This window comes from Myodes glareolus, chromosome 21 (genome assembly GCF_982192425.1).
Source record: "Myodes glareolus chromosome 21, mMyoGla1.1, whole genome shotgun sequence".
NCBI classification, from domain to species: domain Eukaryota; kingdom Metazoa; phylum Chordata; class Mammalia; order Rodentia; family Cricetidae; genus Myodes; species Myodes glareolus.
Window position 1 is genome coordinate 62,110,687 of NC_142046.1, and position 288,358 is coordinate 62,399,044.

General features: G+C 36.1%; 1 protein-coding gene across 1 annotated transcript; it reads left to right on the forward strand.

Moving 5' to 3' along the window:
- The first annotated feature begins 26,255 nt into the window (after positions 1 to 26,255).
- Positions 26,256 to 204,063, forward strand: Znf804a (zinc finger protein 804A). Its single transcript, XM_048426192.3, has 4 exons — positions 26,256 to 26,965; positions 181,272 to 181,415; positions 197,838 to 197,968; positions 200,400 to 204,063. Exons 1-4 carry the CDS (start codon positions 26,855 to 26,857, stop codon positions 203,578 to 203,580), a joined length of 3,567 nt encoding a protein of 1,188 aa, XP_048282149.3. The 5' UTR covers positions 26,256 to 26,854; the 3' UTR covers positions 203,581 to 204,063.
- The last annotated feature ends 84,295 nt before the right edge of the window (positions 204,064 to 288,358 follow it).

Consider the following 288,358-nt stretch of genomic DNA (forward strand, 5'->3'; position numbering starts at 1 on the left):
CAACTCTTGAGGTCACATTCAGTTCAAGACTGCTAAACATTAAAATGGTATAGTGTCATATCAGGATGAAAAGCAAGGAGGGACTAGTAAGTTATATTCATCCTTCAGCATGGTGAGGGCATGAAAAGGCCACACTTTCCCAAGAGGTAAGGAGGTATGAAATCACACTGTGGAATCTTTAAGGATTTTTTGTGAATAGGGAGAGAGATAAGTAAAAAGCAATTTAAGGAGTCCATCAATAAAATCATAGAACACCCTGAAGCTGTTTTGTGGTCCTATGAAATTGAGAGCAAGCAGTAATTTTCCGAACATCGTTTCCCTAGTCAAGTCCCCCAGATCTCAATCTAATTGAGTTTGTAGCATTTAAGCCAAAGGCTTCAAAGTAAATCTAGTTTTAAAAGAGAAAGTCATGCCCACTGTATAAGTGCAAGCTCGGGTTTCAACCTTAGCCCAGGCAATAACTATCAGAAAGTGAGCCTTTGAGTAAGAATTTATTTTTTTTTTTTTTGGTTTTTCGAGACAGGGTTTCTCTGTAGCTTTGGTGCCTGTCCTGGAACTAGCTCTTGTAGACCAGGCTAGCCTCGAACTCACAAAGATCCGCCCGCCTCTGCCTCCCGAGTGCTGGGATTAAAGGCGTGCGCCACCACCGCCCGGCTTGAGTAAGAATTTAAATCTGAAAAATTAACCATAGTAATGCAGAAATACTACTATCTATCCTGACCATCTTGCTGGCCCTACAAATAAATCAATAGACTATGTTGGTAACCACTTTATTAATGGGAATTGGTTTCTAATGCTGTAAAAATATGTAAATTATATTTAGCCATACTAACAAGTGTTTGGATGGCTCGTAGGGTGATATAGAAATACATTGCATGATTTTGCCTTAAAAAGTTTTCAATCCACATGAAATAACTCTGACATGGCAGAAATGTTGTTACTGGACTTTTGTCTGAAGGTTTCAGAACTAGTTGGTCATACAGGTTGGGAGGGATAACATAACATTCTGATTAGCCAAGTAACTTGGGGGTGCAACAGGAATGTAAGTTAGGCAATTGAATTAGCATAGGCAAGAGCACTGAAGAAGAAGGAGAGGATGGTTTATTTAGAGCCAGCATGTACTTGGTAGATATGGGAGAAATACAAACAAAATCATTTAAGGAAAATTTCACATTATTATTCATACAAAACAAGAAGTAGCATTCAGAAATGAATAAATATTCAGCCATAAAAGGTTTAAGTTATGGATACATAATACAGTGTGGGTACATTTCTAAAACATTCTTGGAGAAAATTATATCATTCCATTTGCATAAATGATGCAGAAAAGATAAATCCATAGGGAAAAAAAGAGATTGGTGATGCTCAGGAGTTAGAGGAAGGGAAATGGGGAATGACTGCCTTGTGGCTATGGGGTTTTGTTCTGGTTGATTAGAATGCTTTGGAATCAGACGACGATGGTGACACCTCACCGTGAGCCCACTAAACACTACTGACTTCTCACTTTAAACAGATAACTATCTGCTTGGTGAAATTCACCTTAGTAGAGAGAGAACTACGCAAAACACACAGACATTTTTCAGTGAGGGCTCATGGACACCCTGTATTTATAGGACCCAAGCCTTCCCTTATTTCTTGCCAAAATGATTTGGAAGATGTTCTCATCAACTGGCACCGCATGCTCAGCTATTTCTAGCATTCTACTTGTGAAATACTCAATATCTCTATTAGCCATTCGAGCATTGTTCCTATTTCAACATCCATAAAAATATTCTTCATACTTATCCAAAAACTATGCATTCTTAACAATACACACTAATACACACCAAACAACACATGCACCTCCTGCTGTTTAGGTGAATCCAGTAAATCACGTCGTCACATTGTGCTGTTGGTCACGTTTTCACAATGGCTCTTGTAGCCAACATGCCGTTTGACATCCATCTTCATCATTATATTGCTATTTCCTTGTTCACATATCGACTGTCTGGCTTCTCCTCCTTCATTTCTTTCACTTACAGTGTATTGAAGCTAGATTAATTTTTAATAGCACTGTGCATTTTTTCCTCATATGAATAACTGCAAAATAGATTGACAGGCCGGGCAAAAGAACCCTAAGGCCTTTAGAGACATGGAATTTTATATTTTTTGATGCCCAACTCTGACCCATTGTATCTATCTTGATGCTCATTTATAAACTTGAACTATTTGGGGACAGCATGCCTCTATCATGTACCTGCAAAGAAAATGCATGAAAGAGAAAATCTATGCAAGGTCACTGTCAAGGTTTCTTTTTAATCTCTATATAGGAGACATTTCAAGAAATCTTAAATAATAATTTTATGTATATCTCCTGGGTCACAATAAATGGCAAGGATCAACAGAATATAATCATCCTATTAGACATTTAGTATCCTGAATAAAGTTCGTGTTTTGTGTGTAATTATGATTATAAAATGCCTGTCGGACAGATAGCAAGCAATCTCTTCCATTTGCATAATAAATATTATGTAGGTGATAGTTTGAATAAATGCATTGTACTTTCATTAGATATTTTATTTTGTATAGTATGCATTATTTATCCATAAAATATTCTATTTCCATATCAGACACTGTAATTCCATTCATTAAACTATTCATTATGCTTTTCCACCAGAGGAGCAAAGACAGGTTGTTACTACTCAAGGATTCCAGAGAGAGGTAAGGAAACACTCTTCCACCCAATAAATATGGTAGGAACACAACAATGGAACACAAAGACCACCGCTGGTGAGAGCATACTGCGTATCTGCCCCATACAGAGAACGAAGCCAGTGAACATTAGTTGTCCAGTTGATATGATCGCAAATTAAATAAGAGCTAGTGATGCTTCTAGGTTAGAGAGCACACAAAACAAGCCCAGCAGAGTGAGGGAAGAATGGTGAAAGCATTTAACCTAGAGTTCTCATCAAATTCACTGAGGGAAAGGGGATTGTACTACATTCAGTAAAGGCCTTTCAGCCAGGGAAAGGGATTATGCCTTGGCCAATTGGCAAGGAGTACTGTCAATCCATGTCTCATGCTTCATCATTAACACAGGGGTGTTTTGTGTTGACACATAAAATGATTCTCTTGCCTGTAAGTGCAGGACTCATTTTCCAGACAAATGCATCCTAGGTAGTTACGTGAGAAAGAATACCTTTTGTCATAGAGATATTTTATCACAAACTACACATACATATACCATTGCTGGTTCTTTCCTAGTCACGTTTTATTTTCTCTTTGATATCTGCCTCTGATATTAAGCTCTGACTCTCCAAGGCCAGAAATGTGAATTTCTCGAGTTCATTCCCTGCCACCCAGAACAGGCTTGGCAGAGATGAATGCGGAAAAACAGTTGCTCCATGAACAAATGAATGACTGTTGGCCATATGTATTTATTTTACCCTAAATTCAGTTCTAAGAGCTATATTACATTATCTCACAATTTCTCTCAGACTACAAATACCCAAGGAGAAAAATAACATAAAATTATATTTCTAAAACTTTAAATGTACTATTCTGATTTAAGAACAGTGCTGGGATAGTCTGATGAAATGGTTCTGACACTAATACTGAATCCCTTTAGCACTAATGAAAACAAATTGCTTCTATCTTAGAAGCAAAATTGTGAGGACTTCCTCCTGAAGATGTTTTCAGTTGCTAACAGCTGCTCTATCTATTATTTCTCTTATTTACTAAAACCTCTCTGTTCCCAGACATTCTGAGGAGGAGTGATTGTTCCTCTCTCTGCTTGCACTTGTGTGTCTGTGTGTGTCGTTAAGGCATAATCACTGACAGTTGAGATAATAACAAACGAAATACTGTTATTTGGGGTTATGATCAACGCATTCACTTGAGATGAATTAAGAAGAATAAGTTGTAGCATAATTTCAGTTGCTTCTTGTGCACTGCAGTTGGACTCTAAAGATGCTTCACCAGACAGTGAAGGATGACTGTCTCTGAGAAAAGTGTATTTTATTCCTATAATTTCTGCATCTTAGAGAACCTCTATATCCTATTTCTTCTTTTAGGATGTTCAAGTAACCCTCCTCAATTTTTAAAGTTTCTTAAGTTCTTGGAATGTATTTTAAATTTATACTGTTAAGGTACCTTATTGTTGTCTTTCTCTCTGAGGCCTGTTGCTGATTCAGAGGTTGAAAACATATACATGGAAGTGTGAAAATTTTAATATTACGTAGGCAAGCATGTATATGTGTATATATGCATGTATTAACGAACATGTCACATTTTTACAGACATGAGAGAAAGGGGGACAAGAATAGGGATATGTTTATATTTTGGTATATCATATTCATGAAAGAATATACCCATTTCCATTAATAAAGATTATAATTCTATAATCCTAAATACATAAACTCTAAAGCCTAGATTAAATGGCATTGTTTTCTGCAGTTCACTCATCGAGACTATACCAATCCAAGGAAGCCAGTGTCATATAGTCATTGGGAGATATGGGGAATGATACACAGAACCGTGAAGGATCTCAGCGGACTAAATGCCAGCCTGTTGGTTATTGTAATAAATCTTCATTTAAAAGGAAAGCTCTTTTCTATAAATAAAAGCCTTTACCATTTTTTTTAACCAAAGGCAAGGTAAAACTGGGATTTAAACCAATAAAATCTGTCTCCAAACATAATGTTTTCCCACTGTGCATCTCAAGGCGATTATATTTTCTTAAGATTCTTCCTTAACAAAGCATGATTTTAATGACCGAACAACCTCCGAGTTGAGGGTGAGTCTGGCAGCATCTGACTCTGATGAGGGCAATGCAGGGAAGACTGAATAAGAGGGATAGATTTTAGCAATTATGGTAATTGGAACAGAAATAATTTAGTTTGGAGTACGTATAAATGTTTATACATCAGAATCTTACCTTAATTAGGCATCAGCTCAACTATAGACTGTAGCATTATTTTCCAAACAGAGACTGCCTGATGGACAAAATATAGACAATATAATTCATTAACATTCGGGGTTAGAGTTAGGATAAAATATGTGTGTTAGCGTAGTAGAAATAAGCCTGATATCAGAAGAATGGAGCAAAGAGCTCCTAAGCCCTGTTCGTCTCAGAACTCATCAGCTGTGAATGCACTGTTACATAAAACTGTTGTGTTTATATATATATATACATACATGCATGTATGCAAACATATGTGCCTACATAAAACACACACACACACACACACACACATACACACACGTTTTCCTTTTAGAAATGATTCATTTATGCCAAGCTCTGCAGGGTCCCTTGCAGGAAAAGATGGATTCAGAAGGAAATTGGTCCTCAATACCTCTGGCTCACCAAGATGTGAGCCGTAGCCATTTGTTTCGTTCTGCGGCTGCCGTCACTGCTGTGTTCTAACTCCAGCTTTTGGAAATGAGCTGTGTGTAATAGTAGATGCTCAGCAACTGTTTCCTGGAGAAATGAGTGATCCAGTTCTCAACATGAAAATGAGACGTGAATTTTGGTGATAGCCCAAATTAGTTCCCATTACGGTGTCTTAAATACTAACATTAGGATCTATGTAATTCATAGTTGACAGTGGAACTGCCAGATAAGTCTTTTTAGTTCAGGTCAAGAACATATTAACCATCACAACTAAGGGGGTATAAAGCATCTCTTACTGAAAAATTCATAAAGTTTTATTATTAAGAGAATATTCCTATAATGAGAATATATGAAAACTTGAGGCAAATCGTATACAACCTATCAGAAAGTTTAAAAATTGTTTGCGTATTTAATGACAAAACATATAGGAAATTATGCATCGCATAAAGTCACTTGTGTTGGCATGATGCATCTTAATGTACAATGTAATAAATTTGTATAAATATAATAAATATGTTGAAACTTAATAATTCAGATAAATAAGCTTTATACAAAAACAAGCTTATCTTATGCCATTTACAATATGATTAATTAGCATATAGTTTTAACCAGTCTAGAAGTGTAAGCAATATATACGTGAACAGTACACGCGCTTAAAAGGCAGGAGAATTTAACCAAAAAGTAACCTAAGTCGCAGAGAAGAATGCAGACATGGAATGCTACCACATTTGCATAGTTGACTATTCTGAAAAATCAACATCACAGCTTCAGATAATGTGAATATTTCTCCACTTACTGTATTCTAGGTTTATAAAAAAACACGTTTAAGAGCTCACTTTGTCGCTAGAACTAATGACACTTAATTAAGGGTAATGTCTCTGAGAAATCACCTTTATAAGATACCTATTTTCAGTCTTTAATGCTATCTGGACCTGACACTTTGTATCTCTAATGCAGGTTTTCAATTATAAAGACATTTTTCTTTCTTTCCTTTCTTTTTCTTTTTTCTGGTTTTTTTTATGTTGCTGCTGTTTGTTTGTTTGTTTAAGACAGAGCCTTCCTTTGACTTTCTTGCTGTCCTGAAAGTCACTATGTAGTACAGGCTCACACTGAGTTTATAGTTTCCCCCTCCTCTGCCTCCTGAGTGCAGGAGGGATTAAAGACATGTGCCACCACTACCCGGCCTTACAAAGACATTCTTAATTAGAAGATGTTTTCTAACTGTTTTATGATAATATTTTGCTTTTTGTGTTTAAGTTACCCCTGACACTGGTTTGATCACAAAGAAACTATTTCTTTTCGGTTGATCATGAATTGTTTTGGGCAAGATAGCTATGTTTATGCAACCCTTAGTATCGCTGTATGAATATTCTCATTGTGGTTGGCAGCATTATTAAATATTCTGTACCTCAGATTTGTAGCTTATTAAATTATAAGAGTGATTATCTGGAGACCATCATCTGCCAGATGGAAAGGGTTTTATTTCTTGTTCTGTGGTCTTCATTTAAGGTTTGGATTAATCCATCATCTTTTATGGTCCAGACAGTCTGCTGCTCCTTTCTCAAGCACACCATGATCCAGTTGTGGCTCTAAGACTTCAGAAAACTTCAGACAAGAGCAAGCGCCCTAGAAGAATGTCCTCTTGTGCCAAACAAGGCCACAAGGAAGAGGAGTGCGGAATGAAGGACTCAGATAAAGTGCCTCAGATACTGTGTCCTCAACGTCTTCCTCAGTGCTATCCTTGAACTAGCTAAACAATTTACAAACAGTGGTGGGGGTAGAAACAATAAAACCTCCATTCATGAGGGAAACTAAAGTTGCATCTCTGTTTGCTGTCACCTTTTCCGGGAGACCACGGTTGCATGGGCCGTGGCAACCACTAATTTCCTATTTAGCTCCTCAGCATGTTTTGACTGGTTCTTGATATTAATTGTTCTTTTCTTATTTCTGTTATATGTTTATTTAGACTAGACTATTTGTATTATTGTTAGATAGTTTTAGTTCTTTTTTTTTTCAATTAAGGTATAATTGCTTTATTTCTCACCCTTCCTTTTTCTCCCTCCAAGACTTAGTGTGTATTCCCTGCCTTCATTCTCTAGCTTTCCCGGCTTCTTTTCTCAATTGTTTGTTACCTCACAGCAAAACTCGTTTCTATCGGTAGCTTCCTGTTCTATTCATTTTTCCTGCACCCAATCTAAATTTTATCTCAGAGAATCATGATCAGAACTTCAAAATGCATTTTTAACCAATATTTGATGTTGTTGATATATGCCACCAATAATACTTTAGATCTAAAATTCCAACAAATAGACTCAAAGTAGAGACGTCTGTTCATGGATTCACTATGGCAAGATCTCAATATAAGAAAAAGTAATGGATACCTTGGGAGAAGAAGAATGGAGTACAATGTATTTATAACACAGTCCTCAACCAATATCATAGAGAGAAATGAGAATGCAAGAAGACCATTTCTACCCAGAATATTATAAAATAGCATTTCCTAGTTATGTTTTTAAAAGAAGAGTTTATTAAAACTATATCATTTAATGAATTAATTGATAATGAATTCTTTGAATTATCTGATAGCATGACAAATTATCTGACCTAACAGAGGTTTTACTAATTGTCTGAAAATATAAAACATGAAGAGTTCTGAGTATTTCTAAATTATTATATGTTAGGTTATTGATCAGAAGGAAATGATGTCCTTGTTAAGCAAAAGCGTATTAATTTATCATCATTTGAGATATATAATCTTAATGAAAAAATCAGTGAAACATTCTACTTTTTAATTCATAAAAGTCAACTTTGTATTCCATAAAAATTCAATATCAGTCAAGTATTTTATATATATTATATATAAACATATATGCACATATGTATATATATATATATCAATTAGCTACTTTTCCTACTTCTATATATAGCAACTTAACTTAGTAGAACATTTTCTCTGGTTATTTTAACAAAAGCTTTCTATATTGAGTTTTATTAAAATTGACATTATGTTATTAATATTATTCTTTTTCCAAAAGTGAATAAATTTTAGCAATAGTTTAAAATTGGTAACGTAAGTCAAGAACATTGTGGGTTTTTAAAATCACATTCAGAATTATTTAATTTCCTTTCCATCTGATAATAATTTTGCATGTAAAAAATAACACAAAACTATGTCAATTTGAAATATCCACCCACATACCTTATGGAATTAAAATATTGTGGGGGCTTGAAATCATGAGTATGTTCTGTAAGCATGATCTCCAAAACCATATTTTTCCTAAAAAATTGTAATAATGACAGTTGTTAAACCAAATGACTTGATATTTTAACGTCAGGAACTTGGTCTTGCTCAACTGTCCCTGGATCTTGCTTTATGCTGTTATCTAGAACATTTGTATTTCTAGGACATAAAGTCTCACAATAGTAAAATATAGTAACTCAAAATCTTAGCAGGGGAGGAGAACAGAAAATCTTAGCAGGGGAGGAGAACAGAAAGTCCATGAGCACATTTCATCTTCCAGCCTTGCGTTGGGTATTTTTAAAGACTATTTAATTGGAGACTGAAGAGTTACGTCAACCTCAGTTGTGCAGTGTTATAGAGATGCAATTGAGAATATTGGGTAAATTCTTTCAGGGTGCATCGGAGAGGTTAGCACAGTTCTTGAACTGAGTTGGTGTAGTTCAAGTTAGACATTAGAAAAAGTTTAGAATATGTACAACTGCCTGATACTTAAAACAAGAGAATATAAAAATGGGATTTTTCTCTCACTCTTACCATTCATGAACCAAACTGTTTACTGCATGTACTGGGGCCAGTTGGAGCAATTTTCACTGTAGTTCTGCTATTCAGAACCCCAGCGCACACACTCTCCCTTTATACTTCCTTTACAATGATGGACCAGAGAGTACTCATCTCATAAGCGTGTCGCGTGGTTTTCTCATTAGGATAATTTCGATGCATAAAACAATATGATAAGAAATAGACCACAGAGAAGATTTCATTAGCTGAAAATGAAATGCGTATGACTGAAACAGAAGTGCAAGGTAATCACATAAGCTCACGTGATGGTTCTGATGTTCTCATTACAATGTGAATCACCACTCATTGCATTTACATGGTGCCAGTGGAGAAGGACTGATCATTTAAAACATATTTGTTGCAGGGTTCATATATTTTGGAAATTTGTGATTTTTACATCGTTTTGGGAAATGTGCTTTCTCTTATGTGACATAAAATTAAATTGGTTAAATGGATTTTTAAAAGTATAAGTGTGCTAGTTTCTTTCTCAGTCAAAAACCATTTATTCTATTAATATTGAACATTCCGTCTCCTGTAGTTCTTTGTGTAGAGTTGAAGCCTCAAAGGCATTTCCCTGTCTGCTTTGACAGGTTCATTAGTGCCTACCTTATTCAGCTAACGCTGCACAAAGAACCAGAGGCAACTGAGGAAAGCTGGGATTGAGAGAGTTCTTCCCCAGGAAAGAGAGCACCAACGCTTGTCTAATACCAAATGATCAGTACTAAAAATATGGCTAAAAGTAGCATTTCACAAAATGAATAAGTTATATTTGGAAATATTTGAGTTTATAAACATATATACAATAACAATTATTAAAAAAAAAGAGGCCATGACTTTTAAGGACTGAAGGAATGGTGTATGGGAGTGTTTGAAGGAATAAAAGGAAAGGTTCTCATGTTATAACTGTACTATAATCTGAAAAATTGAATATTTAGGAATCATTTAAGAGGAAACAATGGAAATAAAATTTTGATATTTCATTGGTGTTTTATACTTCTCTAATAAGAGATATATCAAATCCTTCATCCATATTTAAAAAAATCTGAATAGCTATTGGTAAATAAATTATGTAAGAATGGAAAAGGAGAGAAAATAGCACAAAATTCCATACAAATAACTACTTTTAGAAAACAAGAAAATTACTTATCTATGCTTGGTTTATTTATTAGCAGACACTTAGATGTGAATTATGAGCTTCACAGACTGTATTTAGAATAAACCTTGAGAGTATAATAAGTTTATATTAAGGTCAATGTTGTCAGTTATTTGTAACTCTAATTATGTGATTTTTTTATCTTTTAGTAAATAAAAGTTGGTGTTTTACTTTATACTTGGTCTACTTAAACCATTAACTAGATTTACATTTTGTTGCTGCTGCTGCTGTTTTTGTTTTCTGTTGGGGAGAGCTCTTAGGGGAATGAACCACTTGAGAAGGCAAAGACTGAATAGGCCTATTATCATCTAAAATACATCTTTATTTCTATCCAGTACCCCTTCACTATTTTTTTTTTTTTTGACTAAGAACATTTTACTGGCAACACTGACTGTACCAAACAGATGTTCTTGAGAATGGTGGACTCTCCCTTCCTATCCCAACAGAAACATAATAGGAAACAGACTCAAAACAGAGGACGGTACTGTTAGCATGTGATCAGAGCAGCCTGTGGGGTTAATGCCTGCACCAGGTGAGGGGTGCAAGGTGTCCTTGACTGGATTCCCCAGGGGTCGGTCTGTTATGCAATAGGTATTTACAGGAGGGTTAGACAAAATAGTTAACTACTAAAGGTATCCAAAAAAGGGCTGAGAAAATCTGGTTAAAATGCATAACCTTGTATTGCTACTGATGGGAGTAGTCATTTTTATATCTCTTAAAAATAATAAAAACATTCTGTTAAAAAATATATTTATCCAGAAAGATGTTGATTTGAACTCTAAAAAGCAATATGGAGTCATCACTTTTCCCTTCTGGATGAAGAGTCTCTACTCCATGTCTACTCTTCTGGCTCTCTAATGAAGCTGGCTCATGCAGCTGGCTCTCCCCAGTCTGGGAAGCCTCCACTGGAGCAGGCACGGAACGCACGGTAGTCAGATTCCTTTGACATATCTAAAGAAAACTCACAGGTATTCCCAGGATGCTTCAATTTCAATAAAAATATATCCTTAAAAATAAAATTAAATTCAGTGTTCCAATATGTGTCTCTGTCTCTATTTCCATCCATCGCCTGATGAAGGTTTTATGGTGACATGCAAAATATTCATCAGTATGGTTATGGGCCAAGACCAGTTCAGGCACCCTCTCCTCTGCTGCCCAGGGAACAATCTGGGGACCTCTCCTTGGGCCTGGGAACCCCTCCAGAATCAAGTCTCTTGCAAACCCTAAAATGGCTCCCTTCCTGGACCTGGAGGGAGTGGGGAGGAACTTGGACTTCCCACAGGGCAGGAAACCCTGACTGCTTTTGGGACTGGGGAGGGAGGAGAAGAGGTAGTGGGGGGAGCGGGAGGGTATTGGGAGGAGGGGAGGAAGTGAAAATTCTTATAAATAAATAAATAAGTAAATTTTAAAAAATTAAAGAATGCTGCAGCCTTGGTAGAGTGTCAGCAAAGTTTAACATTTGTCTACAATTAAATTTGCTTTCACAACTAGTCATTAAACATGCTTGCAAATTTTAATGACATATTATATTAGACATAAAAGGGATGTAGATATTCTTGTATTGTAACATGAGGGGGCCTGTTTGTTGGGGGTTTTTCTGTACTGCCTGACCCCCCAGCTGTTTAGTTCCAGAGAAAAATCACACACAGGACTCCATAAGTTATAAAGCTGATTGGCCCATTAGGTCAGGCTTCTTACTGGCTAACTCTCACATCTTGATTAACTCATTTTTTCTTATCTATGTTAGCCTTGTAGCTCAGTACCTTTTTCAGTGAGGCAGCTCACATCCTGCTGCTTCTGTGATCTGGGCAGGAGTGGGAGGAATCAGCTTCCTCCTCCCCAGAATTCTCCTGCTCTCCTTGCATCATTTCCACTTCCTGTCTGGTTTTCCCACCTACACCTCCTGCCTGGCCAATCAGTGTTTATTTAAAACATGATTGACAGAATACAGACAATTCTCCCTCAACACTTCCCCCTCTTTAAAAAAAAAAAAAAAGGGAAAATATCCATAGTCCATTTTTTGGGAATGTGGGCGTAGTATTCCAGGCTACTTCCAGCTGGTTGGGGGTGCTGATAATCTTATAGGGATCTAAAGAAAAATTTAGAGTTATGATCAAGTCCTGAATGAAATATCCTGTGAGTCTGGATCATCTCAGGCAGCAGTCTTGAACCTGTTCTGGATGAAGAACTCTGATATCAGGCCATCTGTTCCTACCGGAGATTTCTCAGGTGGTCTCCCTTGATCAAAGATGATTTTTCTTAACTCAGAATGAATCCACAGCCTCTCATTTTCTGTGGAAACAAAAGCAAAATCTCTTCTCCAAAGTAACATACCTTTTGACTTTAATTTTGAAGCCAAGGTATTTTCAAAATACCTATCTTGGATTAATTCTGCAGCATTTATAAGCAAATATCTTTTAGCAGCTGTTGCTCCTTCCTCAGCATTCAAACGATTTAAAGAGAGCATAATAGCATACAGTATCAAGATTCTCTGTGTATTTTCCATCTTTACGTGGCTTTATTTTAACCTCTATTTCTTTTATTTTTACTTTTAACTTTTGGCTTTTTGAGACAGGTTCTCTGCATATTTTTGTCCTGGAATTCCCTCTGTAAACCAGGCTATCTTTGAATTCCCAGAGATCCCTCTGTCTCTGCCTCCCAGGCTACTCGTTCTTTCTTTCTTTCTTTCTTTCTTTCTTTCTTTCTTTCTCTCTCTCTCTCTCTCTTTTTTTTTACTCTGAGAAAACTTTAACCTTTAGCCTGCATATATTTTTAACACAATGTAAACCATTTCGAGGTTTTCTTACTCTTTGAATCTCTCGTTACTGTATATCTCTCTTTTTCTGACCACATGGGTCTTTAATTTGCTAAGAAATATGGAGAAAACAGCAGTCAAAAGCTCTTAAGGCGTTTCAAGGTCCTTGCCAGGAAGCCAGCTGCAACAGTGTTTCCATAGTCCGGACTCCCTGCTTGAAAGAGTCAGAGTTTTTCCTGGCAGGACGACCCAGAAAGCTGACATTTTAAAACAGCACAGCTTTTTTCCTGCTACTGCCTAAAACCAAAATGCTTTACTCTAGTCTTTCCCAAGCTTTCTCAGGCTTTCTGTGGATGCAGTTATCCACATAGGCGCCATTCTGTAACATGATGGGGGCTGGCTTGTTTGGATTTCTGTCCTGCCGGCCCCCCAAGCTGTTTAGTCCCAGAGAAAAATCACACACAGATCTCTGTAAGTTCTAATGCTGATTGGCCCATTAGATCAGGCTTCTTACTGGCTAACTCTCACATCTTGATTAACCCATTTTTCTAATCTATATTAGCCATGTGGCTGAGTACCTTTTTCAGCGGGACAGCTCACATCCTGCTGCTTCGGTGATCTGGGCAGGAGTGGGAGGAATCAGCTTCCTCCTCCCCAGAATTCTCCTGCTCTCCTTGCATCATTTCCACTTCCTGTCTGGTTTTCCCGCCTACACCTCCTGCTTGGCCAATCAGCGTTTATTTAAAACATGATTGACAGAATACAGACAATTCTCCCGCACTGTATAGTACACAAATCTGAGAGGCATGGCTAATAGGTAGTAAAGTCCATAAGGTATGTGCTATAATTAAGTAGATACCTTGTGTAGAACTGTGATCCCAATGTCCTGCAGACAGACACAGAGATACGGGAGAACACCCTGATGAGACACTAAGAGAACTTCTTGACAGAAGAAGGCAAAGGAACAGGTTTGCTGCTCATCACATGTAAACAAACTTTAAAAGAAATATACTTATTATAATAGAAGTCATCAATGGGATTTTAAAATGCTTAGTGGAAAGCAGACAAGCAGAAAATGGAAAGCTAAACACAGAGCCAATTCAGCAAAGGTGGAACACAAAGATCCTCATGGAAGCATGGGAATGTTTTCAATTCATCAGAACCAAGTGGGATTTATTTTAGGAACGCAAAACCAATTAAACTTTCTTTTATAAAAGTCATTTGCCAAGCTGTAATTATCCAGAATGAAAACTTAAATAAGAAAAGCCATATGGTGACACCAAATGATTCAGAAAAGGCACCGAAAAAAATCCACCATCCATTCATGAAAAAGCAGTTGTGAGTAAGAAAGAACAGAATTATCATCAGCCCTATACAAGATACCCCAAAGTATCATATGACATGCTTGATTTTCCCTGAGGTCAGTAACAAAGCAAAAGATATTTACCCTTGCCATACTATTCAGTAATATGGTAGAAATATTAAAGATACCCATAAGGTAGGAGAAAAAACTTAAAAGCAGCACAATTGAAAATGAAAAATAGCATTGCAAAACAGGCAACATAGAACACAGCTGAATGAAAACAAACACGTCTTACAAAGCAAAACAACACAGTCTAAAATACAGGAAATAAAGTTATAAATATGCATTCTCAGTAAAGTTTAACAATTTAGGTATTTATATGATATTATCTCGGACACCTTAGTCTAGTTTCTATACATTTCAAAAAGCATTGCCTCTTATAAAACTAGATTTCCTTCGACTTAGTTTCCTAAATTGTAGAATTTTTTCTTTTCTTAGACTTTTCATTGAAATGGAGTTTATAGAATACTTATCCGGGGGTCTGGATCATTACCATAACATTTTTCTGTATAATCATTTTTGCTACATATATCAGTATTTTGTCTCTTTTACTGCTGAATAATCTGTGTACACACGGGCACAAATTCATATCACTTATATCAGCTCATTAGCATTTGGATAGTTTCAATTTTCAGTAAACAGAATTAAAGATTTTATTAATTAGTTGATATATTTAGGTTTGAAACTACAATAGATACTTAATACAAAGCAGTGATTCTCAGCCCGTGGGTTTTGACCTTTTAGGTCAACTGACCCTTTCGCAGGGATTGCCTGAGACCATAGGAAGAGAAGGATATTTACATTACAGTTCATAATAGCAAAATTACAGTTATGAAGTAGCAATTAAAATAATTTTTTGTTTGGGGTTTTGACAACATGAGGAACTGTATTAAGGGTCACAGCATGAGTAAGTTTGAGAACCACTAATGTAGAATACTATTGAAAATATTCAACTATATATCTCTTAATTTTTACCTATGTGCGTTTTCTTTCTTTTAAAAAATAACTAGTAACATAAATTAAGACATATACTTTCTCTATAACAAAAACACTATAAGTACTAGCAGTCTGATAGATTAAAATAAAGATTTCAAAAATGAGAAAGAAAGGCAACATAGTTCTAAAATGCTCATATTTTCCAATTGTTTTATTAATACTTTTGTTTATATTCATTGATCCGTTCTCTTCAAGGTTAGTCAGAGAACCCTCTTTCTATAGATCACAACATACAGTGTAAATATGTCTAATTGGCCAAAATAATGAAAAAATAGACTATATATGCAGCCCTAAATGAGACACATTCCCTCCTCTCCTACCCCTAAGGTTCTGGCATGCTGGCAGAAAGGATTTAAGAGTCGAAAGATGGGAAAGACTAGTGAAATGATGTCTTCTCGATGCAAACTCATAATAGCTGTGGTTATGTGTACAGATCAACACATGATCAAGATGGTCAATTTTCCAGCATGAATGGGAAGACACTTCAGCTCTCCCACCACTTAAAGAGAAGGTATTGGTAGTTGATAGTTGCTGAAGAATTTGGACACATTCTTTAATTAAGAGTGCTCTGGTAAGTATTTTCCAATGGATGGTTCCCCACCCCTGTACTATTGACAGTCTTAACTTGACTGGTGGGTTGTTTACAAACATTCAAAAGACATTGTTGGGAGAGGGACATGAATGTGGATATAACCATATTTCATAATGTACAGAAAAAAAATATTGTAAAAAGTGTCAATGTAGTTATTAACTTCAGAAACAGCCAAACATAATGAAAGTAAATTATTGCCAATAGAAAGACACTCTGTAGTAATAAAGGAATATACTGTCCAAAAGATCAAAATCTAACATTGCTGCATCAGAATTTCAAAATATAAAGGGCATAATTATTAGTGAACTGACATTAGAAATAGATAGATCATTTCTGATACTGGGAAACATCAAAACCTCTCATTCGGTAATTGATATATCAAAGAGAAAGAAAACCAGTAGGAATGCAGAAGAGATAGGATGGCATTATCAATCAACTTGAATGAATTGACAACTCTGCTTACTCTGTAGTTGAAAACCCATGACATTACAAGAGTCTGTACTAGAGTTTTATAATAGTTTTCTTCTTAACTATCAAATTTTTAAAACAATTAAATCTACAAAGCAATTCATCTGGATCTGTTTGTCCATTTTTTAATAATGATCTTTTGTTATTACTGAACTATACTGTATGCATGTACCAGTTCCTTAACTTATTACTGAAGGGCAATATTAAATGTCTGAATATACCAATTTTTATTAGATTACTCTATTGACTAAGTTAGTGAAGTATGTAATGTATTTAAAATTAATGAGTTTTAAAAATTTTTAGAGTATGGAAAATTCACTTTACTAGACCATTTAAATCCCCAGTGATGGCAAGTAAATTATTTCTTAACTATATGGTAAATGATGTTCTGAATTCCACTGCAGCAATTAGACTGTATATAAAGGACTCATCCATTAGGATGAAATAATGTTATATAAAAGGTATTTTCTCATTTGACCTTTTAATGTAATATATTGCTTGATTCCTAATATTAAACTGTCATGTGTATCTAAATCATTAATAAATGACCTATTTTCTTGCATAAATTAAAATTAAAATAGTATTCTCTAGCCATTGTGCATGAATGATGCTTAGACTTCATAAGAAAATAATATGTAAAATAAATATTTTTTTCAAGAAAACAGTTTCTGTAGTTTCTGTAGCACTGAAAAATAAAATGAAGAAATTCTTCCCTTCATATTTTGTGAACTTACAAGAGTTGCAAGAGAGATTTAGGAATTTTTCTTTTTAATTTTAGAAATTGCAAAATGCCATCTTTTAGGTCTGCTTGAACATATTACACGTAAGGCACACAGGCACACGTGCACGCGTGTGCACACACACACATATTTGAAAGTCAGTCAGGACAAACAAAACAATCCATAGAAGAAGTTAGGTGCGATTAAATAAACATATTTACTGAATGTTATACTTCAAAATTTTGTAATTAATCTCCAAAGCTCTTAAGACATTAAGTTGCATGAGATGTTGCAATTCTTTGACAATTCTAAAAAAAAATTCCTTTGATTTCTTAATCTATTGATCTTTAAAATGGAACTTTCAAAATGACAAGTCTTCTAAAGTTCTGGATCTTAGTGCTGATTTTCTACTTACCAACTTATAGTATATAGCTTCCTATGAAAATGTTTCATTGTTAAAAATTATACCTATTCTTCACCATCTAGTTGCTAAGTGCATAACTCACGTTTGGTGTCAATTTATATAAGCAATTTTCTTATGAAGTGTCATATAAAAGTAACAGGAAGCATCACGTTTATATTGATAAAATGTCTTTAAGAATATTTTTCATTCTTAACAAGGTAGAAAAGATACTACAGGAATTTTCCACTTTTTCCTGAGCATCTTAGAATGTAAGCACACACCATGCTATTGACTCACTCTAGAAGCAAATATAATTCTCTTTGGCTTGTTTGTTCAGGGTCTATTGCAAAGAAAAGAATAGTAGAAAAACAGGTCTGGGATGATGAAATGGTTGATTATGTAAAGCTGTCTATTGTCATGACCAATAACCTGTGTTCCATTCCCAGGACCCACATGGTAGATAGAGATAGCTGACTTCTGCATGGGTAATGAAATATAAACACATTCTGAATTTTATGAGATGTACATTTAATAATAGCCAGTGAAATAATGATTTTTCTTTTTAAATTTATAAATTCTTGACTGAATATTGTGTGCTGGAAGATCATGTTTCAGCTATTATTTCCAGTATGGTGGCATGTGGAAGTGAGGTTTTGGGTTATAATTAGGTCATGAAGATCATCCCTATGTGAAGGGATTAGTGGGTTCCTGAGAAATGACAGAAAATTTTTGATCACTTTGCTATTTAAAGGCACAAATATTAACATAGTTCAGTGACCCAGAAAGGGGATCTCCCCAGACTGAAAGAATAAGTGCATTCATCCTTGGTTCATCAATCTTCATGATTAAGAGGAACAAATTTCTGTCTAAGTCATTGGACTATTATATTTTTATTATAGTAATTTGAAATTACTATCTTAAAAATAACTTTGATAAGTTAATAAACTATATATGGCTTTATTTTATATTCATTTGGTTTTAATTCAAAATGACTACATGTTTCAAGTCCCAGACAAAATTCTTTTCTAATTTTTTATTATGATGATTCTGATTCAGGTTTTTATATTTGGTTTTTCTCTGTGTACCCCTGGCTTTCATGGAATCACTCTGTAGACCAGGCTAGCTTTGAACTCACAGAAATCCACCTGCCTCTGCCTTCTGAGTGCCAGTACTGGGATTAAAGCCATGGACCACCACCTCCAGGCTTCTATTTCTTATTTGGAAAAGTGGAAAATGAGGGGAGTTGGGTGTATATCCTGCTAGGGACTTGTGTTCTCCTGATCTCTAGGTTTTCTCTCACATGTGGTTGCAACTGTACTATCTATACGTTAATAGGTTTGAAATGTTAGTAGAAGTAAGTCTTGGTAAGTCAGCCATTTTATGATTTCATATCTGTAAATTCACTGCAATGTTTTGTTTGTATTGTAGAAAGAATTTTTAGAGTCACTAAAAGCATTCAAGATTTCAAACTTCAGGTCATCTCTTTAGTTTTGTTGAAAATACTGTCCACATTTCCCAAAATTTTTGAAAACTACCTTCTTAGAAGCATCCCCGTGTTTGAACATTATGTCTACGTAAAGCCAGTCCTCATCTTTGTAGGACAATTCTGAGACATCACATGCTCTTGATTTTAAAGCTCTTTTTGAAACCTCTTTTCTTCTTCTGTTGGGTCATTGTTCCTCGTATCAACTCTCTCCTGGGTATTCCTTTGTGACATCTCATTATAGTTTCACATAGATGTAAATACAACTGATAATGTACATGGCTCCAAAGTAACTACCAATCCTGAGTCCATATTCTATGTCGTTTCATTTCTTTTGGTTCTACTGATGGGTCAACAAATACTCCAAATAACATAAATTAATCTAAAGTTTAGAATTTTCATAAAATTAATTTATTTTAAACTCCCCAGTCTCAAAAATCATGTCATTATTCTCTCATTTGCTAGGGGCAAAATGCTAATTGTTTAGTTATTGATGTGCCCATTATATCATATCTAATCTGATGTTTAGTGCCATAAATTTCAACTCTACAAGCATTTACCCATACTCTTCCTACTCACTATCTCTACTTAAAGTCTTGATCAATTGTTGATTTTCTCTATCCGTTTTGGCCTTTTAGCTAAGGTCAAGTGTATTATCTCTTCCTAACTTTTTAAAACACTTTAACTGATTCCACTTATTCCCTATCTAAATTTCTTAACATGTTATTTAGAATGTAGGAATACATCAGAAAATATTTCAGTCCTTCTTCATCCCATGAGCCTTTGCCAACTTCCTCTCATCTTTACTTTTACCAAGGTGTGCATATGTACATGTATGCTTGTCCGCCTAGTCTCTTCCTCTCCCTCCTCAACATTTTCTTTCTCTCCTGATTCTATCTTTAAGCCCATAGTCAAACCAGGAAACACAGTCAATAATCTAAATAGTTCTTCACATATTTGTACTTGTTAATTATTTCACAAAAGTATATGTCTGTCTTCATTCATACACAAATGTAATTTATATGATATGCTTTGGGCCCTTTGTGCTTACTCTTCCTCTGTAATAAAACAGCTACCAAATCAATGGATAGAAAAACATTTTACAATTTTAAAATATTCTCAGAAGTTTTGGCTTACATAATGTGTTATATAACTATTTCCTTTTGATAGATTTCTATAACTATGAAAAACTGAACAATGCTGCATAAACTCTCCTTGTAAATATTCTTGCACAAATACTTGCCTTCTGTGCAGCAAGCTCCAGTAATGAGATAGCTGAGTCAAAATTTGTACACAATTTTAATTTTGACATATATTGCTATATTGCTTTCAAAATGCTCTAAAACATAGAAGTGTAAAAATTGCTCCTTTCTTAACATAAAATAATATATCTTAATGTTATTCCTTTTGGTGAAATAGTTATGTAGCAGCCAATTCCATTAATTTCTTTGGCAACATGTTGGAAATATAGCTTTGGCTTGCAAATTAGCATATTTTGGCACTTATCCCAGGGTACTTAGAAGAATTGATAGAAAGAGGAAAAATGCTTTGGAATTATCAATATCTTTTAATGTGTTATTGAAAACAACCAGATATCATTCCTCTAAGAAACGTGTAAGAAGTTTTTTATAGAGTTAATAATTAATTTAAATCTTACATTTGCAACAAAAAAAGTAATTTTACACTTGCACTACTGCTTCCACTCCCACAATACATAAATATCCATAAACCCACACCCTTAAGACTTAACCAAGATGGAATTTAATTGCATCAGGCCTGGTCAGCATAAGCTTTGAGAAAGTTTGTTATCTGAGAATCACAGAAATTAAAGCTTGAAAATATGTAAGACAGTATCTTATACATTCACATTATTTTGAAGGTTATGCGTTAAAAGTTAGAAGACTGAATCACCAATCACCTCCAGGGACTGATTTAGTTGGCAGTGCATCTAAACAGTTTTATAGGATGTTGACAAGAACAGAGCCTACTGAAGCATGGTTTCTTGACCTCCCTAATTTTGACACACATTTGACTTGTAGCATCTCTAATTAATATGTATCCCATGATCAGTGACTCGGTGGAGTTGATTAGCGGTGTGCTTTCCTTCACAGTGGAGACTTTAAAATCACATGCTAAAACTGCATGGTATTGAATTTTCAAAGCGTAGGTTTTGTGTTTCAGCACATAAAACTGAAGTAGGAAATCGGAAATATGGGTAAGGAAGCAATTAAAGGAATAATAATTTAACATTAACTTTCCAGATTATCATCAATCAGTAAGCCATGCAGTACCATTAGAGCTTGCAGATGAGGTTTGTACTGGATCTGATAGAATATACTTCATAACTTGTGTATACCAGTGTTTTTCATATTTGAATAATTAGTATATTCTTTTAAAAGATTTCTTCACATAGAAATTTACTTGTGGCATAATTTTCCTTAAATGTGCTAACATCAAACTAATTATACAACCCCATATGCTTAAAGAACTTATGTAAACACACAACAAAAAGAAGGCAAATGAAAATACAACAGGCAAAATATCCCAATTTACAATCTTAATTTAATACAACAGATGATGTTGCCTTACTGAAACCCAACCAGTCTTAAACATGAATTTGTTTATGACTGTTTGTCAATACTGGTCTCAAAGTACTGGATGTTTATGGTTCCCAAGTGTGCTCAAAGGTGATGGCATCATTCGTTATCTCCAGCTGAAGTACACAGCCCTTTCTCAGCCACACGCCACAATATAATTTAACTTTATCTTTGAACAGATAAATTATGTGTTTGTGGACTTATGAGATTCTTCCTTGTTTGCTCAAAATAAAGAAAGCAATAATATTCCACTTCAAAATAATTCCAAACATCAACACAAACCAAGAATACAAACACAGAAGCACTAAGTCACACGTTATTTAATTATAATGGGTATACATTTCACCCAAAATATTCTAAGACTCCATCATTGACCTCCTGACATACGCATTTTGTTTGTGTGTTTTTCCAAGGATAACTAACACAAATATAAACTCAGTTAACAGAATTCAATCTAGTTTGTGGATCATTTTGTTGAGATCTGTAAAGTTATCTATGCATAGCCAACATATACATTGATTTTTGTGACAGTGTGTGGAGGCTGAATCATGAGACATCAGCTAACAGTAGGTAGACTGGATTCACTCACTTGAAATCAGCTGTAATATGGGGATCCAGGGAAAAAAATCAGGACCAAGGGGTCGGCCACTGCATTTTTTTTCCTTTTACCTGCAGTGTTGGTTTTATATATTCAGATAATAGCATTTTCCTGACATTGTGTGTGAGCCAGGTACCCTTGAAGCAATGTTCAGGTCAGAGCAGCAGCCTGATGTTTGGACCTGAGTTAAGCAAACCGTGATGCCAGCAAGGAAGGGGCTGTATGCGTGAGTGTAAGCCCAAAGAAGACACAGTCTTTTTGTTTTTTGTACTTGTTTGTTTTTTTTTTTTTTTTTGAAACGCAATTTCTGAATGGAAAGAAAAGAGCTAATGTGGTGCAATAGTAAATTATATATTTTAAACAATGGAAATTTTATATTTAAAATTTTGATTACTCTTTTCCAGCTAGAGTTGGCAATTGAGCACAAGGGGTGTATAATTACTCTACAAAATATTTTAAACAATTTGTGAATAAGATATATTGATTCTGCATATTTACAATAGGCTGTTATATACTTAAGTCTTACCCCAGGGGTTGTAGGGAAAGCTGAGCTCCCAAAGTCCAAATGAGGAGCAGAAGGAGGGAGAACATGAGCAAGGAAGTCAGGACTACGAGGGGTGCGTCCACCCACTGAGATGGTGGGACTTATCTAATGGGAGCTCACCAAGGCCAGCTGGACTGGGACTGATGAAGCATGTGATCAAACCGGACCCTCTGAATGTGGCTGACAATGAGGGCTGACTGAGAAGTCAAGGACGTTGGCACTGGGTTTTGATTCTACTGCATGGACTGGCTTTGTGGGTGCCTGGTTTGTTTGCATGCTCACCTTTATAGACCTGAATGGAGCGGGAGGACCTTGAACTGCTCTTAGGACTGGAGAGGGAGGAGGAGGGGGAGGGGGATGGAAATAGGAGGTGGGGAGGAGATGGAAAATTTAAATAGATAGATAGATAGATAGATAAAATAAAAATCTCAGGTTGTTCTCTCCCTCAGATCTACAGTAAAATCCATCACCTCAACCATTAAATAAATAAATAAATAAAAGCAAGTGTGGCATAGCTCTATAAACAGCACATGCCAAAAGAGTTACCCAAAGTCAGGGTATCAGGCTAGTTTTTAAGTAATAGAAATAGACACCATTACTTTAAATTACTGTTGTAAAACTGGTGCCTGTTCTCTAGGTGACCAAAGCCTTATTTCCTACATTAAGTATTTAATAAAAAATAAATAAAATCCCCATCATGCCTATTTGTTAGTTATGTCAAAAGCCATGTTTTCCACAATAAGGTGTCTTTTTTTCTGAATATTGAGGTTGCTGTAATGGTGAAGAGTCTGCTAGCAACAGTGATTATAAAGAAGAGTCACTAGTTTCCTTTCAATAACTCCTATGACTGTTAATGGTAAATTTCTTCAAATTATGGGTATACAAACTTGGTGATCAAATTGTTGATCTTGATAAGGGTTTAGTCATGTATAAAATGATACATATTTATTCATACACACATGTGACACTTCTTTATGACTGCCAGCATCCATGCTTTATGAATTGTAGTAAATCTATGCTGTTCTCTATAACTTAAAAGCGATTCCATGTGACCCATGCCTCACTCCCTGACATCAAGGATGCAATTGGGAAGGGTGAACTCATCAGACAGAAACATGATTCCTGCCAGGAAACGCTGAGTTTTTCACCCAAGTGTGTATATCTGTGTGGAGGCATACATTGAGAATTCATGTAAAACCACTATTTTTCATCATAGAAATCTTTGGATGCTTTAGCTGTCTGGGTAACTTCCTAAAACTTAATCAAATGAAGCAGGAAGTAGATTAACTTTGAGTTTTGGTCACTCGGCACTGTCTGAACCTTTGTGTATAAACAAACTAAAAACATTGACAGCACAACTATGTATTACTTACGACTATATATTTATATGTGTGTGCATGGTATGCACAAGCATCTGTGTTAACATGCTAAACCCATTGCATGCATGTGTGACTACAGAATGTACATATACATACTTCCCCTAGAAGCGCAGGATGACATTTGACACAGATGTTGTCTGCTATTTATTTCATGAAACAATTCTGGCAAATATTTCTCATTTTTTAAATTAGACTATGAGGCAAAGATCTGACAGTAACAACAGAAATATTCTAAGTAAATAATACTTGCATACAAGCCTAGCTTGCATTATTTTGATTTATGCACTCAGAAAAAATAAATACATATGACCCAGTCTTATATGGTGTGTCTTCATTTTCCTGAGAAGTGTCCTTGCTCTGTCCTGAATAAGTTACCCTCTCTTAAAATTTTTTAAAACTTCAAATGCATGCTTATAACTCTGCTATCCTCCCAAGTGAAGCTTGCAGAGAATGTCTAGTTAGTAGTTTGTCTATTAGTACAAACAAAATCAATTCTGTCATGAGGCAAGCAGGAGATGGATTTAATTTTTGAAAAAATAATTGAATATTTTTCTAATATGATTGTCTTCATTCTGTGTTCTGCGTATTTCTGGATGGCCTCCTTCCTAGAACACAGAAGTTTTCTGAGTTTCCACTTCTCTTTCTCCCAAGACTTTCAGACTCCCCCAAGTGGATAGCAGAGAAATTTAGTCTCTAAATAACAGACACTTCATAATGAGTTTTAATCAATCCACATCAAGTATTTTCTAATTGAAGCATGATACGTGGCAATAATTCTTTTTTTGATAAATTTATCACTCCCCTGCTATACCCTATAATTTATAATTTACTCAAGTGACTACCACCTGTCTTATCACGACATCCCATTTTATCTTCTTTGGAAAAGTGAAATCAAACTGTCAGATTCATTTAAGTACCATATTATGGCTTACTGGGGTCATTGCTACAGAAAATTCTGTGTATAGGAAACAAAAACTGGACCGTATTGCATAGCTGACCCATTGATACACGAGATAAACACAGCTATATCAGACTGCAGTTTACTCTGACACAGGGGCATCAGAATGTCTGGAATCTGCTTTAACCAATTAAACCTTTCAAGGCAAAAGGAAAATAAAGCCTTCAGTAAATCCATTGAAGGCACCATCTCGCAGCCTCCCATGCCTGGTATCGATCTTCTTAAGTGCCGAATAATGAGTCCTATGGTAGTAGCAGATCTATGGTGTGTGTATCTGATGCGGTGCCCTCACTCCACTGCCTCTGAGGAGCTAAACTTACACAGATAGAAGATCACCTGGGAGGGGTTGGGGGAGAAGCAGCCCTGGCTGATGGCTGCCTTGACCCTTTAAAGTCCAGCCCCAACCTGTCTCCGCTAAAGGCAGCAGACCCCATTCCCTACTTTCCGTGACAAACGCAGTAGTTTGTGTGCAGGTTTCCCTGTCAGGTCGCTTCTAGGGCGAAGGCTTCTGCTTTTGTTCAGCACCTCTCTTGCTCCGGAGCTCCTGGCAGCAGCTTCTCTTGCCGCAAAGCATCCTTTTTCCTCTCAGCTTTGGCAATTTAGGAAGAACTGATGCTCCCAGGGGAGGTGGATGAGGGGAGAGCGCCAGGAATGGGAACACATCCATCAGGAGTCCCTGCGTCTCCCTGCTCTCCAGATCCACTCGCGTCGCCACAATTCCCCTCCCCCAAGCACATAGCACTTGTGATATGTGTAACTGGGGGCGTGGGGGTGCGGGGCATTCACCCTCCATACCAAAGATGCTTCAAAGCGCAGACTCCCGTAAAGCCAAACCCAGCGGCACCTGGCACCTGCCCCGATTCGCTGCAATTGGAAGCGGACGGCTTGGGTACTGAATTATTAATTTATTTATTTCCCTCGCGCCCCCGCCCTCATCCCAACCCGCAGAGCAGAAGCCACGGTCGCGTCGATTTCCCCACCACCACCACCACCACCCTACCCCCCCACCTCCGCCCGCACCTCGCAGGAGTCTCGCACTTGTAACTGGCCGTCGCCTCCCGGCCCCTGGCGGTCGCGACGCGCTCCCACTCGTGGCCAGGCTGGCGCGGCCGTGGGTCCCGGCGGCGGGGGAGGCAGGGGGGAGGTGGCGGGTGACAGATGTACTCCTCTGACAGCTCTCAGTATCAGCCCAGTGGCTCCCTGCCATTGGCTCAGTGCGATGGACCGGCAACGCCGCACACTATAATAACACTCATGCCTGCCAGCGGCAGCGACTGCAAGTGCGGGCGCCCAGCGCGGGGGATGCTGTGGCCGCTGCTACTGCCGCGCGGGCGGCTCCCGTTGCCCGGCTGCGCCCTACAGCGCGGGCTCTAACCGCTCCCGCTCGGTCCCGCCCGGCCCGGCCCCCTTCTCGGCCGCATCCTCCCGCGGGGCTCTACGTCCCCGCTCGGATCGCCAGGCGAACACTGCGCCGGATCCCGGACGAGCGCGGCCGGCATGCGGAGGCGGCGGGGCGCGCACCGCAGCCGGGCTTAGGGAACCCGCGTGCCCGCCAACAGCGCACCGCCAGCCGCTCGCCCTGCCGCGATCCCCAGCCCACCCTCCCGGCCCCGGCTGCGGCTGCGGGCGCGGGTGCGTGGAAGCGGCGGCTGCGGAGGAGAGGCGGCGGCTGCCCCATGGAGTGTTACTACATTGTCATCAGCTCCACGCATCTCAGCAACGGACACTTTCGCAACATCAAGGGAGTTTTCCGGGGCCCTCTCAGCAAGAACGGGAACAAAACTCTGGTAATCTCTCTCTCTCTCTGTGTGTCTGTTTCTCTTACTGTGTCTCTGTGCCTTAACCGTCTCTCATCTAATAAGGCATATCGGAAGAAATGAGTTGACTGGTGAGCTTGTGAGCTTTCGCGATTTTGTTTGATTAGCAAAGCATTCATTTATTTCGTGTATTTATCTGATGGGCGTGGGATGAGACTCGGGTGTAGGAAAAGGAAGAGAATCTCAGCAAAGCTCTGATTGAGATCCCCCCCCCCCGACACTTCATGAAGCTTTCTGTCCACCACACTCCATATGCTGAAGATTTATCAGTCCCTCCTTATTTCAATAGGACTTCTTAAAAATAGAAAAGAACCCTAACTTCAAGTGATCCCGTGGCACCTTACATTTTAGGCAGCTGAAGGTGAACGGTGGTGTAGGTGTCTATGGTGAAAGAGGGAGCCAATGTGTCTGGTGGTTTAGGGCAAGAGGCTGGATTGAGTGAGGGTCTCAGAAAGAGTTCCTTTCTTGGCTCTTAGCTTTTGGCTGAAGGACGGACAGATAGGAAACTTCTCTTCTGAGAAGTTGTCTGTACTAAACAGAAAGATCCCATCAGTCCATGTTGTCAGCTTGTCACTCTATAGAGTTTAGGGATATAGGTGGAAGGTGATCACTGTGATTACAGCCAGTAGGCAACATCTTTGAAAACAAAATCCACACAGCTACTCTCACTGGATAGCACAGCGTGGCTTGCCCTTCGGCATCCAGTAGGAAAAGCACTCTTGATTGGTGGAAGATGTGCTGAGCATGGAGACAGTGCAGGGAATAGCTCCTACGTTCTTTCCATCCAAACTGTATCGCCAGGAAGCCTCCCTACAGGACCAACTCTCAAGAGCAAGTGTGTCTGGAGAAGTCCACACTTCTTCAAAGGAAGAGAACAGTAGCCTGAGGTCTCTTTAGTATGCGTACTGCAGCGTTCAGCCAGTCAGATGGTAAAAGTGTATGACTTTGTGAAGTCTGTGCTCGCTGGCAAAATTTTCCCTAATTCTCCCACTACTCACTTATCTGAGAGCAGCATAGTTCAAGGACACACTTATCTCAAAAGCAACGGTGGTTTTCTTAATATCATTTTCTGTATGTGTCTACATAAACCAAAAGAAAAAAAAATTGGCTAAGAACTGTTTTTTGTTTGTTTGTTTGTTTTGAGGATAAAGAGTTCTCCATAGAAGTGTTCAGTGGATTCAGACTCCCACAGGATGCGTTTGATTTACCCTTTTCTTGGATATTGACTACCAGCTTTTCGGTGATTTACACACAAGAACCCAGGCTTAGTTTGATATCCTTGTTGTTCGGGATGTGTTTACTTGCTGTTTCTTTGCACAGCAGAGCACACACTGCAGACCTCTTTAGTTGAGTATTGTGGGGAAATCAAAGTCTTGAAGACTTACTGAAATGGTCTGGGCTCTACTTAGAGAGTTTGGCTGACACTTTTTAAAGAGGAAAACCATTTCTTCCACACATTTGGCTTTACTCATTAAACCAAGTATAATTCAAGGGCAAGCAAAAGAGGGAGAATTTCCAACGTGTAGATGCTAAGACACTCAAGAGTTCAGAGAAATGCGAGTTATTTGAGAACCCTGAACTTGTTTCCGTGCTTTCCGCGCTGTTCCTTGTGCCTCTTCCACCTCCTTGGGCTTTCCAGTGACTCCGGTAGCTGGCGATCACTTATTTGCTGTGCAATTGCACCTCTTCACCACTCATGTTGACAAAGGACAGATGAAGAGTGGGTTTTGTCTGTGTAACCTCATGGTTAAAATGGGCACATTAAAAGCCGCCACCTAAATTAATCAAAATACATGTAAATGTTTGACGCAACAAACAGGGAGATGCACTCTGAAATAAAGTTCATAATGTTTCTCATAACTATAATGTAGGGGTGGACCTTGGGTTGGTCGTGACAACACTGCCCTGTCTGAATTTGCTGTGTGTGAGTTTCAGACTGACATAAATGCAGGGTCTGCTCACATTAGTTTTCAATTTAAAGCTATTTTTCATAGAATATATGTGTATGTGTTCTAAATGCTTTGGGTGAGTTTTGCCATTGGGAGAAATGAGAACTATGCTTGTCCATAAGCGTAATGAGAGGCTAGATGTATCAATGAGAGAATTATGTTAATTAATAAAGATTAGTTCATACTTATATAATGATATCATCTTGACAGCAACAAAAATTCTTCGAGCCCTACTATAATGCTATTCTTAATCAGATCCAAATAGATAATTTGACCTTAAGTTTAAAAAGTCCCCACTTTCATATGAAGCAGAGAGATTAACTTAAAATGAAAATATACTATGTGACATAAAATTTCAAATTAATATTAATGCGTATCATATTATCATATTTTTTATTTTACTTCTTTAGTTTTAAGGTGATAAGTTGTTTGTGTTACATATACTCAGTATTTTAAAAATATATATCCATACAGTAATAATCAAATCATAAATATTTAACTCTTTTATGTTTGAATTTCATGTATTAAATGTTTCTTCTAAGATAAAAGAATTTTAATGATGTCCATGTAAACATCTGTTTTTTTTTCTTTCCCAAGGAGATAAAACCTAAAGCTACAGAAAAACAATTTTGATTTTTCCCAAGAAATTGAGTTATTTTCAATTACTTGTTGGTTAATACGTGTTTTGTTAATTTCTTCAAAGTTCAGAGTAAATAAAAGCTATTGTATGGCCTTACAATAATTCTGAAGATGAATTTACTCTGTAGAGCTTTGAATATAAAATGCTATCACAAATTAAAGTTACTTGCAACATGTCTAGTTTGTTCAGATTTCAGTGCCATTGGCTCATCGCTTCTGTTCTCAAGTGAAAGACCACATTTATGTTAATGAATTAAATAGTCACTATGGGGAGAAGACCAGTCAATAAATTAGCTTATTTTCTTAGTAAACCTGGAACTTCCTCTATCAAAAATGGCAGATGTTCTAAAGAACTAAGAGCTTGGTGAGAAGTTGTGGTTGCCTTTGCATCTATCTATCTATCTATCTATCTATCTATCTATCTATCTATCTATCTATCTACCTATCATCTATCTATTTATCATCTATCTATCTACCTACCTATCATCTATCTATATATCTACCTATCTATCTACCTACCTACCTATCATCTATCTATCATCTATCTATCTATCTATCTATCTATCTATCTATCTACCTACCTACCTATCATCTATCTATCTATCTATCTATCTATCTATCTATCTATCTATCATGAATCTATCGATCTATCTATCATCTATCTATCATATCTATCATCTATCTATCTATCTATCTATCTATCTATCTATCTATCCCACTGTAGTTCCTGCATTTCACATTCTTGAACTTATTCATGAACTTTTCCAACTTAAGAATCTTAGTGAACATGAAAAGCCTCCATTTTTGTCTTACAAACAGTAAGAAAATGTTTTACTTGTTATTCTGCCTGTTACAAAGTGCATCATCATCTCTCGACAGCTCACTTTTATGGAAAAGAAAATAATCTTTTATTAGTGATGCTGTGATCTTTTATTAGATTATTGTTGATAAAGCAGAGAACTTAATGATCTTGAAGAAACGTTATGATCTATATATTCTATTTTAAATTTACATGAGCAACTACTGTTGGAATAAAAATTTGTTATTAATAGACTTTTGCAATTGATCCACAGAAATTTTTTGATCTACTTTTATATTTTAAATGTTTTAATGTATATATAAATATATAATATACATTTATATGGAGTTTCAATGCAAAGTATGGGTTTTGACTTAAGAATCTTAGATAGCTATTACATTCTGTCTGTTAGTTGCTTAGAATTTTTATGTGTCCACTAATGTTTTAATATTTCTGAATTAAAACACTAAAAATGAGCCAATGGCAGCGGAAGGTCATTGTTATGGAGAAGATTTTATGACCTGTTTTAATTATGGAATTTATAAGGACCAGTGTGATAATATGTAAGTAAGAGAAAGTGTTGTGTCATGTTTAGTTGAAGCCATTTTACTTTTCTTCTTGTCTTCAAGTACAGATAAATAGTGATTAATTAAAATATGAATTTATGTGTATTTTACTTCTTATCCTCAAGTAAACAAACATCCCCAACTTTTCATCAATGTCTTAGTTGTGTAGGATGACCAACATTTTCGATATAGGAAGTAGCAGGTTCAGTAAGAACTTGATTTATTGATTGACCTTCACCATAGTTGCTGTTTAATTTATTCAGCTTCACAGAGACCCTTCAGCAGCTCTGGACTTGTAGAAGCACCAATGGCTCTGTGGTTCATGAGGCAAATATCATATCCCTCCAACACTCCTACTCATTTTGCTTCTGCTTTAAAACGTCTTCCAATCTTCTGGACAAGTTTGCAAGTTTCTTGTTACCCAGGATATTTTTCCCTGTGTTAATTTGACATACAAAATATTTTAGGATTTTTTTCTTTGTGTGTGTGAGTAGTAGAAGTGACAAAATTTAGATTGACCTTGAGATACACCATGTGGTCTTTTGCCTTGTCATTTTAATATTATTTATTTTTCATACAATTCCTTTACCTTTCTGTGTCTCATCAAAAAATATTATTTAAAAGTCCCTTTGACTCACTAAAATCAGCTTTTGGTATACCATAAAGCTATAAGACTAAAAAGATTGAATGTAGAGTTGGTGATATTGAACAAATAGCACTGAGAGATTACTATCCCCAAGAGACTTAGGGTGAGGTTAAAATCAGGTGCTAGAGTAATATGTCCACTGGCTTACCACCTTTATGAACATATTCCTATATTTAGTAATTGCATATGCTTCCAAAAATATTTTCAATTCGTGAGTTCAGTATTGCTGATTATGTTGGGTCATACTTTTCTGAATTCATTGTGTCATTTACTCTTTGGTGTTATTTTAATAAAACTTTATAGCACATACATATTTAAATATATCATTCAAATGAGAAACACCACTTATAATTGAAGTTTGTAATTATGACTTAAAATGTATCCATCATTACAAAAAGAGAAATGTTGTCATATATTGGATCATTAGTTACTTTATAACCTTATCTCTTCCTCTCAGATGTGAACCAATACTTTTTGTATTATTGATGTTGGCAATGACAATTTTATTTAAAAAAAATACAGGAGGAACTAGTACAGAAATTTCATTGAGTCTTATTTGGGGACATTTTCCAATTTTAGATTGTTAATTAAAAAATTACTTGTTTTAGTGTACAGTGTTTTAAAATATTTAGGTTTCAGTATTGATTGAAAATAAGATGTTTTCCAGCTTAACACTTCTACACTGCTTTTTGTTTATTTTGGTGAGACAAGAATTGCTCCATGTAGTCTTCACTGTCCAGGAACTCACTCTGTAGACCAGTATGGCCTCAAACTCAGAAATCCTCCTGCCCCAACCTCTCAGCTGCTGGGATTAAACGCAAACACCATGGCACTTGGTAGAGAATCTGCTTTTTAATATTACCTTCTCAAATAATGACAACATCTAATTGGGTCCATACTTAATTCAAAACTCAAAGTTTCCCACAAAGAGAAAAAAAAAGCCCACTTTTACGAATGCACCCTTCACTGGACCAACTCTTACAAAATTAATGGTCTTATTATAACTTGTAGAACATTCATAATGTCTCCTGACTTCATTTGTTACATATTGCTTGAATTTGTTGACAGAATTATCCAGATCAAATATGTTGGAACACTGTCATAATAAGAAGCCTGTGAGAAATAGAGGGTGAGACATCCTGCATTTTATCTGAGAATATAGCTCAGTGGTACATATCACCTTTACCATTCTTGAAAACTTGGACTCAATTTCCTACTTCAAAAATAAAGTAAAATAAAATAAAAACAGAACATTTCATTTAGACTCAGAACTTTGGGCATTTTATTACTGTTTCTAGTCTTTTCAAAATTAATTCTTGATGCAGTTTTAGTCTTTAAGTTAATCCGACATACTTAGTTTAATAGGTGGAAGCAAGTTCATTAATAGTCTATGGATAGTAGAAATTGCATTTTAAAATAATTCTGATTTGCTACAATATTGTGATAGTTTCTCTCAGTGACCTTTGGAAGAAAGTTGGTGCTTTTGAATGGAAACACTGTGGTCTGGGAGTTTGATGAATCGCTTCAGAGAAATATAACAATGATAATCTGTGGTGTACTGTAACTTAAATTTAGGAGGGGATTATGTATTTCTGTCTATCACATTTTGTGTTGCCAACCATAAGGAATATAATTAGAGTATAATTTTGCAAGAGGATTCTATCTTGAAATCATTTGATCTATTTCTTTCCATTTTTAGGGAGCCTTGCATCCAAGAAAAGTTTACACTGTATAGTGCATTTCTTGTAGTGTTTGTAACTGGTAAAGTTTCATTAATTTTAATAAATATTTTGTTTTATACTTTCTAGCACAGTGTAAGGTAAAGTGGGGGTAATACATAATTTAAACTCAGTCTTAGTTGTTAAAGTAATGTTGTCTATTATTGGATGTACTATTCTGAACTCTTTAATAATGGCTTGGCACCACTGGAAGAAATCTACGCGCTTTCCTCAATGTAAGTACCTTTCATACAGCAAATGTTTATGGTGGTAGACCTGAGCTTCAATTACTAGCATTCTTAGAATATGAGCTATACATAATTCAATTCTACTATATATAATTCAGTGCTACGTATCAACCAAATGCTAACTAATCGCAGCAATGGATTTTGTAGATGTAGCTAACATCTAACATACTAACCCATAGTTTAAAAAACATTGACTTACTCTACAGAGCTGACCTCACGTAATCTGTTCAAAGGCTTTCAGACCAAACACTGAGGTTTCTTATTTAAAAAAAAAAGAAACTCTCCTTCATAATGGCTGCATTAGTCATTCCTATGTTCAGTCCATCAATTGCTTCCACATTTCCAACTGACCACTCACTGCAACTACAGACCCATTTAAATCTTATGATCTATTAACACAGGCACTCCTTATACACCAAGCACTTTACCATTCGAAAGAATGAAATTATTTGAACCACTCTGATGCATAAAACTGCAGCTCATAACATATTTTCTTTCCAATAAGAAAACTAAATGGTGAAAACAGAGATGCTAGTTGGATCCAACAGGAAGTGAGTGAGTGCTAACTGCAGAGGTTTAATATAGAGCTTACTGTGACCTTTCCTGTTATTCATAAACAGGTTTATGATAGCTATTTTAAATAGTGATATCTATATTTATTTCCTAAAGCAATGTCTTAATATTATAACATACCATGTAACAATAATATAAAATATCATCATTGTTCTCTGTTGTAATCCAGCAAACAGTTAATGACACAGACACTTCTTGTCATAAAACATATAGGTTGACACTAGATGAAAGAAAAAAAATACTTTGTTTTAGCAGACACCTTGATAGGATAAGTTTTTTTAAAACATGTTTTAGGTAGACTTGTTTAAAATAAAGGATTTCCATTTTCTAAAATATTCTTCATGAAAGCTTAAATACTCAGTGTCATGTGCAGCCGCCAAATGATGCCAGGACACAGTTGTATTGGAAGTGTGTTGGTTGGTCATGTTTTTGTTAACAGTGTAAGCTATACAATGTGAGACCTGTGTATATTCATGAAGGAATCCTTGGATTTTTGCTGTGATTGGAGCTCATTTATGGTTAGCTTAGCAATTTTCATGTATAAAGCAAATAAAACAGACTAGGAGAAAGCTGAAGTTCATGATATTTAGTGGATGAGGTTCCTGGGTAATAAAACAGTGGCTTTGTTTTCATATGTGACGAGAAATTATTAGTGCTTTTGATCATCCTCATATACAGTGTATTCTTGGAATGAAGCCTTCGGTGTTAGCCCGACTTCTAGATCCAGCCAAGCTCCCAGGTAGCAGCAGTTTTAGGAACATCGCTTTTGAGTCTCTGATAAGACAAGGAGTGGATGGTCACAGAGGAAGAGCCGAAAGACAAAGTGATCAGAGTCCAGGCATCCAGACAAGGACCAGAGGACATTTGAGATATGTGATTTCAAGGTGGACTCTTTTAGGAATTAGAGAGGCTGGGGACAGGTGGAAAGTATCACAGTGGAAGGATGATATTTCCCCCACACTGTTGCATTTGTAGAGGACTTTAGGAGATGAAAAGTTCACCTGCTGAGACTAAGCCAGGACACTGATGTCTTCCATTTAGACTTGGGTTGAAATAAACAGCGAAGTTCCAGTTAGGTGAAAAATTTGAACTTTTTGAGACTTATTGATGATAGACTTTAGTGACTTAATGAAAAACACAGGTCAACAGTTTTAAGTCCTGTGAAAACATAGAGGATTATACTGGAAATCTTGGTCTAGATACAGAATGTAGACTAGGAAATGAGGGAGAACTGGGGAATTATGGGTTTGTTATTTTTCTTTTTTTTCTTTTGTTTATATATCATATCATATATATCATATATATATATATATCATATCATATCAACTTCTTCATTCCCTTTCCTCCCTCCAACTACTCCAATGTCTCCCATCTCCCTTCTTAAATTAATAAATTTTATTATTTTTTTTTATTGATGGCCTTTTATCAATTACTATTGTTAAGTGTATGTTCATGCACTCATGCACACACACACACACATGGATACATAAATACAATCTGTTTAGTCTGTTACTGCTGTTTGTGTACAGTTATCGTTAGGTCCAATGTCTTAGTATTGGATGGCCAGCCAGGGAGTTTGTCTTTTGGGCTGGATGATTCTCAAACTCACAATGGGTATTAGGTACTATATTTATTTGTCCAGAGGTGGAACCCAGGAATTCTCCTGCATTATTTTTTTGTTGTTGTTAGGTCCAATTAGTTGTTTATGTTTTCAGTACCAGGGATAACTTTACTCCTGCTGAGGGGTTCTTATGACCAATTAGAAAACTGTTGGCTGCCACCAACACAGGGCTGCCACCATTTTACCTTTATGCACACTCTGACACAGGAATCATTGCTGCGGTTCAGTGGCATCACAGTGGGGGAGATAAAATGCCTTCTTCTCTACCTCGGGAGTTTGCACAGGTTTTTCAGGTACTATGGAAACCAGGTCACAGGCAGGAGGCTTTTATGTTATACCCAAATCAAGTAATTTTAGTCCTGTGTTTTAAATACGAGGTGTCATTTGCAAAAGGTCTTACTTTCAACTTCAGAGAGGCAACCACAAGAAAGAGCAATAGCCTATATTGCTTTAAAGTCAGTGAGACCATCCTGACCAACAACTTGATCAGAGGTTTCTCATGCCTGGTACTGTAGCTTTTGTTAGATGTCCATCGTGGAGCATTGTCAACCCAAGTGACATCACTTCCTTTAGCTATACATATGTATGTCTATACTCTTATTTATTGTAGAAAACTTAGATAAAGTAAAGTGACATAATTCCTTGAGGCCTTATTAATAGCTTGGTTTTACTTGTCCATCTTTCCTCCTTCTTCTTTGGCTTCTGCCTTTGCCTCCAGCTCTGTTGCCTATGACAGGTTCCCCCCGCCCCTTCTTCCTTCCCACCTTACTAATTTCTTGAGATTATGGTTATCACTGAATGTCTAGCTTGGGCTAAGCTTTTTCTTGGTAATTACATAGAAGACAGTGTAGTTGGTGGGATGGTCGTGGGTTGACATATAGGAGTCTTGCCAGAAACATCCAGAGTCTTCATGCTCCCCTTTTCTCCTCTTCTGTAGCTAGCTCTTGAACGGCTTCTTGGAGTCAGAGAACTTCTCTGAACCCTGCTGGAGTATTCTGAAAACAAACCATCTCTGTTCCTACTACAAAGATTGCCCTCCCAAACTTGTCTTCTTGGAGGCCAAATTATTATCAATGATGTGTTCACTCGTTTTCCATGTCAATTTAAGTGGCATTAGGGATTGATTATAGCCCAGGTAGCCTAAATATCAATTATTAGTTATCTGCAGGTCTGGAAGCTGTGGAGAATTCCAGGATGGAAGTTATAAGTGTCCCCATAAGTGGTGAGGGATTCTTCCTTCATTATGTGTATGCTCACATAGGAGAAAGTGGAGAGGAACGTGAGCTTACTAAACCCTTAGGACAGCGCGCACCTAGTCATGAGGGCTTCATGAGTGTAACTATTACCCCTCAAAAGGTAAAACTTCTAATGCCACAGAAAATTTATTGGGGAGGCATTCAGTTAATAACACCCATCCATATTGGGCTATTTGTGATTCTCAAGGAAGAAATCTAAAAACGTGGAATTTTGCTACTGAGAATCTTTAGAAAATACTTGATATTGGGAACTTGACCATATACTTTTAACAATCAGAAGCATGTTGGCATGGGGAGATGAAGCATGAAACTTCCCATTGCTTAATGAAAATGTGTCAGTTGACATAATAGAAAGTGCCACTGACCACCCTATAAGTCACTTTAATAATTAGCAAATCACCTTGTTGTTGAAGACCGTTATTGTCAGGATAAGGTGTGTCAATGGTAGAGAAGAACATAGTAGTATTTATTAGACCATTAGTTTTTGTCTAAAATTATTTAAAAGATATTTAAAATTTAAAATTTTGCAGTAGGTTGACAAATAAGCTCTTCATAAATGGTAGTAGCTAGAGATGGCATATTATTCTATGATATCATTTTCTTCATTAGAATCTCATTCACTGTGTTCAATAATTCGGACACTTTGTATTTAACAATATCAGTATTTCTTTTCTGCCATGTTAATGTGCTGTGTTGTTAGCTGACAATCAGATTTATTGAGTGGAACTGATACAAAAGAAAAATTATCTTTCATAATTATAATGGCTGAGACAGTCATGTGGTGGTCAAGTGCTAACCGGTCCGGACTCCGCTGAGGACTTCCCACTGCAGCAGGAATTTCTCAGGTACCTGCTATGCGAACCATCCTTGTTCTCATCATATCCGGAAGCTGGCGCTTTCACTACCTAGTCATGTCCTAAAGCACCCCTTCCCCACAGCATCGCATGGCTGTCCGGATGTCAACACAGAGTTCTGGTTGGCACGAATATTTCTAAGTGTCAGCCAGTAATTTCTTGACACTCCTTACATCTACATGTCATGAATGCATAAACATCTCCTTTTACATAGATTTTTGCCTAAATATTTTGCAGATAAAAACTGCAAGGAAACCTTCAGGTGTTAGTCATTTTTTTTAAACTTATAAATTTCATGGAATCACTCGAGGCTCTTTCTTAGGATGACTTGGGGTTTCTTTTGCTGTCTCTGATGGTTTCTATATTCAGAATGGAAAGTCTTCAATGTCTTCTGTTACGGTATTCCTGATGTTGAAAAATTAATATTTACACTAGGGGGCGACATAACATTTCCTCTTCACATTACAAACTCGGTAAATATTTCTAAATTAATAAATTTGTCCGATATAATTATTGCAGTTTTATTACCTAAAAAATATTCTAAAATTTCATTACAAAAGACAAGAAAGGTGTTTATTTCATATTTCATTCCAGTGTTTCACTCCTTATTAATCTGTAACAATTCTTAGTCACATGTATTAGATAATGAAATCATGATGAAAAGGAGTGTGTGACAAAACACTGTTGACAGGCTGTCAGTCTTGGCTTTGAAAGTGTCCATTTGCCCTCTGAACTGAACATTTGTAGGTTCTTCTTAGTACTTTCAATGTAGCAGCTTTATGATCTTAAGTGACAATTTTGTTTTAATTTCTTCACAATTTGTGGTTAAATCCAATTGAAATTTGCACAGACTTCACAGCTGGTCAAAAAGTATTATGATGACTGTCATTTTATAAAAAACAGTTAAAATATGGACAAATACGTGAAATTATGAAATTCCTTTTGTCCTACCATCTTCCTATAAATTTTATGGGAACCCATTGAATCAGAAGAGGTTTCCTCTATTTTTATTTTTGTGTATTATCTATAGATAATGATGAATTTCATAAATTTTTACAAGATTTACATCTTTATTCTTTGATTATCAGAAGTGGTACAAGTAAAATAATTGTGAGCAAATGATCTAGTTTTGTTAGCATTTATCAGGTCTTCCCGAAGAGCAGGAGTTGACCATTCTTGGAGGAAAGGGGGTGCTTATATGTAATCACATTGGTGTATTTCTACTGCCAGTCACTGTGATCATTGTTTATATATAAAAAACACATTTTATAGACCATCACTTAGAGAAATGGCTATTATGGTGCCCATTGTCATTAAAACACCCAGGAGACCAGTTTGCAGGTGGGCTGATGGTCATAACCTCTCAGAAATGCATGTTGCGCTAGCCTGGTAAGCAGTGTTGAATATAATATTTTCAGACTATTTTATATGAGAGGACAAGTGTTGTAATTAATAATGACACATCAAGGAGATTGATCATCTTTGCTACAATGCCTACCTTAATATAATGACATAAGAAAATATGAGATGTTGCTTACTTGTGATATGTTATTACTAATTAAAATAGTCTATTAATAATTCAATCCACATATGCTTTAAAACTACTGATAATTTTTATAATTTTTTAATCTCAGTATCCTAAATAAAATATGAACAGTGTACATTCACCTGCTCAAAGAAAGACAGACAGACACTCCAAGAAAAGTCATTTTCAAACTCTTCTTTTTTTGTCCCTCCTCCTTTCGAGACGCTAATCCCTCCCTCCCTCGCATTCTTGCTTTCTCCTTACACCTATCTCATAATAATGGAAGGTACTAATGGTCTGTTAAGTTTTAAATTAGTATATTTTCCTCAAAAAGACTGTAGAATTCTAGAAACATTGGGCAAGGCTACTGTTCAAAGCATTCATCTCTAAAAAGTAAAATGTAAGAACTTACTCCCCATCTAGTTACTTAATATACTTGCATGGAAATCTAAATTAACACAGTAGGCAAAGCAGCTGAGTGGTCATTGTCTGGAAATTAGAATGAGTATGGCTGTGAAGGGAAGAAGGAAGAGGAAATCAGATGATCAGAGGGATTGAGAAGAAAGGAAATACATATTTAAAGGAATAGGATGTATTATGACCACTATATCACGTAAATAATAGGATGACGGCATGCCAGGTTTATCCAGAACCGCCAGTCCTCAGAGTCCCCCAGTTTATGCTGTGGCCCTGCATGTTTGTTAATGCTGCTGTCCTTAAGCCTCACAATTAATCACTTTAGAGTGTTAGTCTGCAGTTACCTGCTAATTACAGAAGCATCCAAAGTGACAGGAACCCAATCTCTATGCTGTTCAGCATTCTGCTTTGTCCTGGGTTTCAGCACAGAAACCATCTCCAGGGCTTGTCTTCTACATTCTTGATTATTTTGTCAGCGACCTGAAGACCTGCAGAAAATGTTGAATATGTTACCTCTGTCCCTTCTTTCTGACAAACTGAGTTTAGCCACATGACACGGAAGATATATTCAAAGACAGAAGAAATGGCACTATCACTTAAAAAATACTCTGAGGAAATTTCTGAAGGGCAGGGAGCAAAACGGGGCCACAGAGGGTGTCTTCTCACCAACAAAAGTTATTCCAATTTGAGCTAGCCAGTGGTGAACTTTTAGTCAAGTAAAATACATTTTTTTTAAAAAGCCTGATTCAATAAGGTGATATTAGAATCTTCCTGTTGTCCCATTGCTTTCAATATGTTGGTTTTATGTTTAATCTGATGAACTTTTGTTTTCTTTACTGAAAAATCTGACTGAAGTTAGGATAAATACTCAGGTTAATACTTCCCACCACTTTCCTGATTTGATATAGAGTTTTCACATTGGTTCATGTGTTTAATTCCTGTCTTTGCTTTTCTATAGTAAAAGAGAAAAAAGCTTTAGAAATACAGAGATTTTAGTTTGAATTGTAGCTGTAAGGTCTGAATCCATTATTGTTGTGGTCTGATTCCTTCTCTAGAACTAACAACAACTTTAAATGGTTTATATTCTGCAGTAGTACTGTCTTTTAATGACTTATATGTAAGCATTACTGGCCTCGAACTCATGAAGATCCACCTGCCACTGCCTCCCGAGTGCTCATTTGGGAACACCTGGACTTTCCCTTATTGATGCTAGCATGTCTGTCGTCAATTTTCAGCTCATGATTAGGCAGCCATGTTGCTCTGACATAACCAGAAGAGAGACTCCCTGTATTTCTGGGTCTTACAATGTTGCTACCCTTCTTCCACAAAGGTGCAGGAATCATGTTGTAAATGTACTCTTTGGTACTAGGCTGCACAGTTTTGCTTTTCCATAAGTTGTAGTTTTCTGTAGTGGTGTCCGTCCATTGCAAAGTTTCCTGGATCAAGGATGAGGACAATACTTATGTTTGTGTTTAAAGTAAAAAAAAATGTAGTTTGGGATTATTCTGTTTTACTAAAGTGGCAATCGACTTGCGTTTACAGAAAATAAAAATGTGATCTGAGAGAGTACTTGTTCTCCTGATTTCCCAAAACACATGAATATGAAGCTTTCACATATAATGAGAAATCAATTAGTATAGAGTGGTATAGAGTTAAGGAAGCCCCCAAAAAATTAGGACAGAAAATTAACCAGGAAAATAAAAAGGCATGACCAGCCTGGAAATAGACATAAAATTTATTTTTGTGCATTTCTGATGCTCTGATCAAACCTAATTGGTCATCATTATCACCTGGATGCTTAGAAAATGTGTGCTCTACCTCACTACTGAAGGAGCTTTCCTACTTGGGGGTAAAGTAGAGGAGTCTAATTTCGTAAGAGCCGCCAGGTGACTCCTGCTTCCTGGGATAACATTCATCTGGCTCGGATTCAATGGATTCTTTCCAGAAGTAGTTTGGATGTCAGGCGTTTTTATTTAGCATGAGAAATGAAGTTCCGCTCTGCCCATCACTTCACCAGACAGCATCACAATGCACGCTCTACAGAGGCAGCTGAAATAAGTGGGGTTTTGTTGCTTCAAGAAGAAGAAAAGCAGAAAAGTGTTTAGTTAGAATAAAGAACACATTTTAAACGTGATGCTTTAATGTTCACAAAAAGAACAGAAATGCGAGACTTCATTTTGAAAGAAGGAAAAAGTTATTTGCAAATGCAGCCTCCCCTGGAAAATTCAATTAACTTTGTCAGTTTCCTTCCAAACACTTTTGAGTATCATAGTTCATGTAGAAATTAGATATAGCATATTTGATATCATTTCATACATTAATGTGTAGTAATTGAGTTTAATATCAGTGGAATTATTAAGAGAAATAAACTGAGAAAAAAGCATTATGTTCTTTAAAAGAAACAAGTATATGGGGGTGAATAGTTTCATGACATTTTTTATGAAAATCATGCCAAAAGGTTAATCACTGAAAACATGAAAATATAAACAAAATTAGGCAAAACAAATACAAAGCAATTTTATTCTTGTAAGTAGAAAACTTTCTGTTATCCTTTAAGATTCAGATTTTCCCATTGGTACTCACACTGGTGCGTAAGTGGCGCTGTCTTTGTTCACTGTTGTGGGTTTGTTTATAATGTAGTTACAGCTCCATTGGGCTCAATTCCACCCTAAAAGTCCTATGATCGGTTCCTCTACTTGACAAAATATTATAATTTTTTGAACACCTTGACTTACTTTTACCTAAAAAACTATTTTATAACTTCTTTTCAAGCCCCAGGAATAATCCCACCATTTTTATCATACTTATCTTGTGCCGTATTGAATGCTAACGACCAACTGATTATGTCACAAGAACAAGTCAATGTTCTTATAAAAATTTTTATATAAATACAAAATTTAGATACTTTGGTTTTGTCATCTTTACTGTCTTTAATTACAGTTATCTTTGACTACTACAAAAAGTGCATAAGAACACTTGAGAAAACTTTATCCATGACAAATGGATAGTCAGGTCCATTCTATTAGCTATAAGAGTGTCTTTCTTTGTTTGCCTGTTTGTTTGAAGCCGAGATCTGAACCTTAGGCTTTGAGTTTGCTTGACAAGCATTCTACCACTGAAATAAATCCCCACCACTGTCCTATCATTTATTATAGTGCAGAAGAATTGCATCACAAAAATTCTCACACCTTATGAATCATGGTTATCTAAAGCCATAGGGATTCAGAATCAGGGAACTTATACATACAACAAGTATCACTATGAAATTTGATTTGGTTTGCAAATAATTTTTAAACTTTTTATTTTGAATTTTAATTATACAACATATCTCTATGTATGTTTTGATATGAGTTCATTTTGCATAAACATGCACATATGAGAACATGCATATTGGGATCCTAGAAGTTGACATCATGATGTCTCATGCTCTCTCAACCTTATTATTCAAATTTTTATTGTACAATGGTTATGTGGGTTTCCCTTAATGTCTGTCTGTGCACCTCCTCTATGCCTGCTGCCTGCAGAGGCCAGAACAGGGCTTCAAAACTCCTATAAAAGAGCCCTGCTGTGTGGGCGCTAAGTTGAACCCAAGTTTTTTTTTTTTAAAGTAGATGATGCTCTTGATCATTGAGCTACCTCACATCTCTTGCTGAACCTGGAGCTTGCAGATTTACAAAGATTTGCTGGCCAGCAGTCCCCGGTGTTCCCTGTCTCTTCCTCTTTTAGGTCACAGAGAACATCTTTGTGCTTCCCTTCAGAGATGTGGGGGATCTGAACTTAGGTCCTCATGGTTAAGGAATAAGTACTTTATGGAATGAGTCATCCTCCCGATTCCTTTATTGACTTTCTGTTTTGAGGACTCCATTCTACAGACTTAATTAAAATTTAAAGTCGCTCTGTAGCTTTGGTGCCCGTTCTGGAACTAGCTCTTGTAGACCAGGCTGGCCTCGAGCTCACAGAGATCTGCCTGCCTCTGCCTCCCAAGTGTTGGGATTTAAGGTGTACGCCATCATCATCTGTCCCATTTGTTAGTTCATCAACAAGTCAAAAGTTGTTCCTCAAGCACATTTTCATGTTTTTTTTTGCTTCTTAGTACAATTAATTGTCCAGAAACTAAGTAAGATTAAGTGAAATAACAAATAGTATGCTTCATGTGCACTATATATTGTACCAAGATATATAAATACATTGTTCAGTAAAAGATGATAAGACTTTAGTAAAAGTTATACCTTAAAATATTTTCCCAATACTTGCAACTCACTTTTCAATTTATCTTTCAGCATTTTTTTTATTCCCAGTGTTTCCATTCCTCTATTTACTAACTATTAAGAGTAATAAATGTTCATATACTAAAACAGATAAAGAATTACTTTCAGAGTGTTCATTGCTGCAAGTACAGCATCAGTTTCTGGAATATATCATTGAATTTTTCTCTCAGAGGAACAAGATAACAACATCTGCCCATTTTCTAATCATTGGGCTATGCCCTGCACGTTGGTAGAGGCTGCCTTTCATACCCAGGCAGTTCATAATGTACCAGTTATCAGTCTATCTTTCTCAGAAGATTATTTTCAGAGAGAACATGAGGACGTAGCAGACCTGAAGCCAGTTTATGCATTTTGGATGAATACTGGTGCTGCTAAATTTATTTCTCTTAATTGCTAGCTGTGTTTTGGAAAAAAGAAGGAATGTGAGTAGCAGGGAGGAGAGCAGCACCCAGGAATATGAAGGGATTCTTCAGGAGGTCTCTTAAGCATCCCTTCCCATGAACTGTAAAGAGCTTTCCTGTTGTTTCTATCCACAGGAATTTATTCCAAGACTAATTTGATCAAAACAAAAACTATAAATGTAGTTAGATGCTTCTATTTTTCTTTAAAAATATTTCAACAAATTTTAAACCTTTGCAGATTATAACATAATTACAACATTTCCCTGTTTCTTTTCTTCCATCAACATCTCCCATATTCCCACTCACAGTTCAAATTCATGAACTCTTTTTATGAGAAGATTTAAGAGTCAGAGACTCTGTCGGCAAGGGCGAGACCCGCAGGAGTTCAAAGGGGACATCATCCCAGTTGGGAGAATAGGAAGGGGAAATCCAGATTCCACACCTAACCAAAACGCTGGGTGGAACTTATCCCTTTTTGAAACGCAGTGATCAATTTTTTGTCCAAAGTTGTGTCACTGGGTGTCTCAGCCACACTCCGGGGCAAGTCACATAGGCAGGAGTGCAGTGCAAGACAGACTGCACATTTTTGTGTACTTATTGTTCCCTTCGGTTATTTTTTTTGTCTTGCTGTGTCTTTTAATTTTAGTTTTGTATTTCAAATAAAATAGCTTTGATGTTTTTGAGGAGACGGAAATAACATAAGTGGGGTGGATAGGGCAGTGGGGTGGGTAGGGCAGTGGGGTGGGTAGGGCAGTGGGGTGGATAGGGCAGTGGGGTGGGTAGGGCAGTGGGGTGGGTAGGGCAGTGGGGTGGGTAGAGCAGTGGGGTGGTAGGGTAGTGGGGTGGGTAGAGCAGTTGAAGGCGTCTGGGGACAGGAAAGAATGGATAAAATAAATTGTAGAAAAACATGTTGTTATAATAAAATTCCTGTGTTTAATTTAAGATGAATTAACCATCTCTTCTCTGATGGTTGCTTGGTTGACAGGATAGACGCCCTTCCAACTTTCTTCTCTGCGGCCTGTTGAAAGTCATACTCAAGGTCAAACAGCTCTCAGTGGAAGTGGATACAGAGGAAGGGAAAATTTAAACGGGAAACAAAAATAGCAAATGGGATAAGAGATGCCATGAATAGCCCGGAGACAGCCTCTAGTTTGTGGTGGGATTATGGAGAAAGGCAGGAATTGCTTCATTGATCTCATTTAACATAAACACAGGTGACCCGGTGTGTCATGCAAAAAGAAAAAGGTGCACTGGTCGCCAGTCTTCACTGTGCGAAGTCTGAAGGAGGAAAGGAGTTGCTTTGTGTTTCCCAGCTCAGGTTTGCATTTCCGTGCATTTTATAATTTTCAGTAAGCTGAATTTAGAAATATCAAATATGATTAGCAGAGGACAGGGAGATAAATGGATAACTAGGGAGTTGGAAGTTCTGAATGATAACTTGTACCCATTTAGAAGGTAAGAAAAAAGATGAGAATAAATGCAAAATATTTAAAATTTTCCATCATATGCCTTAACATGTTAGCTGAATATTTGTTATATGGGATCATTAAGAAGAGCAATTTTCCTTATAAAATATTTTCCTAATTCTAACAAAACTGGCAGGCAAATTTAAAAATATATTTATATTTAGGATAATAATTATAAACACAACAACTTTCATATAAAATATCTTATCAACTTTATATTATTGTCAGCAACAAAATAAGTCCCATTATCAGCATTTATATTACTATGTATGTGTGGGTTTTGTATGTCAGTAGAATTTTACTATAAATTGTGTCAGGTTTGTGTATTATATTCATTTAAAAGTCTTTTCTTATCAGGTTTGTGCTGTCAAAGAGATTTAATCTGGCATTAGTATTAGTTAAGACTAGAATAAGATGAAATATCTTGTCACAGTCAAAGACAGTCATTTTTGAAGGCAGACCGATGAACTTGCTTTAGTGAAACCTTTGGTGTATGGAGTGATCTAGGTATCTTCTCGGGTCCTTGTATTTGTGCAGTCGATGCTGTCAGGGTTCTGTTTGAGAGCTGCTACCCTTACCGTTGCCCTGTAAGCAGCATTCAACATCAGATAATCTGTCCGAGATCTGGGGACTATGTGGACCAGACTCGTCTAAACGTCAGATTTAGAGATCATTGGTAGAGTGTGGTGATACTACAGGCCAGACAGTAAATATGATATTAATAGATCTGATCTTTTATCCTATTTCTCAGTAAAATTCAGGAAATATCTGGCTGCCCGAGGAGAACACAGAAACACTGAAAAGAATATAAGCGATTTGAAACAAATATGTTTTACATTTGCCTGTGGATCTGCTAGGATCATCACAGAACAGATAACCTGAAACTATTCTCTTAAGATGTTAATTTCAATAAAGTCAGAAAGCAAACCAAATGAGGAAAGAACCTATGATGGGGCAGAGAATTTAAAGAAAATCTTCTGTGGATGAAATGACTGTGAGTTATTGCTTATGAAGTAAAATGAATAATGGCATTTGAAAAAGAGGTGCCCCTGGGACAAATCTTCAATGCTGCACCCAGAAAACAGGACCCTGACCAATGTCCTCCTCCATTCACAGTGGTACTATACATCTAGGCTGCAGTATTGCAACTGAGATAATGTGAACCCCACACTTGTTATTTGCTAGGAACAGCAGTTTTGGGTATGTGAGACACAATTTCTTTACTCTGAGAAATTCAATATTTTAGACTGAGACAAGGGGGTGAGAAAAATAGCTGCATAGTTGTGGATGTCCTTCCGTCCACCTTTGTAGTTATAGGACTCAAGGCTTCATGTCCTTCCATCCACCTTTGTAGTTATAGGGTTCAAGGCTTCATGTCCTTCCATCCACCTTTGTAGTTATAGGACTCAAGGCTTCATGTCCTTCCGTCCACCTTTGTAGTTATAGGGTTCAAGGCTTCATGTCCTTCCATCCACCTTTGTAGTTATAGGGTTCAAGGCTTCATGTCCTTCCATTCACCTTTGCAGTTATAGGATTCAAGGCTTCATCCTCAAAATTAAAAGTCAAATAAAATTAGTGTATGTGATATTCTGTGAGAAACTCTTCAGATATGAAATTAAGACTAAATTTTCCATTGTCTATTAAAAATATCACCATGAGGGTTGGCAAGATGGTTGAGCAGGCAAATAAGATAACCAGATAAGCCAGATGACTTGAGTTCAGTATCCAGAACCCAGAGTAAAAGAAGGGAACCCAGGCTGGAGTGATGGGCTAGCATCTCAGAGCTCTGGTTGCTGTCACAGAGGATATAATTTGGTTTTCAGAAAACAGATAGGGTTTCACTCAGCCATCTGTATCTCCATTCCAAGGGATCCTAAGTCTTCTTATGACCTACATAAGAACCAAATGAACAGGACAGGCACATACATACATACGAGCACTCACACACAAAAAGCAAATTAAATGAATCTTCAAATAAGGCTTTTTTTAATGAAAGTTTACCTCTGACCTTTATATAGGTGCTGTCTGTGTAAATGCACACACACACACACACACACACACACACACACACACACACACACTAGCAATAAATTTAGAAAATTAAATAAGCCTTACATGCACTAACAAATGCTCATTTGAAGCTATATTGGAAATGTGTATTCTTTTGAAGAAAAATTACATTTAGAATAGGCTAGACGATCTGGAAAATATCCAGAATGACTGAAGTCTTCTCAAGCACCTTGTTGTCAGTCTGCTAACTTTGTTTAAAACTTAAATGATCTTCTGTAATAATTTCATATTTACTTTTGAATTTGTTGTTTTAAGACATGTATATTTTTTAAATTTTTATTGATTTTGTTGAGCTCTACATTTTTCTCGGCTCCCCTTCCTTCTTCTCCGCTCCCCCTCAACCCTTTCCCATGGTATCTATGTGCCCAGTTTACTCAGGAGATCTTGTCTTTTTCTACTTCCCATGTTGATTAGATCCATGTGTGTCTCTTTTAGGGTCCTCGTTGTCTAGGTTCTTTGACATTGTGAATTGTAGGCTGGTTTTATTTCCTTTATGTTTTAAAGCTACTTATTTGTGAGTACAGATGATATTTGTCCTTCTGGGTCTGGATTACCTCACACAATATGATGTTTTCTAGATCCATCTATTTGCCTGCAAATTTCAAGATGCCATTATTTTTTTTTCTGCTGCGTACTCCATTGTGTAAATGTACCACATTTTCCTTATCTATTCTTCAGCCGAGGGGCATTTAGGTTGTTTCCAGGTTCTGGCTATGACAAACAATGCTGCTATGAACATAGTTAAGCACATATCCTTATGACACAATTGAACATCCTTTGGGTATATATCCGAAAGGGTCTTGAGGTAGGTTGTTTCCTAATTTTCTCAGAAATCATCATACTGATATCCAAATGGACTGTACCAATTTGCACTTCCACCAGTAATGCAGGAGTGATCCCTTTACCCCACATCCTCTCCAATATAAGTTGTCATCAGTGTTTTTGATCTTGGCCCTTCGTTTTTTCTCTGCTCCCCTCTTTGCCTCTCCCCTTCCCATCAACACTCTTCAATGGTTCCCACGCTTCCAATTTATTCAAGAGATCTTGTCTTTCATTACAACTCATGTAGATTAATCCAGAAAGACAATTATCCTATGGACTCACTCATGAGTGGTTTTTAAACATAAAGTGAAGAAAACCAGCCTACAAATCAGATCCCCAGTGAGCCTAGACAACTATGGGGACACTAAAGGCATACATGGATCTTGGCCATTCTATTTATCTTTGTGTATGTGCTAAGAAAAATTAAAGGTCATCAGAACTATATTCCAAGAATTTATTCTTTCTTTCAAATATTTTATTATTTATTAAATTTCTTCTTAAATAATTTCACACAAATAAATAACGGTTAGTGTTATGTTACAAACCTGCCTATCCTAACTGTCAAATGCCTTTTACTCCTCTCAAATCCCTCATGTACATAAATCTACTCAGTAGTGACTGCACCCTAAAAACAGTGACTCCCTCTCCCAGAATCTCTCAATATGTCCTTTCCCCTTACTCATTGATAAGAGGGCTGACCTTGTGCATAATTAGTGCAAAAATCACAGTTGTTGTGGATTAGTGATTATAATTATATCAAGCCTAAAGAACTGCTTACTTTTATTATTGCTATGTCTATTATTCCTTCCCATAAGGCCACCATTTTATTTGCCTATATTCTATATAGTCATTATCTCATTGACTAAAAAAAAGCAGTTTGAAATTGTGTATCTAATTTCCACAATGTTTTTTTTTTTTTCTTTCTGGATCAGCAGTAGATTGTTGAGGACACAGATTCGATGCCCAGCACCCACATGGCAGCTCACAAATGAGTGCAACTCCAGTTCTGAGGGATTTGCAGGGCATTTGTGACCAACACATCGTGGCCAGCAAAGCACATACATACAGACCGTAACAAATACTAGCTTTTCAGATATCAGAAATTCTATTACACTTACAAGATATTCTTAATAACGGTGCAACATTAATATCAAGCATATTTAAAAACATACATATGCTTGCACACACACGTATGCACACATAAATCCCAGAGGCAGCATGCTGTAATGGCTCTATTAAGAATATGAATGAACTTCTCACAGAATGGTGATATATGCGAGTCAGTCGCAGATTGCATTTCCATTTCAGCCAAAATAACTACATTGTCTGCCTTTAAGAAAAAAACTTACATCAAGAGATAAGTATGGGAAGTGGAATGACCAAATGGTTGATAATTATCAGGAATGGCATAGGAGTCCTACAGCACATTTATTCAGATAATCAAGTGATGCAACGGTCATCAAATGATACATCTCTTTTGTAAGTGGCACATTAAAACAATATCAGAAAAACACATTTGGTTCATTTCTCACCCTGATTGACAAAGGCAATGAAAATAATCCTGTTGTTCACTCTTCAGCTACCAATTGATCAAAGCTACATTACATACCATTTTATGCAGATATTCTTTGTGGAAAAGTTGGCCTAAAAAACAGTAAGAATGGTTTCAGCTGGGTGGAGGCGGCACACGCCTTTAATCCCATTACTCAGGAGGTAGAATCAGGTGGATCTCTGGGAGTTTGAAGACAGGCTGGTCTACAAGAGCTAGTTCCAGGACAGACTTTGGAGAAACCCTGTCTCGAAAAACCAAACCAAACAAACAAATATAAACAAAAAACAAACAAAAGAATGGTTTCAAAACAATATGAGCACATTGAACATCAGTGAATGGGGAGTGAAAGTGGCAAATTTATATGTGTTTTACCACAATAAAAACGGCAACAATCAAGATAAGAAACATACAACCTAACTACAAAGCAACAACTGTGTAGAAATGTCATTTTAATTATGTGAAGTCCAGGATTGCCCAGACATACACCCATGTCTTCCTGTGTGTATGGGATGGAATGAGCTCTGATTCTCATTTTGCTGAAAGCACCAGCTACAATTATACAGTGTAAAATCTTATTTGGGTTTATGTGCCAGTTCAGATCACTTACAATCTGGAGAAGACATGCATTTTCATGAAGTTTGAATTATTCATATTATAGGTTCCAGGTTGTAGCTGAAAAGCCGTGTTCCATCTGGAGCATCCCAGGATATACAGTATTGAGCATACACCCTGCATCTCTGAGGGGTCTTATATACTTTTCTGTTTAGCTTGTACACTTCATTTAACACTCATTTTGCTTATATGACATTTTTCAGTTTAAAAATAGACTTTGTATAGATTTGACAATTGAAATCATGAAACAGCTGATTCAATTAATAAATAACACTGTATTATAGAATAAAATTTGAAAATACACTTCTTCAGGGACAGGGGGTGGGTAGCAGCAAGCAGACACCATCTGTGTAGTGAGTGTTTGGATTTTACTACTGTAGCAGCAAGGGCTTGTTCTGTCTGAGATGGAAATGCCCTCTCACTACGTTTAATCTTCAAAACAAGCAGGATGCTTTCATTAAACCTAAATGGAACTCAAGAGGTTATTAAAACGACTCTATCTTTAATTCAAGAGTTCACATGGTAGCATCATGAATCAGCTTGAAAGTAGGAAGACAAAAATACCAGTAAATGTGTTTTCGCCTGTGATAAACAATTAAAGGAATAGACTATTTGAAAGGTACAGTGTCACAACAGCCATTCAGTTCTATAAAGTCTTCATCCATCAGTTCATAGAAAACAAACCCTGCGTTACCTTTATCTTTCCATTTCTCCTCATAAAATCGTAGTTTAAAGGTCAAATTGGGAATTTTTATCCAAATAGAAATATTAAAGGATATTTTGATTCACAATATTTTATACCCATTTTTACATAAACTAATACTGAATGTTATGCATCAAAACAATCACCAAAAGTTATTTTCATTCTTTCATTTCATTAGCTATAAAATAAGACTGATGAGCTGGCTCCACCGGTAAAAGTATGAAAAAGTCAGAGTTAGTATCCTCAGAATCCACATAAATCTGGATGTGGTAACAGATTGTAATTTCGGTGTCCTGTTTAAAAAAAAAAGGGGGGAAGGTAAAGACAAGAGAATCTGTGCACACGTGCAGGTCAGCATTTTTGACATTTACAGGAGTAAGCATCAAAAGTGCCATCTCCAAAAAAAAACAAAATGCAAGCACGGTCACCAGTTAGCTGAGGCTGTCCTCTGACCTCCGTACATGCACATGTGCCCACAGTCACAAACAAACCTCCCCACATACAATATGAATTATAATACACAAAATTATTTGCAATTAGCCATGAAATATATGTGAATAAATGGAAAAGAGAGTTAGGTACTAAATAAAAGACACAATTATTTTTATTAAAAATTTCTGCCTCCTCCCATCCCCCCATTTCCCTCTCACTGCCCCCCCTCCCCCTCCCCTTCCCTCTGCAGTCCTAAGAGAAGTAAAAGACACAATTTTGAGCCAAATTAGTTTCTGTAGTCTTTGAAGTGTATAGTTCAATGGAATGTATTGTTTTCCTTTGTTTCTGTTTTTATTTTATCGAGTAGTGTCATTCCTCCTTCAATTTACTTTGAGCAGCATGATTAAATGTGCTCTAACACTTAAGTTTTCCCTTGAAATGAATTTGTATAAAATACTTAATTGAAAGTTTAGTATTTAAAGGTTAGGCAGCTAAACATCAATAGAGCACCGAGGTTTAGGTGTGAACGTCTACAATACTTTGCTTTTGGTAAACTGCTAACCCCAGTTCTTTAGTTTTGGTTTGAGTATGGCACCGCTAGCTTTTTTTTCTTTATAATTCTCTTGATAAAGCTTTTAAAGTCTGAACAGAAAGGGCTGAGAGACATTCTTTAATGAAATGTTTTAACTTGGAAAATAAAATATACAATTCATCTTAATACAATGAACTTGGAAAATAATTCTTTCCTTGTCCATATAGCCATATAAACTTTATCAGAATACCTGATGACCTGTGAGTAATAAATCAATCAGATACTTTTAACATGCAGGATATGTGATCAAGAAGAGGTGATACTTGGTTCACCATCTTCTCTTAATACTTTCCTACTCTGGTTGGTCATAAGTCTGGAAAGGACTGGTCTTTTCAAGTGAGAATGCCAGCACAGCCCATAGCTTCCTCATCCAATTATTACGATGCTGTGTCCATAATAAGGATACAACCTCATAGTTAGTAATGAATGCACATTAGAAATTATTTTACAAAACCCAGCTCTAACACAAAAAAGTTACATTTCTTTCAAAATGGTAAGTTTAGTTGTGAGTAACTTTTTATTGTTTCAAACATAAGATGACTTAGCAGAATAAAGAAATCTATTATCTTCATATATATATGAAGATAAAAATAATGCGCCATCCATATGCAACAACAGTGTACATCTTCAGCATAGATAAAGATTGCCAAAGTCTAATGTTGGCCTAACCGCACTGATAATGGTGCTGTTTGATTTTGAAACATTGTATACTTTAAGATGTTCCTTGGAGTTAGCAAGACAATCCAGAATGGTGCCAATATCTGAGAAGGCCAAGTAGGAAATCCATTAATTATACCTTGTTTACCATTTCATTGTCACCTCGATCATTAAGCTGATCTATCTTGACTGTTCTCATTAGTAGAGAGAGTGAATCATAATACAGCTGATAGATTAAATCTGATAATATCTGATAGATTAAAAGTTCATGTCTGTGCCTTTTTCAGAAAGAAATGCATTGATTCTTTGCCACCTGGAATGAAGCAAAGTTTATATTTAAAATAATTTATAGCATTAATTAATTTTCTTCTAGAAATTCACTGTTATCGGAATTATTTTTCTCTGAGCACATTTTCATTGAAAACTTTCATACCCAGGATCCAATTTTCTTTAGTAGTTGTGTTGACAGACAACTTGAATTACATTGCATTTCTGTGTGACTATACTCAGCCAGTACCTTCACCTTTGTTATTAAGTATATTCGCCTAACCAGCATTGGTTCACATAGACACCTTACATGTTTAAAGAAAAGAAAAATAAGCTTTTTATATAATTGTTTTATGAAATTTTTGCTTCAGATAATGACATAATTACTAACAATTCATTAAATTTCTTATATGGCTAAAAGACAGTATGAATATATTTGCTCTAGGAAGCTTTCGTCGAAGTTAATACTTCAGTTTAAGCACCCATATTTTCAGATCTACTTGCCTTGGGATTTTGAATTCATTGAACTTATATACAGCTAAAAAATCATCAGCGTTCTAGAACAGTTTAAAGATAACCAGTAAGGAGAAATATAAGTAATTCGCTTAATAATTATCAATATGGAACTTCTAAGGTTTATCATTTACAGTTTCTGGCAAAACAAACAAAAACAAGGCAAATCAATGACTCCTCCCTTGCCTTCTCTGAATATCTTAGACCTGGGTGGCACAGTCATGTACAGCAGTGATTGCAAACCAAATCAATTACTTCTGCTATGAACCCCCAAGGCGAAGAACCTTATGGCATTATACCTTACGCAAATCTACTATAATAGAAAGATTTTAAGTTTCTACTAAATGTAGAAACCTTTTGGACAGTAACAGAAAGATACCTAGGAGTTAAATCGAAGAGGAGAGAATGACGGTTGGATGGTGGGAGGGGCCAGACATCAGTTTCAGACACAAGTCTGAATAAAGTATGATCGACTTAATAACTTGATGAAATGATATGTGACTTAAACAAATATAAAATGCTCCCTTCAATAGATTAAAAATCACACAGAAAAATTACAGATCACTATTTCAATTTTTCCTAAAACAGCTTTCAAATGAAACAATTCCTGAGCAGAACATTTTTCATGTGCTTTTATAAGAGGATCTGATGACAAAGTGAAGGATAAAAGATAATCAGTATTGATCAGATCCCTCATGTATAGACAAATGAGGCCAGTTTGCTTAGTACATGTTACTGGATGTCATTTGTAGCTGTAATTCCTTCTTTCTGTTTTATTGTCTCAATTTTAGCATTCATATGTAATGAGTATTTAAGTTTTCTCAGTTTATGGAAGGTGTTATATACATATATACACATGATTCTCTGCGATTTCTGACCAATAAGCCCCAATCTATTGACATCATCCACTTGTTCATTGCCCCATTTTTATGGAATGTTCTTATTGGTTCCTTAATGTGTCCCTAGTCAAAGATTGTTTTATATATAATATTTCTGAATTTGTCAGTATCTTTCCTGTATTCCTATGAGATAAGTTTTTTCCAGGGAGCAGTGCATGGGCCCCAAAACAGCTCCTTGAATCATAATTTAAATCAAGCAATCTCATTTTCAAGCAAATTTATTAAAATCAAATTTTGTAAGCTGAGTGTCTAAGGAGAGTTTGCTGGGATTTTGCGTTATATAATACAGTTTAATAATGAACTAGAGACAACAATAAATGAAATGATTTCAAGATACAAAAGGTTATAGAATGAGAAAATAATATAAAATATTTGCATGAAAATATGCAACAAATACTTTAAAGTACAATTTTAAATATTTTCAGTGTTACATTGAATGCTTATTGCTAGTAGATCTTGACTATTTTAGGCAAAATATAGTATTAAAACAAGTTTAGCAGGATTATTGTCTAACGTATCTTTTGATAAAAGTGTGTTGAATAATTTTGAATTTGGGAGTTGTGTATAAAGTAACTGTAGTGAACATTCATATACTTGTGGGCACAAGGCAAAGTATTCACGAAGGCTTGCCCTGTGCTTGAATCTTCAACATCGCTGAATACATATGATTCTCTGGGATTTCCTATAAATATAAATTATTAGCCTTAAAAGACATACAAGCTGAAACAATATCTAACATAATGACAAATCTATATATTTCATCTGGAAATGCAGCTTAAAAATTCTGCCAATACCTGGCTGGCAAAAGTGCTTTGCTTGCAAAACCCCATTTTTTTCTTTTTTTCTCACCATTCAGTTATTACTAAAGTCAGTGCTACTTTGCTCCCAGATCCTGAGCACCAGCAGTCCCTCTGAAACGAAGGTGATGTCTAGGTGCCTAGTGTGTTACATTCCTATGGAACTTTTCTGATTCCTGTATTTATGGCATTTTAGACCTAGATACGATTCTAAAGGTAAGTTACTCCTCACACTGTTAGGATATTTTAATACTGAGGTTTGAGGAGTTCTTTAGATGAACACTTAGAATCAAGGCATTTCTAGTCCTGTGTAGCTCCACTTAATAGAAGGTAGTAACTCCAGGCTAAATTCTTCATTTGCTGTGTTCTTTTACAACAATAATAGCAAATAATGTTTTCTGATATTTTATTTGCACATATGAAGACACATATAAAGACTGTGTCAGTATATTACATAAAAATATAATTATAAACTTTGTTTATTTTATAGTTTCAAACTTGCAATGAAGAATTCATGAAATAGTCAGTGAGTTACACATTTCTATTTATTTTAATTTATTTTAAAGAAACTATCTTTTCTCATTTTACATGCTAAATTCATTTCTCCCTCCCTCCCCTCCTCCTGTTCCCTCCACCTTTGCCTCCTCCCACCCACTATCTCACCCCCATCCGCTTCTTAGTAGGGAAAGGTTTTCCATGGGGAGTCAACAAAGTCTAGCATAATGCTTTGAGGTAGGACCAAGGCCCTCCCCACTATACCTAGGCTGAGCAAGGTATTCCTCCAGAGATAATGGGTTCCCAAAAACCAGAACAAGCAGTAGGGATAAGTCCTGGTCTCACTGCCAGTGGCCCACAGTCTGCCCCATCCATACAACTGTCACCCACATTCAGAGGGCTTAGTTTGGTCCTATGCTGGTTCCCTCTCAGGTGCGAGTTAGAAGGCTTCCATTAGCTCAGGTCAGTTGTTTCAGTGGGTGTCCCCATCATGACTTTGACCTTTCTGCTCATATTCTCACTCCTCCCTCTCTTCTACTGGACTTTGAGAGCTCAAGCCAATGCTCCACTGTGGCTCTATGTATCTGCTTCCATCAGTTGCTGGATGTAGGTTCTATGATGACATTTACGATAGTCAGCAATCTCACTACAGGACAAGGCCATTTCAGGCACCCTCTCCACAATTGCTTAGGGTCTGCGCTGGGGTCATCCTTGTGGATTCCTGGGAATTCTTCTAATTCAAGATTTCTTGCTTGTCCCATAATGGTTTTCCTCAATCAGAATATCTATTTACTTGTTCTGTCTCTGTCCTCCCTCACATCTCTACCATCCTCACTCCTCCTTTTGTACCTCCTCCTCCCCTTCCTCCTTCCCTTCTTCCCTCACCCCCATGCTCCCAATTTTCTCAAGGGATCTTGTCTATTTCCCCTTCCCAGGGGGATCCTTGTATATTTCTCTTAGGATTTTCCTCGTTGCTTGGCTTCTCTGGGCTCATGCACTTTAGGCTCCTTGTCCGTTGCTCTCCAGCTAGTATTCACCTGTGAGTGGGTACATACCATGCTCATCTTTGGAGATCAAAATATCAAATAACCCAATTAAAAATGGGGTACAGATCTATACAGAGGATTCTCAACAGAAGAATTTCAAATGGCTGAAAGACACTTCCGTTACATTTTAAGTGGCATGCCACACAAAAGCAAAGTTGAGAGAAATTCTAGCCATCCAACAAGTATACCAAACTGTGTCCATCCTGAGCCAGTCCTCATTGTGAGATTCTGCTTCCAGTGAGAGTGCTGGGCTCGGCAGTCTGGAGATGAGGACCCGAGTGATGCTATTTTATTAAAATAAAATAGTTTATCTTTGGAAACTGAGCACAAATAAACCATTTAAATATAACACATGGAGTGTTCGGAAATTCATTTTGAACATATAGTGCATAACTGGTATCTACTAGTTTAAGAAAAGTATGAGATTAAAGCATTTCACTGTTTAATTAGTACTTGAGGAAAACAAATACAAAATATTCTTGTCTCTCTGGATAGGGAAAGCAATCTTTAAAACAGACGTGTTAGTAATCTTCATTTGCTCTTTGCCAACCAGGAAAAATATGTAACTAAATGAAAACAGATTCTAATTCTCCAAATAATCTTTCCCAAATTGTAACACAGGAGATTGACTTTACCCATTACATCTGTGTTAATTCCTTCAATATTAGTTATGCCATGTAAAATGTCATGCTTACTTAATATACATTATTAATAGTATTCTAATTAACAATACTAAAATATTGACAACTTCTTTCCCTAAGTAAATTTTGAATGTATAATTAGGATTTATACTATCCCTGATGTTATCCTTTGGACTGGTTTTTAATTCTCCTTGATCAAGAGAAAACAAGATAATACCAACTTAGATTAAATAAAATGAATACATGCAATTTATAATCTACACAAAAAGAGTTAATATCAGAGATTTATTCAATGTTTCCAGTTAAAAAATTATGTAAACAGTGTTCATTGCTTAATTGATATTCAGTTTAGCCTACAGATTTCTCCTTTCCAATTATACACCACTATCATCTTTTTGAGTTGTGAGTCTAACTGGATATATTAATCACATGAAGAGTGAGCCCCGTTCCCAACACGAGATAATCAACACAAAATGAACTCAATGCTATTTTTAATATACGTTTTCTGACATATTGTTTTGTTTGGGCATTTTTCTCTCCTACCTTTTTTTTTTAATTTTATGGTTTCCAATTTTGTGTTCATGTGTTTTATTTGTTTTTCTTTGTGTGTGTGTTTTTGTATGTGTTTCGTGACTGTGGGGGCATGGGGAAGAGGAGAAATCTGGGAGGAGTTGTGATAAGGGAAACCAGGGTAAGAATATATTGTATAAAAGTACTTTTAATAAAAACAGGAAATAAGAGAAATAAAATTTCTCAACTCTCCTGTAAAAATAACAATATTAAATAATAATGAAAGATTATACTTAAATAATTTCTAACGTGGTTTTGTTAATGGGAACTTTCAGAACAAGTTTTTAGAAATATGTAATAATATGTTATTTTTTATGAACAAGAAAGTACTCATTACCAGTGTTTTTAAATCTCCATTCTTTTAACGTAGCCTGCAGCAGGGTTTGGTCAAGCATTTCCACTGAACTACAAACCCTGTAGTTTTTTATATTTCAACAGGAGTTCAGGCTCAGCTGCAAACTACTGGTTATCTTTCCCTCAGCTTTCATGAGCACACTGGAAGATTTCATAAAATTTGGGATTTTTTTTTCTTTAGAGTTTAATATGAGACTCCCAGGAAAATAAATGATATACAGAATAACTAAGTTACTTTAAATGTATATTTTAAGCACTAGGATTTCCAAATTTTCTGAGGTAGAGATGGGAAAGAGGAAGTAAAATGTAATGCCTTGTCTGGTCAGTGTTGCGGTCTCCTTGTCACAGTGCTCAGTGCGGATCCCACTGGCGGCACGGAGATCTAGATGGGGATTGGCTGAATTTGTAGGAAGATAACATTTGGTAGATTTAACACAGGATTTGGTGGATATCCAAAAGAAGTTCCGTCTTTTTCTGTTCAACAAGTGCTGTGCTTACCAGAACCTTCGGGGACTGTGTTCCTTATGGACAGTCACCTAGGGCATGATGTCGATAACATGAGCCATAATTTGTTTGATGTACAAACAGGAAGTGAAGCACCTATGTCAATTTCACACCATCTCTACCCTGTTATAACTCTTAACCTAGCTTTTATGTTGTAGGCAGGAAAACACGCTTACTCCTTGTTCAGAATTCCACCAGAGAATTGAATGTCAACCATTGCATGCTGCCAACTTCTCTACATTGCAAATATCTCACATTTCTTAAAAGTTCATTTGGGCTTTTGTCTTAAAAATAGTATGTAGCCAAAGTATTAAAGTTACTGAATTCCCAACTAGGGTGCAGAGACCAGACTTCTTCCTTTTTTTACTTGCAGACTTCTGTAAACTGGGCAACCAGAGTATACATTAAAATTCTGGAAATTTCATGCTCTTAAATTTTGGAAATCCATGATCTTAAATATAGAGAGTGAAAGCCAAAGCAATCCTGAACAACATAATGCCAATGATAGTACCTTGCCCAATCTGAAGATGTAGCGCCACCAAAACCAAACCATAGATCAATGAAATGGGACAAGAAAATCAGACTTGACTTTGTTAAATCATAACCCTTTAAAGATTTTCAAATGTTGATTATTCTCTAGATTATAGTTGCTATGCTCCTTTTTTTGAGAAAAGTAAATTTCACTTATACCTTCTACAAAGTTACAGCATAAGTTACATATACATTCCCAAATGTATTTAAAGAAACAGGTTAAAACCTCTTCTGTTACCATTTTCATGATAACAAAATAAGTATCCATAGTTAAGCTGATCAGAGATCTTAATGTGAAGGGTCTCATTTGATTTATACTAACACAACGTAGGAATTTTCCTCCCTCACTGCTTCGATGGTACCCCTTCAAAGTTCCAAGATGGCCCAGCGATGTATTCAAATGTCTCTCCATTTCCCTGATTTGAAATCCTTCTACTGCAATTGTGGATTTTGCCAAAAAAGTTCCCAGTGAATGTGTGTGTACACACATAAACACAAACATGTTCACATGCACACACCACCTCTAGATTGAAATCATTACCTATTTAAAATCTGAACTGGTAATTTCACATTATACTTCTTTACAAAAGCTGTGCATGCACAAAGCCCAGAGATTTTACTGATGCTGGTATACGAGAGTGCTTAAATTTCCTATCATTTTCTTCTGTAGAGATAATTGTGGTGTTATACTCAGCAGATATATACTACTTTAGAAAATTACTTTTAAAGACCCACACTGCTGTATAATTCACTCACTTCTCTAATTCCATGTGTCTGTTATGCAAATAATTTATATACATCCAACAAAATAGTTGTTTTGCAATGCAAAGCAGCTATTTTTTAAAATCCGCAATAACTACACATTGTTTTTCTCACACCCAGCAAGGATGTCCTCAAGAAGTTCAGCAATTAAGTCAATTCAGATGCTCCACTTCGAGTGTAAGGCACTGCCATAATATTATAAACCATCTCTTTAGCGCTTCTATTTAGGACCCCCAAGCACTACAGCGGACTAATTGCTGCTGTTCAAGGTAATGTAATCACCCTGTATACAGACTCAGTACAGAATAACATAGTAAAATCGGTGTCTTATGTAGATAAGGGATGTGTTATTAAAGAAAGCAAATAAAGCTTTCAACAGCTTTATCTTTTATGTTTCCATAAATCTGAATTATTTAATATTAAGTTTGGTTCAATAGGGATTAATTTAATATCTCATTCTTGACTTCTAAAATATTAAAACTCAGTTCAATTTTATATAATCCATTGTCTCTATTGAAATGCCTCAAGTAAAAGCACGGAATTAAAAACTGGTTCATTTAATATCCTCAACGTACTACACACACTTGAAATAGGTGGTGGTGATATTTTAAGGAAATATCAAGAAAGGTCATTATTTATTTTTGTTTGTGGTGTTTTAGGAAGTTTGATTGTCTATTTGTTTGACTTAGTTTTATTTTAAACCAGGAGCTTGCTAAAGAGTCCAAGCTGGCCTTGAATTTCTGATCCTCCCATCTCAGCTTCATACTTGTTAAGATTTCAGATGCTAGTCTCTCTTCTTTGCCTAAGCAAAATGACTATTGCTCCATTATTATGCCTGATAAGACCAGAAAAGCACAACAACAACAAAAAAAGCCACTTCATTTCTTAAACCCCACTGCATTAAACCTAATGGTTCCCAGGTTGTATCTGGAAACATTTTTTATTATCCTAATTCTGTTTACAATCCTAAAGGGAATCAATAAATTTCTTCATAGAAGAGTCTATTCAAACTGTCTAAAATCATGAACTAGACAATTTAATTTTGTCATATTTCCCTGCTTAAATTATTTTTGTTCATATGTCCAATTGGCATGGGATAAATCCAAATTGAAACTGTTCAGGGATTTCTAGGCAATAATCTATGACTTAGAAGAAGATGCTAGGAACTAAGAGTTTTCTGTGGTCAGAACGTTACTGTCATAGCAGGTGAAGCTCTGAGCTGTGGGCAGCCTCAGTTGGCCTCTCTAGGTCTGTGGTGTCAATGAAAGGAATCTAGAAACAGCAGCCCTCCTACTGGACATGTCTGGATTTCTAACACTATATCCTAAGTAAAATGGGATATTTTAAAGAATGATTGATTCAAGAATGGGTCAAGAACTCTGCAGATAGTTCTGCAATATTTCTTTTTTGTGGCACTGTCTAGCAAATAGCAATCTGCAAACAAAAACAAAGAGGACACCTAGTGTATTAATTCTACTTATCTTTCCTCATAGTGTGAATATCCTAGTATGTTTTGACCCTTTCTTCTGGAAATTATTTGTTCTTTTTTCATAGTTTTATTATTTATTAAAAAAACAAAATCTCTTGCATATAAAATAGGAAAGATTGCCACGCCACATCTTTGTGTATAAGTATGATAAATATTTGTTTTGTCTATTGAGAAATTAAACTTTGTGGTAGATAAAAGTATGTGGGCTTGCTATAGTGTGTGTGTGTGTGTGTGTGTGTTTATGTAAGTGTGAATGTGATCTAATGCTTGTGTGTTCCCTAATCCTAATGAAAGTTGAATCCAAGAAGACTTTCACTGAACAGAATCTCATTATTACTTCAAGATTCTCGTGTATTTTCTTCTCATTTCATGTTTTAAATCAAGATGATATTTCGTAAGTCTACATACACTCTAGTTTATGTCTGTTAGACATTATCTGGGTCTAAACAAAAACATTGAGGCATTGTATTCTGTCAAGTGACTTTTCAATTATAAAAAAACCATGCTGTGAGCCTGTACAAATGATGCAAATCGACTTTTAATGGGTTAACTGTTATCAACCTGGCTCTTGACAGAAGCAAGAGACATGGCAATCACAAGAAGTGTGAGGTTGTTTGAGGTGTAACAGCACACTGCTTAAATAAATGTATACATTTAAATAAAAGGAATATGTTCTATTGCAATGATAGAAATGGAAAAGGTAGCAAATATGTAAAATAGAACAGAGAGTAATTTGTTATCATTACTTTATGATATGTCGTTTAAAATTATATATGCTCTATTTGTGTATGACTCAGAATACAGAGGATTTTTTTCATTCCAACTTCACTACAAAAACAAGAGTTATTCCTGCCATGACGCTGCAATAACTGTATGCTGCTGGGCAATAGGAATTTTTCATATAATCTATAATCTTATGGAACTACTGTCATGTATGTCATTTTAATAGGCCGTAATAATCCTTATGATTTCAATATGTGTTTACTACTGTCTTAGAGTTAATTTTTACTCTCTTCAAAAACAATCTGGTTTATCTCTATTTTCTGGGTATTACTTTTCACAGTAAATTGTGATGCTCAACATTAAAATGCTTCCTTTCTAACATAAACTATTATTATTTGAATTCAGTGGCATCTTTAAATATTATGTAGACTATTTTAAATTACTTCATAATGATGTAACTATATGGTTTTATCTGTTTTTGAAACAAAATCAGTTTTACAAACAGCAACTTGTTCAAATATATCTCTCCTTTTCACAATTACAGTGTATAAGTTTCAAAATTAAAATTTAGTTTTAGAAATAGGAGCAATTTTTCTGTAGGTGGTGCTTTTAGAGCTTGTGAATATTATGTAGTAAATGAACAGATGAGATGTGACTTATTTTCTGAAGTATTTTTCCAACTCTCAAATGTATTTTAGGCAGAAGAAACTCAGTATTATACTAAAAATGCATAATGTTTATATCGACACCTTGATACTCTCTAGAGACAGACTTGGGAACACATTTTTAGTAAAGTTTGAATGGTTATATTTAGTTTTCCATACTTTCTGAAAATGTATATTCTGTTTAATATCTCTTTAACATTTTTTGATTGTATTTTAAATATAAAAATGGAAGCGTGTACTATCATCATCTGAAATGAGGTAAGGACATGTTTCTAATATGCAAATAATACTCTTCAAGAGAGAAATGGGAACAGGGCAGTAATTCAGAATGGATTTATGTTTTGTGCCCTTATTTAGAACTCATTCAACATAATCTTATACAAGTTATTAACAGTTATTTCTGTTGTTTTCAATATCATGGCAGAAAATTGTAAGGCACAAATGAAAGAAAGTTAGCAGTTGGATTCTCAATAAAAAATTTAGCATCCTCTACTTCTGTATATTAATACATGATATATTATTCTGGGCTCCGGCAAACAAGGGATGTGTTTGCCTTTGCCAATAACAGCAAAGGCTATGATGGCTTCCAGTCAATTTGCAATAAGAAGAACTTGCCCAACATCTCACAGAATTTGCCATAGCCTTGGTTGATGTGTAATGCCTGTCACCCTCCTTCAAGTTGTCAAGTCGTCTCCGATTACTTTTACACAATCATACAGTGATTAAGAGATAATAGAGAGTTTAACCCTATGATTTTTCCATTTACTCATTTATTTCAGCCAGTGGAGCCATGGGCGCAATTCCATTGATCTGATTATTAAACAGGTGAAAGAGTCAACCTGTAACTCCAGATCATCCTCATTTAATGTTGAACAAAATCCACATATGAATCAAATTTATATCAAAGTTCTTCTCATGATGCAGCAGTCAGAGACACATTTTCCAATGCTGTGAAACTGGGGCTGCTATTCTGGGACAGTGATTTTCTGAAGAAACAAAATATTTAATTGTGTGAGTTACTTTCCACACTGCTGTGGCAATCTACTTGACAGAAGCGACGGAAGCGAGAAAAGATTTTCTTCAGATTATGATTACAGAGAGTATTTTGACCAAGGCAAGGAAGTCACAGAATGGTGGCATGATATGTGGCATCAGGAGAATGAGGTAGTAATCTCTCATATTATAACAGACTCAGAAGCAGAGAAACGACTGCAAACCGTAATAGGTATTATTTCAAAGACCACCCCTATTTACCTAACTCAGTCGGTGACACTCAAAATTTTCCAAAGATTGTGAAGCATTCAAAATAGCTCCACAAACCGGGGACTGATCATTTGAGACAATGGCCGGTAAGAGATAGTTCAGATTCAAATCAAAACAATAACATTAAATATGTTAATGTAAATAAGTAATATGCTGATTGAAATATATAACCATCATTGGATTTCTGTCATGTATTACCAAAGAGTGTTAGACATCAATGCAACATTTTTGCTCTATTTTCACATTTCGGGGAAGAGATTAATGGATGCCATATTGCTATGAAACTGAGATATTTTTCTACCTTCATCTCAGCAGCACTTCTCATCCATTGGTCATAGTGCCATAGGCCCAAACCTCACACCCCCCTATTACTACTCTTCTTTGAAATTTCTTAATTCTAATATTAACATAGAACAAGTCTTAACACACTTTCCCAAGTCTACCGTGAAGTGATCACTGGAAAATGTTTGGTTATGGATCTTCTCAAAGTATGAATCTTACTTATGTATTGCTTAAATGATCCTGAAAATCATTATTTAGTCTTTCTGAATCAAGGTAGGGTCCTTTACGATAGATTATGTTCCAGGTGCTCATAGAAAACCTCCTGTAATGCAAAACAGGCTTTTAGGAAACTTTGAGAAAGATAACTAACCAGATCCCCTATGCAGATTTCTTGTGCTGTGGTCGAATGTGTGCACTTGAGCAGTCAAGATCACTAAACAGTGACGTGCTTGAAGAAGCAAATCTTCATTAGCAAATATATGTCTATGGCCTCCAAACAGTAGAACTTGTGAATATGCCCCGAGCATGCAGCAGTTATATATAAACAATGCACACTTTTCTAAAAGGAGATAGTACTTAATGGTCCTCTTTACTTATAGCCACTCTGAAAGCCTCTCAGAAAAGCACTCAATCTACAATCCAACTGGAAAAGTTATGAATGAGTTATTCAATTATTTGAAAATCTCTTGTTTCTCCAGTTCATTTTTAACATTTTTAGTCCATTTTTGCATTACATATGATCTTTTAAAATTATTTCTTTTGTAATTACACTATTTCTTCTTCACTTTGTTCCCTCTAAAATGTCCCATATACCCCTCCTTTCTCTTCTACAAATTCATGCCCTTTTTCATTTATTGTTTTTACATACGTCTATATTTACCTATGTCTATATCATATCTTTATCTATGATGAATATGTATATCTCACTTGCTCGATCTGTGTTATTGTTTCTTGTATGTATATGTTTACATGGCTGACAATTTGTTAAGGCATAACTAGTTAGTGTGCTCATACCTTATGACGACCCTTTCTTCCCTTTCTTATTATTACTTAGTTGCCTGTAGCTCTTTCTATGTTTGAGACCTCATGAACTCTTCCACCATCCATTTGACATAGCTATTGTTGACCTTGTTCAGATCATGTTTCGGCATTCACTTAGGTGAGCCTTTAGGAATGTAGCTTCTGGCATGCCTAGACTATGCAGTTTAATAGATGACTCCTTAGACCTCTGAGCCTACACTGCTTCTTCCCCACTTCCTACAATATCCCCCCAGTCTTAAGGGTAGGAGTTGTGTTGTGGTTGTGTCTATTGGGACTGGAATCCCCAACTCTACATTTTGACATTTTGTGGATTTTATAATGGTCTTTGCCTGTTTCAAAGGGAAGTTAGAAATAAAGAAGGGTGTAAAAGACAGGAAGGGTGTCTTAAAAATTAATAAGGACTTGTACTCTTAAATACCTAAGTCTCATAATATGTGTAAGTCTGTGTATGTATATGTAGTTAAGACGAACTAGTAAAAACTACAATATCAGCAATGTGAGATTCTTTAAATTGTTTGCCAGTGTTGTCTGAGAGATGCCAAACACATTGCAGGATATTGTTATTATCTGTATTTTTCTTTTCCATCAGAGGTAGAAGGTAAGTCCCTATTACTGAAGACACCCCATGCTACACACAGACGACCAAGAGGCCTCTGAGCTAGAACTGATTTTAAAGCTTCCTCCCTATAGATTGATTTCCACGCTACCAAAGGATACCAGTCATGTTTCCTAAGAAAAGAGGCAATACCAAGCTATGAAGCATATGAATCACAACATTGGCCAGCATGGCATAGTAACCCTTAGTATATCTTTTAATTTTTTTGGTTTTTCGAGACAGAGTTTCTCTGTAGCTTTGGAGCCTGTCCTGGAATTAGTTCTTATAGACCAGGCTGCCTCAAACTCACAGAGATCCACCCGCCTCTGCCTCCTGAGTGCTGGGATTAAAGGCATGCACCACCATTGCCTGGTTAGTATATCATTGTACACACATGCCTTTGTGGTAACCAAGAGCTCTGGAAATTGCATTTAGGACCTGTTCACAGAGGAAAATTATTCCTCCTACTGGAAATGATGACAACTACCTAAGGTTAGTGACGTCACAGATCTTGGAAGAGAAGCTAAAACCACCATTTCATTAAAACAGAAAAATCCCTAACTACATTTAAATGTTTCCCCTTATACCCATAGAAGAGCATAGTCCCTCATCATCAAGAAAACTCATACATTAGCATAATTGCAGAGGTATTTTTCAAAGCATTAATGCTATAAAATTTAAAATTCTGGGTTTTATAAAATTTTCAAATGCTGATATTTAAGTGCATAGCTGAGCAAAAAAAAAAAGACACTTATGGTAAGGGCACTACCATGATTGCTTCAGATGTGTGAGAGCACAAAAGTTAAATGTAACCGAGCTTCCTAAGAGTGAGATGGAGCTCTCTCCCAAGCCTGACCAACCTTATGGTTGGTCTGTAGGCAACCGTGTCTGTAGGCAACGCTGGGCAGCAAATGCAACAACAGTGTAGTTCGCTGTGTGCTTGTTTGAGTTCTCCTCTGTGCACATATGTATTAAGTGCCATCACTGAAAGGCAACCGTGTGAATTTTATTTTTATCGCTTTGTTCAGTACCTTCTGTGACTCACCACGAGTCTTATACTTCCTTCTAAAGCCTTCTTTAAACTTTGAAGATTCAAGAAATGACCTTCTTTAGGATTATTAAAGTGTGCTTTGTAAAACTTGACGGTTGTTCCTTTTTTATTTTTGCACAAAACTGTATACCCTTGTCTCATACTACACTGAATTTTAATTGTCCTTTCTTAGTTTCCAGAGTTGAAAGTATAATTTTCGAGACAGGTTCTACACTGTACAGAGGCTAGCCAAGAGTTTACTAGATAGAAATCATGTGTATCCTTGACCACACCTAGAGCTGGTAATATAGACGTGAGTCACCATTCTGGGGTGATATTGGTTTTTATAGCATGAGCTTTGGTTCTTTGATTTTCTTGGTCCACTAATGTTGACATTTTAAATACTGGAATTTGTTTTTTTTTTTTTTTTAAGATATCTCGTAACTATCCTATTTGTGAAAAAATGCCCTTTAAATTAATAAGGATATAAGATATTTTTTCTTTTATTGAAAACAGAATTTTGCTGGGCGATGGTGGCACACACCTTTAATCCCAGCACTTGAGGGGAAGAAGCAGGTGGATCTCTGTGAGTTCAAGACCATCCTGGTCTACATGTTTTTTGTTTTGTTTTGTTTTGATTTATTGAGACAGGGTTTCTCTATAGCTTTGGAGTCTGTTCTGTAGCCGAGACTGGCTTTGAACTCACAGAGATCTGTCTGCCTCTGCCTCCTGAGTACTGGGATTAAAGACGTGTGCCACCACTGCCCTGCTCCTAACACACATTCGTAAAACTGAGACTGGTCAATATATCCAGTACTTACAAAATGTTTTTATATACAGTTGGCTGTGGTAGCACATCTTTAATCCCAGCATTGAGGTGGCAAAGATAGTTTGTTATGTATGTGTTAAAGGCCAGTCTGGTCTACATAACAAATTCCAGGCCAGGCAATCTTACAAGGTGAGAACTTGTCTCCTCTGTCCTCCCAAGAATTTATATGTGTAACAATAAAACAAGTTTCCCATGGTCCCTGTGAGAAAAGGAGAAAAAAAAAAATGAAAAAAAAAAAAAAAAAAAAAAAGAAAACAGAATTTTTTCTCATATATTCTTATTAGACTTTGCCCTCCCTCTATTCCTCCCAGTCCTTCCAAATCTGTCCTCCATTCCAAATTTACTGGTGTCTGTCTCTCATTAGAAAACAAACAGCCTTCTAAGGTATATAAAAGTATTTAAAGATGTAGACATTTAAAATATAACAAGTGGTCTAAACAAGGAATATTTTTATTCATGTACATTTTGTGTATTGAATTTGCCAGATTGATTATCTCAAGGATACAAAGTTTAGATTATGGCATCTGAATATAAATTTAGCATGGTTAATTTTGTAGATTTGAATTCAAATGTGTGTCAAATAAAAATGTAATAACCAGATTCTGGAAAATAGGCATGTTTTAACTAAAAAGAAGAAACTGCAAACATTACTTCATCTGTAATTTCTAAAATTTGTACTTGTGAATAACTTCTTTAGTTCAGAGTTCCCTTTTGTTTTAAAATTTAAGAAGTCATTGATCCAATGTCTTTATTAGTAAAATCTACATTATTTGCTGGGCGAGGTTGTACAGGCCTTTAATCCTAGCCCTTGGAAGCTAGGGATCTCTTTGAGTTTAAGGCCAGCCAGGTCTACAGAATGAGGGCCAGGGCAGCCAGAGATACACAGAAAGACTCTGTATCACAAAAACAAAAACCAAAAACCAAACCAAACCAAAAACAACAACAAAACAAAAACAAGCCCTGCATCATTTAAAAGAAAATAGCAAACAATCACTCCATTCTTACTTTCTTTTCTTACTTTCTTTTACTTACTTTTCTTACTTTCAGAGAATCAAGACTGGAAGTTGTTTACTTGTTTTGCTTAACCTTGCTACCTTGACACTAAGACTTTGACAAAGCACCTCATGAATATTACAGTCCAGAATGCCATTGTCACTAACAGTGTTAATAAATATACAAGTTGGATACATTAACAACTGAAAAAAAAACAATGCTAATGAGTCAATGGGGATTGTATTTGTCCATGAAAACAGGGTCGAGTTAACATACCACAGCTATTTAACACATCTTACTAAAATAAGACATGTGATCATCTCTACGGAGAAATAGAAAGCTCCATTGTTTATCTATGAAGTTGCACTGAAATTACTAGAAATGGATGAGCTGTTCATCATCATGAGAAAGGATAGGAATGAAAAACCCATGGCTTACCCCAAATTTAAATAAAATCTCCCTTATTTCTGCCTAACTCTGCAATATGGCAAAATCTTTAATTTTGAGATTTTTTTTCATCTTATATATTATTTGGCAATATAAATCATTAAATAATGGATATCTGGAATAGACATGAGTCTCAAGTTGTCATGCGAAGAATCAAATGTTTCATAAAAGTATAATCCCTAGAGACAGGAAAACAATCACTGATTGATTGGGACCATACATAAACCCATCTAAAGTGAGAAGTTAGAAATTACTGAGAGTGACAGAATTGTATCTTTATTGACATGGTGATGAAAAGGTGTCCATGTTTGTCAAAACCCACAGATATGTGTGCTTAAAATGAATACAATTTGTCATAGTCAAATTATGCAAAAATACTTATTTGAAAAGGAAAGCACATTGCTTTTATAGTACGGGATTTACAAACTTATAATCACTTAACTTAATATCAACTTACACTTCAAAGTCACAACTATTTCTTAAGCACTAAGGACCGAATGGCTATAAAATTTCCCAATATGTGTTTTAGCTTACACAGAATATTTGTACTCTTTTCTTCATTTGAATTGTAGCATCCACATTAAATAAGAATTACTTTCTTCATCATGAATGAGCAATTTACAACAGGCTTTCTGCTGTTGTAGATTATCTAGGATTAGAAACAAAATATTCCCCTTTCAATGTAAAATAAATCTTCTGCCTAATAACTCTGCTAGGCCATTTCAGGTATAATCACAATTCTTTGAATCATTTTATAATCTGAGTTGTTATTGCTAAACTCCTAATATCTGTCTTTTCAATTTTTTCAATACACATTCACGTGGCTGAGGATTTCTTTCATTGAAATGCTATTATAAAAACGTACAAATTGTGTGTCTTCAGGACAACTTTCTGTCCATGTGACCTTATGTTTACTTATCTAAGGCAATGTTTTTTTTTGCTTTCCTTTATTGAAGTTTAAGTTGTTAAGTTTTTTAATATCTTAACTTCATTTCTTACAGCGGAATAAGCATTGTTTTCTTTCATTAATTCTTAACTTTCCCCAGTTGGTCTCCTACAACATCTTGACCCTACATTCAAATTTTCCTTTCTTTCTGCTTTCACTTCAGCAGACACTGTCTCATTTTCTTAAGTCCTAGACAGACTAGTTTGAGTGTATTACCACTCTTTGTAACAACAACAACAACAAAAAAGGTGCTGTGTATTTGCTTTTAAACATCTCTCTTTAATTTATATTTTTAGCTTTAATTTAGTTTTAATTTATATTTTAGTGTTAATTACATAACTTTAAAACACAGCCTTAGATTATAATAAACAAAATAAATAAATAAAGAAGTAAAATGGTGCATTCCTTTAATTTCTATGCCTTTCTGTCCCGGTCACCCCCCCCTTTTTTTTTCAGGCATATGGCAGTCAGTTGCTTACCAAGCCAAGATTCACAAGTTACTTTGGCACTATTCTTAATTAAATCCACCCACTAACTTTCCCCAATTTATACCAACAATTTAGTCCTAACAATGATGGAAGCTTCTGTCTGCCCAGGAAGGGAGGAGTATGAAGAACACGCAGACACATAGATATAGACAGACAAACAGACAGACAGACAGACACACACACACACACACACACACACACACACACACCTGACTCTATAGTCTCAGTTACTATTATATTACCATATTCTAACCAATGAAGATGCATTACATGACAAAATCCAGATGTTTCACCATTATGGCAGACAGAATTTCCTGTATGGTGGTGGGTTACACTTTTGCTTCAGACAACATGCACTAATGTAAAATTCTGTCAGGCATTGTGGTGCCCTCTTTTAATCTGAACACCCAGGATTCACAGGCAGGAAGCTAGTGAAGGGTTTGAGACCTGTTTGTGCTACATAGGAACCCAAGCCAGCCAGATTATCGGGCAAGTTGGACACTGTCTCAAAAATAAAATTAATATGAACATGTATACTTAATATAATGTTCATATTAAATAAAAACCAACTTAAGTGATAAATACTACACATTTCTAAAATGCTAACCTTAAAAGAAAGAGCATAGATGCAAAAATCTGCACTATAAAATATAATGTGTCTTGTTGGCATTGAAGATTTAAAAAAATATAAGGTGAATCCCTGATATTTGTTTTCTTAAAGTATTGAATATTTGCTCCTAATATTCAAATTTGTTTCCTTTATATGATAATGGTTATGGAGTCATAATTGAAAATATGGTTTTCTGTAATGTATAGACACACGTCTGTTTCTGTTTTCTCATTTGTTATTTAAACTGTCTTGATCAAGCAATCTAAAAATTTTGAACCTGAGAATTCTTCATAGTGAATGAGAACAAATTATTTTCTTGTAGATTTTTTTCTTATGGGAATATGATGAAGAATATGAAATTTCTTCCTGGTGAATTTATTCCTAAGCATAAATAGGAAATAAACCCAACATAGAGAACACTAAGTCACTAAATTATTTCAGCATTGAATTGCATTTATGATAAACAGTTCAGGCAATATGGATTTGTTTTATTTCACATTACAAATAATAAAACTGTATTGATAAATGTAATGTCTATTCCCATAGCAAATGGGGTTTAATACAGACACTTTTTATAAGCAGAACATGATATTACACACATGATATCCTTATAACACAGAGTCTAAGGCAAGAATATCTATAGCCTAACTGAAGTGGAGACTCCTCACTTATTCCCTGGCTGCCAAGATCTGAATAATCACACATATACTATATTAATTGCAACACTGTTTGGCCAATAGCTTAGGTGTATTCCTAGATAGCTCTTACGTCTTAAATTAACTCATTTCTATTAGTCTATGTATCACCACGAAGCTGTAGCCTTTCTCCTTCAGCTGCTACATGATGTCTCCCTTACTCCACGTGCTTTCTCTCTACATGTCTGTTCAGATTTCTTGCCTGACTTTACTCTGCTAAGCCATTGGCTGAAACAGATTTATTCATCAATCAATGAAAGCAACACATATACAGAAGGACATCCTACATCATCTCCCCCTTTATATCTAATTAAAAAGGAAGGTTTTAACTTTAACATAGTAAAATTTCAAATAACAAAACAGTTATCAAGCAAGAATTACCATTGTAATATTTCTTTATAATGCTAAAGTTTCATATTTAATTTATAAAATTTTTCACCACTTTGGAAAACTATAACTATCTGTCTTCAACTCCATCAAAACCCCCAGAAGGATATACTATTACCTAAGTAAACAGGAAGTGTATTGTAAACAACTTCCAACTCTAGAATTGACAGATACATCTCACTGCCTAGATAATACCCCAAAGGTTTTTTTGTAATGTTGGGGGCTGCCATTTTCAGTTTACAGGCCCATGGTATCTGACAGACTATTCCAGAAAGCAGAAAATCTGAAAGACTGTTTTGCCTATATTGGCAGTCTGTCAGTCACTTCTGTGTCCTATAGAATGGCTGGCAATTTCCTCTATGATGCAGGGACCTTGAAGGACCATCCCATCTTTTGGAAAGTTTCAAACAGTCACGTTTCTGTGCCTCCTGCTTATCCAGTTTATATAGCATACCATCAAGTAGTCCAGGCATGAGCAGTTTCTTACCCAAATGGCTAGTCTTCACACATTGAAGGTTAATTTCATGACAAGTTTCTTCAATGGATATCAACCTTTCTGAAGTAATTGGTGCTGCCAGAAGCAGACATGTCTCACTGTTGAGAAAAGTCTAAATTCTTAAAATATTTTAAATGCCATATTCTGTAGGTCTTTTAAAGTTCTGAAGAATACCTATCCATCTGAAATCTATCTCTGTACTTCTCAAAAACCTAACTAATATGACAAATATGCCTATTGTTGGTGACTTTCTGTTAATCCATAATTTTTAATTATGCATTACATTTTTAAATGTGCTGCATAAAATAATACCTTCAACCAGAGTTGGGGTATACATATAATGTAATTGACCCCAAATCTGTATTAACAGATCAAGATTCATACCAATGTAAAGTATTCATTTCTATATCATATCCCTCTTTAAATAAAAACAAACATTTATAAACAACCATTTGGGGAATTTGGGCATAATTTTCTTCAAACTACTTCCTGCTGTTTATTGGACAAAGTACTTTTAGGGTTTACAGAGATCTTTCAAACTACATTAGCCTGAAAAAAATCCATAGGTTTTTATCCTCTGTGGAAACAAAAGCAGAACCTCTTTTCAAAAGTGACATATCCTTAGACACAAATTTTGAAGTTCAGATACTTTTAAAATATATATGTTGGGTTAACTAGCAGCTCCCAGAAACAAATGCCTCTCTTCATTAAAAAAAAAAACATAGAAAATACAGTAATATGCATAATCAAGACTCTGTGTATGTTCCATCTTCATGTGTCTTAAATTTTTTACTCTATTATTTTTTAATATTTATTTATTATCTTTACCTTTAAACTATGACTATCTGTACTTTTGCCTATAATCTTTTTACACTCTCTCTCAAGCCTATGTCCATTTTTTAAAAACACACTATGACCCATTCAGAGATTTATTTCTCTCTGAATCTGTCTTTATTGCGTATCTATAATCATCTGCGGAGGAGTGTTTTTTTTTAACTGCTATGTAGGCATGGCTAGGACCAACACTTGAGCCCTGCCTTTTGGCTCTGTCCCTTTCTATATGGCAGAGGTATATTCATTGCCTTTCCTAGCCTACCTCACTGCCCCAACTCCTGGAATGCAGTGGGTCTATGTTGCGTTCAGTAACTAGTAGCACACTGCTCACAAGCCGCATTTAAGAGCAGGGCCTCCTGAAATAGCCAGAGCTCATGCTGCTCGCATGAATAAGGAAGTCATGCAGTTTTTGTTGCTAATGCCAAGTCAGGAAGCCTTTTTATAAAGTAATGGTGCCTCTGCTAGCCTCTAACAAATAGAGCCTACCTGAGAAAATGCTGCTGCCATGAAGCTGGGCTTAACTCTGTTCTTCTGTGTCTAGAATTCATCTCCAAGCTCTCTCAGATTTTATGTGGTTAGAGTTGGCCCATGTTGTTGCCATCTGTAATCAGATACTGCTTTTTCATTTCCCAGCTGCCAGATCCGAATAATCACACAGATTGAATATTAATTACAACACTATTTGGCCAATAGTTTAGACATATTCCTATCTAGCTCTTACATTTTAATTTATCCCATTTTTATTAATCTATGTATCACCACAAGACTGTGGCCTATTGGTAAGGTTCTGGCATCTGTCTTCTTTGGCAGCTATGTATTGTCTCTTTGACTCTACCTACTTTCTATATCTCTACTCAGATTTCTGGCCTGGCTTTTTTTTGCTAAGCCATTGGCCGAAACAGCTTTATTCATCAACTAATAAAAGCAACACATATATAGAGTAACATCCCACATTAGACAAGGCTACTCTAGACTAAAAAGAAATTTTAAGAAAAAGAAAATAAAATTATCCATGAAATTTTATTGTTGTTTTTCTAATGTTGATACTATACTTTGGGAAATTACTGTTGTTTAGAAAGCAAGGTTTTCCATAATTTTAATTGGACAGTTAGTATGTATAGATACAAATCCATAAGTCTATGTGTAACCTTACTTGTGTAAAAACACAGATAATTTTTAAGAAACAAAAATAAATAGATGAGTAAATTAAATTAAAAAAAGTGGATTTGGACAGTTGACCATATGTGGTCCCAGAATTTAATAGCATCCTTTCAAGGCTGGGGTTCAAAGAGTAAAGCACTTGCTATACAATGTGAGCCTCCAGAAGCTGTGGAAAGCTAAGGGAAGGTCCACACATCTGTAATCCAGATTTGTACAGGAAGGTGGAAAGTAGAGACAAATAAAACCCAGGACACTCATGTTCTATCTAGGCTGGTAGATGCAGCAACAAACAAGAGATCCTGTCACAAACAAGGAAGAACATGAGGATGCCTATCTGGGACTGTTCTCTGGCCTTCACAAATGAGTTGTGCATACCCATGCACACTAATGCACACACAAGATAACTAAAATAGTCTGTTATATGGTAAAGGGATCTAGTAGCAAGATGAGTGAAGAGAAGATGGGCAGAACTGCTTCTATAACTGAGAAATACTCCCAAAAAACTGTATGTCTGAGTATATCTGCATGTAGGTTTATGCACAAGAGAATGGTGTTTGAGGAGGCCAGCAGGCTTGCAGCCCCATGGAGCTGGAGTTACAGGCAATTGGCAGCCTCCTGGCATGCATGCTGAGAATCAAACTTGAGTTCTCTGCAAGAGCTCTTAGTCACTGAACCAACCCTAGCCTACAATTTCAAAATCTAGTTATCATATACCTTTAAAGAACCTTTAAGAATATAATACTAATTCAATTTTTTAATTGGTGGAAATAGAATTTGAAAAATTTTGTCAGTTTTTCTAAAAAATAATACTGAAATAGATATGACTGATATTATTAAATTATATTATATTAAATTTTATTATTATATATCATATTAAATTATATTAAATAAATGATAAGATTTTGTCATTATCAGAAAGATAAAATTCTGTGAAGGATACAAACCACAGGAAAACAACAGCATCAAAATATGCCACACACATGACAATTGCATAGTAAAGTTCAATTTAACTGGAATTATTTAATAACTTACATGCTTTATAATAATATATAAGTAAAAAAGCAAAAAAGAATGTTCCATTTGAAAAATTCAAATAAACAGTTAAAATTTGACTGATATGTGCATATGAACTAACTGCAAAGTAAAATATAAAAGGTACAAAACTAATCCTGGTTTTTTGTTAAATAATAAAACATGCAAGTGGATGACAGTTTCAGGTTCTCCCTCTCTCTTTTTCAACCTATGACTTCAATAAAACTCATGCTAATCTTCAATATTTGAGCCATGGTAGTAAACCTGTTATGTAAGGGAAGGTAGGACAAATTCTTCCATTACATGAAAGTCTTTCAGGTGAGTGGAAAATGGAAACTGGGCTGTTCAAAGAGCCTTTCAACGACTTCTTAGCTTGCTTTTTATAAGCTACTGGAAAGGATGATACCAGGGAAAGGTGTTCGACTGATGTGTATTTCCTCTTTTATTATTCATGTCTCTGATGTTTAATATCGCACCACACTGGGGCAGCAGTCAGCAAGGCAAGTTGTCTGGAAAAGTCTATCGGACGTGCATGGCATTGAGCTTGGCTTAAAAGACTAAAAGTCAGATCACTTTTTCTTTCTTCACATATTTGACTTCAAAATCATCTGAGTGGAATTTAAGTGTGAGAAGCCAAAAATGCACCCTTTTAGATCATCCACAAAAATTTGGTGTCAAGTCCACCTCTAACATCCTGTGACTGGCATATACATATTTAGGTAAGATAATTATACACACTTATATTTAAAGCTGACAAAAATATCACATGAGTTTCTATATTAAAATATCCCTTATTTCTATGAGTATTTGTACTAGGTTTTCATATATTTTTATATAGCACTTTTCATAGAAGATTACCCAAGGCACAAGTATCAAATTAGCCATATTTTTATTGTGTCTTTTCTGTCAGTTTTAGTGTTTTATGTATAGTAGCTATACTACTCAGAAAATGTTCAAATAGACATTCCTTCAATATTGTTGATACTTTTGTAATAGTTTTCTGCTTTACTTCAAAGAAGTAAAGACGTTATTAAGGTTGTACATAGTATAAACACTAAAATGGTGAAATATTTGCCTCAAAGAACATACTTTTTCTAAGAATATGAAAGGCAATGTAATCAGTCTATAATCTAGACACTATACTTGAGTTTTAATTGCTTTTACCCATTCATCTTTGGTTATTCTCATTTATGCTTTATTAAAAAAGAAACTTTTTGTGAGAAAGTAGTTGAAAATGGACTGTTGTGTCATTTGTTGGAGGAGTATAGTATCTGGAGCATACGGCATGCCGTGAAACAGGTCTCTGACATAGTTAAAGAGGTGTGAATCTTTTTACTTCTTAAAGTTATTGGAGTTTGAGATGAAATATTTTATAAAAACTTACTTTTATTGTTTTAATTATATGTATGTGCTCCTTGATGCAGTGTCTATGGAGGCCTAAGCCACTGGAGCCACTTGGCTTGGACGTACAGATGGCTACGTGACGCCCAGTGTCCGCTGGGAACTGAGATAAAATTTTTTATAAAAACTTACTTTTATTGTTTTAATTATATGTATGTGCTCCTTGATGCAGTGTCTGTGGAGCCTAAGCCACTGGAGCCCCTTGGCTTGGGCGTACAGATAGCTACGTGACACCCAGTGTCCGCTGGGAACTGAGCTTAAATCCCTCTGCAAGCAGAGTGCAGGCTTTTAACATCTGAGCCATCACTGGAGCCAGAGAATGAGTGTATACAACGGAATCGTATAGTTACTTCATTCCACATATGTTGTAAGAAAAGATCATGAAAATAAAATCTCACATTTTATTTCATTTCAGCTGATCCAGTGTTTTCCATCTCTTCTCCTCGGGCCATTGTCCAGTGCCGTTCTGTCCCCTCTTTCTCCTCATCATTATGACATCATGAAAATCATAATTGAAGCCATTTATTTGAAGAACAAAACCAAGATGTTTTCCGTAAATTATTTAAAATAAATGTAAAACATTCATATTCAGAATTTCATAAGCATTTAAGTGTACATATTTTACTTCAACAACACAAAACTATTTTCAGTGTTCACAAACATCATCTAAATACCAGGTGAAAACGATTTCTTTTGGCTTTGAATCACATATTAGATATTAATCAATATAATTAATAAGAATATTACTTTAGAAACTGAATTTTATTGGATTATTTTTATTTAATTTTTTGATTTTAGATGATTTGGCCCCTACAGCAGCTGTTACACCATTTTGAACTGCAAAAATATAGTAGAGATGTTACGTATGCAGACACAACACAGACAAAATTTAAATACTCTTAGATGGTTCCTCCGGCACTTCAAGAAGGAACCCCGGTACAATGCAAGAAATATTACAATTCTATTTGTGGAGTAAGACGTAACATTAGGTTTACAGAAATGATGCCATCAAACTGGTAAGGGTTCCTTGAGTTATCGTTATGTGTTTAAGGAGGCTGAAATCTGAAGAACTGTAAGCTGAGATACCCACTGGTGTATCTCAGGACCCCTTTTAGTTCAGTGATGAGCTAAACAAAGGTGCCGGGGTAATATAGAAAGAGAAGTGTAAATGTCTGCCGGAATTGTTAAGTCTGACTCCATAATAAGCAGTCAATTCTGCTTAAATGTTTAGATGAAGATATAATACTCATAATACTGCATTTGATTTTCCTCTCACAACATTAATTTTTGTAAACTGAGATGCGCTGTTCTTTAGGTTACTTTCTCCTGTTGTGCAGAACAGTCTTTCCGTTTCTTGTGTTTTGTCTGTCTGTGTCCTACAGAGGATGTGGCCTTGCTGCAGCAGCACCTTCAGGATGTCTTAGGTCTCAAATTGTTTGCAAAGTAACAGAACTGAGTTAAAGGGGTGAATATGTATTCTACTTGTTTTAAAATTAGCTCTATGATTTTAGATTTGAGTCCATCAATAGAACAAGAAAAAACACTAATATTAATAATTGAATACTTAACTTTAGGTGTCATTATAAACCATTTTGTTATTGTCTATCCTGTCTCTAAGAATCTCATATTTTCTCACCTGTGTGAATTTTGATACAGGTAATCTTTATTAAATGGTCAGAATTTGCTTTACATTTTATTTAAGTGCAAACAAAGGTTTTATTTCTTTTTTATTTTAAAGTAAAAGTATATTGATAACATTTCTCCCTTTCCTTTCCTCCCACAAATTCTCTAGTTACCTCCTCACCCCTTGCTTATCTTGAAATGGATGGCGTTTTTCTCATTAATCGTTACTACATGCATATGTTACTGATTAACCTGCTCTGTTCATATAATATTTTTTCTATGTACATTTTTGGTGCCGACCTTTTGGTACTGAACAACGGGTTGGTGTGCTCTTTTCTGGGGAAGATCACTTCCTCCACTCCCAGTTTTCCTCAGTTACCTATTTGTGTATAATTAAAGCCTAGTGGGTGTATTTTTTCCCATCCACTTGGAGTGTCTCTTCATGTCCTTCTTGGTCAAATAAGATTTGGGGAGTCATGATGGTGAGCCTTGATGGGTATAGCTTCTGATATTACTGAGTTACATTCAGAGCGAACTCTCTGAGCCTATGCTTGCAGGACTGGTTTGCAGAGCTCCCCAGGCGTGGGCTCTACAGCTGCGTTTTGATTGGCTGTGGATATTTTGGTCTCTATTTGTTGCAAGGAATAGCTTCCTGAGGAGGTGTGAAGACTAAACTTTCTGTGGGTACGTGTACGATGCTGATACACATAGTAGGAGATTTTCTTGGTTAGTAAACTAGTGGTTGAAGATTCTCTTCCAATAACCACGTCTTCACCAGCACTGAATGGTTACCCAGGTTTCCAGTCTCAGGCATGGTTTCTCTTTCATAAATGGGAGCAGGTGGTTACTCCCAAAGAATGTACAATTTATCTCATATTGGTTTTGACCAAGTTTATAGGACCGGGTAGGATTCATTTCCTCAGAAAGCCATGGGTTACTCTCGTCATACTCCTTCACCGATCCTGGCCACCCATTCAACTCTTCTCGCTCCATTCTCCCACTTTCTTATCCACATCACTCGAGGTACTTATTTCTTCACTTGACCTCCTACTGCGCATGTTTTTTCAATAGTTTTATAACTTAAATAGAAACTCCAATTTAAACATATTTATTAAAATATTCACAGCTAGCAACCATATATGAGAGAGCAGACACATTTGCTTATTCTCAGTGGTTACCTCACTCTGAATTATTTCCAGTTTCACCAGTTTATCCAGAAATGACATAATTTAATTTTTCTTTACAACACAATAAAACTACATTGAGTTTAGGTACCACATTTTCATAAGGATTGTGTAGTTTATTAGCTATAAATTATTCTATCCAGCCAAACAAAATAAAATTTCAGGTGCAGTGCAATCAACCCATCAAAATGTCATCCCAATTATTCACAGGAATTATTCATTAAGGAAAAAAAGACTCAGTGTAGTGAAAACAATCCTGAATTATAAAACCACTGCCTAGTTTCCAGCATTGACCTACTTTTTCTCTTTGGTTGATGGAAATAAAGATAAAACTATGTCAATCCATTCTCATCCTATAGTAAATGTGGTTAAGAAAAAAAATTGTTCCTGTATGTATGTTCTAATTAACATTCACACACATCTGTACAGCATTTGTTCAATCACAGCAGAGCAACTAAAAGAAAGTTACTATATTCAAGTAAATATACAGAGATTATTTTTAGAATGCAGTCACATGGGTATTTTCTTTATTAAGAAACAGTAATTCATATAAATGCAGTTCTTATATATGTATAATTATTCATTCTGTATGAGCTTGTTTGGGGCCATTTAAAATCATGCAAAATCTCAAATTACATTCAACTTCTGATTAACCATAATCCTTGTAAATATTAACCTTTAGTTTTCTTATAAACTTTAGGATTATTTTTGGTGATGTAATCTCTCTGATTATGTATATTATTTAAATATTATTCACAAAGAACAAGAATTAGGAATAATTCTGAAACTTTTAAATTTTTCTCTCCACACTTTTGCATATCTCCATGGTTATTTTAAAATATAAAAATGCACAGTCAACTGATAACTGCATAGACCCAAAAATGTGTGACCCTCTTATGATGAAACATTTTACATTATATTTATTATTTCCAAACATATCTGTGTTCCCCCTCAATAATTTCTTTACCAAATGTGTATTCCCATGCCAGGAAATTTGAAAATGTAAATAGATATTATTCTTAATAAACAAAAACAAAGCACATTTAGGTGAAGAAGATAATTTGTCTAAGCAGTTTACAATTATGATAAATTGTTCTTCAAAAAGTTGAATATTTCAGAAAGTTTTAAAAGTTACTGTGACACAGTTATTTGTTTTCTTAAAATTTCTGAAAGTATATGCTACGTTGTCTCACGTCATGCAATTTTAATGGACATGAGAGAAGTAATTTCTACCACACTACCAAGTGACACAGAAGGTATCAGAGCTACAAAGTCAAACGTACTTAGACATATAATACAGAATTTTTATTTTTTTTTATTATTCATATTTCAGATTATTGGCATGTCAATTTGTGTACTTTTTATGTCAGAGTCCATTTCATTTCTCTGACAAACAAGCATGCACTCGAGATACACCAACTTTCCGATGCTTTTTAATAGGAGTAATTATTTCAGGATGTTCTGTAGTCTTCAGAGTATGCTATCATTTGTGCTTATGAAATTTGGTTTATTTTATACTCATTTTAATAACATTTTAACAGGATCAGAATTGTAACTTAACATTTAGTTCAGCACCACATCTTGTCAGTTTTTGCCCTATTTTCTGTGCATGTTGGCACTCAAGATTTCTATTGTCAGTGTGATTTTATTTCATTGTAGGCGAATATTCCCTTTCTCTCTGATAGTCTTACACTTTTTTGTCTTTAGAATTATACATTTTGTCAATTCAAGGCACTTGGTTGTTGGTTTTCTTTCTTGTGGCCACAACACCTTGTGTGTATTCTTGTTGACCTGTTCTGCTTAGAATGTGCTTTCGCCTAACGTCGGGGTTTGAATCCACACTGTCTCACACACCAGTGAGGACACTTGTGACAAGGAAGCGGGACATCTTCCAATTAACCATGAAGTCATGAGTGGGAAGGGAACGTTCACAGCAGTCCACCAGGCACACTTAGCACCTAGACTCGACGCCTCAAGCGAGCCAGGAATAATCATGTTCAGGTAAATGTGGTATACTTTATAATCTCTTACTTCTCACTTGGGCTTCACGCCCTGTGCTCCCACCAAATAGAGAGCAGAAAGACAGAAAAGCGGTATAGAAAATGAAGCCACATCAGCAATAAATTAAAATCAGGCCAGAGAAAATTAGGAGTTCCTACAAGTGGACGGCTTGCCGATTAGCACCATGTGCCATTGCTGATTATCCTAAGAGTTGATCACTGCAAACCTACCCGTCACACCTATCACCTATACCCAGACACAAAGGAACCCTAACATTGGTCAGCATTCAGCTGGATAATTTTGTTATATTGTGAAATGTATTTATTCTCACAATATGTACATCTAAATAAGAAAAGAAGATTATATGTGTTCATGCAAATATAACTAACGCTAAAAAGTGGCCATGAATTTGAAAGAGAGCAAAGAAGGGTACATTAAAAAGTAGAAAGGATGAAAAAGAAGGAGAAAGGAAATAGTTTAAATATAATAAAAAATAAAAATAATATTTAAAAAATATTGCATTTACATCTTGAACTTTGGTATAATGTTAGTATTATGCAAGCGATAATGGAAGTTTTTTTCTTTAATAATCCTAAAGCCAGCTATAATAACTTACTGTATGGGAAATTCCTACATGTAAACAAATCTTAAAACTGGGAAAAAAACAATAGGCATGAATAATAAAAAAACTAAAATAATGATTTTTTAAAGAAAAATTAAGAAAGAAGAAAGAGGGTGAATGTTGTGTGAAGTGCTGCACACCAGTGAATCCATCAGTAGGAAGTTGAGCAACAATACCTGCGTTTCGAAGAGAGTTTGAGCTTTGAAATAGGCCTGCTATCCCAGATGTACGAGCACAGCAGAGACAAACCTGAGGCAGGAGCAGTGCAGGGAACTGCTGCCAACCCTGGCTCCACTGTGAATTACATCAGCATGGGTGACAGAGTAAATGTCTAAATTTAAAAACATCAGACAAAAAAATAGGTGAGAGAAGGAAAAAGGTGCAAGAAGAACGGAAAAGGAAGGAAATGAGGGAAAAAGAGAGGAAACGAAGGAGAAAATTGGAGGAGGTGTAAATCCCTGTGTTTGTCCACTGTCAACAGAAAAAGGAAATATAAGGGGGGAAAGGAGGTATTTGTGTTTGATGCTAATAGATTAATGAGTACATTGTAGTCAATGCACACAGACCTGGGTTTTAACTGTTGAGACTCTTTATAAGATCCACACAGTTTTGTCTCCAGCTCCAGAAGCTCCATCACAAGTCAGTACACTGCTGTACTCTGATTCATGAGAGAAACAGTTTCTCAGAGCCCATAAGACATGACAGTCTCCTATCCACCAATGCACTGCAGTACGGCAGATTAGACATGAACACAGCTCATTTTCCACAGCATGGGAATAGCCCCCAAGAGCCGATACTCCGTTTCAGTATCACCTTGTGTGTCTCTTTCCTCATTACTGCTTCTTTTATGACTTTAAATGTGCCAGCCAGAATGGGCCTGAAGAAGATGTTAGCAGTGACTCCCCAGTGCAGAGGGAAGTAAGTCACTGTTAGGTAAAAGTGGCTTTCTCCCACTACCTCCAAAGAGACTGGAAAGAAAAGAGTTTAAAATCTTGTGTTGAATTTTATTTTATTCTAATTCCATTAGTCTACCTGAAAATTCTGTGAGGTCTTTCGTTTTTTTACAGCTGAGTAATACTTCATTGTGTAAATGTACTGCATTTTCTCATTCCATTCTTCAGTTGAGGGGCATGTAGGATCATTCTGAGTGCGGTAACCCAAACCCAGAAAGAAAAGCATGGTATGTGCTCACTCATACTCATGCATGGATAATAAGAGTAAAGTAACCTACAGCCCACAGCTCAGGGATGCTAGATAGCAAGGAGGCCCAAAGAAGGATGCTTGGATTTCCCTGGGAATGGGACATATAAGAGATTCTCAGGGTAAATGAGAGGTATGGGTGGGAGGTTGAGATGATGGGAACTTGAGGGAGCTGGTTGAGCAGTCAGGATACAGGAGGTGGGTTGTGTAGGGGAGGGATTGAGGGGGAGAGTAAAAATATCATCTTTATGAGGATGCATTTCAGGGTTAAGGAGAAACTTGGTGCCAGAGAAACTCCCTGTAATTTGCAAGGAAGACCTCAGCTAAGACCCCTAGTAATAGTGGAGAGAGTGCCTGAATTGGCCATCTACTGTAATCATCTTGGTGACTATGATAATTGTTATCATAGAACCTTTATCAAGTAACTAACAGAAGCAGAAGCAGAGATCCACAGTGAAGCAATGGTGGAGCTCCAAAAGTCCTTCTGCAGAAATGGAGGAGAATTTGCATAAGCCAGGGAGGTCAAGGTCATGATGGGGAAATCCACAGAGACGGGTGACCTGAGCTAATGGGGGCTCACAGACTCTATACCAACACCTAGGAAGGCTGCATGGGACCAACCTAGGCCTTCTGCATAGTGTAGCGATTATATAGCTTGGTCTGTTTGTAAGGCTCCTAGCAGTGAGATCAGGACCTGTCTCTGGCGCTTAGCTGCCTTTTCTGAACCTTTCGTCATGTTGAATTACTTCCCCTAGCCTTGATGCAGGGGGAAGAGCTTGGTCCTGGCTCAACTTGATGTGCCATTCTTTGTTCCTTTAAGCCCAGGGGATGCCTGACCCTTTTCTGAATGGAGATGGAGGAGGAGTGGATGGGGAAGAGGGTAGATGTGAGGCAGAGGTGGAACAGGATGGGTGTGGAGGAGAGGAGGAGAGTAGGGATGGGAAACTATAGTCCGTATGTAAAATAAAAGTAAAAATTGTTAATTAAGTAAAATTAAAAGTAATAATAATAAAATAATAAATTATATAATAATAAAATAATAAAAATAAAATAAAAATAATAAAAATTAAAAAATAAAAAAGAAATTTGTTTTAAGAAGCAAATGTATTAAGTCAAATCATTTGACATTTTATGCCACTTAACAACCAACACAAAACATGTGAGAACACACGGTAACACTGACATGATGTTATCCATTTCCTCATGTGGGACCCAATTCTTCATGGATGACTCCCAAGAAGCTTCTGTGTTTAACTCTCCTATTTCCAAATGCCAAGTGATACACTGTCATGGATTATAAGCTTGAAAATTTTAAATAATGTATTCTGATTTGGGGTATGCTATACCAAAATGATATGATGCCAAGGCTTGGGAAATATCTTGTAAGATGGAACAAAGAGATTCTAAGAACTAAGGATGGGGAGGAATGCTTTCAAATGCACATGTAGCAGCTGTTATTGTTTGAATCCTGAACAAATCATAACCAGACCAATCCATTTTAACGTCCTAGCATAGAGTGGATAGGGCTCTACTAGCTTTAGAGCTATTAAAAGCTGAATGCACTAACTGGATTCAATAGGTTGTATTTCTAGAAGGGAATTGAAGTTAAAAGAGAGATATTTGGGGACCTAGTGATTAGCTAGGGAGTGGACTTAGGAGGTGGATATGACCAAAATATATTGTATGTATATTATGAACCCTCGCAACGAATAAATAGAGAAAAAATTAAGCAAAATATAATGTTTGAACTTTTGTACATAATACATTATTAGGTTAATTTTCACTTAGAATTAGTCTCTGGATTTCATACAGCAATCCTATTAAATGGATATGGGTATTTTTTCAGTCTTTATCTTATAGTAAAAGGAACTGAAGCAAATAGATGTTCAATTAAATTTAATAAATACATAATTAGTAAATAAAAGGAACCCAGTACCTTGCATTCAGCAACATTTTTACCTCCATGACTATTGTTCTTTTTTTCTGTTCACTGGATACAATTATTCACTAAACAATGTACACAAAAATAAATAGTTTTATTAAACTGGGCAATCAAACATTCTAAAATATAACCTTTTCATTGTATAAGACCGCGTGTATGTATGTTTTCAGGGCTTATCATTTGGTATATGAATACCAGTTGATGTATCCTCCCTTGGGAAAGGCTATTCTTCCATTCTTAATATTCATTAACTGCCCTCAGTTCTCTATGTTGGGACGGGTTGGGTCCCTCTGCTGTTGTCTCCTGTTCCTTGGTTTGTCTATTGTTATTGTCCTCGTTCAGCGCCTGTTTAGGCGGTCTTGTTGCTGAGACTTTATGGATGTAGCATGTGAAGTTCTAGAAGACACACATCTCACAGCAAACGGCCGGTTTCTGTGTCTCTTCCTAGAATTCCATCCTCTCTTCCACAATGATCCTCGAGCCTTCAGAACAGGAGTTGTTTTGTAGATAAACCTTTGGGACCCAACTCCACTACTGTGCATTTAGAGTGGCTAATGATATTTGTAGTGATCTCTGCCTGTTGTCAAGAGAAGTTTTCTTGATGAGAGGTGAAAACTATGTTTATCATATAAGAACAAATATCTAGAGTGTAGTTATGTATTATGCCGGCTTCATTAGGGGGTGATTATAGGTTCTATTCCAAAATCCATGACTTCACCTGCCTAGTGTAGTTGGCTGGGGTTTTATCTCCAAATGGAATCTCACACTTGTTGAACAGGTCTTAACTGTAATTAGGATTACAATCAAAGCACGCTACCGTTTAGCAGTCTTTGAGTAAACATTGTGTTATGGAGAGATGCTACTTTGAAGAAACACACCAGCATCCATGGACTTATGTAGGACTAGAGGGTTGGAGATCTTGTTAATTTTGTTGTTGTTTGAGAATTAAATCAAATGATAGAATTAATTCCACAATCAGTTCTCTCCATCTTTCTGCCACTATATTCCCGTTCACTAGAAAGGGGACAATAAGGAAACAATGCTGTTATGACAATGGAGGTTGGGCATGGATTGTTCATCATGCAACTATGTCCTTCTATATGCAAATTAATTTCCAAACTTTAGAGAGTTAGTTGATACAGAAGCATTTTTCATGAGCTTTTCTCTGCATTTATTATATTAATGTGGTTAAAATAACACATTCATTTTAGTATTTGTTTTACAATATGTATCTTATTTTCAGTTTTTAAAATAATTTTGTGGCATTTTAGCACCTTGTGTCTTCTAATCATTGTGTAACTACATATAATGTTCCACAGTATTAGATGTTATATATTTTTGTTTGATATGTGTAGGGATTTCAAAATAGGTTTTTGTATTTCACAAATTTTCATGTGTTTCACACATTCCAGACCAAGTAGTATTGTCCTGTTTAACTTTCAGCCACTGTTATTCATTAATAAAACACTTGGATGTTGAACACTTTTTTTCCACCTGTGTACGCCTCATGCTGAAAATCAAATACAGCCACTAAGGTCAATTTCATAATGAAATAATTTACTTTAATCCCAAATGACAATCCTCAAATGGATCTTTCATAACATTGCTCCACATCTTTGTTTTTCCTCTGCCTCATCCTCATTGAAAAAGATATTGCTTAAACTGATGAATGAGAACGTATACCCAAGTAGAGGCAGTTAGGAACTGATAAACGAAGAGACGTGATTGTGGAATTCTAGATTTGTGCATACAACCATCACATGGGATTTTAGGAGACCAAACATGAGTATTGGACTGGTAATATTTAATAAAGATGAGAGAGATATCATAATTTTTCATAGAAAATTTCACGTGGAAATTTTAAACTGATTTTTCTCTGCATTATTGTCAAGATTCTCATCAGGTTTTCAACTGAACATCTTCCATATTTCAGTAGGCCTCTTTCCTCATTGTACCTTGCTCTGGATAACATCCTGTCCTCATGAATTCCTGTGTGGCATGTGTGAGTGTTTTTTCCTTGTAACCTTTTATTGACTGCCAGGGATGTCTATTAGCCTTACCCTCTCTTCCTTATTTAGTTCCTTTAAAGCATAAGTCTGGCCAGATGTAGCTATAAGCAGGCAGATGGCTCTGCACTGATCATTGCTGATAGAAAAGTGGCATTTTGAAGCTGTGGATCTGTCGCCATCATGGCCCCAAACTAATGGATAGCCTATGGACCTGACAAGGGTCCATTTTGTTCTATCCAGATAGTCAAAATGTGCACAGACGTTAGCATTTAAGGTAAAAGTGCTTGAGCTAATGTATTTACCAGCAGTGGGGATAAATTAATAATAGAATATTGTAGAAAAGTAAGTATATGTGCAAGAAGAGATGAATTTAGGAATAGCAACCCAATTAGTACACTTTGAACATTTTCAAATTGCAAAATCTATGTAGTTATCGACTTATTGAAGTTAACATCTGACTCTTTGCTGTCTTTATTTACTGCCTAGATCCAGAAAGCTATGGATAAATATATTCTGGAATCCTCCAGGGAATGTTTTATGTTTTCATACAAAAGAATGTTACTGCACATTTTACCAGAAACTTTCAATACATGGTTATTCTGTCTCTATGTGGTAAATTCTGTGATGTGTCACCCAGATCATCTTTTAGGCATAAATTGCTTATCAGAGAACTGAGCATGCTCTTAGAAGAAAGTTGTTAGCTTACTTAGAAGACAAGTCACCCACGACCACAACAGAATAGTCTCTAGACAAAGAAATAGGTGATTTAACCTGTTCTATATTTGAATATGGGGTATGAGAAGATATATTCAGCATAGTGTCTGTAAGCACAAAGCCCTTCATTCTTCATTGATCCTGGTTAGAATTTGCGCCCCACACTTCAGTGTGGGTGGCAAAACAGAAAGTATACAGATGCAGGTGGTTTCTGAGAACCAGGTTAGTTTCTGTTTCTTCTGTCAGATACCAAGTATCCTGTTTGCTCTTTGAAGGAATCTTATAATGCAAAGGCTGAGAAATATCACGTAACTTAAGGGAAATAAACAAACAAAAAAATCCCAAGTAGTCCCTTGATGGCAAGGTTCTCCCTTCCCTATAATTATGAGCTGAGTGAAACTTCTTTCACCCCTATAGAAAAATTAACAAATAAAGTAATTCATGTAGAAGGGACCTACCTCACCCCAAGTCCATGTTCCTGCAGATCACAGATCTGGGTGGATGTTGGGGTGGGCCTACACATAACCCTGGTTTTGAGTCTGGCCTGGGCTGTTGTAGGGTTGTTTAGCCCACTAGTGATCTGCTGTCTTTACACCAGGTGAGGTCTCCAGCATCACCAGGGCTCGTTCACCCGTTGCAGTGATGAGCATTGGGAGGGGTCAGTTTTCTGACTTTCACATCCTGTGTTGTCTAGGAGATGTGTAGAGGCCACTTTCCGAGTGCTGCAGCTGATGAGGGACTGGACAGCTCTCCTGCTCTTAACACCTCAGAGCCAGCTCTTCCACCTGCCTCAGGCATTGATGCATGAGGGCCATCTTTCCCTGACTCATGCCACCACAGGACAGATGAATAATGGGAACAGCTCTCCCATGCTTACAGCTTCATGGCTGGCTCATCCATACCTCTACCAATAGACAGGACTCTATTATGCCGCCCAGGTGAGGTGCAGGGTGAGGTGCACCCCAGGTGAGGTGCAGGGTGTACTTTCCCAAGTGCTGCAACTAGTATGGGGAGGGTCAGTTCCCTTGCCCACCACAGGAGGAAGGGTCAAGGGCAGAAGGGCATCTTCCATTCACCTCACCCACCGGGCTTTACTCTGCTAAGCCATTGGCTAAAACATCTTTATTCATCAACCAATAAAAGCAACACATATGCAGAAGGACATCCCACAGCATCTCCTGGAAGCCGAGGGAGCTGTGGCCAACTGTTACCGTACCTTTGCCAGCAGGGTCATCTCTACTGAGCTGCCCAGGTGAGGAACAGGACAACTTTCATCAGTGCTGCAGGTGGGTAAGAGGAGGACCCGTTCCCAAAACTGTCACAGGCAGTGAGAAGCAAGGAGTAAGGGGAACAGCTCTCCCCTGCCGACATCACAGCATGATAGACTAGCAGTGGGGAAAGTTCTCCCAAGCTCACAACTTTAAAACTGGTTCATCAACATGTCCGCTAACAGGAGTGCCTTTATCACGCTGCCCAGGCAATGTGTAGGGCTTATTCTCCGGAGTGTTGCAGCCGGGAGCGGAGGGGCTGTTCTCCCACTCTTAGGACCTCAGGGCCGGTTCTCCTAGCTGCCTTAGGCATTGATGGGGGAGATGTCTCTCCCAAACCCATAACATCATGTGGCAGGTGAGGGGTGGGGCCTGGTCTCCCATGCTCACATTCTCTGGATTGGCTCACCGGTGCCCTTGTCAACAGGGTCAGCTCCTCTGTGCTGCTCAGTCAAGCTGCAGGGCCTGTTATCCCAAGTGCTGCAGCAGAGTTCAGAGTTCAGTTCCCATGCCTGCCAGAGATGGAAGCAAACTTGCCCCTATGACCACACCACAGCAGGGGAGGTGGTATCAGCTATGCCCTTCTCACGGTCTCTGGGCTGGCTCATCTGCACCCCTCTCAATAGGGTCAACTCTACTATGCTGCCCAGGTGAGCCACAGGGCCTGCTCTCTCGAGTGTTGCAACTGGGAAGGAGTTTGGTAAGGTCCTCTACCTGCTGCAGACACGGAGGGGTGAAGGGAGAAGGTCATCTTTCCCTCACCCACACTACTGCATGGCAGACCAGAGGGGTACAACCTCCCCTCACATTTTTATACCCTCAGAGACAGGTCCCCTATGCTGCTGTGAAGAGGGTCAGATCTATTGTACTTCTGAGGTGAGGGACAGGACCCTCTGACCTGAGTGATTCAGCCAGTGAGAGGTATTGCTAACTCTGTATAGTCAGATCCTCTCTTCCTTCATCAGGGTCAAGGATCAAGTCATGGACCTCGGCAGCAACCCAGACCAGAAATCTGCGGCAGTAGAATTAGAAAAATGTGAGTTTCAGGATGAGTTAGATACTTTATTTTGTATTATGTTTATGTATAATTTTAAAAATATCTTTAAGTCCTATCTATCATTTGACAATTGTGTTTTACCCAGTGATATGTATGCTCTCAGAAGTTATTGTTGGAGGAACTAGTACCGGATGGGATGTGGGCAAATATTCCACAATTTCCACAGAGAAGCCATGATGTATGTGTAGTCATTAGGTAACCTGCTTTTACACCAATGTAGTTTCTGAAGTTGTAGAAGTTCTAGAGGTACCTTCTATTGAGGGACCTTGAGCTATATCTAATTTATAGCTTCATGCTCATCTAAGTCTGTTTATGTACCAAAAATGCATAAAATATTTTAGGAGCCAAAATCAGATTAAGGACTGTTGCAAACATGCAATTTTATAAGCAGTTGTGTGTGTGTGTTTCTGGGTGCATATGTGCACACTTGTGTATCTCTTTAAACTTAGATCATAGCAGCACCAATTTACCCACCGATTAAGCACTTAAATTTCATTAGGAAGTCCTGTCTTCTGTCATGGTGTGAATATGTCTGCCCTGAGGACTAGTACCATGTGTAGAATTCATTACAGTCTTTCTTGAAATCCCAAGGGAATTTATTCACAGATGTAGATTTACTGCCAGCCTCCTCCAACTGTCTACTTGGTCTTCCCCATAAGCACAGAGATGAGAAATTATCCAGTACAAATAATTCTAAGAAATGCATTAAACATAATAAGCATCACTGCTTGTCAGCAGGGCTAGAGGTTTATAGCTCCTGACACTTGATGCTGATTTTGTAGCAGCTCCTGTGATTTATGTGCAAGATCCTCTGTCCTTCAAATGTCTCAAAGTAAAGTTTGAGTTTACTCAGCTTCAAAGGAAACTAGAGGAGACTTGCACCAAAATTCTGCCTATTTTATTGATTTCCCCATAAGTGTATTTAATTATTCATTAAGGGTTCCATTAAACAATCTCCTCTATCTTTAACCAATTAATTTCCCATTAAAGATTTACTAATATCATTCCAATAATTAATGTTATTGAATGGCATCTGGACACCAAGTGAGAAGATTCTATTACTATAATAGAAAGACACACAATGTATTACATCAGAATATAATGGCAAGTATATATAGCTAGTACACTATAAAGAAAAAATGACTAATTTGCTTATTAATTATTCCCTTTAAAATATGTCTTCTAAAGCTATTAAATATCAATAAATAAAATTATTATAGATATTTTTAACATGAAAATATATACTTTAAAACAGGATATGATAAAGTCTGTGCATTAATTATTATCATATAAGGTTAAGATGAAGCACAATCACATTTTACCATGATATATAGTAAGTTATTTCCTATAATCTGCCAAACATGATTTAAAAAGTACAGGGATTTTAAGTCCTTTTATTATTAATGAAAGATCTAAAACTGTATTGTCAAGAATGAACATTCTCAAGAATATGAAATGATTTGTCAAAAATCACCTGGTTAGAAAGTACAAGAGATTTACAGCTCATATTATTTGCTCATGAATCCAGGCTTACTTTTAAGGGTGTTCTATTTTATATTCTCACATCATAGTTTAATCTATTTATTGTTGTTTCACTCATGTGGTGTCTTCTCTGAAGTCTAATTTCAGAAAAAAATCTACATGCAGGATGCGTTACTTTTGGTGTCTGTTGCTTCTATTTCTAGAAGAAAAAGTCAAATTTAATTGCTTAATGTTGACTCTCACCGAGTTTATTCTTCAAACTGTCATATATATTTAAGTTAAGTGTGCTTAAATAACAGCTTGCATGCATGCCAACACATGTATTCTCCTTTTCAATTTGGATTTTCTTTTAACATGAAAGTGTGACTAAGTTTCTCCATTGATAAATTATTTTGATGCTTCTTTAAGTTCATGGATTTCTAACTTAGGCATATACACATCTTGGACTCAGTAAGTCTCATGACTCAGTTCATTTTACAAAGAAAACAGAACATGAAACTGGGAGGAGAAACCAGGGTAGAGACAGAGCAAGAAACGGAGAGGGGAGAATTGAAGGAAACATTTTACGCAGGCATGAAACCCTCTTTTAAAAAATATTCTTCTGAAAGGGTTTCTCTGTGTAGCCCTTGTTGTTCTAGCAATCATTCTGTAGCTGTTTTTGAACTCAGAAAGCCACCTGCCTCTGTCTCCCTTTAAAGTGCTGGGATTAAATTTCTTTAGGAAAAGGAAAGCATAAATCATAAAGTAAATTGTACTAATGCTCAACAAGATTAAACTTATGAATGAAATAACTATTGAAATTCTTTTTTATTCTTCTTCTTGTTGAAAATGAATGTTTTTAATACTATTTATTCTAACTACTGTCACCCTCCCACACTTCTCTGAGATGCTTCCCATCTTCCCTCCCACAAAATTCAGCCCTTTTTAGTTCCTCCTTAGAAAACAAACAGGCATCTACATAATGGTATAAAATCAGATAAAAACAAAGAATCAAACAAAAGAAAAATTGCAAAGAAAAAGCATGAGATACACAAGTAGACACGGAGCCACACATGTTCATATACCCAAGGATTTCCTAAAAGCACAAAACTAGAAACAAGGTATTAGTAGGCATATATCCTGTCAAAACCTCTTGAGACAAGAACCACCCAAGATGCCATTGGCACAGAGATGGACAGGGTTAGTGGCGAAGTAGGAGACCATGGTGGTTGGAGTGGTCAGAATGTACTATACATCAGTGAAACTGTCAGAAAACAAACCAATTTCAAGAGACAACATAGAGGTTTATTGAGGGAGACATATTCCCAAATGGTACTCATGTTTCAAACGTGATCATTGTCCATCAGAAACTTGATATAACAGATCAAGAGTTTGTCACTCCAGAAGTTGCTATTAGCATAGTGATCAAGGGTAAGTTTATATTAATATAGTTTTGGTATGTAAGACATTTATATATATATATATATATATATATATATATATATATATATATATGTAGTTTTGTGACACATTTTAAATACCTTCATAGTACATAGTAACTATTATCTAAGATTGAATGGGAAGAAACAGATTTTGATAGTAAAATTCAAGGGTAAATAATCTTGAAGAACTTATCTAATGAATTGGATTCCATGGTTTAGCAAACAAAAATATAGCATACATAAGGAAATTAGAATTTTAAATGAACAGCGAATGGTTGAGATTTTTTTTCTTTTTTGGTTAGGCTTATTCTAAATTAATGCAAATTCTTTTTCTGATGCTGATCTCAGATACCTTCCCCTCCCACACACACAGCCCAAACCCAGTAACTTTACTCAGGCAAGAAGAAATTAAAAATGTTGTGTGGGAGGAGTTAAGCAAAAGTGTGTTATTGGTTAGAGTCCACTTACCTCCTAATTCCAGAAAAATCTCTGGTTGCATTGGAAGTAGAAATTGTGTAAAATATACATCTTACCTCAGGATGGGTTGTATGCAAAAGTTATTCCAACATAGTTTGTTATAAGCTGGGAATGGGGTAAATCAACTGGAGTGCCACTCACAATCAGCAAAGAATGCTTCCCAGAGAAGGAGACAGTTTTCATGGGTTCATGAGCAACAGGTATTAAATACAGTCATGCTTAGGTGTTCATGCAGATAATCCCCCCAAATTATTCAATCTTGCATAGGAATACAACTCTTTGCTTTATCTTTCTAAATGTAAAGGAAATTATAATAAGGAAATATAAAGTACAGTTTTCAGTAGGCGTCTAAAACATCATATAATCAGAAACAAATTCAAGTTTCCCTCTCTATTCTTATAAAAATAGAATGAATTGCTTGCTGAAGAAAGATAGTTATTTCATTTCTGCTCTCAGTCTTTATGCTTTCTACAGATTCTTTGTATGTTCTGTAAGCAGGCTGTTAATTATCTTTGGGCTAATCAATTCTATCCTGGGCTGTTATAATGTAGAAGTCTTTTTTATACGACAGATATTTCAAAGAAATGGTTGCCCTTCCAGTAGGTTTCTCATGCCAAGTGACCTCTTCCTGGGGAGAGGAAAGTAGAATTACTGACTGATGATACTATTTTAAGTTCTGAATTTTCCCCAACTAAAGAAATTTTTAAATGACTGAATCAAATGAGGATGATGAATTGATAAATGTTAAGGAAACACAGATTTCATAGGTGAACAAAACCAGTTCACAGTAGCAAATCTGTACCCATGTTTCTTCTTTGACTTCTCCTAGAAGTCTGTTTCAAATCTAGTGTAGGAGGTCCTTCTGTATTTCTTTTTTTTTTTTGCAGCAATACACTTTAGTCTTTGAAACTTACAGAAACAACAAAAGAAAGAAACTTCTTGGCATTAGATATGTTTGGAAATTATCCCTTTGTTATGACAAAAATTAATATTATAGCTAACTAAAAGAAAACTAGATTGGCAAAATTGTATCAAGTTAATAGCTCTTGCCTGGAACAGGAAACACCCAAGAGAGTAAAGGGCAGCCTGTGGGAGGGCAGAAAACAGCTACAAAAATACATGTATAACGGATTAATATCTGACATATATAAAGAACTTCTAAAGCTGAACAGAAACAAAGTACTCAAAGCAAAAAGTGAACAAGTGGTTTGGATAGACATTTTACAAGAGGAAGATCCAAGCTGCTATCACACATCTGGAATATTACTAATGACACTGAATATGGGAGAAAAGAAAACCAAGACTGCAATACCATAGCATGCTGATCCAGAGGCATGATACAAAACAGAGAAAAACAAATAGTGATGATGATGTGGTAAATTTGGAATCCTACACAGTTTCTGGGAAGATAAATCATAGGGCTATGTGGAGAAAGTCTGTTTTTTTCCCTGAAAGTCAGAAATAGAATCATCATATAATCCAACAATCTCACTATTGGGTATGTCCTCGAAAGAACTCTAGACTCAGCAAATATCACCTTGCCTTATTCCCTCCTTCATAGACCTTGGCAACCACCATTGTACTTTCTGATGAGTGAAATATAGCATTCAGCTTTTACAAATGTCTTATTTCTCTTATTATGATGCACCAAAAGAATCACCTATGCTACAGCATGGAACAGGTTTGCTTTTTAAGGCAGAATAATATTTCATTACACAGATATATTTCTTTATTTATCGACTTAGGTATCAGCAGGCTATTTTTAACTATTGGCTAGGCTACCTTTACATTACAACGAATATAAGCATACAAATCTCTCTGATATTTTTTCCTGTCTTTCTGTATTTCTGTTGCTTTTGTTGGTTATTAAAGAAGCTGGCTTGGCCTAATTGATAGGACAGAACTCAGATATGAGGGGAAGAAGGGCAGTGTGGCAGACGCCATGAATCTCCTGCCTGAAATGGACATAGGTTAGACTCTTGCTGGTAAGCCACAATCACGTGGTGATACACAGATTTAATAGAAATGGGTTAATCAAGATGTGGGAGTTAGCCAATAAGAGGCTATAGCTAATGGGCCAGGCAGTAATTTAATTAATACAGTTTCCGTGTAATTATTCTGGGTGCAAACTAATGGGGCAGCCAGAACAAGGGGCCCCACCTCTCCATACTACACAAGTCACTTCACATAGAGATAGAAAAGACAGACCTCAGAAATGATTCCCTTCCGTACCAGGGTCATCACCAGAATAATCCTGTGTCCACTGTGACTGCTGCGAGAAGTCTTTGCCTTTCACAGATCCAAGCAGGAGGCTGGCTGTCTCTTGTGCATAGCTTCCAATGCTCATCCTCAAGACAGCACAGCTAGATGAAAAGTTGAGGGTTATAACTTATCAGGTGGTTTAAAATAAAGATGTAAAAATATTTTGCACATTAATGAGATCCATCCCAGCATATACTTGGGAAGTTGAAATTCTACTGTGTTCCAGGGGTTCACAAGACTGCCGTGAAGTGTCAGAGATTCTGAGCCCACCATTTTACCTATATGCGATTTGCTGAAAAATGATTATTTCAGGGAATTCAATGTCATTCTCACTGAAATAATCTTTTTTATCATTAAAATTAATCAGTAAGGATGAAATAGGCAATGTTTCCTTATTCCTAATTACATAAATAACAAGTCCAGAAAACTGAGATTTTGAGCCTACCCTGGGGTAAATAGCAGGGTTAATGTTAAACTGCACAACTTAGTGACTGCATGTCTTAAGGTGAAAGATTAAATAAATAGATAAGTAAATAAATAGAGAAGGGGTATGTTTAGTAGTAGAGATTACCAGGACAGGCACTGGGTTCAATCCACAGTGTCCCCAGTATGAACCAACAAAACTGTTTTGTCAAATAGTTTAATAAAGTATTCATATATATATATGTATATATATTCAAAATATTAAGAAAAACAAGGAAATAATCACATTTTATTAATCATGCCAAAATTGTTGTTCTTTTCATTTTGCCTTTTTGCACATTTTTACATAATTTTGCACAATTATACATAATAGTGATCAAATAGCATATAGAATTAAGCATGCTGATTAAATCAGTTGTTCATCTTGATTATAAATAAATATTTGTCTACCACAAGTAATTTTGAAAATTTAAATACAATATAATAATAAATGATTGTCTAGAATCTTAAAACCTAAATATAATTAGTGGTACTTTTGTATTTTAAATTATTATTCAATGCTTCAAAATAATAATTCCTTTAATCAATACCTTATAGTTTTCATAAACTATCACATTTCACAATGGAAAAAATAAATATTATGATAATTACTGCATATGTGAAAGAAAGATTGCATTTTCAATGAATTCTATCAAGAGTCCAAACAGTTTAGAAATTTAGACTATTATCACTACTGCAAGATATATAATTAATTGCACTTCATAGTGAATTAAGAGGTCATTAACTAATCAAGAATCTCCCTGAGGTTTGTGAAAGGAATAATTAAGTTCAAAAACCCCCTTTTCTTTAACAGGAAGTTTGAAAAATAAAAAAGGCTGAGTCACTTACTATGTTCCCTGTCTTTGTTTCCGGACTTCAGCTTCTGTGTGATGTCATTACAAAATACAAATGAATCAGAGTTTGAGACCTTATCTGATGAAGTGGTAGCCACCCCTTATAGTAGATACTAGAAACGGCAGAATATTGTATTACTTTCACAGTGTTATTTAATCATTAAATATATACCTACATACTGAGAAAATAGTGTATAAAAATTGTACATTAAATTATTCACACAAGATTGCTTGTGAATTGGTTAATGAGTAATATTAGGTCAAAGAAGAAATCATTCATATCTATCAATTCAAAGACTTCACAATTATCAAACTGAGTGTTAAGCCGGTCTTCTAAAACTAGATAATGTGAGAAATTATCACATGAAAAAAGTTACATATTCCAAAATTATGGAAGCATTTATGCTGTATTATAATATTTTAAACGTTGGTTGCCATCTGATTGTGCTCAGTGATGCACATATTTTGTCAGGAGATACTGGAGTCTGATGGTGAGATTCACTGACCAGCTCTGTCCATGACTCACAGCCTAGCCTTGCATTTTAAACTTTTAAACAGCATTTTTAAGATTAAAATGTTTTCACTGTTTTAAATAGATGAGATAAATTTTGTTTTATTATGAATCTCTTCTGTGCCATGTGAAATGGAGTAGACTTTTCCAAGTCAATTCATGAGCTAATTTATTCAAACTTGAGTTTAGGACACAAGTCTTACATAAGAACTTTTCTTACTAATGGCACACTGTGTCAGTATTGTGTACACTTTGGTTTTCAATGTAGGGAGATCACTCCCTATTCAACCATTATTAACTGTTAATAATCTTCTTCAATACAGTTAAAAAAAAACCTTGACAATGTCTCCCACAAAATTACAATGATGCACCACTATCGGAGGTAAGAGACAAATGTGATGCTGACATCTGGGGAAACCTGCGTAGCTTTTAGCAGTCGTCTCCACGCGGGCAGAAAGAGGAACCGTGAATTAAAATATTAAAAATAGATTGGAAGGGGCTCGAGAAATAATAAGGGTAAGATATTCAAATATAGATTTTAAGTAGAGAGGTTAAGAGATGGGGAAGTGGTTGAGAAATAGGAGACACCTGGGTGCGTAGGCTAAAAGTCACAGTTCATTTTCTTTACAAAGTATACATGGGACTTTGATGGATTTTGAAGCTATTATCTTCAAAGGGTTATAGAGAAACATAGATGGACTCATAAAGTGGGATTTGGGGAGACAGCTTGCAGGATTATAGCTAGCAAGGTGATTTGTAGATCACGGGGATCCGGGAAGTTATTGTGTCACTGCTGCTTACAAAGTCAGTTGAGGTGTTTCTGATATTCCCAGAAAGCAACTGTGAAGAACTCCCCAGTGCCTACCAAAGGTACTAGACACTCTGGCCTCAAGCTGTGTTCGTTGCTATAGTAACATAAAACACCTACGTATAAAATGAGTATGTTCTTTATGTTGTCAACTAACAATCTCAGCACATGCTAATCTTCCTAGAATATTTGTTTCTAAGGAGAAGTTTTGATCAACTTCCCAGGGTGAAGGAGTGATTCCATTTTTTCTAATGTGCTCATAATTCCATGTTTTTGTATCTCATCTCTCCATCTCTGCAGTTCCTCTGAACTTACCTAATCACTCATCAACCTAAAAGTCAACGTGCTTTTTCAACAAAATGTTATTTTCTTCATCAAACTTGGTACCTTAATATGTTTTGTTACTGAAGACCTAGAAAGAGCCTTAGTCAATTACTTTATATATTATGTAGGGTGTTTCACACAGCAAATGACAAGGAAACCTCTTTCATACTGTATCAGTAGACATGGAAGTTTGTTACCTATACTAGAGCACTTGTACAGATACGATCTATATTTTGTTTTTTGTTGTTGTTGTTTACCTTAAAAGTTCAAGGAATTCTGTGTATACTTCATGAGTCAGAGTATGTTCTCTTTTCAATTCTGGTGCTGAGAGTCTACTATCTTTAGGAGTAGAAATGAAAGTTTTGGTATCACATCCTGATAAAATAATTGTGTACATTAGAAAGGCGTTTTCTCATGACTTTCTCAAGCAAGGCAATAGCATTCTGTAAAAGTAACCCACATGCCTTGTTACTTTGTAGTTTGTCTTGTGTACAGTATTGTATCAATCAGTAGTAAGGGAGACACAACTTGAGCTGATGTAGCCACATTACCTTGTGAGACTGCGTATCCACTGACATTCGCTTAGAGCACATAGTTAGATGTGTGGTATACTAGAATGGATGCCTGGATAAAATTGGAAATACGTGATTAAAGAGACAGTCGAAATAGTGGTGAGCTGGCATACACTATGCAATGTGAACAACATATGGCCACATTTATAATTGGCAATTGTGAATGATAAAAAGACAGAGAAAGAGGAACTAATTTCCATCTGAATGGAGTTTCTAAATACCATTCTAGGCATTTTTACCTTCTCTTATCATTCAAACCTTTGTTAAAATCAGATTTAACATAGCAGAATGGATTTGAATTGTTAGTATTCTGAATGTAGTCAATGAGTTAAATATTTAGACATCATTATGTTTAATCATGTATTGATTAAAGTGAAAATTAAATGTTGCATCCAGGTAACCAAATGGCATCGGGGTATTTGGCATAGAAGATACCCTAAGCTCCTGCCAAACCACATAGCTTCGCTGTCAATGTGGAAAGCAGCCTCGAGCCTATTCTGGCATTTACAGTAGTTATTCGACATGGAGCACTATGTCACACCAAGTGGGATGATAGAATATCAGAAACGTAGTCACAAAAATAAAGCTGATGTCATATTCATCATTCAAGAAGACTCTATACTCAATGAAATGACAACTTCTAAGATATATTTTAAAAGTCATGAATAATGATAGACATCATTTATTTAATTCTTACTGTGTTGCTGGGGAATTACTATAATAATCATAGTTTTATAGGGGAGAAATCCAACGTCATAGAAAACATAATAAGTGTCCAAAGCCATGCTGATGACATTGGGTGGTATTGGTAATTCTCACAAGCAACTGTACTAGAAGAGATTTACCACTAAATACAAAGTTACTTTGAGCCTAACATCCTTGCAAAAAGAACCTATTGTTTTCATATGAAGAACTATATTCATTAGGGACAAAAGAAGTCCATGTGCTCATTATTTACTGTCATCATTCAGGAAGCTATGGACATAGCCACATAAAACTTTTTAGTGTATAATAAGTGACACCATTTTCACTTTTGCAGCACTTCTTGTGCTCGTTTATATAGATATATGAAAACCAACAAAGAAGCCTTAACATTTCTAAACACAAAATGACTCAGCAAACAACTGGGAAAGGTCCATGGGTCACTGACAAGACAGAAGCGATAAAGAGAATGTTATTTTCCAGTCTTACCTTTTCATAACTATGTTTTCTTTCAGGACAATTACTACTTGAACTTTTAAAAATAACCCATGTGCAGTGGCGAGACTGTCATGGTCTATGACAGTAACACTTAAATAGAATAGAACCAAGGAGATGAAACACTTCTCACAGATATAACTTCAGTGACTAGCTGCAAGTTTATTAGCTGGACAACATAGAAAGACAGTGAAAACGTGGGCTTTTTTTTGTCTTCTAATTATATATTACTCATTTCATGTTGTTGCGTACAATTGTTAAGAGGAAAAATTATCTTCTGATTTTACTAACAAGAAATTAGCCTCTTTGTCTCACCAGGGCATATGCTACAAAGATTTTCTCTGAAGGAAAACTGGAAATGTAGAAAAAGGTTCATGTCACTGAATTTCTAGAATGATCAAATGGGCATTCACTGTTTGGTTTTCTTAATAATGTAGTCCATTTTTCCATCTTAACTTCACATCATAAAAATATAAAGGCGAATAAAATGTTCTAAACACAAAGAACAGTCTCCCTGGGACAATCCTGTTAGAGTAGAATTACAAGCCGTGAGCAAATAGTTGCAATTAGAGTTCTACACACAGTACGAGAAGGTCACTCCCCCTTACTAATGTTCTGCACCCAGAGTTTCTGCTCCTAGCATTGGTGTTAAGACCTTCTATGTGTGTAGAGGATGATGCTTGCTAACTAGTCATTTGGAAAGCACTGTAGTATCAAAAGGAGTTCTTCATAATTTACATTCCGTAAATCTGGAGTAATCGTAGACCCTTTGGCAAATGTCTTGGTATTTCTGTGCTAAGAACTATAAGGAAACAAACTGGTGAACAATAAAAGTAAAGTCAGTGCTCACCTTGATGAAGCATCTCACTTTCTATGCTGCTGACATGAATCTGAAATTGGCACAACTTGAAATATGCTTTAATTGTTGCCAGTAGCTGCATAGTTGATTCATGGCAACCTTCCTCAGTAGGCCTTGTCAAATTTTGACTTACAGAGACAATAAAAATGGAAGTGTTTAAAAATTGAAATCTATCTTAAAATGTAGGTTTATACATAATGTTATAATACAGAGAATTACTTTAAAAGAGCAAAAAAACAGTATCACCAAGGTCAGTAGTAGTATTCAGGGGCAGAAGAACAACTCAAGGGTGAGACCTGTCCCTGTCACCCATCGGGTCTCTTACTCATTCTCTTCTCTCTCCTTGTTTCTCGTATGTGTATACATTTATTTTTCCACATAATTTCAGTTAAAGTTCCATAATTGAAACTTGTATTGAATTTAAATAATGTGGCATTAGAAATATCTGAATATGAAAAGCTACTGTATTTTAATGCTGTAATGCTATTTCTCACACATATTTTTCTCTAACATTATTTAAAAGGTTATCAAATGTATGGTGTTTAACAAGGGTTCCTAAATTTGAATTAGTAACTTTGGGAAAAGGACTGGAAATGGGACGCATTAAGCTTTTCAGGCAGAAGTTCACAGGAGGCGACAGAATTTGTTTCAAGAAGTATGTATCAGAAAAATTCATGATTTAAAGCAGTATTTTTAACAACTGCTAAATATAACATGTAGTTTTGCATCAGTTATTCATATTTATGAGTATGGCAGCATAAATTATGGAAAATTAAAAGCATATTACCTAAAAAAATTTCCATCCAGGAACTATTATAATTTCCAATAGACAGATTAAGTACTTATTAATAATAAATTCAATACCTTATATGTAAGGTAGTTATTACATAAGTAAGTACCAGTCCTTCCCTTTAATTAATTATGGTTCTATTCGAAGTTGCAGACTGGTAATGGTACATTGTAGCTTGCTCGTGTTTGTGACCTGATGAGTGTGGAAGAGTAGAAGGGATTCTAAAGCCCACTTGACAGGGCAGGAAACGCCTAAGTGACGTCTCCCAAGTCATATTCTGATGGGGTTTTAATAAGGCATATGGTGCAGACAAATGGAGGCAACTCTGGGAGAGGCGGGCAGTTACTCTTCGTCCAAGGATTATTATGAAATGCTAAAGTTGTTGGCCTTCATCTTGTGTGGCGTTGATGCTGGAGGAGGCCATTGCGATGTTTTCGAGATCTCCCTTTTGGCTCAGGAGATCAGGCAGAGCAGAGCACCGAGAAGCACGGACATTAGGGAGCACCCGGAAACTGAATGGAATCCAGACTCTACGTGCAGCACCAGCAGAAGTCTCAAGCAGTCAAACTTCACTGTCCTTTGATTCAGGGAAGAAAGTTCACCACAACTTTTTACCACTGAGGTCTATTCTTAAGTAAAAAATGATACTTTTCAAAATCCTTTAATGTTCCATTTAATGTTACAGTGTCCACTTTAGTGGACAAGAAGTGTCTGAGGTCCTGAAGTTTGGGATTCTACAAGTCATTCTCTTTAATGCATTAAGCACGTTGGGCATTCCGTGAAGTACCGCTGTGTATCATCTGAAGCGCTGACAAGAGTTTGGACAGCGCTACTAAACAACTCCCAGTCTTCAGAACCTTTCCACACAACAAACGTATCACTCATTCAAGTGGCATGATGTAATATCAGCTATTGGGAGACTTAGGTAATGGGATCACTAGTATGAGACTAGACTGGGCTACAAAGCAAATTACAAGTCACCCTAAACTACGCATTGAACCCTTGTCTTAAATAAATATTAAAAGCCTTTAAGATCTGTGGTCATTCCATTGAAGATGAAGGAATGAAATCATGGATGCTAACACTAGTGGGGAAAGTCACAAGCATTTTCTTGTTTTGTTTCATCATGCTGCCAGCTCAGGGTAACTGGGGTGGATCAGATATTGAAAAATAAAAGAGCATAAGATTCATTTATGAAAGGAAATGTCTAATTTAAGATGATAATATTTAATATAAAATGAATATAATATTAAATCTGCAATAGTGTTACCTGAAAATGAATTTTTAATCTCTTTATTTGAGGTAACCACCATGACTTTAAAAAAATTCATGTCTGAATTTTAAAAAATCATAGTTACATATTAACTTCTCATGTAAAAAGTAAGAAAGTTGTAAAGTACAAATCCTTAAATTAAAACTTAAAGGGACTGGATGATTTTGACAACTGCTAAAATAGGGTCATGACCGAGAGTGAGAAGAATTTTCCTGCAGAAAAGCAGGAATACTTCTAAACTGAATTTGAAGAAAACTTATTTTGAATAGAGAGAAAATGAGTCCCTACGGTCTTGGTGCATCTTTAAATGAAAATACAAAGAGATGCATAGAGAAAGAAAGAACGTTTAGAAGTGAATCAGTACAGAGTGTCTTGCAAATGTGTTCAAAGTGATAGTTTAGATTAATGTGAAGGAGTAGTGAGGAATTCATTTCAAAATACAGAGACCATAGGTTTTGAAGTCCTTTGAACTTAGGAGCTAAGGAAATTGAATTTTTTAATAAGAATTTTTTGAAGGAAGAATGAAAAGTATAAAAATATCAGAGCCTGCTTTCCTAAGAAATCAGAAGTTGGGATATACTTTAATTCTATTGTTTCCTTAGCCAACGATGCTAAAGCCACAGAAGTAAAGCAAATTGCGGTGTTGAAGTGGGTCACAGGGGAGATCCTGTATTGAGCAAGTTCCTTCTAAGGCTGACAATGTAATTTTTGACAGGATACTCTGAAGTCCTCTTGAGCTTGGTCATGACAAAGCAAGAATAACAGAGCTAATGTTCAAGTTGCACCAGCAAAACAATTGGTTGAGCATTCGTTCACCTGTGTATTCTAAGGTCTCATGTACAGCCAAACTGTAAAATGGGCAATGGCCATAAATATGTATAGAAAAAAGGAGCTGACTGATTTTTTAGGTCTGATATCTTGATATTATCTCAAATTTGTGGAGGTTTGAAAAACACCCATCAGGAGCGAGATACAGTAGTAAAATATTTTGTGCTTCACCAAGGAGGCATGAGTTCTGATATTCCTCATCCAATATGCTAATAATAGAACCCAAAAGCATGAAATAATATCTAGGAACATATAGAAGCAAGATAGGATTATCATTTGCAGTACTCCTCAGAGCCCACCAGCATTCATTGCGGTTACAGAACATGAAGCCCTTTTCACAGGATGTCTCACCGTTTAGTAGTCAAATGAAAGAGTGGATAAGCTTTTATTAACTCCTAGATGCGCGCGCACACACACACACATACTTACACACAATGGAGGTGAAGAAAGAGAGAAGGGGATACAATTAACCTTTTCTAACTTGAAATTTTGAACAATTCAAAAGAATACACTTCTGTTATAATCCTGAGAGGCTTCTAAAATAACTGTTGGATTGACCAGGGTAGTTCTTATTTTCCTTTGAAGCCAGTCTGTAAAAACCCAGAGAGGCTGCAGTTTCTTAAATGCACAGATAACAACACTTATCAGAAGAAAGAAAAAAACTATAAATATCAAAGAAGAGTTCAAATTATCTGAAAAGTAGACCAAAGTATTAGTTCTAAAAATATGATGAACTATGAATGAGAGGACACAGTATGAAAACATAAGGTGATAAGGAAGATGGTATAAGGAGGAAAACCTAGATAGTGAAATGGGCAGATATAGACAAACTCCGGTTTCTACAGTATACTCACACTAAGTCCAATGAAAATTAAAGCACAAGCTATTAAACTGTACGGAATGTAAAAAAAAAAACCAAAAAAACTAGTGTTAGGGTTTACATGGGTAAATGTCTACAATGAAGAGAGCAATATACTAAACAACCAAGTTCTATTCTATAAAAAAAATAGAGCTAGTAAAAGAAACCAAAAGACAGAAATTATGGTAGGTAAAAAGATAATAAATATCAGGGTACATGCATACAAAGTAGACAATATAAAAAATAGAACAATCAGTAATGTTGAAGGGGAGATTTTTAAACCTTAAAAAAATTGAAATTCATCTTAAGATGATAGACTGTAAGCTGACTTTACATGAACCAGTGAGGAAAATCACACCAAGTAAAATTTAACTCTATTTGAAGAAGAAAGAGGAAGAGATAAATACCTTAACCAAGTCTGTAATAGAATACCTGCAAAGTGCAGAGGAAAAGATGGCGATTTAGGGTGGAAAAGCCAAGCTTAACATAGATCTGGCTGCTTTGCTGTCTGACAGAGAAAGGGAAAACAAGGAAACCTGTCAAATGATCTGTGCAATACACATACCTGAAAAGTGACACATGGTAGGCTCTTGGAGACACGGATACGGCAGATGATGAGTGCCCATGTTTACTTAAATCTGCAAATAAAATGTTCTTGTACAAATATGTCCAAATTTGACTCAGAATTTTGCTTCTTTTTGTCTTGGCTATGAGAAGAATAACTAAGGGGAGTGAGCACAAAGGACACACACACACACATACACACACACATAGCACAGGAGGAAATGCTTGCTTCGAATGCACAAGGTCCAGAGTTTGCTCTCTAGCTTCACTAAACCCAGAAAGATGAACTATGTACCTTTTCACAACGTAACCATAGTTCTTTGAAACATATCTGCAATATATTATGTTATAGATGTTTCAGTAAATATCTTATTAGGCTTTTTTTTAAAGAAACAACGTACATAGATTGGATTTGGATGGATGAGAAAAAAAGATTATCTTGTTGACTGTTCACTGAATCTGCTTCACATAGCTCCTGGCACTTAACAGATATTGAAAAAAAATTGCATGCTTAATGAACAAACACATACCAGCAGATGCTCACATATAATTTCATGTCAGCAGGACTAATGCATAAAAGAGTAGCAATTTTGTGAAGAAGCCCATGAAAATCTATGATTCTGATCAGATTGCAGCATTTATATTGTGAACTGTGCTGAATTTAAAACACTTCCCTGGGAAAAAATTATAAGGATATATATATATATATATATATATATATATATATATATATATATGGAAAACAACATATATACTGAGCACAGTAGTGAAGTATGACTCTATAATAGCAAAATCTTTAACTGAGAAATAAAACTATACCTTACCAACATTTATCATTATCAATATTATTATTATTAATAGTCTTCCATGATGTTGCTTGAAAGAATGCTTCTATATGTCCATCAAATGTTACTGATATTGTTGTGTAGCTCAAACATTAAAAAGATTTTTGTCAGTGTACATATTAATTATTCTATGATATGTAAGTGACTAATATTAGCTGCAAGAGAATTTATGATTTATTGGCCAGTAAAGTCATTTAAAAATATAGCTAATAAAAACTATAAGTAAGATCAAAATTCTGAAATAGTTAAGGACACAGAATGGCACGGATACAATAAATCCTTTTTGACGATAATCATTCATTTCTTAATAGTATGGTTTAACAGAAAGCAAGCAGAATTTAATAAAGATCTCTCTTGTGAGGTAAAGATATAATATGAATGAATTTTTAAACTAAGTTATTGGATATTTATGTGGTTTGAAAATGGAATCATGAATAACTATTAGTTACTCATATTTTATTTGTAGAAAAAATGTATACACAGAATTGTAAGGGTGATTGAAATAATAAATAATTTTTTCATTACTTGAATTTAGTTACTAAGCAAAACAAATGCTCACCAAGTAGACTTGACAAGTTAGGTTTTTAACTTTCGTACATATTTATAAATGTAGATGATCATATGTGCTATTGTGCATAATTAGTGAGACTGAAGACAGAATAATGGTCATTTAAAATATTTATTTAATAGTTGATTAATAAATATGATCGTAGCTTTTGTATAAATGGTTACTGTATCACAAATGTTTGACTTACATTTTTTAAAACTTTAAGGTGTTATAAAATCACTTATCATTCTCTAAAAGGCACTCGTTTGCATCTAATCATTTGTCATTTTCTGGGTTGTAGAACACATGATATAGTTTTTCCATGCTTAGCCACAGCTCCTCTCACCTACACCTCATAAAGGAAACACAAGCTATGCCATGGTGCACAGCGCAACGAAGCTACAGACTTTCCTAGGTAAGCTGATTAACTCACAAAATAAATTCATTTGGATGTCACCCTGTGGAAGAGGTGGAAGATTATCTCTACTGGTATATATTTCCTATTCTGTCCCCAAGATGGGGCACTCTGGAAGAACCTGTGTGGAAGTCCTATTAGCGATCCTCTAACAGTCTAAGGTAATATTCACTGGGTCCAAGTTGAGGGCTAGGAATAAAATCAACTTTATTTGACCAATAACAACTACACTTTCAATGAAATTAATAATGTCAGAAGGATCTCAATCATACAGTAGTCTACAAAATAATGTACATACATTTTTACACACACATATACACATATGCATGCATACAAATATACAATTAATTTATAAGTACAACCTGCTACATCGCATTAGTGTTCTTCATATCATTTAAGATAATTTAGTTTATCATGGTGCTTAACCCTGAAGAGGACTGATTCTCATTCATCAGTTGTTAATTGCCTATAGCTTTTCATCTAGGTGATGGGGTCTTTTCCCCATTTACTTGGTCATGTTCACTGGTGTCATTTTCAGGTCTTGTTCTGATAAGCAAATTGTTGAAATTTCATGAGTTAATTCGTATCATTTTTGTCATCTATATAAGGTGTTATCTGGCCCTTAACCATCTTTCTACTCCTCTTCTATGATGTTCTCTGAAGCTGAGGTGTTGTTACTGTAGATGCATCAGTTGGTTCTCGTACCCTCCACCATTTATTCTCTATTTTGGCAAGTTCTAAATTTCTGTAAAGCTTTCCATCTGTTGATTCTTCTCCTGATATAAAGACATCTTTTAGTTTCATGAGGTTTTATTTCTCAGCTGTGGGCCTTAGTTGCTGGGAAAACTAAGTCCTACTCCAAAGTCCTTTCCCACACCTAGTTTCGAGTATACTACTACATTTTTCTTTTAGCAGATTCAATATTGCAGGTTTCTGTGTTCTATTTTCATTTAATTCTGCAAACCCTTTCCTGCCCCATCTTCAAAAAAAGTTTTAATTGCATCCTAGTGATCATTACATATTATGATGTAAAATTAATACTGACACATTGCCTGAAAACTAGAGTTCTGAAGGTCATTTAATGCCATTAACTAGAGTTCTGAAGGCCATTTAATGCCAGTAACGAATCTTCAGAACTGAGAATGAGAACTTTTGCTTTGTCCATCTACAACTTTGGTGTCACAAATGACTTTACAGATACACCTTATATGTAATTATATTTTACCTTGTTGTTTATTTGAGATAGGGTCTAATACAGTCCAAAATTGCTTCAAACTCTATAAAATAAAGATTGACCTTGAATTACTTGTCCTCTAGCAAATCCAAGTTCAAGAATCACAGATGTGTACCAGTATACCTAGATTAACCTTTTGTAAGTTAATTTACCATTTAACACTTAAAATATATAAAACAAAACCAAGTCCATCCCCCGCCAAATTCTTACATTGGAGTTTGAAATTCTGCCATTGGTAGATATCATACAACAGCCTCGAAACTTTTGTACTCAACACAAGAGTTTTAGTTTCCTTTCCAGGGTGTAATATTTAAAACAATATCACTCTGTATAGGGTAATCAAGTAATTACTCAATTTAGGTACACAATGTTGAGAATACATCATCTACCATCATACAGATCCCAGAGGGCAGGATTAGTTTTAACATGGTTTCCAGAGAAAGAGTATATCATAGAAAATCCCTTGAAGAGTCTTATTCAGTATTAAAATTCTTCAAAAGCCTGAGAGGTAATGTAGGATGTTTTTCTTGAGTAAGCACTTTTATTTTTGTTCATGTTTTAAACTTTTATTGTCTCGTACATTACACCCTGACCTGTTTCCCCCTCCCTCCACACCTCCTGCTCCCCTTGCCCACCTCAACACTCCTCAGGATCCACTCCTCTTCCTTCACCCTTCCTAAAAGAAAAGGGAGGCAGGCAGGGAGGGAGGGAGGGAAGGAGGGAGGGAGGGGCAGGGAGCGGAGGGGAGGGGAGGGGAGGGGAGGGGAGAGGAGAAGAGAAGCAGGCCTCCCAGGGACATCCACCAAACAAGGCCTAACAAGATACAGTGAGACTGGGCACAAACATATAAAGGATAATATATCATGTTTCTTCTTTGTTTACTAAAACAGCCTGTTCTGTTTACAGAACCGACACCTTTGGGAAGAAAAGGCCTGCGTGATAGAGATCTTTTAAGTACTGAATAGATCCCATTGTAGAGCAGTGTTTGCATCAGTTACACTGTTCTTGATAGAAGAAAATTTTCTCCAAATGGAAAATATAATTTGTTCAATATTAGCCTAAACTGTTTTGCACCGTGTATACATTTTAAAGTTGCAGGAAATAAGTTAAAGCAGGTATATTTGGATTTGAATTTGATCACAATTTGCATAAGTCATAGATGTTACTTGGGAACATAATATGACTATAGCTATTGACACCACTCATATTTCATGAATGCCAGTCTCATTACTTTACAGATGTGCCTTTCAACAATTAAATATTAGCATTTCAGTTAGAAATCATAAGAGCATAAATCTTCAATGAATATATTTAAGCAATGTGTTTACTTGAAATGTGTCTTGCTTACTGCTTTCAGTCCACAAATTGCTCGGCAAAATGCACATTTTAATCACTGTAAAAGCAGCACTTGCTTTCCATGCAGTTCAGTGGCATTACTGTATAATTCATAGGGAAAATTTAATGATTATTGTTAGTGCCGGCAGTGGTTCCAAAAATACCGTGGCCTCAGGAGTGACCTGCAATTATCTAGATATTTGAGGCTTCTTCAGTGAATGAAGTATATATTTAATTTCATTTTGACACTGTTTGTGGTAGGCAGATAGACAGTAGATGAAAGATGTAAACAGATAGGTAGGATTTTAGATAGATAGATGATTCTGTTTTAAAATCTTGTTTAGAAGTTTTGAAATTTTAGTATAAATAATGACTTGAAAACCAGGAAGCAGCATAATTTGCTGAATGGCATTATAAATGAAGGAATGGCCTCAAAAATGATAACCAGGGAAAATCCACAGATGTGAAGAGTTTTAAGTTGTCCATTATATTTTTTGCTTGTTCCATTTCCTTTTAATTTTCTTCTTCCTCAAAAACTTCAACACTTATACATACACTAAAATTTGCTAGGTGGTGCACTAGAAAATATTCATTATATTTTTGCAACTGCTAAGGAAAATAAATAGGAGTCACACAAAAAGACTGACTCATAGAATTTTTTAATAAGAAAGTTCTGCATTCTGATTATGACTTTGTCAAATAAAATAATCTGTAAGCTTATCCCTAAATAGACTAGTAGTTAATGATATAAATATAAAGATAACATGACTATAATTTTTGTATGATTAAAGATGTTCGATCTCAAGGAGTAATAACACTGAACACTGTTTTACATATCTTTTCCCTCCCCACATTTCCCTTACCATTGTGCCTTCATACTTCAGGTCTTTGTTTTTTAAAACCGCTGAGTCCATTTACTACTTTTAATATATACACATATTTAGGAAAACTACTTCTACATGGATCCTGGGCTCCAGACCTATATCCATGAAAAGTAAAGCAAAACTAAACAAAACAAAATAACATTTTCAATCACTTATTTTAAGTTTTTTCTCTGGAAGTGTATAGATTTCCCTAGAAATGTGTAAGAAGTTCACAGGGCATGTGGGTGTAATGTTTCCCCATTGGTCCTATTGTCCTTAACCATTCTGGTACATTCTACAAAAAAGTGGTGAAGGAAATAGTGTGTAGCTTAAAGCCATTTTAAATATGGGTCATTGTTCAAAACTCATAAGGAGCTGGAATGTGGGTCTTTGACTAAAATAAATGTTCCCAATATTATCCGTTGTCAATCCCCCTCTAGTCTCCTGTAACAACAAACAATTTTCAATTTCTAAAAATAGTTTCTCCAAGAGTGCTTATATAAATAAGATCATGCAGCAGGTGACCTTTCAAGTTTGGATTTTTCTTTCAGAACAGAGTTTTTAACAACACAGTGTTATTTTTTATACATTCTCTTGAGATTCATGCATGTCTAATGTATTAAAATCTGGTAGTTATAAACACATGGAATTAATAAAATCGTTACTGCCCATTATGATTTGTGAATTCCCCACACACCACACCATGATTTTTAAAGTAACTTTGTATCATAAATGGTTTGCCCTCTTTAACTTTTCTAAAATTAATTGATATGAAAGAATGGAAGGCAGAGTCGAAAAGTCATGCATCCTAAATGGAAATTCTTAATTGTAGATAAACCTATGTAAAATTTTTATTGAATCTATTCAAAATAAGTTTAAAATGTATAAGTTAAATATAGTTCTAAAATTGCTATTATAGGGTACGCAAGATTATTCCCTGGGTAGGTTCTTCAGTGTTAGGAAATTGCATACCTGGTGACAATTCTGGATTATAAGACCATGAGCTCTTGATTCCATTTAAGTTTTAAAGGTATTTGCATAGCACATATTAAAATAACATCTTTTAGTGTAAAATGTGTCTGTATAGAATAATAGTAGAACTTACTAGCTGAGTGGTCTAGCATTGTGAATTCTGAGAGATCACATGAAACTGGAAATCAGTTTCCTTGGAAATATAACCAAAGTAAATCATGTCTATTTCCAAAATAACACAAAAAACATAACATTTATTTTGCATTTTCTTAAAGGGAATTTTCCTCAGCACATATGTTAGCATTTCACTGAGGGTCCTATTGAAGTTGCCCTGGCATTTCTGTTTATCTGAATAGTGTTTCACTACCTCACACATTTGGAGCATCATAAAATACCATACTAACTTTCCTAACAGAGTTTGTATGATTCAGGAGATATATTCGGTCCAAGGTAATTTATTTTTCAGTAAGCCAATAGTACAATCAATATGACAGAATTGGTTTAGTAGTAATATTTATCAAAGCAATTTAAGACCAAGATGTTAATATATTTCTAGACATAGTAGCCACTAAATATTGTTTGCCTCTTACTTCAAGATTAATATTGAGTCCTAGACCATCCTCTGGTGTGGGAGGTCCTTCTGTCTATATGTTGCTTTTATTGGTTAATGAATGAAGGACTGCCCTGGGCCTGTGCAGGGAATAGAGGTAGGCAGCGAAATCTAGGCTGTATGCAGGGAGAAAGGAGGCAGGGTCAGAGAGACGCCATGGAGCTGCCAGAGACAGACATGCCGAAACTTTAGCCAGTAAGCTACTGTTATGTGCCAATACACAGATTAATAGAAATGGGTTAAATTAACATGCAAGATTACCAATAAGAAGCAAGAGCAAATAGGTCAAGCAATGTTTTAATTAATAGAGTATCTGTGTGATTATTTCGGTACTGAGCATCGGGACAAACAAGCGACCCTCTCTCCAACAATCCTTCTTTGAATTTCTATCACGTCTCATCATTTTTGTACTAACTCATTCTAATTTACCCCATGTGCTCTGATATAAAATGTTACTGTTTATTTTTATATATATTTTAATTTAATAAGCTACTTCTTATCTTCTATCAGTCAAATTCTATATGTAATATGATAATGACTCATGTAGTAATCTTAGTATAGATTGAAATATTTTTCTACGCCATGAATTCAATCTCTTCAGAACAAAATACACAATTTTGATAGTGAATTTTTAATGGAAATTTCACTTATGAAACTTTACTAAAGACTGATATCTATAATCCAAAACCATGTCAGGAGCTTTCATTGTGTGACCATCTTCATGTCAGACTTATCATCAAAATTTCATATCCAGAATTTCAAATGAGATTGGAATCTTACAGAGAAATTTCAAATTAAACTTAGGAAATAAATTAGAGAGGAAAATTCAGTTTGTAATTTGAAAACATCATCTGTGAACTGAGACTATTTTAAAAAGAACGTAAGTAACTAACTACGGACAGTCTCGTGTCCTCAGGGAAAGTGGCGCTTGTTAACCTTCCAGTAAACAAACATGAAAATGAACAAATTTGATAAAGCCTGTGAAGAATCCTTCAATAAAATGTGCGTTTGTTAAAAACCAACAAAATTTAGAAGCCATTTAATTACACTGATCTCTACCGAAAACGAAGACGTTATGCATAAAAGCACAAAATCGTAAACAAGTAATTCAAAAATGTTTTGGACAATTAATAACATTAGCATCTGAGTATTAATAGAAATAGACTAGGGAGATGAAAATTCAATCTGAGTGCCTTACTTTGACATGTGCACAACTTTTATCATAAATACTATCTATTAAACGATACATAGCAATTAATGTACACTTATTGCTTTTAGGCCTTATCAAGTTTCTAGCAAGAGTTAGGCAAGGTATATGCTATTTCCATATTTAAACCCTTGATTTGGAAACGCACAATAGAGAAGATGCTAGACATTTTCATGTACAGATTCCTGTTGTCAGATAAATATTTATTGGAAGATGGAAATGTGATCGTTCTTTGTAGAATCTGAGCAATGTGTGTAATTGTGTTTCTCAGTGTCCATTTGTGACAATAAGAAATGATTCTGTTCTATAATAAAAGCAGGAATTATGCGTCAATACAATTTCAAAAAGTAGTTATTAATATAGATTAATTAAGAATAATTAAAATACTACCAGTGTGTTTCTCATATCCTTCCTGTTAAAAGTAAAACTTTTATGTCCCGTCTTTCTTTTTTCTCTGGGCCATATTATCAAACTGTAAGGCAGATAGAAAACTTTGTCACTTGCTACAGAAGAAATGAAAGTGGAGGCATTATACAAAACTAAATAAAACAAACAAAAGAACAAATATTGCATGCTTTTATTAAATGTGAAGACTGAAGAAGTTGGACTGCTGTAACCTAAGGCAGGATGTTGGCCACCAGGCACGGTTTGGGGAAACGGGATGAGAGAAGGGGTTGATATATGATCAGGTACAAAATTGTAATTAGTCATAAATAAATTCTGGCAATGTTAAAGCATGGTGACAGATCAGGTAGCATATGAGGCATGAGGGTATCTAAGATAGTAGATTTTGAATGTTCCTCCTACAAAATATGGTAACTCTATGAGATAAGGTAACTTTAATTATCTTGATTTAGCCATTCCACATCTATTCATATATATTTCATGTTGTACCACATAAATTATATACATGTTCATTTGTCACTGAAATAAATTTTTTAAACCAAGTATTTCTTTATGGAATTGAAGGACCGATTTTTGATTGACTCCCCCAGGGTTTCCTTGTGAGCATATTCTTGATTATTGATGATGAAATCAACTTATTCTACATTGTTTTATTAGTTCTTTGAGAACTTTGTCCAATGTGTTTTTATCATGTTCACATCCCTACTGTAGGTCCTCTCCGACTGACTCATCCTTCCCTACCTGCCAGATTTGTGTCTCCACCTTTTATCCATTTTAAAACTCAAAGAATCCAATCTGTTTTTACCTATATAGTCTTTGATTGGCACCTTCCAGTGGATTGTTGGTAGATACATCTTTCACTAAACTCTTTTTTGTTTGGTTTAAGAAAAGTATAATACAGTATGATTTGATCACAGTTTTCTTTCCCCAACTCCTCCCAGAAACTCTCTACCTCCTAAAGAAAAATGACTGTCCCTCTCTCACCAGTTAAAATTACTAATAACTCTGATGGGGCTGGATGGGACTTCATGCCCAAATCTCCACTGCTTTCTGGGAATTTAGTCTGACTTGAGCATGCACAGGTCATGTGATATGTGCAAATGTTCTGCTGTGTCTAAAACACCTTTTTCATCCAATGCTAATGGTTCTCACACTCTTTTCTCCACCCAATCTACAATAATCACGGAGAAGCAGGGGAAGGTGGGATGTGATACATTCGTTCTATTTGGAGGCTTAGCCTTCCACAGCCTCTTCTTTTCTGCACTTCGGCCTAGGGTGGGTGTCTGCGTCAATTACCATCTATTTCAAATAGAAACTTCTCAGGTGAGGATTGAAAGATTCGTGAACCTATGGTAGCTATTGGTGTTCAAAGCTGGGAAAGGTTGTCCAATTGCCTTTCTTTGGTAGCTCTGAGCACAATGAAAGCTAGCTAATACAGATGATGAGCTGGTGTGGGAAGTCCTTCTGTATATGTGTTGCTTTTATTGGTTAATAAAGAAACTGCTTTAGGCTCAATGGCTTAACAGAATATAACCAGGCTGAAAGAGATATATAAATAGAGAGAGAACAGGCAGAGTCAATGAGATGCCATGTAACTGCCTGTGGAGGAGAAAGATGCGAGCTGCCATATTGGTAGGCCATGAGCCTTGTGGTAAAATATAAAATAATAGAAAAGGTTCTTTTTCAGATATAGGATTTAGCCAGAAATGCCCTTAAGCTATTGTCCAAACAATATTGCAATGAATATAGTTTCTGTGTGATTATTTTGGGAGTCTGGGCAGCTGGGAACAAACAAGCGACATCTGCCAACAAGGAGCACTATGAAAGCTAGCTACTTGAGATGAAGTTTCCAAATCATTATCAGCTTGATATCACAATGTCCTGTGATTAAAATACGTGGTATCTGAACAAGATTCTTACCGTCAAGTCATGGAAGCTAATCGAGAATACTGTTAATACCCTTTAATGTTTAAGGGCCTATGGAAACTTATTGGTCAATGACTTACGAAGAGATTACACGCTCCTGACAAGAAACTTTTTATTTTCTTCCTTGTGGTGTCAGGAGTGGTTTTGATGCCTAATATGGGCTAACTTCATTTTGAGTAGTTTTACATATGTGAATGTAAATATCGTTAAGAGTCTACAGTAATAGGCTTCTGTAATACTTTTTCCAACAGTCTTTGATGTTATTTATCCTTTTCTGTATTCCTTTCTCTCCATGACCCTCCAATACTGCCCTAATTTAACCTTTTTTTCTCCATCATTTCCTTTAGCTTTCTCTTTATACCACTGAATTATATATCCCTTTCAGATGGAATATACAATCGAATTTGAAAATACTCATTGATATTTTGTATAAGTTATCTAGTAATTCTAAGAAATCTAAAAAAGCATGTTGGTCCATACATCACTAAGTGCTTCCTTGGAAAGGAAAAGAGAGCTTACTCAACTGACATAAAGAAGACAATCAATCTAATTGGGAGCATATACTATAAAATAAAACTTGTTACTTATTTTCCACTCAATTCTGAAAATGTGTTTAGCACTTACATTGTCAAGATACCTTGACAAATGTATCATGCCAACGTCAAATATTATATATTCTCCCCAAACCTATGGAAAAACATATAGCATCTTTAACTATCCAAAACAAACACAAAATAAATTACCCTGTGTGCTCTGACATTGAATGCTGGTATTATATTATCATAATGTAACTTTCTCTTTGCCTTTTTCTATTGAGTGTTTATGTAGTTAACGTATTCAATGGAAAAGATTCACTTTGCCCTTACTTTAAGTAATAATAAATTATAGAAAATAAGTTGGTTATAGTTATATGATACTACTTTGTAGTCTTACTTTTCCTTACTAGTGATCCGTGCATTTTTTCCTGATACCATGGCTTTTTTAGTGCTACAGTTTTGGAGGGTATTTTGAAGTTTGTCACCTTAATGCCCGAAGTTTTGATTTTTATTCATTAAGCCTTTTTTCTTTAATTTTACTACTTAATAATTTGGAGACATTATATAATCTTGAGAATTCACTTTGGTTTTTCTTTCTCTAGTTCTAGAAGAATGTCATTGACATTTTGACAGAGATTTAATAGGCCATTATAACAATATTAATCCCTTTGAACACCATAAACTCAGAATATCTATTGTAGTAGGCTGCTTGCTTGTATCCCAGCCACCCAGCAGTTCATCCCCAAAATAACTACACAGAAACTGTATTAATTAAATCACTGCTTGGCCCATCAGCTCTAGCTTCTTATTGGAGCTCTTACATATTAATTTATCCCATCTCCATTAATCTGTGTATCACCATGTGGCAGTGGCTTACCGGGTAAAGTTCTATCTGGCGTTTGTCTCTGATGGTGCTACATGGCTTCTCTCTGACTATGCCTCCTTTCTCCCAGCATTCAGTTTAATTTTCCCTGCCTACCTAAGTTCTGCCCTATCAAAAGGCCAAGGCAGTTTCTTTATTAATCAATAGTATTCACAGTATGCATAGAGGAATCCCACATCAAATTTCCTTCCTTTTTGTGTGTCTTCTTCAACTTCTTATATTAATAATTTATAAGTTGTTATTGAGGGGTTGTTTTATCTATTTTGACTAAATTTGAGTTGGTGTAATTGCTGATAATTTTATTGCTTTTCTGATCTCCATTTTAGAATATACATACTGGCCTATAATCACATTGCTGTGTTTGTATATGGACTTTGAATCATTTGCTGAATTCACTGTTTAGCTATAAAACTATGATGTGATGGTTTGAAAAAAAACAAGCCCCAAAGGGAGTAGCAGTATTAGTAGATGTGGCTTTGATGAAGTAAGTGTAGCCATGTTGGAAGAAGTATGTTACTGTGGGTGTGACTCAAATTACACTCAGTGTGGTATACAGTTCACTTCTATTGGCTGTTGATGAAAATATAGACCTCAGCTCCTTCTCTGTAACCATATATGCCTGTGTGCCACTTGCCATGATGAGAATTGACTAAATATATTAACTGTAAACCAGACAATGAAATGTTTTCCCTTGTAGGAGCTGCCACTGTCTTGATGTCATGATGTCTCTTCATAGCGATAGAAATCCTAAGACAAATAGGTTAGAATTTTATGGGCTTTCTACCTAAAAATTCCTATCACTGGCAAATGGATACTTTGATTTCATTTTGGTTTTCTCATTAAATTTTGATGTACTTTCCTTTTCTTTTCTAAATTGTTCCGGGAGGGAAGTCTGAGAGTATAATAGAGGTGGTGAAAGTGTGAGTCTAATCTTGCTTCAGACCTAGAGATCAATAATTGCTAACTGTTGGCTCATGGGAGATGTCCTTTATTATGTTGAGGCAATTTCCTTATTTGCTTAATTTGCTTTGTCTGTATCGGGTAAGGTTGTGGATTTCATTACGTTCACCTTCTACGTGAATTGAAGGATTGATTCTGTACGTGTCTCTCACTTCACTAGCATGGTTTGTTTCTCATGTGTGTTTATGAAGCCATCCTTGTATCACTTGATCATGGTGAATAATCATTTTAATATTTGATTGAATTAGCTTTCTAGTATCGTGTTGAAAAATTGGAGTTTTTCTTGTTGTGCATATTCTTATCTTATATCTGCTGTATATAATGCTTTCTTTTCTGAGCAATTATCAGCAATTTCCTTTGCAAATGGTTATTTATCAGGTACAATATACTAGATCATGGTGGTTTTGCTCTTGTGTCTTTGTCTTTTGGTGTAGTGAAAAATTCCAAGTAGTTCTCTGCTGGTCTATGAAGGTCCTGTTGAGAGGCAGGCTACCAATCAACTTTGTGTGACCCTATGTATTATTGGTTTATTTTCTCCTGACTCAGTTAAATTAACTCTGGTGCCTTTAGACCTTATGTACCTGACTGCTTGGAAAGTTTCTGTTATTCCTCAAATAACTTTCTATCCTTTGACATGCTCAGGTCCTTCTTGACCCTCATAATCCGAGTATGTGCTGTCTCAGTACTATCCTGAAGTTCACCTAGCTGCTCCTCTCTTCTGTGATCTTTCTTTTTTTCTCTTCTACCTGTGTGCTTTTAAAAGACTGTCTATTTCTTCTCATTTGATCAATCCTGCTGTTGATGCCATAGATAATGTTTGATTTCCCTGGCTATATTTTTCAGTGCAAATGTTTGATTTTTATATCCTTCTTAAGCTTAAAACTAGAGTATATATGTGTTTTTGTTTGTTTCCTTAAGCTATTTATGCTTCATTAAAACAGGTATATTGTGAGTCTGAGAATGTTCCCCCTCCTGACAACCACCTGGTCTCTCTTGCACCTGGATTGCGTTCTCGTTGAGGTCACTGTTCCCTGAACTCATTTGAGGCTTTTTAACTGGCATGCGATGTCACACGCACTGCAAAGAATTAGGTGTTTATGTAAGTCTTTCTAATCCATTTTCATTTACATTTATCTCTCCAGAAATATTTTCCAGGCTGTTTATTCCTGGAGTCTATAATTCCACTACTGTAATGCCACATGACATATACTCTGGTTCTGAACAGTCTGCTGTGGATGCATTCAGTGTTTCAGTAATGAGAGCTCAGTAAAGCATTTGGTTTGTTACAAATGCTATTTAAGTGTTATATTAAAAAGAAGAAGAATAACTAAGGACTGACATCTTATCGTCTGCTTTTACAGTACTGGTCTGTGATTAGATCCTTTAATTATTTCCCCTATTCTAGACAGAGTCACTGCAAATGGACCCACACTGTCAGTGTTATGCTTGTTGCTCTCAGAACAAATTCCCCACTTTCTCTTCAGTCAGGTTCAGCATACCTGAATTTATATTGGGGTCTTTGACATGGTGATATATATGATCCTAGTTAAATCTTCTACATGTTGACACCAAGTTATGCCAGCACCATTTGTTGAAGATGCTTTCCTTCTTCCATTGATAACCTTTAGCTCCCTTGTCAAAAATCAGGTGTTCATAGGTTTGTGGGTTAATATCTGGGTCTTCTATTCGATTCCATAGGTCGACTTCTCTGTTCTTATGCCAATACCAAACTGTTTTCAATACTGTAGCTCTGTAATAGAGTTTGAAGTCAGGGATGGTAATGCCTCCAGAAGTTCCTTTATTGTATAAGATTGTTTTGGCTATCCTGGGTCTTTTGTTTTGCCATATAAACCTGATTATTGTTCTCTCAAGGTCTGTGAAGAAGTTTGATGGGATTTTGATGGGGATTGCATTGAATCTATAGATTGCTTTTGGTAGAATTGCCATTTTTACTATGTTGATTCTCCCAATCCAAGAGCAAGGGAGGTCTTTACATTTTCTGGTATCCTCCTCAATTTCTTTCTTCAAATACTTAAAGTTCTTGTCAAATAGGTCTTTCACTTCCTTGGTTAGAGTTAACCCAAGATATTTTTTTGCTATTTGTGGCTATCGTGAAAGGTGGTGTTTCTCTGATTTCCCTCTCTGCTTCTTTATCCTTTGTGTATAGGAGGGCAACCGATTTTTTTGGAGTTGATCTTGTATCCTGCCACATAACTAAAGGTGTTCATCAGCTGTAGGAGTTCTTTGGTAGAGTTTTTGGGGTCACTTATGTACACTATTATATCGTCTGCAAATAGCGAAAGTTTAACTTCATCCTTTCCAATTTTAATCCCCTTAATCCCCTTATGTTGTCTTATTGCTATTGCTAGAACTTCAAGCACTATAATGAAGAGGTATGGAGAGAGTGGACAGCCTTGTCATGTTCCTGATTTTAGTGGAATAGCTTTGAGTTTCTCTCCATTCAGTTTGATGTTAGCTGTCTGCTTGCTGTATATTGCTTTTATTATATTTAGGTATGATCCTTGTATCCCCAATCTCTCCAACACCTTTATGATAAAGGGGTGTTGAATTTTGTCAAATGCTTTTTCAGCATCCAATGAAATGATCATATGGTTTTTTCTTTCAGTTTATTTATATGATGGATTACATTGATAGATTTGCGTATGTTGATTCAGCCCTGCATCTCTGGAATGAAGCCCACTTGATCATAATGGATGATTTTTCTAATGTGTTCTTGGATTCAGTTTGCCAGTATTTTATTGAGAATTTTTGCGTTGATGTTCATGAGTGAGACTGGCCTGTAATTCTCTTTCTTAGTTGTCTCTTTGTGTGGTTTTGGTATCAGGGTAACTGTAGCTTCATAAAAAGTGTTTGGCAATGACTCTTCTGTTTCTATATTGTGAAATACATTAAGTAGTGTAGGTATTAGCTCATCCTAGAAGTTCTGGTAGAATTCTGCATTGAAACCATCTGGTCCTGGGCTTTTTTTGGTAGGGAGGTTTTTAATAGCAGCTTCTAATTCTTCACGACTGACAGGTCTATTTAGATTGTTCACCTGGACTTGGTTCAACTTTGGTATATGGTACTTATCTAAAAAAATGTTCATTTCTTTTACATTTTCCAATTTTGTGGCTTACAGGCTTTTGTAGTAAGGTCTAATGATTCTCTGAATTTCCTCTGTGTCTGTGGTTATGTCCCCCTTTTCATTTCTGATCCTATTAATTTGCGTGTTCCTCTCTGCCATTTGATTAGTTTGGATAGGGGTTTCTCAATCTTGTTGATTTTCTCTAAGAACCAGCTTTTTGCTTCATTGATTCTTTGGATTGTTTTCTGTGTTTCTATTTTGTTGACTTTAGCCATCAGTTTGATTATTTCCAGTCTTCTACTCCTCCTGGCTGAATCTCCTTCTTTTTTTTCTAGATCTTTCAAGTGTGCTGTTAAGTTTCCAATGTGTGCTTTCTCCGTTTTCATTAATTGTGCACTTACTGTTATGAATTTTCCTCTTATCACTGCTTTCATAGTGTCCCATAGGTTTGAGTATGTGGTGTCTTTATTTTCATTAAATTCAAGGAAGACCTTAATTTCTTTCTTTATTTCTTCCTTGACCCAGGGGTGATTCAGTAGTTGACTATTCAGCTTCCATGAGTTTGTTGGCTTTCTTGGGGTAGCACTGTTGTTGAATTCTAACTTTAATCCATGGTGATCTGACAAGACACAGGTGGTTACTAATTTTTTTTGTATCTGTGGAAGTTTGCTTTGTTACCGAGTATGTGGTCAATTTTCGAGAAGGTTCCATGAGCTGCAGAGAAGAAGGTATATTATTTCCTATTTGGGTGGAAAGTTCTATCGATGTCTGTTAAGTCCATTTGATTCAATACCTCCAATAATTCTCTTATTTCTCTGTTAGGTTTCTGTCTGATTGACCTGTCCATTGGTGAAAGAGATGTGTTGAAGTCTCCTACTATTAGTGTGTGTGGTTTAATGACTACCTTGAGTTCTAGAAGTGTTTCTTTTATATAAGTGGGTGCCTTTATATTAGGGGCATAGATATTCAGGATTGAGACTTCTTCCTGATGGATTGTTCCTGTTATGAGTATGAAATGTCCATCTCTGTCTCTTCTGATTGATTTTAGTTTGAAGTTGATTTTGTTAGATATTAGAATGGCCACACCTGCTTGTTTCTTAGGTCCATTTGCTTGGAAAACCTTTTCCCAATCCTTTACCCTGAGTAGTTGTCTGTCTTTGTGGTTGAGGTGTGTTTCTTGTAAACAGCAGAATGTTGAATCCTGTTTTCGTATCCAATCTCTAAGTCTGTGCCTTTTTATAGGTGAATGGAGTCCAGTGATATTAATGACCAGTGGTTGTTGACTCCGGTTATTTTTTGGGGGGAGGGTAGTAGAGTGTATGTGTTTCCCTTCTTTGAGTTGTGCTTGTGAAGGGTCGCTAGATGTCTGAGTTATGGTAGGCAGTATTGGGAATGTTGGACTCCTTGGGTTGTGATTTTCCTTCTAATACTTTCTGTGTTGCTGGATTTGTAGCTATATATTGTTTATATTTGTTTTTATCATGGAATATTTTGTTTTCTCCGTTGATAGTGAACGATAGCTTGGCTGGGTATAGTAGTCTGGGCTTGCATCCATGGTCTCTTAGTTTCTACAGTACCTCTATCCAGGACCTTCTGGCTTTCATGGTTTTCATAGAGAAGTCTGGTGTAAGTCTGATAGGTTTACCTTTATAAGTTACTTGACTTTTTTCCTTTGTAGCTCTTAATATTCTTTCTTTAATCTGAATGTTTTGTGTTTTGATTATTATATGGTGAGGGGATTTTTTTTTGATCCAGTCTATTCGGTGTTCTGTATGCTTCTTGAACCTTCATAGGGATATTGTTCTTTAGGTTGGGGAAGTTTTCTTCTATAATTTTGTTGAATATATTTTCTGGACCTTTGATCTGCAGTTCTTCTCCTTCTTCTACCCCTATTATTCTTAGATTTGGTTTTTTTTTATTGTGTCCCACATTTCCTGAATGTTTTGTGATGAGAATTTATTGGATTTGCTGGTTTTTTTTTTGATCAGAGCATTTATTTTCTCTTTGGTGTCTTCAGAGTCTGATATTCTTTCTTCTATCTCTTGTATTCTGTTGGTTATGCTTGTTTCTGAAGTCTCTGTTCGATTATCGTGAGTTTCCATAGTCAGCCGGCCCTTGGTTTGTGTTTTCTTCATTACCTCCATTTCAGTTTTCAAATCTTGAACTGTTTACATTACCTGTTTGATTGTTTTTTCTTGGTTTCCCAGAATTTCATTTACGGATTTACTCATTTCTTTAAACTTTTTGTTATAATTCTCTTCCATTTCTTTACTTATTTCCTCAATCTTTTTGTTATACTTATCTTCCAATTCTTTATGGCAGATTTTCACCTCCTGTTTAAGTTCCTCTTTTATTTTCATAAAGATCAGTTTAGAGTTGATTTCTTCTATTTCTTCTGGAGTAGGGTGTTCAATTCTTCTTATTTCGTGATCCCTGGATTCTGGTGATGTCATGCTGCCTTTCATGTTTTTGGAGGAATTCTTTCATTGGCACCTGCCCATCTCCTCCTCTCTGGATGAAACTCCTCAGCACTCTATGGATAGAACTCCTCAGCAATCTCTGGATAGAACTCCTCAGCACTGAAACAGGGACAGCTGGTATTCCAAGGGCCCAGGAGACAAAAGGGCGGTGGCAGTGGAGGCAGGGAAGAGTCCCGTGGAACACCTAAGACCCTGCTGCAGAAGCTGGGGGGGGGAGCTGCGCTCTCTTCCGGGACAGACCACCCCAGAGAGCACCCACTCACCTCTCTGAACAGAACTCCTCAGCACTGAAACAGGGACAAATATTTATTTATTTATTATGTAAACAATATTCTGTAGGCCAGAAGAAGGCACCTCATTACAGATGGTTGTGAGCCACCATGTTGTGCCAGGAATTGAACTCAGGTCCTTTGGAAGAGCAGGCAATGCTCTTAACCACTGAGCCATCTCTCCAGCCCCTTGAAATTTCACTTTTATCTGAGTTTGTCTGAATTGATGTATAATAATATTTCTCTTGAAAGATACCCCAAAGTATCATCAAAATGACAACTAGTATTTATTCTAAAGCACCAAAGTAATTGTAAAATGGTTTGTACACTTTACATCTAACATTGAAAAGCCACAATTCCTAGCATTGACATCAGTATATACAGAAATTTTGAAGTAGTCCCCCTTTTTTTTCCATTTGCTTGTTTTTGTTTTTGTTTTTTGGATACAGGATTTCTGTATAACTCTGGCTGTCCTGGAACTCACTTTGTAGACAGACTGGCCTTAAACTCATAGAGATTCACTTGCCTCTGCCTTCTTGAGTGTTGCAATTAAAGTTGTGCACCACTACTGCCAGGTGAAATAACTCTTTTTTTTTTAAGTAATTTTATTAAATTATAAAAAGTTTCCATTTACGCCCCTCCTCCCAATGCCCTCCCACTCCCCCCCTCCCTCTCCTCCTCCCTCTTTGTCCCCAAGGGCAGTCAGGGTCTCCTGCCCTGTGGGAAGTCCAAGTTCCTCCCCCCTCACTCCAGGTCCAGGAAGGTGAGCATCCAAACAGACTGGATCCCAAAAATCCAGTATATGCAGAGGAAACCAGTCCCAGTGTCTTTTTTAAATGGAGTATTGTGCATAAAGGAAGAAGCTAAGCACATTATAATTATATGTTTGTTTTACAGTAATCACTTAGAGAGGTTAATTTCTGAGAGAAATAATAAAGAAAATAACTATTAATTAAAATTCAATAAATACTCACATTATCAAAACATTATTTGTTATTTTCAGTTTGTAGGAACAACATTAATACTTAGCAAATTAATAGAATGTTGACATTATTAATGATTTTCTAAAATTTGATTACAATAATAAAAATGAGAACCACATCCAATGAATCTCTTGTGGTGATGAATAATACCAGTGCTTTTGATTTTACTTTACCTAATGTAGTTATTTGCAACATGAAGAAAATTGTGAGGATCTGTGCTAATTTAATAATATTGCATTTGATATTTCAATGCATTAAGTATGTATATAATTATTTACAAGCCTAAGAAAAAAGTTTTACTCACCAAATATAAACAACAGATTGCTCTGTTCTTTAGTTATATGATTATTTGAAATGGATGAATAAGAAGAATATGTGTTATTAATTCTTCCCATCTGTTGTGTGATTATTACACAAAATAACTCAATGCCTATCTCCATGTAAGTATGGAAAAACATGCGTGCAATCACTCTCCCTGGCCCTACACACTTATCTACTTTGTTTTCTGTACCATATCTGTATCATCTGTGTTTTAGATTTTGACTTTTGATAGGGACTCATTTCTTCTCTCTAAGCCAGCTATAATAGAAAAAAATAAAACCTGAAAACATTATTCTCTGTTCAATTATCCAACATGCTTTGCTAATTTTTAAAAAGATTTATTATGGATAATCAAGTAAAGGCTCTAATTAGTCTATATGGAATAAGACATTATTTTCTTAGATATTTCACTTTTATTTATAGTGCATTTTAGCCAGTTACTGTTTATCATTTTGAGCAATAGATCCTGATGCTAATTTAACACCTGGCCGTAGTAGATACTGGAAAGTTCTCTCCAAGCGTCATCCCTAAGCCCCATTCCGTTCAAGTCAGAAGGAAATCACACATCTGCAGTGAGTAAGATTTCATTCTAAGGTAAGGCTCATGTGAATTCTGCTAGATATTTCAAATATGATAAATACAAGCATTTTCTAGAAAAACAAGGCTGATTTGGCAGATTGCCTTCAGCAGGGGATGGGGTGCTACACTTTGATAGTGTTTATATAATCCACAGAATGAGCACTTGTCCAGAAACTGTGCTCTCATTTTCTGATGATAGAAATATGTGTTTTCAATGGAGATTTTTCAAAATTATATTTGTGTTTTATCCCCAAGGTAAATCTATAAACTATCTTCTTATCAAAGTTTTTTTTCTGTGATTAAGAAGGACATCAGAATAATTTTCTTTTGAAATATATTTTCTCAGCCGGGTGGAGGTGGTACACTCCTTTAATTTGAGTACTTGGGAGGCAGAGGCAAGTGGATCTCTGTCAGTTCAAGGTCAACCTGGTCTACAAAATGAGTTCCAGGACAACCAGGACAGTTACACAGAGAAATCCTGTCTTGAAAAATTAAGAAAAATGAAAAAAGAAATATAATTTCTCAAAGAAACAGAATTGGGTTAGATTTTCATTTGTTTATTAAAACAAGAATGAACAATACTATCATGAAATACTTGGAAATTTAGTTTATGAGTTAAAAATTCAATAATTATATTGTATCTTACTTGATCACTTATCAATAATTTTAATTGCATACAGAATCAGGCAAGATAATTATGCTGGTTAAAGAGTTGCAGCTAGAATGATAAAATGTAATACAGAGATATCTGAACATTAATTTTTCTTTGATCCTATGCTTTGACACCTAGTGATAATTATTTAGTTATATCTATGACTTCATATGTAAAACGAATTTAATAATGACCTTTAGTTTGGAACTATATTTCAAAAATACAATTATTAACTGTTTTAATTCATAAAATTTAAGATCACTAAGCTCATACAAAGGGAATTTTAATATTTTTAATGTTAGAGAAACTTCTTCAATGCCACTTTCATTTCCGAAAAAAATTTTCAACCTCAATATCTCGATACCATAACTTCAGACTCAAAATTCAATATCTGACTCAAATCTACCTTCAGTTTCAATAATAGAGAAGAAGAACCAGACATAAGAACCTAAGCCTACCATGTTCACAGACACAGTTCCTATTATGAAACGATGCTTGATAAAGTCAGCACGAGAAATAACACATGGGACTCAGTCCATGCTACACATGCAGGAAGTTCCCCATTATTCACTTTAGTGCAACCAAAGTTCTACCTTTTAGTCCTTGTGCAACACTGAGGGAACACTGGTAAACAGGATGACTCTCTTGGGCTTTGGTGTCCAGTTGGTTGGAGCTGCATCCATAAATCATGCTTGAGTGAATGTGTGTGTGGGGGGGGGGGGTGGAGAGAAAGAGAAAGAAAAAAAAGATTTCTAAAGGTATAACCTTGCTTGTGGAAGTGGAGGCTAGATTCAATCTTAGTTGTGTTTCTTTGGTCTTGTTACCTTGGTATTTTTTGGAGACAGCATCTCTTAGTGGGAAATGGAGCTAGTCAGTAAGACTAGGCTGGCTGTCAAGCAGGCTCTAGAATCCACTTGTCTCAGGGATCCAGCAGTATGATTACACGTGTGAACTGTACAGCTCAGCTTTTGTGGGCTTGCTGGAGTTACACCTCAGATCCTTTTTTATGCATCAGTCACTTTACCCACTGAGTCATCTCCCCAGGATTGGTTGATCATTCTGATGACTCCCCTTGTTTCCCAGCCCCTCTAGAATAGAGATGTTTTCATGTGTTTAACATGTTTCCTGAATAAACACATTATTAGAGTATCCAGCACATTGTCTTGCTAAAAAAAAAAAGCTTATTTTTTTCAGGCAAGACATTAAAATGCTGATGGGTTATTCTGTGGAAATAATGGCAGAGGCAGTATTTCTATTTGTCTATAAACAAAAAATTAAAATATTGAAAATTAAAATATAAATATCAGTATATCATTGTGAAGGCTTAGAAGCACAGGCAAAACTTTTCCTTTGCATTTTTAAAGTAATCAATATTGTATAGTTTTTCATAACTCTCTATTGACATAAAGTGCTCATTTTTAGAAGCAAAATATTAACCATACATTTATAGCTTTTATTTGGATGTACTACTAATTAGAAGTTCATTGATCATTTGAATACCAAGTGACATTCTTCAATGACATTCTTCAATTATGGATAAGGAATGAAGCTTTCATTTTGAACTTATATATACTAAACTTACTAGGATTGTGATTCACATATTCGATCTAATCTTTAGCCTTTAATCTAAAAAGAATTTTAGATATTGATTTATACCAATGAGTTACACGTATGCTATTTTAGAAACAGCCCTGTTAGCAAAAATGCTAAGTTCTAATTTACATATCATTTTGAAAGAACTAACCTTTCTTTTTAATTGTGTAGTCTCAGATATGGTTCCTAACTATACAGATGAGCAGTTTTGCACATTCATTTCAATCATCTTGATAATAAGCATAAAGAGATAAAAGCTACCCTATTTCTTAGTCTGTATTGTTCAACCTCTACAAGTGTTTCAATTACCATAATTCTGGAAAAAGTTTTATGTCTTAAAATTCTAAGGTAATATATTCTCGTTTTTTGTATTCAATTTCATTTTCTGTATTCAGACGAAGGTATCTGACAGCTGCCTTTGAATGTGTTTTGTAGGTATTTGAAAGGAGAAAAGTATAGGGTAGAAACTAAAAAAAAGAGAACAAATTTGCTTCTGACAGCCTATCATGTGATAAGAAAGAAGATATTTTGTGTATAATATGGTACTTTGATAAAAATAACGTGGAGCTGCAGAGACTCTTTATTATGTAACTTTTTAAAAATCACATGGGATTCAACATCCTGTGCACATGTGTACCAGTTTCTTGCCAATAAAAAGTGCATTGCTTGCACACTTACATTAGGATTCTGGTAGTTAAAATTGCACAGAGATTCCATCTACACAGAGACGACTGTGTAGTCAGATTGTATCTCAAATACAAGTGAGTCGTATTGTAACCAAATAACAAATAACATCCCATGTTTAGAATGATTAATGCTACTCTTTGAGGTTGCATATTGACCCCGTTTTCTTTCATGGATGCTATCATGAACATGCTTTTTTGGAGCTCCTATATATAGTTGAGAAAATTTTTAATTGCTTTAGTTGATGTTTTGATTATTTTTTAACCTTTCATTGTCTGTCACATGGTCTTAACAAAGTCTAGGAAGTAGAATACATATGCCTTTCGTTCTGATCTCTGAAATCAGCATTGTTCACGACCCATTACCCCACAACTTTCTCAGTTGTGCTACTATTTATCTTATTGTTCAAATTCGAAATCTCTAAATTATTAATCATTCTTCCAAATCAGCTAACAATTGAAACAGCAGGTTATGCCAACTGTATAAATACAGCTTTGGAGTTCAATTTGCTCTGTTGGTTTCTTGCATGAAAGATGTCCTTGCAACATTACTATACTTTTGTGAGAGAACTATCTCATTAAACCATAGCAGCTTAAAAATTATTGTTGACGCTGGAATAAAAATTGCAGCTTAGATTGTTTCTATTCCAAGCATTTTCTAGTGCCAGCTATAGCCATGCACATGCACTCATTCTAAAGTTCCTTGAAGTGCAACAGTACTGAAAATAGATCAGATTTGAAAAGTGTTAGGATATTATAATAGAAGCAAACTTTAAATCTAAAATAAAATTGTAAGATGAGAATCCAATCCATTATGTTATAGTTGATAGTGTCTAAAAGCACAAATTTTAAAAAATACTATTCCCCACTGTGTTTAAATTGTATGTATACAATACTGAATATGAAGTTGAGAGAAATCAGAGGCTGCCAAATTTCAAAATAATTATTGATGGCATATTGTATGTTTGCCTTTATTTAGTTTATTTTTTATTATGTATTAAGTAATCTTTTACTTGGAGGCTGTGTACAAGCATCTGTTCAGCCCACATAGAGCATGATAACAGACCAATGAAGGACTACAACAAGTGTCGTGGGTAACTCAGTGCATTTATTTCCCTTATTTTTGGGTTGCTCCAAAGTATTTGCATTTGCACGAAGTGCTCTCATGCTAAATGTGTGAGCCTCATAGACTCTTGCTCATGGAATCTCCCCTTACTTCATCTTTCACTATGACTTGCAGCTGAACAAAGGCTGATGTGAGTAATGGCTGGCATTCCAGGTGAAGCTCCAAGGACTCTTTGCTTACTTTTTATAATATGAAATGTTTGCAACTCCACTACTACATCACTATATACATACTTATGACTGTATTGCTTATTTAGTTCATTGTTTGACTACTTGACCAAAGTAGCCTACTCTCTAAGAGGGAGATGAGATAATCATAACAGCCTTGTGGAAAAGTCAAATGTAACATGGAGGTATCTTATAACTTGGGTAGAACAAATCAGTAAATTTATTTAAAAATAGATAACAATGTCTTAAGGAAATTATAAGTAACTATTCTAAGTAAACATACTTTATAAAAGTTTAAAATAAAGAGAATTACAAGTATAAGAAGTTAGTCAACTGCATAGAGAACCTTCTGTGTAATGCATGGTCATCATAGTAATGAAATCTACATACAAGTTGAAAAAACATACATTAATGTATTGCCACAAATAAAATTTAAAGTGTATTTGTTTAATGTCACTGAAATAAGTGCTTGGTGTCAACCCTATGCCTTCTAATCTATGGCCATAAATTATCTAGGGTAACACATAGACCATGACAAAGAGGTCAAGCCATTACAATTATTTTGTATACGTGTAACTACAAATGAAATGTGTGAGCATAGAATTGACTGTAGTCTGCGTGAATGCCACTTAATATGTTCTTATATTGCAATTTTAATTTATAATCTAATGGGTGTAGGAGATGGGGTCTCTGAAAGATAATAAGGCTAAAAGGCAGAATGAAATTGGTGACTGCATAAGAGATGTCTCAGTGATGCCCATGAACTCTCCATTACTCAAAAATACAGTGAAAAGTCATCACTGGGTACAAATCTGCTTGTATCCTGATACTTTGACTGTTAGAAATAATTTTATTTTGTCTATAAAATGTATTGTTCATGATATTTGTTATAGTAACCTTTATTTATTAATATAATAAATTGTATAAACATGGTTTCTTCAAAAAGAATTAATAACACAAGTAATGATTAATAATTTGTATAAAATTGAACTAAGTAACACAAAAATCAACTTGACATATTATTGACAACTTTCTACTTTCAAAAAGTCCACATAAATCTGCATATTTTATAATAAATTTAATTATAATTTTAAGTATATCTACCCTTCATAGCCTTTAGCCACATAGCCATGTGGGATGATGAAAATGAAAGCGTTAATAAACCAGGCAATATAATGAGAAAATCTGAATTGTAATATTGTCCCCGGTATTTAAATCATAGGCAAATCTCTTTGAAGAAAAAAATAAAATCTTTTGTTTTATATTAAGCTCTCAAACTTATTACTTATTACAATGTTTGTGACAAAGAAGTATTTATTATTCTATATTTTTTACATCAGCAAAATACAAATTACCAGCAGTATATATGATACCCAAAATTCACTGAAAAAAGTATCTATTCCTATTATATTGCTGTTAAATGAAGATCAATGAATCAAAGAATCTGGACTACATTAAAGAAATTAATAGTCATTATTGTGTGAATTCACTTTGGTCCTAATAATAAAAACCCCTTGTCAGATATTAGGTGTGAAAGAAGAAAGATCAGAGAAGCAGAGTAGCCAGCCACTAGTTCTTACCTCTATGAAATTCTCAAGCTGGAGCATCCTATCTCTATCAAGTCCTCAGGCTGAATGCCTTAAGCTCCTATGTCCTCCTACCTTATCCTCCCTTCTTTGCCCATCCTTATCATTTCCTGTCTCCACCTCCCTTGTGTTAAGATTAAAGGTGTTGTGACAACAAAGTATTGGGATTAAGGATGTGAGCCACCAGTTCCTGGCTCTGTTTTTCAGTGAACTGAATCAATCTAGTATAGCCCAGAATGGCTTTGAACTCAGAGATCCAGCTGCCTCTCCTCACAAGTGCTGAAATTAAATATCTGTGCCACCACAGCCTACCCTCTATGACTAACTAGTGGCTGACTCCACACTCTGATCCTCAGGCAAGCCTTATTTGTTATCGCACAAAGACATATCACCACAAACCATAACCTGAACCACATAGCTGAGACTATCTCCTGATGTAACTTCATGGTTCATGAGATTTGTTGTACTAATTAATGGGTTCAGAATTAAAGAATTATTAGAAGATTCACAACATTTTCAGAAACAACTATTTACTTGCTTTAACATTTTGATTATGTTAATGTTCTGTGGGCATGCTTCTTTAAGAAAATAATTATCACTCTGCCTCAGGACTCCTTATTTGGCTATTTGTGTGAAATATCAAGAAAAAAAGGCTGAAGTCCTATTTATGTGAAAAAGTCCTTCAACCAAATGTACAAAGAAAATAAAAACTCTTGCATATTTAATTTCCTTCTCTCCTCTTGCCAGAAGCAAATATCCCACTTTTAGAATACTTAATTTACATAGTGCAGATATTATTCAGAATCAGAAAACAATGATTGCTTGGGTTACAACTTATCATGATCAAGAAAGACATCTTTACAATATTGTGTCTTTATGTCTTAACAGTATGGCTGAGTAGGGGAGACAATAGGGAGCATATGTCAGAAGAATAATTTACCTTGAAGATGATAATCAGTTTATCACCATACAAACTATCAAATGATTTATGAGCTAATCAAAATATAGATGTTAGGATTTTATGTTTTCAATGAAAGTGACTTAAGAATTATTAAAATGAAAATTTTATTTCTATATTTTTATCAGCTTTTTCCTCATTAAAAAATCATGAATCAAAAGAAGATATATGATGACCTAATTAAAAAAGTTTCAGTTCATTTTAATTAAATATTGTATTATGTTGTATTATATCATACCATACCTTACCACACCACACCACATCATACCACTATATTATATTATATTATATTATATTATATTATATTATATCATATCATATTATATTATACTATACTATATTTTGTCTTTGCTTCACTCATTCAAGGACCATATGAGAAATTCTAATTCCTCCTAACCTCTGCATTTTAGGTTTGGTTTAGGTTATACAGGGCTAGTGTGTGCTTTCATAACAGCTGTGAGCTTAAATGGGAGCTGCCCTGATCTGTCCTGTACAAGGTTGTCTTGTAGTCATCTGGTGCAGGAGAATTGTCTGTATTCTGTCAATCATGTATTTTAATACAATGCTAATTGGCCAGGCAGGAAGTAGAGGCGGGTCAACCAAACAGGAAGTAGAGGCAAGGCGATGCGAATAGGAATATTCTGGGAAGCAGGAAGCTCCCTCCGTCATTCCAGCCCAGGCCACCGAAGAAGCAACATGTAAGCTGACAGCTAAAAAAGGTACCAAGCCATGTGGCTAACATAGATCAGAATAATGGGTTAAGATAAGTCATAAGAACTAATAAGTAGCCTGACCTAATGGGCCAATCAGCTTTATAACTTATAGAGATCTCTGTGTGATTGATTTTCTCTGGGGCTTGCTGGTTGTGGGATACTGGGCGGGAACAGATACCCCAACAAGCCTGCCCTCATGTTACAGTCATCCACTTTAGTCTCACCCTTTTAGTAAACATCTCCTGCAATTGCCCCAGAGCCATGGGGGGAGAGTGTGTGATACAGATGTCCCATTTAAGACTGGGCACTCTATAACCTCTTAGTCTAAGGACCTTGCCCAGGTATGTGTGCTTCTGTGTTAATCATAACCTACAGCAGATAAAAGGTTCTCTGTTGAGAGTTGAGCGATGCCTTCATTTATAGGTGTAAAGGGAGTTCGTTGAAACTGTGTCCTTTTAGCAGAATAATAGTTGTGGGTTTTCCCTTGTGGCTGTAGCATACCTACTCATATGTTCTTAGTCAAATAATGATGTCAGTTTAGAATTCATCTTGCAGAGCAAGAGAGTGATAGTTGTCCTACTTTTGCACCATCGGCCATGTCTTGCCTAGCTGATAGTTATTGTAGCTAGCAGGATTCAAGGGGGTGCACGGCTGGTAATTAATTTCTCCTCTGGTAGTATGCATAACATCTTCCAACTCCATGAAAGCTAGTGAGTAAAAATGAATTTCTAGTTGAGTGTGTATTTCTAAATGAGTACCAGATAGATTTCTGCATAGTCTATGAGTCACGCACGGATTTGGTGTCTTCAAAAAGATGATCTAACCATCACGTTCTAGAAGGTAATCAATAGAATTGGAAATCACCTATAATATTTTGTTTTGGGAAACTTATTAGCCAAAACTTCAAAGTGAGTAACCCATTCTTGGAGTTTGGGGCTTTTATTTTTTAGCCCATAGTGTCGATCAAGGGCCTGTCACCTGTTATATACATGTTAACTCGTGTGTGTGTGTGTGTGTGTGTGTGTGTGTGTGTGTGTGTGTTTGTGTGAGTCTTTGTATATTCTTTTAGGAATATTCTACAGTATTAATTTGGAATAGAATTTTGAAAGGTCTTTAGTGTTTATTTCTCCTCATATTCCCTTCTTTACCTTTTCCTATCCTCCCCCACCACCTCTTCATCCTTGTTGTTCAATTATTCACCCCTTAAGCCTTTAGAAAACTCTTTATTCTCTCTCCTGAACACCCCACTGTTCTGATTCCTTACTAATTTCCTGACCTGTTTTGATATTTCAAATGAAACATACATCTAATGCTTCAAAGCTAACATACTCAAGAGAAAGAGAACATATAATATTATTTGTCTTTCTAGGTCTGAGTTTTCTCACTCAAAACAATTGTTTCCAGCTCCAGGCATTTCCATGTACATTTCATGATCTTATTCTTAACAGCTTAATCATATTCCACTGGTAAATATATCTCAGTTCTGAGGAACATCTGAGCTATTTATTCTTTCTGGCTTTTTGTGTATAGAACATGGATTAATCTGGGTGTGAGTAGGTATCTCTGTAGTAGGGTATAGAATCTTTAATAATATAACAAAGAGTTGTGGGGATTAACTTGAATGTGAGCAGGTACTCTTATAGTAGGATATAGATGGAATCTTCGAGGGTCATGCTCAAGAGTTGTAGAGCTGGATAATGAGATGCACCATCTCTTTCTAGCTTGTATAAAAGCTTTCACACTAATTTCCATAATGGCTAAAAGGTTCACTACACAAATGAATAAGTGTTTCCGTTTCTCCAAAGCTAAACTAGCATTTATATTTATTTATTTTGATTATGTATCTGACAGACAGAAGATAAAATCTCAAAGTAGTTTTAGTTTTCATTTATCTCATAGCTAGGGATGTTGAATTTTTCAAAAAAGTTTTTAGTTGGTCAGTGGTGGCATACACCTTTAATCCCAGCACTCGGGAGGCAAAGACAGGTGGATCTTTTTGAGTTTGAGGCCATCCTAATCTACAAGAGCTAGTTCCAGGATAGGCTCTAAAGCTACAGGGAAACCCAGTCTCGAAAAACCAAAAAAAAAAAAAAAAAAAGGTTATTTGGGCATAACGTGGGAATTTTCAGGTGCTGCATTTAAGGCTGGCTATGTATAGTCCTCTAATATCAACTGATAGAAATCATCAGAGAGTCTGCGTCCTCTTCTGCTTCAACAGAGACCCAGGCAGGGATGACTGTAGTGGGCTGCATATGTAGACAAAAGGTGAGTGAACTAAAGTATCCCTAAAACAAGAAGCTGAGACTAGCAGGCTTCTCTTTTGTTTCCAGGTATGTTTTTTTTTTTTAATTTCCAAGTTATACCATTTTGATTTCCTGATTTCAAAACCCGAGGGTCTGCCATGGATAAGACCTTTTCTCTTCTACCCAAAATCCAGTGTCCTTATCTGTTAGTATGCTAACTTACTGCCAAGTGCCAAGCATGTGATTAGGTTTTAACTACTATTGAAAAGAAAAATTGCATAGAATTGACTTTTTTCTTTGTTATGTTACTCAAACTATATTTCAGTTTGTGTTAATAATCAGTTGAATTCATTGGTTTTTGAAAGTCCAATAATGCTTTCTATTAGGTTTACGGCATCAGAACATTTTCTTGAGGTATGCTGAAAGTCAAAAGATAAAGGCAGCTTTTGATTTCTATAGAAATCTTTGGCGCACATAAAACTGGTCTGAAGCCATTATGCATACAAGCGAGCACAGTTGAGAGACTTCCGTGCATCAAGTTTGCATCTTTAAAAATTTAGTAATGCTTTAGGGGAAAAAATGCCTTTCCCCAGCTTTGTTATCTATGTCTTTGAATTTCAGGATACATTTGTAAATCAAATTGTGTTCTGTCAGATATTACTAAAATCAGAAGCTGGAAGGTTTAAGGACTATTGTTCAGCACAGGCACAGGTTGGTTTGATGTAGCGAAGGTGATTCAAATCCCATTTGAAGCTTTCAGGGCAATAATGGAAATACGATTTTATAGAATAGCAGTCTGGTCTGGTGAATACATTTAAAAAATTGTGGAAAAATCAATCTTGCAATTATTTTTTGACTCATTACTATTCACAATATAAAAACTTTAAGGGCAAACAGGAGATCTAAAACACTACTAAACAAAATAAATACAAGTTTTTAAATGCCCAAATATCACAAAGATAGGCAATTAAATTTGGATAATATGTCATTAAGCACCACAATGAAAGACTACATATACATAGGATGCATACTAATGAATGTCTAAAATTACTCAAGTGTGTTAATGGCAAATTTATTAGCAACCACTGAGGTAAGAATTGGAAGTGATGAATAAGTCTGATTAGTGTTGCTAACTCTTCATGACTTTAGGTTCCAGATGAGGTTTAGATTCTGAAAAGATGAGAGAAAGTTCTTCATCGCACCTTCTGCCACAAGCTGTAGCCTCAACCTTCCAAACAAGACTAATGCAGGGGCAGGTCTCTCTCAAATCTCTTATGTGTAATGTCGAGGCTGGATAAAGAAAGGATGATTTTCTTTTATATTCATTTAGGTTCATTTCTATTTTACCACACTGAACCTTCGTCATTCTTCTCATGCCAGTAAACCCAATCCACAGCCCGTCTTGGAACAGAGCTTCCTGATTTCTGTAGCACTGTTGAAATGGAATTGTTGTCTATTGATAGCTTCACTGATTCAATGATTTTTGTTTATCATCTATACTCAGTTCAAGTTCCCCCCACCCCTGTTTTTTTACTGCCATTATTGTTCTCAATTACGACTTCTTAAGACTTCTAACTAACATGGTTGTTTTATTGTAACAATAACATTGTCAAGAAGACTAAAGAGTCTGATTTTCAGAACAAGGCAATTATTCGATCACTCACTTCTGTCTACCTACATATGACCTTCTGTATTTAAAAGGCAAGACTGGTATCTCAAGTTTGTTAGCAAAACTTCTTTTTATGAATTTGAAAATCTAACAGAAATCTCAAAATAAAAAAAACCCACACATTTAAAATATAAGCACATTAGATAAGATATCATTATTTTCAAATAGAGATAATTAAAAAGGAGAAAGATTAAGATACAACTGAAAAACAAGATTTAAAAAAAAGTATTCCTGGTAGAATATCCCTGGGTGTTTCTCTCAAAGCAAGGCATGCAAGGTGGGTGGGGTTGTGGGCACTCTCTCTGAGGCAAAGTGTCTCATCTTGTGAGAGACCCTGGTGGCAAGGAAGGAATGCTTACATCTGCCCAATAACTCACCCGTTGGCACCAAAACAAATCTAATAGCCAAGCACTGTGAGCAATGGCACTCAAGCTGCTTGGAAAACATTCAATTCAAAGATTTATCAGCATTCATCTGGAAAACATGAAAGCTGGGTGACATAGGAAAGTGACAAGCTATTATCACCCAATGATATTAGACATAAATTTGTGGGGGGAAAGTTCGTTTTATGACTAATTGAATAGTGAAACGAAGAGGCATTTGAGAATAAAGGAGGCTAATGGGATCTGAAGCATTAAGAAATAAAAACTTTCAAAGAAAGGTGTGGGTATTTTAAGTTTTACACAAAAAAGAAATAGGATTATTGGTCACAGAATTGAATAAATTAAAAACAAACAAAATAAGTCTAGGAGATGAACTGAGGCTTCCCAAGTGTCTTTTTATGAGATTATCAACATATTGTCAGAAGAGAATGAACACCTCAGAGAACATTCTCTGTTAGGGATGTGTGAGGGGCTGAGAACGTTAAGATGAAAGAACAACATGGAGACTGAGTAACTCTGCCGAACATTTGGGAGATTGCTAAGTAGACAAGAAAGGGACTTTTAAAAAAAAAAAAAAGATACAAAGAATTGAATAGGAATTTAAATAATACAAATTCTCCTCAAATTTCATGCAGAAATCAGGATTCTTATTTATAAGTAATACAGCTGATACTATTTAAAAGCAATGGAGATAATGGAACATAGGCAGTCAGTAAGAAAATTGCAATGAGGAATGGGCTCAGGGCACAAGAAGGAACAGATTGAGACTGAGCAGCATGAAACAGCCCAGCGGTGCCTGACAGCCCTTTTTCAGGCCGGACAGCAAGGCAGCTGCAACTGTGATCCCTTGGTCATGCTTGCAGCTTCAAAAACGGTTCTGGAAATTTGAAGGGCTATGTTCAAAAGTCAGAGACCTGTGCGTGGTATTATCCAACTTCCCAACTTAACACGAAGCATATGCTTGTCTTTCAGCAATATATAGTACTACTGGTTTCTTCTACATTTATCTTGAAATATAGTTTTACAAAAGTTTCCTTAAGGTTGACTTGGTGAATCATGTCTGTAATCCTAGCATCCTGGATGCCTGAGGTAGTGAAATAGGAAAATTGCCAGAGGCTCAGAACTAGTCTGTATTCCATAATAATTTGTAGGCTCTCTGAACTCCAATGAGACACCTGATTCTCTCTATAAAATCAAATTAATTCATCTAATAAAGTCGTCTTTATGAGAGAGTAATCTCTTTTGCCTTGATCTAGATTAGCTGCTATAGCAAAGCATTAGCCAATGACTTCATGATTATGTTACTAATGAAGTCAACCAATTACCTATACTATGTTTATCTTAAATAATAAATGAAAATATTGAGAATGGCTATTTTCAAATCATATCAAACACCCAGATAGAAGACGCGACCTCATACAGTAACAGTTATTTGTCTGTTTCAGCTACCCATCCATCAAGACTTTTCAAATAATCTCATCCAATTTGGAAATTGAAATGATTTTCAACCAGGAATAATATAAACTCAAAACACATACCCATACTTAAAGCAAAATGTAATTTAGGTGATGTGGGATTCCCCTCTATATGCTGTGAATATGATTGGTAAATTAATAAAAAAAACTGCCTTGGACTGTTGATAACACAGAACTTAGGTAAGCAGGGGAAGCTAAAATGAATGATGGCAGAAAGGAGGGAGAGTCAGGGAGAAGCCATGTATCCCTGCTGGAGACAGACTCCTCCGGAATTTTGCCAGTAAGTGATACAGAGATTGACAGAAATGGGTTAAATCCATATGTCAGAGTTAGCCAATAAGAAGCTAGAGCTAATGGGCCAAGGATTGATTGAATTAATGTAGTTTCTGTGTGATTATTTTGGGTCTGAGCAGCTGAGAACCAACAAGCAGCCTCAACCAACATTTAGGAGCCTGAAGTTTCTGAGGATTGAGCTCCATGTGACTCTTTTAAATGTCTATGGAGGGAGTCCAGACATCTGGGGTCCTTTAAAACAGAAAAAGTTATGCTTCATCATTTAGCCCTGAGATAGTGTTATATCTGTGACACACCGCTTTACACATGTCACACCATAACATATGTGAAGATCATTTTAAATGCTTTGGGTACTCTGTGTCTCAAGTCACATATTCTATTTTACTTTTTTTGAAGTCTTAACATTTATCTCGGTACTCATGGCTGCAATACACATTCTTATGAATTTTCAGTTTTCTTATGAGCATTCAGTTTTCACCTGAAAATCTATGAAAATGCTAGTTCTGAGTACACGAGAATGTAACTTTTATAAATACAATCAGAAGAATGTCATATTATAGGATTTAACTAAATGTCAGTGTGTAGAGGATCACATAGCTAAACTGGTCACACTTGTTGATTCAGTAAAATAATAAGAGATGACAATTTTTTCTAAGATAATGACATTTTAGTTCAAAAGAGGTAAAAGTATTAAGAACCCACTATTTTTTTCTTTTTAATCATTTTAATCTTCTCTCATATATTATATCTTGACCATAGTTCCCCCTCCCTCCACTTCCTTAAGTCCCTCCCCCGACATCCCAGATCCACTTCTCTTCTGTTTTTTTTTTTTTTTTTTCAGAAAAGAGAAAGCCTTTCAGGAATATCAAGGTAAAGGATCCCAAGAGCAGGCAAAAGAGTCAGAGACATCCCCCACTTCCACTCTTAGAAGTCCCACAAGAACACCAACCTACTCAATCATAACATATATGCAGACCTAGGCTAGACCCAGACGGCTCCCTGATTGTCAGTTCAGTCTCTCGAGTCCCTCTGAGTTCTGATTTACTGATACTGTGAGTTCTCTTGTGATGTTTTGGACCACTCTTGCTCTTATAGTCCTTTCTCCTTATATTATATGGGGATTTCCTAGTTCTGCCCAATGTTTGGGGTCTCTGTATTGGCTCCCAGAAGTTGTTGGTTGGGCAAGGCTCTGGAGAATGAAAATATATGAGATTAACAGAATATCATTATGAATCATTCATTTTTTTCCTTTCCTTTTCTTTCTTTTTTTCCAGTTGATTTTGTTCTATACAAGGTCTCTGGTCTATATAGGCAGTGTCAGTTGTGGGCTCTCTGTTGTGGCATGGGCTTCTATTCCGGCCAGTTATTGGTTGGCTAGTTCCACAAATCCTGATCCACCATTACCCCAGCACGTCTTTCTTTCAGGACAAATTGTTGGTCTTAGGTTTTGTAAGATGTACCAGTTCTACCATTAACTCAGACTCCTCATCCTCCATACAAGGGGTCTTCCTAAGGTTACCCATGCAGATTCCTGGAAGTTTTCATTCCATTAGCTTTCCACATCTCCCCAGGATACCCTGAAATATAGTCTAGAACAAAGTAATGAATATTATTATAAAGTCCATTTTAATTATGAATATTGTGTTAAATTTTTCCAGGGAGTCTACTCCCCCTCAATATGGCATCCATGATAAACTAGAGAAAATTTTTGCTGGAGTCCAATCTAGAGAACAAAAAATTCATCAGGTTTACTTGCAAAATCTGAGAAAAATGCTCTACTGCAAGAACAACAGCTATTATAAAGCTCTTAATTTATTTATAAAACTCTCCATTACTTTGAAAATACATTCTTGAAGATATGTAGTCCCTGAAATTGGGGCAGATATAAAGGAAATATGAAATTTAGTTTCAAATAATAATTGTTCTCAATGCAAGTTTGTATGCGAATGATTTAGAGAGTAGGTTAGTACATAAAAAACTGGGTCATCTGTCCTAATTTATGTTTAGGTGGTACATGGTGAGAACTGAGAAACTCTATATCTTGGAGTACATTCAGCTGATCTAAACACCATGATTCAACTTTCCTGTCAGAGAAATTAGAAAGATGCATTTAGTGGTAAATGTTAGTCACAGACTTTTAAGCATACCTTCTTAAGTTAAACTAATATAATTTTTAGACTGACATAAACACAATTTCAATGGCATCAAAAATGAAATATTATCTTAGCTGGTAAAGTGCTTTCTTTGCAAATCTGAGAATCTAAGTCTTACCTCCAAAATTCATAGAGAAATGAGAGTCACATGGTTTGATCATAATCCCAGGCCACAGGGGGAAAATAGAACTCACTGGTCTGACAAATAAGCCTGATTCTTGAACTTCAGGACAGCGAGAAATCCTGCTCAAAGGGGATGTACTGCATGTCTGAAATGACACCCAAGGTAATTCATTGCCTCTACACACCAATGCTCCCATACACAAGCATGCATATACTTACGCACACACTGGATACAAGCAGAAATAAAAATGACTCTGAAAAGACAATAATAAATTGCATAATTCAAGCTTTAATTTGTTATATTTTTATAAATTTTCCTATAATATATTTTGATGATATTTGTTCTCATCTCCCAACTCTTTGCACATCTTAAAATGTTTTTAGATATTTCAGTATCTTTATTACTTCCCTTCAATCATGTATACAAAAGCACAATCAGAAAATTATCAGCAGAAATAACAAAGTGAAGAATACCTTGTCATTTGTTGGATGTAGCACGTTTCAATTTCTGATTCAGGTTGTGATTTTGTTCAAAAAATTTACAGCACCCATGTTTGCTTTCAGCGTAGACGTACTGCCCTCCATTCATTTCCTGTACCTCAGCCAGTGCTCCGTCCAGTTTCTAATGTCTAAACCCACATTTTCTAAATGATTTCTCTTTGCAAGGCCCTCGTCTGTTCCTTTGAAGAAAGAACACTTTGGTTCAAAATATGAGTCAACATTGTAGGACATCAGTTCTGGCGTCAGACTGTGAGAACTTGTGCACTCTGTCCTACAGGATCTAGTCACCAGCAGTGTCTAGGAACACATTTATACATGATTTCTCAAAAAGGAAATATGGTAGCTCAGGTTAAAAAAAAAATATGCTCTATTTCGGGAACTCAAATGAATTAACTGAAAATATAGCATAAATATAACAGATGTCCCAGTGTGATAAAGTACTGGTAGCTAGTAGACGTTAGTAGTCAGAGAGAGAGAGAGAGAGAGAGAGAGAGAGAGAGAGAGAGAGAGAGGTCCCAGTGTGATAAAGTACTGGTAGCTAGTAGACGTTAGTAGTCAGAGAGAGAGAGAGAGAGAGAGAGAGAGAGAGAGAGAGAGAGAGAGAGAGAGAGTCATTGCGTCTTTTTGCTTTTATTTTATTTTATTTATTTTTTAAGATTATTATTCCCGGTTGGAGATGAGATCAAAAGAAGCCAGCAAACGAAAAAAGAACAGACACTATCCATAGGATGAAATAGTAGATTAGAAGTACATATTTCTCTATTAGGACATATACTTGCATTGATATTAACACACCTTTCTAATCAAAGTTATCAAACAGGATATCATTCAGAATCTTGAAGAACTCATTTCATGAAACCAGTTTTAAGGGCCAAAGAGGATCCATGAATCTGGTCAGTTTCAGGAACTTCGTGAAGCTATTTTGATTTGTTTGCTTCTTGTAGTAAGGAGCTTCCCTGAAGGACTGAATGTATACCTCCACTTAGAACATTCTGTTCGTTACCTTCCTGTAAGCACCGTTGTTTCACCTATATTTTAAATCCTATTTCTTAAGAAGTTTCCCTCCAAAATAGAAGATACTAATCTGAATGAAACTGTTCTACAACAAAGGATAATAAAAATGGCTGTGAAAATAGTGATACTGGGGCCCAAGGCCTCAACAATCAGTAAAAACTTCTTGGATTCTGTGATCTAAATTGTGTAAATAGAGAAATTTTCAATGTGCTAGAAATGAAGGTGTCATGTATTATTCACGGTGGGACTAAGGCCCCAGGGACGAAGACTACTCAGTGATCTACTGATGCATACGGTGTCACTGAATACAAACATGTGTTGTGTCACACCGTTTTGGTGGACAGGTTCAGGAGTTCAGTCCTGATCTGTGGCTTCATCGATCATGAGCACAGCTGGTGGCCATCATTGTATCAGCAGTGCTGAGTTTTCATCTGAAAAAAGAACTAGGTCAGACAGAGTTCATGGCAAAGATCTGTCAAGGCAGCGCTATTCAGAACTTACAGTTAGTACTGTGACTGAGGCCCTGGGTACACACAGCCTGCAGGTCTTTAATGTGCAGATTTCTCCACAGATGAGCAGTGGGCAGATTCTGCTTTGCCAAGAGATAAGTGAAAAGTACTACAAAGACAGTCATATAACCCGGCAAAAGACAGGAATACCTTATGTTTATCGTACAGGGAAAGCTAGGAAGACTCGTATTTTATCACCTTTATTGTTAGGTTTAAGAAAACTAAATGGCCTTTTTAAATGTATTATGATGCTCAATGTTGCCAATGTGTATGAAAGCAATGGAAGAATATCTTAGAGGCTGAATTTTTAAATTTTGCTATTTTCCATTTCTTTATATCAATATGAATATGAGGTATTTTCTTTCTCTTAAGATACATTTTTTTCTTTAGCTTTTAGTATCTTCTTGACAATTAGATCTTATAATATTCAGACATATAAATTCTTCAACGGAATTAATTTTAGAACATATTCATTGTCCACTCCCCCAAACAACCCATAGCCACTTGTAGTAATTCCCCTCTCTCTGCCATTCAGCCCTTGACAAACACAGACCTATCTCTAAAGATTTGTCTATTGTGAAAATGTTAGCATAATTTAAATTATGTAATAGATTGTATTTTGTGATTTTTCTTCCTTCACTAGACATATTTCCAAAGCTTATACCTGGTGTAGAATGACACATCTAACCTTCTTCAGCTGAGTGACAGATAGCATTTAGACTCACAGTCTGTTCATCCACTTCCCAATGTGTGTTGTTTCCAGTGTGTACTGTTCCAGTGTGGAACAGTATTTGTAAATGTGCGCACAACCTTAGTGCAGTTGAGTTTTCAGTCTTTGGTTTATGAAAAGCAGAACCGGTGGGCTGTGTGGTTGCTATGGTTATACTTTTGAGGAAATGACAAGTTTCTATTGGGGATAATTGTCCTATTTCACACTCCGTTCAGTAGTGTGTGGGTGCTCTGATTTCTTCATAGATGTCCCAGTATATATCATCCTCTGTCTCATTTGTTTTTATATCCTGTAAGGTGTGTGTAAAGTACTGCCTCACGAGAATCTTCAGCTGGGTCACTCAGGTAGCTAAATATTGTTCTGGGAATTCATTCAGCCAGTAGCCTCTTGGATATCAGCCAATTAGCGCGTGGTCCGAGGTACTGTAAGCACAGACAGGAAGCATGCTTTCCTTTTTTCCCTTTCCCTTATTTGGTGGTCAGAGTTCAGTTCTCAGCTACCAGTGCCCACAGAGTAGAGGACAGCAGAGGCTTTCTTACTGTGAGTTCCACCTAATAAACACTTTATTACTGGCGCTCGGAGACCTCCTTAATTATGCCACAAATATGTTGACACACTTACATGATTTGACTACATTTACGTAGAGCTGTAATTTGAAAGTTTATCATAAAATGCCGTTAGTGTTGTATTGTGCATGAAGACAGTGTTGGGAAAATACTTCTCTATAGAATAATACTAAATAAACTTCCGTGGTTCCTTGGATATTCCTACCTCATCAGGTCTCTCTGTGACTGATCACTATCCTCTCTCTGCTGTGTGGGTGCATTAATTTACATGGATATTGCGGTGATTAACTGTCACCTTTCTTTCAGTTGAAACTTTACTAAATCCATGCTTAAAAGATGTGCCACTGAGAGAGTAGGAGAGAAAGAATAAGATACAAATAGTAATGAAACGGGAAAACCAAGTAACTGGTGATAGATCTAACCATTTAGCGTGGACTAGGGAAAGAGATGAATAGGGAAAGCATGAAACAAACACTTTAGAATGCAATGTGTTTCCTGCACTGATGCACTTACAAATTGTTACTTTGTGTCTAGCGCCTAGGGAAGGGTATTCTTTCTTAATGATCATAGAAGAAAATCAAAAAGGAGCCTCTTAAACTTTTCTTTGTTATGATGGTTTGGCATGAGGCAGTGAAAAGGACCCTTTTCATCCTTCTCAAGATCATTGAATTAGGTGATTTTTCTCCATTTGTAGCAGAACTCGCTCTCTCAGGTCTGAAACCTTTCCAAAGGCAAGGTCCACCTCCGCGGTTTGTGAAGGTCACGCCTGTTGCATGATACTGATTTTTCATCTCTGAAAAGCACTTGGAGGATTTCGTACTTTCCAGCTGTGATTGAAAGTAGTGATTCTGGGTAAATGTCTCTATTCTAAAGGACATAGTTTGCCTTATTTGACGCAGAGGTATTGAAGCAGATTATCTGCAACCATGGAAATAGATGAATAAAATCTGGAGCAGAAGGAAGAGCCTGAAGCTGCCTGTGTTTGGGAGGTCTCTGATATCAGGATGTCCTGAAACACAGATGTGACTGACAATCAGTGACCTCACAGCAGGACGGAAGAGAGTGATTGCACCTTGTTTGTTTCTTTATAAAACCAACTTTTACTTTTTTATATTTTCTTTTAAAAATAAATTAGATAAATGAAAAATTAAAATCTCTGGATATATTTTACCTGGCTGACTTATAGTTTGTGAAGTTATCATTTAGAGGAAGTAGTTAGAATTTGTACTTTATTTTATTTTCCTGATTGATTATAAATAATCTCATCCATATGCAGTTATGGTAAAATTTAAAATGCATAATTTCCTTAATATTCTTTTAAAAGCATCTTTGTAGTTTTGTTAATTTTATATATGTAATAGTTCTTGAAATACATGTGTGTGCACAGTTCATTAAAAATTCAAATCTTTAGGAATTTTACATGATTTTGATTATCTGAAGGAAGGCACGTTATTTATGCAGTTTGAAAACCATGATAAGAAATCTCTATAAGAGCGAAGAATGTGTGTTTCCAAACTTTTAGAAATAGAGCCCAGTACAGGAAAATAATTCTGGAGGAAAGCCATAGCTTGGAGAAGGAGCACATGATCTTCACTACACGGATGTTCTGCCGACTACAAAGTTGCAGAAAGGAAGCTGATATTTCTGGGTCCGACGTATCTAATTTAGAGTAAAAATGGTCTTCAATTTGAATGTCCAATTATTACGAACTCCTGAGCAGTTTTTTTGATGCTTGAACAAGTGCTTTTCTTCTTCAAAATTATATAAAAAAACAGTTTTAATAAGAAATATTTCTTTTATCTATCTTTTGACACCTTCTTTTGCAATATTCTTTATAGCTTAATTTTCAACAAAAGCTTGAGTTCCTGGTATCTAAAAAGGCTTAGTAGAAATCTGTGTTGTGAAATAAATTCACAATAAGTATCTATACTAATATTAATATAAAAAAATATGAGTGGAGCAATTGAATTGTCATATGTGAGGGTAAACTCGATGCTTGACTGGCCATTAGTGTTTTATGATTTAGACACAAACGGCAAAAGTTCTAAGGCTCAAGTTTCCAGGAGAATTTACTGAAAATATTATTACACTTCATCACAGTTATTGATGGTGTTTATGAAAGTGACAAGACGAAGATCATTCATTTTCTGGCAAATACTGATTAATCACCTCTGCATTGTGCACTTTCCTAGATGTCACTGGAAATGAAGTGGAGGGAGAAGATAGATCGTGCTGATAATCCCAGGGAGCTCAGTTTTCCTCCAAAAAGAAAACAGTTTACAAATAAGCAAATAAATGCATGCAGGAGGAGGAAACATACAGGAATATACTTGGTATTTTTCACTAAACAGAGCCTTATAAAAATGTGCTGTATGGACTTAAAAGATTCTTGGAAGTATTTTTTTTTTGAGAAACAAATATGAAATCTGGCAGTACAAGAAACAGAAGAATGACAAGAACAAATGTAGAAACACATCTTAGACTGGGACTTGGTCAGAGAAAATAGATATAGGATCCATTTTAAAGCTTTCTTCTTGGTTTTGGTTTGAATGTAACTGTGTCCTAACTCTTTATTCTCGGAATAAGAAAATTAACTTAGTCTTGACTTTACAGGAACCCTTGAATATTTCAGGAATATTTTGAGCACTTAAATTAACTGTGGATAATTTAAACAGACTTTCGTAATATTTGATATTTTTTAAGAATATAAACCGCTTAAAGTTATTTAGGTTATATATCGTGATATAGATATTGATTTGTGATCTTGGTGATAAAGAGTAAGGGGAGAATGTGTTTGTGTGTCACGTTCACACACGTCAATTTTCCTGATTGTTTTGGGTGCATGTTTTTGTCAACTAAAGGAGAGGGAATCACTGGATTTCTGTTTATTATTTCCATTCGCACCTATAACTTTTCTGGACAAACAATGTTGAATCACAGATTGGGAAATTGAGTCAAATAAAAGTGAATAAAAATGGAAAAGTCAGAGGTTTACATTTATGGTAATCAAGGCAACTCTGGGGCAAAGTGTGTGATGCAGGAACTGCCTACAGTGACTGAACTGGGACCAAAGACAACGTTTGTTTGTTTGATTCGTTTGTCTGCTTTCTTTTAGAGAAATGATGCCTTCCTTGCTTTATTCCACAGCCCAGAGTCCTGGCTCTAATGTCCTCTGCGAAGGTCACAAGGGTTCACAGTGCATTTGGTGGTCAGGAAACACAGAGAGTCTGCAACTGGGCAGCTGAGACTGTCATGAGTCGGCAACTCTGTTCTTCGCCCATCAGCTGTTGGCGGTGCAGCCCCTGTGCTCCCTTTGTTCATATTTCTGTCCAAGAGAGAGCAGCCGACCCAATTCTGAAACAAAACGCGGGTATCCGCTCAGGTTCACAGTGCTAGTGCTATAGCTGTTGGTTATTCATTTTTAGAGGGAGGTCTAGGTAGGTTCTAGCCTTTGCTTTCCCTGACTGGAGCTGAGCCTTGTGAGGAACCCATGCTCCCAGGTGAAGCAGTCCTTTGCTTCCCTGAACTTGCAACTGGGAGAACACTATAGCCTAGAAGAAAGTCTCAAAGTTACCCCAATTTTCTCTTTCTTTGGGAACATATTTTGTTTCAGTGTAAATTTTTCTCTCTTGAAGCAAATATTGTCACCAAATTTTCTGTGAAAAAAAGAAGTTAAATTTGTTTTCAGTTTTTAGCTAACCATATGTAACAAATATCTGTTTCAATACGATCCATCCGACTTTTACATTGTAGGAGCAATAATGCATAGCTTCAGAAAACGGGTAATTACAGACTTTCATCCACAGTGAAAAAACTTGAATTAGACATTAATGTAGGCCTTATTAAAATTTTTATTTTTACAGAAATCAAGTAAGTAACTGGAGACAAAGGTTTTTATGACGTATTGATTACCTGATCTTCCTGCCTAATTTTAATATCATTGTTTTTGTATTTGTATTTTGCACACACATACACACATGTAAAATAAATTTACATGTGAATATTTTTATTCTATCTTACTCAATAGAACTTTGGGACAATATATTTACTGGGTAGCTAATTTAAGTTTCCGCCTCAATGACTAAAGACTCTCAAGCTAGGTTAAGTGATCATTTATTTTCCTTATCTTCTACTTAACTAGTTATTTATTTAGATTAACAAATGTAATTATTGACTGGTCACAAAATATAAATATTTGAAATGTGAATTTGCATAAATTAATAGTAATTTATTTTTAAAAATTGAAAGAGAATACTGAATCTGAGTACTCTCTGATTACTTTAAGTGTTCTTAGAAGCAATTAATGTAATGAAGTACTAATGAAATCCAATAACATATTTAAATGACCTCAAGTCCCTGGATGACAATCATTTTCTAACTGTTATAACTACATTTTCACTCACAGCATTTGTTCCTATGATATTCCCATGGAAATATAATTAAAATTAATCAACACTACCGAAGTGTGAGTGCTGGTACACAAGAACTGCCCATGAACGCCATCTTTCACGGACTCGGAGCATCTGAAAATCTACACTTTCCTTCCGTTGTAAACAAGTACAGAAAATACACTGGTTTGAGGTGGTACCATTTTTACCCAGCACCGTTTCTGATTAGAGAAGTCCAAAACCAATGTGTTTTTAGATCTATGCTCCTGAAGACTCCAGAAGAGTGCATTTCCCTGCCTCCTTCCCCTTATAAAAGTACCAAGTGTTCACCTGGCTTAGAAATGTCTGTTCTTCGTGACTGATGGTTGCACAGGCTTTAATCCCAGCACTTGGGAGGCAGAGGCAGGTGGTTCTCTGTGAGTTTGAGGCCAGCCTCATCTATAAGAGCTAATTCCAGCATGGGCTTCAAAGCTATGGAGAAACCTTGTCACACACACACACACACACACACACACACACACACACACACAGAAAGTCTGCTTTCACATGGCTTCTATTCTGTAGTTCTCACTTTATTTTTCTAATAAGAACACATGTATAGTGCACAGGGTGTAAGCCACTTGTGTATCGACATATCTGAAATAATCACTTTTATGCTCCAACTTTCTCTGTACCAAAACCAGAATGATTTTGGAGTGAGGGCTGTCAATCTAAAATATGCCCCCTGAAGCTATTAGGAGATAATTTATTCTGTATTTCAGTATGAATGGTCATAGTCTAGCTTGAGAATGTGAATTCAGATTTTCTTAAGTACCATGATCCAATATGGAAATGGTTTCCTGAATTTTTCATAGTTTGACAACAAAAGAAATTATTAAGTAAGACATTTTTCAAATACATCTGAGGAGAGTGTAAGGTAGGTGGATCTCATCCAAACAGGGGAATCTCTCTTATAGGTTTCCTGTGCTCTTTGATGACATTATGATTGGGTGGATTAGTAGAAGCTCATGTTCTTCTAAGTTGCTGCATCTCAAAAGTTTATCTGCTAGTCACATGACTGCTAACTCAGACACTTGGATGAACAATGAATTGCTATGAAGGAACCTAAAGACTGCCCAGGAAAATTTGGCTCTGGACCAGAAACTGAAATCGCCATACAGAGGAAGTCATACAGGAGAATACTTTGCATTGGTTTGATAGCAACAACTAAGGAATCATCTAGATCAGAAATGATGAGCATTTTTTTTTCCCCAAGCGGTATAAAGCTTTTAGGTGTAATAATAAAACCAACAGCGTTAGGAATGCTACCAAAAGCCACGTTCCATCTGCACAATTATATACTTAAGCCAACTGTTTTTTTCAAAGCTATTAAGACTGCACAGTCTCCTGACCCATCAAACAGCAGCTAAGTTCTGCCATACTGTTAAAAGTAATTTTTTGAAAGAAGACATTTAAATAATTTTTAGGATTATTTGTACTTAAAATTGAAATCAATATTAAAATTACTATATTTTTATCTTAATATAACACCCATTTCATTTTTTATTTTTCATGAAATGTTATCAAACTCGGAAATGTTATGAAACAAATGATACGCTGATGAGTTTTATTCTCAACAGCAAGGGCATTGAGGTGTGGATAAGCTCATCACAAATACTATCTATGATCTTTCCAAGTGATTCACATTCACTTAGTATGCACTTTACCTGGAACAATTTTACCTGGGTATATGAAATGCCCATATCTGATATAACTCATAATGAGAGAAAACATGTAATGCTCACTCTGATCGCATTGCTGTTCTTGTAGAGTAACAATGGAATGCTAGGAAACAAAATTGCAGGACGCAGCACTCAGGTGTCAGCTTGTCACCATGCTACGTTTAAGGTAGTTATTAAAACCATTATGCCATCAACTTGTGAAGTTTAGATGCCCCAAATATAGCAACCTGGCTTAATTGCTCACCATTTTATTTTGAGTGAAAGGAAGGAGGGGAGAAAGGGTAGATGAAGCTGTATGTTTGAAAGATTTGCACAAAGGACCTTTTTCAAAGAGCAAAATGAAATGAACAACACAATTCTCAGCATGAAGAATGGATAAGTGGAGATTCTTTCATTGAACGTTTCATTTCTTATTTTCCAAAATGTTATGGGGGAAAAACACCTGTCTAATCAAAAGAAAAGCTTGACAAAGAGCCAAGGTGGGGGGGGGCGAGGAAAGAACACGATAAGAAAGTTACGAGAAGCCCAACTTGACAGTTGGAAATAATGAGAATAAACTGTACAGTCTTTATTTGTTTCAATCTGTTTGAATGCGGAGATGATGAGCAGAATTGTCACTGTGGAGTATAACCTGTGTTGTTTATAATTAAGTTTTCAATATAACAATGTAGCCTTGAAAAAGCATTTATTAAACAACTCAATTTTCTAGCTACTCCTTTGGCCTTAAATATCTATATAAAGATCAATAATATTTAATGAGAAAGAACAGAAAATGGCATGGGTTCAGAATTGGATTTGAAATCCAAGTATCGATGTGGGTTCTCAAATTTGCACATGTAGTAAAAGAAAAGTAGTATATTAACTTAAGCAACATTTTGTGAAAGTAAATGAAACTGGTGTGCTATTAAAATAAAAATATAAATAAAGATACTAATATAATACTCACTGCCAATATGAAATGATCACTTATTTAAGTAAATATATATACACACATACACGCACCATAATTTATTGTTTGAGAATCTTACGCATTCATATAAAGTACTTTGATCAATTCCTCCACCATTTTCTCTCCTCCATTTCCCCACATACATCTTTTCATACCAAACATCATGTGACTTTTTTTTAAATCCCCCTGAGACAAGTGATGCTTGCATGTACATTAGTGTCAGACCGAGCATCTCAGGGGTTGCATCGCTGAAGAAAACCTACTTTTCCTTCCACGACAGCCATCAATTTCCAGCAACTTTGTGTTACTTTCCCATCCATGCGTGGAGTTTGGTTGTACTGGAACTAGCTCTTGTAGACCAAGCTGGCCTTGAACTCACAGGGATCCACCTGCCTCTGCCTCTTGAGTGCTGGGGTTAAAGGCATCCACCACCACCTCCAGGTGATTGTGCAGATCTTGAACATGTAAACCACAGCCGCTATCAGTTCATACGTGCAGCAGCCCTGCTATTTCTGGAAAATCTGTTTCCCTGGCATGGATTCTGACCCAGTCTCTGCAGGTTTTGCATTTGTGAGTTTCTGTATTAATTGCCATATCCTGAGAAAAATTTATCTGATAACATCGAGAGATTCACTAATCAATGGGTATGAAGATAGTAACATAAGGGGCAGTTCATCATTGTAGTTATTGAACAGAATGATAGCAGTAGTTTATCCCTGAAAAGCTGTTACACTGTCGGATGTTCCAGATAAGGGTTTGATCTTGTAAACCCAGATCTAATAAGAAAGTGGTTGGAAAGTTCCATGAACTAATGCTAGTATAAATTGCTTGGCCAATAGGTATTATATAGTTCAGAGGACTGACACCTAGACGAGATGGTGGATTGCTTCCATCCTTCTGGGTTACGTGGATAGCACTTTCCAGACCTCTGAATGATACCGAGTAGGAATGAGGCTTCCAAACTGCTACCAGCTTGCTTTCTCCACATCACGCTATTCAAGTATGTGGTGTTTTCAGCAATATAACGTCACAATAAAGTCTTGGGGTATATCCAAGACAATGGTAATAACCTGATATGTTTGGAAGAGTCTCAAATTATGGAAAAAAAAAATCAGTATGTGCAAATATATAGTAAAGGAATAAAATATACCACGAGTTCTTCTCATTTTATATCTACTATATATCATTACCTAATACAAATTCAATTTATATTTTAACAATATTTCCATCTTTACTTAGAGAACTAAACTTATTCTTTAACTGACATTATTTGATTTTTGTAATTTGGTTACTTTGGAGATTAGAATACTTAGTGCATAGTTTGTTTTAGAGATGACGCTATTTTACAATTTCCATTTTAACCAGAACGTTCTTGAGTCTCAAATTATTTAGTATTATATTTCAAATACAGAGTATTCCTCCATTCTTCATTTCACTCAAATTTCTGCCAATTTTTCGGTTTTGTTCATTTTAAGTAAAATTTGGTTGGGACAGCGGTACTACTTCTGAAGGCTCTCCAGACTTCTCAGTGTTGGCATAGGATGAATGTTGATGCTCAGTAGAGGCTGCCTTCTCCTCCTCACTGAGTTTCCTTTGCCTTTGTTCCTGTTTTGACTCTGTCACTAAACTCTTCTCTGTCTTTTCTGCTAACAAACCTTCAGAATAGCCATTAAATCCTTGACCTCTCCATTGGTCGAAGGCTTAATATATACACTAACTTAAGCATGTTTTTCAACCTGGTAATTATTAGTTAAGCTCAAACAGGAAGACATTGGAGGTGGTTGTGTTCACTGTTCATTTCCTAGAAATAAAACCATACAGGGTGCACAGACATTTCCTGAAAACGTATGTATTGAGTCAACTTTGTCCTCCGTGAGGGTAGACAATTGCCATCTTAATCAGTGTTCTCTCGCTGTGAAGAGACACCATGACCATGGCAACTCTTATAAAGGAAAGCATTTAACTGGGGTTTGCTTAACGTTTCAAAAATTTTAGGTCATTATAATCATGGCAGGGAGCATGGCTGCATGCAAGCAGGCATAGTATTAAAGAAGTAGTTGAAAGTTCTACCTCTGGATCCAGAAGTCAGAAGAGAAAGATACTGGGCCTGGCATGGGCTTTTGACACCTCAAATCCCATCCAATTGGAGACACTTTTTCCAACCCCCAAGGGCCACACTTCCTGATGCTTTTAAAATAGAACCACTCCTTAACAACTAAGCATTCAAATATATGAGCCTCAGGGGGACATTCTCATTCAAGCCAACATTTTCACTAATCGTTGAAGTCTATAAATAGACCTAAAGTTTCTCTAATTTCAGTGTTGGTGATAATCTCATTCATATCAAGAAATGGCTGTTAATTTGATGAATGATGGCAGAAAGAGTGGCTGAAATACGTTATTTAGAAATACAAGCCGCTGTGTTGCTGAAAAGATTACTAGCTTAAGAAAGTAATTGTGGGTCGAGGGAATATTGTGGCTCTATACTGCTTTATTGCACGCATCACGCTAGTGCCAGGATTTAAATATCCATCTTCTCCGCTGGGCGAAGGCGCTGGGCGAAGGTGCTGGGCACTACAATTCTGTCTTGTCGGGAGTTGTGTTTTCACATTCTCCAACACTTTCCAATGAAACCTCGCCGCGGAGTTTGCTGCTCTGCTCCACAAACACGCCGTTTAGCACTAATTGTCTTCACATTACGGGAAATGAGAAAGTTGTCATGGAGAGGTCACCCAGGAGAATTTATTCAGCACAGAGCGGCCGTTCCTGGCCTTTCCTCGAGCGCTGTCTGCGACAGAATGACTTGTCTGCTGTGAGAAAGCTGTAGAAAGCTGAGGGGATTGTTCTGACCTATTTAAAACCCACTTAAATTTCTGGCTCCTTTTAGGAACATGAAGACTTAATTTGACATATGTAAATAAGGTCCCTTTCACCTGCATAGCTGCTCTTGCATATCCTTTGGGTTCATAAATATGCTTTTGAGCATGGCCTTTGTTTGGCTGGAATTTTACCTACAAGAAAAAATCTGGTCTATCAAGACCCTGACATTTACAAAGCCCTGTAGCCCCTGTCCACGACACGTTGTTGTGCTCAAGAAGAGACAATAAAGTGGGCCCAACTCTGAGCTCTAACTTGGAACTCACGCAATCATTTTTGAACATTAAAATGAGACTAGAAGAAGGGATTATCCAATCTAAACACTGAAACTTGTAAGTATTTTAGCATGGATATTTGTGTTTTCATCAGTGTATATAATTTTTAAAATGTACTAACAGTTAAATTCTTCATGGCATGTAACAGTCAATGCCTTCTAGTGAATGGCTCCCTGAGACATGATCTCGTGGTTGAGGAAATGGGACCTGAATGCCAGAAAAAATGTCACAGTCTTTTGGTTTCGATTTCTTATTTTATATTTGGGTCACCGTGGCATGTTGGTTTATACCCTCCTGTCAGTTTCCCATGTTCTGATTCATAGAATACATTGTCTTCAATGTCTAAATGTCATTTTAAGATATATATGTACAACGATTAAGCTGTTTTTGGATAATAAATGGTTTGTGAGCAGAGCCAGGAGCACAGCCCTGTTCACCACCCCTTTCTCACTCATTGTTGGTTCTCGGAGCCTGATGGAGCACAGGACTCTGGAGAGACCTAAGGGAAGCATAACTTTAGGCCACAACTTAGTAGCTTAAGCTAAGGACAGGACAACTGTTCCAAGATGGATACAGCAAGCCACAAAGAACTCAGAATGGCTAATTCTCCCAGGGACTGTTTGGTATCTCTTTTAACCCTGAACTGCCCTTTAATGTGAGACACTGGCTCCACTCTACCTTGGTACGTGTATCTGGAATATAATTCTACCTTAGCGGGACAGCAGTATCATTTGGCCCTTTATTAGCGAACTTCACTTGTAAGATAGTGGAAGAGTTTCCATCTCAAATTATGCTTGGAAATATCTCCTTACAAGGCATTTGCATCTCAGTCACTCAATGGCCAGTAGTTTTTAAAAACAGTTTTCATGATATCTTGACCTTTTATTCTTACAATTAATGAGTGACCCCTATACATTCATCAAATCTATCAATGAAACCATACTCGAATTTCAAAAATTCCTCAAAATATTTGCTATTTCCTACTCGATTTTGTTTTGACTCTCCATGCTTTTTTCATGACTATTTTTTGTTGTTGCTGCATTATTTTTGTTATTTTCTCCTCCATTTTTTTGTTGTTAGTCTCTTTCTTCCCCTTTCCCTTTCGCTTTCTCCATTAACACCTTAGATGCTGAGAATGATTTGATGTGCTGACTTGTTTGGATTTCTAGAATAGCTATAGGGATGAACTCAGTGAAGGAATTTTAAATGGTGTTTGTACTAATTAAGGATCTTGGCATTTACCTTAAATATTTGTGTAATTATAAAAGTTAACAGAACACTGAGTAATTAAAGTTTCAGGTAAGAAAGGTCAATGTCAACACTGAGCAATATATACATATATTTATTGTTTTTATATTCATACTGTTCACACACGCGTGCACACACACATACACAATTAAAACAGCAGAGCTGAAGACATAGCTATTGCCAAGAATTTGTAAAGGAAGAATCTGCATGGAGAGATGCAAGAATCTGCATGGAGAGATGCAAGAATCTACATGGAAAGGTGCAAGAATCTGCATGAAGTGGTACAAGAATCTGCATGGAGAGATGCAAGAATCTGCATGAAGTGGTGCAAGAATCTGCATGGAGAGGTGCAAGAATCTGCATGAAGTGGTGCAAGAATCTGCATGGAGAGATGCAAGAATCTGCATGAAGTGGGGCAAGAATCTGCATGGAGAGATGCAAGAATCTGCATGGAGAGATGCAAGAATCCGCATGGAGAGATGCAAGAATCCGCATGGAGACATGCAAGAATCCGCATGGAGAGATGCAAGAATCTGCATGGAGAGATGCAAGAATCTGCATGGAGACATGCATGAAACAGTGAATTAATAAAACTAAAGTCAGCCTGGGAATATTACCGTTTCCAGTTTAACCTCCTACCACAGTTTGTTTATTTTCACTTTACAACTATTGTTTATAATCTAGTGGAACACTAGCTTGATTTTGTTATTTGTATAATATAAAATCATAATATTAAATATCTGTATAATGTAAAATCATAATATTAAATATCTATATTCAAATTCATTTGCTTATAAATATTGTGACAACAAATTTGCTTATTTAATAGATGCTTTGAAATCTTTAAAAGCTACTCATTGTGAAGAGTCTATAATAAAACAAGTTTTAAAATAAAAATTAATTCTGTAACTGGAATTAAATATGTGGTCTATTAGTTAGCTCACAATCTTTGGCTTCAAAGTAGTGAAAATTCCTTAAATATAAAATCAGGGTGTTTCTTTAAACCAGTAGTGGCACAGTTTTGTGGCCAGGATTAATACCGGAGGTCATTGCTTGTGTATTTACCTAAACATTTAATCGTTGGAGACAAATTTCTTTCACTGTGAGGTGATAAGATCTGACTCTGCATTAGGGAGCTATCAAAGGATGAGTCATTCTGGAAGTTCAAGAGTACTGGACTGAATTTCAAAAGAAAAGTGTTAGTACACAATTGAGCACACTTCAACCCACACATTAATATCAATATTTCATGGTGAGTCACCTTTCATCCACTCCTAAAGAGCTGAATTGGTTCTCTAAAACTCTGAGAAGATTTCTCTGAGAATAAAACATTTTACCAGATGAGCTGTAATTTTTTTTTACTAAATATACCTGCAAAACTAGCACAACACAATAAAATGTGAGATCTGTTTAACTATAACCTCCATTTGTAGAAGTCAGCTAGAGGAAAAAGAAACTAAGCTATAACCAGGGTGCTACAGTAAGACACAGTAATCATGCTCCTCCTAAAATACAGTGCCATTAACTATACTATATTTCATAAGATCCTGAAAGCTTCCTTCAGAATATGTACATGGTTTTAAAAACAGAGAAAGAAAAGCAAGAGTGTTTCTTTAAAATAACAATATAAATGGTTTTTATGCCACCTGGATTTACATGCAGATCATGAATAACTAATCTGTGTTCCATTTAATAGTGAACCTACCTGATTTTCTTTTGAAAATTAATGTACTTGTTCATTTCCCTTTAACTAAGATGCATTTGTGTGTGTGTGTGTGTGTGTTTATTTTTAGAATGGATACAATCTGATCATATAATTACTGTTTCTGAATGGAACTAATTGTTAGTTCTGCTATCTGCTGGTTTCCACCAAATGTCTCTATTATATAAATGTACTTACATTAATCACACACACACACACACACACACACACACACACACACACACACACACGGTACCCATGCGCACAGTCTTAGTTAGGTTCAATTTTCTAGTCATACTACATTTCAGGACATTGCTAAAAGCTGTCTGAAGCAAGCAGGGGCCTAGGACATCAAAACCTGTACAATGACAGGCGATTCCTGGTTTGAAACGCTGTTCAAGTCTCCAGTTGTTTTCATAACTACATCTGAAGGAAAGGGCAGTTTTGATGTATGAAGTTAGCCTCACTAGAAACTTAAAAAATATAAGAAAGGCACACACTCTGGAGATATTGGTAAAGCACAACTTCGGGAACTGTTTTGTTGTAAAATTTCCAGATCATGCCGCATCCCAAATGGAAAACTTTTTGTGCTCGTCATGAGTTCTAATCTTCTCCTAGAATATAGTATACTTGGCTGGACAGAGACTCTATTTTATTCTCTCCATCTCTCCAATAAGAAAAACATAAGCAGGTTCAAGGACACCAAACTCATCAAGGATTGGTACTTCCAGGTGACATTAGTACAGCCCCTCTCACTTCAGTGCTCTATTAACTCATCAAACTTGTGTTGGCTCTTTCCAATTAACGGTTTAATTTGTTCTTTTCTTTAGTTCACATTATAGTTAAGAGTCCATTTCTTCTGTCCAAGAGAAACTATTGATGGTCCATCATTCCTTGGTTCTCTGGACAGTGGGTGGCCCTGGTTATCCAAAGAGCTTCCTCTGGGCAATTATAAACACAGCAGGGCTTTGCTTTGCTTAAAGGGATGTGGACTTAGCTGGGTTCTTTAAGATTCAATTCTCATTTTAAATTTTCACAGAACAAAAGGCCATAGGAAAACTAAAATTAGAAAAGAGTTCACTGAAATGTTGGCATTTCCCTCAGAAGGACTTTTTTTTAAATGCTTGTTTTAAATGAGTACTTGAATCAGAAAAAGACAAAAAATTCAAAAAGCAAAACACAAAAGCTTCTGTGATATATATATATATATATATCATTAAAAACACTTAATAAAGACAAAAATGTAGATTCATTAATTTAAAACTCCTCTTTGTAGTTGTTATTCCCTGATATCATCTTTTTGAGAGGTATATATCAACAAATCATAACACTCAAAATTTGTGGTATATTTTTATCTATTTATGCAAAACGTCACACTCACATTTTTATTCATGATTGATTGTAGTTACTTATAATTTTAAATAGTTAAAATATTTAATAAATTTTAAAATGTGTCATAAGATTGTACAATGTGATATTTTCAGATATTAAATCTGTACAACTGGTAGAGCAGCCCAGTTCCCTTTGTTTTATACCATCCTGCGATTCTATGCATCTACCTGATGCCTTCTTCTGCCACAGATTGTTGATGGGATCCATTAATATTTATTCACCATTTCCCCAGGACACACACACTTAAAAGCCTCTTATTTCATGCTGTCACTAACAACCCCAAATTGTGTAAAACTTATGAAAGAATTCATCTGAAATATTATCTCAGCAGTAGAGTTCCTGAATTCTAAGGCTTTGAATAGCTATTTTAGCCAAACCTTTTGAGGCTGTTTCCTGTGTTGCTACCTTAGGATATAAGCTCCCAACAGTCTCTAAGAGATTCATCCTCCATATTTTATAGCATGAGATTTACCCAATTTTTGTTCTTTTGGGAGGTATTACTCTTCTGTTGTTTTATATTGCATCATGTGGACTCTTTGCTGTGAATTAAGTATTATCCTTTATTGCCACTTCTTTGTTACTCCCAACCTTAGTGGCTTACTATTGATACAGTTCTTCACGTAATCAAGAGCTATTGATTATTACATTAGAAAAGAAGTTTTAAAACAACAAACTTATTGCTGAACTAGGTACATGTGATGATGGAATCACTGAAAGGTAGTTACTATAACCTCTGACCTGATTATATATAAATATTATCATTTGAATAGTGGACTAATATCCATGTTGCTGCAATTAACAGTTATCATGGGAGTTTGTCTACAGCTCTAAATAGTGATATTATGTTGTATTTACATTTTTCTAGTTTACAATTTGTTAATTTGAGATCATTTTCTTTCTAAAGAAATGCTTAATTCTGAACTTATTTTGAAATTTTATAAAAATGTCATGGAAGCTTAGAGTGGCTTTCTCTCTGGATTTTTGTTTAATGAAACAAGTACCCAGTTTTCCCATTAGATGTATTTTAGCTTTAAACTCCTCAGTAAAAGCTGCCTGCCAGGCACCTATGAATACCCTAAAATGCATATTATTACCAATGTTAATAGGGACTATATTATAGTAAGATACTTTTAAATCACATGAAATCATGTTTTCTATAGAAGTTTACTCACAGTTATAAATTCTTATGACTTTTGCCTGAATCAATTATGAATGTGATGTTTACAAAATGGTATTTTTCCCAATTCTATAATTCTCTCTTTGTTTAAACTTTTGTCATGTTAAGCTACTAAATATTGTTTTCACATAATATATTTATTTACTTATATGTTTAGATTTAAGCATATATATCAATTATTTTATCTAATGCTATATTTCAAGTATCATTGTTTATTTAAAGCTAAATGTATCTGCAGTTTGACCAGTGAAAGACCCATAAAGCAGGCTTCTATTTGTTTATGACATGAGCTACCACTTTGCAAATGTTTTCTTACTTTATATCAAACTATGGAATTGTAAACACATTTTTGACTTTATATCTTTTTTTATTTATTTTTTTTTTTTTTGGTTTTTGAGACAGGGTTTCTCTGTAGGTTTTGGAACCTGTCCTGGAACTAGCTCTTGTAGACCAGGCTGGCCTCGAACTCACAGAGATCTGCCTGCCTCTGCCTCTGGAGTGCTGGGATTAAAGGCATTCGCCACCACCACCTGGCCTTGACTTTATATCTTTAGTCCTAAAATCAGTCATTCATCCAAGGTGCCCTGAAGGTTGACGTAGGAACACAAACCTCCAAACTGGAAAGGGTTTTTTTGTTTTGTTTTGTTTTGGTTTGTTTTTTTTTTATGTTTATTTGCTTGTTTTGCTTTGTTTTTGGTAGAATGCTATTTTGGTATTTTGGTAGAATACTTCATTTTAGGGGAAAATATTCTAAATATTTGTATCTATCTTTTGCAGTGCTGCTACTGTTTCTCCTTATAGTCTCATGGTTTCTCAAAGACTTCACTCAGATACATTCAATTTTGATCCCGTTGCTAACAGCTTAAAGTTCAATGAAGTATCTGCACTATTGTGTTATTGATTTGTCTTAGTTCTTTGGAAAATCATCTGCCGAACTGAAATGGGGACTGATTGGGTATTCCCAGCTCTAAAGTCATCACTGACTTTGTTTTGTTTTTTCAAACAAAAAAACAAACTATTCATTCCATACACCAAAACCAGTTTCCACTCCCTCCCCTCCTCTCATTCCCCCCACTCTTTTCCCTACCCCCCATCCACTCCTCAGAGAGGGCAAGGCACATTGCTTTAGAGAAGGTACAAGACTATATCCAGGCTGAGCAAGGATCCCTCCGAAAAGATTGGGCTCCCAAAAAATCATTACAAGCAATACGGATAAATCCTGGTGCCACTGCCAGTGGCCCCTCAGTCTGTCGCCCACATTCAGAGGGTCTAGTTTGGTCCCATGCTAGTTTCCTCCCAGTCCAGCTGGAGTTGGTAAGCTCCCATTAGCTCAGGTAAACTGTTTCAGTGGGTGTCCTACTCATGGACTTGACCTCCCTGCTCATATTCTCCCTCCTCCCATACCTCTATTGGACCTTGGAAGCTCAGCCCTAGTGACTTAACAGCACACCTGAAAGCTCTAGAACAAAAATAAGCAGACTCACCTAAGAGGAGCAGACAAACCAAACTGAGGGCTGCAATCAATAAAATACAAACAAAGAAAACAATACAAAGAATCAATGAAACAAAGAGCTGGTTCTTTGAGAAAATTAACAAAACAGACAAACCTTTAGCCAAACTAATCAAAACGTAGAGAGAGAATATCCGAATTAACAAAATCAGAAAAGAAAAGGGGGACATAACAACAGATACCAATGAAATCCAGGGAATCATTAGGTCATACTACAAAATTCTGTACTCTACATGACTGGAAAATGTAAAGGAAATTGACAATTTTCTGGATAGGTACCACTACCAAAACTAAATCAAGATCACATGAACAATTTAAATACAACTATAACCAGTATGGAAATAGAAGCAGTCATCAAAAGCCTCCCCCCCCAAAAAAAAACAGGGCAAGATGGTTTCCGTGCAGAATTCTACCAGAATTTCAAAGAAGAGCTAATACCTGTACTCCTCAAAGTGGTCCACATAATAAAAACAGAAGGAACATTGCCAAACTCTTTCTATGAGATGACAGTTACCCTGATACTGAAACCACAAAAAGATTCAACCAAGAAAGAGAATGACAGACCAATCTCACTCATGAACATAGATGCAAAAACACTCAACGAAACACTGGCAAGCCAAATCCAAGAATACTGCCTTTGTAAGAAGATAGTCTGGTACTTTAAGATCAGTAAAGGTATTTTCAGCATTTACCTTTTCTGCTCTGCAGCATTTCTCTTTCTATTGCCCTAGAGTTGGTGTCAGGACTTGCTGACCCTCAGCAGGTGGTAAACTTTTCCTGGTTTTTGTTTGTTGCTTTCAAAGTGACTATTGAGGAAAGAGAGTCCTCTCTGAGACTCTCGCAGCTGGGATTTCTATCCTTACAACTTGCTGTAGAGTCATGAAGTCCATATTTCTGAGATCCAAGAGACACATTCTGGGAAAAGCCAGTAATTTTACTTTATTTTTTCCTTGGTTTCACTTTCATTTTTGTGTGCATTTCTTATTGCCTTTGAAGGGTTTTAGTGGAAAAAAAGTTTGAAATTATATCTGACATTTCTGATGAACTGGAAGACTGTCTCCAGAAATAGATGGCCTCATGGGAATCCTGTGGAACCAGTACTCCACCAGGTCATAGATGGGATAGGTGTTGGGGTGTGCCAACCCTTTGCCCTGGATGTGTGACAAGCAAGTGGGTGGGTCAGGGCTGCTGGAACCAAGTCCCCTCTGGGGAGGGAGGGAGCCAGCTCTCTCAGGCCCATGCTGAGAGGTAGAGAAGCCCTGGTGCCAGTAAATCAGGAGAGGAGTAAGTTGTGAGGGAGAGATGCAGGAACATTAACAAAATTCCTATCCTTACTGCCTAGTGTCTAGGTGACATAGGACGAAATGTCCATCTATGGACACAGATGGGTCCTTCTCAACCTCTGACACCTTCATCTGGGACTTGCCAATTTCTACACTATAATTTTCCTTTGTTTCACAGTTATTCGGTTGAAGCAGTTCATTATAGCAACCAACATTAACTGGTACAGCTGCTTTAACTTTAATTTTAATTTGGAAAATATTTGCTTATGTGTACTTTATCTTCATGGATGTATATATACCGAGTGAGTCCTTGAGGCCCAAACGACACCAGATACAATGGCAATGAAGTAAGAGATAGCTGTGAGTCACCACGTTGTTCCTGGGAATCGAACCCAGATCATTTGGAAGAGCAGAAAGTTCCCTTGACAGCTGAGCCACCTTTCCAGTTCTCAGTTTTTGCTTGCACGGTAGCTTATATCTGCAGCAGCACTGAATCTTCCTATCATTTTATCAGGCCCATTGACGTACCGTTCACACACTTGCAGTTCACAGTACAACTGTTTCAGGTATCCACAGCACTGTACACACTTCTAGAATTTTTCATTTATCTCCCCAAAATACATGAATAGATAAATTAAAAAAATCCCTTGCCAATTATTTCTCCCATCACCGATCCAGCCCCACGAAATACCAACTCAATTTCTTTCTCTTTAGGTTTGTCGTGCGCCATCTTCAAATAATCAGAATTGTACACAATATTTCCGTGGTTACCTCATTTATCATATTTTTAAAGTACTCTGTTGAATTTTGGCAACTGTAAGGACCCAGGTTTGACTGAGATGATCCCATTTTCCATTGATTCTGCCTTGTGGCTGCATCACATTTTATTTATCCATTCAGGGCAATTTGTGCTGTGTTCCTTTACATAATAGGAAAATCACTATACCACTATATTCTCATTCTCTCTCTCTCTCATTTTTGAAAACTCACTTTTTTCACACAATATATGCTGATTATTGTTTCCCTTTTTTCTATTTTTTCAAGTTCCTCCACATCTTCCCTCACAACTGGGTCCACTCCGTGTCTCACATGAGAAAGCAAACAGGCTTCTAAGGGTAATAATAATAAAAAAATAAAATAAGACAGAACAAATCAACAGAAGGAAAGAGTTGAAGAGAAGGCACAATAATCAGAAACCCATTTATTCCCACACCCAGGTGTAGTAAAAGGAGCATGGGCCCTTTGTTCCTTATCGCCCGGCTAGCTTAGCCCCCATAATAACCACACGAAAATTGTATTAATTAAATTACTGCTGGTCCATTATCTCCAGCCCCTTATTGGCTAACTCTCACATATTAGTTTAACCCATCTCCATTAATGTGCATTGCCACTTGACTGTGGCTTACCGGCATGAGTCTAACAAGAATCCATTTAGGGCAGGAGAATCATGGCATCTGCCTGTCTGTTCTTCTTCCCAGAATTCTGTTCTGTCTACTCTGCCTGCCTAAGGGCTGCCCTATCAAAAGGCCAAGCCAGTCTCTTTATTCAACCAATGAAAGCAACACATAGGAAGAAGATCCTTCTACAGTACTCAGAGTCTCATAAAAATTCTAAACTTGAAGTCAAAATATGCACACCAAGGACCTGATAAAGATCTGTGTATTCCCATGCTTTTGGTCTTGGTCTTTACGAGTGCATGTGAACTTTGATCATGTTGGTTTAGAGGGTCCTGTTTTCTCGATGTCCTCCATCCTCTCTGGCTCTTAGCCTCCATCTGCCTCCTCTTCTGCAAAGCTCTCTGAGACTTGAGCGGATAGAATTGATGGAGACATCTCATTTAGGTCTGCACATTCCAAGGTCTCTCACTCTCCTTAATGCCTGTCTGTGGCAAAACACTGACCTGTGAGTATAGCAGCACAGTTTTAGGAGTAATTTTATGCTGCATCTTCTTGTTGTTGTTCTTACAACAGTAGTATTTGATGTTATTCTAGGTCCCTGCTCTGTCTAGTCGTCTCAGGTTATTAGTCACAAAAGTGGCAGATAGAGATTCTGTCTCATGGAACGAGCCTTCAATCAAATCAGATATTGATTAGATTCTCCCTCTTGTGCCACTATTGACCTAGCATTTTGAAGGCAGGACACCCTGTATATCAAAGGGTCTGTGGTTGGCTTAGGGGTCTACATTACCCTTGGTAGCAGGTGGAGAACATTCCTTACCAAAGATGCTAATACATCTGCATGTATTAGCCATATGTAGGTACCAGCTTGACTTCTCCATATTCAGTAGGTTGTGTAGGTGATGTCTTCAGCAAAGGTGTCTTGTTGTCAGTCTTAGGAGAGCAACTTATAGCCTTGGCAACAGCCTGTGTTTTTTGAGGTAACCCACGGCACCTCTGTGTCTAATCACTATTTTAAATGTATCCCAATCTCATTATTGGAGCTTCATTTTGTGTGAAAAGATGGCCAGTTTGAACTTTGTCTCCCCAATTATTTGGTAATTTTATTTGAACTGCCTCCATATATGTATATATTTCAGAAAGCTTCTATTACATTGGATTTCCATACTACCTCTCAAGTGGCCATACTTTTAGCTCTTTCTTCTCATATTCTTTCCTTCTTCCCTTCTTTCTCCACCCACTTCATCATCATGTTTGATTCGCTTCATTAATTCATCCACAACTACTTATTCTATTTTCCTTTTCTAGGGAGATCTATCTGTTCCCCTTAGTCCTTCTGTGCCTATCCTCTGTGGGTCTATGGATTATAGCTTTCTTATAATTAACTAAAGGCTAATGTCCACATATAAACCAATAAGTATGATATTTATCTTTGTATGTCTTGCTTACCTCACTCAAAATGACTTTTTTCTAGTTCCATCTATTTATCTGTGAGTTTCAAGATTTTATTTTTTAAGGGCTGCATAATATTCCATTATGAAAATGTACAGTTTGTAAGCCATTCTTCTATTGAATTATGTATAGGTTGTTTCCAATTTCTATCTATTATGAATAGAATAGCAAAGACCATTGCTGAGCAAATCACTTTGTGGTCGGTTGAAGCATGCTTTGCGCATACGCTTTCTAGTATGGTATACATGGATCTTGATATAGATTGATTCCCATCATCCTGATATCTACATACAAGTTTGAGATAAAAATTGAGGGTGAGGTTTCTGGAACATCCAGGAACCTTTTGTTAAACAACATAAGGAATGAATTGCCAAGTTGTTTCCCATTTGTGACCTAGCAGATTGTGTTAATTTAAGCTATTATCAAAATGTGCACATTCAAATTTTCTACATCCTTGCCAACAACTGTTATTATCTGCTTTGAGAGGTTGTTGAGTCTTTATTTCTCTCTCGAAAAATGGAAAAGTTGAAACTTTTATTTAGTTAAATGAACTAACTGTTATGTGATGTTTGTTAACCTGGGAGATACTCTGAACTTCTATATGGGCTATAAATAATGTTTTTATTAATAATGACAATTTCAAAAGTTTGAAGTGCATTATTAACTAAATAAAAAGCTTTATTTCAGTCAATTTTGCAAAGAAGCACAGGAAAATTTACAAACTGGAATTTTATTGTTTCATACCAGTCATAAAAACTGGCTCCATTTATAGGTCAATATAATATTAGGGATCTTCTCAGAATATATTATCAACTCGGCAGGCAGACTTAGATATGAGTTCTTTCAACTTAATTTCATCTAAAGAGATGGCTTATGGTTATCCACTAGCAAGTCAGCTAATTTAAATATTAATTTAGAAATGATGAATATAAATTGTTTGAAAATGGAAAAATACCTCAAAATTCTCAAACTATCATAGTATAAAAGAATTTAATAACATTACTTAATTATATTAAACAGATTAGATTAGTAAAATAGTTTTCAGTATTATAAATTCTTGACATAGAACATTAGCTATAACTCTCCATTTTTTAGGTACGTATTTAATTCTAGACACTCTTTCTCCTTCAGTCTGGCTAAAGTTATTCTGAGCTATGATCTTTGTTGAAAGACAGGTCAATCTATTCTTGGGTCTTCCGTTCTGTGAAACAGCTCTGAGTCAGCACTGAGTTATGCTATTGAAAAAGAAATAGACTTTTCAGCTGTGTGCTAATATTTGATGCGAGGAATGCAGTTTAATTTAAGATAATATTTGTGGATCTGAGAATGTTCTACTTTACACAGAACTCCAAATTTTCATTTAAGTTTTCTGTAATATAAATCTGATCATTTTTCTCTTTAATAATGGCATTTTACCTTGATGCAATGAAATAGTCTATAACTATAGGAATAAGGGTACACATTCACTTACTGGCATGTAGAAATTTAAAGTATATGTATAGATAGATATAGATATAATAGATCTATAGATATAAATATAATCCTTAGCACATTATTTCTAGAGCAATATTTTTTAATCAAAGTTTTAGTGCTTAAATTGTTTGGAGTTTGGTCTTTTAAAGTATGACTTTTTCAGTGCATGCATATCTCAAAAGTTTGATTGTTGGTTATCATCAAAATTATAACACTGTAATTTTACTATCATTAATACTATAGACATTAAGGAAAGCAATTTTCATGTGACCAACATATATCCTTCTAATCATCTCAGTGGATGCTGCCTTATCCTCTGGGTTGTTTCCATTTAAATTTTCTTTGTTGTGAGTTTGTTGCTTTATCCTTATATGTGTTTTTTGATTGTTTGCAAGTTTAATTAAATTAAACTATAATTACATCATTACCCCTGTTCAGTGCCTCTCTCCAACCCCTTGCCCCTTGCATGACCCACATATTGTCAGTTTTAAAATTCACTGCTTCTTTCTCTTTATTATAGTTACATATATGTTTAAACACACACATAAAACTGACTTGATCTATTCAGTATTGCTTGTATGTATCTAATTACAGTGTTGATTACTTGATCTGAATAATCAAAAAAATAATCCTGGGAATGACTAATTCTCTCTCTCTCTTTCTCTCTCTCTCTCTCTCTCTCTCTCTCTCTCTCTCTCCCTCTCCCTCTCTCTCTCTCTCTCTCTCGTCCTTAGTTGTCTACAGTTCTCTTCTCAGGAGTGGGGCCTCATGATATTTTCTCCATCTACAGATGCCCTATATGTAGTTCTTACATAATCCAAAGAAATGTGAGCTACTTCGGCATTAGGAAAAGGAGTCTTTACTGATTCTGTATTATGCTCTGGTTTTGTAGGACTAACGAGGGGAAGCAGGATGGTAGGAGATACTTTTGTCTTACAGCGGCTGTACCATCCATGTAGCCCATCTTTGCTGAGAAAGTACTATTCCTGAACAGAATCGCAGTACTCTGATGCGTTTTCTTATTACATATTGATTAGATTTTAATTATAGCAAAATTTTATGAATGTCTTCTATTTTTACACATTTCCATTTTCTAGACACTCTGCTTTGTGTTGTCTAATATCCATGAGCACATTTTAAACAACTTTTAATAGCTAGGAATCCACATTGTTGTTTTATATATTAGTCTTAACTCTATCTTTAATGCCCCATCTGAATCAGCTCATAGATATAAATGCAGCACTCACAATGCCATCTTTTAAATGCCCTGTTGACCAGCTATGGCACATTTAAATTATGCCATAATTAAATGTATAATAATAATAATATATTTTAATTTTAATTAGATTTAACATTTTAACAAAAGAAGCTTTTTATAAATTTTTTTACCTCCTTTTTAAGTGTGAATGAATATTTGTTTCTTGATCTGGTTTTATATATCTACTTAGTGGCCTAAGGTGAGTAAATCTCGTATTACCTGCTAGGTAACTTAGATATAGGAAGGATTCAGTGGGTAGCTCAGCACGTGCCAGCTAATGCCAGACTCTACCATCTGGGTAAGTTTCTGTTCTCATTTTCTTCCTGTTTTCATCTTATACAGAATGGAACTGGCTATAAGCCTCCCAGACTCCCTCGTCTGGCAGAGTCTGAGCGAGGTGTCTACTACAGCAGTCAGGGAAAGCTAATGTCCTCAATTTCTTCCTTTGTTTTGTCCACTCAAACTTTAGTTGGAAGTTTTGTTTAACAAGTTAAAAGTGATTTTTCTAAAATAAAAATAAATCCTCCTTTATGGATATCTGAAACATATGATTATTTTCAAATGGTGTTCTCCCGCTGCGCTAACAGCGTATCAGATCCACAGACTATCATCCCATCTGGAATTCAAGACAAAGTAGAATTAGCCACAGGGACAAGGCCTGCTGGCAGTAACGGGGAGGACAGCAGGCCTCCGTATATTGTTCCTCCCATTACGGAAGCTGCGACTGCACAGTGATCTGTGTAAGGCATTTGGGGGGCCCAATGATGGACACCTACAGGGTGGCACTTATGTTTTGAGAAAATATTTCAGGGAATGAATAAAGTTAAAAGGTTTGAGCACTATTATTTTACCTTATGTTTTTCACAGCAAGGTAATTTTCCTTTGTGGTCATGAAGTGCAGCCGTGAGGAAATGCATGAGTCTGTGACTCATAGTGACATTACCCTTAATGAAATTTGTTGTTTTACTTTTTGGATCTAACTTTATTATATATTTGATGTTTACATTAGGTACTTCGTGGCTCAGAGATGTAGTTCAGTAATAGAGCATACTCTGTCCCCCGCCCCCCCCCCTCTCTCTCTCTCTCTCTCTCTCTCTCTCACACACACACACACACACACTTTTACTTCCATTTTCATGCAACCACATTTTTCTAATTTCTAGTGTAGACATAATTTTCTGATATGCATCATGTTCACTATTTTCTGATTTTCTGAATTCCCCCTACCCAAAGCACTATCAGCATTCAAATTCTGCAACCAATCTCAAAGTACTGAGGATATCATTTTGAACTTCAGGTAGTCCTTACTCAATAGAGCCATTGGCATTTCAGACTCTGGAAGTGAGACTACTTCACTGTTTCTTAAGAATGAAAATGTTGTCTCTGAATGGATATCACATGCTTCATGTTATCTATATTTTAAAAAATTGTATTAATTGTAATAAAGGCATTAGTAGTTTTACCTTTGCATATGAAAAGTGATACTTCTTGACATTTAGTTTATCAGATATTATGCTTAAATGCATTATAATTTTAACATTTCTGAAAACCATGATTGTTAGCATATAAAACAGTGCAAATAAGCTGTGTTTAGAATTATCTGAAGCACATTTATATGCTCACGGCTCGTTGGTTTGGGATCCTTTTGAATTTTTTACTTCCCATATTTTCTTCCTTGGAATCTGCAACAGCTGCAGCTAAAATTGACTACCATTCCACACAGGAGTTCAATTGTTGGAAGGCCAGTTTGGAAGAAACAGAAGCGTTCTGTATTTTAGTTAATAGTAAATGCCGTTTTTCTTTGTCTATGCCTCATATTCATTTACTAATATTTGATTCAGGTATTTCCTCCTGCATGATATCTTTATTTCTTTCTTTCCCAGATACCTAGCCAAAACTTTAATTGTGAATTTCCAAATCTATTTTAAAGCTCTGGACCCCTATTGTGGATATTGTCTTCTCCACATAGGTGAAGTAGGAAAGATGAAAGGCACAGATCTGAAAAGATCTCTTTTCCTGATTGGAAAAAGGTGTTTGTTTGAGCGATGAAAAATTTTCTTTACCATGAGAGAAGACCTTTATTACAGGAAAGAAATTAACTGTGGTAAAGTAGGCAGTCTTTCCTACTTTATGGTTACAAACTTTATGGTTACAAACTTTCTGCTGATAACTTTATTCATGAGTATATAGTAGAAATTATAAAAGAATGTCATGGTATCAAGAAATATGTAAATATTAAGAGCTTCTGTCTCACAAAATAATATATCATCATCAGATTTTGCTTGTTTGTTCATTTATTGTTTTAGAAAATTAACATTGGAAATTCCCAATTTGACTCTATGAGTTTCTGATCAAAGTAAATATATCAGTTTCTCCAGCTCTGTGAACATGTTTTCCCTCTCAGAATTTAAAGTGATTTACTCATATATCAGGGCCTAGCCCAATCATCGTCAGACAGGCTTCCTCCAGCAGCTGATGGGAGCAGATGTAGAAACTCTCAGCCAAACATGAGGTGTAGCTCGGGGAACCCTACAGAAGAGGGCAGGTAATGTAGCAGACAGAGGGTTTGAGGACACCAGGAGAATACAGTTCACAGAATCAACTAAGCAGGCCTCATTTGGCTCCCGGACACTGAAGTAGCAATCAAGGAGACTGTGTGTGGGTCTTCCCCAGGTCCTCTGCATACAGACTGTGGTTGTTTAGTTTAGGGGTTTTGTGGGTTATCCTAACATTGTTAGTGGGGGAGTCTCTGAGTCTTTCACTTGCTCTTGGGACCCTTTCCCTTCTACCAGGTTGTCTAGTCCAGCCCTGATGTGAAGGTGTGTGCCTAGCCTTATAGTAACTCCTTAGGACACTTTCAGTTGGTATGCTCTTTTGGGAGGTGAATAGAGGGGGAGAATCTGGAGCAGAGAGGAGGTGTAGGGGAAGACTGGGAGGATGGGAGAGAAGGAATGCTGTGGTCAGGATGAATTGTATGAGACAAGAAAAAAGAAAAAGAAAATTGTATTTCAGCTTGTGATATCTGTTCTCTTGTAATTGTAAGGGGAAATGTGTGTTGTGAGCTCTCCAAAAGTCAGAGCCAAAGGCAGAGTTACTGTCAGCATTTCCATGGGGGTTCAGTGTTTCTTGAGATCAGGAATAAACTACTTTAACTCACACGGCTAAAATAAGCCACTCAGCCCCATTGTCTCAGCTTCTATTTTCAGAGAATCTGAAGCTAAGATCACAAGTGAAACAATTTACTGAGAAATGATAGTATCTCCTCCTAGACTGCGCTACAGCTGAGATAGTCACAAATAAGCATTAGATCATTCCACGCCTTCTCTGTAACTCTAAGAGAAAATGACTAATGCTTGTAAATTTAAGAGATTTCTAAAGTGAAACAATTACACTCAATTACTATCACTCATATGCTATAGTTGGGCTCTTTGAGATCTATTTATATAGATTTTTTTTCCTTTCTGAAATCTATGAATGATCTCGTGTATATATGAACTTGAAATATAACAGAACTCCAAGAGTATTACACTTAAAAATCTGATATATTTCTTCCTATTTCCCTTAAAATTGAGATACATCTATCCTTACCACAGGGAGACGAGAGATTGACATTAATATCAGTGAATTCCTAAAGTAATCTTTCCAAACACAAAAGAAAGCTGTTCTCTGTCTTCTGGCACTTAGCTGGATTGTAATAATTCTAGGTTTAAAGCAGAATATTTAAATGATAAATGATGTATAAAACAGATCTCATTGATGAAGTGTATATCTATGTGGTCCATATAAGGCTGTATTTTTAAAGAGGATTCCAGGAATGCCATAATCCTTTCATGAGAGAAATTATGAAGATTGAAAATATGATCTTCATCCAACACTTGAAATTAGATGAGAAACCATAAGAAAGGAGCACTTATTATTAGCTAAGGTAACGATCTCATGATGACCGGAGAGTTGGTTCGCTGGTTGCAAGCATTTGTTACTCTTGCAGAAGACATGAGTTTGATTCCTAGGACTCGTGTGGCAGTTCATATCCATCGTTTCTTCAGTCTCAGAGAGTCTGATGCCACCCTCTTCTGACTTTCACAGGTACCAGGCATTCAAAACATATATACCAATAACATAATAAGATAAATAAAATCTAAAGAAAAGAAAATCATTCATACTTTCATACATGCTTTCTGCAGAGGAACTTTCGCAGAATAACTTTACTTGCTTTGCTTCTTGGAAACTTGAGTAAATGAGTATTGGTGTTTACTGCTTAGTGTGTAGTCAAAATCTAGACAGAGATTTGCTTAAATATATGATACTCATTATGAAACTGTTTCAGTAGGCGGTCTCTGCACTACCTGTAAGAAAGGCATAGATAATACCATGTTTCTGTGCTATCTTTAAAATTAAGCTTTTTATTTTTTAAAACAAACTTCCTTGGGATATTCTATTCAGAGCATCTGTGACTTTTGTTAAAAACTTGGCATCTGACTCAGTCTTGAATTGTCCCTTCTATGATCCTCAAAGTGTCTGGTGATACATGGTTTTCTCTTTTAGATAGAAGAATCTGGACTTTGAGATCACCCTAGCATTTATGGGTGACAATAATGGTCCTCTTTTATCTATAAATGGCTGTTCCTTTGCAATACCGGGAAACTCTTTGAATCAGATAAAGACTAAATCAGTGCTACTTGGATATGTTTCTGCTACAACACTTCCTACATAAAATCTATGACATTTTTGTCACAAAAAATTCAACCTCCAACTCTTTGGATACAAAATATGTGTCATAAAATTTCATTTAATTATGAAAATAGTTGTCTGAGTCAGTTTCTGACTCTACAAATTAAGCCTCAATCTACAAAACCACACTCATTTGAAGTGATCTCTACTTTTACCAATCCATTTAAATTTATGATTTCCCAGGACCTCTCCACAGGTTTGGTAACTTCCTAGAAAGGTTTGAAGAAACCAAGCAAATAGTTTGTTGCTCTTTCTGGTTTACTATAAAGATGTGTTTCAAGAACAGTCATATAAGAAAGATCACAGTCAGGGCCAAAGGAAATGGTGAGGAATTTTCATTCCTTGTAGGTATAGTGTCTCCACCACTCCCAATTGTGTCCTTCCATCCAGAAGTCCTTGGAACTTCACAAAGTGAAGAGTCTTAATTTTGAAGCCATTGCTAGCTACATCCATCGTTGATAATGGGTTTTGTCTTTACCCACTCACCCTTGCAGGGATTTGGAAATGAGGTTGTAAGTTACACAATGGATCATTCCTTGGAATTTTCACATAGCAGCCACCATCTTAAGGCTTTTTAGGTACCGCAAGCTACCATCATCTATCTGTCACACTGAAGATAATCTTATCACTCTGAAGATACCAAGGATTTCTACAGTTCTTGTCAGGAACTAAAGGAAAGTGTGTGTGTGTGTGTGTGTGTGTGTGTGTGTGTGTGTGTGTGTGTGTGTGTGTATAATATTATATACACATATGCTCTTGCCTTTATATACATATACAATATATTGTATATATAATATATATAATTTCTAAACAATTTTAGTATAATCACTCAGTATTTTCTTTTTTAATTCATTTCTTATTTGAAGTTTTGTAGTTATATTAAAATGAAAAATATAAGAACTCTAAAGGTAAAAACTATCATATTTTCTAGAATCAAGATAATGAGCAGATCATAAAGTCAGTAGAATTTTTTTTTGAGATATGTGCAGAAGTAAATGTTTCACTTGAACATCTGGTGTAAGAACATTCTAAGTCAAAAAAGAGACAAATTCTAGGATTAAGGTGAACATAAAATTAAGAAGATATAAAAATATTAAGGAATTCAGGTTGCTTATGATGTCTGAGATGGTATGGAATGACGGTAGAGCTGCAGCTGGGACGTTCGGAATCTGTAGTTGTGTGTGTTTACACAGGGGGTGGTCAGAGAGCACTGCAGATATGAACACAAGAACCATGTCACCCTTAATTATTCAGTAAATGGTGACTTGTCAGAGAGATCTCCCCAGAAATTAGTAAATCAAATCAAAGCAAGTTGTTGAAGGAGAAAATGAAGAATTGAGGAATCTTAATTCTCAAAGTCTTCCATTTAGAGAATGATTTGGGAAACAAGTGAGGAAAACCAAAAAGGAAAACTAGGGTAGACACACCTGACACAATGCTGTGATGCTTGCCACTTACAGAAGAGAGCCGTGCTGGTTCTCCTAGATCACCAGCACAATCTTTAAATACCTGCCTCGAATAGAAAAATTCATGCCTGAATTCTCATCTTCGGAAATGATTCCTGTGTGAACATGGGTAGCATTGAGTCTTTTGCACTCCTAGGTTGGGAATTTGATAATATACATTCTTATCATGGATTGAAAAACACCTGCTTAGGGGCTGAAAGACACCCCAGCATAGACTAGGAGAAAATACACTGATACAAACATGACTGAGTCACTTACAAAGATTTATGTTTTCCCCTCTCTCTCTCTTTCAAAGGAAAAAAAATGAAAACAAGAAACAAAAAAAAATAAAAGAAACAAGACAAAAGCATTAAACAAAAATACACAGACAACCCCCACCCAGAAAACCACAAGCTAAAGGTTTAAAAAAAAAAAGACAAAAAACACAACAGAAAATTCACCAAAATATTTTTTGGAGTTGGCCAACTACTCCTGAGCATTAGTTAAGATGCTGAGAGACTTCACTGGAGAAGACTGATTACTCCTTTGATAATGATCCGACAACTGATGCCCATGGGTTTCAGCTGCAGAGAGCTTGCTGGTTAAGGAGGGGTGGAGTTTGTGTCCATTTCCCTTCCTCCATGCTGGGATTTCGTTTGCCTTGAACCTGTAGAGGTTTTGTGGCTGCGAGGTTTTGTGGCTGCTGTCAAAGCCTTTGACTTCTTAGTAGCACCTGCCCTCATGTGTCTGGTAAATGCTGTTTTTTTCTGAGGCCTTCACCAACCACAGGCTCTTACAATCGTTCTGCCTCCCCAGCAAGCAAGTTTGGCATTTGTGAAACACAAATACAAAGCAAAAACTTGAAACTCTGGGAATCAGCCTGAAAGCTGAGTTTGAGGAGACCTAGCTAGCATCATGGTTGGCTGTGACCTGATGCTGAAGAGAGACACACCTCTTTGATAGGCAGACCTGAGTTCACATGTGCTTCCTAGGTTATGTCTTTGACTCTGAAGCTATGGATACAAGTTTGAGTTTTAGGTTTCTGGACATGACCTGTTCACAGAATCTTGCTAGGCATATGGATATATTCATGTATAAGTGGAACCCAAGTCAACCAGAACATGCCTAGTTTACTGGAATAGATATATATTGTGTCTGTAATGTTAGTTGAAAACGCCCAGTTATAATATCTTACTTTAAAAACATGTGTATTAATTGGTACTATATGCTATGATGAAGATGATATAAAAAAAACCCATCATTTTAGAGAAGATATGTTCTGTCTTTAAGTTTGGACTTTAAGCTATTTACTTTATATACATGACAAACAGTTTATTCTTAGGGCCGTGGAAAGACCACTGACTTCTTTATTTTAATTTACTGACCTAGAATATGTGCTAGGTCACTGTTAATGTGCAAACTGAAACATTCTTTTTCTTGCTGTGCTGATGTTCAAACTCATGGCTTGTGCACGCTAGGCAGGTGCTCTACCACTGAAATAAATCCTTGGGGCTGAAAATTTCTTAACTTTATGATTGCATTTCATGACCTTCATATTGCCCTCTTAAAAGATTCAACCTTCACTATTTTATTCGAATATAAAACATGATGGGTTTAAATCTATGAGACTTTTGTGGCTTTGCTCTTCACTATCTGCCATCAAACCCAGTAGACATTTTAAAATTGGTATTCATGGTTAAATATAAAATGACGATGCCAGCCAAAGTTGGAGCTGTTTGATTGAGTATATAAGAGTAGCTGTTTCCTTTTCCCATTGTTCAGTTGTATCCCCTACCATCTTCTGTGGGAAACTGTGCTAAACACATGTTAATAGTCTTCATACAAGAGTCAATGCTTGCTTCAGTATCATCCAAAAGGAAGATCAGAGGAGCTATAAAGCAAGCTAGCAAATTATGACTGATTGTCTTTACATAATCTAGATATGTATTTAAAAATGCCTGGTCAATAACAATGCACATGTTGCACATAAATACATAATAACAAAATCATTCTAACATGATCTTACTTTTTTTTAAGTCAATATCTCTCACAGAACCTAAAGGTTGTAATATAGTAGGCTAGATAGGCTGGGAAAAATCTTCAGGGATCTACCTATATCTACCCAACCAGTGCTAGGGTTATAGGCATGCTTATAATTATCTGTTTACAAACAAGTGTGCTAGTGTGGCACATGAAAAATGAATATGTGGTTATTTTCAATTTTAAAAAAATATATGTTTGTATGGTAGAAAAATAATGCAGCCTGTGATGAATACTGACGATTTGATCTTTCTTGAGCAGTACTGTAGAGATTCAATAGATTACGTGCCTGTGTGTGTGTGCATGCAAGTCTGCGTGTGTGCGTGCTTGCATGTGTGTGTAAGAATAGCATGAATTGAAAGGGAATTAGGTGGCATGGGGAAATTAGAGTGGGGAAGAGTGGTGGAAATTATATAAATGCAGTATCTTTGTACAGAATTCTGGCAAGGTTGCTAAAAATAAATAAAATCAGCCAGTGTTTTAACAAGTAAGATGCACTTGTGTCCAGCAGTAGCAACAATATTTAAGGTCTCAAAGCTATAGGCAAATGCTTAGTAGTTCATGGTTCTTAATCAAAGCTCATAGATCTCCCCCTCCTACAGCCATCAGGCCATCTCTCCCACCTGCCTCAGGCATTGATAGCATTTGGCAGCGTGGTCAGGGAAGAGTTGTCCCACCTCCAACAATGCCTTGGTCAGATAGGAGAGCTCATCCTGTGGGTATAAGAGTGGGAGAGCCAACCCAGTTGACTTAGATATGAGTGAACCAGCTCCAAAGTTGTAAACATGGGAGAATTGTTGGCACATCTCATCAGGTGGACCAACCCTACAACTTCACAAGCCCAGATCCAGTGTTATGACTTGGCTCGGCCCAACATCCACTTTATCTATGATCTGCTGCAGCAGGTGAAGGAACCTAACCCTCAGACCCAAAGCTGCAGGATCTCCATAACACAGGGCAACAACAGGATATCCAAGATATGGATAGCCAAGTGATGGCCCAGAATCTATTGTGTAGTAGAAACCAGAGGCCTCAAACCAGACAAATGACTCTTTGCAATGAACACGTGCAAGTAAAGATATATGGACAAAGGTGTCTATGGTATAACTCACTGCGTCACACTATAGCTTCCTGACAAGATTTTTAATTTTTTTTCTCTTAAAGTTTCTTTGTGGTGGGAGGGCTGCAGGGGTAGAGTGCAGTTATTAAGGGAAGTGGAAATGAATGGGATCAGAGGAATGATGTAAAAGATATAGAATAAGTAATAAATAAGCTCATACACCTGATTCTGTTCTTAATCCTCTGGAAGGTAGAGTTGTAAACCAATCTTTATTCTCAGTGATTGTCATGAATATGATGTGCTGCTAAGTTTCCTCCCTCCTTCTCTTCCTTCCTTCCCTCTTTCCCTCCCTTCATCGCTTCCTTCCTTCCTTCCCTTCTTTTTTATTTTACATTAAGTACTTAAACAATTTACAGAAAAATAACTTATTATCAAAGATTCAAGTTTATTTAATTTCAGAAAAAATTATTTAATGATCTTGGGGTCAATTACAATGATCAAGTTAATGCAGTTTAGATAAACAATAAAAGCATGTAAATACCCATAAAAAGAAGAGAAACCTCGGTTGTATTATATGCAGCAGTACCGAGCTCTTCTACGTGCATCTCAGATGTTTACTAAAGAGGATTCTGAATTTGCTGAGGACCAGAGACCTACAGCAGAGTCACAGCCGCTGCTGGACTCTCCTTTCTAACGTCGGCACAAAGTGGGATATGCTCAGTTAATGCTGCTTTCTACATGACTTATTTTCTTGTTTGGGCTTCTCCTGGTTTTTATTTTAATTCATATTGATTTCATCTGAGAATATTTTTTAAATAATATTTTTTTCTAAGTTTGTTTGTCAATATTTCCTTATTTGTCCTTTGTTTTGTTTCTAGCTCTAATTACTGCACTAAAGTCAACAACCATCAAAGCAAAGTAAACTCAAGGGAGAGCTAATGGTGTAAACCCTTGAAACTTTGTGTTTCAGGACTATGCTGAGAAGGAGAACACTATTGCCAAGGCTCTGGAGGATCTCAAGGCAAACTTTTACTGTGAGCTCTGTGACAAGCAGTATTATAAGCACCAGGAGTTTGACAATCACATTAATTCCTATGACCACGCTCACAAGCAGGTAAGCAAGAGAAGTCAAAAAAAAATGAGCGTTTTTAAGCTTTGATAGTAGACCAACTTGTTAGTACTATATTAAAATTCCATTTTATTTTTATCCAATTTACAGTTTTTAAAATGTACCTCTGTGATGTTAAACCTTGTTTGAAACAAATATCTACTATTGAAAAAAGTCATTGATGAATGTCTTTCATTGTTCACATTTCCTTTGAAAGCAATGTTCTACAGTCAATTTAAATTTTTCTCAACAATACAACACTACAGTATATATAGTACATAGTACAACACTACTGTATATAGTAAGTAAATTTTTACATCTGCAGCCTTGCAGTCTTTAACAATGAATTACATGTGCGGGGAAGTGCAACCTTGGTCAGTTTTTATAATGGCATAAGTTTCCTTACCCTGTGCTTACACCATGAAAGCACCTATGACGTCAGCAGGTGGTATAGTCTTAAGTGGCCTCTCTTTATCCCATATGCTGTCTACACCTGACAGAGTCATTATAGGACTTGTGACTGTGTTCCTTACAAGTATTCTAGATTTAAACTACCTTGAAAATCATAAAAAAAAAACAGATCAATCATGTACATGATGTGTGTATGATATGATATCGTTGATTTTACTGATGTTTTCATACTAATAGCAGTTATAAATCCAAGATTCATTGTTTGCTAAGGTATGTAAAGATAATTTTTTATTTTCCTGCATTTATCTATTATTAATTTTTAAATTAATTTTTTTAATTTTACATACTAGCCCCTGTTCTCCATGCCCCCTTCTTTTGATCCCTACCTTCCCCTATGCCATACCCCATCCACTCCTCGGAGGAGGTAAGGCTTCCCTTGAGGAGTCAACAAAGTTGGGTACATCAAGTTGAGGCAGAACCAAGCTCCTCCCACTGTGTCAAGGCTGAACAAGGTATCCCACCACTGGTATTGGGCTCCAAAATGCAAGTTTATTCACCCAGGATATGTCCTGGTCCCACTACCTGGGGACCCCTAACTAATCAAGCCACGCAGCAGTCACCCAAATCAAAAGGGCTTACTTAGTTCAGTCCCATGCAGGATCCCCAGCTGTCAGTCCAGAGTTTCTGAGTTCCCACTGGCTCAGGTCAACTGTCTCTGTGGTTTTCCCATGCTCAGCCAGTGCTTATCTGTGAATTTAAAGTAGAGACTAAGAAATGAAGTTAACACTGATTTTATTTTCTAATGTGCCTGCTATTTACTAAGAAAACTTTTTTGTTGATTATCTAATGATAGGATATAAGGATAAGCACCAATTTGTAAACATTTTATTTGTTAAGCAACACATACAAACAATATTCTAAATTAGTTTTGGCAAATACAAAAGGACTGTGTTTGAACGGATGAATTCACACTAACTTTGCATTAATATTGAGTTAAAATAACATGAATTATCTAGTACAAAAAGGAAAGATTAATGGGTAATTATCTCATTAAGTGCTTATAAGACAATTTAAAGAATTGTACTTTACTGTCACTGGTCCAGTCTTTCACATGGACTAAATTATGTTTAAAAAACTGTGGTAAGAGGAAAGTCAGCCTTCAGTTACCAACATCGTCAGAGACCAGCTTTGACAAAAGTGCCACTTACCAAGGTAGAGGCATGGGGATTAGAAAATGAAGACATGAGGAAAAATAGTAAAACAGAAAACACAAAATAGTACCAGGAGGGAGTTCCAGTGAATACGGAAATGGCCTGCATTTAATTTTCTATACACTTTTATATCCCAATACAACAGAAGGAAGAAGACAAAAGACTTCTTTGACATTGTACAAAGGACATCTTGCTTCAACATTTTGAGCCTCAAGTCATTAATCCATAAGAAAAGCATTCTTTTCTTTAGATGATACACCCACCCTAGACCAAGTAATCTGAAGGCAGCTGCTCCCAAGGACAAACTTCCTATTTCAAAAGAAGGAGCAGAAGGATGCTTAAATATCCTGACCTCTGGTCTGAGTGGAGTACATCTACGCTGAGAATCATATTAATGTCCAAAACACAAAGCAACCATACACTAGGTCAGGATGTATAGCCACACTTGCTGTCAACAACTTTGAAGAACCTTAAACTCTCTGACCTTCAGACAAGGTGGAAATAGGCTCACAGTTTTGTGCCTCAACACCACATGACTAATTCAAGCTTAAGATTCTTTCCTGGACTTATTTCTTCCCCTGGTGTGTAGCTTTTGATGATTCCTAGATACCTAATATTTTAAAACATGTTGAATGTCTCATTTTACAAGTAACTAGCTATTCTAAATTCATGGGTATGTATTATTTAAGACTACTTACCATCTTTCTGTATTTTGACAATAAATGCCAAATTGTGCAGAAATGCAAATTCATTTCAGTAAGCTTAAGGAACTTTTCAATTTCCTGATCTCAGTGAATTTAGTGCACTAGTTACTCCTTTTTAAAAATTAAATCTCACATACTAAAAACAACAACAACAAAAACAAAACAAAAAAAAAACTGAGGCAGGACTGTCAGGATCATCAGGTTTCTACAACTAAAGCATCTTTGTGAGATTTAGATACCTGCCTTAACCTAAAACATGTATCATTTTTACTAAAGAATGAAGCACACAATATAAATACCAAAAATTATAATATAAAATGCAAAGACAAATTTAAAAATGAATACTATTCTCTGGTCACTTTGAGTAATGCTTTTTTTCTATTTTTAATTGAAAATAATATTTTTTCACACAAGACATATATGTGCACACACACACATGCATGCATGCATGTAAACACATACATTCTATCCAAATAAGCTAAGAGAAATCAGACTGTATCTGGCCTGTTATTTGAAGACAAAGAGGTTTCCACTTGACCATAATAAATCCTATTAAGTATTAGAAACAGATGAATCATCAAATGCCATTAAACAGCATGGTTATGGTTCATTAGTTCAGCATAAGAATTAATCATTCTTTTGATGAGCAAAATCTTAGGTAACAATGAAGTAGCTGGAAAGATTTAAATCTGTATTATCACACTAATCCTTTCTAGAAGACAGTGGCATACCAATGACAGTGTACAGCGTTTATCATTTCTCAGAAAAGATAACACCACCATTGATACTTTTAGTAACATCAAGAAGGGCACAGACTGGAGGTGGATAATTTATAGGTTTTGTATTTTCTTCTAAAACCTTGAGTCAGAATATTTAAAAAAACATAAAATATCTACAGTGTAGCAATATCCCGAACAGTTTTCAATAGTGCATTATCCTTCTAAATTTTAGTCTCTGGTTAAAAAATAAAGAAAAGATTCAGCATCAGGTTAAAAGAAAAGATTTTCCTCTAAGCAATCTCACCTCTTCATCTGCTGTTCAAGTCAAGTCCCACTGAGTCTGTCCACTCACCTGGCTGCCTATCAGCAATTCGGAGCTATTTTCCCTGCTAGAAATCTGTCACGCTGATGCAATGGAGAATCAGAACAGGGAATGATTACTTTACTGCTCTACCCCCTAAAACATCTTGATTTTTTTGTTTTGGTGGTTACAGTGTGGCTGAAATACCTCCCAAAAGGCAGCAAAGTGACCTTCACCTCAGCACGTCAAGGCTCAGTGTCTTGTAGTTTCCCGTTTTGATCTTCCCCGGAGGAGATCGAGGTCAGGCCAGGTTATGAGGATGTATTTTTCCTGCAGAGAATTTTATGACTATGAAAAATGAAAGAGTTTTATTCAGAAATTTGAGCATTTCTTAAAAATTTAAACTAATATTCAGTAATACTTGAGAAATAAATTACTTCTTAATATCTCTATATAAGCACAAAAAATTAATGGTAAATTAGAAATAACATATATGTATGACGAAACCATTTTTAATATTTTCTTTGTGTATACTATGTGAACGGGCTAATATCATTCTTTTGTTTTTTGAATGTTATATTAATTTATTTTTGATATTATAATTTACCTACAACCTTTCTCTTTTTTCTTCCCTCCAAATACCTCTCTATACACATGCATATATATACATATATGTGTAAACATATACATATGTGTTGTGTGCTCCTATTAGAGCCTACTAGATACATATAAAGTCATTTGCACATAAATCACTTTGATAAATGCTTGAATATGCATCTGGTGCCTTTAGAGGTCAGAAGCTGTCAGACCCCCTGAATATGAACTGTTAAGGAGTCATAGATTGTTAACTGCCATGTGGGTGCTAGGATGTGAACCAAGATCTTCTGCAAGAGCAATGAGTGCTCTTGACAGCCAAGCCATATCTCTAGCCCCAAATTTCCACATTTCTTATCTAAAACCACTTTTGAACCAAAGACAACTAAACTGCAAGTTTTATCTTAACCTAAAATACTGTTTTAAACTATTTTTTCTTAGTTTTTGAGACAAGGTTTCTCTGTTTAACAACCCTCGCTGTCCTGGAACCAGCTCTTGTAGACTAGGCTGACGTTTCCAACACTCAGAGATCCGCCTGTCTCTGTCTCCCACGTGCTGGGATTAAGGGAATGCACCACCACCACCACCCGACAATGGAGACCATCTTTATGAACTTCCCCACACCTGCTTCTTAGCTGCGTGGTATTTTAAATGATAACTGCCTCTACAGGCTCATATATTCAAATGATTGGCCTGTAGTTCATGGAACTGTTTGAGTGGGATTATAAGGTGTGACCATTTGGTGAGCTTTGATGTCTCAAAAGCCCAAATCATCCCAATTTTTCCCTCTCTTTACCTCTTTTGTCAGATGGAAGCTCTCAGCTACTGCTTCAGCACCACATGTGCCCTATGGCTCCTGGCTCTTTCCCATGATGGTCATGGATTAACCCTATAGAACCATAAGCCCCAAATGAAGTGGCTTACTTTATAAGTTGATTTGGTCATGGTGTTTTGGCACAAAAATAGAGAAGAAATTAAGAGAGCCTGTTCCCTTTTCCTTGTTTATCATGAACATATGATAGAGGATGAATTCAGTCAGTGTTAAGGAAAAGGAAAAACGTGTCCAGAAGAAAGGCTTGTATTTTCTAAGTATAAATGAGCACACATTTTAAGAAAAGATTAGAAGAGAACAATATACTTATTTGTTCCAGTTTTTTTGTTTGTTTGTTTGGTTTTTTTTCTGAAGCCTAATAGCAATGTTCCATTATTTTGGATCCATTAATCTGCAGTAACCTTTTTTCTTATACTTTAAATAATTGAAATTATTCTCTCTCTCTCTATCTCACTTGTTCTTTGTCTCTCTCTCTTGCAGTGTGTATGTGCGTGTCTGTGTGTGAGGTGGTGTGTGTGTATCTGTGATATAAACATGAATGCTGCCGTTCCTATGTCACAGTGTGCTTGCTGAGCACAAAGGACAACTTTTAGAAATCAGTTATTCCCTTCCACCTTTTAGTGTTTTTGGCATTTTTCATACTCCAGCTAACTGGCCCATAGTGTCCAGATGATTTGAGGTTCTTTCTCCGGAGGTGAAGAAAGGCTTTTATTAGGGCAAAGAAGTATACTGATAAAGCAGAAACATAGAAATAATACTTTCCACAAAGCAAAGAGCTAGCTCTGGGGACCAGAACTCCCAGAGATGAATCTGCTGCCTCTGTCTCTCACAGCACTGGAGGGCTGGGCTTTCCGAGCTGTAGCTGTGTATCTGTATTTTCATGTGGATTCTGCACATCAACCCAGTGTCTTTAGACTAGTGTTGCAAGCATTTTTATCCTCTTAGCCATTTCAGTAGTTCCTCATAGCTTTTCACCAACTTTGTTTGTAATATCTTTGGAACTGCATGTCTTGCCTTTTTGTTTTACTTTTATTATGCTTTACTAATCATAAGTCAACGAACATGTTCCTGATGGAATATCTACTTTGTGAAGTAGTTTATGCATTTGTTGCTCGTTTTTCCTACTTAGAGTTATTTATGCTTCTTGTTCTAAGAAAATTGGAAAACTTTCTAGAAACCATCATTAATAAAATCCAAATTATTCATAAAAAATTGATTCTGAATTAAATAGATTCATAAGTGTAATATTATCATAGTATGTTACTTGGTATCAATAAATTTTCAACTATCAGAATTTTAGTTGCTAATTCTTCCCAGATATGATTTTCTTTCTATTTAATAAAGATGACCTCAGGATATATTTAACAATACTCTTGACATCTATAGAAATGAACATTTCTGTATTAATATTTCTCTAAGTGATAAACAGGGTTTATAATAAGGAAAAGTTGATTGCAGCTTAGTTTTAGAATCACCTGAGTAAGCTGGACAGTGGTGGCCCATGTCTTTAGGTCCCAGGATTGGGGAGTCAGAGGCAGGTTAATCTGTGAACTAGAGGCCAGCCTGGTCTACAGAGAGTGTTTTGTTGAAGACAGCCATTGAAAACAAGTCAACAAAGAATTAACTGAGAAATTAACAGCACACACACACACACACACACACACACACACACACACGAAAAAGAGAAAACTAATGCAGTAGAGAGGTATTGGAAGACCATGGAGAAATTAGGGACCTTAAAAAGAATTCTTTGGGGTTACTTCTCCATATGCTGATTTGAACCTCAGTCCATTCCAAATTAAATTCTCAGTATATTGGATTTAAGCAGCAACTTCTGTTATTAGACAAACGTAGGGTTTTTTATTTAAATATTCTATCAATTCTGTCCAGAAGTTTCTCTTTACCCTCGTGTGATTTAAAAGGAACAAAATTTGAAACTTGTGATCTCCATGTGTAAGAAAAAATGCAAATAAATTTGCTGGATCAGTGATCAGGATGGAGAGCAAAATTTGACTCTGAGATGTCAATTAGATTTATGATAACTAATATGAAGCAGAATTTGAGTCACCTAAAATGAGCTACTGAGTTCTACATTAAGGGAGGAAAAAAATACATAAATGACATGTCAAGTTTGCCTTCAAAACTCATTTGTACTTGTGGTTAGAAATCTTGGTACTATCCAAGGAAGTGTGAGCATCTTAGCTTGCAAAGAGCATACATTTGTCTTTACCAGCAACCAAGATCGCTATAGACTGGAGTAAGAAAATAGGAAATTTTAAAATGTTTAGCAATTATCTCAAAAGTACCATTAGTAAATCATCCATATATGAGCTTGAATATGATTTCTTATGTTTTTCTGGTGAAGTTAATTCAGGTCAATGGGGTGACAATTTATGTAGAAAATAAAGATATGAAATATATTTTTATGCCTACAGCTTAACAAATAGTGTTTTTGTCACTCCACATTTGTTTTGATGAGTGTTTTACTACTAATTAAAACAGTATTTTTCCCATTTATTTTCCACACAATTACAGTGACTAGATTTTTGGAAGTTTCTAAACTGCGTCAAATATTTGCTGAGTGCAGAAAGAGTCTATGTTACATTTAGTAAAGCTTAGTTAGTAATATATGATAAACTTACTTATTTTTAAATGCACCTATGTTTACTCTTGAGGCGGACATTGCCACTTAGTAACCACTAGTCAATACCCTAAATATACCTAAACGAATTATATATATATATATATATATATATATGTATATATGGAAAACAATGCCACATGGAAGACTAATATCATAGACAAGAGACAGATTTGCATATATATATATGAATATAACATATATTATATAACTATACACGTGTGAACATCTGTAAAATTATTCTTAATCATTCTAGGAATTCATTTATACTAGAATACAAATGTATATAGTTTTCATAATTTGGGCTTGAAAATGCTATTAATAGTTGATAGTTCTTGGACTGGCAAGATGTCTCACTAGGTAACAGCACTCACAGTAAGGAAATACCTTAGAAACAAAACCTCTAAGGTAACACGAGTTTAGCTCCTCCAGAGAAGAAGAGCCATTTGGTAAGTCATTTATCAAATGTTATAAATCAGCTTGATAACTTGTCATTATTTTAAGAACAATGAAAGGAAGAGAATTATGTGTATTTATAAAGCTTAATACAGACTTGTAGAAATGATAAGGAGCCCCATACGGGAGACTACATGTTGTCAGTGAAACTGGGGTCCTTTCTCCGTGAATTTATGTTTTGTTTTGTTTTGTTTGCTTGCTTTTATGTGTGCTACCTAAAAATGTCATGCCAGTTACCCCTTTGTTCATACATCTCTAATTGGAAGTATTCACTGCAAAGAGTCATTGGTCTGGTGTGAGGAACCTGGTCCCTGAAATTGTGATCATGGGAAAGCTGTCCTCAGTTCTCATCTGACAGACCAACAGCACTTCTGCCCAGGCCCAGAGCTAGCATTACGAGTTGGCCTCCCCCAACATCCACCCCATCTATTTCCTGCTAGAGTGCATGAAGGGGCTGACCCTCAGACCCAAAGCAGTATGATCTCCACAACACAGGGTGGCATCAGGATATCCAGGAAGAGTCCTAGCCAGGGCCCAGCATTGAACAAATTTAATCCTTTTAATGAAAGAATTTAAGAGTGGACTCAGAAGGAAGCTCGATGACAGTTACCTAGAGTTCAAAAGAAAAACTTAAGGGCAGGCAAGCTATAAACCTAGGCAGCTTTCTGGATGAGGGAGATAAGGAAGAGGAAGAAAGGAGATGATGCCTTTTGTAAGTAGTCATAAAGGAGAAAAAAGTAGAATAACTTTAGAGCTAAATACTGAAGAAATCCCAGGGTGTCCATGAAATCATTACCAGACTTTAACAAGTGTCTGAAAAAAGGGAAAGGAGATTTAGAGAACAAAAACAAAGAAAAATGATGAATTGTATTTCTCTGAGTAATTCAGAAACACAAAGTAGTTTATAACAGTTGCATTGTTTCAGCTACAAGAGTGACTGCAGAGAGAGTAGGGAATCCGGAAGGAAAAAGCGTGGTTCCTTCAGAGGACGATTAATCCCTGTCTCCTCAGCAGCTCTTAAGGCGAATGGGCTTTCCTGAGTAGTGTTCTTCTGCCCAGATAACTGGCTAAACCAATTGCAATATTAGGTCTCGGAGGGAAAGTCCTGTTGTGTCTGCTTAGTCTTGGTGGTATATAATCGAATTAAGAGCAAATCACCTGTTACTGTATAACCACATTTTTAAAAATATCTATAGAAATTTCAGGTTGATTTAATCAGTTTTATTAGATATATTTATTTCTGTTGAATATTGAAAGGTCTTGTAAACATCTGGGATGATGTACTTATTACAGTTATGTAGGATGAACATACAATAAATAACAAGTTTGGTTTCTGTTATAAACAAACATCTCACTCTTGAGATTAAGTTTAAATTTCAGGTTCTCTTCTTGGCCAACTAAAAATACTAGCAAGAAAATAAATAATCAAATATTGTTTAATTGATAATTAAAGTAAAATTAGTATTTACCATATGAAGACAAATACATCATGTATATTTTCACACACTGTGTATATATATATATATATATATATATATTATATGTACCTACTTCATTATACTGTGCGACATTAGTATGATCTTTTTTAAAAAATGTTGCTACAGTCGAAGAATATAAAACATATTTTAATCCTTAACATTGTTAGTATTAGATGCCTAATATACATTTATAATGTTGAGCCATAACTCAATCATTCTTCATTTCCTGCTCATTCAAGTGGCTTGTGTCTTTTGCAAATAATCATGCCCCTGTCTCTTACAATCAAGTTTCTATTGCTCTCACTTCTACTACTTAAGATCTTATCCAGATTTTTGTTAGCAAATTTTCAAAGCCTCCTATTGTAAGAGGAAGTTAATCACAGCCATCCTGTGCCAATTCAATTTGATAAGCATTCATAAGCACTTACAATGCAGGAGACGCTTCTGATCCAGCACTTAAGGAAATGAACTCAATAGTTGGAAAATCAGTTTTAGACAGAACACACACTGATTGCCAAGAGTTTTATATTAGAATTAAAATGAGGTTTTTATCCACAAAGAGAACCTTGAGTTAATAGAATCTGAAGAATGAGAGGCCTTGGGGGAAAGATATTGTTCAGATCTGATATGCCATTAAGAGATTAGATGCTTTTAAAGCTGCCAGGAGAAAAGTCCAAGTGATACACGTTCATGATAGTAATGGAAAATGAAATCTGAAAAAAAATGAAAAAGACTTCCACAGTATCACTCAGCATAATACCATTGATTAAATAATGACTAGAAGGAAATTACACCTTGAAGTCTGATAACATCCACTAGAATACCATCTCTGAAAAAACGGTATTTGCTAACATTCTGATAGATCACGCTGCACTGCACGGTGTATTTCAAGAATGCTAAATTGATTTAGGAAGTGGAAATGCTGGTTCTCTGATGCTATTACTTCTCTTTGAGGCTATTACTTCTCTATAAGGTAAGAAAGCACACTTAGACTTTAAAAGCCACTGGAACAGTTTAATGGCAGCAGCTCTCCTAAATTCAAAGCGAGGTTCAAACTTTTGGGAAAAGTAACAGTGAAATATGAAACTATTTGCTGATGTATTGAAGGAAACAAGTAATGGATTTGCTTACAAAAGGGAAAACACTTGAAGTTGCTTTTAACTAATGTTCTAAATGGATATTTTATTTCATACTGACTAGTTCTATCCTAAAGGATATCACAGGAAGCATTTCATAGAAGATAAATGCTGGAGGAAACTTCAAATATTATTAGAGAAGAAATAGATCTGAAAAGAGCTACCCAAGGACACATCCAGGAAACAGAAATATATTTCATTCAACCACAAATAATAAACCTCAAATCCGGCTTTGTATTTTCAAATTAAATAATGAGTTCCAAGACTTTCACTGTTCTTAAATTATGAAATTTGAGGCTGAAAATTTAAATTCCTTATGTTCTTATTTTAGCAGCAAAACTTTGCCAGAACCTAACAACTGAAAATACTGTTGGTCTCCCTGATGAAATCACAGTTTAACACCAGCAGGGACATAGGATCAATGTTAAAGTAGAGGAAAAGAAATTTTCTTCTTCAAAGATTAAGAAAGGGAAGGAAGATGGAAGGCAGGCAGGCAGGCAGGCAGGCAGGAAGGAAGAAAGGAAGGAAGGGAGGGAGGAAGGAAGGAAGGAAGGGGAGAGAGAGAACAAAAGAAAAGAAAATACAAAAATACGAGACTTTTGCTGACAATTCAGTTAGTGGTGATTAAATTGGAATTTTTTTAATAAAACAGAAGAGTATATTTTTACACTGAACCTTAATTTACAATGGGTCTTAGGAACATCAAATTAGAATATACATTTCATGTGAAAATCTGTATTCATTGGATTCTCTAGAGAAATACAAAGCCTACACCATACAGGGGACAAAGTGTGTGTGTGTGTGTGTGTGTGTGTGTGTGTGTGTGTATGTGTGTGTAGGAGAGAGAGATGATAGATTAGATGGATGGATAGGTAGGTAGATAGATAGATAGACAGACAGACAGACAGACAGACAGACAGACAGACAGACAGACAGATAGATAGATAGATAGATAGATAGATAGATAGATCGATCCTTTGGCTTCAGTTCATGAATTGGTATATAATTTTATAACTGGGTTTTTCTTTTCCCAATCAAAATGAAAAACAGATTTTCCATTGCTCCATTCTTTGCATGGACTGAGAGACTTGGACAAGATTTAGAAATTTTGAAGGAACAAATAAAACACAAACACACACAAAGACATAACGACAGAAAATCTGGGGATAGGGTGGGTTTGACTTTCTGCTGGAGGTACCACAGTATCACGTAAACTTAGAGTGTTTTTTGAACAGAGAGGTTCATCTATACAAATGGACCAAATGGACAAGAAGGAGAGTTATTACATATAAACAAGGAGGCAAAGGTGTACAGGTGAATCAAGGAGGCAAATTTAGTTAAACTCAGTAAAAATCAGTCTTTGTAGGGAACCAATCTTCAGACTGAGAACATTCAGGGAGAGAGCAATGATGACCATTTTCTACAACCACTATGAACACCAGCACATGAACCAGAAGGGAAGATTTTACCACTTCCCTCTGAACATGGACTTGGCTCTTGGTGTGGGATGGGGGAGGAAAGTCTTGCAAATGCTTCACAGGTCTGAGACTTGAGCTCTTATCATGGTCATGCCCATGAAAGACAATGCACACTCACTCAGGATTTCAGATCTACATGGCTTCTTTTGCTCCCCACACAGTCTTTGTTATTTAATTCACTGGAAAGTTTCACAGCCATCATCAAACTCCTGAAATGTCTCAGAACGCAGCACTGATCTACTTAGAAACTGTAGCTCATCTCATGTACCTTGCCCACATTTTGTTTTCTAAAAATTGGCACTCTTTCCATTGCTCCATTAACTAACAGGAGCAGAAGTGTCAGCAACAGAGTGTGAACAAGTCGGACATGTGACCTAGTGAACATGACCTGTAGTTGGCCATTACTGTATTCTAGCTGGTAAACCTGCTTCAAGGTGTTTCTTACTTATTTGCTTATGAAATAAAGCTATATTTTATTCCTCACCTTCTACTAATTTTTGCTCTGATGTTCTCATCATAATAAACACTCTTGTGGTGAAATTACAATATGTTGTTTCTAACTGCTCATATTTCTTACATTATGCTTCATTGGCAATGGAACCTTTAACTTATTTCTCACTAATAAAATTTTAAAAAGCTGATTCATATATGTTACCATATGAGACTCCGAGTTAAACCTAGAAGAGTGATTACTATTGGCTCTGAAGAAGTTATCATCTTATAAGGCATTTTCTGAAAGGGTTCTAGAAGGTACTTGCTGCTTACAATAATGTTTCTCCCCTGAAAATATATAGGCTTTTTTTCTAGTCCTTTAACTACTGTTAGAAGAACACGACTAATATCAATTAATTTGCAAAACTCTTAAAGAGATTTCCCCAGTCGTGTTTCCAAATGAAAGCAATTTAACTGAAGAAACAGCAGGTATACTAACAGCTAAGAAGTGTGAGCTGCCTTAAGTGCTGAAGTTGTACTGAAACCAACGTTTTAAAATAAAAGTACCTTCCCTAATCACTGAATTTGAAATAGTTCCTTCTCTACCCATATCCCTGGACCCCTTTGTTTCAGCCACATCGAGTCACATTTCAGGACCTCCTCATATGACATAAATAATATTTTATATGCCCCGACATCTTTCCCTCTTGACCACAATAAAAATGTGAAAGGGAAAAGGCAATTTTCCATTGTCACAGATATTTTTTTATAGATTTTTATTGAGCTCTACATTTTCTTTGCTCTCCTTCCTCGCTCTCCCCTCTCCCATTCAACCGTGTTCCAAGGTCCCCATGCTCCCAGTTCACTCAGGAGATCTTGTCGTTTTCTACTTCCCATGTAGATTAGATCTATGTAAGTCTCTCTTAGTGCCCTCATTGTTGTCTAAATTCTCCGAGATTGTGGTTTGTAGGCTGTCACAGGTATTTAAAATGTGCCCAGAATAAATAACACTTGCAAAATAGAGGATACTTAGAAAAATTTAAATGAATACATGCATGGCAGCCTCCTCAGTTAGGCCTGGAAGCAGGTACTGAACAACAATACCAGAAAAATTGAGAGTTACATCATAGGATATGCAGGTTCTAAGAAAATTTGATTTCTCTTCCATTGTGTTTTGATTTGAAATGATTCTGGACAAGCCTATCTAATTTGCTTAGCTCCAGTCCTCACTTCCAGAACTATGTAAAAAATAGAACTTTGTGAATATAGGTATTTATTCTATGAATCAATAAAGTGATATTTCCTTAGTGAATTTTAGGGAGAAATACCAGTTGTAAATGGAGAAATACTGAAGTTCCATATGGTTATGAAAATGATTCAACCTTCCTATTAAGCATTACAAGCTAGCATTACTGACTGTCAAATTTAAAATCTTCAAAAAATGCTACTCGATGACAGACAAAGTACAACTTGTATATGGGTTTGAAAGGGTACAAACACGATGTAAAGCTATGTGTAGCTATCTGGAAAAAATATCAAACCCTTAAATAAAAAAGGACTTGATCAATGGTACTCCAGCATTTAGACATTCATGAAACTATCTGGCAATGAGCATGTCTCTAAATCATGAATAAATGCATTTAAGTTTTGTTTGTAATTTTTAAAGTGTTAGTAAAAAGTATAAGCAAAATTTAATTTTACATAATTTAAAATTTCTTCTTCTTGTTCATAACCGACCCACCCCCTCTGCCACTGGAAAACTTGTTCTTCTATCTTTTAAGTGAAATTTAAACTTAGCAATTCAACTAACCCTCTTTAATGATATGTATACTATTAATTATACATGCATATGTGTGTTTTGTGTATTTAGTTTAACAGTTTGCAATGTATATAAAAATTAGCTTTTTACTAAAGATTTTATTTAATAAAAATAAAAAAATCTGTCTTTTTTTTATAAATAAAAAAATTTTTTTTTATTTATAAAAAATAAAAATCTCCGTCTTATTGTTTTGTTTTTGGGAGCCTTAAGTATATACTTCACTTCTAAGAACTAGAAATGACAAAGAATGCTAAAATTGAGCAGTACATTGTCATTAGTCTATTATATTCTTACTTCATACCAGAAACAAGTTAACAAACACACTTTGTAATCTATAGCTACCTTTCTCAGTCATACAGAAACTATGATATCAAATCTTCTGTGACAAAGTTGTACAGTTGGACATTCATGACAATGTTCAACTAAACTCTAAATTTAATACTCCAAGAAGTCCTTCTCTTCCCAGGAATATACAAGGATTACCCCAGCTAAGACCCTAAGCAATAGTGGAGAGGGTGCATGGACTGGCCTTGTCCTATAAACAGATTGATGAATATCTCAAATGTCACCATACAACCTTCATCCAGTGATTGATGGAAACAGAGGCAGGAACCCTCAGTGGAGCACTGGACTGAGTTCCCAAAGTCCAAATGGAGAGTGGGAGAAATGAGAATATGAGCAAAGAGGTCAACACAATGATGGGGTCACCCACTGAAACAGTTTACCTGAGAAAATGGGAGCTCACCAACTTTAGCCGGACAGGGAAGAAACCAGCATAGGTCCAAAGTAGGCCCTCTGAATGTCGTTGTCAATTGCAAGGCTGGGGCAGACTGTGGACCACTGGCAACAACATCAAGATTAATCCCTATTGCATGGACTGGCTTTTTGGAAACCCATTGTATTTGGATGATACCTTGCTCAGCCTAGATATAGAAGGGAGGTCCTTGGACCTTCCCCAAAGTAATTTGCCTTAGTCTCTTTTAAAAAAAGAAATTATAGAAAAATGAGGTCCTTCTGAAGAAATAGATTATTGCTAATAAGAAAACTGAAAATGTGTCTGTGTTATTTAAATAATATCAAAGAATATAACAGGGAAAAATGATTGAGAGGATTATATAAATGTGTAAACCTACCTATAAAATTCAACAAAGATATCAGAAATCGCTCGGATCTGATTCTGTAGTTGATGTTACTGATGCTATATAGATTAAACTAAAAGTGAATTCAGCTCGAAAGAGTGAATTTTTTGAGGTATATAAAATATGTATATATAATTCTTGATTAAGATAATAGAACTTTAATAAATACTTATTGATTAGGCCTTTTTAATACAAGGCTACAGTGAATATGCATACAGTATCTCTTGAAATTTTATTCAACAACATCATAAAAATAGAGCCACATCATTCTGAGTTCTTTAGTCCTACTCTTTAAATACGACTCATCACAATTTTAACACATCACAAACTATTGAGAAAAATGCTATTTTTACCATTTTTATAACTATAGATTATCTCCATAAGAAACCATAGTTACAATAACTGAGGATGATCCTCTTTACTTTACCTTTCATGCAAATTCATGCAAACATTTACTGTTTGTTTTTAAGTGTTTTTGCATTTTTACTGTCCTTCAACTTAGAAGAAAATCTCTTTTTACTTCAGATTTAAAAATGCTCAACATAATAATTTCTGGAAAAAAAAGTAGATCTTTTTTTTTGCCTTGATTTGGGCAAAGTGCCTGATATTTGAGAGAATGGCTATTTAAGATATCACATCAATAGAAATCATTTGCCTTAGGCTTTATGGCATTAAGTCCTAGTACAGAGTACTTTCAATTAAAATAAGTTTTATTTTATTTTATAACCAAAATCCATAAATGTATTGAATTTGTTTAAAGCTTAGGGGCTTAAAAAATCTCTAATGCATTATCTAAATTAAGCAAAGATACTTAGAAGATCACAATCAATAGGAACAGAAGGAAGGTTGCAATTTCAATATAAGTAAAGCTCAGCGGCAACTTCTACTGTAATATAATTACACGGTTGGGCCTTTTTACAAGCCAAAATGGAAGAAAATATTTTTGGTAAAAACAGGTTTTGCATTGATGGTGTTTTCCTTTGAGGAAGTCAATATATTGAAAAATTCCTGCAACGACATAACTTTAAAGTTGCTCTAGACTTAGATGCTTTTAATTATTTTCATATGTTTTAATAGAGGCTCAAAGAACTGAAACAGAGAGAATTTGCTCGAAATGTAGCATCTAAATCCAGGAAGGATGAAAGAAAACAGGAAAAGGCACTCCAACGTCTTCACAAGCTGGCTGAGCTAAGAAAGGAAACTGTGTGGTGAGTCTATAAGAAAATGTTAACTTTCCTTAAAATACACCTAAAACATAGCTGCAGGAGTTAGAAACGAAGGGCAAAACTCTATTTATTTTAGTACACAGAAAACGGCATACATGTTTGCATGGCCTTCTGCAGAAGTAAAGAGCAATTTGAATTTCATTCAAACACCAGTTTAATGCATATTTCACTAAACTCACAAATTACTGTAATCTCAGCTTATAAGAGTAAATTTTACATCAGTAGAGGCTTGTATCTAAGCCATCTTAATTGAAAGCTGTCCCATTTCTTCATGAAATTCAAACCATCCGACTGAGGATAAGAGCACACCACTATCTCCCGACTCTTGGCAAAAAGAGTTTTTGAGAAGGTCTTATTTTGTTTTTTACATGATAATTTGGAGGCAGCTTCTTCAAAATTGCTTTTAAATTTGAGAAAGAGAGGTCAGAAAGATGCTGCACACTTCAGAAGCAGTTCAAAATTTGTTTCCCTGTGAATAAACTATAGCTGGACTGTTAGAAGTTCACAGCTCTTAAACTTTGACCCGCTCCTCAGAGTGAGCAGCTGTTAGATGTGAACAGAGTCATAATTCAGACCTCACCAGCCCAGTTAGGGCAATTCTATTAAAAGAAGATCACTTGTAACTTGCCCTTATTTCTCTCAACAAATGAAGTCTCTCTTGTCACTGTCTATAACAAAGATTTCATGCTAAATTAATTTCTTATGGAATATTGCTATGGAATATTTTAACTAAGAAAACATTTTAGAAATTCCAAATTTAAAATTTAGAACAGCGTGGGCATTTTTTAAAATCCAATGTGGAATTGTTTGAAGACAGAGCTGCTCAACTAGAGTAGTGAGATCTGTTTACTGTTGTGGCATCAGATGCCGAGCTGCTGCCAATCAAGGCTGTGTAGAATCGTGGGACCTAACTACTACATAATTATATTATACTATAGAATGCAATTATATAGGAATAGAATTTGCCACGTAGCTTCTGATATGTTAAGAAAGCTGTATTTATGTTATAAATAATTTTCATATTACTTATCTTAATTAAAACTTTCAGTAAACAATATTTCTCATTGAACACACACAAGAACACACACAACTCCATGAGTTTTATGCATGCAAAAATGGCAATGTTACTTAGAAGCAAGTCGCAAGCAGATATACATTGTGTTAGAGATCTTAAAAATCAGGTATGACATTTGGCCATTTGAAATTTCTTACAAACAAATGCTTAGAATGGAATGGAATTTCTCTTAAGGTAACTGGTACTATGAAGGTAAGGTTTAGGAAATTCCTGTATTATATACAGGCTGTCATTCTTTTACATTGAAACCTAGTATTTATGATATACTTCCAAATACAAATGGGATATAACTCATATTTTAGATGAATAATATTCTATCCTACGGGAATACATATTATAAAATAACTTTCAACTTCTAATTAATTTTAATTTTTTGAGCTTAGCAATTCCAAAAGACCCATAGATCATCCCTAGCTAACTTAACTGACAGCAAAGTGTTGGGCAAAAGAAGACTTAATGAAATCTGGCTGAAATGAATCATTGAACCAAATTCCCAGCCTTTCAAAAACCTTTATTAAGATTTTATTAAGATCTTTACTAAGGTGGCGTTTGTTGTTTTGTTTGTTTTTGTCTGTTTCTTTGGTATTTGTTTTATAAGATCAATGTTGAAAATTATTCCCATTTAAAAGTAACTTTACTGTAGAGAATTTTAAAATGCTTTATTAAGTGGCTATTTAAGTGGCTTTATTAAGTGGGTAGAAAATTGATTGGGAAGCAATAATCTATAAGCAAAAGAATGTCCTGCATATTGTTTCCAGCTATAGAGAGCATCCTAGATGATAACACCAGGTTGCCCCAACAAAGATACTGAATCTCTGGCACCCTATGAAATAACCACAAAACATATTTAAATCAAAGTCATGAATTTGTAACAGATGCTAAATTTGAAAACAAATGAGACATTAATAGTCAGATGTGAATGAAGGAGAAGCTGAGGAAGACCATACTCATTGCTGAACTGTCTGCTACGGACAGACTCAGATCCGAGAAAATCATTGCCTTCATTTGTGCACCCTATACCTGTCGCCACTATGATCCAGTGAACACTTCTTATCCACTGGGTGCACACATTACCTTGGCTAGACTAAGCAGAGCAGGAACAGAAACCAAAAGTCAGGGTCTGGAGGGAGGCCTTTTAGATATTGTGAGGTACACTGTTTTGATGTGGACAGGAAGAACATTAATGGACTTGGCATGGAGAAAGCAAGCAGAATACACTATCTACATGTATAACAGTATCAAACTAAAAAGATTAATCAAAAAAGTGGAATTATATATCTAAGAAATAAGTCACTGGATGGTTTTCTCCTAGTAACGTACACCCCTCCTGTTCTGCAGTGCTCCTGGAAGTGGCCCCATGTTCAAGTCAACAACTGTCACTGTGAGAGAAAATCTCCATGAAGTTTCCCAAAAGGAGGCTGGAGATTCAGCTGATAATCAGCAAGAACTAACTCCTAGGGAAGAGAAGGGGAAAGATGCCACTACAGCTTCTGCCGAAATGGAAAGTGCAGGTAACTGCAAAGCCAGTAATTGCCAGCTTGGGGATCAAGCCCAGGGCACCCACAGACATAGAGTTGGTTTTTCCTTTGCATTTCCAAAGAAAGCCTCTGTGAAACTGGAGTCTTCAGCTGCCGCCTTCTCTGAATGCAGTGATGAGTCCTCTGCGGAGAAAGAATCTGGCAGGAAAACTAGATTTGTTCCCAGCACTTGTCACATGCAACTATCATCACCAACACGTGAGCTTCTCGGCTCTGAAGAGAAAGCTAACTCTTCTTACCCACCAGAGGCCATGTGTACTGACCAAACAACTCCTCAAGTTGAAGAGATGAAAGAAACCTTTAATGAAAAAATTACACCATTGACTTCCTTTTGCCAACTTCAACTCCCTGTATGTTCTGATACAGATACCTGTCAAAATTCAGCACCATTTGAAGATCAAAGATCAATGGTAGATGTTATTGTTAATGAAGACATACTTGTGAGTCAAAACAGCCCTGACTTCATAGAAAAAAATCCCACTGTGCCTAATGACTGCACACCAGCACAAACTACCACAGAGAAAAACACTAAGATTAATGATGTGTCCAAAATGGAAACTGGAGATAAAATTGATCATGAATCATTGATACCTTCAAATGCTGCAGAGGAAAACATAACATTACAAAAAGGACCAGATTTATGTAAAAGACAACGTGACCCATTTGTACCTGTACTTAACAAGCTTGGATCTTCAGTGCTTCAGTGGCCATCAGAAATGCTTATTTATACAACTACAGAGCCATCAATATCTTATAGCTGTAATCCACTCTGTTTTGACTTCAAGTCCACTAAATTAAACAACAATCAACATAAAAATAAGCTGACCTTAAATGACCTTAATTTTCAACAGAAGGAAGACTTTAGCAAGACACCAGATGCTGATTGCAGTGATGCACCAACTGCAGGAGTCACAAATGGTGAAATTAGCAGTAATAAAAATGATCACACTAAAGTTGCTGCTCTTCAGGCTGTCCACATTCTGTCTAATTATGATTTAGAACAAAATGAGAACGTGGATCAGAAGTATAAAGACATTTCCTGTATGAACAGAAAAGCAAACAAATACAATTTTACTAGAAATCAAATTAAACGGGATACGCTAAATGAGAAATATAACAAAAGCAGGTTGAAGGAGACTCATGAACACTGGTTCCATAAAAGTAGAAGGAAGAAGAAAAGGAGAAAGCTATGTCACCATCACCATGGGGAGACAACCAAAGAACCTGAAGGTCCCTGCAAAGTGGGAATAGATGGCCAGTGCACTGATGAGTCAAGAAAAGGTTCACAGGAACCAGTTCCTGAGAGCCAGCAAGGGAGTCCAGAGCAACAGGCAGACTTGCATCAGCTACCTGACGAAAAAGCCAACGCAGAATCTATAAATGTAAACAAAAATGGAGAAATGAATGAATCCAACAATGATGTTATCAGTTCTCAAAACCATGAAGGAAGAAACACAATACTTGTAAATGGACAAACAAATCCACCAATGATACATTCTGGGAAACAAAATCTGACATATTCCAGAACTTACTGTATTTGGAAAGTCAGGACGTCGAACTGTCAAGGGGATGACAGGGGCTTAGTTCCTCAAAGCGATGTGAAAGGCCCCAGTCAGAATCAGCCTGTTAAAAGAGATTACAATTCTCTCTTGAATGAAGCAGAAAGATATCATCGGAAACGCAGACAACACTCATGTTCTTATTCATCTGATGAAAACCATCAGAATCATTTAGCAGAAGAATATTTGGGTCCACCAAGTGCTTCAGCCACTCCCTGTCAGCCGAAGAAGAAACGAAGGAGAAAAAGAAGTCGATTCCACATTGGAGGCAGAACTGTGAAAATCAAAGACAATTCAGATTATTCCATGAAAAGAAGTTCTTCTTTGAGTCCCTCAGATGGCTTAGTAAAGGAGGACAAAAATGACAAAATAAAACCACAAGAAAACATAAGTCTGGGGACGAGCTCAGAGCAAACAGAGCACAAAGCGATGCTACATCCTTGCAGTCCACTGCCTTCTGAAACCAGTGGCAAAAGTGAGCATTCGGCAATGGAGCCTACTCCATTGGACTTATCACAGGCTCCAGATGATCTCCCTACATCTGCGCATGTAGCGAGGGCTGAATCAAATGACTCAAGTGACAGTACCTTGCTTGAACACAATCAAAGAAGCCAGACTACAGTCAGCAATGAAAAGCAAATTCCTTTCAAGGTGCCTAATACTGAAAGGAAATTTAGAAACTCACAGACTAAATCATATGTTTGCCGTTATGAACTGGCCGAGACCATTCCACAGGGAAAGACGAATGAGACATCGACAGAGTGGCTCTGTTACAACTCTGGAATCCTTAGCACGCAGCCACCATTACCATTCAAGGAAGCCCATGTCAGTGGTCACGCCTTTGTAACCACAGAGCAAATCTTGGCTCCATTAGCTTTACCAGAGCAAGCATTGTTGATTCCAATAGAGAACCATGACAAGTTAAAACATCTGCCGTGCGAGGTCTACCAGCACATTATTCAGCCAAACATGCTAGCCAACAAGGTCAAATTTACCTTTCCTCCCACTCCCCTTCCCCCTCCGGGCACTCCGGTGCAGCCTTTGCCTTTACAGCGGCCCTTCTGTTCTACCTCTGTTACTACTATCCATCACACTGTTTTGCAGCATCATGCTGCAGCCGCTGCAGCTGCCGCCGCAGCCGCAGCTGCAGGAACCTTCAAAGTGCTTCAGCCACATCAGCAGTTTCTCCCCCAAGTCCCAGCTCTCACCAGGGCATCTATACCTCAGATCTCGGTAGGAACTGTAGGACCTAGGCTTTGTCCCGGCAGCCAGCCAGCTCTGGTTGCTTCTCCTCAGATGCCAATCATCCCTGCTTCAGTTCTTCACCCCAGCCACTTGGCGTTTCCACCATTACCCCATGCTCTTTTCCCTTCGCTGCTTTCACCCCATCCAACAGTCATTCCTCTGCAGCCCCTCTTCTAGTCACCACCATAAAGAAAAAAGAATATATACGTACATATATAAATATATATATGAATAGGTATCTATCTACATGCATAATTGGCTATTTAACTGGCAAAATAAAATGGCCAAAGTTGGCCTTATTGATTTCAAATCATTTACTATAAGTGTAATGATGCTAATAAATTAATAAAGTTGCTGATATATAATATTATTAAAGCACTGAATAGTTTGAGAATCCATACAATATATGCTGTATATTAAAATGATGTCTTAAAAGTATGCATAATGTACATAAAATATATTTATAGTACTGTAATTTATGTTGTAAAGTATGCTCCTTGTTTTTCTAATCTTTGTGTATTTGCACCTATTTGACGTTTAGACAAAGCTGATGGCCCTATTTGTTTTGTATCATGTTCCTTGAATCTGTAAATTCAGTGAAATATATCTCTTGCAATAAATTTTTGTTAATTATTTAAGTAAAACAAACTTTGGTGTTTAGATGGTCTTTGCTGATTTACTACTGCCGGCAATAGATTATGTTACATTTATTATTTTCTTCTGTCTCTTGGTATCACAAAATCACCAAAACCCAAGTATCTTCAGATTTTTTTCCACACTTAAAAGTTGTCATCAGTCACAGCAAATACAATTGATAGTACATTTGTTTGAATCTCCATTTCTTATAATGTAGCTTATATCGAGAATTTATTGCATTGTGTAGCCAAGCATTTAGACAAAAGTCAAGGAACTTTACATTGAATCAATTTTAGGATTTGAAAGGGTAATAAGATATATATATGAGAAATGTATACTATTCCCCATAGGCATACTAAAACAGAAATGTCAACTAATATAAGTGTGTCATAAAACTTATGAATATCAAAATTCTTAGTTATTATATTCATTTTTCAAGTCCTATAGGAAATATACATATGAATATATTAACATGAATTAAGAACTAATTTCAATGTTAGTAAGTCACTGGTCAATGACAACTTGAGATGAACTGCAAAAGCACACCCCGTGTCTTGATATACTCTTGAAAATACAGATATGAGAAAAACTAAAAATCAACAACTGTCCCTCAGTAATTCTGTCTATGCACTCAAGTTTGTAAACATCTTTCCAAGTCAGGAGAAACAGCTGTAGACAGTTCCGGACTGCACTTCAAGATCCTGCTGTATGTGTAGTTAGCTCAGTATTGTAGTTTAATAAACTATTGATGGATAATAAAGAATGCAGATATTTAGTAGAAACCTTGAAGGAGCACAGTTTCGCCAAGTAAATTTCCTAGTTGTGTCTGCTACAGTTAATGGCATCTTATAAGAGGTTTTCATGCCAGGCAGCATCAGACACAAAGGTTAGAAGAGTCTTGTCATATCAGAGAAGACAATAGGCTTCAACATTCATGTGATCCTGTTCTGAGAAAGTACGTATGTGAACTGAAAAGCAAAATATAAGGCATCCACCATACCATAAAAATCAATATAAAGTCCTGTTTTAAATAAGAGCCAAGGGAGAAAGTTATAACAATTATTTTCATTATTATTTACTATAATAATAATTTCTTTGAATGTTCTCCTGAACATTTTGATAAATAAGAAGGTAAACTGCATTTATAGGATGCAGGCACTTTTATTTCAAGTGCTTTAAGATATTATGTCCCCAAAATGGAACTAAAATTGGAAGACAGGGCTTTTCCCCAAACAAAATATTTAAATATATTTAAATATATTTTTGAAGACAAAATAGATGAAGGTATCTACTGGAAAGTGCTGGCCCAGATAGCTTTCTATATCTGAACAAGATTGTTGCTTATTCTGTCTCAAGCCCAAACTGACTTTCTGACTTAACAATGTGCATCTTTCTTCCCATCGTCCTATGACTCTCATCCAGCTTGTCCATTTTTATCTCTTGTTTATATCTTGCAATTTCTTATTCCCAGTGCTTCTCCCTGCAATTAACTTCACACACAATTGTGTGATTCCTCTTCCTTCTCCACATTATCATTTCTGTTTTCATTTCTAAATGATGCAGCTCTTCTACTATTTAAATTATTGTTGCTAAACCATGTGGTTAGCTAGACTTACTTAGCTTTTAAATCACAATAACCATATAATTTGTTGCTGTCACATGGCAGGAATTTTTGAAACGTTCTTATGTAAGATAAATGGATGTTGAACTGGGGTGTTAAATTGTTAGATTGTCACGGATACAGACGGTTGAACAAGGGATGACTGCAGTTAAGTGCTATCAAAGTCATTATGATTATAGATTCATAGCTATATTTAATACCATCCTGAGATATTGTTTACTTTATCTTCTCACCCATAATGTGTTAGAAGTATGAATTTATAAAGAGACACTTGTTCCTCTATCCTGATAACACTCTCTTCAATCAAGTGACTCAGGTCAACTGGCTGAAGAGCAAAATGAAGAGTGGAAAATAAAACAAGAGTCAAGAAAGTGTCTTCAGGCAGTGTAGCCATCAGACCACTAAAGTTTAAATTCCCTGTAATTGAGGAGTTCTCAAGTCAGTGGGGCAGCCATTCATGCCCTGTGAGCAGCAGGGGGTATTTTCTTGTGTTTTTTTCTAAGCATTACATCTTACTTTATAGGTACCACCGGAATCTACTTTTTGGTCCTATATTTATAAGCTCTGTGAGTAACAACATACTAAACCATATTTCTAAAGTAAACACTACAGTGTTCATTTTATGGATCTCTATTCTTATCTTAGTCTTGGTGGCCAATAAGTCAACTCTGTTTTACAGTTAGGTCTCCATTCTCCAAATTATCCACCTTGGATATGTCATCTTCAGGTGTAGCTTCTCGTGCGACACTTTCGGAACACAACCATACCATTATAGACTTCATTTTAAACTTATTTTGGATTTTATAATTTTCTACATAAATATGAAAATTCTTTCTAGTCATATGAGCAAAGTATCTCCGGTGAAGTACATGCCAGCACCCATCTATCATTGCACTGCTCAAGGTCTACCACCCTAGCTGTCATAGCTACTGACTTCTTTTAGTGGATATGAGCATGGCAGTCAGACTTCAACATTTTTGTTTCTACATATACACTTGACTAAGCAAGCAGTCCGTCAATATCCAATGAGACTGAAATTTTGTTGAGAAATTCCCATTCAGGTTACTTCTGCCCCCCCCACAAAAAAACAACTTCTAGTTCTATTTTCTTGCAGCATGAAACACAACATTATTTTTTATAAATAATTCCTTGTGCTGCAGACAATGGATTGTTTACCCAATCATCTAGAACACAATTTCTCTGTGACCGTGCAGTCTATTACACACATGAGCACATAAAATCAATGATGAGGAGTAAATCCTGCGTGAATAAAATCTCTTAATTCTATAGAGAATGTATCTGTACTACTGTACATCTTCATTCTGAGCTTCGCCTAAATCATCTGCAGTTAAAATATAATTTTCAGAGTAAATGGTTTTCATGAAGAATGCACTTTCTAGTGAAATTATATATAAAATAAAAGTAGGACTCTAAAAGTGAAAAATCAGTCTTGAATTAAATCTTTATTCCTTTCCCAAAAGTTCAGCCTCCCTTCCTAGGAGTGTGCAATCAACTGGTCTACAGCCTTTGGAATATCTGTTAGATTTTGTAACTGCATATGTTCGAGACACAAAACTTTTACTGCTGAAGAAATGAATAAAGTACAAATGTCATTCATGTTATTAAAATCTGCGTTCATGTGAGGACAGCACATTTGCAAATCTATTGGCGCATACAAAGTTAGCTATTGCATTATTAATCGTTTGAATAGATAAGTTATACTGTCTATGCCTTTCATTAACTGCCTCTTGTTCTCCTTTCGCATTCTTTTTTGTATGATTTTCCTTTTCCTTCTAAGATTTGCTTAGTTAAACCACAATCTCTTGCGTGTTCTTGGGAAGGTCGTTTCCTCCAAGAAGTTTTTCGGTCAACTCACTACCTTTGCTCTCATATATATATATATATATATATATATATATATATATATATAACTAGATAAAGGCATAGGATGTGTGACCACTGCAAGGAAAGCCCCTGAAGACCTGCTTCAAAGGTAGAAATAGTGATTGATGTATTGTCTGCAAATGACTAGAATCTATCCCACTACCTTCAAATCTTAGGAACTGTGCACACCTCTCTACAGAGAGAACTGGTTGATTTCATACAATGACCCATCTCTTAACTCAAAAGCATCATTTCTCTCTATATTCATAAGCTTTCCAAACTTTAGCAATATAAGCTTTCAAATCCTGATTGAGCACCAGTGCTGTTGACAAAACATAGGTGTCAATCTAAGTTTTCCCTTATTTTTTGTACTCCTATTCTCTAACTTTTAAACAATCTAATAATTTTATTATATCTTCATGTGGTTATTTGTGAATAAATACTCAAATCTTGACAAATATATCTAGTCTTTTCCTTTTTAAACATTCTGGTTTTACTTGTTTCATGTTATTTTTCTATATAAACTGCTTCCTAACACAATTCTTTCTTCTTTCCCTGTCTCTATTGCCATCACAGTCTTCAGAATATGATGCTATATATTTGTGGTAAAAAGAATGCCCACTGTACTTCAACCTGTCAACACATAGTTTGTTTAATATTGTCTTCCACAACTAGTTTGCATATTTATGTTTGCCTACTTAACATATAATTGCTTATTGGTTACATTTTATTCTGAATATTATATCAAAATTATGAACAAGAAACATAAGTTCTAGAGAGTTTTTGCATATGAGTTTTCCTGACAAACCTCATGTTGAACAGGCTTCTAGAAATATAGCTTTATATTCTTTAAAATTATTATTAAGCCACAACCATTCATACATTAATTCATGTTGTGCTCCAAAAGCCAAGATATACTGAACTAGGAGAAAAATTCATATGATCATATATAACACAAGTCATTTTCTTTTACTTTGATGACATAATTTAGTGATTAAGTCCCTACCTGAAAAACTCTCTGGTTAAACAGGTCTAACTTACTTAGTCCATACTTTCGTAGAGAACAAGGCTATATCTTATATTTTTGCTCTCACAATACCTAGCTCTTTCATGTATTCTGCAAATTAGAGTCTTTTTCTGAGATTCTTCCCTTGTTGACAGAAGTTTTTGTCCCTCCCAGTGTCGCAGCTATTCAGTACCAAAGAAATACACAGAGGTCTACAATAATTATAAACAATTGGACTAGTAGCTCAGGCTTCTTATTTATTAATTCTTACATCTTAAATTAGCCCACTATTCTTGTCTATGTTAACCACATGGCTTGGTACCTTCATCAGCGAGACATTCTCATCTTGCATCCTCTGCATCTGGGTCATAATTGCAGATTGTGTCTTTCCTGTTCCCAGAATTCTCCTGTTCTCATTGCCCTGCTTCTACATCCTGCCTGTTTGCCCTGCCTATACCTCCTGTCTGGCTACTGGCCAATCAGCATTTTATTAAACAAGTACAAGAAACAAATCTTTACAGGGCAAAACCATTGTCTCACAGCATTTTCTCCCCACCCCCCTTTTTTTCCAAAACAAGAATTCTGAATCTAATCTCCCTTGTTTAGCTTTTTTCCTGACCATTAATCATAACAACTTGTAACCACACTCTAAACAAAGAAAAATATCCATAGTCCATTTTTTTGTGAATGTGGGTGGTGTTTTCCAGGCTACTTCTTGCTGATAGAAGGCACTGTTAATCTTATGGGCACCTAAAGAAAATTCAGAATTATGATCAAGTCCTGACTAGAGTATTCTGTAAGGCTTGATCATCTCAGGCAGCAGGTTTGAACCTGTTCTAAATGTAAAACTCAGACACCTGGGCCATATGCTATTATTAGAGATTTTTCAGGGGGTCTCCCTTGATCAAGCCTTATTTTTTTTAATCCAGAATGAATCCACAGGCTCTCATTTTCTGTGGAAACAAAGGCAAAAGTTTTTCTCCAAAGTAACATAAATTTTGACTTAAGTTTTGAAGTCAAGGCATTTTCAAAATATATATGTTGGATTAATCCAGCAGCATTTTTAATCAAATGTCTTTTAGGAGCTCTTGCTCCTTCCTCAGCAGTCAAACAATTCAAAGACAACAACACAATAATACACAGCTCCAGACTTTGTTTATTTTTCATCTTTGCAGGGCTTTATTTTAAACTCTACTTCCTTTATTTTTTTATTTTTAAGTTTTGTCTTTTTGAGACTGGGCTTCTCTGTATATCTTTGGCTGTCCTGGCACTCACTCTATAGACCAAATTGTCATTGAACTCACAGAGATCTGCCTGCCTCTGCCTCCCAAGTGTTGGGATTAAACGTGCGCGCCACCACACCCAACTACTTTCTTTCTTTTTTTACTTTAAAGGACTTTATCTTTTTTCTTTTCTACATATATTTTTAAACACACAGTAAACTGTTCAGAGGCTTTTTTGTCTGAAACTATCTTTACTGTATCTTTCATTTTCTGCCCCTATGAGTCTTTAAATAGTTAAGCGAAATGGCTAGGGTTAAAGTCATGGCTTTGATAGCTGGATTCAGCTCATTCCTTAGCTTTCTGAGAGTCTGGCAGAGGTACCGGCCAGAACCATGCTTATTACCACAACTCTATGGCGTTTCAATGTTTCTGCCACCAACAAGAAGAATGCTGTTGGCTATTTATAAGCACCATTTAAGTGTTTAGTGGCAGGGCCTCTTAAAAGAACTGCAAGACTTTATAGCTAAAGCTGAGCTTGACTCTAGCAAACAGAGTCCACCCAAGAAAGTGCTGCTATCAATAAGCCTTGCTTAACTCTATTCTTTTGTAACTAGAATTACTTTCCAAGCTCTCACAAGGTGAGATGCAGTTGTCCACGTTGACACCACTCTTAATTTCAGGGTCATGGGTTCAAGTTCCACGTTGAGCACCATTCCCTGGTCCTTTTGACTATTCTAATAGCTACAACTTAGTGTTCTGCCTAAACTTGCTATATGCTTTAAGTCTCCTGTTTGTTCTTATGAAATCTTACCTCTGTATATGAAGTAATTACATCACTTATAAATGCTATTGACCCACGTACTGTGAAATCTCCTTTTAAACATATTTTCTTCAAATTTTGGGTTTCAAACTTTCAAGGATTATTACGTCTTTAAGATAAGGAGAGTGAGTTCTCAAGAAAATCCTGCATTCATGTACTCTTACTTTTTTTTCATATTACATCTCTACATATTTTTAAGCAAGCAAGATTCAAATTAATGCTCTGAGATTTAACTAATCTTATTTTATTCAACTTATCTTTTATTCCAATGGGTTTACAAGTGGCTATTACTTTGACTTAAGTGAGTTGGCAGGAAATCAATTTCATATTATAATGATATGCCTAAAACAGATTATCGGTTTCATTTAATGTCTTCTGAGTTCATTCTGAGAACAGCTAAAACAGAAAAGGCTAGAGACATTAGCATGAATTACAAACGGAAAGACATACTCATATAGATCCATACATATATATGTATGTATATACATATATATATTTAAATTCTGCAGTCTAAATATTCAGAACATGAAGTTGCCCAACCCAAACCATTTCCAAGGTAATGTGAAGGATGTTAGAGTATTTTAAATATATTTTAGATACTATCAATCATAATAATAAACTTTTCAGTATCCAATAATTTTAATGTCTTTAGCAGTCTATTGTGCCAATATGTAATGTTATTTTCACTGCTGCCTACTTCAGTTGTTAAACTAATATTTATTAAAAATCAGGGTATTTTTCTAGTTTTATTTTATGTAATGTCCATATAATTTTGCTTTAGTATATCAACAGAGAGCAGACTATTCTCAAATACATTTACTTATCAATTTGCATATCTACAGTTGGAGATAACAAGAGAAGCTCATTTCAGTTTTGCTTTCAATGTGTTAGTATTTTCTATGCTTATTGCTGCTGCCTATCTGTTTTGCTAGAATGAGCACCTATTAATAGCAATGATGTTTAAAAACTAAATAAGAATATAGGAACATAAAACCAAAACACAGCAGGAAAATAATCCACAATGTTATTTCTACAAGAAAATTTAAGATCGAACTCATCAACGTTACATGATGTCAGAGCTTAATGACAAAAAGCCGATTGCTTAACGTAAGTTGTTTGTGGAAGCTACTCTGCAAAACTGAATTAATTCCTGCCTTCTTGTTGTTCTGCTTGCTAGTCACCGCAAGCACTTCTTGCATGTCTTCCTCAGAAGGCCGTGGTCGCTCTTCACAGTGCATGAAATAGGCCACATTGTTCCAAGGCAACACTGCCATATACTATGCACTGCAAGGAGAAAAATTGTCTAACTTGCCCATTAAAGGCCTAGGCCATTACGAGATAAATTAAGACATTACCATTGGGAGTACGACTGTTAAAACCAGGCAACTGGCCTCTTCTTTAATAATGCATTCAGCAACTCTAACAGAGTAATGTTTCTATGCTTACCCTGGTTCCCTTTCTCTCAAGGGCGTGGCAGTTCTACTAAGGAGGCACTAAATTGTTTCCCTGTTTTCAGAGATAGCAATTTTATCCGGGTGGTGGCAGCGGCGCATGCCTTTAATCCCAGCACTCTGCCTCCCTTCACAGGAACAGAACAGTGTCCTCAAGTCCATTATAGTATAAAAGAGATTTTAAACACCTTGGAAATACCTAAAAATATCTTCTCGTTCTGCATCAGCTGTATTCTTTTGGGTCATCAAAATAAAAAGGCAAATAAATTTTCTGAAGAAAGCACCATGAAAATTAATCTTACTAATGGAATATCAGGCCAGGGTCATTTGCCCAGAGATTCCATTTCAAAGGTCATTTCTAGTTGTATGCATCATTGAGGTGTGTAGACTTTGTTTCTGCTTAATTTTGGTATGTGATGATTTGATTTATTTGCAATTTTTATAGTAAAGCCTATTAAAAATAAAAATAAAAGAGCATAGACATAAAAAATAAAAATTTCTGTTAAGAGGCAACAATAAAAGAAATTGGCTGTGAGGACTATAAAATATAGCTTTAAATTTTAGTAATAATATCCAAATGAAGCTGTTATCTGTAAAGCATATTATATGCATATATGATAGCATCAGTAAGTATAAAGTTATGTATATTAATTTGATGAGTCACTAAAGTCCCTTACAACTAATTAAATGGTTCAAATGAGTTTAGTTCCCTCTGTACTAAGAGCCTATAAAGGAGGTTCATATTGTTCACAGATGTTACTCAGTTAATGTGATTTTATGAGACAATAATACTTTACTTAAAGTATTTTTGAACTTTTATTTTAATATTATCCATTTTTCATTTGAACTTACAGATGACTGAGAAAATATCATTACATACAAAAATGTAGATAAGACTAATACTATAAGATAAAAATGGTTGTGGACATTCAGAGATCCAAAAACATATTATTTCAATAATGTTGACAATAGAAACAAAGAAAAAAGGTTTTTGTTATTTTCGTAATACTTTAACCTTCCATGAAAACACTTTATAATTCACTCTGGATATAAATTTCAATGTGTTTAGTATATTTTATTTAATACGATATGAGAACAAAATATTCTGATCTCATATTCCTTACACATCAATTGAGATAAACTGATGACTACAGAGACAAGATGTTCATAGAGCTAAACAAGCCAGTTAGGAACCTTCTTTGAAGCTTGTTTCTCAAATATTCAAGCTGGGATCATAATAATCCCTACCCAACAACCCTGCTACAGTAATGTGTCAGATTTTACACCCTCATCATGAGGTTAATAATCGGTTTCCTTACCTGGCGTCAATAGTTCACCAGAATGAGAATTGGAGACAGAAATGTGAGCAAATTATTTATTTAGAAAACAGTCACAGGATAAACTAAGATCCAATCACCGCCTCAGAGGGACCGCCAAGAAACCTCTTTACCCACTGCAAATGAAGAAAACTTGGTGACAGAATCGCAAGGAACATTACTTGAAGTAACATGTGAAGTAGACCAAGACTTTAGAAATAAAATCCCAATGAGCTAGTGATTAAGTGCTCTCTGGGGGACCAGAAATAAAGCTTGCTGGCTTCATTTCCTGTGTTTCTTTTCTGGGCTATGGTCTGTAGCATTTTTATATTTGAGTGGGTCTTACTTAATTTTCCTTCTCCCTATTTTGAAAAGTTTCCAAGAAAAATTATACTGTAGAAGGAGATTTAAAGAAAGCATCTTCATATGATGGAGAATGAGGAGGACCTCCCTTCATGGAGTACTCCCACTTGTGTGTGCTTTATAGGCAAGATACTGCACTTCTTATTGTTGTTTTGAATTCTTTTACGCCATGTAAATAATGAACAACCTTGGCTGAGACTGATTGTTTCTCCTTTGGATCAAAGACTAGACATGTATACTGTTCACCGTGAAAAAACAAATAGATCACACGTTAAAGTCAGTGCTTGCTTTCTCTAAGATAATGGACAGTGTTCAGATCTTCTGGGCATTTTATGTTATCTAGTCAAAATCAAAGTTAGAGAAATTGAACAAACATGATGATGTAATTAGAACATTCACTGTCCCCCACCACTGACCTTCAAGAATCCATACAACTGTGGTAGGCTAACTTGCTAATTTTCGAGTAGGGTGGGCACACTCACGTTTCACCCATTTTGATGGTGTGAATTTCTTCATGTCACTTATTTTTGTTTTTAACTTAGTCTTTTCCTCCGCTGGGTCATTGTTTTCCATGATAAATGTCAAAGAAATATGTTTCTATCTTAGAATGCATTTCCAAAATGCAACACAAATATGAGGAAAGCAGGTGTGATGGGTATAGAATTTTATTAAATATTATGCAAAGGTTCAAAGCTTTTGGAGATCATGTTTATAATGATTGGATGCAAAGGTGAGGATATGTACTGTGGACAACCACAGGTTCAAACTTTCAACAGACAATTAAGCACAGGCAGATGGACACACATAGACGGCATCCAGTCAAGTGGTCCATCATGTCAGTTTGCCCTGCTGCTAGTGATAATCACTTTGGTCAGGGTGCTATGAGTACTGAATGCCTAAAGTAAATCTTAATTCTTAATTCTTACAAGTGAGCAATGATGATTAGATTCTCAAAAAGTCTTTATACGTCACTGATTGCCAACTAACATGTTTCCCTTACTCCTTTTGTATAATTCACATGTAAAAAAAAAATCACGCACACATACAAACACAACACACAAACAACTATTATCATTGAATGTTCACATTCTACCTGTAATAGCTAGGTGCATAAAGTTTTACTTTTATGTGATTGCGGTTTTAGAAATTTAGCTCATTATAAGCAGGGAACTGAATTAAATTTTTACTGATTAAATATACTCTATATTTCAGTGAGTGACAGATTTCAAATCAGATCTCTACCTACTGTTTTCTGAATGGCCTTGTTCTATAATATTCAACAAAATTTTAAGTCTTTGAATAATTATTAGTTAATTTAAAATAATTATTTCATTTTTAAAGATGAGAACATGTATTTATAACGAAATATGTTATATAATTAAAGTTATATCCTGATATCTTTACTGAAAAAGATGTATGATTTTAAATGATTGAAAGGCCACTAATTTATACATAGTGATTTATTGAGTTGATTTTTGTAATCTACAAATGATATGTCTACAATTTATCAAGTGTTTGATTTATGTGACATATATGTGCATATATATGTTATATATATGTATACATATATTTAAAATTCTAATTTGTTTTCTTTCACCTGAAGCATTTTCTTTTTTGACAGCTAGTCTGGACATAAAGCTCTACTGTGAATGAGTAGAGATATAAGCATTGGTCATAATCATTTGGAAAAAGAAATGCGTATAAGAAAGCAATATAGCATTTACTGCTTTCACCTTCAGTCTCATGATGCCCCTAGAAAAGTGTAACAGATTTAATAATAGTGTTCTGACTTTGCTATAAATCTCTGGAGCCTCCAACTGAGACAGTGCAAAAAAATAATATGATTGAAAATCAGGGGTACCTGTATGACAACAGAAACCCCATTGCTTCTCTAGAGGCAGAACAGAGATTAAAATGAAGACCATTATAGATGCAGGGACTCTATGGTGCTGTCAAGGAAGGGGCAGACACATATGCATGATTGAATTAGTTTTGAGACAAAATATAAAAACAGGACCATATGTCACATGAGGCCAAAATTAAGGGTAAAAATTATTACAAAACCCTTCTGAGAGGCTTACTCAACAACTGTGCTTTACCAGTGACCTTTAAATAACTATATAAGTTCTGAGGTATTGAACAAATACTTTTTGAAACATGTCAATTAAAAGAAACTTTCTTCAACAGCTAGGTCTTTATAATAAAAAAATCAACATGCTATACTGCATGAGCAAAGGTTATCTAAAGTTCAATAACCACGTTAGACATTAACATATTTAGCATTCTTGATGAGACTTTTAAATTTAGCATCACATTTTACTAATAAATAGACCGGTGTTAACAGGCTAAGTGGGCTTTCCATGAAGAAATGCTAAATAAGTAGTAAACTGTGGGGGTGGGGTGAGCTGGGGGTATTTAAATGTGCTCATCCATTATATAATGCTATTCAGCATTTTAACATAATGAATATCCAAAGTATACCATGAGCCAAGAAATTTATGTGTATATTTTGAAACTAACATGAAGAACTACAGAACACATTATTTCAGAAATATGACATTCAAAAGAAAGGAAAACCATAGATCGTAGAAAAATCTGCCAATTTCAGTTGTATTAGGAGCACAATGAAAAGATAAATTTTCACACAGTTTTAAGAGAGGAAAATTATTCTATAGTCACTATATTGTTGGTTCATGTAATTTTGCAATTTTCGATACTCATTGAATATGTAAGAGAAAAAGTAATCTATAATATGAGCTATAAGTTTATTTAATAACAATGTATCAACTTGGCTTCTGCAATCTAACACACATTCCTCAACAATCTAAGCTGCTATCAATAGAGAAAATGTTCAAGGAAGAGGATGTATTTAGGATCTTCCTGGGAAAATGCCTAATATTTTTAGTAAAAGATTTATTTCTTGAGTTTGTATTTATATCTCCAATTGTTACCATACATTTTAAGTATAAATATATGTGAGTATGTATGTGTTGTGTGTTTGTGTATCCATATGCACACTTGTACGTAATACAAGAGACTGTAATCCAGGAAAATCTGTTTTTATTTAAAAAACAAAAAGCAAGCCAGGCACTGGAAGAGTTTTGACATACAATCAAAGTCCATCAAAGCACAAGAAGATGATTACTCTCTGTTACAAAGGAAAGAGGCTTTAGGAGAAATCGAATCTGCTAATACCTTGATCTCAGACTTCCATCCTCTTTTTTTTCAGAGACTCATGTTCTCTGAACCATCTATTCTCTGACTTTTTACTGTGACATTGCAATATGCTTTCGAATCCTACTTATGTGTTTCTGGTATGTAGAAACTCGGTTGACTTTGGAATATGATCCTTTCACCCTCCCACAGTGACACCACCATTCTTAAGCTTTGAAAACACATTTGTTGCTGTTTTAGGAGGGTTTTCTGCATAGGTAGAAAATGTTTAAGTCATTATGGGCATGCACTAAAGGCGTTTATGGGATTCTGGTGACCAGTTTATTACTCACTTGTCCTTGTCATGAAATAAAGAATTTGACCACACATCCAAGCCTTTATATCCAGGCTCATCACAAGTCCAACGTGCAATGTTACACAATATCAGACTAAAATCTTTGAAACTATGAGCCAAAACAAACAAAACAAGCAAAAAGCAAAAAAAAAAAAAACCAAACACTTCCTAGTCTTATACTGATTGCCACAAGTATTGAATGCATCCACTAAACCTGAATAGCATACTTCAATCGCCTTTCCATACCCATTCTTCTTTGCACTTGATTCCAGCTTAAGTACAGTCTATTTAAAACATACCCCGCTGCCATTTTTCATAACCAGAACCAGTAAGTCTGTAAAAAAGATGTTTTACGTGTTTCATATGACTGTGAGTCATGAAGGCATAACAAGTGGATGTGAAAAGAACAAACATTTCTGAAAAGTTATAACGTGAAAATCCTGGAAGAAATCTTACAGCTATGCTTTTATGAGTTTCCTTTTGTTATTGCATATATATATATATATATATATATATATATATATATATGTGTGTGTGTGTGTGTAGATATATGTAGATATAGATAGATAGATAATTAAATGCCAGTTCATACCAACCAGGCTTATTTAGTCGCTAGATGGAAGAAGCAGTAATAAATTTAGCTTGAATCAAAGGGTATTCATTACAAATGTGGTTGGTGGTCCCATAAACAAGACTGCCTTGGGTTGTTGGATCTAGAGAATGAGTAATTAAAAACACAGACTCATCTCTGCTGTCCCAGTCAGGTAGCAAGATGAGGCCTGATAATTACTCTCCTCAAAGGACCTGGTATTAAATTATTATTTTGTTAACCTTATGCTCCCAAACCTGCCTGATAATACCTTGTTAAATAAAGATAGCTCAACTCTTTAAATGTTAGGTGTCAGGACTTGCAAAAAAGCGTAGTAGCAGTTACCACTACAAGGAAATAAAAGTACATGGCTTGAGTAAAGGGCACGAATTCCTCATCTTTACATACTTTTTGTTTTGACTCTTTCTGTTCTTCTCTTACGGTCGCCTGTATTATGTAAAGAGAACATGCTGTTGGATCATTATCAGTTATCATGCTGAAGATATCAGTTCCTTTCTGAAATCATAGCCTTGGCTGTGACCCAGTGACTAGCAAAGTCCTCACACCTGAAGCAAGCTATCTAACACCTGAAGCATGCTATCTAGGCAGCGTGAGGGCTCAAAGTTCTCCCTTGAACTCATCTTCCTACCTTGATCTGCCTGAAGCTAAGTTTGGAAGCTCAGTAAAAAGGCAGGGGTGAAGCTGAAGCATTTGAAGCATTTGTCAATCCAATCCAGAATATTCTGCCCACCTAATTTCCTTAAATGAATGCTAGCATTGTTTTATCTCTATTATGAAATCCTCATTTTATCCTGATAATTAAATTCCTGCAAAATGTGTTGTTCCAATTGTACTTTAACGTATATGATGTATGGACTCAACCACTACAAACTGAGTCTTTTCCTTTTCTATGATATTCTTTTCTTGAATTGACCATTTCCTGAAACCAGGCAAGACTTTCAGTGGAGGGATTGGGACCCAAACTCAGCCACATAACCTTTGACCTGCCTACATGACATGCTAGGATAAAGGTGGTGTAGAAATTATGAGAGTGGTCAAGCAATGATTGGTCCAGTTTGTGACTCATACCATGAAAGAGAGCCTACTCTTGACACCGCCTAGAGGGCCAGTACTCAGGACAGCCCAGAGACCCAGGATAGAACCAAACATGACTTGCAAAAAATAAAATAAATGAAAAATTAAAAGTCAATTAAATAATTCCTAATGATATTCTGCTATATGTCATACATGATATATGAGTACTCATAGGTTGTTTTTATATATGAGTATATATATATTTATATACTTTATGAGTATATAAATACTTATAGGTTGTTTCCTAGTGCATTTGTAATTAGAGACACTCCACCAGCAACTGATGGAAACAGATGCAGAGACAGCTAAACATTAGATAGATCTTGAGGAATTGTGGAGAAGAGGAGAGGAAGGATTATGGAAGCCAGATGGGACAAGGATACCACAAGAAAAACCACAGAACCTACCAAACTGGACTCATAAGGTCTCACGGAGACTGAACTGCCAGCCAGAGCTCCAGCATGGGACTATTCTAGGTCCTTTGCATATATGTTACAATTGTGTAACTTGGTCTTTTTGTGGGCACAGTGGTGGTCTCTGACTCTCTTACATGTTTGTGGGACCCCTTTCCTGCTACTGGTTGCCACACCCAGCCTTAGTAGAAGAGGCAGTGCCTTGTCTCACTGCAACCTGCTATGACATGGCTGACTGAAAAGCATAGGGAGAGGTACTGGAAGGAGAGAATGGAGGGAGGGAAAACTATGATTGGACTGTAATTAATTAATTAAAAATACTTGAGAGTAAAGAAAAAAGAAAATGCATTCTTTCTCATGCCGTACAATCTCTCCTCCTTTTTCTCCTCCCAGCTCTTTGTTCACCCCCTCCGCCTTCCAGATTCACTCCTTTTCCATCTCTCATTAGAAAAGAACAGGCTTCTAAGAGATAACAACCAAACATAACAAAATAAAGCATAATAAAGTAAAACAAACAAATAAACAACAACAAAAAAACACATCAAACCTGGACCAGGCAACCCATTAGAATGAAAAGACCTCCAAGAACAGGAAAAAAAAAAACCAGAAGACCCACTTAATTACATACTCAGTATTTCCATGGAAATACTAAGGCAAAAAACGCAATATGTATGCAGAGGACTGCTTTGGCTTCCGTGAGTTCATATGAGCCTTGCCCAGTTGATTCAAAGGGCCTTGTGTCTCATGCTGCCCTCCAGCATGTCTGACTCTTTCCACCTCATTTTCCACAAGGTTCCCTGAGTTCTGTGGGGGCAGATTTGATGGGGACTCCATTTCAAGCTCTTTGTTCCAAGGGCTGACTCTCTCTTTCTCTCTCTCTCTCTCTCTCTCTCTCTCTCTCTCTCTCTCTCTCTCTCTCTCTCTCTATCTCTCTCTCCTTAACATCTGGCTATTTTTCTCTACTTCTGTTCCAGTTTCTGGAAAAAGCAAGCCTCTCTGATGAAGACTGAATAAGGCACTGAGCTATGACTACAGCAGAATATAGTTAGGGATTAGTTTATTAATACTTGTTTTCTGACCAGTGATGTCTGGTTTTGCCCTAGGTCTCTAGGCTGCCTAGCCTCTGGTTCTTGTTCACTTAAACAGTGTCAGGTATGAATTCCATCTCTTAGAGTGGGCTGTAAGTCAAATAAGACATCACTTGGTTATGCCCACAAGATTTGTGCCGCCATTACCCTAGAATATCTTGCATTCAGGACAGACTGTAGGTTAAAGGGTATGTGATTGGATTTAAATCTTAATTGGAGCAGCTTAAAGAACTTTCAGTCATCCAATCAGGTACAGGTTTTCTTCTGCACTTCTCCAGAGATGTCTGAAATTCAGACAAGTAATAAATTCCTTTCAATATCTGACCCATCTTTGAGTGTTGTATGGCACCACTTCGCTACCTATTAGACGTCCATAGATGCTTTGAAGGTGCATTCTTACTACAGCTAATAATTTTCATATCATATCAGTATAATGTACTCCTGCACTTATCTCTATGACATGAAATATTGAGCAATATAAAGCAAAAAAAATGGATGGAAGCATCTCTGCAGTAAAACCCTACTTTTCCATTTCATCATATTCTTCTTATTTTATTAACTGAATTATCTCTTCTGATGTTTGTCACACAACACTGTGCTGAATATTGTGAAGATATCAAATTAGAAATGAGACTGCAATTCAGACTGGGTCACATTCTGACTTATTCAGTGATAGCCTCATTCCTTGCATTGGTAAATTGGCACCTACTTTTGCCAATTCCCTTGGAAAATTCTAATGAGGAAAGTCTCTGTGTTGGCTCTCCAAAGCCATGTCAGTCTGTTGAATTTAGGAGACCTTTCTTTTCTATTTCTGTAAGTGTTCTGTAATGTGTTTGTGATGATGGTTTCATAGCCTAATTGTTCCTCTCTTTTGTATTAATGGTGTATATCTACAGGAGCCTGCTTCTCACTTTCACTGACAGATCTTCTCATGTGGCTTGTGGTGTAGAATGTCTGCTCCAAATAGCCTTTTTCTACAACCTACTTTCCAACACTTAAACTACCAATAATAAAAATTTTGTTTAGAATTTTGCATGTCACTGTGTGAAGTTTTCCGCATCACAATTATAATTCAATTAACAGGAGACCAGAAGTGAGAGGAAGTGTACAAACTCAGTGGCTTGACATTGGTTGCTATGATGAAATTATTTGTTTCAATCTACTTTTCTTCTATCAGACAATTTCTGAAAGTTCTAAAGAATGGACTGCCTTTGAAATCATCTTTACACATACCCAGCCTCTTATTTTCCATGAAAAATTTTAAGGTTGCCAATCTTTACAGAGCTTCTGCCCATCTCCTGATCTTCTTAGCCCATGTGGTTGCTGTTCTTTTGATGAGATCACTGCTGCAAGTCTCCCATATTAGTGAGGGAATTTAAGAAACTTTCAAAAATATTTCAAAGTAATCACAAGTTCAGATATAAACTATTCACTATCAATTACTCATATAAATGTAGTGGACTTGAGATTTTATATGATAAAATAGGATGGAAATTTAGAGGTTTTGATGTCTATAACATCAGTCTGATGCTCTGAATTAGAACACTAGCATGCTAGTAAGCAACACAATTATAGTTGATATCTGAAGAAGAAAATAAAGCAAAGGGATATGAGCCAAGATTCAAAATTCTACTGGGAAAACTCCTTACGTATAGAACACTGGTATTCAAAAAAGAATCGACAGGGAGCCTACTTAGTGGTAATACAATAATAGCAAAGTGAGGAACCCTCTACTTCTTGTGCGTTATTTGGATTCCTACAGACTGGAATATAAACATGTGCTGATTTCTTTTACTCATAAAATTAAATATCTATTTACTTCAAAAAAAATCTCATTTCTAAAGAACAACATATTTGTTGTGTAATACAATTTTCTACAGGTGACTATTCCTTTAGAACCATGATCAGTGGAACTCGTAAATGCTGAGTCCAGAGACAGAAAGAGAAGTGGAAAGGAGGAACATGAAGATCATGTTTTCCCTATCAGGCTACTATCCTGTAATAATTCAAGGTTGCTGTGTTTTACATTATTAAATGGCTGCTAGGGTTTAGATTACTACCCCAAAATTTGAAACATTGGTATTTGACAAAAAACACAATATTTTGAAAGTCATGTTGAGGACTAGAGATACAGCTCTGTCATTAAGCATACTTACTGACCTTAGCAGACCTAACTTCTGTTCACAAAATGATGCCCACCAGATCATAACCTCCTTAACTCCAGCTCAGGAACATCCATCTCTCTGTCCTGTATGAATACACACATGAGACACACCACATCAAATGCACACATACACTCACATAAAAAAACATGAGAATAATTTTTAAAAATTGATAAGTTGTTTTAACACCAATATGTTGTAAAGCAAAACAAAATAAAAACAGGAGATATAATTCTAGAGGCTCAAAAGTTCAAAATCAAACTCAGCAGGAAGCACGTAAGACCTAGATAAAAAAATAAATATAGAAATTAGCAAATAAATAAATAGATCATTAATTGAATAAAAATGGTCACTGTGACTTTCTCCTAACCCCCTTTCCAAGAACCTATCTAATTTCATTTTTTTCAGGTACAGACAGGCCTTCTGAAATGAGTTTTATCATGTACTTTATAGAAATACAAATTAGAGTTTTTCAAAGTAAAGACCATAGAGGACAATGAGCAGGTAATATTTAAGTATTTTCCTTTGTAAAGAGGTGGATATTTGTGTCTCACTACTGGGTTATTTCAGCTGATGATTTTCTTGTCTTTGAAATAATTCTAAATATCATCTTACAGAATTTACTTTGTAGAAATTCAAATTCAGTTTTCAAAAACATATTGTTGACTAGCTGAAGTAATGATATTTAAAGTTTCAAAATCAGAATTTTCTCTGAAATTTAAATAGTTATAGAATGATAATAATTTTACTGCAATCAAATTTTATTCTGCCATTACATGGAATTAACATTTTGATGGCAACATGTTTTCTAGTGACCCTAGGAGCAGTATAACTGTGTTTATAATAATGATGATACTGATAAGACATAGAGAAGAGTTCTAAGGATGCAATGTGTAGCTGGTTAGTTGGGGTTCATTTTCAGTCATACTTTTAATTACTGTTATTGTAAAGAAAAAAATAATCATAATTAATATCCATTTTCTCCTAACTTACAGAAACACTAGTTTATCTGAGTCACTTCTTCAAGCCTAATCCCTGTCAGATACTAAACATTATTTAAGTTAGAGAGGGTTCTGAGCCACCACGTGAGTGCTGAGAATGTAGCAATGTCCTTTGCAAGAACAGTGTGCACTCTTAACTGTTGAAATTACTCCCCAGTCCTAACTTAATTTCTAAACAACTGAGACATATCTCTAGTCTTCTTTTCTTTACTACTTAAGAGTTTCTTTTTTTCCTGAAAATCTTTCTTTTTTATTTTCTTCCCTTGCATTTAACTCAAGAAAAGTTTCATTTCCAAGTCCCCCCAAAACACTTCCTTTCTTTCTTTATTTATTAAAAATTCCTACCTCTTCCCTGCCTCCCTTTTCCCTTCCCCTCACCACCTCCCCCTCCCTCTCCATTCTTAAGAGCAGTCAGGGTTCCCTGCCCCGTGGGAAGTCCAAGGTCCTCCCCCATCCATCCAGGTCTTTAAAGGTGAACAGCCAAACAAGCCAGGCTCCCACAAAGTCAGACCATGCAGTAGAATAAAAACCCAGTGCCATTGTCCTTGGCTTCTTAGACAGCCTTCATTGCCAGCCATGTTCAGAGTGTCCATTTTGATCACACGCTCCATAGCTCCCAGTCCAGCTGGCCTTGGTGAGCTCCCATTAGATCAGTCCCACCGTCTCAGTGGGTGGACGCACCCCTTGTGATCCTGACTTCCTAGCTCACGTTCTCCCTCCTTCTGCTCCTCATTTGGACCTAGGGAGCGAAGTCCAGTGCTCCAATGTGGGACTCTGTCTCTATCTTCATCCATCGCCAGATGAAGGTTCTATGGTGATAAGCAAAATATTCATCAGTATGGTTATGGGACGAGGCCAGTTCATGCACCATCTCCTCTGCTGCCCAGAGTACAATCTGGGGATCTCTACATGAACCTAGGACCCCCTCTAGAATCAAGTCTCTTACAAACCCTAAAATGGCTCCCTTAGTTGAGATATTTACTTCCCTGCTCCCATAACCATCCTTCCTCCATCCCCACTCCCATTCCCCCAAGTTATCCCCAATCCTCCCCCACTCTCCCTTCTCTCTACCCATCTCCCCTTACATCCACCCCCCCCCTTGTGCCCCCAAGTTTGCCTGGCAATCTTGTCTACTTCCAATATCCGGGAGGATAACTATATGATTTTCTTCAGGTTCACTTTCTTATTTAGCTTCTCTATGAACACGAATTATATGCTTAAAGACCTTTAATTATGACTAGAATCCACTTATGAGTGAGTACATACCATATTCCTCTTTTTGTGTCTGGGTTACCTCACTCAGTAAAGCGTTTTCTATTTCCATCCATTTGCATGCAAAATTCAAGATGTCGTTGTTTTTTACCGCTGAGTAAAACTCTAATGTGTATATGTTCCACACCTTCTTTAACGACTCTTCTATTGAGGGGCACCTAGGTTGTGTCCAGGTTCTGGCTATTACAAATAGTGCTGCTATGAACATAGTTGAACAAATGCTTTTGTAGTATGATAGGGCATCTCTTGGGAATATTTCCAAGAGTGGAATTGCTGGGTCCTGAGGTAGATTGACTCCCAGTTTCCTGAGAAACCGCCACACTGATTTCCACAGTGGCTGCACATGTTTGCATTCCCACCGTCAATGGATGAGTGTTCCCCTCACTCCACATCCTCTCCAGCATAGGCTATCATTGGTGTTTTTGAATTTGGCCATGAAGAATTAGAAGCTGTTATCAAAAATCTCCCTACCAAAAAAAGCCCAGGACCAGATGGTTTCAATGCAGAATTCTACCAGAACTTCCAGGAAGAGCTAATACCTATACTCCTTAATGTATTTCACAATATAGAAACAGAAGAGTCATTGCCAAACTCTTTTTATGAATCTACAGTTACCCTGATACCAAAATCACACAAAGACACAACCAAGAAAGAGAATTACAGGCCAATCTCACTCATGAACATCGACGCAAAAATTCTCAATAAAATACTGGCAAACCAAATCCAAGAACACATTAGAAAAATTATCTATTATAATCAAGTAGGCTTCATCCCAGAGATGCAGGGCTGGTTCAACATATTCAAATCTATCAATGTAATCCATCATATAAATAAACTGAAAGAAAAAAACCATATAGTCATTTCATTGAATGCTGAAAAAGCATTTGAAAAATTCAACACCCCTTTATGATAAAGGTGTTGGAGCAATGGAGGATACAAGGATCATACCTAAATATAATAAAAGCTATTTACAGCAAGCCGACAGCTAACATCAAACTGAATGGAGAGAAACTCAAAGCCATTCCATTGAAATCAGGAACACGACAAGGCTGTCCACTCTCCACATACCTCTTCAATATAGTGCTTGAAGTTCTAGCAATAGCAATAAGACAACATAAGGGGATCAAGGGGATTCAAATTGGAAAGGAAGAAGTTAAACTTTTGTTATTTGCAGATGATATGATAGTGTACATAAGCGACCCCAAAAACTCTACCAAAGAACTCCTACAGCTGATAAACGCCTTTAGTAATGTGGCAGGATACAAGATCAACTCCAAGATCAGTTGCCCTCCTATACACAAAGGATAAAGAATCAGAGAGGGAAATCAGAGAAACATCACCGTTCACGATAGCCACAAATAGCATAAAATATCTTGGGGTAACTCTAACCAAGGAAGTGAAAGACCTATTTGACAAGAACTTTAAGTCTTTGAAGTAAGAAATTGACGAAGATACCAGAAAATGGAAAGATCTCCCTTGCTCTTGGATTGGGAGGATCAACATAGTAAAAATGGCAATTCTACCAATAGCAATCTATAGATTCAATGCAATCCCCACCAAAATCCCATCAAATTTCTTCACAGACCTTGAGAGAACAATAGTCAAGTTTATATGGCAAAACAAAAAACCCAGGATAGCCAAAACAATCTTATACAATAAAGGAACTTCTGGAGGCATTACCATCCCTGACTTCAAACTCTATTACAGAGCTACAGTATTGAAAACAGCTTGGTATTGGCATAAGAACAGAGAAGTCGACCTATGGAATAGAATAGAAGACCCGGATATTAACCCACAAACCAATGAACACCTCATTTTCGACAAGGGATCTAATGGTATACAATGGAAGAAGGAAAGCATGTTTAACAAATGGTGCTGGCATAACTGGATGTCTACCTGTAGAAGAATGAAAGTAGATCCATATCTATCACCATGCACAAAACTCAAGTCCAAATGGATTAAAGACTTCAATATTAATCTGACCACATTGAACCTGATAGAAGAGAAAGTGGGAAGTAGCCTACAAGACATGGCCATAAGAGATGACTTCCTAGGTAGAACCCTAGTAGCACAGACAATAAGAGAAATAATGAATAAATGGGACCTCCTGAAACTGAGAAGCTTCTGTAAAGCAAAGGACACTTTCACTAAGACAAAAAGGCTACCTACTGACTGGGAGAAGACCTTCACCAACCCCTCATCAGCCAAAGGTCTGATCTCCAAAATATACAAAGAACTCAAGAAACTAGACACTAAAACTCTAATTGACCCAATTAAAAAATGGGGTACTGAACTGAACAGAGAATTCTCAACAGAAGAACTTCGAACGGCCAAAAGACACTTAAGGTCATCCCCAACCTCCTTAGCGATCAGGGAAATGCAAATCAAAACAACATTGAGATACTTAACAGTTTCTTAAACTCTGTATTTCTCTTGTACTTTCCATTTAAGTTTAAAATTTCATTTAGATATCCTTTTTTGTTTGTTTGTTTTTGCTTTTTAACACAGGGTTTCTCTCTGTAGCCTTGGCTGTCCTGGAACTAGCTCTGCACTCATAGAGAGCCAACTTCCTCTGCCGCCTGAGTACTGGGATTAAAGATCTTTGCAAAGCCACCATTGCTTGGTCCTTTACATACTCTTGATTGATGATGAATAAATTGAAAAGATTTCAAAATATTCAAGTTTCTACAATTTTAATTTTTAACCTTTAATATTTTACTCATTGATTCATTTAATAATTATTTCATTTGTTCCAGGTTCTGACTATAACAAATAATACTGCTGTGAATATAGTTGAGCATATGTCCTTGTGGTATGAATGAGCTTCCTTTAGTTATATACCCAAAGTGGTATTGCTGGCTCTTGAAGTAGCTTACTTCCTATTTATCTAAAGAATTGCCATACTGATTTCCAAAACAGTTGTAAAAGTTTGAACTCCCACCAACAATGGAGGAGTGTTACCCTTACTCCACGTTCTCTCCAGCATAAGTTGTCAAAAACCAATGTTTTTGATTTTGGGAATTCTGAAAGGTACAAGGTGTAATCTCAGAGTTGTTTTGATTTGTGTTTCTCTGATGGCTAAGGATATTGAGCACTTCCTTAGGTGACTTTCAGCCATTTGAGATTTGTCTGTTGATAGATGTCCCTCAACCAAATGGATAAAGAAAATGTGGTACATTTAAACAATGGAGTACTACTCAGTGGAAAAAAATGACACCTTGAAATCTGCAGGCAAATAATTGGATCTAGAAAACAATATATTGAGTGAGGTAATCCAGATCCAGAAAGACAAATATAATATGTACTCACTCAAGTGACTTTTAGGCACACAGCGAAGAAAACCAGCCTACAATTCACAATCCCAGAGAACCTAGACAACAAAGAGGACCCTAAAAGAGATGTATGTGAATCTAATCTACATGGGAAGTACAAAAAGACAAGATCTCCGGAATAAAATCGAGCACAGGATACATGGGAGGGGGTAGAAGGGAAGGAGAGAGGAAGGGAGATAAGCAAAATCATATATCAATAAAAACAATAAAAAAGAAAATTAGTAATTATTTGATTTTATATAATGTAGCCATGTATTTGTTATTTTGTGTGTATGTAGTGTAACTTTAAAATGAACCTATAGCAAGTCTTTGTTTTCAATCTTGATGAGAATGTTCTCTGAAATACATTATGTACAGTATATTCATTAATTATAAATGAAATATTAAATGGAAGATTATTTACCATCATTTTCTAAAATTATAAAAACATCTCTAAGCCAAATTAGCTAAAACAATATTATCAAGGTTCAGTACAGCAGACACAGAGACACATTAAAAGTTCTCATGGAAATATTGTAAATACAATATATGAGGCTATGTTTTAAGAACATTTGATCATTCTTAGATCATTATTTCTTAAAAGTCATGTTATACCTCTAAAGGAGTGACAGGCTCTAATTGTAGTTGAATGCACAGTTCTCAACTTTTCTCCTGTTTCTGATATATGCTTCATTAGAAAGGGACTTAGGTTGTATTTTCCTTTCTTTTGGGGGCATAAAAACAGTGATAATTGAATTTAAGTTGTTCCTCACTTTGTTTTATGTGTGCATCTTCTCAAGTGCCCCATTACTGGGTAACCACTTAACGCTGGAGGATGGGGATTCCTGACACTAGGAACACCTCATTAGGATGCACAGCTGGAGCCTGAAATTGAAGGGACCACAGGGACTAATTACCTGAACAGATTTAAATAGCAAACGCCTACTGGAATCTTTCTTCCCCCAGACAGCAAAGCTCCCTTAACCCATGTACAAAGGTTCTTGTATTTCTAAGACTATTATTTATTTGAAATTTAAAATTCAAATCCCCAACAGTAGCATGGCTGTTGGACAAACTCCATTCAGACTACTTGCCTCACTCACTTTTGTCTTATCCCGTGGTATTAGGAGCTTAACCTGGCTGGTATGTTTGATGTGGCAGATCTCTGGGATGTGTGTCAGTGTAGACCTCAGAAGAGTACATGCATCTCTTCAGTACTGCTGTTGTGAGGCCCAGGGAGTCTATTTGAATGTATTTAATCGGGAGATAATTAAACATTTGTCAGCCATGTTTGATCAGGGTCCCCGAGCTCTAAAGGAGCTATGAATTTCCCACATTTATAGGTAAACCTTTTCAAGTTGGCTCAGTCAGTGAGTGCGTGTGCATACTTCTCAAAAGGAGCTAACCCACTTGCCTTAACCCATTCAATCCATTGTATAAAGAAGTACTGTTACGAGGAAATCCTTCCCTCATGATTCCTATTTTTTAATGCAGAAAATTAGCTACATTGTCAAAACCGTTTGAATGTGACAGATAGCCTCAGGGTACAGGGGATGGCTTCCCGGAGAAGAAGACAGAGAGGTTAGCAGTCCCATAAAGCAGCACCCATGAATGAAAGCAAATATGCCACTGGAGGAAAGTTTAGCCACTTGTGACAAAGTGAAAGAATGTCATGTTCACTCCTTCAAGTTTGGCATTTCAGTCTGGGAGCATAATTTCATAGTTAAGATGTTAACCCTTAATTTATTGTATTGTCTCCAAGTGATGACTGAAACATGGCTTTTTTGTTTGATTTTCTAATCTGATGTAATTAAGCCATAATAGAGCTGTTCACCATCTTTTTCTAACATTGAGACATTTAAGATTGGGCCCATCCACTTGGCATTTTCCCAGTTTTTCTCCTCCTATGCTCCCACAGCATTAAAACATGCTCCAATAAGTCATGACCTGTATAGGTACTACAGAGCCAAAGTGTCACCTCAGACAGAAGTTACACTGTGAGGAAAAAGAAACTTTGTAAACCACTGAAGTCAACTGACTTTAAGGAAAACAGAAGACAGAAGCTGACTAAGCAGACTTAAGTTTAGAAATCCCTGAAAAGTTACCAGTTTCTGTCATAGCTAAAAACCAGAAATATTCTTGCCTCTTCATTGGCAAATGTTTCTCAGTTCACTGGAGGTCACAGATACCAGAAATTTCTAAGCCAAAATGTGGTCTGCGTATGACCCACGTAGACCAATCCTTAGCATATATTTAAAGGGCTCAATACCCTACTACAAAAATATTTTCTTAGTCATATATTTTGGGTAAGTATTCACAACAGCTAGGAAACAGAAACAATCTAAATATTTGTCATCTCTTAGATGGATAAGAAACTGTCACAGACAGAGTAGAATCCAAAGCAACTGTCAAGAAAAAAGTCATGAACAGGACAGGAAATGGATGAAACTAGAAAATATTAGGATGCAGTAATGAGACTCAGATCACTCACTTAAAGATCATGCCACAAATCTTTAGATGTGAGTGTATAACATGGAACATCCTTAGAAATCTGAGAAGCAAAAGTGTACCATGTCTGTGGGACTGGCTGGAATCACAGACCCTCGAAAGTCCTTTAAGCAACAACTGACAAAGTCAGCTTCAATTAAGCTCACAATATGACTGGGTGAAATCTCAGATGACCTCAGTTCTATCTGAAGGACTAGAGGTGATAAATGGAAGCTGAGAGGGGAGGCAATTCAGTCTTCTGGTTCAGATGAACCCCTAATAGTTTAACCAACCTTGACTGGTTAACCCTAAGAAGTACACATACAAGCAATACTAAATAAACTCACCAAATGGGTGTGTGTAAGCTTGTGCGTTTTCAATAACTGAAGACTCAATGAACTTTGGAGCGATTTGGGGAATATGATAGACTTGTCAGAAGGAGAGCACGAAAATGATAAAGTAGTTATGAATAAAATCCTCAGAAGGAAAAAAAAAACTTTAAAATGAAGGAGTTATAGCAGGGAGTTTAGGCAAGTTGAATGTTCTTCTCATTGATGTTCATATCCTTTTAAAAATATTTATAACATAGTTTGAAAAAATATCATTTTATTCGTGTTCATCATAAATTATATTTACTTATCTTCTATGATTTGAAGTGAGACCGAGACCATAACACCCAAAAGGAGAATGTGTAGAACCATGAGGATTTTATGATTTATTTTGTTCCTTGCTAGAACTAAACAAGGAAACAAATAACTCAAAGGTGAGAACATAATTTACTCTCAGCTTCATAGATCTGAGTTATGGATTCCTGGCTCACGGTGAGCTCATGTGGCAATGCAGCTTGTGGAGGAGGCCACTCACCTTGTGCACAGAAAGAAAAAACCACGGAAAAGGCTGGGGTCAGAAATAATCTTCAAACGGGACACCTTCATTGACATTGTTTATCTAATTATTTCTCACCACCTGAAGGTTCCAAAACTTTCTGAAATACCACACCAGCTGGAGACCAAGTGTTCAAAATCTGAACTTATGAAGGACAATTCACAGACAAAGAGATCAGTTCCTTCCTGGACTCCAATGGTTCATGGTTATGTCATAGAACAAAATCCATTCTGTCTATCTCCAAAAATCCTACATTTTTTTCTCTTATTAAAAAATTGTCTTTTTTCATTTTTACTTACCAATCCCAGTTCCTACTCTCTCTGCTTCTCCCATTCTCTACACCTTCCCCACCACCACCACACCCATCCACTCCTCAGAAAGGGGAAGGCACATTGCTTTGAGGAAGGACCAAGGCCCTCCCTACTATACCTAGGCTGAACAAGGTATCCCTCCAAAGAGAATGGGTTCCAAAAAGCTCGAACCAACAGTAGGGATAATTCTGGTCTTATTGCCAGTGGTCCCTCAGTCTACCACAGCCATAAAACTGTCACCCACATTCCCAGAGCCTAGTTTGGTCCTATGCTGGTTCCTACCCTGTCTTGCTGGAGCTGGTGAGCTCCCATTATCTCAGGTAAGCTGTTTCAGTGGTTATACCCATCATGGTCTTGACCTTTTTGTTCATATTCTCACTCCTTCAACTCTTCAACTGGACTTTGGAAGCTCAGTCCAGTGCTCCACTATGGCCCTATGCCTCTGTTTTTATCAGGTGCTAGATGAAGTGTCTATGGTGACATTTAAGATAGTCATTAATCTGACTACAGGACAAGGCCATTTGGGGCACCCTCTCCACTATTGCTTAGTGTCTTACCTGGGGTCATCCTTGTGGATTCCTTGGAATTTTGCCAGCTTTCTTCCTAAGCCCAGAATGGCTCCCTTTATCAAGATATCTCTTTCCTTAGTCCATGACCCTAAAGAAGCTAAGTAACAAGAAGAACCCTAAGAGAAACATATATGGATCTACCTGGGAAGAGGAAATAGATAAGAACACCTGAAAAAAATTGGGAGCATGGGGGTGGGGAGAGACGGGAGTATAGAAGAGTAGGGGAAGAGAACTTGAGAGAAGGAGAGCAAGGAATCCTAAAACTCTTAACAATTAAGAATCTTGTTTAAAAAATGAAAGTTCAGAATATTTTGAGAATCAAGACAAACTCCTTGCTGTAGACCCAGTATTTTCATACATCCAAGGTGTTAGGAATTCAGCACCCCCACAGCCTGCCTTCAGGTACTCAGAGCCAACAGTTAGTTTCATCATCACCAGCAGCTACAAAATGAGACATGCATACAATTTAAAAAGTTCTGCCATCACAATTCACTCTCTGTCTTTCTGTTTCTGTCTCTCTCTATCTTGTACACAATCAGAGCCAATCTTTTGCTCCCCTCACCTCCAATAAATCTCTTGCATGAGATGGTTGCATAACGTGACAGCATTGAACATCTAGGACCCCTCTGGTAGTCTCGGAGGTGAAGAGGTAACCCCATTCATGGTCTTTTAGGCTATGGTTGATCTTCCTCACTATCCCATCTCTGGCTCTTTCCTTTGGGTGATGTTTTTGCCTTCTGATTTCTACAAAAGCCATGGTACCAGGTGTAGAGGGCCATGCTATGCCCCTCCCCTCATCAGATGGGATGAGGACCCAATGAACAGCTTGTGTCTTCCTCATTCGGTTCCACTGAGTCCTGGTAATGGCTTAGACTTAAGGCCTTGGATCTTCCCCTCTTCCTCCCCTGTGGAAATGGCATAGCATCTCCAGATTTATTTGTTTTTATACTTCAAGAGATGGGGAGGGGGGTTCTCTGTTCCCTGTTTCTTTTTTCTCTGCTCCAAGCCCTATTAGTTTTTGTCTGCTCTCCCATGTACACTATGTAAATGTCCTGTTTTTAAGTTACAGTTGATAGATCTGTAGATTTGCTACAAAGTGTTGCTAGGCAGAGCTGGACCTAGCAAGAACATGGGAAAAATTTAAGGCTACATTTGCTATAACATACTACATACGTGATTTAACTCTGGTTTAGAATGGTATACATATGATGATAAAAGTTTAAGGTTATAAAGGTCTGCTCAGATTAACAAAAGCTGGTTTAACATGTATCAAACTTCTGCCTTTGCCAACTGTTCAACAAAAAGTGTCTAGATAATTTAGATAACTAACAACATGTTTGATGGATTTTAAGACTACATAGTTGTAATTACTTTCCTCTCATGACTTGGCCAATTTATTTATTATGCAAGACTTAAACTCATTAGGATAGGACAATTATTAAAACATTTATTACATGTTTCTTGCTTGATATTGTTTATGTTGGTTGTAATTATAATTTTATATCTGATATTTGTTTTTATTGTATATATCTTTGTATTAGGCTTAGACCTTGCTTATTTAAACCAAAGGAGGAGAGGATGTAAAATTTTCTACTGCCAGTAGCCTTTAAGTTACCCGTCCACTTGGGCATGGCCTCTTAAACTACCTATGCCAATGTAAAGTGTGCATCCAGCCTCTTTTCCGGTTGTGGGATTTGGTTGCTTTTTCCCATTCCAGTAGAAGATTGTGATCTGTGAGACTATCCCTAAATAAATAACGCTCTATTATACTCAATTCGCAGCTAGCATGGGATTTCTTTTAAGTGTCCTTATTCATTATTGTTATATTACAACTTCAAATGTTCAGAGTTTTAACACTAATGAATAGAGTTTGGATAAGTTATTAATCTAGCTCTGGTAACACTGACTACTATTGTCATTGTCCCAGACTCAAGTTTTTTAATTTCCTTTGGTAGTGTCGTAAGCATAGACTTCAATGTGCTTCTCATTGTGCTTAAAACATCTGTTTAATCTATGTACCCCCAGTCTTCTGGGGTTTTAGCCCCAAATCATTTTGAGTCCCTGAACTTCTACTATAACTCAGAAGCATGAGTCTACTGCCTTTTCTACAATGCAGATCTCAGTACAGATTAAAAACAATGAATAATCCTAACATATCTAAAAATTATCCTTTTTGCAAATTTAAACAATTCTTGTAAGATTCAGGGAATCAATTTAAATCTGTTTCAAGGGTCAAAGGCACCCCAGATAAGTGTTCTCAGTCAGCTGCCTGTGTTTCTACTTGCCTGCTCTGCTTATTCCTGAGTGTGGGAAACAACTTCCGCTGGTCTTGGAACTCTCCTCCCCAAACTACCAGTACCACAAGATGGTTCTAAAAGTTTCAAATGGATAGCTAAGAAAAAAATTTCCCCCTAAACTCCTTAACTTTGCCTCCTGCACCGTGTGTGTGTGTGTGTGTATGTGTGTGTGTGTGTGTGTGTGTGTATTCCAGCAGACTGCCAGGGCCAGGTGTTTCCTTAAATTCTTCATCCCACACAGCTTCAAGGTAGCTAGGTCCAGGTGGTCCAGTCTTACAAACTGCTCCAACTTTCTCAGGCATGTCCCTAGCCCCAGATGGTCCTGCAGAGCCTGGACGGTTAGTTAAATAGTGTACTCTTCCAGGACGTGACCAGCATCTCACCTTTGTTTGGTGCCCCAGAATGTCTAGACAGAAGGAAACAGTCTAGAGATCAAGGTATTCCTGCTCCTGTCTTAAGGAATATTTGAAACCAGGTGCTCCCCAGCCTGTCTTCCAGACTCAGTGCCAGCAACCAGATCATCAACACCAGTCTTCTGCAAAATGCATGCCATTTAAAGAGTCTGGGCCATCACAGCCCACTCCCTTGACTTCTGTTTCACTGTTTCTTTGTCTTTCTCTGTATTGTCCCACTCAGAGGTAACCCCCCCCCAAAAAAAATCTGTTATGTGAGATTGTGGCAGGGTGTGGATTCTGAAGCATTCTTTGGCTCAGATCCACCCACCAAGGTACTCTTCGTCTGCAGAAACCCTAACACAAGATACAGTGGCACAAATGCAATACCTTCATCCCAAGTGGAATCAGAAGGAAAAGAACAAAAACTTTAAGATTAAAACAAGTCAAGTAAAATGCTACTCTTATAGCTCCAAGACTGGCTTTAAGGTATGTTGGGTCATGATGGGAGCTCCTTGCTAGTGTTATAAATTTCTTTTATATTTTCATTCCTTTGGGCTTTATACTATGAAATTAATTTGTGTTTTGGCTCTTTGCTTATATTTTAGATCGATTTATTTTATGTACTTTCATATGAGCTCTCTCTCAATTTTCTTTACTACTGCAATACAAGAGAAAGAATTAAGGCATTGCTTCTCTTCTTGGAACTGGAATCTAAGAAGTTTCTTCTTGGTTTTATGGTTTCAACTTAACTTTTTATGGCCTTAAGAAAATCTGTTAATCATTTTCCTGGAAAATTTAGGGTAGAGATGATGGTCTTTTAGCCAGCTGCAAATGAAGAAATAAGAAGATATGGTATTTGAAAATACTCACTCATTCATTATTTCTATTTTTCAGTAACCAGATCCCAAAATGTCAAAATACTGAAACAAGCTACTGTAGTAAGTTTAGCATCCAGGTAATCTATTGACGAGCTGGGGCTCCCAATCAGGTTATATGTGTACCTGCTCTAAATAATGGAGAGAAGCTACTGCTCTGAAACCCCTGTATTCTCACCTATTTATCCATGTTATGGAACACATCCTGAAACTTAGGAAAATGTGACAATCTGTCTCAAAATAGTTTTTAGTACATGCACATTGTGTCAAACTGTACCCAAAAGAATCCATTATTTATCATTTTATTCTTTTGCACATTTAGGCATGTGTATGACTTAAATCAGTTGCATCATGGGAAGGGACCAGTGAGGTAAGCAAAGGCTTGTGTAGTCAAAACATAGTACTACCTAAATGATACCACACAACAAGCAAACTACTTCTCTTGAGCCCCATAAAAATAACCCTAAACAACTATGACACCCTTGAGCATGCTCACTCATGTAATCTTCTGTCACTTCCGACATCTGTTTCTTGCTATTTAGCACAACCACTTGCTTTTAATAAGGTATTCATTCTACTTTGTAATGTGTATGTAGCATTGATGCATTCTTTAATGAAATGCAAAGAACCTGCAAACACCTGCCCTAAACCATTAAAGCTGTAATAAAATTTAGTAAAGTTCAATTACACAAACATTTAAATAGCGTGTAGAAAGTAGATTTTTCACTAAAATTCCTGAATAAGTTATTTGACTATAACATAAATTAAATGCCACGCTACATATACTATAGTGTGTTCTATAATATATACTGTGTACATACTATTGTGTGTGAATGTGTACATATGAAGAGAGATAGAGACAGAAACAGAGAGAGAGAGAGAGAGAGAGAGAGAGAGAGAGAGAGAGAGAATGAAGTTGTGAGTTTAGGGAGGGAACTCTTGGAGGAGTCGGGGAATATGACCAAATTATGTTTATGAAATTCTCAAAGAATTAATAAAAACTTAAAATTTGAGATATGAAAGCACAGAAAATTGTTGTGAAATATTTCTTTACACTGTGTGAAGATATTTCACTGTGATTGGTTTAATAAAAAGCTAAACAGCCAATAGCTAGGCAAGATTTCAAGGGCAGAGAGCACTGGGCAGAAGGGTGGAGTCCCAAAAAGTTGGCAACAAGACATGGAGGAAGAAGGGAAGCAACATGGGCGAACAGAATAAAGTAATAAAGTCACAAGGCATGAAGTAAATTGATATAAATGGGTTAATTTAAGTTATAAGGGCTAGTTAGAAATAAGTGTAAGCTATTGGCCTAGCTTTCATAATTAATAAAATGACTCCATATCATTTATTTGGGAACTCGCTAGCAAACAGAGAAAGACATGCTACAGTGAATACTTACCAATGAATAAAATGGTAAAGAAAATGGAAAAACATCTTTATGATTCCTACCAACTTATATTCTGAACAAGTTTGGTTTCTTTTCTATTGTAGAAAAACCAGTTCCTTTTTTTGTTTCTAAAATCAGAGGATATGGCTAATCTAATTTGCCCTTCTAAAAGCATACAACTTTGACAATTTTTTTTTACTACTTTGTCTTGTTTTCTTCAGTGTCTGTGCCTCTACACATTTTATGACACTAATATTCTGGTCCCTAAAACCTTGCATATAAATAAAGGGTTTTTTTCTTGAATTTTTAGCCACTTTATTTTAAATTCCTTGTTTTTATTTTATTGTTCTACCAATATAAACAGGAAGAGGAAAAGTGGAAGAAATAATTCCCTCTAGCGGTTTAATAATTCCCATAGTTCCTACTGAGTCCTGGCTCAACTATTGTTAATAAAAACTGAGAAAAATGAGGAGTGAATACATTTTCCATAAATCTCATAAACAGGTCAAAATATTCCTAACTACTCTAGTTGAATAAAGATACACAAGTATGTAAAATCCTAAGGGGCCTTTTTTTTCCCCAGCAAATGTAATGTCTAAAATAAGAAAAAAAACTTATGAAAATAACATGATTTTCTATGAAGATACATTAGTTACCTCAGCGTTTGTCAGGATGATCATGGTAAAGCATTTTTGGACCTTGTTTTAATCTATTTAAAGATGTACGTGTATATAATTTTTGTAGGTACACTCTCCCTCCCTCTCACTATATATACATATTCACACACTATACATTGTGTTAGCAATGTATATATATATACATATATTAAATCTATACTACAAGAAAATATCCTTATTTTGGTAATTTTAGTCAGTAATCTATCTGTATTAATCTTCATGCAATTTCAATGTCTGTATAACTGAACTCTGTTAGTATTCATTACAACTTTAAAAAAGGAAAAAAATTAGTTCTTATATTTTTTTCTTTCCTGGAGTAATAATAAACCCCAAGAAGAAATATCAGATACTTTGACAATTTCTGATTGATGAATTTTCCAGCAGAATGTCTTTATTAAACAAATCAGTAAAGAAAACAATCAATCATATTATTCTAAAAATTCATGATATGAAATATTAGTCTTGGTTTACTTTCTAAGACACAAGTAACAAAAGAGTGTTTGAGAAGTCACAAGAGTCTGTTTTTGTAGAAATTTTGAATAATGAGAAGTCTAGAGATGTGTTATTTGTATTTTCTTAATTCATTGATGCATTGATTTTCTGTTCTTGTTTTGAAATAGACACTCCACATGTAGCCTAAGCTGGAAACTGTTGAGTACACAACAATGCCCAAAGCTCTCAGAGATCTGCCAGCCTCCGTTTGCAGAGTTCTAGCAGTACAGAATGTGACTCATTGCTTCTTTTCATAATGGGCAATTTTGCAATGAATTCAGTTGAACAAATCTCCATTTGCTTGTGGACAAAATCTGTGCTACCTGAAATTAATGGGAATGAAGACTCTTAGAACTTGAGCAGTGGCTGTGACATGGTTACTGCTGGATGTTTTTAACTAAGTTTATAGAGAAATAGACCGGCAAAGGTAGAACAGTAGACTTTAAAGACTTTTATTATATCAAGAAAAAAATATGATATTTTAAGTTTGAGCCAAAGAAGGTGTGGTTGATGTGGGTGTTGATGAGTTTAACATCCTTAACCAAGTATGTTTAGTGTGTGTGTGTGTGTGTGTGTGTGTGTGTGTGTGTGTGTGTGAAAGAGAGAGAGAGAGAGAGAGAGATAACTAACAAAGAGAATATGAATTGAGAAAGAATGAGACACACAAGAGTCAATGGAGGGGAAGAAAGACAGAAATGAGTGTTGTAGATGCAGTGTTTATGTATGACATTCTCCAAAAATAAAACTTATCACAAAGAATAAGAACAAGGAAACGGATTAATCATCACATTCTCAAATGTGTACATATGTAAATTATTTGTAAGACTGTGCCCTGAGAAGATAAATTGTGTCCCAATTACATATTGAAAATATGCCATTAGATTTCTTATTTTATAAGATTTGTCACTAACGCTTTGCCTTCATTCTCAGAAAACTTTAAACAAAACCTTTCAGCCATGATGATACTGATGAAACAGTGGGGATTCTTGCAGGTGGGATGAATATTTTAAATTAGGAGGTAGGTGTCAGTTTCTTGGGATAAAAGATAAATGCCGTGTCTTAAACATATAATTTTATGTATAAATTGAAATGTTGAAATTTTCATTCTAAGCTGATGTTATTGCAAGGTGATTGACTTTGAGGTCTCCCTCAGTGGTTTACCCCACTGATATATTTATGCAGAGTGGGTTTTTAGGAGACTTTTAGGGGCTGGTTGGAAGAACTAGGTATCAGGGAAAATTCTTATGAAGAACTTCTCTTGCCCACACCCTGCTCTGCTTTTTTAAAATTAATTTTTATTGAGCTCTACATTTTTCTCTGTCCCCCCCCTGCTTAAACCCTCCCCCAAGGTCCCCATGCTCCCAATTTACTCAGGAGATCTTGTCTTTTTCTACTTTCTACTTCCCATGTAGATTAGATCTATGTAAGTCACTCTTAGTGTCCTCATTGTTGTCTGAGTTCTCTGGGATTGTAGTTTGTAGGCTGATTTTCTTTGTTTTATATTTAAAATACACCTATGAGTGAGTACATATGATAATTGTCTTTCTGTGTCTGGGTTAACTCACTCAAAATAATGTTTTCTAGCTCCATTCATTTACCTGCAAAATTCAAGATATCGTTATTTTTTTCTGCTTTCTAGTGCTCCATTGTGTAAATGTACCACATTTTCCTTATTCGTTCCTCAAACACCTGATTTTTGACAAGAAAGAAAAAATATCAAATGGAAAAAAAAACATATTTAACAAATGGTGCTGGCATAACTGGATATCAGCATGTAGACGAATGAAAATAGACCCATATCTATCATCATGCACCAAACTCAAGTCCAAATGGGTCAAAGACCTCAACATAAAGCCCTTCCCTTCTAACTCTCCTTACTCCTGGATGCCATTAAGAGAGTGACTTCCTCTGCTACATGCTCTTGTTGCCATGATGTTATTGCATCACAACCATGATATCATTGAAACAGCCATGGAATCAAGTCTCTGAAAATATGATAAGACAAACCTTTGGATTGCAGAGTTGTTTTCCCAGGTGACTTGTCACAGAACGGAAGTGCCAGCTGACACATTTCTCAACATGACTTAACGCTAGATGGCTAATGTCACATTTAAGAGGATGACTGCCATTTGCTTCTAGACTGCTTGATTGCTGCCTGCTATCTCTGTAGTTACTTTGTAGTCATCTCTATTGTGTCCACGTGACCTCTAGTCTGACAGCATTTGATGCCCTGCTAAGAAATTAAGTTCAGTTTTTAAAATGGTGGTTAAATTATTGACACATTAGTAGAGATAAATGTCTTTAATATATGAAGATACAAACTCAAACCCCTGCTGCTTTAATTAAATTAACTTTAGATTTGTCAATGATACATGCATGTGTTCCACAGTCTCCCTTGCTGATTCGGAACATTGCCTTTCTTGAAGCAAGTGATGGCTATTGGGAGGCTGTGCACAGTGGAGCAAGATGCATCAGTTAATGGCCTAGTGAAATGTCCCAATTTGATTGAAAAGTTATATATCAATGGAAGCATTAATACTCATGAAATTGTTTGTTTGTTACGATGTACTTTGCTACAGCAGGAGTGGTGTGGTGGATCACCACCACGATTGGTAACCAGGAGAAACCCCTTTAAAGTAGATGTGATTCTTCATTTTACTTGTTCTAAAGCTAAGAGAGCCATGCAACTTTAAAAATTATGTCACCAATTTCATTGCAGATTTGAATTTAAGGAATGCAAATCTGGAGAATGCAACGTTCACTATTTACGGGTTATTTCTGTTTTAAAATGCAGTCATGAATGTCTCAAAAGAAATGAAAATGCCATATTTCCTCTGTACCACCAAGGCTTTATAGAGAAGGTAGTGTTAATCGCACACTAATTAGATGAGCACCTGGAGTGAAGGCAATTGAACTCAATTAGACTATGTTGGATGCAGTGACAAAACAAGACCCTGGGCATGCTTAAGCAACAGAACAATTATTTTCATAATATTAGTACTTTAGGTTTCTGAAGGATTCTCTCTTCCTGACAAGATAACTATCCTTCCTCTGTTTCTTTGCCTAGCCTTTTCCGGTGCAAATGTCAGGAATGAGATCAATAAAGATAAGAATAATCTTTCTGGTTTGCCTTCTTCTAGGTTGCTAGTTCTATTTCTCAGAACCCTTCTTTCTAGCTCCGTGAAAATGTTTTAATCACCGATACATGGAGTTTGTCTCCAATTCCATTTATGTTGAACATCAGGATTTCAGTGTAAAAATTTGGCGACAGAGTAATTCACTTTTTTCCATAATATAATCTTTTCCCTGTTTGGAAAATAAAAATGTCATCATAAAGTGTATCATGATTTTCATATCTCTCCCCCCCCCTTTTTAAGACAGGATTTCTCTGTGTATCAAATCTGGCTAGATTCACTAGAATTTACTCTGCAGAGCACGCTGGCCTCAAAGTCTCAAGAGAGTCCCCTGCTTCTGTCTTTCAAACACTGAAATTCAGGGTGTATACCACCACCACCCAGCTCATTTCCCTTCTTAAAACAGAAAATAGATTTTTCTCTAATACCGTACATCCCAATCACAGTTTTCACTCCCTTGTTCCAGTCCTCCTAGCTCTTCCCCCAAAATTATTTCCCCATCTATTTCTTCTTCAGAAAATAGCCTGCCACCAAGAAACAACAGTCAGACAGTAAAAAAACAACATAGTGCAAGACAGAGACAAGCCCTCCCGTATCAAGGCTGGACAAGGCAATCCAATAGGAGGAAGAGAGTCTCAAAAGCAGGCAAAAGAGTCGGAGACACAGCTGCACCCACTATTAGGAGTCTGGTGAAAACACCTGACTAATACCTATAACATACACACAGAGGACCTGGTGCAAACCCATTCAGATCCCGTGTTGCCATTTCGGTATCTGTAAGCCCTGCTTAGTAAACTAGGTGGGCCATGTTCTCCTGGTATTCTCCAGTCTCTCTGACTTATACAGTCTTTCCTCCCCTTCTTCTTTAAGTTTCCTAAATATCTGCAAGGAGGGCCCAGATGGAGACTTCCAATTTACATTCTCTCTCTGGTCATGGTCGCTATACCTGCTCCCCTCTGCTGCTGGAGGAAACTTCTCTGACGATGACTGGACAAGGCACTAAGAGTTCAGCAAAATAGCATTATGAATCATTTCATTGATTGAGTGTGTGTGGGGGGGGGTTATATACAGTGACCTTCTGTCCAAGTACTAGCCTACGTTATTGGGGATCTTCATGGCAACTCCTCAGTCAACAACTCAACGGAATGTAACCGTTTCCACTACTGGATGCCTTGCCTGGCTACAAAAGATGGCCCGTTCAGACTCCATATCCTCCATTACTAGGAGTCCTCACTCAGGTCACCCTCAGAGACTCCAGGAAGCTTCCACTGCACTAAGTTTCCATACCATCCCCTTAATGCTTTCCAAATTACGTCTGTCTCTCCTCTTACTGTCTCCTCCATCCCTCCCCCTCTTTTTATTGTAAAAGATTTTATTGAACTTTATGCAAACATTCTGCCCATGCTCCTTAAAGGCTAGAAATACAAAAATAGAAATTATTTTACAGATAATTTTGTTATGTGGGCATGATCCTTGCAAAAGGGTAAAATATTGAATTAACATTGCAAATAAATTCAAATAAAATTATTCATATACTAAGTGAAATAAATGGACTTCAGTTCTTACTGATATTATGAACGTACTAGGTCAGAAATATTCCTCAGATTCATGTTATTCATCTGCTGAGAACTCTCTCCATGGCAAATCTACCCTTCCTTTCACATCTTATGGTCATGGAGGACTTCCCCATAACTACTGCAGTGCTATGTGGGTGTACTGACTTTCGGTTTTGTGCCTGGAGACAGGAAGCCATGCATGCCGTGGACCCTGTCTGGGCTCTGCCTCATCTCTTCTGGGTCCTACAGGGCATGTGAATGGTTTCAGTTGTTCTCAATGGCTAGCAATGAGGCCAGGCTCTTCATAAATGTTTTCTGTGAATCTTTCTTGATTCAAAGTAAAGCTTGTAGTTATTTTACCATTACATGTTGCATTTGCAGCCATATTTTATCAGATGCCTGCTGGCAAATCCAACAAGACATCTGTTAAGCTTTTTTCCAGCTATGCTTAGCTTTACTCTGGTGAGTAGCTGTTAAGTTTTGCATTTCTTTTCTTTTCCTTTTTAAAACAATATTTTCTCATTTTACATACCAATCCCAGTTCCATCTTCCTCCCCTCCTCTCATTTCCCCCACCTTCCAGTCACCCCACCCCATCATCTTTGGAGGGATACCTTGCTCAGCAAGTGTCCACTTGCAGTGGTAAGCTTTCTGTTTGCTTCAGCCTTTCAACAAGATTGACAGACAATTCCTCTCCTCAAACCTCTACATGAATTCCAGCTGCAGTGTCCATTAAATTCTCCATCCTCACAACACCCCTTCCTTTAACTTCTGTCTTAGCCCTTTGTGTGTAGAGAAAGTGATCCTTTCCTGCTGAGGAGACCCCAGCACACTCCTTTGACTGGCAGGAGGGCCACACTAAAGCTTTTGAATGACAACAAGCAGAGTGACGTGGAGTTAGAAAACTTTGTTCTTACCATGGTGCATCACCATCAACATTTCTTTCCAGAGTGACACTACAATATTTTTCAATGCAATTCCTTCAGATTGGCTTGACATGAAAATCGTCGCTACAATTCTGGTTTTAGTTGCACTGCCATGGATAATCATGTCTGTTTACTAAATACTTCTTCAGCCTGTGATTGTGACTTGATGAAGACATGGAAGTTTGACCATGTTCTTTTGCACAGATCAACATTTAACTCAATTTTTATCACAAGTTGCCTCCTGTTTTTATCAAGAACTTATGACAAAAACAGAGAAACATAAAAGGCATATTGATTAATGAAGGTCAAACATCATTAAACATCATTAAAACTTAATGATTCCATAATATGTATGAACACGTAAAAGAGAAAATATTAAAAGTGTATGTTATTATAATGCATACAGATTGTTTGTGCATAAACATAGTTACAAGTCTGTGTAAAATACTTATGGAGGGCTAATTGTGTACTGTTCCATATTGTGTTGTTCTTATGCATAATTTCATATAATTTTGAAAATTAGTTGTGGGGTGGCCATTATTTTTCCCAATTTAAATGATAAAGCTAAGATTTAAATAGGTAACATAATTTGACTCAGATTATACAAACAAACTATAAAAATAATTTTATTATAATCTTAAGGAAAAACAAAAAAGATATGTCAATAGAAGATATTAGTGTCCTATTATGTGTACTCTTAGTTCAAATAATGTAAGCTTAAATATTATGACACATCAGAAGTAATGTAACCTAGTGAGATATTTCAACTTTACTGGAATTTTAAAAGCACTATGTAGAGTTATTTCATTAAGGAGGCATAATTATCTCAGTATTTTCTTCAAAGTCACCTGGAAATAATTAAACACCTACAAAAAGTCCCAAAATAGTTCAGAGTCTCCCAATACTCCCACCAATTGTTTCTTCATTAGTGTGCAATCAACATCTTATACACGAGATACCCTATTAGGCTTAAATACTTCTTTTGTATTTCATGAATGCAAGAAAACAGCAAACAAAATGAGACATTAACATGAAGGAATAATAAAATCTACCTCCTCCCAGTTTGGAACTTATCCGTCATCTATACAGAGTCCTTTAGAGTTCTAGGATACAATTCAGGCCACTGCTTCTTAATCTGTGGGTCAAAACCCATGGGAGATTGAGTGGCCTTTTCACAAGGGTTGCATGTCAAATATCCTGTATATCAGATATTTATATTACAGTTCAAACCAGCAGCAAAATTATATTTATGAAGTAGTAACCCAAAAGGGTGTTATGGCTAGCCATCGCCACGACATGTAGAACTGTATTAAAGTGTTATAGCATTAGTAGGGCTTAGAACCATGGACCTAGGGTAACAGTCTCCACATTGTTGTCGTCAAGTCTTCTCAAATCTGATATAAATTCTCAATGGCCTTGGTACTATTAAAGAGGCCAGGCCAAAACCATTTTTAGTGCAGAATTAATAATTTATAATAGTTTGAAGTGTATAGTACAACCATATGGCACAGAAATTCCTTATAAATCACTTGCCCAGAAATGATCATCACATTCTTAATTTTCAAAATATCTATTTCCACATTATTTTCACAATGATTAATCATAAGTTGAACCCACTAAATTTCAACCAAAGTCAAAGAGTCAGGTTCATAATGTGATTTCAATAATATTTATTTATTTCTATTCCTCAATTTAGCATTATACACACATTTTCCTTTACAATCTCCTCAAAATGTTCCATTAGAACTATGAAAGAATTAAGCTTGTAGTGGGAGGGTGTTGGGAGGAGGGGCGGAAATGAAAACTTTCATAATTTAATAAACTTTAAAAAAAATAGATTTCCTCATTGAAAGTCACAGGTAACTTGTCCTTTCCTAAATAAAAACCTTATAAAAATTGTTAAAAATTGATGATGGCTGGCATATAATCAATGGAGTTGATTAAAGATACAAAAATTAATGGTGGTGCACACCTTTAACCCCAAAACTTAGGAGGAAGAGGTAGGCATATCTCACTGAGTTCAAGGCCAGTGTGGCCTACAGAGATAGTTCTAGAAGAGTCAAGGCTACACAACCCTGTCTTAATAACCCCCACAAATACACAGAGTATAATTGCCTGACAAATAGGGCAATTCAGATAGATCATTTTAGAAAAAAAGAGTAATGACAAAAAACATTTAAAGCAAGGTATAAATAGTATTGCTTTAGGGACTGGACCACGCTTTAATCAGCTCTGCCCGCACATAAAATCATTTCAGAATCATGATTGTGGGTTATGTGTATACATATGATCACTCTAATACTCTTTACTGTTACACCAATAAAACACTAAATTATCAACAGATATAAACCCACAAGGACAGTGAGAGCAAGTTCAACTCCTACATGGCACCATATTTAGTTTCAAATGTAGAAATAGAACTCTTATTCCATCTATGAGCAATGGTATTATTTCTAAGGTAATAAAAAAGTGGAAAAAAGGAAATAAAATAAAATTGAGTATATGGATAAAATCCATGGTTTGTTGGAAATAAGGTTGGAAGTCATTAAACTGTGAAATGTGAGGTTGAAAACATTTACAAGACATATAAACAGAGATTACCAACAGCATAGAGAAAGTGATAATGCCTTTTACATTATAAAACAAGATTTGGAATATGATAATAAAGGCAATTTGCTTAAATTGACTCTGTAATTATTAATCAGATTTCCAATATATCTGTTTGCTTTTTTCAATTACAAAAACATGTTGCTGTCTTTTAGTAAAAATAGCATATCTACATGCACACATGATTATATAGAGAGAAACATAAAGCACCCCCCCACACACACACACACAGTATTCCAATTTCCCTAATGTATCACCACCACTTATAACTCAAAATTGTATTATTCTGAGTGGCCTTAAAAGCAGAAACCAAATGAAATACGGTTTGTGCTTTGTGCTTGGGTATGTCTGTACATTTGCATGTGTGATATGTGTGTATGGTGGGTGCATGCATATGTATGCAGCTGTGTGTGTCTGTATGGATATGCTGTGGCTAGAGGAAACTATGTAGTGCCCTGCTGTATCCTGCCCCACTTTTCTTTCTGCCTAATTCCCTGGAGATATAGTATCTCACTGATCCTAGTTCTAGGCTGGTGGCCAATAAGCCCCAGATATCCTTCTGTCTCAGGGCTTCACAGTCGTGAAACAATAGTTGTATGTGTCCATTCCCAGAATTTAAAGGCACACTAGGGTCTGGACTAACGGCCTTATTAGACAACAAACACTCTCAACCATAAGTCCTTACTTTTGTCCTTGAAAATATTTTTTTTAAAATAAATGACGCAATTACATAAGTTTCCCTTGTTAACTGTCAATATATATTTTAAACACCAATTAAAATCACTTGATTTATTTTATTTCCAGCAGGACCCACCCCTTTCTGTTAAAAATAAACAATAGCACAGCAGGTTTCTATGACGCACTCACTAGTTACTGGTTCAAAATGAAATGCTATGAAAACACATATGATACAGAAAACTTATGGTTAAAAGAGCCACATGCCTGAATACAACAATCAAATCTATAATAGCTGTATGATATGTTCTATTCAAAAATTGGACCTGTGGAGCTAAAGCAAGAGCACAAACCTTTTAGTAGGAATGAAGATCTTCAAACTCTATGGAGTTATGTAGTAAAATTTCCACAGAAGTGATGTCCAGAATTACAATAATGTTTTTTCCATGCAGACTAAGAATACTTAGTAAACTATCCTAAGAACACAATGCATGAAGTTTCATAGTTGTGTATACTATAGAACGTCTCCCCCAAAAAAATGAATTTATAAGATATTGGAATTAAAATCATACAACAAGCTATCTTCCTACCTGGTGACAGTAGTATCAAGAAGGAAGAGGTGATGTATGCTGATGAAGAGTTGGAGACCAGAGAACCCTGGAGGAATAGATAATGGTACAGACACTATGGGCCACATCAGACCTCATGTTAAAAATAGAACTGAAAAATGAACCATGACCCCATAGCTTGTTGTGAATCCAGAAGACATAACATCAATATTTTGCTGAGACCTTTTGACGACCATGTTTATTGAGCCACTATTCAAAATACCATGAATGAAAAAAAAATAAAGATCCATTAACTGATAGAGGGCTAAAAAATTTTAAACACACACAGAAACACAAACAGACACATGTTGTTGGAACATATACAAAACATTGGAGCATATACATATTAATATATTAATACATATAGGAACACACATATGTATTTATATATGTGTATGTTCATAAGTATATATAAGGAAATCTACTCAGTTTTAATAATTAATGAAATCTTATTATGTTCAACAGCATGAATAAAAGTAGAGATCATTAAATACAATAAAACTTAAAAATATAAGTACTGGATGATGTCACTCAGATGTGAATTATTGCCTGATATAATTTAAGAATGAAATGGTGGTAGGCTGAGGCTGAAAAAGAGTAGAAAAAGAGAGAGAAATGGTGACAGTTATCAATGCATTATAAAGTATAATTAAATAGGGTATGAAGTCCTTCTCAGCTGAGGTAAGTTAGGTAACTATGGATTACTATGTATTACACACTGTAAGAATGAGTTTCAATGTGTGTTAAACGTACATGTTTACATGCTATGTTAACCTTTACTGAGCAATACACACATCAAAATACATGTATAAAAAATCACTTCACCCTGTACATAAATCACATTTAGTTCAATAAAAAGAAGAACGTAGTAAAATAATTACAAAATTTCCCTCACAATGAGACCAGAATTTTATTAATTTTGTTTTATGTTACTAAAATCTAAATCTAATGGAATTCTGTTTGTTGTGTCCTATAAACTTCCTACTGGTTATTGTTCAAAGTAATGGGATTTTGCACTCTTTTCTCTATGACACATTCTCATTTATTAATGTCTTCAACATTTGTGCTTCTTTTTTATTCTCTTCACATTATTATACTTTCAAATTTTTGATTAACTTTCTTGTCCTTGTGAATTGATTTTCTTAAATCATTTTTACTAGGAGACTTTGTCTGACCTTTAGTCTTCAAATGATATCTACTTAATATTTTTAAGCTAATTTTTAATTTTTCTCTCAGTATTTGGTTCTTTAACAATGAATAGAAAATAAGCTGCTTTTGATATTCAAATGTGCCTCAAAAATGAATATCAGATTACCTACAAACTCAGGCAAGAACAATTGAATAGATGAGTAGCATGAATTTCAAATTATAAAGTCAGGCATACTATTGTGAATATTACAGTTTTAAATGTTTGATATTTAATGACTAAAAGTTTCACTTCCTGTATGAAGACATATTTCAAATATATAGCAAGAAGTTACTTGTTTTTAAGGAAAGTAACATCAAAATGTGGCACTATTGTTGAATATCACCTTACTGCATTTACCTATCACAATGGGGGTTTCCATCTAATCAAAGAAATTCTGATTGACATCTTCTCAACAAAAATTCACTTGCATTTCTAATTTTTCAGTAAGCAATTTTGATAAAAGAATCTTGTTAGGATAATTCTATAGAAAGAGAATATGAGAAACTGTTGAAGTATGCTTGTTTCAAGAGTATGTTTGGTCTTTAGCTGGATCTTATTTTTCTTGAAATCTGATGTTAATTTGACAGAGAAATATTATTGTTGGTGGTGTAAAAGAAGAGCTATAATATGATTGGCACAGGTGGATTCTTACTGGAGTCAGTCATTCTTGTAGGTTAAGACTGCTGAGCAATCTTTCATCTATACCCTGTTCACATTTCTACCACTTTAGGAGAGAACTATGAAATTATGGAAATTATTTAAGTCTCTGAAATTCATGCATTTTAAAATGTTGTAAATTTCATTATTAAAAGCCTTCTAAATATATAAAACCATCACTCACCAAAATTAACCAGAAACCAAGTCTATTGAAGTAAATGAACTTCTATAGATTTATAATATACATTTGAAATGGATGCTATGGAACTCCACCTTAAGTTTTATACTTTCATTATGAAATATATTATGTGTGTGCTTAAAAGGAAAAAAGACAGAACTGGTACTATAAAATAATCGGTTCTATATCCTCTCTTAATTATGCCTGTTACTGCATTTAATCTTTGCACAGCCCTTACATTAGTTTATCACTGACTCTTTTCTTCACACTGAACTGTATCTACATGTACGATTGTTTCCACACTCCATCTTCTTTTCCCTCTCCCTCCTCGTCTCTCTCTATCTCTCGGTGTCTCTCATACCCCTACACACATTATACCATAATTCCTTTAAAAAACATTGCCGGGTGATGGTGGTGCACACCTTAATCCCAGCACTCAGGAGGCAGAGGCAGGTGGATCTCTGTGAGTTTGAGACATGTCTGGTCTACAAGAGCTAGTTCGAGAGAGAAAGCCTGTCTCTAAAACCAAAAATAATAATAATAACAAAGAGTGACATCATGGCTTCCTAAAGAAACTGAAGTATTCCTAAGAGATTCTTTTGTTGGTTAGTTTTTCCTTATCCAGTTGCCTTGTCCCTAAGTGGGACAGTCAAATCTAATTGGTTTAAATGCATCTCACTGATTATTATTGACAGGTACTTTAACAGCCACACCTACTTCCTCATGAAAATGGACATGAAATGATAGTTCAGATGATCAAAAATTCAAGATACTGTTGAACTACTTGTCAGACTGCTTGGATAGTATTTTATAATTCCCTAACCTCCATTTACAGATTATTTTGTATAAATCCATAATATTTATGAAGACAGAAGAACAGAATACCTTATAATAGGGTTCCAGAAAGTCCAACAGTACCCCATATTCTAAGGATTCCAGATTGAGCCATGTTGTACTAGGTAGTTTTCTTTGTCTGGGTGGCCTAAAATAAAAGGGTTACAATTGCCTAAATTATATATTAGTCATTTAAAAATTAAGTCTTGAGGCTTCTTATTCAATGTAATGTACAGCTTACTAAACCCGAGTCTTTTTAAAATGCCATAAGAAAATGAAATTAACTACCTAGGCTATCACCATTTTTTTTTCAATTTTCAGACAGTATGGGTCCAGCAAACTCTAAGATCAAAACCTGAAAGCTTTTTTTTCATTTATGCCTAACATCTTATCACTGTTTCCTTGACAGTCCCCAATTCTACCAACAATCTGTTTAGAACTATTTAGGCATTTTCTAAGAAAGTGAGCCTCTTTCTATGCTATCTACAAAGTCTTCACCAGAACTGACCTTTTCAGCCACTCGTAGGAACACAGACTTCTCACATTTACTTCCTAACAATCCTAGCCTGATATTACAAGCATCTGTTCCCAGAGAGCCACATTAATAGCATTCCTATTTCCCTATTGTTTGTCTTATTTCATTTAGCTGCTATTGCAAATCTGTAAGGCACAGTGGTTTGGAAAGAAGATAATTCTTTCGGTTCTGGAAATGACTTCTTGTGAGGGTCTACAATCAGGTTCTCTAACAGCCCTTCTTGTCTGTGTCCACACATATGGAAAGGATATGTCAGCTCTCTATGTCTTGTTGTAACACGTGCACCCCAATAGCCTCATTGAACAGAGACGCCAGAACCAAACTCTTGTGCCATTGAAGGTTGAGCCAAAAGAAGACACCATATTTATATGCACTGCCCTTATAAGAAATTCATGAACTCACTTTCCAAACAAGGCTAGTTCTTATAATTAAGTGATTTTAATTGGTTGGGAGACTACTGCACTGCTCCTACTTTAAAATAGTATATTAATTTCTTTTCTTTTACGAGGATAAAATATGAAAATGAAAAGAGCTTTTGGGGAGAAATCATTCAGTTTGGCATGAAGCTGCAAAGGGATAATTCCCATGATGGGAAGGAAGACATGATGGCATTTACAGGAAAGGCATGCCTGGCAGCAAAAGCAGGAAGCAGGGAAAGAATAAACGGTGGGACCAAACTATATCACTTTCAAATCTGCCTACAATGAAGCACTTCCTCCACGAATGTCCCATAGTCTAAGAGTTCCAAACACATGGGCCTATGGTAAGATATTTCATAGTCTAACTACAACAGATGGGAAGACTTGCATCCATCTTCCCTTTGAATCAAAGACAGCAGGAGAGAATTATAGGGAGAAAAGAGATGAATGAAGGGACTGCATTAATCCCTGAACTCCTTTCTTCCATTTATCCGATTGTTTGCAGGGTAGCTCTCATTTCAACTTCTTACTTGTGGTTCAGGATTAAGTTGGCTTGGTCTTAAAAATTAGCTGCCAAAATACAATAAAATTATACAGCTCATAATTTCCAGCAGCACTAATATCATATGCGAATATATTGATGGAATAGTATAAATAATCAACTAGACACTAGTATTTTAATACACAGGGATTCCCTTTCATAGTTTCGTACATGCTGCAATGTGTTTTGAACAAGTCCCTACCCATTCCTTCCTATCCTGTTTCTTTCCTCTTCCTGTCCTTTGGTTTGTTACCCAACTTCATGTTCTGTCTTTAAGCCTAATGAGTTAATCTAGCCTGGTATCTATTAGAATTATTCCCTGATAGAAAGAAGGTCAGTTTTTTTAACCATGCTCAAGTGTAAAGCCACACATTCAAGAATATCTGGGCAATACAAATTGTCCATGTAAGGAGAAAAAAATAAAGACTATAAGGCTGAATGGTTAAAGTGGGGTAAGATTAGGGAAGAACTGGGGAGGGAGGGTAGATATGATCAAAATGTGCTAAATTCCAAAACCACTGAAAGTAAGTGTTGTTGATAGAGGTTTCTGTCCCACATAGTCCCATAGCTGTTAAGTCCCAAAGAAACACATAGAAGTCTACATTCATTATAAACTGGTTGGCCTATTAGCTCAGGCTTCGTATTAAGGCTTACATCTTAAATTAACCCATAATTCTTGTCTGTATTAGCCAAACAGGAAGCAGGGAAAGAATAAACGGTACCTTTTATCAGTGAGGCATACTCATCTTGCTTCCTCTGCATCTGGGTGACGACTGCAGACTGAGCCTTGACACGTGCCAGAATTTTCCCATCCTGGTCATCCCACCTACATTTCCTGTCTGGTCGCCCCGCCTATACTTCCTGCCTAGCTACTGGCCAATCAGCATTGTATGAAACTAATACAAGTGACAAGTCTTTACAGGGTACAAGACCATTGTCCCACAGCAAAGTGTATAAAATATAAAGTAACACTATAAACAATCCTTACCTACAACTTATGTGTGATATATATAACACTAACCTGCTACTTATTTAGAATATTAACTAATGATATTATGTTTCAACTAGGGATAGACTATTAATATTTTGTTCTACCTGTAGGCATAAATTTTAATTCCTTTTCACTTTCATATGCTGTTTTGTGGGAATGTGATTAAAATTTATGTCAGTAAATTCATGTACTTTTAAAATTTATTTTGGAAATGTCATTCCAATGGACTGATGCAGCTGTTTCTACATATGACTCTTTCAGATGATTCAGCACTCTGGGACATTGTTTTTACATAGCTATATTAAGTGATAGCATAGAATTGAATAATCTAAATCTTCCCATCTCGTGCTCTAATACTGTTCAAAAATCTCATCATTCATGAAGCATCTGTTGTTTGACATCTTGAGAGGATTAAGAAGCCTGCTGACTGATTCAAATTTCTTTATAAATTTGCTCAAGAAAGAGGTAATTTGTGAGGGGGAAAAATCATGTTAGTATGTACTACAAATGCAAAAGCAGCACCCCAAATCATTTCATCAAATAAAACAGTTACAGCTTCAATGAAATTATATATATTAACTATTAGCAAACTTCTAGGGCCTATATTTGTGGTAATTTGCATCTCTGTTTTTTGTTTGTTTGTTTGTTTGTTTTTCTTCTAGGAAGACTGTTTTCTGTTGACCAGGGTAGCCTATATTTAAACTCTGTCATTTTGTCTTGTCTTGGCCCTCTTTAACACAAATTATCTTCAGCTATAGTTACAAAGTTTTATAAACATTATGCTGAAAATCATTCTTATCTAGCAGTTTGGGAATTGTCTACCCAGAATAATGACCTCGAATTCTCATAAATTTCTGTAAATGTAAACCATTAAAAATTCATTTTCTAAAAACTGTATTAGAACAAAATACTTTCAAAAAATATTTCTCATTATCTTTTTTACTTCCATATATTTTATACTGCCTCAAGTTTGTACAATGGTAAAATGGGGATGAGCTGAGGGCACAGTACAAGAGTAAGGAGGGGGCACTGGACTGTCAACATGGCTCAGTGAATAAAGACGCTTTCCTCAAAGCCTGACCATGGATTTCATCCCCAAGACCCACCTAATAGAAAAAGAGACATGTATCTTGAATGCTGTCTTCTACTTTTCACACATGAACATGCATACACACATATACACATATGCACACACACAGGCATGCAAACACGTGCACAGTTACATACCTGATAAATAAGTACTATGAAACAATCCATAAGGTCCCAGAGTTAAAGACTCAGACTCTGTAATTGAGGAGCAAAAAATCAACCTAAATTATGGCTGTAAGAATAATGAGGAAAGATCCCAGCTTCCATCCAGAGGGCCTTCGGAGTGGTGAGTTGATTCGGGCCCGCGGCAGGGGCCCGGCGAGGGGGAGCTAGGACTTTCCCCGACCCCATAGACTCCCAGGTCAGCCTGCAGTGCTGTTTCCACCCTGCTAGGCTCTCCCGCCTGCCATCCCAGCTTCCATCCAGGTACAAATTTCTATATTTCTCCCCTCCCACTGAGCCCATAAAATTTCCCCAGTTCAGCTGCCTTGCACACTGGGCCTGCTCTGTAGGGGCATCCCGGAAAGAGGCAGTGCCTGTGCTTCAATACCCTGCTTGGGGAAAGGTAGGCATTCTATCAGTGAACTCCCTGCCCAACAAGGGAACCTGACCCGATACCAAAAGATCCAATAGAGAGCATTTGATCGAAGAGATGGGCAGACGCCAAGGCAAGACCTCCTCCAACAATCTGAAAAACAACATGAAAATATCAGATCCCAATGACCCTACAACAGAAGGATTTGAACACTCTAACCCAGATGAAGTGGAAAAAAGTGCCATTATGAAAGCAATAGAGTCCCTTAAACAGGATATGAATAACTCCCTTAAGGAACTGGTCGAGAAGTATAACAAAAAGTTTGAAGAAATGAGTATAGAAATGGATGAGAAATATAACAAAAAGTTTGAAGAAATAAGTAAATCCGTGAGTGATACCCTGAGAAACCAAGAAAAAACAATCAAACAAGTAAAGGAAACAGTCCAAGATTTGAAAACTGAAATGGAGGCAATGAAGAAAACACAAAACGAGAACCGGCTGGATATGGAAAACCTAGGTAAACGAGCGGAGACTACAGAATCAAGCATAACCAATAGAATACAAGAGATAGAAGAACGAATCTCAGATTCTGAAGATACCATAGAGAAAATAAATGCTCTGGTCAGAGAAAACGGAAAATCCAACAAATTCTCTTCACAAAACATTCAGGAAATCTGGGACACAATAAAAAAACCAAATCTAAGAATAATAGGGATTGAAGAAGGAGAAGAACTGCAGATCGAAGGCCCAGAAAATATATTCAACAAAATTATAGAAGAAAACTTTCCCAACCTAAAGAACGATATTCCTATGAAGGTTCAAGAAGAATACAGAACACCGAATAGATTGGATCAGAAAAAAACATCCCCGCGCCATATAATAATCAAAACACAAAACATAAATATTAAAGAAAAAATTTTAAGAGCTGCAAAGGAAAAAGGTCAAGTAACTTATAAAGGTAAACCTATCAGGCTTACACCGGATTTCTCTATGGAAACCATGAAAGCCAGAAGATCCTGGATAGAGGTACTGCAGAAACTAAGAGACCATGGATGCAAACCCAGACTACTATACCCAGCCAAGCTATTGTTCACTATCAATGGAGAAAACAAAATATTCCAGGATAAAAACAAATTTAAACAATACGTAGCTACTAATCCAGCCTTACAGAGAATATTAGAAGGAAAATCACTACCGAAGGAATCCAACATTCCCAACACGGCCTACAATAACTCGAACATCTAGCAACCATTCACAAGCACAAATCAAAGAAGAAAAACACATACACTCTACTACCTAAAAAAAAACAAAAATGACCGGAGTCAACAACCACTGGTCATTAATATCACTTAATATCAATGGACTCAATTCACCTATAAAGAGGCACAGACTTAGAGATTGGATACGAAAACAGGATCCAACATTCTGCTGTTTACAAGAAACACACCTCAACCACAAAGACAGACACTTACTCAGAGTAAAGGGTTGGGAAAAGGTTTTCCAAGCAAATGGACCTAAGGAACAAGCGGGCGTGGCCATTCTAATATCTAACAAAATCGACTTCAAACTAAAATCAATCAGAAGAAATGGAGATGGACATTTCATACTCATAACTGGAACAATTCATCAGGAGGAAGTCTCAATCCTGAATATCTATGCTCCTAATATAAAGGCACCCACATATGTAAAAGAAACTCTTCTAGAACTCAAGGCGGTCATCAAACCACACACACTAATAGTAGGAGACTTCAACACTCCTCTCTCACCAATGGACAGGTCAATCAGACAGAAACAAAACAGAGAATTGAGAGACCTATTGGAGGTATTGAATCAAATGGACTTAACAGACATCTATAGAACACTCCACCCAAATAGGAAAGAATATACCTTTTTCTCTGCAGCTCATGGAACCTTCTCGAAAATTGACCACATACTCGGTAACAAAGCAAACTTCCACAGATACAAAAAAATATTAGTAACTACCTGTGTCTTGTCAGATCACCATGGACTAAAATTAGAATTCAACAACAATGCTCCCCCCAGGAAGCCAACAAACTCATGGAAACTGAACAGTCAACTACTAAATCACCCCTGGGTCAAGGAAGAAATAAAGAAAGAAATTAATCTCTTCCTTGAATTTAATGAAAACAAAGACACAACATACTCAAACCTATGGGACACTATGAAAGCAGTGCTAAGAGGAAAGTTCATAGCACTAAGTGTCCAATTAAAGAAAGCGGAGAAAGCACACATTGGAGACTTAACAGCACACTTGAAAGATCTAGAAAAAAAAGAAGCTGATTCACCCAGGAGGTCTAGAAGACTGGAAATAATCAAACTGAGGGCTGAAATCAACAAAATAGAAACAGAGAAAACAATCCAAAGAATCAATGAATCAAAAAGCTGGTTCTTGGAGAAAATCAACAAGATTGACAAACCCCTATCCAAGTTAATCAAACGGCAGAGAGAGAACATGCAAATTAATAAGATCAGAAATGAAAAGGGGGACATGACCACAGACACAGAGGACATTCAGAGAATCATTAGATCTTACTATGAAAGTTTATATGCCACAAAGTTGGAAAATGTAAAAGAAATGGACATTTTTTTAGATAAATACCATATACCAAAGTTTAACCAAGAACAGGTGAACAATCTAAATAGACCTGTTAGTCGCGAAGAGTTAGAAGCTGTTATCAAAAATCTCCCTACCAAAAAAAGCCCAGGACCAGATGGTTTCAATGCAAAATTCTACCAGAACTTCCAGGAAGAGCTAATACCTATACTCCTTAACGTATTCCACAATATAGAAACAGAAGAGTCACTGCCTAACTCCCTTTATGAAGCTACAGTTACCCTAATACCAAAACCACACAAAGACACAACCAAGAAAGAGAATTACAGGCCAATCTCACTCATGAACATCGACACGAAAATTCTCAATAAAATACTGGCAAACCGAATCCAAGAGCACATTAGAAAAATTATCCATTATGATCAAGTCGGCTTCATTCCAGAGATGCAGGGCTGGTTCAACATTCGCAAATCTATCAATGTAATCCATCATATAAATAAACTGAAAGAAAAAAACCATATGATCATCTCACTAGATGCTGAAAAAGCATTTGACAAAATTCAACGCCCATTTATGATAAAGGTGTTAGAGAGACTGGGGATACAAGGATCATACCTAAATATAATAAAAGCAATATACAGCAAGCCGACAGCTAACATCAAACTGAATGGAGAGAAACTCAAAGCCTTTCCACTAAAATCAGGAACGCGACAAGGCTGTCCACTCTCTCCATACCTCTTCAATATAGTGCTTGAAGTTCTAGCAATAGCAATAAGACAACATAAGGGGATCACGGGGATTCGAATTGGAAAGGATGAAGTTAAACTTTCGTTATTTGCTGACGATATGATAGTGTACATAAGCGACCCCAAAAACTCTACCAAAGAACTCCTACAGCTGATAAACACCTTTAGTAACGTGGCAGGATACAAGATCAACTCCAAAAAATCAGTGGCCCTCCTATACACAAAGGATAAAGAAGCAGAGAGGGAAATCAGAGAAGCATCACCTTTCATGATAGCCACAAATAGCATAAAATATCTTGGGGTTACTCTAACCAAGGAAGTGAAAGACCTATTTGACAAAAACTTTAAGTCTTTGAAGAAAGAAATTGAGGAGGATACCAGAAAATGGAAAGACCTCCCCTGCTCTTGGATTGGGAGAATCAACATAGTAAAAATGGCAATTCTACCAAAAGCAATCTATAGATTCAATGCAATCCCCATCAAAATCCCATCAAACTTCTTCACAGACCTTGAGAGAACAATAATCAAGTTTATATGGCAAAACAAAAAACCCAGGATAGCCAAAACAATCTTATACAATAAAAGAACTTCTGGAGGCATTACCATCCCTGACTTCAAACTCTATTATAGAGCTACAGTATTGAAAACAGCTTGGTATTGGCATAAGAACAGAGAAGTCGACCTATGGAATCGAATAGAAGACCCAGATATTAACCCACAAACTTATGAACACCTAATTTTCGACAAGGGAGCTAAAGGTATACAATGGAAGAAGGAAAGCATCTTTAACAAACGGTGCTGGCATAACTGGATGTCAACCTGTAAAAAGATGAAAGTAGATCCATATCTATCACCATGCACAAAAATCAAGTCCAAATGGATTAAAGACATCAACATTAATCCGTCCACTTTGAACCTGATAGAAGAGAAAGTGGGAAGTAGTCTACAAGATTTAGGCACAGGAGGCCTCTTCCTAAGTAGGACCCCAGCAGCACAGACAATAAGAGAAACAATGAATAAATGGGATCTACTGAAACTGGGAAGCTTCTGTAAAGCAAAGGACACTGTCAGTAGGACAAAAAGGCTGCCTTCTGACTGGGAGAAGATCTTCACCAACCCCTCCTCAGACAAAGGTCTGATCTCCAAAATATACAAAGAACTCAAGAAACTAGGCACTAAAACTCTAATTAACCCAATTAAAAAATGGGGTACTGAACTTAACAGAGAATTCACAACAGATGAACTTCGAATGGCCAGAAGACACTTAAGGTCATGCTCAACCTCCTTAGCGATCAGGGAAATGCAAATCAAAACCACTTTGAGATACCATCTTACACCTGTCAGAATAGCTAAAGTCAAAAACACCAACGATAGCCTATGCTGGAGAGGATGTGGGGTGAGGGGAACACTCATCCATTGTTGGTGGGAATGCAAACTCGTACAGCCACTGTGGAAATCAGTGTGGCGGTTTCTCAGGAAACTGGGAGTCAACCTCCCTCAGGACCCAGCAATACTACTCTTGGGAATATACCCTAAAGATTCCCTAACATACTACAAAAGCATTTGTTCAACTATGTTCATAGCTGCACTATTTGTAATAGCCAGAACATGGAAACAACCTAGGTGCCCCTCAATAGAAGAATGGTTAAAAAAGGTGTGGAACATATATACATTAGAGTTTTACTCGGCGGTAAAAAACAATGACATCTTGAATTTTGCATGCAAATGGATAGAAATAGAAAACGCTTTACTGAGTGAGGTAAGCCAGACCCAAAACAAGGAACACGGTATGTATTCACTCATAAGTGGATTCTAACCATAATTAAAGGTCTTTGAGCCTATTATTCGTGATCCTAGAGAAGCTAAATAAGAAGATGAACCTGATGAAGATTATTTAGCTATCCACCAGGAGGTAGGAAATAGACAAGAGTCCCAGGTAACCTCGGGTGCATGGGGGGGTGGGAGGGTCGATGGAGGGGGAGAGGGCTAGAGAGAAGGGAGTAGGGGAGGAACGGGGAAAGCTTGGTGGCCGGGGATGGGGGGGGGAGGGAGGTAGGATGAATATGGGATCAGGGAACAATATATTTCAACTAAGGGAGCCATTTTAGGGTTTACAGGAGACTTGATTATATATGGGATCCCAGGTCCAAGGAGAAATCCCCCAGATTGCTCTCTGGACAGAGGAGAGGGTGCCTGAATCGGTCGTGGCCCATGACCATACTGATGTATATTTTGCTTATCACCATAGATCCTTCGTCTGGCGAAGGACGGCTATGCAGACGGAGGCCCACATTGGAGCACTGGATTGAGCCCCCCGAGGTCCGGAGGGGGAGCGGAAGGAGGAGGAACATGAAAGACGAAATCAGTACTGCGAGGGATGCTATCACCCACTGATACAAGGGAACGGATCTGATGAGAGTTTACCAGGGCCAGTCGGACTGGGACTGAACGAGGACGTGATCTAGCCAGATTCTCGGAATTTGGCCGGATTCTCTGACTGTGGCTGGCCCGGGGTCTTTCTGAAAAGCCATTGACTATGACACTGGGACCTGTTTCCTCTGCATATGCTGGATTTTGGGGATCCAGTCTGTTTGGACGCTCGCCTTCCTGGACCTGGAGGGAGGGGGAGGGAGCTGGAGCTTCCCACAGGGCAGGAAACCCTGACTGCCCTGGGGGACAGAGGGGAAGGAGGGGGGGAGTGGGAGGGTGTTGGGAGGGGGGGGCGGAAATGGAAACTTTTATAATTTAATAAAATTTACTAAAAAAAAAAAAAAGAATAATGAGGAAAGAAATAAACCACATTCACATAGCATGTTTTCTATCGGCAAAAGTACTAAAATCACTGGTAGAAAGAGAATAGTACCTGAAGTTGGGGGACATCAATGGACAATGGATTCAATGGAGAGTTCTGAACCCCAAATTCTTCTGGGATGAACATCTGCATTGTCCAACATGATGAGCAACATAGGATGGCAATGGAGCTTGAGCTGAGGTTTCCCCAGAGTAGCTGGCTGAGAAAGCAGGTGCTAAAGGTTACTGATGTTCTCAGGATACAAAGAGAAGCCTTGTCTGCATCTTCTTCTATTAATTCGCCAACTTCTATTGATTCCCAACATTTTTGAGAGAATGTTATTGCATCAGATATTCTTGTTGCTTATCCCAACACACAAAAAGAAAGAAACCTAGGAAGTAAGGATTTATTTTAGTTTGCTCTTCAAGGAAATACAGTCCACTCCAGTATAGAAAGCCAGGTGGTACTAACAGCAGGCAAATGCTCACCGTGTTTATGCAATCAAGGAGCAAGGGATAGCGAATATCAGTATTCTCTTTGGTGTAGCCTTGATGCCTTCTGGCCTCTGGTCCACAGGATGCTGCAGCCCACATTCAACATGTATCTTCTCCTCAGTGAATCGTTGTTGCAAACCTACAAAGTATGACTTTCATGATGATTCTAAAGCTACTGAAGTTGACAGCCTAGAAACCATCACTGCCCCCAACTATCACATTACAATAAACACTAAGGCAGAGTCAGTTCTCTATGTGCTGTGGTCCTCCCTACTCCCTGTGATGATTCTGCACTGCTCCATCTTTGTCTGCCTGACACATCAATTTCTGTCTGTCATCTCACTCCCCACTTTAACCTTTTGTACTCTTCTCAGTGCTAGACTGCTCAGTGTTCAAACAGTCTACACATATATGTATGACTTACTATGCAACCTGTGAATTATTTACTACGGAACTTTGTGGTGTTCACACTGTGTCCTGATTCCATAATTAAACTTGTCTCCTTTGTGCCAGTTTTGAGGCAGGAAAAAGTTTTAATGATGAAGCATGGAAATCTGAACTCTGTCAGAGACCAGTTTTGACAATAATACCACTTACCAGGGTAGGGGCGTGAGGGATTAGAAAAATAAGAAAAGAGAATTAAGACGTGAGTGAAAGTAATAAAATAGAAAACACAGGATAGTACTAGAAAAAAGTTCCCCTAAATGCTGAAGTAGGCTATGTTTCATTTCCATTTGCTTACAATACCGCTGACCCCAAAAGATGGGCATAAGATAAAAAGAAAAAAACTGAATTAACATGATGCACAGAAATGAGCAGAACAGTTGAAGGATTGCTGGCTTCATTCTTAGTTAAACATTCTGCTGCTAAAACAAGACAAGTCATACTCACACCCTAGATCAAAATATTCTGTAGGCAAAGGACTACCTGGGTAGAATCCATTGGTATCTCTCTAAGGGAGTAGGAACTTAGTAGGATCCTTAGACTTTTGTTTGAGATAAAAACAGATCTATTTCTCTATGCCTGAAACTGAAACACAAGGTCTGGCTATTAGCCACGCCTGTTGGCAATAACCTTGAGTGAGCAGAACTCTCAGGTCTAAATCTAGGTCGAACCTTTGAGGTAGAAATAAACAGTAACTTGAAGGAATAGAAGTAAGTTCCAAGTCTCTAACCTTTGGTCAGAGTGGAAAGGCAACAACTTTGAGCAATCTGAAACTCTCTGACCTTCAGACAAGGCTCACAGTTTTGGGACTCCACAGACCTCCATAGGGAAGACACGTGTAAAAACAGAAGACCTGGGCAGACTAGATCATGGGAACAGAGAGCTCCTGGTCTCCAGACAGAAGGACTTCACACTTAGGGACACCTCTGGTCTACCTGTAACAACCTCCAACATGTTGACTCAAATTCACATCACCCCAGAACATCTTTATTTAACGTCAATAATGCCTTTTGAATTTTACTTCTAAATGCACATAACAGCATTATATAAATTTATATCCGTGTTTTGAGCAACTCACTGGTGACAGTAGTCTGATCAATTTGAAACATCAGAATGTCTGGAACACAGGTTTTTTTTTATGGAAATGGAGCATTCTACCTGGTCTTAGGACCAGATGGTTATCTAATCTCTCCCAAATAACCATCAAGCAACAGTGGGTGAGTGATACATAGTCCATGGTCATTTCAGCTTGTTACATGCTGTCATATTTACTTGGGTATTCTAACATGTCAAGTACTAGATTGGAGATGAGAATCAAAATATGAAGGAATGCAAAGAGATGATTAATTTGAATTGTCAAGCTTATGGAAACTTATTCCTTCTATTAATAAGAAATTTCCCTCAGAAACTTTGATATAACTGATACTATATTTGATCATTTAATATTCAATTTTAATCTGTAACATGGATTTAATGTCAAAGACTTGAGTGTACTTCTAGAAAAATCATCAAAAATTACTCAAGAGTTCCTTGGTTTATAAAGATATTTTATTTCTTTAAACTTGTAGTCTAATTTAACTTTCCAGAAAATTATTCTCATCCTCAATCTACTGCTTTGGTTAAAATGTAATTTATTACTATGTGGAAATTGAAGATTATAGAAAAACCCAAGACACCTTTTTAATTACACTGTCATTACTGCCTACTAAAGTAACACTAAACCAATTTGAGTACAGGTTAGAATATTAAAATAGCGTATGTTCAAGATTATTAAGGAATTTGCAGTAAAATGTGGCAATTTCTCTGCATTTACCTTAGTAAATTATGGGTTGTACAATAGATTGTTTCAGAGTTAAAAATGAAACTTATTTGTAGGAGCAATTTAATATATTCAATAGATTAGTATTCTTCACAATATTATGTTTAGAATAAGAGACAGGTAACAGAGTTGGAGAAAAAATGCCATAAACTATGACTGTAGATTTCTCAAAACTTTTTAAAGCAACTTCACAGCCCCCAGAGTCCCGTGAAATTTTTCACATATGTATAGATTTTTATTATAACATTTTATTTGTGAAAATAACATCCTAAATTTAAAAATAATTTCATAGAACACTGTGTCTCAGAGTCTTAGGGACAAGTGTGAAATTGCTTTCTCTTTCCTTTTCCGGTGCCCTGGACAATAGATAGAGACAGGACAGAGAGCATCTGCTGCAGGGTGCTCATGGGATACTTGTCAAATTGATTGTGCTCAGAAACTATTGGAACTCAAAACAAAGCAGAGCATCTAATCACAGTGACAGCCTGATGTCACTCAAACCTTGAAACTAAGGCACTTAGAAGAGAATATCTTTGATAGATGTTTCAAATTTTTAATTAACAGATTTTTTATTAAGTGTATAATTCTCTTCAGGTGTCTGAAATGATTTCCAGCTTAGTGCTGTTTCCATGTGTCAACCAATTTCTCTCAAAACAAGTAACACATTGATATATGATTCTTCTCTAACCAGCAGACTTCCACATCAAGTACAAGGCAAGGAAACTGTTGCATTGCTCTTTTCAAGGCCCATAGCAAGAACTTTGTTTCAGTCTGTGTGGTCACGGTTTTTAGTAACTAAAACATCATTGTGCCTTATATGGTCACTGATGTACCCGTGAAAAACAAATGGTGTAGGCATTTTGAAATTCTTGATATTTGCAAAAATGTCTATACTCATAATTTTATGTCACTGTGATTACATTTCTGTCATTGTTAGAAGTCATTTGTCATACGAATATTTGAAAACAGAGGCCCTTTCATGATTGAAGGAAAGCTAAAGAATGCTAAGTTGTAACTGATTCCTGTTTTGTTGTTAGACGTTTTGCTGGATAAACGTCCATAAGGAAGAAGAGGATTTGTAAAAAATGACGGTACTGAAATTAAAATTTTCTGACAGGTGTGAATAGATGTTAGAAAGGCAATACTAAATGCCAAGCACTCCAAACCAGAACCAGTAGAGTACAGCTAATACATCCCTCCATGTATGCGTCCTTATTCAGTGAAGGATGCTCCCGCTGACAGGCACAGGCAGGGTGGAGGCTGGAAGTTCACAGTGACCAAGCTACAGACATTGCAGCATAAACTTCTGTGCAAAGGACAAGTTTCAAAATGTTCCTCTTTAAAATACATTCTCATTTTCCTGCAGATGTGAACGGCTTAAACAATATTTTATGGGATGCCCAGAAGGCTCAGCAGTGTAGCTCCTTGCCTCCAAGGCTGAAGACCTAAGTTCCATCCTCAGAACCAATAGGTGGAAGGAGAGACCAACGCTTAAAATGTGTCCTCTGTCTTCACATGTGTGCCGTCATATGCATGCATGAGCACACAGGCATAAACACACGCAAACATTAAATGGTCACTTTAAAATAATAAAAACTGGCATTTCTCTCCAGTTTCATATGTACAAGTAGCTTGAGTTCACTGTTAAAACTGGAATTAAAACAAGCAGTTTCTGAGACATTGTCACATGTTCCTAAAAAGAGTCAACATATTAAAATAATAAGCTATTTTCTGTTCTATCAGTAATGGTCACATGCCTCTAATCATATATTTATGCACTGACACAAGTAACATGATCAGTACAACACTGTATTTTTTTAATGAATGCTTCAGGATTATTGTAAAAACATTGTTTCCATTTCTGACTTTGATCCTCATGGGTGTGAGCAGGGATCTTGTCACACCACTGACCACAACTCAGAGACAGTCACACACAGCTAGCTAAAGTTTCCCTTGTTAGCATGTCATTTACTCTGACCAGCAAAAGTAGAGTTTGTTGATAATGTAGTTATAGTTCTGTTTATTGTTTAAAATATTATTTCCACATTTTTTATGAGACAATGTTCAAAATTATGTTGCAGGTTGGCTGAGTGTTGTGTGAGGGAAAGAAAAATGAACGTGCTATTCCGTTTGTAGTGTTTATGAAAAGGTCTTTTGCTTGCTTGTTTGTTTGTTTTTTTACAGTTGTTTACTCAAAACGTGAATTAAAAGTGTTACATGGGCCTGGGATGCAATGTGTGCACCTTTATCTTGGGGTACAAAACTCAAGCTTGAAGTTCACAAGGTTCAGTTCAGGTTGGACTGCTTGGCAAATTCAGTCAGCCTGGACCACGAAGTAAGAATCTGTTTCCAAACAAATAAACAAAAACTGCCATAATCTTGGGAATTTTGAACAACTTGAATGACCATAAGTATATATTTATTTACTTTCTATAAACTATGACAGTAAATAATTATGATACTATATAAAATATTGTTAGGTATTTAGGAATCAATATGGAACATAGCATAGTATTCAGAATGAAATTCTCTAATCTAAAAGTAAATCATCATACAAATGTGGGGTTCAAATTTGCATGTATATCCTCAAAAGTGTTAATAAACATAAAGTATGGAAGTGATTGTACAAATATGACTATAATAAAAAACCTTTGAATACCATTTATATTTTGTAGATCAGTATAATCAAGTAAAAAAAAGCTGTTATATCTGGGATTTGGTTTGCAGGGCAGTGATTCCCAAGCTTTAATGCGTACAATGGTCAGATCTATTGAGATAACTGAATCCATTATCAGGAGTTCTTGCAGGAAAGATCTGCTTTGAGGATCCAAGAACTTGCATTTTTAAAGAGTTCTCAAGAGATGTAAAGTTTACAAGTCTGGAAATGATGTGGGACCTGGTGGGGTAGGAAAAACAAGCTCCATTCCACTTGAAAGCTAATATCGTGTTTTTCCCTTGTCTTTAGTAGTACAGTAAAAGCCCCTTTCAAGGATCAAGATTCTTTTTTACTTCACATGCTACTACTATTCATTAAGAGACAACTCTTTGTGGAGGGCCACAACCACATTCTCCATTGCTTCAAGGGACAAAGGTAGAGATTGACCTCTGTGACCTCAAGGTGTGGTAGTACACGCCTTTGGTCCCAGTGCCTGGGAGGCAGAGACAGGCAGATCTCTGTGAGTTCAAGGTGTTGTAGCACACGCCTTTAATCCCAGCGCATGTGCTTGGTAACTCTCTACTGCTGCGTCCCTGCCTACTTCCGAGGCATCATCTGGGATAATGGGCAGCGGACCAATCCAAGAGTGACACGTCAGAAGCGAGGACTGTTTCCTTTATAAGGGCTGGGTTCTCCTCATTCTGGGTCTCCACCATGTAAGCTTATGCTCTCCCTTTCAAGACGCATTAAAGCTTTGCTGCAGAAGGATCCTAAGTGTCCCGCGTCGTTCTTGCGGGCGCGATGGTAGCGCGGGGTAACTCTTAATGAAATGTAAGTGATTGGAAGCACATTTAGGAACTGTCAAACCAAATTATTCTTTTTTAAAAAAAATTTATTTATCTATTTATTAAAAATTTCCATCTCCTCCCTGCCTCCCTTTTTCCTCCCCCTCCCTACCTTCCCCTCCCTCTCCAGTTCTAAGAGCAGTCAGGGTGCCCTGCCCCATGGGAAGTCCAAGGTCCTCCCCCCTCCATCCAGGTATATAAAGGTGAGCATCCAAACAAATCAGGCTCCCACAAAGTCAGTCCATGCAGTAGAATCAAAACCCAGTGCCATTGTCCTTGGCTTCTCAGTCAGCCTTCCTTGTCAGTCACATTCAGAGTGTTCAGTTTGATCAGATACTCCATCACTCCCAGTCCAGCTGGCCTTGGTGGGCTCCCATTAGATCAGTCCCACCGTCTCAGTGGGTGGACGCAACCCTTGTGATCCTGACTTCTTAGCTCACGTTCTCCCTCCTTCTGCTCCTCATGTGGACCTTGGGTGCTCAGTCCAGTGCTCCAATGTGGGTCTCTGTCTCTATTTCCATTCATCTCCAGATGAAGGTTCTACGGTGATATGCAAGATATTCATCAGTGTGGCTATGGGACAAGGCCAGTTCAGGCTCCCTCTTCTCTGCTGCCCAAGGAACAATATGGGGACCTCTCCTTGGACCTGGGAAACCCTCTAGAGTCAAGTCTCTTGCAAACCCTAAGATGGCTCCCTTAATTAAGATAACCAAATCATTCTTGATGAGATGTATTCCTTTTTACCAATGTAGGGTGTCTCTTGTACAGTATTTGTAAATCCAATCAAATTAAAAAATGTTAAAAGTATCTCCAGACACGGAAAATACTTAAAGTTTCTTTCACATATGCTTTTCTAATACCATAGAGACTGGGAGAATGTGCATCCGTTCTACTGACTATGTTTTCGGCTTCCCAGAAAGCATTCATGTAGGTTGTCCAAATGAGCAGCTACACCATAGTGTATGGTTATCTAAGAAGAAAGTTTTAGATCAAAAACTCGAGGGTTATCTCTGCCTTGCCTAGGCAAATATCCTTGCCTGGTCAAATGAATTTCTCAAATTAGGAACAATGAAGAAATGAGCAAAATTCTTAATGTAAAATTTTATAATTAATCCCATATTTTTGCCAAGACATTTTATAAAATATTTTAACAACTCATTGTAAAAATCTTCTTTCACAGATAAAATTTGTTCATAAAAGACAAATGATTGAGTTAAGAAATATACGGAATGCTTTCTTATGTATGCCATATAAGAGGTCGAGGGAATATTTTAAAAATTTGATTATTTATTTACTTACATATATATGTGTGTGTGTCTATGTCCTTATGTATGATTATGTATACACACATTGCATATACACTGTTTATAGGTGCCAGTAAAGGAAACATTCTTAAATGCTGATTCATCCTTACAACCCCAGGGAAGCAATGTTTAATTTATAATCATTTATCATTGCTTCTTTGTTTTCAAAAAATGCTGTGTTGAGTTCTATTTATAAAACCACAATGGAAATGATACTTAAGTAGATATTTTTACAAAAACACATAAATCCTTGAAGTAAATTAAGCTACCTTAAGATTAAAACTTATTAATTAATACATTTAGAATGGAAGGAAATTGATACTATAGATGCTCAGAAAAAAAAAACCTTCCCAATTCTATTATGAATTAGTGTGATCCTGGGCCAATTGACAGAATAGGTCTTCAATAGTAATGTGTTTTCTAGTGACTGTGTCCTAGATATTTTAAATAGCACAGTAATGAACATTAATGAGCTCATGTTTTTGTGTGAGAGAATAGCTGGATTATGTCGTAGATCTATTTCTCACCTTTAGCAGTACCTCCACATTGATTTTGATAGCAGCTGCACCAGTTTGCCCTCCTACATGCAATGAAAAGTGATTTGCCTGCCTCAGATCTACATCAACATTTTTTATCTTTTATTTCTGGGACCTTTGTTATTTTTATTGGGGTAGTTTTAATTTTTATTTCCTGATATGGAGCAGTATCAAATATTAAAAATAATATTTATTAGCTTTTGTATTTCATCTTTTGAGAACACTCTGCTTAATTCCATAACCCATTTTAATTGAGTTATTTGTTTCCTTCATGTTAATTTTTATTGAGTCTTTGGGTAGTGTAGATACTAATCATCCTTGAATGCACTGATGTTAAATTTTTTTTAGAAGTCTCCTTCTACACTCAAAGGTTAACCAATTGCTGTACAGAGAAGATTTTAAGTTTGATGAACTCTCATTTATCAATTATTTGTTCTAATGACTATACTATTGTTTTTCTGTTCAAAATGTCATTACCTGTGCCAATGAGTTCAATGGTTTCTTTCAATTTCTGTGAAGAAATACATTGGAATTTTGATATGAATTGTATCCAATCTGTAAATTTCTTTTTGTAGGATGTCCATTTTCACATTAATCCTACTAATCCATGAGCATGAAAAGTCTTTCCATCTTCTATAAGATTTTCATCTTCCTATTCAGTGTCTTAGAGTTGTCCTTGTGCAAGTCTTTCACTTTTCATATCTTTGGCCATATGTATTCAATGATAGTTTACTGTTTGGGGTCTTTTATAAATTTAATTACTTTACTAATTTCTTTCTCTGCATGTTTGTCATCTGTCTATAGAAACAATACTGATTGGTAAGTGAGATATGGTGTATCTTGCTACATTGCTGAGTACGGTTAACACTTGTATGATTTCTTTAATGCATCAAATCATATTTTATACAAGTGAGGATATTTTGACTACTTTCTTTTCTACTTGTGTCATCTTTACCTCATTCACTTTTATTGCTCTAGCGAAGACTTCCAGTACTATATGGATCAAGATGGGGGAGAGTGGGTATTCTCATTTTGTTCCTGGCTTTCGTGAAAATCCATTAAAGTTTCCTCCATTTAGCAAGATGTTGACTGAAGGTAAGCTATATATGTTGTGTCAAAATATGTTTCCTGTATTCCTAGATGTTCTTGAACTTTTGCCTTAGTGAAATGTTGGACTTTCGTCAAAGGCCTTTTATGTAATGAGATGATCATTTGGATTCTGTCATTGAGTCTTTTTTGTGTGGAGAATAATTCACATTGACTTACATGTGTTAAAACCACCCTGCATAGCAAGTGAAGCCAACTTAATAACGGTAAATAGTTTTGGATGAGTTTTTGAATTTACTTGTCAGTATCTTTTTTTAATTTTGCATTCCTGTTCATCAGATAATAATGATTTATAATTTTCTTTATTCTGCTGTGTCACTGATTTGGGTGGCAGGGTGAAATTTGCTTTTCAAAAAAAATTGAAAGTCTTCTTTTTTCCATAGTTTATGGAATATGTTTAGGAATATTGATGTCAGTTCTTCTTTTAAGGTCTGATAGATAGTTGTTTAATCCATCTAGTTCTAGGTTTCTTTCTTCCTTGATATTATAGGTCTATTTAAATTGTTTATTTCATCTTGATTTAGCATTTTTAGTCTACACTTATATAGAAGGTTTTTCATTTCCTTTAGATTTTCCACTCTGGTGGGATATTGATTTTTAAGGTAGACCTTTATGATTCCTTGATTTTCTCAGTGTCTGTTTGATTAATTTGAACAAAGTTTGTTGGTCATGTCAATTTTTTCAAAAAACCAACTCTTCATTTCATTGATTCTATTTTTGTATTCAGCATTAACTTTGATTATCTGTCTACTATTTGGAGTATTGTTTTTCTAGAGCTTCAGGTGTATCACTACTTTATTATTTTAAGATCTCTAGAAATTTTGATGCTGGTACTTAGTATTATTATAAACTTTTCTCTTATGGCTTCTTTGATTGTCTCCCAAACATTTTGGTACATTGTGTTCTCATTTTCATTCAATCCTAGTAATTCCTTTAAACTTCCTCTTTGAACTGTCTTTGACCAGAATATGATTTACAAGGGTTTATTTATCATAAGTTTGTATACTTTCTGTAATTTCTATTACCCTTGATACCCAGTTTTATTCCACTGTAGTCAGACACAATATAGAATGTGACTTAAAATTTCCCATATTGATCTTTGCTTGTTCTTCTAATACATGGTAGGTACATTTAGTATAATATAAAGAGTAAAACTTTATCACAATTATCTAGTATATTGAAAATGACTTCATTATGGCTACCATATTCACGTAGATGCCATACAATGTCAAGTGAGAAAAACTTGCAGGTTTAATAGCATTTAATGATTTAAATGGTCTTTAAATTCATAAATTGTGTGTGTGTGTGTGTGTGTGTGTGTGTGTGTGTGTGTGTGTGTGTGTAAGGAAAGAGATGCTTAAAAACCACCTTACAGAGGCTTGGAAGTAGTTGTTCCTTCAGCTAAGTTTGTTTGTTTGTTTGTTTGTTGTAGACAGGGTTTTGTTCTGGATATCTTGCAGATAACCTTCCTATCCCAGCCTCCTGTACAGGGGCCTGACAAACCTCTCCTGCCACACCCAGAAAGCAAAGGTTATTTGGAAAGAAGTGAACTGTGATGTGGGTAGTAAACTTGAGTTAAAATAAAAACTGTTTTGCTAACTTTTAATTGTTTAAAGGTGAAACAATAGGCAACAATCATGACAAGATATCAATAATTTGTCTCTTTCATGACGATAAATTACCCTCTTACTTTCTGTACTTTCATAGGTTTGTTTCAGATAATATGCCCAAATTCTTACCTACAAAGTTATGCCCACCTCACTATACAACTTCTGTAAGGATAGTGGTATACTGTTTTGTTTCAGTATGTTTGTGTGTGTGTTGTATGTGTGTGTGTGTGTGTGTGTGTGTGTGTGTGTGTGTGTGTGTGTGTGTATGCCCCTATCAACTTTCCTCATAAACTTTCCCAGATTTCCCGACTCTGAGGAGGAAAAGAAGAATTTTATATGAATCCTGCAGAACCTGTCCTGAAGCCAGAATACCTTTTAGTTCAAATTCCCCAGACATGCTCTCCTCCGTTTCCTTCAGTATTTCTGTGTACTTGTCATTCTTATGGCACTGGTATTTGTTATGTTGATCCCTGACCATGTTCCAGCACAGACTTTTTAAAGCAGTTTTTATTGGCATGCAGGCAAACAGAAAGGAATTCCCTTGGGCAATTCGCTCTATTCACTTACAGTGCTAGGAAAATAAAAAATTTCCCACTTTTTAATAAATACTTTTATTAGAACATGTGGAAGGGGATTAGATTGTTTTCTTAACTCCAAAGGGCAGAATTAGGGCCAGTGGTTATAAGTTCCAGCAAAACATTTTCTGTTCATTATGAGAAAAACTTTTGCACCCTTATAACTGAAAATTATAATTGGTTTTCAACTGAAGCACTAGAGTTTCCTTTATTAAGAAAGAGATGGAATGACAGGCCATTTTCTCCCTGAGATGCCTATGAGCTCTACCCTTCTGAAGATTCACTCCTGAAATGCTGAATTCACTTATTCCTTGTCTTAGGTTAGACTTGAGAATTTCTAAGTTAATGCGTTTTTAAATACGTAATCAACTTTACAAATACATAACAATGTGGTAAATAATAGTGCAATAATAAATTTGTAGACATGTCAGGGGAAGCAAACTTACTACTCTTAAGGGACTGATCACTACTGTGTATTATTTTGAATTTAATATGCAAAGCTCGTTCCTGAAAATAGCTTAGGTTTTTAAAGTAGTCTTAGCAATTTAAAGCATTGCCATCTCCCCACAATTAACTAATGATCTCCTCCATAATAGCTACCACGATGCTCATTAACTGAGTAAGCCTTAACACCTTATTAATGAGAATGGGTTTGTTTGTACACTCCACAATCAGCGTCATTAATATGTCTGATGTGCTCTCCTTGCTTGTCAGACATTTAGATGAATTATTAAGTGACTGAATGAATTAATAAATTAGCAGTAAGTTGCATGTAAACAGAAGCAAAAATATGGTTTAAAATTCGATATCTATTGTTAGTTGTGCATCACTAATATTATGTTGATTTAAACTGCTTACAGAAAATGTATGGATAATATTATGGATAAACATGTACATATACAACTTTGGTAGAATGGTTCTTTCAAACTCCCTCTAATTTGGAATCCATGATATAAATATTTATGACTCTAGTAATGAAATAATTTCAGTAATAATAACCAAGGCAATTAACAGTTCCCATCAAACAAGGGTATTCAGAGATTTGTCACAACCATGAAATTCCAGTGAGACACAGAATGATAAAGCTATTATATATTTAATTAAGTGTTCCAGACCATATGGTCAGAGAATCATTTGTTGAGAATTTTCATTAATATTGGCTTGTTATTTTTACAAAATCAATCTATCTGAATGTATTTTACTGCATTTGTATTACAATCATTCCAACTTACATAAAAACAATAACAACAAATGAAAATGATAGTATATACTGAATTCATGGGTGCAAAAATCTCAAGAGAATAAATCATTCTTTGGTGGCCAGGCTTAAAATGTTCATGAACATAGATGTATGTATACAATTTTGTGTCTAGATTGAGTAATATATATGCGTGCATTACTGTATAAATCTAGACTATATGTATGAATATTTATACAAACATACAGATAACATACATTCATACACAGATTCATAGAATATAGACAGATAATAGATAGATAGATAGATAGATAGATAGATAGATAGATAGATAGATAGATAGAAAGGTGTGTGTGTGTGTGTGTGTGTGTGGTGAATATGCTCACATATGACTTTTGTGGCTAGAAGAAATTACTTTGATTATTTGTATTATAAAGAATAAATACCTGAGAATATTTTAAAGAGAGCACATGCTTTAAATCTGCTTTGATCTAAAACAAATCATTTGCCTTATGATTCACATGTAATATTATAAAAATCTACCCCTAGTGCTAGCTATAAATTAATTTATAAATGTGATTTTGGCAATAAGAACAACATATATGCCAGGCATATTAGCATACACTTATTATCCCAGTGCTTTGGAGACAGAGGCTGGCGTACCTATGGGTGTGAACTCAGCCTGGTCTATACAGTGAGTTACAGGATAGTCGCAAATATACAGAGAACCACCTCAAAAACCCTACATAAATATGTACAAACAAATATATGACTTAACTTAACTATTTCACACTACCTTTGGCTTCATAATCCAAATTTTAATCATCTCATTTAACTAAAGAAAGAAATCATATTTCATATGATTTAAGAATTTTCTTATATTTATAAAAATGAATTATGATCAAAGGCAGCCCTCATTTCCTCTCTCTCATCTTGTATTCCCAAAAACAATTCCTCTTAACTTCATGCCTTTTATTCTTTCTTTCTTCTATTAAAGTGGAATTATATGAGATGTGGCCTTGTTGTAGAGATGTGGCCTTGTTAGAGTAGGTTCAGCCTTGTTGGAGAAAGTACGCCACTGTGGAAGCAGGCTTTGAGATCTCATAAACTCAAGTCTTGCCAGTGTGACACACACTTCTTCTGCCTGTGGATCAAGATAGAAAAATCTCAGCTTCCTCTCCAGCACCACGTCTGCCTGCACATAGCCATGTTCTACCAGGATGATAATGCACAAAACTTCTGAAACTAAACCAGCCTAAATAAAATACTTCCTTTTATAAGAGTTGCTGTGGCCATGGTGTCTCGTCACAGCAATAGAATTGCTAACTAAGTCCACATAGTGTTGCCCACGTGTTTAAGGGTGTGTAGCAAGCCCAGGGACATGTGAAATCTACCAATTGCTATAGCATCAAAGAAGAATAATTCTACCTTCCCAGCAGCTACCACCTTCCAATAGCTCCCCAGTAATAGGTGTGGTCTAGAAATCATCTGTGCATTTAAGTAGGATGTTGTCCCTCATGACATTAGCTGATCTTGTGAAGGAAGTGAGCTCATGAACACAATATAGCCCTGTCCTCTCCCGAACACAGAACTTCACAGGACTCCACTTTACCCTCTAGTTCTTACACTCTGTCCACTTCGTCTCCAGCATGTCTTCTGAGGTTGGGCATTGGAGGAAAGTGTTCCACTTTTAATAAACCAGTCTCAAAAGAATAAACTGACAACATAGAAATTTATAAAATTCAATAACTTTCTAAAACTATTTAATGTTAATTATTTTAAGTTTCCTTTAATTTTTAATTATATATTTCAGAAAATTATTTGATGTGATACTTATCTGACATTATATTCTCTTTCTTTTCCTTTGAATTTTTTCAGTTAATCATTATTTAAGAAAATGTTCCAATGAATACTTTCACTTGCATCTTTATAGATCATTATACCTATGTACACTTATTTCCTGAAAATAAAAGCTTGGATTATGGATGCCAGAATGAGCTTACATAACTTTTATACTGAGCTATAAAGTATGGAAGCTCAAAGTCAAGGAAACTTCAACAAATTGAAAATCAGCATCTCTTCCTGGTGGCCTCTGAGAATCGAAGTTGCAAGAAAACTACGTTCTCAGATCAGGATAAGCAAGAAGGTTTAGAGTCAGAATCCATGGGTATCTGATTCTGATCTGAAGCAGTGACAGCCATGCGCTGGAAAATTAAAACAGGCCATATCTGCAAAGAATGCCCTGCTGCCACTCTACAGATAGAGGAATGACAGTGGCTAATTCCATGGGGTTTATGTTCAGAAACCACACTGGTCTGATGGCGAAGAGTCAAAGATGTTCACATTGCCCTTACGGAAGAGGAGGAAATCAGTTGAATAACTTGAATGTTGTGTATACAGAAGACTGATTCTCCAGAGAATGGGGCAGGAGGCGTTAGAGAGTTTACTTCAAACGGTGCTGAATACACCTCTTCTCTGTCATCTTCTCTTCCAGTTTTACCAAAGGAGAGACACACAAAAAATACACTTGTGAAAATCATTTGTAGGGGAACATGTAAATTTTTTTTAAAAAAATGTGTGTTATTCTAAATTATAGAATATTCTCCCCCACAACACACTCACACTTAGAACAGAAAAATAAGCCTAATGTAATAGGAGAGGATCGTTGAAAATGATGCAATATTCAAAATCTAGTTTGAGTTCTAGAATCCAGAGAAAATAATAACAATAATAGTTATAATAATAATTTTAGAACAGGAAAAAAGAACAAGAAAGAAATTAGAAGTCTTTGAAATCTGTGGCTAAGTACACATGGACTGCTGTCTTACTCCTTGTCACATAAACAGCATCTCTTACTACAGGGATGGAGACATTGCTCAGCAGCTAAGAGCACTTGCTGCCTTCTTGGCAGCATATTTGTTCAGTTCCCAGCATCTAAGTTAGGCTTTTTGAAACCATCTGAAGCTCTTACTTCAGGTTATTCAACGCCCTCTTCAGGTCTCCACAAGCACCCTCCCCAACACACACACACACACACACACACACACAAACACACACTCACTCACTCACACGTCTGAGACACCACAACAGAAAGAGCAAATTAATCTTAGTGAATATCTAATCCATATTGTTTAACATTTCAAAAACCAGGAACAGAACCAAATATAGCTCATAACTAATAATAGGAACTTGGTCAAACAATATATGTGAAATACCTTTCATACAAAGTTTCAAATTACGTTCTATAAATGGATAATACTATGGATATGTCTCAAAGAATTAATAAAAATGAATTGTGAGAAATAATCAACACTAAAATTAACATTAAAAATGCCTTTGATGGCCTGACCACTGGAAATGGGTGAAAAAATAAAAGAGTTAATGGGAAAATAAGTCAGTGAGAATATTTACAAAGGAAATATAAAAAATTACAAAGCAATATGGGATCAAGATGCATTTTCAAAGTGTATTATATATGTGAATTTGGAATATACAGACACAAAAATAAGGAAAGCTTTGAAATCATTAAAGACCAAACATTTTTCAAGACAATAAATGACATCAAATCAAACCTCAGACCCAAAATACTAAGAAAATGAGTTCCAAAAGTAAAACAATATGTATCCAGTCGGGCCAGTTTAATACACATGGGAAAATAAAACAATAACAACAACAAGAAAACAAGCAGGTACACAACTGAGTAAAATGTAATGTGCAGCAACTCATGGAGGAAAAGACGAGCAAAACCATCCCCTGTGGGAGAGCAAGAGTTGGGATTACCCTGGAGTCCATCGAGGAATATTTCTAAGAAAGTCTTAGGCAATTTCTAAAAATCTTCTTTGTGTCCATGACGGACTGGTTAGAGATATCACAGCATGAAAGTATCAGAAGGTCTTCAATGCTTCCCATAGATGAAATCGTTATCTGAATGTAACTAACACAGTCTTGTCTTTCATACTTAAGGAAAAACAAAAAGAAATACATATCTAGACTAGCTTACTATGGGCACTCTTATTTTGTCTAATATTTTTGATTCACAGTTGTTGAATAATAGATTTAGAACTCAAAGATATAGTGAGTGACTATAGCCATGTGTGCTGTTTATTTGGTTAGACTTCTTTGACATTGTTGATAATGGCAGCTCCAGAGAAGAATGCATTTGTCCTCATTATCTTTCTAACGCCTAAAATATTGAAACTATCTTCAGTTTCAGTGAAAAGTTACATTTAGAAGGCTTATATTTAACAAATCCAAAAGAGAACAAGTGATTTTTCCACAATGATAATTTAATATATGCGTACAGCCCTAAATGATTTGATTATATGATTGCACACGACACATAAATACCTGGACTTCTTCACTGTCTCTTCTATTCTTTTGAGAATTCATTATTAACTTAGTAATTACAGGGATAAGTGAATGAGAAGTGTTTTGAAACAATCAATTTCGTCCATTCAAAACATATTTTCCATCAAAAATTAGAAGCATCAAATTTACTAATGGTTAGTAATCTGTCATACAAAATTTGTATTCAGAAATCACCCTTTCTAACTTCTTCATATTCTAGAGAATATTCTTTAAAAAGGTACACAAAAGATTGTGTGTGTGTGACTGTGTGTGAGTGTGTGTGTGTGTGTGAGAGAGAGAGAGAGAGAGAGAATGTTTCAGGTATTATGGGAAGCCATTTTCAACCTGTTGTTATCTTGTTATTCCTCAGGTGATGTCCACTTTTTTAGGGTTACACACTGGGTCCTGGAGCTCACTGATTAGTTTGAAATAGCTGAACAGGATCACCGGGAATTATCTTGTCTAATGTATATTATCATAGAAGCTACCATGTTCTTTTTGATGAGTGCCACTTATTGATGCTTTTATGCTCAATCCTCTGGTTTTTTTTCCACACATGCTTTTCTACTTTACCTTATTTGATAGTCAAATGTGTTCCAATGCATATCATCACTCTTTCCTTGTTAAAATTAGCATAATTGCTAATCTGTATTTAGAGTTCTTTTCTGTCAACATGCAGTCATTTCTTATGACATTTATCAATTGATGTAAGTTGAAAACTTAATCACATATATTTTAGAAGGAAGACCACAGACCCAAATCATGGCAAAATTAGTTAAAGCTAGCCTGGTTCCTGTGCATGGCTGGCTCTTCTTAAGGTAGGGTTCAAGAGATCAGCATTGAATGTGGGGAAAATAAAGTTTTTATATCTCAGAAGTAGAGGACTTGACAGGTAAATAAGCAGAGGTTATTTATTATTTATTATTATGCAAAACATAAGCATAACGAGTTCGTCATAAAAACCTTCTGAAACAAGGACATAATAGCAAGGTTGTCATAATAATAAACCTTCTGTAGTAAAGATATGGTTGCCATATCCTGGAATAGGTAGTACAGAACCATTTTTAGTTAACGATATAGGTGCAGCATAACCCAATCTTTGAGAAACATATTTAATCATAAAGAATATACACAATTTGTCTTTATTATAAGATGGATTTCAAACACAAGCTTGAGAAAGGCAGGTGTTTTGAACCATCCCTGCGTCTTGGGATGAAGCCTAGGTGATAATGTTGAATAATCTTCATAGATTCAATTTGAAATATTTTATTGAGTATTTTTGAATCACTGTTCATATAGGAAATTGTCATATAATTTTTTCTTCATTGGATATTTGTGTAGGTTGGGTCAATATAACTGCAACCTTGTCAAATAAACTGAGTAATGTTCTTTCTTCATCCATTTTGTGGAATAGTCTCAGAAGCATTGAAATAACCCCTTTTTCAAAGCCTGGAATTTTTTTATTGTAAAGTTTTAATGGCCACTTCTATTTCCTTAGGGTTATAAGTCGATTTAAATTGCTTATTTGATCTTGATTTAACTTTGATACATGGTATGTGTCAAGAAAATGGTACATTTCTTTCAGATTTTCTAATTTGATGGAGCACAGGTTTTTAACTACACCCTTGTGATTTTCTGAATTTTCTTAACGTCTGTTATGCCCCACTTTTTATTTCTAATTTTGTTAACTTCTACTTTCACCCTTTTGTTAATTTGGATGGGAGTTTCTAAATTTTATTGATTTTATCAGAGACTAATTTCTTTCTTTTATTAATTCTGTATATTATTTTTGTTTTGTTGTTGTTGTTGTTGTTCCTGATTTCAGTCCCGTGTTTGTTATTTATGCCTCCTCTTTTTGGGTGTGATTTCTTCTTTTTGTTCTAGAACTTTCAGTTGTGCTCTTAAGGTTCTAGTATGAGATATTTCCAGTTTTTCTACAAGTACTTAGTGTACCAAACTTGCCTTTTAGAATAGCCTTCATTGTGTCCCATTAATATGGTTATATTATGTATTCATATTTATTTAATTCTTGAAAGTCTTTCATTTCTTTTAGTTTATGTCTTGACCCAATTTTCATCCAATAGAGAGTGTTTATCCATGAGTTTCTAAGCTTTCAGTTCTTCTTTTGTTATTGATATCCAGCTTTAACCAGTGGTGGTCTGATGAGATGCAGGGAGCTATTTCTATTTTCTTACATCTGTCAAGACTTGCTTTAGGTCTGATTATATGGTCTGATGTAGGCGAGCCCGGTTTCTATGTATTGCTTTCATTGGTTAATTAATAAAGAAACTGCTTGGTCTGATAGGTCAGAACATAGGTAGGCATAGTAGACAGAACAGAATGCTGGGAAGAAGGGAAGTGAGTCAGACGCCATAACTCTCCTCTCTGAGACAGCCACAGGTTAGAATCCTCCTGGTAAGCCACCACTTCATGGTGCTACACAGATTATTAGAAATGGGTTAATCAAGATGTGGGGCTGAAACTAATGGGCTGTAATTCTTGCTTCATAACAGTTTTTCTATATATAATTTTACTATGTTAAAGTTAAAGCCTTCCTTTTCATTCAAACAGAAAAAGGGGAAATGATGTTTGTGAGCCTTGTTTCTATGTGTTGCTTTCATTGGTTAATTAATAAAGAAACTGCTTGGCCTGATAGGTCAGAACGTAGGTAGGAGGAGTAGACAGAACAGAATGCTGGGAAGAAGGGAAGTGAGTCAGATGTCATGACTCTCCTCTCCGAGACAGACACAGGATAGAATCCTCCTGGTAAGCTACCACCTCGTGGTGCTACACAGATGATTAGAAATGAGTTAATCAAGATGTGAGGCTGAAACTAATGGGCCAAGCAGTGTTTAAAAAAATACAGTTTTGGGAATCTTCACTGCCCCCACTGCTGCCCTTTTGTCTCCTGTGTCCTTGAAATACCAGCTGTCCTATTTCAGTGCTGAGGAGTTCTATCCAGACCTGTCCCTATACCAGTGCTGAGGAGTTCTATCCAGAGAGCTGTCCCTATTTCAGTGCTGAGTAGTTCTATCCAGAGAGGAAGAGATGGCAGGCACCAATGCAAGAATTCCTCCAACAACCTGAACGGCAGTATGACATCACCAGAATCCAGGGATCATGAAACTAGAAGAATTGAACACCCTACTCCAGAAGAAATAGAAGAAATCGATCCTAAGTGGAACTTTATGAAGATAATAGAGTTATTATTCACCTTAAACAGGAGGTAAAAATCTGTCGTAAAGAAATGGAAGAGAAGTATAGCAAAAAGATTGAGGAAATGAGTAAAGAAATGGAAGAAAAGTATAACAAAAGGTTTGAAGAAATGAGTAAATCTGTAAATGAAACCCTGGGAAACCAAAAAAAAAAAAAAACAATCAAACAGGTAATGGAAACAGTTCAAGAATTGAAAACTGAAATGAAAGCAAAAAAGAAAACACAAACCGAGTTCACCTGGCTATGGAAAATCTAGGTAAATGACCAGAGACTTCAGAAACAGGCATAACCGACAAAATACAAGAGATAGAAGAACGAATCTCAGACTCTGAAAACACCATAGAGAAAATAAACGCTCTGACCAAAGAAAACAGCAAATCCAACAAACTCTCATCACAAAACATTCAGGAAATGTGGGACACAATAAAAAAAAATCTAAAAATAATAGGGGTAGAAGAAGGAAAAGAATTACAGATCAAAGGCCCAGAAAATATATTCAACAAAATTATAGAAGAAAATTTCCCCAACCTAAAAAACGATATCCCTATGAAGGTTCAAGAAGCATACAGAACACTGAATAGACTGGATCAAAAAAAAATCCCCTCGCCATATAATAATCAAAACATAAAACATTCAGATATAAAAAAAAAATATTAAGAGATGCAAAGGAAAAAAAAGATCAAGTAACTTATAAAGGTAAACCTATCAGACTTACACCGGACTTCTCTATGGAAACCATGAAAGCCAGAAGGTCCTGGATAGAGGTACTGCAGAAACTAAGAGACCATGGATGCAAGCCCAGACTACTATACCCAGCCAAGCTATTGTTCACTATCAATGGAGAAAACAAAATATTCCAGGTTAAAAACAAATTTAAACAATACGTAGCCACAAATCCAGCCTTACAGAAAGTATTAGAAGGAAAATCACAACCCAAGGAATCCAACATTGCCAATGCTGTCTACAATAACTCAGACATCTAGCGACCCTTCACAAGCAAAACTCAAAGAAGGGAAACAAACACACTCTACTACCCTACCCCCAAAAAAGAAAATAACCAGAGTCAACAACCACTGGTCATTAATATCACTTAATATCAATGGACTCAATTCACCTATAAAAAGGCACAGACTTAGAGATTGGATACAAAAACAGGATCCAACATTCTGCTGTTTACAAGAAACACACCTCAACCACAAAGACAGACACCTACTCAGAGTAAAGGGTTGGGAAAAGTTTTCCAAGCAAACGGTCCTAAGAAACAAGCAGGTGTGGCCATTCTAATATCTAACAAAATTAACTTCAAACTAAAATCAATCAGAAGAGATGGAGATAGACATTTCATACTCATAACAGGAACAATCCATCAGGAGGAAGTTTCAATCCTGAATATCTATTCCCCTAATATAAAGGCACCCTCTTATGTAAAAGAAACACTTCTAGAACTCAAGGCAGTCATCAAACCACACACACTAATAGTAGGAGACTTCAACACACCTCTCTCACCAATGAACAGGTCAATCAGACAGAAACCTAACAGAGAAATAAGAGAATTATTGGAGGTATTGAATCAAATGGACTTAACAGACATCTATAGAACATTCCACCCAAATAGGAAAGAATATACCTTCTTCTCTGCAGCTCACAGAACCTTCTTGAAAATTTACCACATACTCGGTAACAAAGCAAACTTCCACAGATACAAAAAAATTTTAGTAACCACCTGTGTCTTGTCGGATCACCATGGATTAAAGATAGAATTCAACAACAATGCTACCCTCAGGAAGCCAACAAACTCATGGAAGCTGAACAGTCAATTACTGAATCACCCCTGGGTCAAGGAAGAAATAAAGAAAGAAATTAAGGTCTTCCTTGAATTTAATGAAAATAAAGACACAACATACTCAAACCTATGGGACACTATGAAAGCAGTGCTAAGAGGAAAGTTCATAGCACTAAGTGCCCAATTAAAGAAAACGGAGAAAGCACACATTGAAGACTTAACAGCGCACCTGAAAGCTCTAGAAAAAAAAAGAAGTAGATTCACCCAGGAGGAGCAGAAGGCTGGAAATCATCAGACTGAGGGCTGAAATCAACAAAATAGAAATACAGAAAACAATCTGAAGAATCAATGAAAAAAAATCTGGTTTTTGAAGAAAATCATCAAGATCGACAAACCCCTATCCAAACTAATCAAACGGCAGAGAAAGAACATGCAAATTAATAAGATCAGAAATGAAAATGGGGACATAACTACAGACACAGAGGAAATTCAGAGAATCATTAGATCTTACTACAAAAGTCTATATGCCACAAAATTGGAAAATGTTAAAGAAATGGGCATTATTTTAGATAAGTACCATATATCAAAGTTGAACCAAGAACAGGTGAACAATCTAAATAGACATGTTAGTCACGAAGAACTAGAAGCTGTTATCAAAAATCTCCCTACCAAAAAAAGCCCAGGACCAGATGGTTTCAATGCAGAATTCCACCAGAACTTCCAGGAAGAGCTAATACCTATACTCCTTAATGTATTCCACAATATAGAAACAGAAGATTCATTGCCAAACTCTTTTTATGAAGCTACAATTACTCTGATACCAAAACCACAGAAAGACACAACCAAGAAAGAGAATTACAGGCCAAACTCACTCATGCACATTGACGCAAAAATTCTCAATAAAATACTGGCAAACCGAATCCAAGAACACATTACAAAAATTATCCATTATGATCAAGTAGGCTTCGTCCCAGAGATGCAGGGCTGGTTCAACATACGCAAATCTATCAATAGAAGAATGGTTAAAGAAGGTGTGGAACATATACACATTAGAGTTTTACTCAGCGGTAAAAAACAATGATATCTTGAATTTTGCATGCAAATGGATGGAAATAGAAAACGCTTTACTGAGTGAGGTAACCCAGACCCAAAAAGAGGAATATGGTATGTACTCACTCATAAGTGGATTCTAGCCTTAATTAAAGATCTTTGAGCCTATAATTCGTGATCTTAGAGAAGCTAAATAAGAAGGTGAACCTGAAGAAAATCATATAGTTATCCTCCTTGATATTGGAAGTAGACAAGATTGCCAAACAAACGTGTGCATGGGGGGGGGGGCGTATGTGGAAGGAGGGGAGATGGCTAGAGAGAAGGGAGAGGGGGAAGATTGGGAATAGCTTGGGGGAATGGGATGTGGGGGAGGGAGGAAGGATGATTATGGGAGCACAGAGGTATATATCTCAACTAAGGGAGCCATTTTAGGGTTTGCATGAGACTTGATTCTGGAGGGTTTCCCAAGCCCAAGGAGAGGTCCCCATATTGTTCCCTGGGCAGCAGAGGAGAGGGTGTCTGAACTGGCCTTAGTCCATAACCATACTGCTGAATATTTTGCTTATCACCATAGAACCTTCATCTGGCCGTGGATGGAGATAGAGACAGAGACACACATTGGAACACTGGACTTAACTCCCTAGGTCCAAATGAGAAGCAGATGGAGGGAGAACATGAGAAAGGAAGGCAGGATCAGAGGGAACCCTCATCCGACGATGGATGGAGGTAGAGACAGAGACCCACATTGGAGCACTGGACTGAGCTCCCAAGGTCCAAATGAGGAGCAGAAGGAGGGAGAACATGAACAAGGAAGTCAGGACTGCGAGGGGTGCATTCACCCACTGATACATGGGGACTGATCTAATGAGAGCTCACCAAGGCCAGCTGGACTGGGACTGAACGAGCACGTGATCAAACCGGATTCTATGAATGTAGCTGACATGGGGGCTGACTGAGAAGCCACTGATAATGGCACTGGGTCTTGTTTCGTCTGCATGTACTGGCTTTTTGGGATCCTAGTCTGTTTGGAAGCTCATCTTCCTAGACCTGGAGGGAGGGGGGAGGAACTTGAACTTCCCACAGGGCAGGAAACACTGACTCCTCTTAGGACTGTAGAGGGAGGAGGAGAGGGAGTGGGGAGAATAATAGGGTATTGGGAGGAGAGGAGAAAGTGGAAATTTTTATAGATAAATAAATAAGTAAATTTTAAAAAAAAAGATGTAAGAGCTAGCCAATAAAAAGCTAGAGCTAATAGGCCAAGCATTGATTTTTTTAAAAAAAAAGAATACAGTTTCTATGTAATTATTTCAGGGGTAAGCTAGCCGGAATCCGGGAGGGAACACCGCCCGCCGTTCCTTATTACTACATGGTCAATTTTGAAGAAAGTTCTGTAAGGTGCTGAGAAGATGGCTTATTTTGTGTTTGGGTGTAACATTCTGTAAATATCTATTAGGTCCGTTCGTTTTATAACCTTATATAGGGCCAGCATTTCTTCTCTGTTTAGTTTTCGTCTTGATGATCTGTCTGTTGTTGAGAATTGGGTATTGAGGTCTCCTGTTATCACTGAGAATCAATGTGTGATTCAAGCTGTAGTAGTGCTTTTGTTTTTTGTTTTTTAAACTTGGATACCTTTTTTTTTTGGAATGGATGTTTTTGAAATGTTCCTTTGATAGAATTTTCTTTGAAAATTTAGAATTGTCCTTCCCTATCACTTGTTATTAGCTTTGGTTTGTAGTTTTTCCAACCCTGTGTCCTGAGGTAATGTCTATCCTGATGTTAAGGTATGTTTCTTGGATATTGAAGGATGGATCCTGTTTTCAATTCCATTCTGTTAGTCTGTGTCTTTTTTTGAGAACTGAGACCTTTGATGTTGAATGATATCAACAACCAAAGATTCTTATTCATGTTATTTTGTTATTATTGTTGGTATTGGTAGCAATGGTGGTGTGTGGACTTTCATTCATTTTATTTTGTTGGTCTGGAATTATTTATTCCTTGTATGTTCTTGGATGTAATTACCATTTTCTTGGTTGTCATTTACCTTTTAGCACCTTCATCATCTGGATTTATAGATAAATATTGCATAAATTTGGTTTTAACATGGAATGTCTTATTTATTCTCTTTACACATGGTAATTGAGAACTTTGCTGTGTATTGTGGTCTGGGTTGGCACTTGTAGTCTCTTAGAATCTGCAGCACATCTGTCTAGCCATGCTATTTTGGCTTTTGGAGCCTGTATTGGGAGTCAGGTATAATTCTAAAAGGTCTGCCTTTATAGGTTACTTAGTCTTTTTTCTTCTCAGCTTTTAATATTCCTTCTTTGTCTGTATAAATGCTGTTTTGATTATCACGTGCCTAGAGAATTTTTTTTCTGGTCTAGTCTACTTGGAGTTCTACATACTTATTGTATGTTGATAGTCACCTCCTTCCTTAGGTTAGAGAAGCTTTCTATGATTTTGTTGAACACTTATTCTGTGCCTTAGACCTGTGTCTTTTCTCTCTCCTCTATTTCTATTATGTTGTAGGAATTCCTAATGCAAGTAGCCTTTAGGTTACTCACCCACTTGGAAGTGGCCTCTTTTGCTATATATGCAGACATAGAGCATGCGCCTGACCTCTCTCTTCTGCCTGTTGGATACAGTTGCTCTTCCCCATTTGAGCAGAGGACTGTAATCTGTGAGTCTTACCCTAAATAAATAACCCTCTATTATACTCAATTCTGAGGTAGTGTTTGATTTCTTTTAAGCGTCCTTCTTCATCTGGCGCCCCACGTGAATCTGAACTCTACACTTATCAGTGGATAGGGTTAAAGGCCTAAACGATCCACAACCCAGAAAGACTCCCAGCCCCAACCTCTCGATTTGCTTTTACCTACTGAGTGGTTTTTTTTGTAAAAACCCCACCACAGCAAAGTTAACAGTGGGCCATCCTCCCGCAGAAAATGCTCAATAGCCCCACCCTATGACAATACTTTGTATGTCAGCCAGAAATAATACGTAAAAATTTCCTAAATCTATAATTTGCCAATACGTGGATGTCGTTTTGTTATCAGATTCAAACACAGATACTTAAAAATAATGTTTGAAGAAGTAAAGAAAGTGTTGCCAAAAAGGGGATTACAAACTGCTCCTGAAAAAATACAGGGAAAAGATTCTCTCAGTTACCTGGGCTATAGAATAGGTTTACAGAAAATTGGAATACAAAAAGCACAAATTAAGAGAGATTGGTTGCGGAATCCTAATGACTTTCAAAGATTGTTAGGAGACATTTCCAGTCCATGACCAGCTGTTGGGATAACGCCTGATCTAATAATTCAGTTAAACAAAACCTTAGATGGTGAGAAAAACTTGAAGCGTTCCAGAGAATTAACAGCTAAAGCAAAAAAGGAATGACAATTGTTGAAGAAAAATTTCAGGAGGCACATGTGGATAGGGTGAATCCAAATTTCATTGTATTTTATTCACATTGTTTTCCAGAAGTTCTCCTACAGGAGCTTTAATACAGAGGTACTATATTAGTTTAGAATGGATCCTTTTTATCACATAAACCAAGTAAAAAAATTAAAAGATTTTGTGGTAAAAAAAAAATCTCTGATTTAATTATAAAGGTTAATTGCAACATTGTCAATTAGCAGATATAGACCCAGCAGAGATTATAGTGCCTTTTACTATGGGTGAAATAAAAAAGTTATGGGAAGACAATGGACCATGGCAAAGAGCTTGTGCTAATTTTTGGGGAGAAATTAACAGCAATTATCCCAAAAGCAATAGACTTAACTTTATAAAGAGAACATCTTGTATTCGTCCCTGAATTATACGTGATGCTCCAATAACTGGAGACTGTACATTTTATACTGATGCAAATAAATCAGGGAAGACGGTTACAAATCAGAAGAATTAAATAAGGTGGAACAAAGCCCTTTTAATTCTGTCCAAAAGGCAGAATTATATGTTATTCTCATGGCACTAAGGAATTTTAAACAAGCTCCCAGCCTCTCTCTTCTGACTGCTTGGATTCGGTTGTAGTTCCTCATTCAAGCAGAGGACTGTAATCTGTGAGTCTTCCCCCTGAATAAATAACCCTCTATTATACTCAATTGTGAGCTAGTGTGGGATTTCTTTTAAGCATTCGTCTTCACAATTATTTTTAGATTTTGTCTTTTTCTAGTCTTCCAGATTTCCTGGATGTTTAGTGACTGGCTCTTTTGTTTGTTTGCTTGTTTGTTTGTTTTTAAGACTTAACTTTCTCTTT

Coding starts and splice junctions, on each gene's coding strand:
- Znf804a (XM_048426192.3), top strand. CDS start 26,855: ATGGAGTGTTACTACATTGTCATCAGCTCCACGCATCTCAGCAACGGA. Junction 181,416..197,837: donor ATGACCACGCTCACAAGCAG/GTAAGCAAGAGA, acceptor ATGTTTTAATAG/AGGCTCAAAGAACTGAAACA. Junction 197,969..200,399: donor CTAAGAAAGGAAACTGTGTG/GTGAGTCTATAA, acceptor CCTGTTCTGCAG/TGCTCCTGGAAGTGGCCCCA.